The 288,358-nt window shown below is 41.7% G+C and overlaps 1 protein-coding gene, 1 long non-coding RNA gene and 1 pseudogene across 8 annotated transcripts; all 3 read right to left on the bottom strand.

Moving 5' to 3' along the window:
* Positions 1-48,567: 48,567 nt before the first annotated feature.
* Positions 48,568-190,874, bottom strand: phf14 (PHD finger protein 14). Of its 7 annotated transcripts, none has more exons than XM_040002622.1 (18): positions 190,750-190,874; positions 188,608-188,718; positions 186,129-186,877; positions 183,564-183,696; positions 165,810-165,969; positions 164,945-165,056; positions 163,802-163,939; positions 160,696-160,842; positions 159,559-159,829; positions 157,208-157,314; positions 154,234-154,329; positions 139,033-139,139; positions 137,385-137,516; positions 135,638-135,788; positions 122,104-122,166; positions 119,768-119,889; positions 99,102-99,219; positions 48,570-49,680 (listed from the first exon to the last, which is right to left on the bottom strand). In XM_040002622.1, coding segments are annotated over exons 1-18 (2,793 nt in total). In that variant the 5' UTR covers positions 190,751-190,874; the 3' UTR covers positions 48,570-49,605. The 7 variants fall into 7 exon arrangements, with proteins under 7 accessions (XP_039858558.1, XP_039858556.1, XP_039858555.1 ...); XM_040002621.1 differs by lacking the exon at positions 190,750-190,874 and adding an exon at positions 190,360-190,717; XM_040002625.1 differs by lacking the exons at positions 48,570-49,680; positions 190,750-190,874 and adding exons at positions 114,181-114,214; positions 190,360-190,716 and having other exon boundaries at positions 99,115-99,219.
* On the bottom strand, positions 59,045-62,841 carry LOC120715579 (annotated as a pseudogene).
* A 42,567-nt stretch (positions 190,875-233,441) lies between the features above and the next one.
* On the bottom strand, positions 233,442-234,807 carry LOC120715651. Its single transcript, XR_005691702.1, has 2 exons — positions 234,281-234,807; positions 233,442-233,723 (listed from the first exon to the last, which is right to left on the bottom strand). It is a non-coding gene; the product is annotated as an uncharacterized LOC120715651 (long non-coding RNA).
* Positions 234,808-288,358: the final 53,551 nt, after the last annotated feature.

The following is a 288,358-nucleotide window of genomic DNA, read 5'->3' on the forward strand; positions in this document are numbered from 1 at the left end:
ATGATCAAGAAAATGACAAAACTATGTGACTCTTTTGACAATTTATTGTGATTCTTAATATTATATCACTTTAACAAAGTAAAACAGACGTTTCTGTTGCCTTTGGTGAGCTTGTTGACACCTGTCGAAATGAAAATGGAACTGAAGTGCCATCGCTGCCCACAAAGAAGACTCTGGGATACAGTACAGCAAAGATCGAGAATTTGGGGGCAATTGTTGGCGTATAACATACAGTTTCTATAAAGTTATCTTTAACATTCACCAAGAAAATTACACAAGTATTTTAAAAACTATGTGAACCATCCAACACAATCTTGGGCTCCTGAATATTATATCACTTTTCAATAAAGTAAAAAGTTGCCCTCGTATCCATTTTTTGAAATACTTTGAAGCATTTAATTGGAGAAGGGCCACAATGGTGGGAATCAGTGTGTGATACTCTGGGTAGTCTTCACTGGTGAGTCTTTGCACCTGTTACCATTAATAGAAGTCCTATTTGAACGCATTGGTATGGACCTCATCAGGCCATTTCACCAGACTGCATGGGGATATCACTTTGTATTAGTTGGGAGGTGAGCAGGAAAACACTGTAAATAAAATGTCACCAACCTGGCAATATTGTGCACATGTTGGGTCCTTTGGTCACAGACTGCTTTTGTCATTTACGCAAGATCTCTAAAATCTGAATCATCCTGTCTCACAGTGATGCTGAAAAACTAGTTCGTGGATTTAATACTTCTGGGCTGGACTATTCTATTCAATTACATGTTACTTATATAGCAGAAAACCCACAACAACAGTTGCCTCAAGGTGCTAATATTGCAAGGTAAAAACCCTACAATAATACAGAGAAGCCCCAACAATCAGATGACCCCCTATGAGCAAGCACTTTGGTGAAAACTCCCTTTTAACAGGAAGAAACCTCCAGCAGAACCAGGCTCAAGGAGGGGTAGCCATCTGCTGTGACCAGTTGGGGGTGAGGAGAGGGAGAAAGGACAAAAGACATGATGTGGAAGAGAGCCAGAGATTAATAATAACCCATAATTAAATGCAGAGCAGTGTATAAACACATGGTGAGTGAAAAGGCGTGAGAGAAGGAGAAACACTGTGCATCATGGGAAGCCCCGAACAGTCTAAATTTGCAGCATAGCTAAGGTTGGATTGAGGGTCACCTGATTTAGCCCTAACTATAAGCTTTATCAAAAATGAAAGTCCAATGTGCTCTATTGGGGTGATACAGTATGAGGTCTTTAAGAAAAGATCCAGTCCAGTTATTCTAGACCATGTATGTGAGGAGAAAGATTTTAAATTCAATTCTAGATTTAACAGGATTTTAACAGAGAGTCAGTGAAGAGAAGCCAATATGGGAGAGTAAGCGTCTTTAAAATCAGTTTATTACCGCCACATCACATGGGGACCTATACCTACAGTGCATCCTGGAGGCCCCGCCCTCACTCCCCAGAGAGGGGTCTCTTCTTCTCCAGTGTCTCATGGTGCCGGGGTCTGCCTGTCTACATCTAACTTACAATACCTAACTGTGTGTGGAATAAGGTACAAAACACATATATGATGCTATCCTTTCTATATAACCTAATAGCTCTATACCCTATTGTCAGAACACAATACACTAAGCTAAAAGACACATCCATTGCACTGGTTTGACTCTCTATGAGCAGAGTGTATTCTACAAAAACTGCACCGCTTCATTTAAAATAAGGCCCATCTCAGGGTCATCACCCCACTTTCTTCAAGTACACCTCTCCAAACAGTGACTCTAAAGTGCAATCTCACATAGCACTAAAGAAGCAGTGGATTCAGTTATTAACACTTTACTAAATACCAGATTAATGACATCGATAAAGCAGAGGTTAATAAAAAAAAAAATGAATCAAAAAAACAAAAACAATCCTAAAATCCTATTACATTGTTGATTTTGAGCAGAAAGCTTTGAATCTTTTATTATCCACTCAGTAATTTGAAGTTTGGAACAACCTGCTCCTTTTATTATAATTTTCCATAACAAATTTGAAATATGTTTTATAATTTTTATAATTCAATTTTATTTACAAATCACAAAAACAAATTACAAGAACAGTCGCCTCAGGGCAGGGCAGACCCTACAATAATACATAGAGAAAAGCCCAACAATACCCCCATATGACCCCCTATGAGCAAGCACATTGGCAACAGTGGGAAGGAAAAACTCCCTTTTAACAGGAGGAAACCTCCAGCAGAAGGGAGGGGCGGCCAACTGCCACATCCAGTGTGGGTGGAAGACAGGACAAAAGACATGCTGCGGAAGAGAGCACAAGATTAATAACAAGTAATTATTACTCTGGTAATTCAGTTCACATTACTCTGTTAAATTACTGTTTACATCACTTTGGTCATTTTGTTTATTCTACTTGCATTGCTCTGTTAATACATTGCTAATATGGCACAAAGCACTTTAACATTCCATTTGCACAATGTGCATTTTAAGTTTTTTTTTTTTTTAATTTAAATTTACTTATTGTTTGTTTTTGAATAGTCATGCAGCAGTTCAGGACACATTTCACTGTGTGTTGTACTTGCATGACTATGCATGTGACAAATAAAGAATCTTGAATCTTGAACCTTCTTGAATGATGTATGAGTAATGATTCAATGCATAGAGGTCTATTAACACAGTGAATGAGAAAGATGACTGAAGAGGAGCTCAGTGCAGCAGCTCCTCGATTCGTGGCCAGTGATTCGTGGTCGTTGATCAGTTGTCAGGACAATTTGCACATTAATGAGGAACTGACCTCAGTCAGGACATATTCCTAGGAATTTTCTAGAATTTTAAGTACAATTACCTCAGTTTTGTCTTAATTTACAAGCAGAAAGTTAGAGGTCATCCAGGTCTTAATATGTTGAAGACAATCCTGCAGTTTATCTAACTTAAGATGTACTGTTACTTTTTGTCATTTTTGTGTCAACTTTTCCAGGATACTGGAATGGCATACTGGGCTCAGCTGTTGCCAATGCCATGCTTGGCTGCAACAGCCCAATCTACATAATCCTCCATGCTAGGCAGTAAAAAAGAGCTTTGTAACCCCCTTGACCTTTTGATAGTAGATCAAAAGGCAAGCAAACGATTTGCTGTAAGAAATCAACAGACAGCAAGGCAGAACGGTACGGTGGCCCCTAGAGACAAAGCCCGTACAAACTCCAAAACACGTACAAAATACAAAACACATGCAAACTCCAAAACACAACGGAAGTGCTCCAGGACGCTAGGGGCAGTGTTGAGCTCGATTTGCAAAATAAATGGCAAGTTTGTTGCAAACACATGGGCTGTATCCCGATTGACCCTGTGTACGAGACAATGCTAACTTCCTGGTTTGAGACCGGATGTGGGGTTGTACATTTCCGGTAGCTTTACTTTGCGGTCAATCGCTACTGCGAAGATATACTCCAAAATCATGTCCAAAACTCGAAAACGGAAAGATCGCGTTAAGTTACAAAGAGGCAGAAGGTGGGAACACTCACCACTGTTGTGTCATAAAAAATCTAATGATCAATTTTGACGTTTAAAGCGTTTAGATCGATCAGTTGTTTACATCACTCAACACAAGCAGAACTGCATCACTGCAGCAGAAGACACATCGTCCACATGCAGAAGCACATCTCTGTATAATGACTGGTCTTATGATTTAAACAGGCAAATGTTCAGCATTCAAACTACAGGTGAAGAATAGTCAAACCAGATGTTTCCCCCATTATGTCGAGATCAGCTAGTCAAATACACACCTACACAGCATGTTAACAAACCGTGAAAAAAAGCCACACAAAAAATGAATGACTGCTGGTAAGGGTTTCTATACAAATTCAAATTCAAATTTTATTTGTCACGTACACAGTCATACACAGTACGATATGTAGTGAAATGCTTGGACAACTGCTCGTGACCTAAAGAAAACAAAAAAAAGGAAAGGCTATGAATAAGATAGGAAATAAATATGAAAAATTAAAAAGGGTAAATTTAACTAGGAAGGAATAAAATATAAATTAAGGTTAAAAATGAAATAACTGTACAACACAAATTAGAATGAAGGGTAAATTTAACTGGGAAGAATAAGATAAAATATATAAATTAAAGCTGAAAATAAAATAACTGTACAACAAAATACACAATATAGAACTATATAAGAATGTATGAAGAAATCTAAATATAAATAATATATACACAATAACAGCAGCTGTACAAGTATTAACCGGAAATGAAGAATATAGTGACCAGTGTTGTGCAAAAACAAAGTCCAGAAAGTCCAGTGTGTGTGTAAGAACTGTATGTGTGGGTCAGTACTGTGTGGTGGTGTGATTGAGAGACTGTATCGCCTGCGGGAAGAAGCTCCTCCTCAGTCTCTCTGTGTTGGTCTTCAGGGAGCGGAATCGCTTTCCTGACCTCAACAGAGAGAACAGTCTGTTGTTGGGATGGCTGAGGTCCTTCACGATCTTCCTGGCCTTGGTCCAGCACCGCCTGCTGTAGATTGAGTGCAGGTCAGGGAGCTCGGAGCGGATGGTGCGCTCAGCTGACCGCACAACCCTCTGTAGAGCTCGTCTGTCCTGCATGGTGCTGTTCCCGAACCAGGTTAAGATGTTTCCCGCCAGGATGCTCTCTATGGTGCACGAGTAAAAGTTCCTGAGCACCTTGGAGGGCAGTTGGAAGTCTCTCAAGCGTCTGAGGTGGTAGAGACGCTGTCGGGCCTTTTTCACCACGGTGTTGATGTGACAGGACCATGACAGGTCCTGCGTGATGTGAACTCCGAGGTATTTGAAGCTGTCCACTCTCTCCACTGGGCACTCGTTGATGACGGGGGTCTGGTAGTTCCTCTCCTGCTTTGTGCTGAAGTCCACTATCAGCTCCTTTGTCTTACTGACGTTTAGAAGGAGGTTGTTCCTCTGGCACCAGTTCTCCAGATTCCTAATCTCCTTCAGGTAGGCCGTCTCGTTGTTATCAGAGATCAGGCCCACCACGACGGTGTCGTCAGCAAACTTGATGATGGTGGTGGAGCTGGTAGTGGCCACACAGTCATATGTGTACAAAGAGTACAGCAGGGGGCTCAGAACACACCCCTGGGGGGCTCCAGTGCTGAGAGTGGTGGAGGCTGAGACATGTCCGCCCATCCTTACTGCCTGTGGTCTGCCAGTTAGGAAGTTGGAGATCCACTGACACATAGATGAGCTGAGTCCCAGATGCTCCAGCTTGGTGGTGAGTGTGGAGGGAATTATGGTGTTAAATGCAGAGCTGTAGTCTATGAAGAGCATTTTAACATAATTCCCCCTTCTAGTGTCCAAGTGAGTGAGTGATGTGTGGAGGAGATGAGAGATGGCATCGTCTGTGGAACGATTTGGACGGTAAGCGAACTGTAGTGGGTCCAGTGTGTCTGGTAGTGAAGAAATGATGAAGTCTCTGACCAGGCGTTCAAAGCACTTCATCACTACTGAGGTGAGGGCTACAGGGCGATAGTCATTGAGAGAAGCAGGGTGGGGTTTCTTCGGGACAGGAACAATGATGGACTCTTTGAAGCATGTGGGGATCACCGACTGAGATAGAGAGATGTTGAATATCTCAGTGAACACAGGAGCTAGCTGGTATGCGCAGTCTCTTAGGATACGACCTGGGATGCCGTCTGGTCCTGCTGCTTTCCTGGTGTTCACTCTCTTGAAGGCTCTCCTTACTTCATGCTCGGAGATGACGAGCACGTTTCCGGTGCTGGCAGCATCTTCCTGTCTGCAGCCGTTAGCGCCGCTAACACTAGCATTGTTGGAGACCTTAGCTGCAGCCTCGAAGCGAGCATAGAAAGTGTTCAGCTCGTCTGCCAGAGTCACGGCCGCGTTCGTCATACCGGTTGTTGGTGCTTTATAGTCCGTTATTGTCCTTAGTCCCCGCCACAGGCTCCTAGAGTCACTCTGTTGGAGTTGTGACTCTAGTTTCCTCCCGTAGCGCTGCTTCGCCTCTTTCACCGCCCTCCGCACGTTATATGACGCGGCTTTGTACGGGTCCATGTCCCCCGTCATGAGTCCCGTGTTGTAGGCAGCGGTGCGGGATCTCAGAGCGTCGCGGATGGTTTTATCCACCCACGGCTTCTGGTTGGGAAACGTTGTGATAGTCTTTGTCTCCACGGTATCATCCGCTAGTTTCCCGATGAATCCCACAACCGCTTCCGTAAACACGTTGACGTCATCGTCGGAGCTGTTCCTGAACATGCCCCAGTCTGCGTCATCGAGTGCGTCCTGTAACGCGGCCACCGATTGGTCCGTCCAGCGCGCGACCTTCCTCTGAACCGGAACTTCCTGTTTCAGCCTTTGTTTGTATTTTGGCATGAGGAAAATGGCGGCGTGATCAGATTTGCCAAACGGGGGGCGGGATTGTGCCTTGTAGCCGTCCTTGACCGTAGTGTAGCAGTGGTCCAGTGTCCTTTCACCTCTGGTGGGGCAGGTGATGTGTTGATAAAAGTTCGGCGCTGCGCGTTTGAGGTTGGCGCTATTAAAGTCCCCCGTCACAATAAGCGCAGCGTCCCGGTGTTGTGTCTGGTGCTGTGTGAGTGCCTCATGCAGCTCGCATAAGGCGGTGACCGTGTCCGCTTGTGGTGGAATATAAACGGCACTTACAATGACCGATGTAAATTCCCGAGGTAGATAAAAAGGACGACACATGATGGACAGTAGTTCCAGATTTGGTGTGCAGGAGCGTGTGAAAGGAACAACGTTCGCACTGTTGCACCAGTTGTTGTTCACCATTAAACACACGCCGCCTCCCCTTGACTTCCCCGAGTTCCGTGTCCTGTCCATGCGGTGAACCGAGAAGAACTCGGCCGGCTGGATGGCGTGGTCCGGCACCGCTGGGTTCAGCCATGTCTCGGTGAAGCAGAGGAGATTGCAGTCCCGAATGTCTCTCTGGAACTTTATCCTGGCCCTGAGGTCGTCAAGCTTGTTCTCCAGTGACTGGACGTTAGCGAGCAGGATGCTAGGCAGAGGTGTGCGGTGTGCACGAGCTCTCAGCCTGTTCCTGACGCCGGCTCGCTTCCCTCTAGGCCGCCGCCGCTTCCCTTTGTTCTCCCTCGAGATCTCACTCGGCCAGCTCAGGTCCGGAGTTAAAAACTTCGAATTGTGAGTACATTGTATACCAATAGAAACAAGAGTGTCACTGTCATACCTAATGTACCCAATGGTGATGGTTTTGCCGATTTAGAAACGCTGAAAACTAACTTAAAAAACAAAGACAAAGAAAAAGTGGTCGGAGCAGTCGTGACGGCAGCCGACCTCACCGGCGCCATCTTAGAAAAAAACATTAGTATGTATGAAGGGTATGTTGTGACTTACCTTCAAAATTACAGCGGTCCCTCGCTATAACGCGGTTCACCTTTCACCTGCTGTTTCGCAGACTTTTTAGTGCAAGTTTGCATGCTTTTTTTTTTTTTTTTAACATCAAATTGTGTCCTGCGTCCTGATCGCTGCAGACGATCTCCTCCGTGACGTCTCTCCTGTACAGTACAGAATCGCTGCATCGATTGCTAGCAGTGTGACTCTGAAGTGCAGTACTGTATGTCCACGATGTCCACCAAACGTTTTGCACCGTCAAAAAATAAAATTGGCTACTTGATTTCACCTATCGCTGGTTATTTCTAGAACATAACACCCGCGATAAACGAGGGACAGCTGAGAAATATAACATTTGAATCCATTTTCTCTTTTGCCCTGAGGCGCGGGGAAAAAATATTGACAAGTCGATGAACATCATTTACAGATATATTGGATAAATGCCCAAGACATCTATAGAAATGTAAATCGTGGCTTGATTCATTCATTTGCTTAACTTGTTTTGGACCGTAAACCAGGCGCGAATAGGGCACCGGAAACAAAGCTCCCCACAGGAGTTTCCGCACCGGAAGTAGCATATGCTAACGTGCACATAGTCAATTCAGGGTCTGCAGCCTTAAGTACGCAGCCTTAACGGTCCACAAGGGCCGCGTACTCAAAGACCGCTAAGGCCGGAAGTGCGAGGCCTGTAAGCTTCTGAAATGGGACGGTCTAGTCTCCGTAGCACTGCCCAGGTTGCCTAGCAACCATGATACTAACCGCTGGAAATGTGTCATACAGCTTTGTTTGACAGAAATGAAGGAGAACATATTTTGTTCATTTGTTTGTTTGTTTCTACAAGAGCTTTGTGTGATTTGATAAGTATCTGAAGCTGAGACCACAGGACAGTAAAACATGATTGTTGGGCTTCATTTCTGCACTGAACAGTCATTTAAGATTAGCTAGTAAATAACAATTAGCCAATGTTGTTCATGAGACTAAAGTCATATCACTTTGGTAATGTAAATATAATATGGCCAATATTATAGTTAATATATTAATCATTATTAGTTATTACAGCAGTGAACATGAACTCTGTGTCAAATACTGAGCTTCAGTAAAGATTCAAGTTGCAGTTATTTATATGTCCCATCACCTTAAATCTTCACTCAAAGACAAGTATCTTTGACAGTGCATATATATATATATATGTATTGGTCATTGGTATTATATATAAGAGACAAATGTTGTTCCTTCAGTATGTTGGCATTACTAAATTTGGCTCAATGCTTACATGTATGTATAAAAAGAAAATGTACGAGCTGTGATAACTGTTTCTGATAAAATGAAGAGTAGACTGATATATTAAATATTTCTTTATTGGGTGAAAAAATCAGACCATGTCATAACTGCTTTAAGTCACACAGAATAGATATCAGAGCCTTAAACAGGCTGACTTCTGCTAAATGGGTCAAACTGGGCAGAAAGTAAACAAACACACAACATCCTTATAGAATATGATGTAACACTATAGATCAACTTACCTCAGAATATATAAAGCATATAAACAGTTACAGCAACATGATGCAACAAACACAGCAGTGCTACTGATCCAAAATACTCAAAGCTTCATAGAACTGAAACAAACATTTATTTTTAGCTCCATTCTGCTGCTGATACATACTTTAGGTTTCTGAACATTAAACTTGTTGCTGCCTTTCATAGTGTGTAACTTGAAGGCCCTGAGTACTTTCTCCCACACTGAAAACACGGGAATGATAACAATTATTTGAACATTACCTAATAAGACTGATTCAGGACAGATAATTAGTTATTTTAAACTTTTCACAAACAGGAAACAGTCTGTTTGTGAAGGACAGACAGACAGGTGACAGTCTCAGGTGTATACACTGCTGCAAACAGCAGGATTTAGTGTTTGTGTTATTACGAGTGTAAACAAGAAGAGTTCCAGATGGTACAGTGGACACATGTGTGACTGCTGTGATTAAAGCATCTTTCTTTCAGCTTCACGAGTGAACCGTCAGCTCGTTCAAACACATGTTAAAGTCCGTTTGGCTCGACACCACCGAACAGAGGCAGCAATGTAACATAGCTAACATTAACAGTGCAGTGAATCCTGCTTGTGCCGTGATGTTCAGGACTGCAGACCGAGCAGCATTCACTGAGCTTGGTGTGTTTGTGGATATATGACTGACTTTAATTATCCATAAATCATCACATTCTCTGTAAGATTAAGGTCGACTACTGAACGGCGTATATTTTGAAGTAGAGGCTTTAAAACCAAGTTAGTACAAACATCACTAATGTCACATAACTTTGCCGACATGTGGCCAACAGTAATGTTTTAATGTTCTTCATTATTAAACATTTGCGCATAAATAAATAACATAATATTCAGTACTTACTTTTGAAAGTTTACTCTTCGGCCACCCCGCTTCCGCCGATTTTTTCGGCAAAATTATCCACACCACCGCCGCGCTATGAAGTCTGCGATATGTTGGGCCATGAAGGCTACACCGACCCATCCTTAAAATCCAGGGAGATGAAGGACGCATTTGAGGGCTGCATTTCGAGCAGCCTTTGAATTGGGACAGCCTTCGTTGCATCACTTTGACGCAATCGGCCTTAAAACGCGGCCTTTAAGGCTGCAGACCCTGAATTGGGATACAGCCATGGGTCGTGTCCAAATTCATGGGCTGCATTCTCCTGAGGACCCAGCCTTCGCGGTCTATGTGGGCCGGGTCCTCAGAAGGTCGGGTAGGCCGGAAGTAAACAGCTGGGGAAATTGGACGGTCTAGCCTTCTGATTAGCGTCACCGCTGTCTCTGTGGAGTTTAATAAACTCGGCCGTCTGCTCCTTGCTATCTAAAATATAACAGGACACTGGCATAAATTCTCGACCGTCTCATACTTCCGTTTAATCAGTTTTCTGTTTGATGTTTATTCAGCTGTGTAAAAACCAAGGAGGAACCCACCAGGGGGATTAATAAAGTTTTATTTTATCTAATCTAATCTAATAACTTTAATCTCAGCCAAACCGATTGACTCACGAACAAATAAAACACTGAAAAAAGCCCAACAATAACATTTTAGGTTGTCTAAGTGACTTATATATTACGTTTAACCCGAGTAGCGAAAGTCCGCGGTGATGTGAAAATGATGTGCCGGGAGTTGTGCCCTTCTCGGCGGCTTCAGTGACCCTCGAGCTCTCGGCTTGCTATCGAGCTGGTGGGTAACAGATGTCTCCGAAAACGTCAAAGCACTTTTGCAAATATGCGATATCTTGATAAACCGAGCAGATATTTGATGTTTGCACAGCTACTTTCTCGCCTGAAAATATGTTAAAAGTTTATTTTGTGACCCAGAAAGATTAGTAAGAGTAATTTTAAAACTTAGTAGCGGCCGCCATTGTTGGAAACTGGAGTTTGGCTGGGCCGTGCTATGAATTCTGGGATATGGTAGGCCACGAAGGACACACCTGACCCATCCTTCAAATTCGGGGAAAAGGAGGACGCATTTGTCGGCTGCATTCGGAGGAATCTATGAATTTGGACAGCCTTCGGCGCGTCACTGTGACGTAATCGGTCTACAAATGCGGCCTCAGGGGGATGCAGCTCATGAATTTGGACACGACTATGGAGTTGGATACCGGCGGAAACACCTGCAAAGATAGAACAACCACACTCATATATATTCAAATATTTAAAAAAAAATTCATTTACCCGTTACTACCACACACCAAATCCGGTCATCGGTACTTCCTGGCTTGTGTAGTTACTAGGTAACAAAAACTCAACACTGCCCCTAGCGTCCTGGAGCACTTCCATTGTGTATTGGAGTTTGCATGTGTTTCGTATTTTGTACGTGTTTTGGAGTTTGTAAGTTTTGGGTCTAAACTCAGACCCCACTGACCCCGGGACTTATTCCCGTGAAGGAAAAAACAAGGTAACAGCAGTCGATCGATTTACTTGCACAAGGGAGGCCTCGTCGGTATCTCAGGAACGCACTTCGAATCCTACCACAAAATGACCCTGACTCCGGCCTCCGCTCACTGCCTTTTATTGGAAAAACAGTTACAATACACAATACAACACAACACAAGCACCTCCCACCGTAAAAAAAACCCAGTGGTTCTAAGACAAGGCACTATGTGTGTGTGTGTGTGTGTGTGTGTGTGTGTGTGTATGTATGTGCAAGAACTTGTGTGTGTGTGTGTGTGTGTATGTATGTGCAAGAACGTGTGTGTGTGTGTGTGTGTGTGTGTGTGTGTGTGTGTGTATGTGAGAATGTGTGTGTGTGTCATGGGGGTGCGTTTGTGTGACCTCCTGCTCACCAAAAGGGTCATAAAAGCAGGAAGCTTACCAAACATCAAACAGAATCTTCACAAGGGATGTGCTTGTGATAAAACACTACAGCCTCCTCCCAGAACTTCGAGAGGCTGGGGAGGGGGACAAAGGAATGTGTTGATTGTATAGTTTGAACTAAGACTTTACAAATTTAAGAAACACAATGGCAACATTCAACAATTTGACTTAACAGTAAGTGTTTTGGAGCTTGTAAGTGTTTTGGAGTTTGCAAGTGTTTTGGAATTTGTACGTGCTTTGTCTCTAGGGGCCACCGTAGAGAGGAGAGGGTTATCACAATCTTAAAATCAAGTCCTTCAGTTTTTTATTCATTCAGTTGATTAATCCTTATTTGGCACCGCTGTGCTGTGAGTATTTGTTGCAACAGAATGGAGGTTGAGTAAAAATAAAGATGTGTGTGTTATGCATACAAAATGCAAAACAAGGCGTAACAGTGTGTTTTAATGTCAAACACCTAATCATTTATGGGCAACAATGGGACAGAGGATGGACATAACTTCTGATACTCAAAACAAAAAACTAACAGAGATTGTAACATGCAGTGTAGCTTGCAATGAGTGACATGTGGACACTCTAAATACAGACTGCCAAATGTCACTGCTGGGCCCCATTCCAGAATACAACTTCAGGGAAAACTGAGCTTGTTAGCCCTGAGATGAGGAAAACTATGGAATTTCCATTCCAATGTGAGCACTACAGATGTGACGTTTCTCGGCATAAAACCATACTGCTGCTCGCTGATGGTCATCTCTCTTCAACAACTATTTATCATAGCTTCATGGCATGGCTCATCAGATTTATCCCTCTGTAGTTACTACAGCTATGCACATAACCTTTCTTGAAAATCAGTTTTTCTTCATCCCTCGGGCATTCTCACTTTTAAAAATTGTGCTAAACAAACAGGTTAAATAGTCTTCTGACCTCTAATTTTGAGCTCTTTTGAGTTACCTATGCTTAATACTGATCAAAGTTTAAGATTTTGCTGAAATGGATACTCCTATAAGAATGAGCTAATAACACATATACCTAAAGAGGAATTGCATACACTGAATAAAACCTGAAGTGGAGTGTATTCATATGTGACCAAATGTTCAAATGTGATGGAATTATTGACAAATCATGTTAAATACAACTTACAAAGGAGGAGGATTGGGATTTCCTTTGTCCTCCTGCTGGATTACAACTTCCCTGTGGTTGGTAACTTTGAGAAGATTTGGATTTCCACAGTATTCCTGAAGGATTGAATTTCCAAGGGATAATGCTTTCCTATTGGATTATTATCAACATAGAACACAGAGGTAAGTCCATTGTTGGGCCTGGATGTACTCGTTTTTGTTCCAATCTCTGTCCTTCCAAAGTCTAGAGCAAATTTAAGTGATCTGATTATAGGATTTGTTTTTATTATTATTTGATTCAACTTTTGCAGAATCAAATAACTCTAATAAATCAAATGAGTTCCAAAAAGTTGATTCTTTTCATCTGGACAAAGCGATTTCAATGGGAGAAATGTTTCATCACTCATTTGTATATTCAGCCATTATGCAAATGTATTGTTTATAAAGTTGGGGAAACCTTTCATTCAGCTAAACCTGATCCAGCCCTAACTATATGTCATGATCCTGGGTCCTTTTGACCCAGCGTTTTGTGTTTTCTCTTCTTGCGATTTTGGTTCTGTTCTTCCTCTGGTTAGTGTTTACTCTGTTCTGCCCGTGTGTTCCTGTATCTAGTCCGCGTTTCTTAGTTTGTGTCCTTTCATGTGTAAGTTCCTGTTTTATTGTGAAGGTCTGCGTCTTATGTGAGTGTTTTCAGTTTGCCTCCCTAGTCTCGTCACGTTAATCACTCCCAGCTGTGTGTAATCTCCCTGTGTTCTCTGAGTGTATTTAAGTTGTGTTTTCTGTCATAGTAGTTGCTGGTTCGTCTGTGTTGTTTCCCCTCGGTCTCCCTGCATCTCTCCATGTGTATTTCCCCGGATCTCCCTGCATCTTTGTTTCTGGTTTGTTTTATTAGTTTTACCCAGTTTAGGTTCCAGTTTCATGTTCCCAGTGCCTTTGTTGTTTGTTTTTCCCTTCGTTAATAAACACTCACCTGCATCAGAGCTGCCGTGTCCAGGTCCTAAATATTCCACACGGCTTGCCCCGGCAAACCGTGACACTATATGCTTTAGCAAAAAGGAAAGTTTGAAGCCTAATCTTAAAAGTAGAGATAGTGTCTGTCTCCTGAATCCAAACTTAAAGCTGGTTCCACAGAAGAGGGGCCTGAAAACTGAAGGCTCTGCCTCCCATTCTACTTTTAAATACTCTAGGAACAACAAGTAGGCCTGCAGTGTGAGAGCGAAGTGCTCTAATAGAGTACTGTTGCTGCAGCATTTTGGATTAATTGAAGGCTTTTCAGGGAGTTTTTAGGACATCCTGATAATAATGAATTACTGTCGTCCAGCCTGGAAGTAATAAATGCATGAACTAGTTTTTCAGCGTCACTCTGAGACAGGATATTTCTAATTTTAGAGATGTTGCACAAATGGAAGAAAGCAGTCTTACATATTTGTTTAATATGTGCATTGAAGGACATGTCCTGGTCAAAAATGACTCTAAGGCCATCCAGGTCTTTATGTCTTTAAGACATTCCTGCAGTTTAACTAATTGGTGTGTGTTATCTGGCTTCATGGACAGATAGAGCTGGGTGTCATCTGCATAGCAGTGAAAATGTATGCTATGATACTGCCTAAGTGAAGCATGTATAATGTAAACAGAGTTCGTCCTAGCACTGAACCCTGTGGAACTCCATAATTAACCTCAGTGTGTGAAGAGGACTCTCCATTTACATGTACAATTTGGAGTCTATTAGATATGATACAAACCACTGCAGCGCAGTACCTGTAATACCTACAGCATGTTCTAATCGCTCTAATGGGTTTTAAGGTCAAGTGCTGGCTTCGTGGCAGGCTGAATGAGGACCCAGGTGCTGGATTTTGGAGGCAAAATGTAAACTTGGAAATCGTTTTATTGCTGGGAGTTACGAACTAAAACACAAAACTGTCATGGTCCCCGTGTCTGCCCAGCCAGCCCTGCCAGGCTACATGTGTTTTTGTTTGTTCTCATCACTGTTTCTGGTCACTACTAAAGGGAGCAGCTCAGAGCCTCCTGTCGCTGGAATATTGAACTACCATATTAGTCAGAATCCCAGCTTATAGATTCGTGTCCAATATTGTACGCCTTTTAGTGATTGCTTCCCTTCCTGTCTTCAGATTCCCGGACCCTTCCCGTTCCCTGCAGTTTGGAGGATTAAGCGTGAGTGAGTGAGGAGTGGCTGAGACCCACGAGTGTGGAGCACCCGTCCCTTTCGCTATCAACCCATGGACCCGCTGGAGCCCTACCCCAAATCCCTCACTTTGTAAATAGCACCTAGTGTTCAATAAAGTTAAGACTGTGAACGTGACCCGCTGCCTGCGCTTGAGTCTGACCCGCTAGCCCTGACAAAAACACAAAACTCTGGCATGAAGCAAGAAGTTGACAGTAAGACACTAGACACAAAACAGAGCACACAGCAGGGCACACGATGACTTACATATACATATGGGGTAAAGGTAGAGTGTTCATTTTTAACGCATTTTGTGTTGAATTTGAGCATAATTGTCCTTTAACTTCTCAGGAATTTTGCTGAGATGAAACTCGGCAAAAATATGGGAGCAGGTAACATTTAAGATTTCAATGAATCATGAATGAAGAAGCACATTATCAGCAAAACTGAAAAGAAGAATAAATGAAAACAATTGGAGTCCTGGAGCTTTGTCTCTCAATTTCCTGGGAAAAAACAAAAAAACAAAAACAAAACAAAATGTGTGTGTGTGTGTGCCTATGTTTGCTATCAGCGACAAAGGAGAAAAAGCATACTGTAAAACTGTGTTCTGACAAAGTAACAAATAAAAACTTAAGCTCTACTAGTGTCAGACACAACCTCCAGATCTGGTTTGGGATCTATAAGGAAGCATGTCTGCAAGAATATCATTTTTCTGTATTTAATTTTCTTTTAAATAGTATCTATTTATTAGATTATAAGGCAAAGACCCTAGGATAATACTGAGAAAATCATCTACAGCTAACTGCCACTGTTGAAGAGAGCGGCATCTCTTGGTGGCACTCTGCAACTGAGTGAAAGAAGGTTTATAATGGAAAGTAGATACACCCCAAGGGAAGGAAGGGGGACTCCCAGTGGCTGACTGTCTGCTGACAGCTGGCTGTCAGTTAACTGTCAGCCGGCTGACCTCGGGCTGAAAGCAACAATTTTGAGTCGGTGTATCTGTAAGATGAGCGTTTTATAGTTCGTCTTCTGCATATTCTAGTTTCAAGAGGAGACAAGTGTAAGGAAGTTGCAATTCTGAGGACATGTTCCCCTCCTGTACCCCTAAACCAGGCTGCAACACTTGATGCAGTCATCAGTGGGTGAATAGAAAAACTGCTTGTATGAATGACTGAATGAGGGATGGAGTTCTATATGGAGTAGAAAAGTGCTATATTATAACCTGTTCATTTACCATTTACACGTCTGTCCAAATACATTTGAATTCATGGATAAATATATTTGCATTCAAAAACACTGAAGTTATTTGTGCCATGAAGTGCATGAAGACACAGGTCCTTACAAAGCTCCATTTGCAGTAAAGATAAGAGAAATTAATTTGCCATCTTCTTATCCAGTCCTCTATAGGAGGTTTCTGTGGCTGGGGTATTTTAACATTAATGTATATAGGCTGATTGTTTTCATAGGAGAGAAAATCCTTGATTAAAGCTTACTTTGTGGGTGACATCTGTATGAATTGCATCTTTCATGCAGCTGTAATAGGAAGGGCAATGAGCAGCTTTTGTCTGTCCAGTCTTACAGGGTGTTTACCATTTTATATGTGTGTAAATTTGACATGTGCCAAATGCAAGCCTCTTACCAGATGTCTTTCCTTTTTGTCAGTTGTGTTTGTAAAGGAGCAACAGTTAAAACATTTAATGCACATATTTAAAATATAAATATTTAATATGAATATGGTCCTACCTAAACTAAAAAGATTTAATTTCATCACCAAGTTCACAGATAAAAAGGAATCACATATAGACTGATAAGACCTTTATAATTAAAATAATGGGCTTGTTTGTTTGATGAGAGAAAGAACAAAGGTGGGGTAATACATATGGTCCTAACCATTGTGGATTAAGATCACAATCACATTACATTATGGCAAATGTACACTATATTGCCTAAAGCAGCAATTCCCAAAGTGTGGGTGGATACCCCTGGTTAGTCACAAAGGCACTGTGGGTGGGCCTTAGTCATAACAGGATGCTTTCTATTTCAAACTGAATTTCTAAGTCACATATATTTATATAAATTATTTTGTTTTTAGTTTTTTTATATAAAAGGTGATTTCAAACTTGTAGTAGGAGGTGGTTAGTTTGTGTTATAACTCATTACCTTGACCTAAATTTATTGCTCTTGTATTGTAGTTTGAGTCCCACTGGGAGGTGAGTCACTCACTGACCTTAACACTTTGTATATGACTAGGTAGTTTAGAGCCAACAGCCTGCATTGTTTATGTTTTTTAAATGAAATTTTCAAAGCATTATACAGTACCATTTTCCATTGTATTTTGATTAGAGTAAAGATTTAAGATTGGGTGAGTCCCACGGGATGTTCTACTTTCTAAGTGAGCCACAGCAGTCTTGACTTGGGGAATGGCTGGCCTCAAGTATTTACTCAACCATTTAACCCTCTGGGTTTGTTCAAAATCACTACCCTTTCAGCTTGTTCGTGGCCAAAAGTGGCCAACAGATTAGGTCTGTAATTTTTATTATTTTTGTGGGGTTTTTTGCCATTTTTTTCTGCATAAAGTTTTTAACTAACTTCAATTCTTTTCATAAATATAAAATTACTTTTTAAATTTTTAACCCTTTAAACACCAGTTTGTTTGTCCACTGCACTAGCTGTGCAGACAACCTCAAATCTCACAATTTTATATAATTGCAGTGTTACTGGAATTTCTTGTATTATTAATAGTAGAGTCTGGGACATGTAATTAATTCAACATTGATTATAATGCATTGTTATTTTTGTGCAGGGAGAGCAAAAACATTAAAACTCCCTCTCAGCTTGTTCGTGGCCAAAAATGGCCACCCCTTATTTACATTTACAAAATGCTATAAAATTAATAAAATTAATATATATTAAAAATAAATTTAAATACCAGTTAGATCACATAATCCTAGGAACTCATAAATGGAAAAAATCGCAAAACCCCAATTTTTTTCTAAATAATACATGCCATCTGATTTATTTTCTAACCATGATGGAGGTTAGATGTATAGCAATAATTAACAGTATCAATGAGTTTTATGCATCTTTGTTTTTTTGTGCAGTGACAGAAGAACAAAAAAACTCCCTCTCAGATTGTTCGTGGCCAAGAATGGCCACCCTAAGGATTTTGAAAGGGACTCAGGTGCAGGCCAGGTTTTTCTGTTATGCGAAAGACGGTGTGTTTATTTACAGTGAGTACAATCACCAAGTGGCTATATACAATGTGCAGGGGAAAGGGGTCCGGGTCGCCAGGGTCCGTGGGGAAACAGGGTTAGGGGAAAAGGTGCTCCACACTCTCTGTACGGAGGCTGTGTCCCAATTCATGGTATGCACGCTTGAAGTACGCACACTACGCGTACTACGTATGGTGTGTACTATAAGTACGAGAAGTGCGGAAGTGAGAGGCTTGTGAAATGGGACAGTCTAGCCTTCGTCGTGCTGTTCAGGTTGCCTAGCAACCATGATACTAACCACGAGAAACGTTACATACAGCTTTGATTGACAGAAATGAAAGAGAAAAAATGTTTTGTTGGTCATTCATTTCTGTCATGACGTCACTTTGATTAGTTGAGTATCTGAGGCTGAGACCACAGGACTGTAAAACATGATAGTTGGGCTTCATTCCTGTACTGAACAGTCATTTAAGATTAGTTAGTAAATAACAATTTGTTGTTCATGGGACTAAAATCATCTCACTGTGGTAATGTAAATATAATATGGCCAATATTATATGTATTGTCAGATTGTTATGAGATATATGTATGTATGTATGTATGTATATATATATCTATATATATATAGATATATATATACTAGGGGTGCAACAATACACAAAATTCACTGTTCAGTTCGGTTCAATACTTTGGTGTCACGGTTCGATATTTTTTCGATACAAAAAATGTTCATACCTTTTTAATTTGTCATTTATTAAAATTATAAATATATATTTTAACTCAAAAGTACAGTTTTTAAATTTAATGTTGCTGAAACGACAAATAAAAAAAATAAATCTATCTGATTGAGAAATCACTCATCTTCGGAAAAGAGAGTTTATTACAGAGAAATGGCTCTTTCCAAAATAAAAGCTATACTATACGCTTCTTCTGGGGTATACTCTCTTTTTTTTTTTTTTTTTTTTTTTCTTGCCTGTCCCGTTTGGCTCTTTTGCCATCAGAATTATTGTCTAAAGGTGAAGAAAGATGCTCAACGGATTTACTTTACCAAATTGATCATCCCAGCCCTGCCGTAATGGTCTATTTGATTCACCTTTTATTGTTTATTTTATTTTCACTTGCTGAATACGGGACAGACTTGACTGGGGGAAAGAAAGAGGGAAAGAAAAACAGCTGAGAAGAGGGACGGGGGAGAAGGGCAAAAAACAAAAACCAACAGAATACGCAGAGAAAAAAAAATACATATATCGATCACCTGGATCACCTGTTGAGAAAGAAAAAAGAAAACAAGCAGAAGAAAACGAGAGTAATAGAATAAACAACATCACAATGATATATGGGAATATGACAGTAAATACTAAATATTAAACATTATTGTGCAGCACGTAAGATCGACAGCACACAGTGTGCTTTGAGGTAGAAGCCAAAAAGGGTGTAGTTTGTGGGTGTGATCACCCGTGTGTACACCTGTGAGCATGGACGCGCTTGTTTTTTAAAAGGTTCCTTCATGTAATGATCTGCTAGAGGGTGTGGGGGGCCACTGCCCCGTCCTCCAGGACATGGGGTATACTCTCAGCAGCATGTTAAACATATCAGGTCCCCATAAGGAGAATCATGTGCTAACGGCTGTCTAAATGACTCGGGTAAAGTTTGTAGCATGTGTGCTTGTTGCTTTTGTCTGCTTCAACTTGTCTTTGCACTAGGATGATGTCGGCGTAAATGTGCAGTCATATTCGTTGTGTTCCCACTAGTGCTGTCAGCGTTAATCTCGTTGAAATGATGTTAACGCCACAACACGGCAAATCTCCGTTAACGAGCTACCCCTGATCGCCCCGTGCATGGGGCTGGACGGCCAACACGTTAACGAGTTAACTGCGCTAACACACTAGCTTCCACCCATGTAATTGAGCATTGCGTGGCACATCCAACATACTGTTTTACTTTAGTCCATGACGCGCTTACCTTCAGGGTCATACGTCACATGAAAACCAAAATAATTCCAAACGCCAGATCTGAATGAGGGTGGGGGAGGTTCAATTTGCCATGTTGCAAGGAGAGCTTAACTTCTGTCTCGCTAGCTTGCCCTGCGCTCAGTGAATCTGCGTTCGACTACTCCGCCTAGGCTGCACTGTCGAGCGCAGATCCACTGAGCGCTCAACACAGACAGCATCGTCAGAAGGAAAGTTGATACTCACACTCTCATTACGCATACATATAGGATCTTGGGGGGTGGGCACGATACACGGAGTCCAAATTACCATCAGGGTGTACACCCCACCCCTGGCGTCGTTGCCCACCTCTCAATTTTGAATACACGTAGACATTGAGGGCTAGCAGGAGGGACTATGCGCTTACCTGCTGCTCTCTGGCAGGTAGCTCCATGCCCTTCTGGGTTTTAATTGCACCTTAGAACACACATGCATCAACACTACAATGAGCGGGTGGAGGGAGGTTTGGAGTCTTCTCTCACCCCCGTTCTCTGCGACCTGCTGGAGCGGGGGGCTAGGAGGAGGAGTTGGCCGTCCGACTGCGGTCTGGAGTGTGGGGCCTCCCTGCTGCTGCGGAGTCGGGGCGGTCTGCCTCTCCCCACCGCAGGGAAAAGGGTAACACCACCTGGGTCTGGGTGCAGTTCCCCCCTCCAGGGGCAAGGGTACCTAGACCCGGTTCGTAGAGTACGCTTGGGGAGTGTGACCGTGTGTACAGTGTCTCTTTATGTCTGTCTCCATGTTGGTTGAGTGTGGAGTAAGTGCATATGAGAGCATGAGGGTGGGAATGGATGTTTGTGTCTGTGTGTGCCTGTATGTCTGTGTCTATATGTCAGGTTGGGTATCAGACGCCACCTCTCTGGGGACATCTCAGGCCCTCCAAGGTTTGGAGGCCTATCTCCACTCACCACCACTTCCCCTGCCAGTGGCGGACTCCCTCAGGTGTCGGTGCGTTGGTGGTTCTTTGTGTCTGGGGGTGGGCGTCCGGGTACACACCGGCTCACTCCTTGGTGGCTGCTTATCGGGGCCTGGAGCCTGGGGCTCGCTCGGGCCACTTCGGAGGTGGGGTGCCCCCGGCCTCTCGGCCTGGGGCTCGGTCACTCAGGCACAGCTGGCTGCCGGCGGAGCTCACGGGCGCGTCACTGCAACTCCCCCTGGCTTCTGCTCCGCGGCTGCTGAGTGAGCCCTCATCTGGGACTCTCCTCAGCTCTTACTGGGACAGTGGCGCAGCTGCCCCTCTGTTGGTCTTCCTTGGTCTCTTGTGTTCTGGGGGCCTCTGGATGTCTGGAGTTTTGATCTCCTCCATACCTGCTTCATGCCCTGGAGGACGGGGCTGTGGCTCCCCACACTCCCTAGCAGATCGTTACATGGAGAAACCTTTGGAATGCAAGCATGCTGATCCACACAGGTATGCACACAGGTGTACACACGGGTATTCACAGATGCGGACTACAGCTTTCTTGGCTGCTGCCTCAAAGCACATTGTGCGCTGTCTATCTTGCGTGCTGCACAATATCGTTTATTATTTAGTATCTACTGATATCTACTGCTAGCTAGTTTATTGTGATGGTGCCGTTTTTTTTTTTTATTATGTTGCTCTTTGTTGTTTGCTTTGTCTTCTGTTTTTTTTCTCCATACAGGTGACCCAGGAGTTTTTTTTTGTTTTTTTTTTTGTTTTTTTTTTTCTTTCTTCCCCCCCTTCTCACCGTCTCTTCTCCCATTTGGTTTTCTTTCTCTCCCTCTCTTTCTTTCATTCTTTCTCCCTGTCCTATCCCCCAGTCATGTCTGTCCCGTTTGTAGCAACTGAAAATAAAATAAATTCATAATTATAATAAAGGTCAATCAAATGGACCAATATGGCAAGGCCATGACGATCCACTTGGTAAAATAAATCCGCTTGGCATCTTTCTTGGCCTTAAGACAACAATTCTGATGGCTATAGATCCAAACGGGACACAAAAAAAAAAAAAAAGAAAAAAAAAGAAGGAAAGTTGATAAAATAAATTAAAAATTTTGTATTGTTCGATACATATGCGTACCGAACCGAAAGCACTGTATCGAATGGTTCGATATCGATACGAGTATCGTTGCACCCCTAATATATATATATATATACATATATATATACATATATGTATATATATATGTATATATATATTTAGAAGTAAAGCCTTTAAAACCAAGTTAATGCTGAAAGTACAAACATCACTAATGTCACATAACTTTGCCGACATGTGGCCAACAGTAATGTTTTATTGTTCTTCAGTATTAAACATTCGCACATAAATAAGTGACATCATATTCAGTACTTACTTTTGACAGTTCACTCTTCGGCCGCTCCCTTCTGCCGTATTTTGCGGCAAAATTATCCACACTAGGGCTGGGTAGGCTATTGTCACTGATTTCTAGAATCAATTTGATTCGATTCGATTTGAATCTGGGAAATTTTCCTCAGACAGTCAGAAACATTATAATTCAGATCAGTATATTTACATATTTTTGTATCTATAAAAAGGAAGCTGACACTCTCAAGACTTTATCAAAGGTGTAAGCATCACAGCAGATGCTTTTGTGTCAAAGCAGCTGAAGACAAAACATAAAGCATAAAGGTGATTTTCCTGGCCTGGGATTTTATAAAATTTTATAAAAATGTTCTGCAGTAGGTCAAAAACGAAAGAAAACCATTAATCAACATATGAACATTACCTCTGAAGTTACAGCGGTTTTATTAGAGACACAGCTAAGTGTTTTGCATTTTGCATAATTTTAAAAAGTTTAAATTTGTTCAGAAGCCTATTGAACGGCAGAAATTAGGTTTTCTTTTCGGAAGTAAGTAAAAGGAAAAAAAACAGCGGTCGACAATGGTAGACTTGTGCATAACAAGCAAGCGAATAATGAAGAAAACAGATTTTTAGACAGGAAACTGTTCTTGAAGTATACAGAGAGAGCAAGAGAGAGAGAGAGAGAGCTGTGCATGAATTTAAAAATTTAAAAATTTCCACTTTCATTGACTTGATTTTTTTAGATTAGCATCAGTGCTGTTCATGAAAATCAAAATTTCATTCAAATTCAGAATTTTAACCCTTTAAATACCAGTTAAATCACATAATATAATGATTTACTTATGGACAAAAGCATTAAATCCCAATTTTTTTCTAAATAATACATGCAAACTGATTTATTTCCTAACCATGATGGAGGTTTGAGGCATAGCAATAATTAAAAGTATCAATGATTATATATGCATCATTATTTTTTGTGCAGTGACAGAAAAACAAAAAAACTCCCTCTCAGCTTGTTCGTGACCAAAAATGGCCACCCCCTGTTTATGTTTACAAAATGCTATAAAATTAATGTATATTAAAATATTTTTCTACTTTCATTGACTTGATTTTTTTAAATTAGCACTGGCCCTAGTCATGAAAACCAAACTATAATTCAAATTCAGAAATTATACCCTTTGAATACCAGTCAGATTACGTATTATTACTACACTTTTGGGGGAAAATAGTAATGAAGTTCACATTTTTTAGCATATGAATGATGAAACCTAATTTTTTTTTATCATCATTGCAGGTCAGTAACAGCAACAATAATTTATTTTTACTTTATTTTATTTTTTTTTACATTTCCTCTTTGGGGTGGTGGTGGGGGGGAATGGCCAAAAAGAAAATCACACATGGTGTGTTAGTGGCCAGAAAGGCAATTTAATGACCAAATAACCACTGAAATGACCACAAAAATGATCAAAATTTATATTCCAGTGTGTGTGCTTCTGTATGCATCCTCATTAGCAGCAAGATGTGCTAACCACAGTAGAGTGGTTTTTGTAGGCACACTTTCTAAACCTGAGGGGCTGCTGTTCCTGGAGGTGCACCTTTTGCACCTTCTTCTCATTTTGTTGGTGGGGTGTGGGTCACACTCTGGTTCAGACTGTGTCTTGATATCAATGGCAGAAGTGGCTGAGAATCAGGGACAAGGGTGTCATGTGCCCCAGCTCTCCCAGGATCACTCTTCATTTGTAGGTTGTAGAGCACTCCCCCACTTCAGTGAAGTTGTTTCCAGCAGGACAAAGGCATCGTATCCCAAGACAACCAGGAGATTGGAGAAAAGAGCCAGCAGCCATCAGTTAGTTTTCCTTCAACAACTCAAGGTGCCAACATCCTCTCTAAGTTATCCAAGCTGTATTTGTGCCTATTGTAGTCCAGGATTGCTTCTTGCTTCCAGGCTTCCTCTATTACCCATCACTAACTGCTGGTTCCTTGTGCGTTGTGGTCGAAAGAAGCACATTCCTCCATTGCTTTGGCATGTGAGATATCGCCGTGGTAATTTTGGTGAAGCCAAAGACAGACAACAAAATCTTCCACTGTTGCAACTGGAGGAGCTGGGGAGGAAGCTCTGGGTTTTTCCCCTGTGCCAGTTTTCATCTGAGGAGTTCCTCTGCCAATGTGACCGAAGTAAAGACGTTGTCCTCGGAGCTCCTCCGTCAGTTGGAGTCTGAACCCCATGCCATTTTTTTACTTCCTGAGAACTTCCAGTGTTGTCATCCAACATGCTTTGTATTGCTTTATTCTGGTGTAAGCTTTATCTCCACTTCATCTATAATCCTCCAATCCTCACACCTTCGCCTCCCGTGCAGGTTCGTAAGGGCGCACAGCAGCTAAAAGACCGCCTTTGTTTTAAAAAAGTCAAAAGTAGATCTCAGGCTGCTAATGCAGGAAACTGCATACAGGGTGAGCCCTGGTTTGATACCAGTGGGTACTGGATTGTAGAGCAGTTTCTTCATGACTGATCCACTCAGTCACCGGCTCCTCAGTCTCAGAAAATGCTCCTATGTTCTTTTCTATCAGCTGCTTGGCCTCCACCTCCATGCCCCCCCAACCCCAATCCTCCCCCAAAGAAGAGGATTCAGGCACTGGCTAGTACTCATCATCAGTGGTAATGTGGTCAGCTTCTTTGGAGATTGTCCTCTCATCTTCTGGAGAAGAAGTTTCTTCATCTTGGGCAGATGTCTTTTCTTCAAGGGCAGAGGACTGCTTGCTGTCCTTGCTCTCTGACCAGATCATATAGACAGTGCTTTAAGCAGTGATGACCTTCTTGCCACATTGCCACAATAAATGATCTGGAAGCTGTTATGCTTACTTACAGCAGTAGCACTGTCTGAACCTGCATAAACTCCAGGACATGTTTATAAACAGTGTTTGTTGTTGTTTGCGCTGCAGCTGTAGCTGTAGCCTTGAACTCTGCAAAATGTCCTGTGATTGAGTTTTTTGTTTTTTGTTTTTCTTTTGTTTTTGTTTTGTTTTTTGGGGGGGGGGGGGGGGGGGTGTTAATATTTTGGGTATGGTATCTTTTTATGAAAAATACAAGAGTAAAAGTGCTTTTAACATGTGCTTCAAAGCTGAGTTTGACTGGGAACCTCAAAGCTCAATAGCCTGCATCAACTGAAATTCACTGCAACCTGTGTAATATTTGATGCGTCATAATTTATTCCAGTCTATCTTGCAAATACATGTTTGTGCTGTAATGTCATGCACAAGCACAAACTATTAGATCCTTAAGATCAAACCTATGTCAAAATTGTTTCATTATTTTGGTCTGTTGGAGTGTGATAAGCCATCAAAGGCCGCTACTAGAAACTAGGAATATTACATGAAATCGGTTGCTTTGCCAAAAATGGGTAAATTATGTAATTTGGTAAAAACATTAAAAACTATAATTTTCATGTGTTGAGTTTAGAATGAAAGCAATTTTACCTAAATTGTATGATATAGTACTGTCAATAACAAGGAATCAAAAAAGGTGGTTATAATGGGTTTCAATTGGCCAAAAATGGCCACGATAGAGCCAAGAGGAACAATTTGGTGTACAGTGAATATTATTGACATTATTAAGGAGCTGGTGTTGAAAATTAAAAAATCTGAAAAAAATACACACCTTTGAGAAGTTTCATTCCATTTTCATTAACAGAACGAAAATGGTTGAAAAAAAGAAAAGTGAAGTGGCCACAAATGGCCAGGATAGAGCCAAGAGGGTTAAATTATTTCATTCAAGTGTTCCAATCACTTCCATGGCCACAGGTGTATAAAATCAAGCACTTAGACATACTGACTGCATTTATAAATATTTGTGAAACAATGGATCACTCTCAGGAGATCAGTGAAGTCCAGCATGGTACCATGATGCCACTTGTGCAACAAGTTCAGGTGTGCTTTGCTACTAAATATTCCACAGTCAGAGTGGAAACAACTCATGACAGCAACTTAGCAATGAAGTGTCAGGCCACAAAAAATGACAGTGAAGGGCAATGTTCCCTCTAATGTTTCATGTGTCTGAGCGAACACACAAACTCCCTGAGCGTCCCTTGGACCACTGTGAGCGACAGCAGACGTGTGCACTGTGGTCACGCCAGCGTCGAATCCATCCAAGTTACATGGTTTATTAAAGTAATCAAATTACAGCATTTACATTTATGTTAGACTACTTTTAATTAACTGCTTTAGCCCACTTACAATGAAAATTTAAAAAAAAAATCTTGTTCATGCATTTGATATGCAAACAACAAAGTTTTTTGCAGCTGTTTACCTAAAAATGCAGCCAAGGTGTTTTTTTAAATAAACATTTCAAACTATTTACAGAACAATCAGCTGTTCTGCATCACATCTGATGCCACACAAATTATTTGTGCCGCTCCAAAAAATAATTTCTGTCCACTATGAGATGAAGGAGAACAACAGCCTGATACCTGCAGGCCTGACAGCAGCAGATGTATCACTGCTGTAACACCTGTAACACTCAGCAGTCGCCTCATTGTTCTGACACACACAACAAAACTATTGACTACACTACACACTAACTACACACTAACTACACAAGATTTGCGCTAAACGTCGCAAATCTCTCACATCTCAAAACACCGCCGTCACTCCTAAAACTTCGCCCTTCCTAAACAACTAAATGCCATGTTGCCATATCATTCTTTGATTGGTCCACGTGGTACATTTTGTCGACCAATAGGAAAGGGTGGGGTTTTATTGGTTTTGTTTTTGCTCACAGGTGGAGCTTTGTAGCATTTTCCCTATAAAATGCAGTTTTTACCATTTCTTCCCGCAGTAAATATAAACAACGACAGTATTCAGGAAGAAAACCAAACATTGCAGATATTTTATCATAACTCTGGTTTTACGTGGCCGATCAACACAATTTAAAAACTGGTATAAAGTCCACACTTTTTCCATCAATTGTTCCGTCTGTCCTGCTCACATCTCCAATGGTCGTACACGTTGTCATTAATGTGGCTTCACTCCACATCAGCCACGCTGCCTTGCTAGTGTTGGTACATAAGGACCCTGTCATAGCCTGTCAACGACGTTGATTAGCTGCGTATATACGAATCGCATCATTGGCTGGACTATGGGATAAGGTGGCATCGTTCTAATCCCATACGGGAGCAGTCAGTCACTTACTGACTAACACTGCAAAACAGAATTGTTAAATTATTTATTTTAATTTCAGTTCAGGTTAGATTTTTTTTTCTGTGCGCAATGCAGATTTTCTGTGCGCAGAGACACGTGCTCAGCTTAGAGGGAACATTGGTGCAGGGTCAGCAGATGCTGAGGCTCATAGTGTGCAGAGGTTGCCAGTTTTCTGCAGAGTCCATTGCTACAGACCTTGAAACATCATGTGGCCTTCTGATTAACTCAAGAACAATGTGAGAGAGTACAAGACAGATTAAGTTAACTCTACAATGAGTTGAACCATTAACTTGTTATTTATTCCTGCATATACAATTTTTGCCATTTGTATTGTGTCACTATGTATGTCCCTCACAATTTCCTGTCGTCACCCCCTTCGCTCTGTCATATTTTTCAAGTAACCTATACTTCCTACAACTAACCTATAATTCTGTTTTTGGTGTCCTACCTCAATATTTTCAGTGGACACAAATGTCCACTTCTATGTAAAAATGGTGGCGCCGCTGTACAGCTATCATGTAGCGAAGCTCGGTCAGAAATGGTTTGCCTCACCGACTGACTATTCAATATATTACATTTTCAATCCAATTTTATTTGTTTTTGCATTTATTGTGCAAAAATAAGTGGAAAATCACAACAACAGTCGCCTCAAGGTGCTTTATATGGTAAGGACCCTAGAATATGTTTAACAAATAGCGTTTAACAATTTTATTAGACCACCTGTCATAGGAACAACAAAATATTGAATCTATTAAAAGCTTGTTTACAGTTAAAAAATGTAATGTAAAAAGCTAACAGAATTCACATTTTTATACCCGAATTTGAGCCAACAAAATGGCAATGGCAGGGGTGTTTCTCAGAGAAGCAATAATAACATTCAACTATGAAAACAAATTTTTCTGTTCAGGACTATCTGTATTTTAGCAAATTAATAAAATATGTACTTCGCTAATTTTTCTGCTTGACTGAAAAACAGCATCTTTGAAAATGTATCTATAACAATAATTAGTAGCACTGTACTACTGATAAAGAAATGTAATCATTGTTTTATTGTAGAAATAATACAATTCGTAACAGAACCTTTACGAGAACATTTGGGTCCTTTATACAGGCCGGGTAGGGTCTAGCTTTTACACAGTTCCTAATGCATTCCTTCTTTCTGAGACTGAAATAAGTAGCTCTCCTTCAGCAAAAATATTTCTGTTTATATTTTGCATTTAACTTGATTAATTTCTGACTTCTCCCCTGCCTTTGCCATTGTACAAGCCCAAATTTTGCTATAAAAATGTGAATTTTCTATTTGTCTAATAAATAATAAAATAATTCTAATATAGTTTTTATATAGGTTTTAAAAGATTTCTACAATATTTTCTTATGAGAAGTTTGTTAGGCACTATTTTTTTCTCTCCAAAAAACAGTAACCGGGGGCCACAAACCTTAAGCTCAAAAAAATTTGTAGAGTTGCAGCAGAAGGCGCATCAGGTATAAAATCTTGGCTACTTCAAGCATGGAAATCATAAAGTAGTGGTTCTCAAACTGTGGTACGTGTACCAATAGTGGTAAGTGGGCCTCTTGTGGTACGTGTTTAAGATTAAATAAAACACCATGTTCTGATTGAGGGATTTCTGAGAAAAGAACTTATTAAAATGTTCCTTACAACCACATGTTTATTATATGCAGTAATATTGACCATGGCTGTGTTTTTTATTGTCTATATTTTGCAGAGCACCCCAGGCGACTTGTCCGAACACGGAGGCCAGTCCAGCACAGCACTTCCTGAGACACTAATTGCCGAAACGGGACCGTTGGGAAGACGAAAGCGCGAGGTGTCAGGTAAAGGGGATGAGTGCCTCAGCACATATAATGGCATAGAACTGGACTACGTTAAAGGGTCCACAAGCTCATTGACGTTTGACCTGTGTGAGGTCATTGAGTGTAAAGGGGCTAGTAGCAGCTGGAGGGGATATGATGTGTGGGTCTGTAGTCACCAAATGATATGCACCAGGAGAGGGAGCCCTTATTTCAGTCCAGGGATCCATCGTTCAGTGGGAGAATACACAGCAGGGCAATGGTGTTCCTGGGATAACGCGGTAAGTTGGACAGGAGTAGGGTGGCAACCATAGGCTTAAAGGGAATAGGAATTCAGAGGGATTTTTCTGCATCCCAGAACCCTGTCACAATTTCCCTAGGTCCGTGGAACACTCTGCCCAAAACCGATAGCCTGGGAGGTGTGTTCTATTTGGTAATTGGGGTAGATGTGTCGGGAACAGATCCAAGTGGGGTAATTAGAGTAAATCTAGTCAATCCAAAGTCTAAGCCGGTCATAGAAAAAACTGTCACACACATCATTAACAATACAATAGACTCTGTCACACACTCTACAGGGCAATTGGGGAATTGGTCGTCAACTGTAGCCCAAGAGGAGCAAGAACCAAAAGGGAAACCAGTCCTGACGGTGGATTACACTAGGTTGAAGCCTCAGGACCTAATTGAGTGTGCCACTGGTTTCACTGATAGTAACCTATGGCTGGACTGGGTGGCTCAAAATGCTAAAGAACAACATGTATCTGATTGTGTTGCCTGTGCTTCAGCCAGACCACGTTTGTTCACAGAGCCCGCACCACTGTATCCAGAGGACAAGTGTGGCTATGACTGTATGCTGCGGCTGACTAAAAGTGCAGTGAGTACTGGCAACTGCACTCTGTTGTCTAGTCTTTCCCCCCCCCAATCCCAAAGCAGACAACAGTGGGACCATTTATGCCAAAACAAGGCAACTATACATGTTTTAAGTTTTCAACGGCTGAGGTAAAGTACAAATTGGGAGAAACTGACCCAAGCCGGTGTGCTGTCACACTTACGGGAAGAACCACAAATAATGTAAGTGACCCAAACACAGTGATTGGAACATGGGCAAGAAGTGGGTTATATTATTATTGTGGGCAGAACACCCTTTTGGTTCGTGTTCCTCTGGGAAGTGAAGGGACATCTGCTATGGTGCGGCTGGGAGCTCCACTCATACTAATTGGAAACAAGGTAAAAGCCATTCCACAACACAATACATGCACTTTAGCAGCCAAACGTAAGAGACACATTTTGGCAAAAAGAGGTACCCAGGGGGTACATGCCTATGACCCCAGATTGAATTTACCCACCTGGATTGACTCAATAGGGGTGCCCAGGGGAGTTCCAAATGAGTATAAACTAGCCGACCAAGTAGCTTCAGGATTTTCATATGGGTAACGCCTAATAAGAATGTTGATCGCATTAACTATGTTCATTAAAATGTGCTGAGACTCTCTAACCTAACCAGGGACGCCATGGAGGGGTTCGCAGAACAATTGGGTCCGACCTCGTTGATGGGAGTGCAAAATCGGATGGCCCTTGACATGTTGTTGGTGGAGAAGGGGGGCGTGTGTGCTATGTTTGGAGACATGTGCTGCACCTTTATCCCCAATAACACTGCTCCAGATGGCTCAGTAACCCGAGGGCCTGAAAACTTTGTCTAAAACCATGCATGAGCACTCAGGAATTGACAACCCGCTGGAGAGCTGGATGGCATCCGTGTTTGGACAATGGAAGGGTTTGGCTATGTCTGCAATGTTTTCAGTTGCCACATTTTTAGGGATACTGGTCACCTGCGGTTGTTGTCTCATTCCTTGTGCCAGAGGATTGTTGGTAAAGGTAATAACGAGGGCTGTGGACCCCGGAGCGGTCGTTCCGGTGTCCATAATGCCATTGATGGAACTAGAACCGGCTGAGTGGGCCGAGGAGTGACACAACTCGAGGTGAGTGACATTTCTTTCAAAATGTCAAAAGAGGGAATGTGGAGATACAGAAATTATTTTACTGCTACAATATAAGCAGCATTATTAACATTGTATTAAAAATATATCCTATAGCATTGATATTGCATTAAAGATGTTTATTAAAGCTATTGCCACCATGTTAACCTTTTTATTACAGGTGCAGCTATAATTATTTTATACACATTGCATGTTTGTGCTCATTCAGAGTAGATGCTCAGTCTATTAAAGAAGGTTTTAAGCTTTGTGAAGCGCTATGTCTTCACAATCTATTGTGTAGGTGACTTGGAGCATAGAAGGATTGCGTACATGCTTACAACGCACAACACACAGAAACCTGCCAGGCCAAAGGCCCAAAATTCATTTAGCTTCTAACTGCATTTCAGTTTGCTTGGTAACAGATGACAGTCCAGTCAAGAAAAGGACAAGCCCTTAGAGACCATCTATTGTATGTATAACTTCCTGTTGATTGCTGATGTCACAGGAAGGAACCAGGTGAAGAGGGGGAAGAAAACTGTTGTCATTTAATTACGTTTTGTTTGCTTTATTGTTATATGTATTATTGTAAAATGTAATGGCTACACTTTAGAAGTGTGTGCTTTGTTGCTGATAAAAAAAAAATAGCATCATAAGTGGATGATTGTAATGTAATATTCTTGTACTGAATATTCCATTGGAGAGTACTGTGTTTGGATATTTTGAGCATTTAAACAGAAGAACTCAGTTATTCAAGAGAAGAGGACCAGGTGAGTGTAGCTGAGTGCACTTGACATTAGCTTTGATTGGTTTAAGTTCAGTTATTTTTAATTGTGCCAAGTTAACTTTTGAGTTGATGATTTTTTTTGTCAATATTTTTGGTCACAATGAGTGTAAATCACCTGCTACACTGGACAGCATCTGTCTCCTACCCTTCATTTTCATATTGATTTTAAAATTCTTCTAATTAATTTTAAAAGTTATGGCACCCAATTATTTAAGCAAATTCTTCAGAGCTTGTTCCTGTGCTGCCATGATTAGTGCCTCTGTGCTGTCTTTGAGTCCAGCTTTGTCCAGACACTAGTAGGATTTCTGGATATCAGCCACCTCCTCTATCTGCCGGTGGTACATACCGTGCAGGGGCCTGTCGTTCCATGGTGCCTCTTCATCCTCCTCTTTCTTGGGTTTCTGCTTCCTGAGGTATTCACTGAGCAAGCAGTCGGTTGGGGCCATCTTCCTGATTTATTCGTGGATGTTTGTTGTGTCATCGTGGACTGTGGTGCTGACACTTACTACTCCCCGGCCTCCTTCCTTCCGCTTAGCGTACAGCCTCAGGGTGCTGGACTTGGGTTGAAACCCTCCATGCATGGTAAGGAGCTTCCTTGTCTTGATGTCAGTAGCTTGTAGCTCCTCCTTTAGCCAGCTTATTATCCCAGCATGGTACCTGTTCACGTGCAGGACATAGGTGTTGATAGCCCGGATCTTGTTCTTACCGTTCAGCTGACTCCTCAGGACTTGCCTGACCATCTGCAGGTACTTGGTGGTTGGAGCTTTCCTAGCGGCCTCTTCATGATTCCCATTTGCCTGTGGGATACCCAGGTACTTGTAGCTGTCCTCTATGTCTGCAGTGTTGCCATCTGGTAGTTCTATCCCCTCACTTCTGACTACCTTCCCTCTCTTCGTTATCATCTGACTAAACTTCTCCAATCCGAATGACTTTTTGATGTCATTGCTGTATAGCCTGGTGGTGTGGCGCAATGAATCAATGTCTCGTTCACTCTTGGCCTACAGCTTGATGTCATCCATGTTCAGGAGGTGGCTGACAACTGTTCCATTCCGTAGTCGGTATCCGTAGCCAGTCTTGTCAATGATCTCACTGAGGTGATTCGGGCCTATGCAGAACAGTAGTGGGGACAGAGCATCTCCTTGGTAGATCCCACACTTGATGGTGACTTGTGCTATGGGCTTGAAGTTGGTATCTAGCATTGTACAGCACATCCCCATTCAGTTCCTGATGAAGGCTCTTAGGGTCCTGTTGATCTTGTATAGATCTAGGCATTCCAGGATCCAGGTGTGGGGCATTGAGTCATAGGCCTTCTTGTAATCAATCCAGGCAGTGCACCGGTTGGTCAGCCTAGTCTTGCAGTCTCAGGCGACTGCTCAGTCTTAGCAGTGGCTGGTGTTTTGCGCCTCTGGTATTCTTGCCAATCCCTTTCTTTGCCCCACTCATATATTAAACCATGTGCCTGTTAATCTTAGCCACTATGATGCCTTACAGGAGCTTCCATGTGGTACTGAGGCAGGTTATTGGCTGGTAGTTGGATGGAACTGGTCCCTTCTGGAGAACTGTCTGGCCTTCATTTAGCCAATCTGGGGGTCTCCATTATTGACTACCAGCTGAATCATTTGTACTGCCAGACGCTCATGGAGTACAGTCAGCTTCTTTTGCCAGTAGGCGTGAATCATGTCAGGGCCTGGTTCTCACCACCTCTTCATACTGGAGGTGCTTTCTTAGATGACTGCCACTGTGATGGTTACTGGACCCTGTTCAGAGAGGATGCTGTGGTTTGCTCTTAGATCCACTAGCCACTGAGCATTGCTGTTATGGGTTGCATCCTTCTCCCATATCTCTTCAAGTATTGCTCCATCTCAAGCTTTGGTGGTGCTTTGGTTTATTCTCCTGCCTTCAATTGTCTGGCTTAGGCTGTGAGTTTTTGCTTGTACTCTTTAGGTACCTTCTTCATCGCCCTTTTCTGCAGCTCTGAAAGTTGGCTAACCTCCCTCTGTGCTTCCTTGATCTTGGCCACTTGTCCAGGGGTCTAGGGTACTGTCTAGGGTACTGCTCCTTGTGGCTTTTCATCTTGTAGCCAAGCATCTCACTGATCACTGCTGCTGTAGTGTAGTGCCAAGCTTCAACATGATCCTGTCTTTCAAGTCAGTTTCAGTTGCACTCAACGATCATTCTTCCATCACACCTGGGGCTTGGTACTGAATCTCGTGTGGGGTTGATGATATCTCTCCCCTGACCTGTCAGCCTGGCTCCCCCTTGCCATAGCATTTGTGTTGTACCTCATCAATCTCTAGCTGTGAGAGCAGTTCCTTCTTCTAGATGATGGAACACTGAGCTACTAGTTGTTACACCACCAATCAGGATGCTGTGTATTGAAGATTCCATACGTCCCTCATCCTAATCATATAACTCCTTCCGCTGGAGTTACTTGCATAGTCGCATTCCAACAGGACCTCATTTTCATTTCTTGCCCACTTATGCCTTCTTGTTCCAGTAGTTCACTTCACGTCAGTGTGTTCTGGTTCCTCAACACCTGACTTGGACCTTGTTAATCCAGTTGACGTCAGAGCCGGCCGGTATGGCTTCAGTTTTGTTTCTCGCTATCCAGCTGCTATGAAATTATAATTAAAAATGATAACACTGCATAATATCTGGTAAGTTGCAACAGTAATTTGAAGGGGAAAAAAACTATTTTTACAGACAGGTAAGAGAGTTCAGACTAAAATTAGCAGTACAGTGGATTCTTTTGTCTGCTTTGAGACAACCATTCAAACAGCTCTCCCAGCCCCCCACAGAAGAGCAACAACCTCCAAATTACAGCCAAAATATCACTTTCTTTTCTCAGCTGTGATTTTAACACAGTAAAGCATCCTCTTTGGAAGACTCATTGACTGAAAGTATTAACTAACACTTTTATAAAAATAGGCTTATTCTTTGTATTTTCCCAAACTTTAGGACAACGGTAAAAAATGAGGGATTTTTGCTTTTCTCATTTTAGTGCTTGTTGTTCAGCTGTCACGCATCATTTCGCCCGTCATCACACTGAAACTATCATCACGTCTTAATGATGAAATAAGAGCCTTTGTTCTATGGACAAGCAGCAATCCCTTTTCTCCATGTCTGAACAATTTCTTATTGAATGCCATTGATGTGTTTTGTCCTTTAATAAAATTATTCATGAAAGATTTGTCTATTTGTTAGACTACTGTCAAAATCCTGTTTTTAAAAGTTTGCAATCCAGAGTATATTCATAAAACTGTTGTTTACACATGTGCAAACTGAAAAGTTAGAACATCCCTGTATGGTCTATTGAGGATCTCTCAGTCAGAGAAAGTGGTTTACAGTGCAGAGCTGCATAGAAAATGGTTTACAGTGCAGAGCTGCATTCATAAAAACTCCAGCATCAGAATATTATTCTTGTTATCTTGGGGGAATTGCGACAACATGTACTCTCCTCAGGAGAAATTGACATTTTCAATGGAAACTGAAAATTTGTAAAAGGAAAATGTTTGGAATTTACATAGTAAGCTAAGATAACTCTTTATTGTCATTGCACAGTCATACTTAGTACAATAGTACAACGAAATTGGAAACTGTCCCATGTCAGCACTAAACACAACACAGTAGACTGTGAAGTAGATTTATAAAAAAGAAAGGTATGAGTAAAATAGGAATGAATAAATCAAAGACTGAGTGAATGTGAATGTTTATTGCACATTATGACTGCCCCCCCCCCCCAAAAAAAGTCCAGGGAGGTAGCCAATCAGGTCAGCTGTTAGCACTGATTAGGGCTATTACCCTGTTGCAAAAGCTGTCCTTGAATCTGTTTGTCTGTGAACTCAGCAACCTGAATCTCCTGCCAGATGGCTGCAGCTTAAACATGGTGTCCTGGGTGCGTCCAGTCCAGTAGGATGTTGCATGCCCTCTTGAGACAGCGAGTGCTATACCAGTCCTTCAGGGAGGGAAGAGGATGTCCAATGAGTTTTTGGGCCATATTAATGACCCTCTGAAGTGCCTTTTGTGTGCCATACACAGATGCAGTATGTCAGCACACTTTCAGTGGAGGAGCAGTAGAAGACAATCAGCAGCTCCCTCTTCAGCTTCATTTTTCTGAGGATTCTCAGGAAATGGAGATACTGTTGGGCCTTCTTTACAACTGCTGAGGTGTTTGAGCTCCATTGGAGGTCTGTGTCTATGTGCACACCCAGGAACTTGAAACACCCTTTCCACATACTCCCCGTTGTGCTGACAGGTTGCAGCTCAGACTTCCTCCTTCTGAAGTTGACTACCAGCTCTTTTGTCTTGGTGGTATTGAGGTCCAGGTGGTTGTCTGCACACCAATCCAACAGCCTCTGAACCTCAGCTCTTTATGCTGACTCGTCTCCCCCAGAGATGAGCCCCACCACGGTGGTAGCATCTACTTAATGACTGCGTTGCCTGAGTGGGTGCTGACACAGTCATGTGTGTACATAGTGTACAGTAGGGGACTCAGTACACAGCCTTGTGTAGAGCCGGTGTTGAGGGTGAGGGCTGAGGAAAGATAAGGACCCATTCTAACTCTCTGTACAAGGTCTGAAAGAAAGTCTCTGATACAGCAGCAGGTGGTAGAAGGAAGTCATTGAGGCTGCTAATGTTGGTCTGTTTGGACAGTGGGACAACTGTGGCCGACTTTAGGCACAGCAGGATGCAGGACTGGGACAGCGAAGCTTTGAAGATCTTAGTGAAGACCCCAGCCAGCTGGTCTGCATATTCTTTTAGGACTCTCCTGGTCACCCCATCTGGACTGGTGACCTTCCAGGGGTTCACTGCCCTCAGTGTGCACCTCACCTCATATTCCAGCACCATGAGGCTTGGGCTGATGCTGCCATCCGATGTTTTACCTGCTGCTGTTTCTAGGATAAGAGTGTATGCAGGGATCAGCAGCATGGACATGTGGTCTGACAAACCTAGCTTTGTGTCAAGATGGGAGTTCTGCTGACTGCTTATTGCCTTGTGCAATAACTCGCGAGGTATGTGCGGGGAACAGTTGCTGTCTGCAGTCATATGTTTTTACACCAGCCGTCATTGATGTAGATGCATAAACACCCTCCTCTGTTCTTACCTAAGTGGCTGTTCCTGTCGTGTTGGTGGACCGTGCGGCATGCTAAGGCTTAAGTGGTTGTTTCTTTAGCTGTGCTAGAGGGCCCACCCTGCAGCCCCGTTTTTGCCTACTTTGCCTGCGTTCCCTCTTGGGCTTGCCGCTGAGAGGAACCAGCCACAGAGACTCTGGCGTTCTTATTTTGTCCTCCGGAATGCTGTGGAAGTGGTAATAGTCCAATGTAAAATTGGACAGCTAAATCCCAAACTCAGAAGGTCCTGACAACCGTAAAAGTAAATTCTACTTGACATACACTGGTAAAAAACACATACACCCAAACATATACATGTAGACAATATAGAAAACAAAGCACAGAACGTGAAGAGCAGTAAGTAGTTGCGTGCATGCCACCTTTGCTATCCTACTAGTAACGTAGACATCATTTTATTGGTAGTTTACATTAAAACATAAAATGACATCTACATAGTAATGTACACTACATTTCTGGGGAGGGGGGGGGACTGGCTGATAGCAGGTATCAGAATTGAAAGCGGCAGTTATATGTGTGTGCGTGCGTGTGTGTATATACATACATATATATACAGTACTGTGCAAAGGTTTTAGGCAGGTGGAAGTGAAAGACGGAAGTGTTAATCATTTATTTTCATCAATCAACAAAATGCAGTGAATGAACAAAAGAGAAATCTAAATCAAATCAATATTTGCTGATTTGACCACCCTTTGCCTTCTTCTGGGTACACTTACACACAGTTTTTGAAGGAACTCGGCTGGTAGGTTGTTCCAAACATCTTGGAGAACTAACCACAGATCTTCTGTGTAGGCTTCCTTACATCCCTCTGTCTGTTCATGTAATCCCAGACACACTCGATCATGTTGAGATCGCAGCTCGTGGGGGCCAGACCATCACATCCAGTACTTGTTCTTCTTTACGCTGAAGATAGTTCTTAATGACTTTGGCTGCGTGTTTGGGCTCGTTGTCCTGCTGCACAATACATTTGGGGCCAATAAAAAAATCATTTATATTTCTGAAACCATTCTTGGTTTACAGCATTTTTCCCCACACCTGCCTAAAACATTTGCACAGTACTGTATATATATATATATATATATATATATATATACATACATACATACATTTCTACATATATATGTGTAAATCTTAATTATATCTACTTTTAGATTTATCTAGTTTTAGATTCCACAAGAAAAGCACTGGTTGAAAGATTTGTTAGTGTGACGTTGAGACAGAGAACCTGTATAATCAAGAGAAGTATGTGATAATGCAACGAACATGTCAAAGTGAGCCGTGTTCCCTTTTGTTGCTGTGAGAGCTGGCTGTTAAGCACTGCTCCATGCTCTTTGTACTATTCTCATCATCAGGAGCTGTTTAGTATGCTGCGGGTGTAAATGGGAGATTGCCGGGGCACTGGGCTGCAGAGCGGAGCCACTCTGTCATTAATGTGCCCATTGCTGTTATCATACGCCTAATGACATCGCTCTCAGATGGCACGCTGGGAGCTCGACCGCAGGGAGCCCGGCTCAAATGTCTGCAGGCGCCTACGCCTCCCATCATCAATTCCACATGTCTCTTTCCCAAAATCGCAAGCTTCTAGATAATGTCTTTCACGCTTCAGCAGTCTTACAGGGTTTCCCTCCTGCCTGGCCCTGAAATGGGCAAATTAATAGTTCCTTTGAAACAAATTGGAATTACACCCCTCGATGCCTTAATGTCAAAATACAAGAGCGCTGGCATCCCAGATCTGACTGCTGATGAAAGAACCCCTCCAAAAAAACAAAACAAAAAAAGAAACAGACACAGACACCCATCAGCATGGACCAGTACAGTGCTTTGTGCAAAAGGAAGCTTGGAAATGTTTCATCTTTTGCAATACAAGGACAAATCCTTTGAAACACACTGGATAGTTTTGTGAGACATTCACATCATTTATCACAGAGTTGTTTGCATGGCAACAAAGAACTTCAGCTGACAGCGCCGTGCCTATAGCTTTGATATTTTCTGTGCATTCAATGGCATTATAGAGGATGGTTTGCAGTTTGCTTTATGGGCATCTCTAACACTTTTGTTAAACTGCGGATTAAAAACTTAATCTGATACTATTATTATGGTTCATCTTACTGCTTCATGGTGAATATTAAGGAGCTGGAAACCCAGACTTTGTTAGCAGGCAATCAAAATACTGTTATAGTGAGTAAATATATATATATATATATATATATATATATATATATATATATATGTTTCTTTTCATGTGTGGACTGGATGAGTTGTTAACAAGATATCGTGAGTATTTGACATCATTAGCACCTTTAGAAATATATTTACTTGGAAAACTGGTGACGTATTCAATAGTTATTTTACCCACTGTATACACAGAGAGAGAGTCTGTGGCATTCTGTCAGTACAAGCAAGGCAAACATTGCTTGATTTGTCACATCTAAAAATAGAAAATAAATTAAAACATACAAAAATAAGGCGATCTCTCCTTTCATCTCAGACAGAGCTGTCATAAAGCTCCTGGCCTGTCCATATGTCCATTCATCCGTTACATTACCACTATCTTGTGGCCGCAATAAGCGGTCAAAGCTCAAAGCTGCACTTACAATCTCATAGGACATTGCAGCTCTCATATGGGTGTGTCTGTTTATTACAGGGGTAGGCAACTCCAGGCCTCGTGGGCCGCTGGCTTTAGATGTGTCCTTAATCCAACACAGCTGATTTAAATGGCTTAATGACCTCCTGAACATGTCTCAAAGGCTGTATCCCAATTCAGGGTCTGCAGCCTTAAAGGCTGCATTTTAAGGCCGATTACGTCACAGTGGCGCACCGAAGGCTGTCCAAATTCAAAGGCTGCTCAAAATGCGGCCCTCAAATGCGTCCTTCATTTCCCTGAATTTTAAGGCTGTGACGGTGTAGACTTCATGGCCCAACATATCCCACAATTCATAGCGCGGCAGTCGGTGTGGATAATTTTGCCGCAGACTGCAGAAGCGAAGTGGCCGAAGAGTAAACTGTGAAAAGTAAGTACTGAATATTATGTCACCTATTTATGTGCAAACGTTTAATAATGAGGAACATTAAAACATTACTGTTGGCCACATGTCGGCAAAGTTATTTGCTATTAGCGATGTTTGTACGTTCAACTTTTACTTGCTTTTAAAGCCTTTAAAATATAATAATACAATAGTCGACCTTAAACTTACAGAGAATCTGATGATTTTGTGGATAATTAAAGTCAGTCATATATCCACAAACACAACAAGCTGAAAGTCAGTGATGCTGCTCGGTTTGCAGTCCTGAATATCATGGCACAAGCAGGATTCACTGCACTGTTAATGTTCGCTATGTTATATTGCTGCCTCTGTTCGGTGGTGTCGAGCCAAACGGACTTTAACGTGTGTTTGAACGAGCTGACGGTTCACTCGTTAAGCTGAAAGAAAGATGCTTTAATCACAGGAGCCACACATGTGTCCACTGCACCATCTGGAACTCTTCTTGTTCAGCACTCGTAATGACACAAACACTAAATCCTCCTTCTCTGGTGCTGTTTTGTAGCAGTGTGTACACCTGAGACTGTCACCTGTCTGTCTGTCCTGCACTCTCTCTCTGTTTCTTTCTCTCTGATTGTGGAATAAAAGTATGAACATGTATTTATAAGTCACACTTGTGTTTGAATCCTGCAGCTTATCACACATTTGATGTCCATGTGTGACAACTGCAAGTGTCCAGAGTGAGGACAGACTGAGGGACCCACTGCTGCACATCATCTGTGAGGCTTTGCACCCCGGATGATCCACCAGGACAAACTCAGCAGTGTGTGAGGAAGAGGAGGAGGAAGAGCCAGCAGCAGCTGACAGATGGAGAGAATAGACAGACTGTTCCCTGTTTGTGAAGGACTGCTAGGAAAGTTTAACATAACTGTCTGTGCTGAATCAGTCTTATTAGGCAATGTTCAAATAATTTGATCATCCCAGTGTTTTCAGTGTGGGAGAAAGTACTCAGGGCCTTCAGGTTACACACTATGAAAGGCAGCAACAAGTTTAATGTTCAGAAACCTAAAGTATGTATCAGCAGCAGAATGGACCTAAAAATTAATGTTTGTTTGAGTTCTATGAAGCTTTGAGTATTTTGGATTAGTAGCACTGCTGTGTTTGTTGCCAACATGGATGTTGGCAGCTATTTTGCCAACATCCACCTTAATTTTTCATTCATATTTTAATTCCCCATACATATTGACAGTTTACCATGTCACACGCTGCTCAAGCCTTTTAATTAAATTTTTTACAATGACCATTACCACCACTTGTCATTTTTATTAATAACAAAATCTATTTTCTTAACATAGAAGATTTTTTTAACTATGAAAATAATAGAGTCAGGCAGTTTAAATGGTAAGTTTTGATCTGATCCCATTTATCTTGTCAAATAGATAAACAGTGGAAGAAGATGGGTTTTTTGTGTGTATATGTGAGGTCCATCACTGTACAACAATGTTGTGATATGTCTCCCTAAAAATGGTAGACAAGAAACAGATTGCTCCTCATACATGACTCCAAATCCCATATTGCAACAATACAACTTTGTAATGCAAGCTTGATGAACTCACTATGGCATCTTTAAGTTTCTTCCTGTTTTGTGATGAGTGAAGGTTACCTTTATATATATATATATATATATATAAAACAGATAACACAGGCATAATCCAGCACAACTGAGAGAGGGTCACCTGATCAAGCCCTAAATATGCTTTGTTAAAAGTACAGAGGGCGTCGTCTCCCAAATCCAAAATGTGAGCTGGTTCTAATAGAAGAGGGCCCTGAAAGCAGTGCTGGACTGGTAATCTGACATATCGGGCAATTGTCCGGTGGGCCGACATTGGCCTTTCAATTGACCCAAAAGTGTGTCAAGTCCTGACAACAACCTGTTTATTTTCATTACTGATACTGTATTGTGCCCATTCAAATCTCTTAATACAATCAGGCCCTCCCGTATCTTTGCTGTGTGTTCACACAGCTTTTAGAAGAGAAGTTTAGTGTGGAAGAAGTTGTGAAAAGGTGAAGCTAAAAAGTTAAAAAGAAACTAAAAAGAAATACAGCAAAATGTGTCAACATATTAGCTATTGTGGCAGCTGCTGCACTGTCACCAGTACCAACAATAAATAGTAACAAGCCATTGCAGTCACAGGAGGCTGGTCTTGCTAGCACCAGCTGTGGAGAAGCGCAGGAGAAGGGACTGCAGTCCCAAGAAGAGAGGAAGAGACAGAGGACTTGAAATTAATGTGGTAAGAAAATAGATGGAAGGACATAATAAGAAAGGGAGAGATTCAAGTATCTGAATGCTTTAGTTTTTTGAGCAGTCATGATGGGCTGTCTGGAACAAAAACTACAGGGTCTATTTTTTTGTCCCCGTCCAGGTCTGCCTGAAAGCTGAAGGCTCTGCCACCCATTCTACTTTTAAATAACCTAGGAACCACAAGTAAACCAGCAGTATGAGAGCAAAGTGCTCTATTGGGGTGACTAAGGGACTATGAGATAACACGGTGCTTGATTATTCAAGACCTTGTATGTTAGGAGGAGTATTTTAAATTACTTTAAATTGATTTTGGATTTAACGGGGAGCCAGTGAAGAGAAGCCAGAATGAGTGAAATATGCTCTCTCTTTCTAGACCCTGTCAGTACTTTTGCTGCAGCATTTTCAATCGACTGAAAGATTTTTTTTTTTAATGAAAACCTGATAATAATCAATTACAGTAGTCCAGCTTAGAAATAATACATAATTAACTAGTTTTTCAGCATCACTCTGAGATGGAGGATCTCTAATTTTAGAGATAATCTGCAAATGGCAGAAAGCAGTCCTACATATTTGTTTAATATGCGTATTGAAGGACATATCCTGGTCAAAAATGAATCCAAGACTCCTCACAGTGTTGCTGAAGGCCAAGGTAATGCCATCTGGTTTCCTACCATATGTCTTGATGATTTTTAGGTACCATAACCTCAGTTTTATAGGTTATCCGGGTACTTATGTCTTTAAGACTTTCCTGCTGTTTAAGTAATTGCGGGTGTGTTATCTGGATAGATGAAGTTGAGACATAGCAGTGAAAATGTATGCTATTCCCTTTACTGACACTGCCTAAGGGAAGCATGTATATTGTAAACAGAACTGGTCCTAGGACAGAACCCTGTGAAACTGCATAGTTAGCCTCAGTGTGTCAGGAGGTCTCTCCATTTATATGAACAAATTGTTGTCTAGCAGGACACGTACAGAGATGTTTCACTGTCAGAGGCCATAAGAAGAGTCCATTTGTAACCTTTACCAATGCCGTTTCTGTATTGTGATGAGCCCTTACTGAAATTCTTTAACTAAACCGTTTCTCTGCAGAACTTCATATCCATTTAAGTCACAGCAATACTGATGCTAAGACCACTCTATTTTGAAATAACAAAGTCAGCATAAGAAGGCAGACGGACTGTCAACCAGGAGGCGACAGTCTTGTGTCTTTTATAAATTGTAGACATGTCATTGTAGACATAGTATTACAAAGGTGAAAATCCCATTCCCAATACATGTACCTCAAGAGGAGCAAGGGTAAAACAAAAGCCTTCAAATCACAGCTAACCAGCACCATTCAAGTCTAAACTCTAGTCTTAAGATATATTTCTGCTAAGAACTTATGCACTGATTAAACCAGACCTAAAAGAAAAGCACTATGTGGTCATCATGTGTTCTGCTTTGTACGTACTGCACGTTATAAAAGACCGTGTGAGCTGTGTAAAATATGTCAACCTGATTTTTCTGAAACTGTATGAAGAGATATACATGGCTTATTGAAACTCACCAGAATTATTTGTTACATCACAAACAAATGTATTTGCTAACTAAAGAAAATGGTAAAGCAAAATGGTGATGCATTTTGCTTTCAATATGAACTAAAACACTATATTGTGTAGACTACCAAATGGTAAATATTCTGGACAAGCCCTAATTCATCACAAACGTTGTGAGTTTGTGATGAATTGGGGGTAGTATAGTAAAAAGGAATTGATTAAAACTCACAGAAGATTCCAAACGTATAAGTCAAATAATATCAGCAAAGCAACGACTGAGAAGCACTGCCATGTACTGTGCAGTTACTGAAGGTGCAAACACAAAGGAATAATCCGGAGTATTGTTCAAAACTACAAAAGTATACCGAATATTAAACACAGCAACATAGCATCATGGCATTTGTTATACAATATCTGAGACATAGTGGCTTGTATAGTACTGTCTGGTGAAGCTTGGTTATCATAGTGCCAGAAGGTAATCTATGGGCAGAAATCTGTGCCATCAGAAACTGAATTTGAATAAGTTCAATTTGAATTTGAATGGCTCAGATTGAATCTGAATTGTAACTTGAATAAATGCTTTTGAAAACTGAATTTCAATTAGTCTAATTTGAAATTGAATTTATGGTTTGAAAATGATCATCACTAAATTGAAATTGAATTTTATATTTTGAAAATGAATTGATTTGCTTTGAAACTGCATTTTATCCTTTAAAAATTCAGCTCTCGAATAATTTCAGTTTCATTTCTCACCATTCAGTTTCAGTTCTACAATTCAATTTCAGTTCCAAAATCCAGTTTTTTGGAACTTACATCCGGTTCCGGTTCAAGCGCAGATTAATAGAACTACGTTTTACTAGCGGACCGAAAGTGTTACTGACGGGAATCTACAGCGTCTTGAGCTGAATTAAGACTTCAGAAGTCATTCGTCATGTCGAATGACCAGCGGATAAACTCTCAGGTTGGTAATAAATGTATTACATGTATAAGAACAAGCGTCATGTTAACAAATGATAGCCGTACAGTAACTGTTATGCTTATTGTAGCTGTTAGCTAAAAACGCTAATTTAGCATAGTTTGCCCTGAATTCAGCTTTGACAAACAAATATGATCGACTGTTTCTAGTAGAATTCCAAAGTTGTCACCTTGTACCCTCTCAGAGTACCCCCTCTGTATGCTTGCAGAGACCCCTACAGTAGGGAAACATGCAAAACAGTGTCCAAACCTTTGTGTTTTAGCTTTATTTATGTCTTGTACAGCATCCCAACTCTTTAGCTAACTTAATAACTTTAGCTAAAGTGAATAATTGGTCTAATTCATTAGTGCAGCATTACTGGGTCACCTCTGTTTGAAGTGATATAATGTGATATACAACTATCACTGAAACAGCAAACTTTTAAATAAGCAAACAACACTTCTCATTCTCTAAACGTTTGGCCACAGCTGTAGATTACACTATCAGTGCTTGTTCACTCTTGACAATAATAACATTTCTAAATTTACTTTGTGCATTTACAGGTAAACAATATCTAATATTTTATCTAAATGACTGCTTTGTCTTTGAAAAGGGTGAAGAGCCTGAGGCCGGTGACAGTCCAGTTCTACTCTAAGTACATCCTTACAGTGGCTCACAGGACAAGGCCACATTCCTGTCCTGCCAGAAGAGAAGAGAGTCTTCATGCAGTTCAACCACACCTGTCATATTCCATATGACAGGGGTCTCAAACTCCAGTCCTCAACGGTCAAAGTGTCATGCAACTTTTCCATGCCCTCGAGGACTGGAGTTTGAGACCCCTGCCGTATGGTGTTCATGCAGTTTTCTACCCCACAGTTACAGCATGTCTGACTGCCTGTTCAGCATATGCAAAAATATATGATGAGTTTAAGCATGTGATGACTAAGGCCTTCCATTATGGTGTTTGTCATCACATGTCACAGACATCTGGATAATCATTTGGAATAAACAAAAAACTAAAAACTTGTTACTTCATCTTATCTTTATTATTGTTCTTATTTTACATTGTTAGGCATTAGGTTTATTTGTAGTAGTCCTTTCCAACTTCTTTCCCTCTTCCATGTTACTGTATCAGCTTGTCAGCATCTATTTGGGTTTGGAAGTGGAACAGAAAGTAAGGAAATCCAAAGTACCATTAAAACCAGGAGAGGTTCTTATATTTCAGAAGAAGGGATTAATTCAAAAGAAATGACCTCAATGCCATATTTTATTTAGGAACCCTGGAGAGCACTTTGCAAAATAACACATTCTTATAATTTCACCCTCAGATGAGCCAAGCTACGACTGTCAGGGAAGGTGATGTAGGTACAGAGCATATGAGAGTGGTTAAGTTAATGTCTCTTGTCTAGATGAAGGCACAAGAGAGATCAATGGCAAGGCGTAGAGATTCAGTATCTTCAGTCTTCAGTGGACACTCCATTTCTGGCACAAAACACCTGTAAAAGATGGTCGATTTAGGAGGTGACCCGACAACTTCAGCCTGTCAAACATATTAATGGAGCAGTGTGTTTAAAAAAAAAAAAATCTAATTAAGCATGCACTCAGTACTCTAAGAATTATTATGGTAGTTAAACACAGTGATAGTTGTATATCATAGTATATCACTTCAAACAGAGGTGATCCAGTAATGCTGCACTAATGAATTAGACTAACTATTCACTTTAGCTAAAGTTATTAAGTTAGCTAAAGAGTTGGGATGCTGTGTAAGACATAAATAAAGCTAAAATACAAAGGTTTGGACACTGTTTTGCATGTTTCCCTACTGTAGGGGTCTCTGCAAGCATACAGAGGGGGTACTCTGAGAGGGTACAAGGTGACAACTTTGGAATTCTACTAGAAACAGTCGATCATATTTGTTTGTCAAAGCTGAATTCAGGGCAAACTATGCTAAATTAGCGTTTTTAGCTAACAGCTACAATAAGCATAACAGTTACTGTACGGCTATCATTTGTTAACATGACGCTTGTTCTTATACATGTAATACATTTATTACCAACCTGAGAGTTTATCCGCTGGTCATTCGACATGACCAATGACTTCTGAAGTCTTAATTCAGCTCAAGACGCTGTAGATTCCCGTCAGTAACACTTTCGGTCCGCTAGTAAAACGTAGTTCTATTAATCTGCGCTTGAACCGGAACCGGATGTAAGTTCCAAAAAACTGAATTTTGGAACTGAAATTGAATTGTAGAACTGAAACTGAATGGTGAGAAATGAAACTGAAATTATTCGAGAGCTGAATTTTTAAAGGATAAAATGCAGTTTCAAAGCAAATCGATTCATTTTCAAAATGTAAAATTCAATTTCAATTTATTGATGATCATTTTCAAACCATAAATTCAATTTCAAATTAGACTAATTGAAATTCAGTTTTCAAAAGCATTTATTCAAGTTACAATTCAGATTCAATCTGAGCCATTCAAATTCAAATTGAACTTATTCAAATTCAGTTTCTGATGGCACAGATTTCTGCCCATAGTAATCCGGCTCCTGTAGTATTTTCTGGCTTTGTATAAAATGTAAAGTTCTTGGTTTTTTGCAACTATTACTTTCTGATGATGTGTTATTCCAGGTAGTATGACAGTAAACAGGCTAATAACTAGAGAATGAGACTTTGAACGTGTGTTAGTGAGTTTAAGTGATAGAGAAGCATTTAGGCTTTCCAATTCGGATTTATTGGCACTTTAAGGGATAGCTTCAGATTTGCTGACAGGCAAAAAATCTGACAGGCCATGATCTCTGGTCAAATCTAATGATTCGTTTACTCTCTGTTAACAGTCATAGAAACTAAATGTAGTCACCACTTTCAAACATTTCTAAGGTTGTGGATATTGTAGCAGTTGATGTGAGATAACACTTTTGCTGCTTCCTTTACAGTGGCCCTGAGAAGTCAAACACACTGCAACTTAAAAAAAAATACCAGCAAATAGAAAAAAGGTCTAATAGGCACACAAAACTCCAAGACACAAATCAAAGGTTGATGGAACAAATGATTCAAAAATACTTCTAATAATTCTGTTTTTTTGTGAGCTGGTGCAGTGTTTCCCCCCCCTTTATCTCCACTATGTTTTATTCACCTTCTGTTGTGTTTTGTGTGCTTTTATGGCATTTTTCTATTTGCTGTCATTAATAAAGGAAGACAGGATAAAGACAGCATGTCTTTATCCTGTCTTCCTTCGGTCTCCCCAACCGGTCACAGCAGTTGGTGGCTCCCTCTGCTGCCAGCAGAACCAGGCTCCCTCCCTGAGCCTGGTTCTGCTGGAGGTTTCTTCCTGTTAAAAGGGAGGTTTTCCTTCCCACTGTCGCCAAAGTGGTTGCTCATAGGGGGTCATATGATTGTTGGGTTTTTCTCTGTATGCATTATTGTAGGCTCTACCTTACAATATAAAGCACCTTGAGGCGACTGTTGTTGTGATTTGGCGCTAAATAAATAAAACTTAATTGAATTGAATTTCTTAAGTTGTAGTGCACTTGACCTCTTAGGGCCATGCTCTTTGGCCTCAATTGATGTTAAATTTCAATTGCGAAGTGAGTGAGAGCATGGACATTTAGTTATGATTACAGCCTACAAGCAGGTCAAACAACCATCTGGCTATGAAAGAGAAGTAAAAGAGTTCCAAACTAATTCTACTTTACAAAGTATATAAATAAAATACTTAAGTAGATATATTTCCTAAACAAGATATGCATTAAGATCCAAAGGCAAAATGTAGCATAGTAAGTTTTGTACTGCTGAAAATAAAAGTTAAAAAAAAAAAATCAACAAAAAAACAAATCTTAAAACCTTATTTTCTCACTTGTTTAGTTACATAAGTTCATAAGAAGTAGGAAATAAGGTGGTATGAATAAGATACAAAAATAAAATGCTCCAGTTAAACACACATTGAAAGTTGTTGGAGGTATTACTGCTGACCTCTGACTGGTTTAAGTGTGTAAGCATGGTCAGCAGGGAATAGGGGGGTGCTCTATGGGCTCTGACGAAAAAGTGTCATCTTGTAAACAGGACACTGAGCATACTTTGTGTGGCATGATGATCATAAGTGTATGAAAGCAGAGTAAAGAGTCAGACACTGCTGTAGAAGGAGCTCAGTAATATATGTTTCTGTGTGTACTCCTGTGCTGGATGATTTCATGTGCTTCATAAGGCTGTCTGAAACCTGTCGGCTTCACCCTCATCCATAAAAATTACAAATTCTTTCCTTGAAAGTAAAGATATCAACATTTGAATACCATTTGTCAAAATACACCTCTGGTTGCTAACCTAAAGTAGAAGCTAAAAGCTGTTTGTCTAAAAACTTTGGGAAACTAGTAGAAAGTTACATGTGCTTTAGTCTGAACAACAAAAGCAGAGTGGCAGCGCAGCCATTAAGAAGGTGTGTTTGTGTCCTCTCTATCTGGATTAGTTTGGATTCCCCTGCTCTGCTGTTTCCTCTTGAACAGCCTCATCTTCCTCCATCGGCTCTTCCTCTTCCTCCTGCAAAGACACAGCACACTTTTATATAGACAACATATACACAAAAACCACTACAGTGTTTTCAGGTTCCCTGACCAAAACTAAGAAGGGATAAGGTGTAATTTGTTTCTACTTTCAAAATTCAATTCAATTCAATTTTATTTATATAGCGCCAAATCACAACAAAAGTCGCCTCAAGGCGCTTCATAGATACAGAGAAAAACCCAACAATCATATGACCCCCTATGAGCAAGCACTTTGGCGACAGTGGGAAGGAGAAACTCCCTTTTAACAGGAAGAAACCTCCGGCAGAACCAGGCTCAGGGAGGGGCGGGGCCATCTGCTGTGATTGTTTAGGGTGAGAGAAGGAAGACAGGATAAAGACATGCTGTGGAAGAGAGACAGAGGTTAATAACAGGTATGATTCAATGCAGAGAGGTCTGTTAATACATAGTGAGTGAAGTCCTTGTAATTAATATCATGCTAGTTTGTCCAGTTACTCAAGCCTCTTAAAACACAGGGACTATTTACAAAAATGGCTGTCATTTCTAAACACTTAATCCAACGCCTTTTTACATTTACTTTTAAAAGTAATTATAAACACAATGTAAGGATGGTTTTTATTACTTTTATGAAAATCCCTTGTAGTCATTGACTCATTTAAGGATTGTAAAATATATTTTTTGTTGTTGTTGCTTATATTAACTTTGAGGTGTAAAGTATGAGGTATGAAAATCTGTCAGCATTCTTCTGAACCTCCAAGCAACAAGACGACCTTCGAGCCTTACTGTCCAGCAAGAATTTCCCCCTCTTTCTACACAGAAAATAGTTATCCAGTAGGAGTTGATCTCACTTCTTGGCTTATAATAGAATACTGAAAAAAGAGACACTAAAGAGTACATCGCCTTCTGTTGCCTCATTAGGTTAGCATGTTAAAATTCAAGTCACACAGACAAACTAATTCTTTAAATAATAGTAATGTTAAGTTATTTTTTTTTGCCAATGGGGTGTGTCGGGCTTAATTAGAGAAACTCAATAGCTCAAAAAAGGCAGTAACTGAAAATCCATCTTAAGATAAAAAATATTGCAGCAGGAGTATGACACCTTTGTTGTTGAGTAGTAAGACTACTAACCGGGGTAATGTAATTGTTAGCTTTGATCATATGCACATGCAAAAGACCACTGCTATGGGGAAAATGAAATACTGAGGGATGATCATGAACACTGGGTAAGGGAACAGAGTGATTCAGACAGAAACGAGAAGGGATCAGCTTACCCTGCTCATGACAGGGTCACCCGGGCCCACCTTTTGACAAGGCCCCACCATCCATTGTAGGTGCCGTAGGGGTCTGGTGCTATATAAAATAGTAAGGAGCTGAAGATTTTTTTTTTTTTTTTTTTGGGGGGTGAGGGGGGTCTCAAACTTTTTACATCATTCCCCACATGGCAGGAAGGATATTTTCAAAATATTGACAGAGAAGCTGCAATTTAATTAGATAAACTCATTCACAATGAATCCTTCAGTGGCATTTCAGACACAGATTCACCCTATAGCTATCAGCGATCATGCTCCTGTATCTTTAACACTAATGCACAAGAATAATACTACATCACTGCTTAAAGAGACTTTATTAAATATTTTAAAAAAGAGTCACTTCCAAGTCATTCCTCTCAGCCCTCCAGATGACTTCTTCACAAAGGCAAACACAATATTCATTAAATTCATTTGGAATAATAGAAGAGCCAGACTGCGCCTTTCGCTACTATATCTCCCGTATGACAGGGGAGGTCTGTGTGTTCCAAACCTCAAATGGTACTACTGGGCTGCCCAGCTTTCTGCGGCCTCATGCTGGTTTTCAACGACAACCTTACCCTGGGTAAATTTAGAAAGGACAAGCACTACCCCCTTACCGCTCAGCACTTACCTGTACTCCGCAAAGTATAAAGATCTGATGAAAGATACATCAAACCTCTTTGTTAAAAATACCATCCGTTTGACGCACTCAAGTTTAAAAATGAAACGCCAGCACTATCCCAGTTTATCCCAGTTTTATATGATATCATATTTAGACTATAATGACACTCCCGGAACATCAGCATCTGTTCTATGGGAAGCAGAGAAAGCTGTGATGAGAGGTAAAATAATTTCTTTCTCACCACATAAAAAGAAAGAAGAAAACAAAAATATTCAGGAATTAGAAAAAACCATCAAATCACTAGAAGAAGCCTATGCGTCCCACCAAGATCAGGAAACATTGAACAAAATACGCAAAACAAAACTAGAATTAAATGAGATAATTGATAAGAAAAAAAAAATTCTTAGTACAAAGACTACGCTTACAAAATTATGAACATGGTAATAAATCCGGTCAATTTCTAGCAAACCAGCTAAAAATAAATTAAGAAAAAACAACTATATGTGCTGTTCAAGATTCATCTGGGAACACAGTATATGACCCGAAACAAATAAACAACATTTTCAGGGATTTCTATAAAAGATTGTATTCACCACAAATAAACCCGTCTAAAAAGGAAATTGATCAGTTTTTAGACAACATAACTCTTCCAAAATTATTAGACACTCAAGCAATGGCACTGGATTCACCACTGACACCAGGTGAACTCCAGGAAGCCCTGATAAGTATGCCCAATAATAAGGCTCCAGGTCCAGACAGCTTTCCTGCAGAATTCTATAAAGAATTCTGGACGATTCTAGCACCAGTTTTTTACAGAACGTTGTTGGAAATCAAAGAAAAGGGCAGACTTCCATCAAATATGAATTCTGCAAACATTAATCTCCTGCTAAAACCAGGCAAAGACCCTGTATATCCCTCAAGCTATCGTCCAATATCCCTTATAAATGTAGACCTCAAAATAATCTGCAAAGCTCTCTCAAAGAGACTGGAGAAAATAATCCCCCTCTTAATTCATCCTGACCAAACTGGTTTCATAAAAGGTAGGCACTCATCAACAAATACACGTAGGTTACTCAATTTGATAAACGACTCATACAGTAAAAACCTTGAAACTACAATATTTTCTTTAGACGCAGAAAAAGCGTTTGACAGAGTTAACTGGAAATTTCTATTTACACAAATTTGGTTTTGGATCCTCTTTCATTAACTGGTTAAAAATATTATATAATTCCCCAACAGCTTGTGTCAGAACAAATGACCAGACATCCTCCAGCTTCTGTCTCTTGAGGGGCACCAGGCAGGGATGCCCACTCTCCCCTTCACTGTTTGCAATTTTTATTGAACCACTAGCAGCAGCAATTAGACAGAATTCAGTAATTAAGAGCATGAAATGCAAGAATGTGGAACATAAAATCAGCCTTTATGCGGATGATGTGTTACTTTTTCTCCAAAACTCACAAACCAATATCTCTGGGGTGATTGAATTGATAAACTCTTTTGCAAGAATATCAGATTACTCAATTAACTTGTCAAAATCTACAGTCCTTCCATTAGACCATTAATTGCTCCTTCCATAATTTTTCTTCTACACCACTGCAATCGGGAAATATAAAATATTTAGGTATTAATGTTTCTCCCAAACTTGCAGATCTAACTAAATTAAACCATATCCCACTTTTAAAGAAGTTAGAAGGCGATCTGGCAAGATGGAAATGTCTACCCATATCACTCATGGGAAGGGTTGCCGCTATAAAAATGATGGTCTTACCAAAAATAAATTATTTATTGTCAATGATCCCAACTAAACCGCCACAAGATTGGTTCAGATCTCTAGATTCATACATGTCCAAATTCCTTTGGAAAAATAAAACCCCACGTATAAGCTTAAAAACACTACAAAAGACCAAGGATAAAGGAGGATTAGAACTACCCAACTTTCAGCACTACTTCTTAGCCAACAGGCTTCAGTTTATCTCAGGATGGCTAAAACATACCTTCTTAGATGAACCTTGGCTAGATGTAGAACAAGCACTTATGCAATAATCTAGAAATTTCAGACCTACCATTTATCAGCTCAAACATCCAATGACATGAATGCTTCAAAAGCGTCAACATCAGCTCTTCTCTGACAGCATGGTGGGAGTTTCTAAAATTGACGGAGTTTTCATTAATCCCATGCAAACGTACACCTATCTGGAACAACCCTGACATATTACAACACAATAATATGATAAACTTTTCAGATTGGAGTGGTAAAGGAATCAAATATCTAGAACATATATTAGAAGGAACAGAATTTATTCCATTTGACAGACTAGTTACACAATATGGGATCAACAAGAAAAGATTTTTAGAATATCAACAAATTAAATCCATAGTAAAAAAGAAATTTAAACCGGGTCAAGTTGAACTACAAACACCATCAAGTGTGTTTCAATTTCTTACTTTTAAAACCCCCAAATTACTTTCCAAAATATACAGAATGCTTTCTAAAACAGATCAATCACTATTACTTCCTATTGCAAAATGGGAAGCGGATTTATCAGTTAACTTAGACCAAAACTTCTGGTCTCAGATTTTCTTAAAAACCTTTCATCTAATTAGAAATCCCAGTCTTCAATTAATTCAATACAAAATACTACATAGAGTACACTATACAGGTCATCGGATGTTCAAGATGGGCTTTACGTCTACCAACAACTGCTCACACTGCCAAACCAATTCACCGGACAATTATATCCACGCTCTTTGGTTCTGTCCACCAGTTCAGAAGTTTTGGCGTGAGATATGTGAAGACTTTTCAAAGTGTCTGAAATGTAACATTCCAACTTCCCCCTTAGTGTGTTTGTTGGGCAGCTTAGATAATGTCACTACAGATAAGAATATAGCCCATATGGTTTTCACTGCCCTATGCATATCCAAGAAAACAGTCCTCATGAACTGGAAAAATAAAAATAATCTTAATTCTAACCAATATAGAAATTATCTATTAGATTACATTAGTCTTGATACAGCCTCTGCCACAACATCAGATCAATTGCTCTGGGCTCCTTTGATCAGCTCCATCACCTAGTGGGGGTGGGGGGTCATACTTTAGTCCCACCTTCACTGTTGTGATTGGTGTGGGGGTAGAGACAGGCTTAGGGCATCGGGGGGTTCCCCAGGAGCATCTTCCTTGGAGGGCTCAACCCGGGGGAAGCGGTCATGGCCTATTAAGGTGGGGGGAAGGTTGTTACATCTTGCAGGAGCTGTCCTCTCTTCAGGAACTCACTCTGCAGGAGGAGGGAGATACAGGAGAGGTGGAGGAAGATCTCAGCCTGGGCGTCTATTGTCTTGTGTAGTCTGGAAGAAGAGTGGATGATGGGGTGGGTGCAGTTTTCTCTGAGGTGGGGTCGGGTGGGCTGTCCCGGACTCTGCAGGGCCGGGCGGCGCTGCTGTACTGGGCCCCTTTCCCTGGCGGATTGCAGGGTATGGGGGTGCCTACTGGGGCCAGCGGGGAAGCTGGCCCCAGGGAGGGGTCACTTGCCCCTCCCTTCCTTCCCTCCCCATCTCCAGCTGCCTTCCTCTTCCCGCTCCACCACAATCACCCACACATACAGGGCCTTGGGGTAAGGATGTGTCACCAAGGTGCAGGGGAGGCATTCCCCCCTCTGTCCCCTTCTGGCTGCCTGTGCCTCAATTTTATCTCACAGCTTCGACATTCACATTACTCACACTCTCATAACACATACATATAGGATATTGGGGGTGAGCACGCTACACGGAATCCAAAAGACCATCAGGGTGTACACCTCACCCCTGGCGTCGTTGCCCACCTCTCAATTTTAAATACACGTAGACATATTGAGGGCTAGCAGGAGGGGCTATGCTGCTCTCTGGCAGGTAGCTCCATGCCCTTCTGGGTTTTAAAGGCACCTTAGAACACACATGCATCAACACTACATATGAGCGGGTGGAGGGAGGTTTGGAGTCTTAACACACCCCTGTTCTCTGCGGCCTGCTGGAGCGGGGGGGCTAGGAGGAGAAGTTGGCCGTCCGACTGGGGTCTGGAATGTGGGGCCTCCCTGCTGCTGCGGAGTCGGGGCAGTCTGCTTCTCCCCACCCCAGGGAAAAGGGTAACACCACCTGGGTCTGGGTGCAGTTTCCCCCTCCAGAGGCTAGGGTACCTAGACCCGGGGCTTAGAGTACGCTTGGGTAGTGTGATTGTGTGTACAGTGTCTCTCTATGTTTGTCTCCACGTTGGGTGAGTGTTGAGTAATTGCATATGAGAGCATGAGGGTGGGAATGGATGTTTGTATCTGTGTGTGCCTGTTTGTCTGTGTCCATATGTCAGGTCGGGTATCAGACGCCACCTCTCTGGGGACATCCCAGATCCTCCAAGGTATGGAGGCCTATTTCCCCCACCACTTCCCCTGCCAGTGGCAGATGCCCTCAGACATCGGTGCGTTGGTGATTCTTTGTGTCCGGGGATGGGCGTCCAGGTACACACCGGCTCACTCCTTGGTGGCTGCTTGTCGGGGCCTGGAACCTGGGGCTCGCTCAGGCCACTTCGGGGGTGGGGTGCTCTCGGCCTCGGTCACTCTGGCACAGCTGGCTGTTCTTCCTGTTCAATACCAGCATTTTTAAGTTTCCTGGATGGACGAGAATTATTTCCCTGCCCTTGGATCACGTTGTTTGTCTCATGACTGTTTAGAGTGCCCATCCTTTTTGGAGTCACTTGGTGGGGTGGTAAATGGTAAATAGACTGGTATACATCACAAGTCAAAATACTGAATAAACCTTCTCAGTTAATGACTTTTCTTTATTTTTGCTCATTTCAACATTGTAGATACATACTGAAGACATTAAATACATGAAGCAAGATTATGTGTCAAAGGAAAAACAAATCATAAATAACTCTAAATACAGTCCCGATCAAAAGTTAAAGACCACTTGAAAAATGGCAAAAAAATCGTATTTTGCATGGTTGGATCTTAACAAGTTTCCAAGTAGAGTTTCAACATGCAACAAACAGAAATGGGAGTGAAGCAAAACATTTTTTGAGCACGCAATTTATTGAAAACAACGCTGTGGCAGGCGTGGTTTGTGGTGTGGCTGAGTTTGTGGTTGTTGTGTGTAGGAGGCAGCTGAAAAGCTGCGGCTGTTTGAAGGCAAAAGCAACTGAAATAAAGTGTGTAAACCAGTGAAATATGTGGTCGGGTCCTTCATTCTCATTACATTTGTGCTGAAACCCAGGAGGTGGCATGGCAGAACCACAACCGGGCAAACCAGTGGAGGTGCTGGCCCGAAACTTGCTGCCACGCAGAGAGGGCAGACGGCAGTGTTTTGACGCCAGGGGGAATAGCTCCAGGACTGGTCCGAGCCCTGGAAGCAGCTGACAATGAGTCTGGCAGCTTGGGTCGGTTCCTGGCTGACACCACCGCCAGCCCTCAAACTGCATGGGGGAGGGAGGCGACCTCCACTGCCAGAACCGGAGGTCAGCACGCGGGAGGGACCTGCTCTGACGGAGCCGGAGGTCGGCGCACGGGCAGAACATGACATTCCCACACTGAAGGAAAGTGCACCATCCAGTCCAGCATGCTGCCCACCTGTCAAGCTGCTTGAGAGCTGCAGGTTCTGTCCACGTTTGCTGCGCCCCTGCCACTTGCCACACGGCCGGCCATCAGTTCCCATTCATCCCTGTTGCTGGTCCATCGGCCGGAGATAGTTGCGGCTGATTCCCTCTCCCTGCTTGCTGGTGGGGAGCAGGTTCGGCTGGGTGGCTAATGTTGTGCCAAAAGTTATGGAAAATTGAAGTCCTCTTGCTACATTCGCCAAATCCTCTACTAGGAATCTTGGAGTAACTTTTGACAAAGCTCTGACTTTGGATGCTCATGTTAAATCCCTGGTTCTCTCTTGTTTTTATCATTTGAGAAACATTGCTAAGCTGAGTCCCATTGTGTCCCGCTATGAACTGGAAATGGTCATACATGCATTTGTTGCATCTCGTTTGGACTATTGTAATTTTCATTATTGCTACAGAAATCTCAAAGGAGAAGATACCCCTAGGGTCTGCGAGAGCAGGGGCGGAAGAAAACCCTTTCTGGATGGATTTAATTGCAACGAACCACGGAACAGTACCAACGATGAATAGATCAACCAGCATGGCTAATAATGGACCATCAATGATGGTAGGAAAGAAACTGCAGAACTGCATTTGTGGCTGGTCAAAACTAACAACTGACATGGGCCTTAAAATCCACAAAGGCAAGAAGAAGTGCCTCAGTGAGCTGAGAAAGGGGCCTCACATTGACACATACTTTTTAACAAGTAAGTCAAATCAGTCGATTGAAGTCCAGAGGCAGGAGAATCCCCACAGCCCTCAGGGTCTCAGCACCTCGTTCGAAGTTCATTGTCGTACAGACTCCCCCATAGTCTCCAGATCAGAACTCAGTCAAATCCAGCCAGTAGCAGTTCCCAGTCTAGAACTTAGCCAGCCACACCCAATATTAGATTCTAGCTCAGGGCCCGGCCATTTAATATCAGCCCCTAACTTGGAGTTTAGCCACCAACAGCTAGCAACACACTTGTGTATAGATGTAAGCCAGCCACAATCAACACTACGGTTCCAGCCCAGAGCTCATCCAGAAACAGCCAACAGAATCTTCCAACACTGAGTCTAGCCAACCGCTACCAGCAAGGAAAAAGGAAGCTGGAAGCTAGGAAAGATCAGATTCTGTGGCCCAGATCCAGTGAGAAAAGAGAGTGGGAAACCATTGACTCGGAACTGGCTCTTATACTAGATCAACAAAAGGGTCCAGTTGAAAGGAAGCTGGAAAACCTGGGAACCATCATCTACAGCTATGGGGCTGAGCAATTTGGGGTAAAGAACAAGACTCAGAGACAGCAGAAAGGCCATTTAAACCAGTTAAAGTCCAGGAGACAGCAGGAAATTGATAGATTAGTGAAAGAGAGAAGACAACTCAGGAAACAGTGGAGGAGGGCATATGAGACAGAAAGGGAGGGACTCACTGCCCTGCAGGAGGAAATAAAGTAACAACTTACTAAGCTGCAAAGAGCAGAACACCTCAGACTACAACATAAGAAGAAAGAATGGACAAGGACCCTTTTCTACAGCAACCCATACAACTTTGTTAAGGCCTTTTGTACGGGCGACCATGGCTCAGTGGGTTGGGAATCGCATCTGTAACCGGAAGGTCGCCGGTTCGATCCCTGGGCTCTCTGTCCTGGTCGTTGTGTCCTTGGGCAAGACACTTTACCCTACTTGCCTACTGGTGTTGGCCAGAGGGGCCGATGGCGCGATATGGCAGCCTCGCTTCTGTCAGTCTGCCCCAGGGCAGCTGTGGCTACAACTGTAGCTGCCTCCACCAGTGTGTGAATGTGAGAGTGAATGAATAGTGGCATTGTAAAGCGCTTTGGGTGCCTTGAAAAGCGCTATATAAATCCAATCCATTATTATTATTATTATTTTTGTTGAAGAGAAGAGCGGGTGCCTCAAAATGCCCATAAAAGACCTGGAAGACTATCTGAGGAAAACTTACTCTGATGATCAGAGGCATGAGCCAGTTACCATTCTGAGTGATATGCCGCCTATCCAGGCACCTGAACACCAAATGGACATAAGACCACCTACATGGAGTGAAGTGGAGAAGGTAGTAAAGCAGGCAAGAGCAGCATCGGCCCCAGGACCTAATGGCATCTCATATAGGCTCTATAAAAATACCCCACGAGTCTTCAAATACCTGTGGAAGCTGATGAAGGTAGCATGGCAGAAAGGAGTGATTCCAAAGGCTTGGTGAAGAGCAGGAGGTATTCTGATCCCTAAGGAGAAAAACTCCTCATCCATCAGCCAGTTTCTTTTTTTTTTTTTTTTGGGTTTTACAGAGGTTTTAATTGAAATGGATCAGTCAAACATATCTTACTGTTAGTAAAAACATCTAACAGTCAAAAGTACACTTCAGAAAGTCAACACTGTGTGGATACTCTTTCCAGCATCCAGAAGATCCAAATCCCTCATTGATCTTCTCAAAGGGCAGTGTGTGGGTTACAAACTCATCCACCTTCAGCTTCTTACTCATGTAATCTTCCACCAGTTTAGGAACACTCTCCACACTCTTCCACCCTCCAAAGGCTGTGCCTCTCCACACGCGGCCTGTCACCAGCTGGAATGGTCTGGTGGAGATCTCCTGTCCAGCTCCAGCTACACCAATGATGACCCCCAACCTTTGTGGCATGCCCCCAGAGCAACTCTCATAATTTGCACATTTCCAATGCACTCAAATGAGTAGTCCACACCCCATCAGTCATTTCCACCAGAACCTCCTGGATTGGCTTGCTGTGGTCCTTTTGGTTTACAAATTCAGTGGCTCCAAACTCCTTGGCTTTTTCAAACTTATCAGGGTTGATGTCCACACCGATGATCCTGGTTGCTCCAGCAGCCTTGCAGCCCATTATAACGGCCAAGCCCACAGCACCAAGGCCAAACACAGCACATGTGGAACCAGGTTCAACCTTGGCAGTATTAAGAGCAGCACCATATCCTGTAGAAATGCCACATCCGAGAAGGCACACTTTATCCAGCGGAGCCTTCTCATTCACCTTGGCCAGAGAGATGTCAGCCACTACAGTGTACTCAGAAAAGGTGCTGGTCCCCATGAAGTGATACACTTGCTTTCCCCTGCAAGTAAAGTGTGATGTCTTATCAGGAAGCAGACCCTGACCCTGGGTTACTCTAATTTTCTGGCAAAGGTTAGTCTTGGGGTTTTTGCAGAATTTGCATTCACCACACTGAGGCACATACAACGAGATGACAGTATCACCTGGCTTAAACTTGGTAACACCTTCGCCAACACTTTCAAATGTTCCAGCACCATCGTGTCCCAAGATGACAGGGAAAAGCCCCTCAGGGTCACTGCCACTCAGAGTGTAGGCATCTGTATGACACACGCCTGTAGCAGAGATCTTAATGCGAACTTCATGGGCCTTAGGTGGGGCTACCTCCACCTCTTCAATAGAAAGAGGTTTCCTTGGCTCCCAGGCAACAGCTGCCTTGCACTTGATTATTTCACCAGCTGTCTCCATGCTCAGCCAGTTTCGCCAGATCAGCCTGCTGAACGTAGAGAGAAAGATCTTCTTCAGTGTCTTGGCCCAAAGGCTATCTACCTTCCTGCAAAGAAACTACTATATATTGACACATCAGTGCAGAAGGCCGGCATCCGGGGCTTCTCAGGATGTCTGGAGCATGCCAGCATCATCTGGCACCAGATTCAAGCTGCCAAGAAAGACCGAAGAGACCTTCATGTGGTCTTTTTAGACCTTGCCAATGCCTTTGGGTCAGTTCCGCACAAGATCTTGTGGATGGCCTTCAACTATTTCAGCGTACCAAACCACATCACAGGACTGGTCAAGACCTACTTTCAGGATTTACAGTTTTGTGTGACAGCTGAGAACACCACTACAGCCTGGCAGCACCTGGAAATTGGAGTTATGGCAGACTGCATGATTTCCCCTCTGGCATTTATCATGGCAATGGAGTTGGTCATACGGGCATCCTGGTGGGTAGTGGGAGGTGAGAGACTCAAGAGTGGCCTTCGTCTTCCTCCCATTCGGGCCTACATGGATGACATGACATCACTACAACAACAAAACCATGTACTAGGCGATTGCTACAGAAGCTCCTGGAAAACATAGAATGGGCAAAAATGGAGTTTAAGCCAAGTAGATCTCACAGCATCTCCATCACAAAAGGAAAACTGACAGCAGAGCAATTCTATATCAGTGGAGAACCAATTCCAACAGTCTTAGAGAAGCCCATATAGAGCCTGGTACGGTGGTATAATGCAGACCTCAATGATACGTAGCAACTAGAACAATTAAGGCAGAACTTGGTTGATGACCTCAAGTGGATTAACAACACTGCACTCCCAGAGAAACTGAAGCTCTGGTGCTTCCAGTTTGGGTTATTACCCAGACTACTGTTGCCGTTGACAATGTACGAGGTCTCACTCAATCATGTCAATCGACTAGAGAAGCTAGTGAGCTCCTATGTTAAGAAGTGGCTCGGACTTCCCAAATGCCTCAGCAGCGTTGGACTCTACAGCGACGGGATACTGTCATTGCCTATCCCCTGCCTGGTCGAGGAGTTTAAATGTGCAAAAGTGAGGCTTGAGATGTCACTCATGGACTCCTGGGACCCCATAGTGAGAGGCACTGCTCCCACCCTAGCAACGCGGAGGAAGTGGATCCCAGCCACATCTGTGCTACAGGCGAAATCCGCTCTTCGGCATCGTGACGTGGTGGGTCATGTCCAACAAGAAAGAGGAGGATTTGGTCATGGCGCAGTAACACCTCGGTTGCAACAGGCATCTGTAACTGAACGTCGAAAAATGGCGGTGAAGTAGGTGCGTTGACAGGAGGAAACAGCCAGACATGCCAGAGCCGTGGTACTGGCCAAGCAGGGTTGCTGGATGAATTGGGAGATTGTGGAAAAAAGGAAACTCTCATGGAGTGAAATCTGGGGCATGGAGTCTAATAGACTAAGTTTCACCATGGAAGGCCTCCATGGAATGTCTGCAAAGTGTTCAGAATACTTCTACAAGGCTTCTGACCAAGTCTTCCAAGTACTCTCATGTCACACCCCTGCTGATCCTGCTGCACTAGCTCCCCATTAAATTCAGAGTCCACTTTAAGATTATGACTTTGACATTCAGGGCTCTGCATGGACAAGCATCGGCATATATCAGAGATCTTTTACATGGCTGTATTGTTGAGTTATTTGAGCTGACAGCAAATTTACACTGTTATACAAGCTATACACTGACTACTTTACATTGCATCAAAGTGTCATATCTTCAATATTGTCCCATGATTCAGTATAGTCGCTTATCTTAACGTCTTAACAACACAGGCACAGTCTTTGAGAGGGGCTGGACCGCAGTTGCCAACAGTGAGAGGCAGCGGGCAAGGATGGGTATTCTCATATCTTCCATTATATAATAAATAATCTATATGGAGGTGAGGTGTGTACTAACTTTTTTGATCCCATTCCCATTAAGAAGGCAAAAAATTCCACAAATGAACACTGATAAGGCTGTGAAGTGAAAACCATTTCAGGTGACTACATCATGAAGATCATTGAGAGAAGGCCAAGGTTTGCAGTAAAGTCAAGAAATCCAAGGATGGCTATTTTAAATTAAATTGAATTGAATTTTAGATTCCTCAATTTTATTTATACAGCGCAAATTCACAACAGTTGCCTCAAGGTGCTTTATATTGTAGGGTAGACCCTACAATAATAAATTCAGAGAAAATCCAACAATCATATGACCCCTATGAGCAAGCACTTTTGCGACAGTGGGAAAGAAAAAATAAGCTTTTTTCTTTCCCACTTTTTTTTCTTGCTTTTTAAGAGGAATAAACCTCTGGCAGAACTAGGCTCAGGGAGGGGCCCGTCATCTGCCTTGACCGACTGGGTGAGAGAAGGAAGACAGGACAAAAGACACGATGTGGAAGAGAGCCAGAGATTAATAACAAGTATGAGTCAATGCAGAGAGGTCAACATAGTGAGTCAGAAAGGTGATTGAAGAAGAAATACTCAAATGGAAGAAAGCAGTCCAACATATTTGTTTAATATGTGCATTGAAGGACATATCCATATGGGGCGATCATGGCTCAAGAATTGGGAGTTTGCCTTGTAATCGGAAGGTTGCCAGTTCGAGCCCCAGCTTGAACAGTCTCAGTCATTGTGTCCTTGGGCAAGACACTTCACCCGTTGCCTACTGGTGGTGGTCAGAGGGCCTGGTGGCGCCAGTGTCCGGCAGCCTCGCCTCTGTCAGTGTGCCCCAGGGTGGCTGTGGCTACAATGTAGCTTGCCATCACTAGTGTGTGAATGGGTGGATGACTGGATGTGTGAAGCGCTTTGGGGTCCTTAGGGACTAGTAAAAAGCGCTATACAAATACAGGCCATTTACCATATCCTGGTCAAAAATGACTCCAAGGTTTCTCACAATGTTGCTGGAGGCCAAGGTAATCCCATCCAGAGTGAGAAACTGGTTAGATACCATATTTCTAGGAATTTTTGGGCCACGTACAATGACCTCAGTTTTATCTGAATTTAGAAGCAAAAAGTTAGAGGTCATCCAGTCTTTATGTCTTTAAGACATTCCTGCAGTTTAAGTAATTGCTGTGTGTTATCTGACTTGATAAAGTTGGATGTCATCTACATAGCAGTGCCGGCCTCTCCCAGTCCTCCACCAATGGTCAGCCTCCACCTGTAACTCACATAGCAGCAATAACACAGGACACAAACTATGGCACCCTCTGGTGTGGCAAACAAAAAACACAGTACAAAAAAAATATCCATGACACTGAATCATAACAATAGATAGAGCTGGGTGTCATCTGCATAGCAGTGAAAATGTATGCTATGCCTTCTGATGATACTGCCTGAGGGACGCATGTACAATGTAAACAGAATTGGCACGGAACCCTGTGGAACTCCATAATTAACCTTAGTGTGTGAAGAGGACTCTCCATTTATATGGACAAATTGGAGTCTGTTAGATAGATATGATATAAACCACTGCAGCGCAGTACCTTGTAATACCTACAGCATGCTCTAATAGGATATTATGGTCGACAGTATCGAATGCTGCACTGAGGTTTAACAGGACAAGCACAGAGAGGAGTCCACTGTCAGAGGCCATAAGAAGATCATTTGTAACCTTCACTAAAACTGTTTCTGTGCTGTGATGGGCTCTGAAACCTGATTGAAACTCTTCAAATAAGCCATTCCTCTGCAGATGATCTGTTAGCTGTTTGACAACTACTCATTCAAGAATCTTTGATATGAAAGGAAGGTTGGAGATTGGCCTATAATTAGCTAAGACTGCTGGGTCAAAAGATGGCTTTTTAATTTAACTACTGCCAGCTTGAAGGTCTGTGGTACAGGTTGATCATATTTAAGACTGAAGCATTAACTTAAGGTAGGACTTCTTTGAGCAGTTTTTTGGGAATGGCATGTAAAAGACACGTTGATGGTTTGGAGGAAGTAATTACTGAAGTTAACTCAGAACAATCAACTAGAGAAAAAGATTGAATAGCTGAATATCAATGATACCAAATGTACCTGTAGACAATGTTACATCTGTGAGATGATTATGAGTAATTTTTTCTCTCATGGTTAAAATTTTATTTGTAAAGAAATTCATGAAGTCATTACTAGTTAAATGAATGATTAGTTCAACAGTGCTCTGACTTTTTGTAAGCCTGGCTACAGTGCTGAAGAGAAACCTGGGGTTGTTCTTATTTTCTTCAATCAGTGATGAATAGTAATATATTTTAGCTTTATGGAGGGCTTTCTTATAAAGCATCAAACTATTTTTCCAGGCTAAATGATGATCTTCTAAATTTATGTACGCCGTTTTCTCTCCACCTTACGTGTTATCTGCTTTAAGCTATGTGTTTGAGAATTATAGCAGGGAGTACTTCTGATTTGAGGCTCTCTTTTTCACAGGAGTTACAGTATCCATAGTCATACATAGTGAAGCTCCTCCTTGAATCGCTACCTTAACGTGGTGGAGGGGTTTGTGTGTCCCAGGGATCCCAGGGGCTATGTTGTCTGGGGGCTTTTTCCCCCTGGTAGGGTCTCCCATGGCAAATTGGTCCTGGGTAAGGGACAAGACAAAGAGTCACCTCTCTGGTGGGGAAGGAGCCCGAGTTAGTGCGTGAGGTTGAGAGGTACCGGCTAGATATAGTCGGGCTCACCTCTACGCATGGCTTGGGCTCTGGAATCAGTCTCCTGGAGAGGGGCTGGACTCTGTCTCAGTCTGGAGTTGCCCCTGGTGAGAGGCGGCGGGCTGGGGTGGGTATTCTAATATCCCCTCGGCTTGCTGCCGGTACGTTGGGGTTTTTCCCGGTGGACGAGAGGGTTTGTTTCCTGCGCCTTAGGGTCGGGGAACGGGTCCTGACTGTCATCTGCGCTTATGCGCCGAGTGGCAGTTCAGAGTACCCAGCCTTCTTAGAGTCCCTGGGGGGGAGGGGGTGCTGGAAGGTGCTCCACCTGGAGACTCTGTTGTCCTGCTGGGAGACTTCAATGCTCACGTGGGTAACGACAGCGAGACCTGGAGGGGCGTGATTGGGAGGAACGGCCTCCCTGATCTGAACCCGAGCGGTGCTTTGTTATTGGACTTCTGTGCTAATCACAGTTTGGCCATAACGAACACCCTGTTCGAACATAAGAGTGTCCATAAGTGCACGTGGCACCAGGACGCTCTAGGCCGTAGGTCGATGATCGGTTTTGTAATCGTATCACCAGACCTACGACCATATGTTCTGGACACTCGGGTAAAGAGAGGGGCTGAGCTGTCAACTGATCACCACCTGGTGGTGAGTTGGATCAGGTGGCGGGGGAGGACGCTGGACAGACCTGGTGCACCTAAACGCGTAGTGAGGGTCTGCTGGGAACGTCTAGCAGAGGCCCCAGTCCGCGAGAACTTCAACGCACACCTCCGGCAGAGCTTTAACAGCATTCCGAGGGAGACTGGGGATTGAGTCCGAATGGACCATGTTCAGCGACTCCATTGCCGAAGCTGCTGCATTGAGCTGCGGCCGCAAGGTGGTTGGTGCCTGCCTGCCGTGGTGGTAATCCCCGAACCAAATGGTGAACACCAGAGGTGAAGGGAGCCACCAGGCTGAAGAAGGAGTCCTATCGGGCTTGGTTAGCCTGTGGGACTCCGGAGGCAGCCGACAGGTATCGACAGGCCAAGCGGAATGCGGCTCGGGCAGTGGCTGAAGCAAAAACTCGGGTGTGGGAGGAGTTCAGGAGAGGCCGTGGAAAAAGACTTTCGGACTGCCTGGAAGAGATTCTGGCAAACCGTCAGGCGTCTCAGAAGGGGAAAGCGGTGCTCTACCTGCACTGTGTATAGTGCTGGCGGAGCGCTGCTGACGTCGACTGAGAAAATTGTCAGGCGGTGGAAGGAATACTTCGAGGACCTCCTTAATCCTACTGACACGTCTTCCGAGGAGGAAGCAGAGTCTGGGGATGAGGGGAATGACCCGCCAATTTCCGGGGGCGAGGTCACTGAGGCAGTTAAACAACTCCTTGGTGGCAGAGCCCCTGGTGTTGATGAGGTCCGCCCCGAGTTCCTGAAGGCTCTGGACGTTGTAGGGCTGTCCTGGTTGACACGCCTCTGCAATGTTGCGTGGAGATCAGGGGCAGTACCTGTGGACTGGCAGACCGGGGTGGTGGTCCCCATCTTTAAGAAGGGGGACCGGAGGGTGTGTTCCAACTACAGGGGGATCACACTCCTCAGCCTCCCTGGGAAAGTCTATGCCAGGGTGCTGGAAAGGAGAGTTCGTCCGCTAGTCGAACCTCGGATACAGGAGGAACAATGCGGTTTTCGTCCTGGTCACGGAACACTGGACCAGCTCTTTATCCTCTCGAGGATACTTGAGGACTTCAGTAGCACAAACCCTGCAATTTCTGCAGTCTGCCTTTGATGTCGTTCAGTCCCATTTAACTCAACTTAAGTTGGTGTTAAATCCAGAGAAATCCAAGTTCATGTTATTCTCAAATGGCAAAGAGTTGTTAGCTACGTCTCCTAAGATTAAAACAATTCAAGGTTCTGAAATTGAAATGGTCACATCTTACAAGTATCTAGGGATCATTATAGATCAGAATTTGTCATTTAAGACTCACATTCAAAGGCTTGTATCGAAGTTAAAACTAAAACTAGGTTACTTTTTTAGAAACCAATCCTGTTTCTCCCTCCAAGTGAGAAAACATTTGATTCGTGCAACCTTTTTACCTTTATTGGATTATGGTGACCTGCTTTTTATGAATGCACCTGCCCACTACCTAAAGAGGTTGGATACTGTGTACCATTGTGCTTTACGTTTTATTACTGGCTATGGAAATCATGTACATCATTGTTCTTTGTATGCTGCTGCTAAATGTCCATCTTTGCATATTCGCAGACTCTCCCATTGGTTGATCTTTATCTATAAATCTCTCCTTGGGCTGGTTCCATCTTATTTATGTGCTTATATGTGTAAAAACCACAACCAATACAACCTTCGTTCGAACAAAATCATACAATTGATTGTCCCAAAAATCAGAACAGAATTGGGGAAAAGGGCTTTTAAAAACACTGCCCCTGCTTCCTGGAATAATCTGCAGAAGGAACTGAAATGATCAGAATTGGTTACCTTGGGAGAGTTTAAGTCTGTCTTAAAGGAACGAGAGAACAGCTCTTTTACTCAGTGTGATTGTTTTTAATGTACTCTTAATTTGACCTGTTATTGTATATTTTACACATGTTTGTATGGGATATTGTATTTATTTTAAATGTTATATACCTATGTGGTATGTGACTTTTGTTGCCATGATGCCAGGTCTCTCTTGGAAATGAGATTTTTACCTGGATAAATAAAGGATTAATAATGAGGGAGCATGGGAGTTTGCCCAACCAGTCTACATGTGTTTTGTGGACTTGGAGAAGGCATTCGACCGTGTCCCTCGGGGTGTCCTGTGGGAAGTGTTGCGGGAGTATGGGGTGTCTGGCCCATTGCTACGGGCTATTCGATCCCTATACAACCGTTGCAAGAGCTTGGTTCGCATTGCCGGCAATAAGTCGGACTCGTTCCCGGTGGGTGATGGGCTCTGCCAGGGCTGCCCTTTGTCTCCAGTTCTGTTCATAATTTTTATGGACAGGATTTCTAGGCACAGCCAAGTGGCGGAGGGCTTTCGCTTTGGTGGCCTCAGAATCTCATCTCTGATTTTTGCGGATGATGTGGTTCTGTTGGCTTCATCGGGTGAGGGCCTCCAGCTCGCACTGGAACGGTTCGCAGCTGAGTGTGAAGCAGCGGGAATGAGGATCAGCACCTCCCAATCTGAGGCCATGGTTCTCAGCCGGAAAAGGGTGGAGTGCCCACTCCGGGTCGGGGATGAGTTCCTGCCCCAAGTGGAGGAGTTCAAGTATCTCGGGGTCTTGTTCGCGAGTGATGGGAGAAGGGAGCCGGAGATCGACAGATGGATTGGGGCTGCAGCTGCAGTAATGCAGACGCTGCACCGGTCCGTCGTGGTGAAGAGGGAGCTGAGTGTAAAAGCGAAGCTCTCAATTTACCGGTCGATCTACGTCCCTACCCTCACCTATGGCCGTGAGCTGTGGGTATTGACCTAAAGAACGAGATCGCGAATACAAGCGGCAGAAATGAGCTTCCTCTGAAGGGTGGCTGGCCTCTCCCTTAGAGATAGGGTGAGAAGTTCGGCCATCCGGGAGGGGCTCAGAGTAGAGCCGCTGCTGCTCCACATCGAAAGGAGCCAGCTGAGGTGGTTCGGGCATCTGACAAGGATGCCCCCTGGGCGCCTCCTGGGTGAGGTGTTCCAGGCATGTCCCACCGGGAGGAGGCCCCGGGGCAGACCCAGGACACGCTGGAGAGATTATATCTCTTGGCTGGCCTGGGAACGCCTTGGTGTTCCCCCGGATAAGCTGGAGGAGGTGGCTGGGGAGAGGGAGGTCTGGGCCTCTTTGCTTAGGCTGCTGCCCCCGCGACCCGGTCTCGGATAAAGCGGATGAAGATGGATGGATGGATGGATACATAGTGAAGAGGTAAAATTGTTAACAAGATAATCGACCTCTGTTTGAGTAGCAATCTTGTAGCTGTGTTGGTACAGGGCTTTGAAGATGATAACAGTGGGTGAATTATATTCTTAAACTTAGTTACAGAACTACAACACTAGTTGGTGTTTGTCATGGCGGTAATCCCCAAACTAGATGAAGGGAGCTGTTAAGTTGAAAGAGGAGTCCTATCTGGCTTAGTTAGCTTGTAGGTTACCGGAGGAAACTGGCAGGTTCCAACAGGCCAAATAAATCCCTCTCTCGCCCCAGTGGGCGGCCTATCCTTCAAGCTTGAGTCCTCTACCAGAGGCCTGGGAACTTGAGGGTCCTGGCGCAGTATCTTAGCTGTTCCTGGGAATGCACTCTTCTGGACAGAGATCTCCGATGTTGTTCCTGGGATCTGTTGGAGCCACTCGCCTAACTTGGGAGTCACCGCACCTAGTGCTTCGATTACCACTGGGACCACTGTTACCTTCATCCTCCACATCTTCTCCAGCTCTTCTCTGAGCCCTTGGTATTTCTCAAGTTTCTCATGTTCTTTCTTCCTGATGTTGCTGTCATTTGGAACCACTACATCTATCAGTACGGCCGTCTTCTTCTGTTTATCTACCACCACTATGTCTGGTTTGTTAGCAGTCACCATTTTGTCCATCTGTTTGGGGTGAAACCCTCCATGCAGGGTCAGGAGTTTCCTGGTCTTGATGTCAGTGGCTTGTATCTCCCTCCTTTGGCCAACTTATTATCCCAGTAGGGTACCTGATCACAGGCAGGGCGTAGGTGTTGATAGCCCAGATCTTGTTCTTACCGTTCAGCTGACTCCTCAGGACCCCAGACCTTCTGCAGGTACTTGGTAGTTGCAGCTTTCCTAGTGGCCTCTTCATGGTTCCTATTTGCCTGTGATTCCTAGGTACTTGTAGCTGTCTTCTATGTCTGCAGTGTTGCCTTCTGGTAGTTCTGACTACCTTCCCTCTCTTTGTTATCATCTGACTACACTTCTCCAGTTGGAACGACATTCTGATGTCATTGCTGTATATCCTGGTGGCGTGGATCAGTAAATCAATGTCTCGTTCACTCTTGGCATACAGCCTGACGTCATGCATCTACAGGAGGTGGCTGACAACTGCTCCATTCCATAGTCTGTATCCATAGCCAGTCTTGTCAATGATCTCACTGAGGGGGTTCAGGCCTATGCAGAACAGCAGTGGGGACAGAGCATCTCCTTGGTAGGTCCCACACTTGATGGTGACTTGTGCTATGGGCTTGAAGTTGGCATCTAGCATTGTACAGCACATCCCCATTGAGTTCCGATGAAGGCTCTTAGGGTCCTGTTGATCTTGTATAGGTCTAGGCATTCCAGGATCCAGGTGTGGGGCATTGAGTCATAGGCCTTCTTGTAATCAATCCAGGCAGTGCACCGGCTGGTCAGCCTAGTCTTGCAGTCTCGGGCGACTGCTCAGTCTTACCAGTAGCTGGTGTTTTGCTCCTCTAACCAATTTCTGATGGCTCCCCTTTGCTGTAGCATATGTGTTGTACCTCTTCAATCTCTTCCTGTGAGAGCAGTCTCTTCTTCTGAATGTTGGAACACTGAGCTACTAATTGTTTTGCCGTCAATGATGATGTTGGGTATCGACGATTTCATACATCCCTCATCCTATCCATGCAATCCCTTCCGCCAGGGTTCCTTGCATAATAGCATTCCAACAAAACCCTATTTTCTTCTCTTGCCCACCGATGCCTTCTTGTTCCAGTAGGCCACTTCTCATCAGGGTGCGCTGGTTCCTCAACACCTGACGTGGACCTCATTGATCAGGGCGATGACCGAGCCAGCATGACTTATTTATCTCTCTCACTCCGGTATGCCAGGCGGGAATCGAGCTTGCGACCCTCTACTCCAAAGGCGTGTAGTGGAGAACTGCTGATAATGGATGTGACTGGAGGGTTGTATTTGACCTGCAAGCCCAATGTTTAATTCGGACAGTTGTTTTCTAAAGACACAACCTCATGAGTTTGGTCAACTGTTGCCACCAGGAATGCCCTTTGTCACCTACTGTATTCTTTCATAATAGGTGTAGCCAGGTGGCAAAGGACTTCTACTTTGGTGGCCTCAGAATCTCATCTCTGCTTTTTGCAGATGATGTCGTTCTATTGGCTTTATCACGTGGTGGCCTCTAGCTCGCACTGGAGCAATTCACAGCTAAGTGTAAAGCAGCAGGAATGAGAACTAGCACTTATAAATCTGGGGCCATGGCCCTCAGCTAAAAAAGGGTGAAGTGCTCAATCCAGGTCAGGGATAATTTGCTGCACCAAGCAGAGGCGTTTAAGTATCTCAGGATTTCAGGTTTACGAGCCAGGGGAGAGGGGAGCAAGAGATTGACAGATGGATTAGGCTGGCATTTTCAGTCAGTCAGAGGCTGTTTATTCCTTTGTTCATACTTACCTTTGTTTCTCTGTTTTGAGCCTTAGGTGTTAGGTGTTTGGGATCATCACCATACCTGCCATCACCGGCCTTAACCAAGAGGAGGAGTTTTTTAAGGAAAGTTTTCTTTGTTTTTGTGTTTTTCGAGATTACGGACTAACTTATCAAGAGTTATCTTAGAGGGATTTATGTAAATGAGCTAATCAGTGGAGTAGTGAGCTTTATGTCTTTCTCATTTCCCTGAGGAGGAGCGGTGAGCTGTGCTGCCTAGGCCATATGCTTTTAGATTTTTATTATTATGAGTTAATCTGGGGAGCTTAGGTTTAACTTTCATGTGTTATGGAGATCACTGTAAATAAGTTGGTCATATCTGGGGACCCAAAATATCTGCTGAGTCTGCTTACCTACCACCTTGCTTGATGGGGTGTCACTCATGAGGTAAAGCAGGTCATCTACTAATCGGAAGGTTGGTGGTTTGATCCCTGGCTGCTCCAGTCTGCATGCCAAATATTCTTGGGAAAAAAGTGCGTACACGGTGGGTGTATAAAGCACTGTGAGCACTCTGGGAGAGTAGAGAAGCGCTATATAAGAATCAGCCCTTTTACAATTTTTGAGCCAAACTACGTTACAATTTTCAAAAATATGAGAGCTGCTGTGAATAAATCTGCCATAACAACAAAAAATAAAAGACCAAATGTGATCAAACTAATCCTTTTTACCTATGTCCATTAACTTTTTGCACAAATTGTCCTGCTTTGACTTACCCTTTAAAATACTAGACATGATCATCAAGTGGACCCAAAAGACCTTTGCAATACTTTATGTGTTTAACATACAGTTGGTGTTCCTACTGGAGCCGTTACAGTTGCAGTTATAAAGCAATTGAAAGCAAGTTAGTTAAAGCAAGTTAGTTCTGCATAAGAAAATCTCTGTTATTTCTTTTGTCATGTTAAGCTACTTCTTATAAATGTTAACAATATGTAACTTATTAATACATTTTTTTCATACCCCTGATAATATGTTTTTATCATGAAAGATGGACCCGACCACACAGTTCACATTTTCAACATTCGGTTGTTGTCTCTACCACGCTCAATTGCAGCTTTTCAGCTACAACCCCCACACACAACAACACACCTCAGGTCCTGGCACGTTTTGTACAGGGGAGGCGTGATGAGCTGATGGAATTCCGGTGTATCGGCCTCCCTGAAGCCCCGCCACAATGTTCATCATGTTTGAGCATTAGCAGCATCAATAGTCTTCTGTAGTAATTAAATACAACTTTATTAAGAAGAAGAAAGGCCTGTCCTGCTTCATAGTAGTTGTTGTTAGTTTTGCTGTTGTTGTGCTATACTATTAGCAATCTTATGAGCCACCTGCTGTGGATGATATTATAGTTATAGCTTATAAAAATTATAGAATTTTCTAATTTGGTCTGTAATGGAAAATTTGTGTTTCACCTTATTGAAGCCCAGCTTACTATTGGTATGTAGTTTTCTTGAACAAAGAATGAGTGTGAATATTTGTAAACAAACTAATTGGAACTGTGTTCATCATCAGGTTGGTGCCTACGTGACTGTGAGGACTGAGCTCCCTACAGCTGAACAGACAAAGATTCCCACAAAGATTCCCACTTGTTGGCTACAAAGGAGCTGCTATTATTTTACCTTTTTGTCTATGCCAGTTCGTGCTGTATCAATCACTTTGCAAAGGTTTTAACTTTCTTTTAATAAATCTCATAAAATCAGTTTGGTTTCATGTTGATTCAGGAAAACCTGGATTTAGACTCCATGAGTCTGAAAGAGTGCTTACCTGCAAACAAATTACTGAGGAGAAGAGTGCCTGGCAACTGAGAGCAGACAGTGACCGCTGAAATCTCAATTGATAAAGAATCCAGAGTGGAGAGGATTTTTCAAGGACAAATAATTTGATTTAAGGAATTTGAAATTATTCTGTGTTTGGTAAGAGGGTCCACCATTCAGAGAAAAATTCTGTAAACACAGTTGGTTTGGGCTGATCGCCAGAGGGAAGATGCAAATCAACACTGTTAACCTGGGCTGAGGACCACCGGCAGATGCAAATTATCACCGTTAGTTTGGGCTGATTGCCACAAGCAGACACACGCTAATGGCATTATGGGTTACATAAGGAACAACTTACTGGGTCTGAATTCACAAACAGCCATTGGTTGATTAGTTGTGATTGAGAATCTACAGATTGGATGTCTGAGATTGAACTTGAGTACCACCAGGAACAAATATGGGGAGCTCAAAGTCCAAAACAGAAAGCCGACTCAAGAGGTATACCATAAAATAGTCCAAATGTCCAATTTATGAAAAACAAACATGGTGAAATATTGTAGCAATAAAATGTGCGGATAAATTAACTTTAATTTCTAAAAAAATGGGTATTTCAGTATAGGATTAAATAATGCAAAAAAGGGGAAAAGGAAGATGAGAAGACATTAATTAGAAGAGAAGTAGTATGTGTCATTTAATAAAGATTGAAATGATTATTATCTTGTGGCAGGACTGCAAGAATCAGAGAGGGAACATGTTAACAGGCAGGGATGAAAAATTATATTAATTAAATGCCTCAGTGTGTCAGTAGCAGGCAAACCAAGACCTGGATCAACCTCGACCAACATCATCAGACCTACATCAAGGGCCAGGTTTGGCTAAATATTCCACAGCTTTACCGCCAGCCATCTTGAACTGTGAAAAACATGTTTCAACGACAAAAAAACCCCTCTCCCTTAAGACACAATACAGTTCCAGAGCAACTGCAGTGACATCAAGAGTCAAAGGAGCTTGCAAAGAAAATCGTCTGGACTTCTTTAAGTTGCTTGAACAGAGGGACAAAAGGACCCCCTGATGATCTTCTAATCGCCTGAGCCAAGGTGTGAAACTGGGTGTGGGTCCCAATCAGCCAGGGTTTCGGGTGAGCTCATTGTGAAACCGGGCCCCACCTTATCATGCGAATTCCTGAGGTCAGATGGCCCAGGATGTGAGTGGGCGTTAAGGCGTCTGGGGAGGGAACTCAAAACTGGATTATAGATGGCAGAGAGTTGGTGTCGTAAACCATCGCCTCTCTTCAAAGATGGTCGCTCACAGTGGACATAGATGGCTTCTTTCATTCCTCTTTCAAACCATCTGTCCTCTCTGTCCAAAATGTGAACATAGAAGAGCCACCTCCACAGGACAAGACTCAGCAGTCCATCTGCATCTTAAGGATAAAGGACACTCTTTCGAGGATGCCAATGTTCACATTTTGGACAGAGAGGACACAGGGGGTCCTTTTGTCCCTCTGTTCAAGCAACTTAAAGAAGTCCAGACGCTTTTCTTTGCAAGCTCCTTAGACTACGATGACCTGGATGACTGAGAACCTTCACAGACACAGTGACATCAAGAGTCAACAGCAGGTGTCCAGACAATGGCATTGCCCTCAACCTTAAAAGGAGATCAGCAGCATATACAAACACCATCATGAAAGGAGAGATACCCTCCAAATTTAAAATGTAGGAAGTTCACCTGCAATATATATGTGAATGGACTTAGAAAGACTGTCTTTCTGAGAATTTGAGATTTTCCACACATGTAGTTAAAATGACATGGAAGAGACAGAAAAATAAGACAAAGCTGAAACAAACCTAACCACACCGCTGACAATGTACATATCACAACCATAAAATACTGCAGAGCAGGGAGCAGCAGAGAAGTGGAGGGAGAAGAGAACATGAGGCTCTTTTTAGTGTGGTGACACATGAATAATTGGGTTACGGATTGTCCTGAAAATAAGAAAACTGAGGCTAACTGACTCGGAGTGGAAGGTAAGAAAGAGAAGGGTCCTCAGCATCCTCAAGCGGTTATACAGGGCAAAATTATTGTTATAAAGAAATGAATGCCACAATTGGAAGACTAAAAGCACATAGAAGCCCTGGCATGGATGGTTTCACTGGTGAATGGCATAAGGCCTACAGGGAGGAATTAACTCCTAGACTAAAGGCAGTGTGTAACTGGGTCCTTAAATGAGGGGAGGTTACCTGCTCATGGAAAGAAGCGGCCATATCTGTTGTTCCAAAGGAGGGAAAAGATAAATTGAATTATAGACACTATCAACCAAGATCAGTATTAAACCTGGATTAATCTTAATAATCCATTAATTTATTAATCTTGACTAAACTGGGTTTATCCATCAGAGCCAGACCCAAGACAGAATTAGGAGGACTCTCCACATCATACATCATATAAAAAGAATAATATAGAGGCAATGCTGATAGGTTTAGATGCAGAAAAAGTATTTGACTCTGTAAGATTGTCATTTCTCTATAAAGTTTTAAAGTTTGGATTTCATCAAATAGTCATTAAGACAATTCAATCAATCTGCAATAAACCAACAGCCAAAATGAAAATAAATGGCAGTCTATCGGAACCATTTACCCTTGAAAGATCATGCCGACAGGTCTGCCCCCCTGTTACCGATCTTATTTGCTCAGTTTGTTGAACCTCTTAGCCAGTACATAAAACAGGATAATCAAATTAGAGGAATCAATATACAGGGAGACTGTAAGGAGCTGATGATATTTTTATCTACCTAAGCCAACCAAACGTATCCCTACCTAGAATCATGATGATAATAGAGGAATTTGAATCACTATCAGGCTATAAATATTAAAAAAAACACAAGTTATGACCTTTAACTGTGGAGGGCCAGGAGTGACAAAATGAATTAAATATACTGTTAAATCATTATTTAGATGCTTTATTAATGAATTAAATTGGAATTAATTAAATATTTCAATAATTAATTAAATGTTCATTCAATTAATTTAAAACATTTATTATGTATTTATTTAGAATTTTATTCAATTAATGATACATTTAATAAATTAATTATTGACACAATTATGTATTTATTTAAGTCATTTTGGCACTTGTGGCCCTGCGGTTGTCTTCATGAATTTATTTTATCTGTCAGCCTCACCCATCAAAGTGTCCAATGTCACTGCAGGTAACATGTACGTGCAACATTTGTAGTGACAAATAAAGGCTCATCATCAAGTCAGGGGGCGGGGTTAACACTGATTAAGTCAAAACCATTGCTTTGGCCTGGTGGCCATTGTTTCAGTGCATGAAAGAACATGTAGGAGCTAACTGAACTGTGCTTTGAAAAACACTGGTTGTGTGTCACCAAATACACTTTTAATATTTTTTAGCCGAGAATGTAGTGGTTTATTCTTCAGATATCTGGTTGGTTTGTCGACCAGAGCCTATTTGTAAAAGTGCTTCGATGATTTTGGATATGTCTGCCCAGCCCAGTCTCACGGCAAAGGGTGTGATAGAACCGCTCGCCTCGCAAGCGCAGACAAAGCGTGGGTCCTGGTACACAACTGTCATAACCCCTGCTGGAGGTTGAACACTGACTTAATTTACTCAGGTTGTATCTATCGGGTCGTTATCTCCTGATGTTCGTATGTGTCATACTTGTTTCAGTCGCCAATTCTGTATTAAATCTAGCATTAAAGGATGTTGAAGGAGGAGAGAGAGCAAATAAATCTGATTAACATGTTTGTGTTTTTTCCAATAATCAGTGTGACCTGTGTATACAAACGTAAACTTTAAAAAATTATTAAAAGAGATATCGTTGGTGTTTCTGTCATGTAGTAACTGTTAGGTTTAACTGCACAAAGCTTGTTCGACACTATGAAACACATACAGACTTCATGATGTTCGACTAATATTTTCATTGCAAATATTAATGATGAGGGTAAACAGGCAGTCCAGCTACTGTCTCAGAACCCTGTATACCATGGTGCGAGGTCAGCATATCCAGGATATCTTTTTGTTATCTGGAATCACTGACCCTAACGCTGGGACCAGGGTTTTCCAGCGTGGTCACATGAAAGTGTTGGCAGCATCAGATTAATCTAACGGTTATCTACAAACCTAATTCACGTGCCATATCGATATTCTTTTACAGAAAATGATCCTTATTAGTCCCAACTATTAAAGAGATGTGAAACTTGAGGCTATGTGACAGTCTAAAGGCTAATCACTTCAATCTATTCTGGTCCCGCCCCAAGTTACTTCATTCTGACAAGATATCCACAAATGTTTGGAAAAGATTTTTGGACCCAAATCCCTTTTGATTTCTTATATGTGTACGTAGGCCTGGAAATCCCAAACAGAACCACTCCAGCAGATAAATATCTACTGAGAATTATTATAATGTTATCTAAGAAAATCTTGACTAGGAAATGGCTCCAAACAGGCATACCAGGAATGCAAGAACAGTACAATACTGTCTATCAAATATTTGTCTGGGAGAGGCTTATTATGTCTTTGCAGCTTCAAAGACAAAAATTGAACAAACTCTGCTTCAAATGGACCGAGTATGTCATAAGTTGCTGGTGTACTTGGATTTTTCCACACAACCATTTCTAGGGTTTACAGAGACTGGTCTAAAAACAAAGAAAATATCCAATGAACAGCAGTTCTTTGGGCAAAAATGTCTCATTGATGCCATAAGTCTAAGAAGAATAGCCACACTACTTTGAGCTCATAAAGAATAATCACTCATTACAACTAAGGTATGCAAAAGTGCAATTGTGAACACACAACACATCAAATCGTGAACCAGATGGGCTACAGCAGCAGAACACCACATCAGGTGACACTCTTGTTAGCTAAGAACATGAGATTGAAAGCAAAAATTTGAACAGACCGTCCAACATTTGCCAACAGAGAATTGGAAAAATAGTGCCTGGTCAGATGAGTCTCAGTTTCTGTCATTTGGACAGCAGGGTCAAAGATCCTGATCTTCTTGGCAAACTTTGGGCCTCCTACTATGAACTGTGCATTGTTTAAACATAACAGCCGGTCTTAGCATATATTTTCTGCTTCCTGCAATATAATTATGGGTTAGATAACATAATCCCTAGTTCTTTAATAAGACTGGGGTGTTTCACTATGGGAATCTACTTGACACGACCAAATATAGAAGCTCCAATCTCACCACATCTGTCTGTGACACACCTGTTGAGCCATGATCAGGGGTCCAGCCCCTCATACTAACATGGTCAGCCAGCTCCTCCATACTCATTCTAAGCACTTTTTTTTCTGTGCTAATCGCAAAAAGTTGATTCTGTTCATTTGGACGTAGCAATTTCAGAGGGAGAACTGTTTGTAGAGCAGATGTTGTCCTTCACTGGAGCACCCAGTTTGTGCTCCAGTGGATGATGAGAATCAAACCTTAGATACTGATCCAAATGTGTTGGTTTACTGTGGACTGATGGAAATGTCACAGTCTAAGAAGACTAGCCTGTCAAGTTTAAATGCTCCCTGGTGTATCCTATGTGTTGGTTCACCGAGTTAATGTGGTCAGTGAATTGTGGTACATCCTGAGATTTGATTTTCACCCAGGTGTCATCCACATACCTGAACCAATGATTGGTGATGTAGAGTTGGATAACAAAGCCAACTTTTCCACTTCTTCTATGTACGAGTGGGAAACAGTGGATGAAACTGGGGAACCCATGGCACACCAGTTCTGCATGTACTACTGACCCTTGTATACAAAATAAGTGGAATGAAGACATGGTTCCAAGAGCAACAACCAATGATTAATGACCATTGGTCAGTAACAAGAGGATTTCCTTGCATGGATGATTGAGCATGCATCAATGCATCTAATATCTACTGTCTCAGGTTGACCTGAGACACTAAATTCAAGCACTGCCTGAGCCAGGGATGACTGTGGAACATCCAGCCTATAAAACGCTGCTGTACTGACACACCTCTGAACAAAATCCATGACGTGGCCATACCCATAGTAGAAAGAGCTCAGAGTCCCACCGAGGCCAGAGAGCTCTTACAGCTTTAGGCCAGAGATATGTCCTCAAATACACTTTAGTGAGTCCAGAGGTCAACTGCAAACAAGATGGGGTGAATGGATAAAGTATGTAACTCACTAACTTGCTTGGCAGTGGTTAGAGCCAACAGTAGAGTGGTTTCAAGTAGGAGAAACTTTAACTCCAGGATCAAGGGGTGGTGGGAGAGGATGTCTAAAGCGACCAACAGATCCTATAATGTAGGGTTGTCAAACTTAGAAAACACAGCACCTCAACTGCAAAGCACTTAAAAAGGATGTTTTTCAAAATACCACTCTTCAAAAACATGCAATAAAAAGAGAGCAGGTGGACACAGCTCTTTCACTCTAAATGATGGCAATAACCTTCTGAGGCAGGACTGCAGTATTCAAATTACACCTTTTGATGGGAAATTTTGTTAAACCATTGCTCAACTTATGTCTGCATGAGAGCAGTTAATTAAGGTGTACCTGCAAGGGGACTTGTGAAACAGGTCAAAACGTTGAGAAACAAACAAACTGAAGACAGGACAGCTGGGGTCGAGGTTATAAAGATAAGAACACTGGTTTCTCAGCATATATACATGGGCAGTGGAAAGTTCAGCACATTTAAGTACTTGTAAAACTCTGTGCAATCACATTATAAATGAGGGCAAGACACTGTATGCTTTAGTCGTACTTTGTCCACTGCGTTGCACACTGGTGTGGACTCTGTACGTCTCCTTACTGCAAGTAAAACCTGTTGAAAATGTGTTTTTGTGTTTGTGAGACTCTGTGGCCATTGCTCAAGTGTTTTGATAAAAAATATTTTGACAACTTTCATGCACAAGTCCAGAGAGCCAACCAGCATGGGTGAGGATAATATATCTGCCTCCGTGCATGAGATAGAATGTCCCTGCTGATGAGTGGACACTGTTCATTCGCTTGGTACTGAATTATATTTGACACACAGCCACCCTCTCTACCTGTAAGATTAAGTCTAATCTAAAAGGAAAGTATTAAGTCTAACACTTTCCTTTTTGATGATGCATAAGGTTAGGGCTGAATCATGTGACCCTGATTCCTCCCACTGTTGCACTGCATTAGGCCTAGGCTGCTGAGGACTTCCCATGATGCACTCACTATACACCACTGCATTTAGTCAGTAGCTCTTATAATCTCTGGCTCTCTTCTATAATGTGTCTTTCGTCCTGTCTTCCTCTCTTCACCTTAGACCAGTCGCAGCAGATGACTGTAACTTTGAAGATGGTTCTGCTGCAGGTTTGTTCCTGTTAAAAGCTATTTTTCCTTCCCACTGTCGCCAAGTGCATGCTCTTGGAGGGGTAGTTTGATTGCTGGAGTTATCTTTGTATTATTGTGGGGTCATTATCTTGTAACTTAAAGACTGTTAAATAAATAAATAAAACGGAATGCTGTGATTGTAGCCATTCTGTGAAAGGTAATTGTGGCGTGGGCGTGGGTGTGACAGCGGAGCGGCAGTGTCTTTGTCCGAGTGAAAACAAAAACCACAGTGAAATCACATTCGGAAAGTAAAGTAGTGCTGTCCGTGTCCTGTCTATGTGTACAGAGTCCAATGTCACACTGGTGTCGAAACCCTGGCGCGATGTCCGATCCCCAGTCCGCTCCACCTGCTCCCCCGGCGGCTCGGCCGCCTGCCCGGCCGCCTGCCCAGCCGCCCGCCCAACTGCTGCAGATTGTGGGCCAAATGATGATGGACATGGTGGCGATGGCGGCGATGGCAGCTCGACAGGCTGCGACGCAGGACCAGCAGTTGGCGTTGCTTCGCCAGCAATTTGAGCAGCAGACCGCGGCTCTGGAGCAGCTGCTGGGGAATGCAGCCGCGCCGGCGCCCCTCCCCCTCTGCTGTCAGTGACATTGCACCGGATGAGGGAAGGGGAGGACCTGCTGGTGTTTACTGAGGCTTTCCAGGCCACGGCGTTGGCCTGCCGCTGGCCGGAGGAGGAATGGGCCACCCAGCTGCTGCCGCTTCTGTTGGGCGAGGCTCAGACGGTGGTGCTGAGCTTGCCCCCCAGATCGCGGGGGGTGTTCGAGGATGTATGCCGGGCGGTACTGGACCGTTTGGGTGTCTCCCCGGAGGATTACCGCCGTCAATTCCGAGCCAGCAGAATGATGGGAGGGGCTCGGCAGCTGGAGGATGCGGCAGCGAGGTGGCTGCGATCAGACCCCTCGGCTGGGGAGGCTCGGTTGCTCAATCTGGTCGTCCTCGAGCAATTCGTGGGGGGCTCATTGGGTCCGCTGCCACTGCCCGGCAGATCTGACGGCGGCGGTTACGCTGGCAGAGGACCATCTTGCGGCCAACCCGGGACCCAGCCGAGAGGAGCCGCAGCGAAGCGACCGTGTTCTGCCGCCTAGGCTGCCGGTGGCGGCGACACAAAGGAGGGACGACGGCCCTGTTGGAACGGAGTAGGCAGCGGGGTGGAGCCCCAGGACCCTGTTCCGGCCGCTGCTTCCAGCCGGAGCCACAGGGAGCCGCAAAGACGCCGGGGCCGGAATGCTGGAAGTGTGGTCGGCTGGGGCACCTGCGCCGGGAGTGTCCGCTCATAGAGGTGAGGTAGGTGTTCCATGTTGCCGGTGCTCCAGTGCCCGCCCCCGGTCCAGGAGGGACGTACCGCGTGCCAAGGTGTCAAGGGGGCATTCACCATGCTTTGATGAACACGGGATGCACGCAGACCCTGGTCCACCAAAGTTTGGTTCGCCCCGGGGCATTGTTGGAGGCTGACTGGGTGGAGGTTAAATGTGTGCACGGGGACATTCACTGATATCCCGTGGTGTCACTGGTGTTGAAATTTAAGGGCAAAAAACATAAAGTGAAGGCAGCGGTTAGTCCGCGCCTGTCACATCACCTGATTTTTTGCACAGATTGGCCGGGGTTCCATACTTTATTGGGGCAGTATGCAGGAATGCGATTGCGGCTGGTAGACGCGTGTAATGTCTGTGCGGCGTTCAGTGGTAATGCGGGGTCGCCCGACACTGACTTGGGGGGGCCTCCGGTAATGTGCCCCACGGGAGATTTCCCACTCGAGCAGTCTCGGACTGACACCCTACGCTCAGCCTATGACCAAGTGATGGAAATTGATGGTCAATGGGTGCACCCTGTGGCCACGCGGACTTAACTGCACTTCCAATTGAAAAACAATAGTAGCGAGTGAGCCGGGACACTCGCACTAACGAAATTCGTACCGAGTTGCTGGTACCGCAAAGCCGCCGGGAAATGATTGTCCACGGCCGGACACATGCGATGCGAAAAAACTCTGGAGCAGATAATGGCCCGATTCTATTGGCATCTGGGCTGGATGCGCCGCCGGTGCTCGTCGTGTCCGGAGTGTCAGCTAGTTAGCCAGCCGGCCATCCCGAAGGCGCCTTAGCCCTCATGGAGGTCCTGTTTCACCGCATCGGTATGGACCTCATCGGGCCATTTCACCGGAGTGCACGCAGCTATCGCTTCGTATTAGTCCTGGTGGATTATGCGACAGGATACCCGGAAGCAATGCCACTGCGCACCATTTCCGCGAGAAGTCAGGCACTGTTTCAGGTTGTCTCCCGGGTTGGTATTCCGAAAGACATACTGACCGACCAGGGCACATCGTTCATGTCTCGCACACTGAGGGAACTGTACGGGTTATTGGGCATTAAGGCTGTTCGGACCAGCGTCTACCAACCGACGGGTTGGTGGAGTGGCTGAATAAAACCCTAAAGTCCATGATCCGTAAGTTCATTCACGAGGATGAACGCAATTGGGATCGCTGGTTAGACCCTCTGTTGTTCGCAGTGTGGGAGGTGCCCCAGGCCTCCACGGGATTTTCTCCCTTTGAACTGTTGTACAGCAGAAAGCTGTGGGGGGTGCTCAACCTGATTAAGGAAAACTGGGAGGAGGGTCCGAGCCCTGCAAAAAGTGAAGTTCAGTACGTGCTAGACCTGAGAGCAAAGCTGCACACACTGGGGAGACTCTCACGGGAGAATTTGCTCCAGGCCCAGCAGCGGCAGCAACGCCTGTACAACAGAGGGGTGAAAACTCGGGCAATTTTCACCGCGAGATGAAGTGCTTGTGTTATTTCCTTCTTCCAGCTCTAAATTACTCGTGGTCCTTGGACCTTTGTGGTCACACGGCGGGTGGGGGACGTTGATTATGAAGTAGTATAGTCGGACAGGGGCGGAGCCACGCAGATTTACCACCTCAACCTCCTCAAAGCCTGGAGGGAGGCGGAGACCGCTTCTCTGGTGAGCCTGGTAAGGGAGAGAGACGAGTTGGGGCCGGAGGTGCCAAAATCTAACAACCCTGCCTCCCTCCATTGTAGTGACCATCTCACACAGGCCCAGAGGGCAGATATTGCTGCATTGCAACAGCTTTTTGCTGACGTGTTCTCCCCCCCCTACCTGGCCTCATAGAGCACCATTTTGAAACGTAGCCTGGTGTGATGGAGCGTTCACGACCCTACAGGCTGCCGGAACATAAAAGACAAATTGTTCTCCGGGAATTGAAGGAAATGCTGAGGTTGGGCGTAATAGAAGAGTCACACAGTGCTTGGTGTAGCCCCATTGTTCTTGTGGTGAAGAAGGATGGGTCTATACGGTTCTGTGTCGATTATTGCAGAGTGAATGAGATGTCACGTTTTCATGCTTATCCCATGCCCTGGGTCGACGAGCTCCTGGTTGCCTGGTTGGCCACCGCTCGCTGGATTTAACCAAGGTCTACTGCCAGATTCCCTTGTCTGCAGAGTCCAAGGAAAAGACGGCCTTCTCCACTCCGTACGTTACGCTTCCGTTTGGCTTGTTCGGGGCTCCTGCCACCTTTCAGCGCCTCATGGACCGGGTGCTGCAGCCCCCCACTGCCTATGCTGCCGCCTATCTGGATGATGTCATCATCTGCAGTGACACGTGGGCGGAGCATGTGCGGCGTGTGGCTGCGGTGCTGGAGTCTCTGAGGCAGGCGGGGCTCACGGCTAACCCGAAGAAGTGTACGGTTGGACGGAGGGAGGTACAGTATTTGGGGTACCACTTGGGGGGCGGGCAAGTGTGGCCTCAAGTGGAGAAGACCGCGGTGATTGCATCCGCCCCAAGACGAAAAAGGAGATGAGACAATTTCTGGGGCTGGCCGGCTACTACCGGCAGTTCGTACCAGGGTTCGCGGACCTGACCAGCCCTTTAACTGATCTCACTCGCAAGGGTGCCTGAATCTGGTCCAGTGGACAAAGAGGTGCCAGGCGGCGTTTGTGCAGGTGAAACAGGCTCTCTGCGGAGAGCCGCTGCTGTTCACGCCTAACTTCTCCCTCCCTCCCTTTTTGTATGCAGACTGACGCCTCGAACAGGGGGCTGGGGGCCGTTTTGTCCCAACGGGTAGGGGGAGTTGACCAGCCGGAAGCTAACGGACCGCAAGTCACGGTACAGTACCGTGGAGAAGGAGTGCCTGGCGATCCGGTCGACTCCCTTCGCTACTACCTCCTGGGACGCCCATTCACCGTCTCCTCAGACCATGCCCCGCTGCAGTGGCTCCACCGCATGAAGGATGCCAACGCCCAGATCACTCGGTGGTATCTGGCTCTGCAGCCCTTTAAGTTCAAGGTGATCCATAGGCCGGATGGGCCCCGACCTCAGTCGGGCGGTGGGGATGTGTGGCGTGGGTGTGGTCTCTGGCCAGCGGCAGAGGAGGGGTGACGCAGTGAGCTCCCGGGGCGGCGCGGTGGGGGGGGTGAACAGGTGTGCTGGGATGTGAGTGTGATTATGTCTCTTTATATGTTCACAGTGACAGTCGGAGAGGGAGAGAGCGGACGTGACAGCGGAGGGGGAGTATCTGTGTCCCAGTGAAAACAAAAACCACAGTGAAATCACATTCGGAAATAAAGTAGTGCTGTCATTACATCCGTGTCCTGTCTATGTGTACCAGGTCCAACGTCACAGTAATCATGGCCATTGATCAGTGGTCATGACAAGTTGCATATTAATGAACATGAAACTGACCTTATTAGTTAGTGGTGCTACTTTCGTTCTTTGCAAATATACTGTTTGTAAGGTTGGGGAAACCTGCAGCAGCTGAGACTGAAGAAGCCACTTGGATGAGTGATGAAACATTTCTCCCAATGAAAACAGAATGTCCAGATGAATGGAATCAACTTTCTGGGATTTCCTGACCTGGATGATTGAGCATGCATTGAGACATCAACATAATAAACACTTACTTTGTTTAAATGTGCCATATAAGTAAACTCATTTGACTTTTGTAGAGAATTAGCTTTCTTTCTTCTGTGCCTATATAATGCTTGACCCCTGCAGGTTGTAGAAGTGCAGGTATGCGGGATCCCCTTAATTGAGGCAGTGACCAGTTTCCTGCCTCTGGGCAGTTAAGTTTTTATTTAACCTACTTTAACCTACTGCATATATCCTGTTGAGCTGTGTTTGACCTGGGTAGGTTTGCTACCCAGCAACGGGGTAATAAAGGGGTGCCTATATAAGCAAGGCCTGGATTCTTTGTTTGGTGAATTCCTCAGGACAACACCATGAGTGACTTTTACTGACTGAATTCCTCCAACACTTTCCTCCCAAGATAGACAACTGAATGATTTTGAAACCACTGAGGAATCATAACAGTCTTTGGCTTAAGTTAAAGTCAAATTTAAGACAAAAATATACCTAATATATGATTGGTTTGATAAGTGGAAATTTAAAACTCTGAAGTTCATTGTGCATATTTATGGAAAGAACATATTGTTTCTGAGTCCACAGTGCTATTAGAATATAGCATCATTTCTTTTGAGCCATCAGGGACATGAGGGAATGCTACCTTAATGAAGACTGTGTGCTGTTTCTCAGTGTCTACTATATTGTTTACAGACATACAATACTAAGGGCTCTAAAAAGTGGCCTCATTTATGCTTTCTAGCATGAAGGTTATTAGAATAGAATAAGGTCCAGAGAATTGTACTGCCTGGGCCACCAGGGAACTTGACAACAATTACACACTTCTGTTTACTCCACAAATTGGCCTCAGAGAGGGGCATGGGCATCTGTAGCGCCTAGTTAAAGTGATTGAGGTGACCCCAAACCATTGATTTTTTCCTTTGTCTTCAGCATCAAGCCTGGCCACCCTTGATCATGCGTCTGTACTCTGAGCAGGCTAGTTTAGCAGTCATTTCTTGCTTTTAGATCACATTAAACTGTGGTTAAACTTCAGCTGCTTCAAAGACACAACAATTACTGATGATGTTATCAGACCTTAAAAAAATATTCTTGAGTAAAAGCCTCAAGTGTTATTAACTGCACTTCTGTCATAACATTAGAATTAAGCTTGAATACAGATAAGAAAACATGGAGAGCCACAAATTCAAATCACACTCAAAGACTGATCTTCATTTCATAAATGCATCAACGATAGTGATCACCTGAAAATTCTTTCAGAAAATAAAACATGGTAATTGTTAGATTTTTCCAGTAAGACACCCACTGAAAGAAGAACTGACGAAAAAACTCTTCCTAAAGCCTCTGTCTAAATACCAGACCAGCTGATGAGTAATGATGCCTATTTTTCTTTCAATTTACTTTATATAGTAAAATCACCAGAGTGTAACACTTCATTAAGTTAATTAGGGTAACTTAATTATAGTCTTTCATGGGTCAACCATGAAGCTTCTGATTGATGGCACAGCCTGTAAAGGTAATCTTCTTGTGAATTGAAAAAAAATTTCATTAGCTGTAAGAAAAACGCATCAAAAAATTCTGAACGCTTAAGGCACACTAAGCATATAAACAGCCAGTAGTCCAAATCAGCAAACACTAGCATTAAATACCTAACTGCTATATTGCCATAAAGAGCTGGATACTCTTGAGGTCATAACAGAACTTCAAATACAAATTATTTACTAAGCAGTAGGAGGCCATTGGCTGTGGAGGAAGTGAAGAAAATGAAACTTTTAGGCTATAATTTCAGCAGTTGCAATCCTTTTGATGAAAACAAGACTAAGTGCAGCAAAAGGAGTGCATCCCACACAAGTTCACAGTTGAGTACTTTAAACACTGTCTGAAGAACTTTAAGAGCTTTTGGCAATTCAAACCTTTTATCCAAATCTTATGGTCTGATTCACCACATTACGGAGTATGCCAAGCAGTGCTGCAAGGGTGTAAATAAAGTCTTAAACAAGTGCCCCTTTGGCATGGTAACAGGGTTGAATTGAACACCATCCGTATATTATGAGTAGACTGTCCCTTTATTACTGAAATCAATTTTGTGAGCGCCTGGGGCATTAGCAGGACGGATGTAGGCTTGGTCAGAGTGAGGTTTATCTAAGCTAAGCAGGCTGAGAAAAACACAGCATCTATAATATCCTCAAGGCTATCCAACAAAGCCTTTTTTCCCCCTGTTGCACAACAGAAACATGTGTGCAATGGCACCAGCAGTGTTCCAGTAACACTCTAAACCAGGAGCTGTAATTACTATAACTTTAAAATAATTTATCAACACCAAGCAAATCAAAGGGACATATCAACAAAAAAGATGTTGGTTACAAATCAGAATGAAACTTATTTTCTGTGACCTTGAGCAAGAAAGAAAGCAAAACTCTTACAGTAACAAAAAGACTAATCTCACAGTTTGTTTATGGAAGAAATGATAGCACCAATATTAACTTTGTTGTACAAGTGTAGACAAAGTCCTTTCTAACAAATAAAAACACATACAAGACTGAGATTTTTAGAAAGAAAGTTAGAAAGACAATTCTTTGTATGATAAAACTATTTTACCAGCAATGTACAGTAGTATGAAAAAGACTTTTCCTCTTTCCTGATTTCCTATTTTGTATAGGTTTGTCACACATAAATATTTCAGTCAGAGTCAGAGAGACTTTATTCATCCCCAAAGGGCAATTAAGACAGATACCTTGCCAACCGTACATACAATACACAAACATCATATTGCGGAGACAGGTCAGGCTAGGTAGCACTGGCCGGTCAACCGCACGAGCAGCGACCTGGAACCGAAACAATGGAAAATGCATGATAGATCATCGATATCTATTATGGGGGGAAAAAAAATCCAAACCTACATGGTAGAGCAGGGCGATATGGCCAAAAATATTTATCACGATATACATTTGAAAATTGCGATAACGATATAACTGACGATATAATTGATGCAAAACAAAATACAAAATGCAACTCCACAACTTTAATAGCGCAAAAAAACCATCCATTTATTTTCACTTAAACAAGCAGCTGTTTTTTATGTGCATTAAAGCTATATAAAAATTTAACAGTGCAAATTCCTTGCTGAAAGTTTAACCAAAAGGCATTTCCAGTAGAAATGGGCTGACATATCCTCAGCATAACCATGTATAATATCCACTGAAGTTAAAAAGAGGTGCTCTGCAACATTAAACTGCCGTGTGCCAAATAAAAAAGTCAAATACGTATTTTTCGGACCATAAGGTGCACGGTATTATAAGGCACATTAAGCGAAACAAAGCAGTCAGATAAATCAAACTTTATTCAACTCATACTTCTTGCTTCCTCCACTTCTGTACCATTGATTCATTAATGCTGTATTTTATCACAGCTGATCTATTCCCATGTTGTCGCAGTATTTAATTTAGTCCGAGAAATACAGTAATAATGACGGCCCGCTTGCATGTTCTACAAAAAAAAATGTGCTTTAGTGGGTATCTGATGGACAAACACCAAACCAGTGCCACACCACTGAAGTTGCACCATTTTCACAAACCAATTCTGGTTCATCCGTTTCATTCAACAACCTGCTTTCCCCCTTCTCATTCTCCGTTGCCGCTTTTTCGGCCATGTGCGTATGAAAACAAATGCACTGCGCATGCGCATTTTACCCATATTCTAGCACGATATTTTATTTTCTTATCGTTGCCTAACATTATACTGGTATTACTGTGAACGGTATAATATGGCCCAGCCCTACTACATGGCCCTGTGCAGTTCCTCTAGCCACACCCAAGCCTGCTTACTGCCACACCTGTTCTCAATCAAGAAATCACTTAAATAGGACCTGCCTGACAAAGTTGCGTAGACTAAAAGATTCTCAAAAGCCAGACATCATGTCACAATCCAAGAAAATTCAGGAATAAATGAGAAACAAAGTAAATAAGATTTCACAGTATGGAAAAGGTTATAAAGCCATTTCTAAAGCTGTGTGACTCCAGTGAACCACAGTGAGAGCCATTATCCACAAATGGCAAAAACATAGAACAATGGTGAACCTTCCCAGGTGTGGCCAGCTGAACAAAATTACCCCAAGAGCGCAGCGACGACTCATCCACGAGTTCACAAAAGGCCTCAGAACACCATCCAAAGAACTGCAGGCCTCTGTCGCCTCAGTCAGTGTTCATGACTCCACCATAAGAAAGAGACTGGGCAAAAATGGCCTGCATAGCAGAGTCTCAAGATGAAAACCATTCCAGCCGGACTTTATTCAGACGATGCACTCAATGACTATAACGGATGGACCATGGTGGGGTATTCCAACCCATTTATTCACAAGTTACCACAGACATATCGTAAGAGCTGTTCGCCTTCCAGCTAGATGCTAATTTAAAGATGGATGGAAAACAATAACTGTCTCATTAACTTTTTCTGGTGAGCAAACAGTAGCAGCTCGATCTTCCTTCCCGGATGTTGCCCGTTCCGAATTTCAAAATAAGAGTCTAATGAACATTATAAGGTATAATTCGTTCAGGGATATAAGAAAGGAATAATTGGAATAATATCAAATAGAACAAGTAATCTGGGTCATTTACACTCCCACCAAATCATTAGTATTCCAAATATCATAACTTCATAAACATAGGAAGAGAGAACACAAATGATTTCCTAATACAAAGAATGACCAACCAACAGAAGCCTAGTATGCAAGGAATGAACTAGTCATTTTCCAACAATAAGACTAGTTTTTGAACTGGCCGTTCAAGCACTGACCGCTTGGTGAGACGTTCACCATTTTTTCCAGGTTTCCTGTCCCCTAGACATAGCTTTACTCTCCTAACCAGTCCATCTCTGTCCATTGTAGTTTCTACGACTCTGCCCAACCTCCATTCATTTCTGGGCAAGTCTTCATCCTTCATTATGACTATATCCCCGATCTGCAGGTTTCTCTTTGGGGTTTGCCAGCGTTGTCTGAAGGCAATGTTGGCCAAATACTCTTTCCGCCAATGGCTCCAGAACTGCTCGGCCAAATATTGTAAGTGGCACCATGTCTTTCTCACATAAATATCTTCCCTTATGAACTTGCTGGGGGGAGGAAGGGCAATGGTAGGCTTCAGGGTAAGTAAGTGGTTTGGTGTCAGTGGCTCACGACTGTTGGGATCGTGTAGGTTTTCGACAGTGAGAGGACGACTGTTAACTATCGTCATTGCTTCATAGAAGAATGCTTGGAGGGAAGCATCAGGTAGGTTTTTAGGTGAGAGTGCAAGGGTCGCGTTGAGAACACTCCTGACTGTTCTAATTTGACGCTCCCACACTCCACCAACATGACTTGAACCAGCAGCATTTAGGATGAAGTCACACTGCTTCTTAGAAAGGAAGTTAGTCAGTTTATCACCATCTAGTTCCATGAGGGCTTCCTGCAGTTCATTCTTGGCTCCTAAGAAATTACTGCCTTGGTCAGATTTGATCTGGCGCACGGCTCCAGTTATAGCAATGAAGCAGCGCAGTCCAATTATGAATGTGTCTGTAGATAGGTCCTCCAGCATTTCAATAATAGGAGAAGCAGGTGAAAAGGAGACTGTATCGTTTTCGCACACTACGTCCTTGCTTGCTATAGAAGGGTCCAAAGCAATCCATTCCACAGTAGGTAAAGGGTGGAGATGAATTTACTCGCTCTGGAGGGAAATTGGCCATTTTCTGTTCTTCTGTCCGTCTCTGAAGCTTTCGACAAACGACACATTGGCGAAGATAAGATGCAACCGTCCTACCAATTCCTGATATCCAGTAACCCCTTGTCCTGATCATATTGAGAGTCATCCCCTTGCCTTGATGCTTGACTTCTTCATGACAGTATGTTATGATCATCCTTGTAACATGATGTTTCTTTGGAATGATGGTAGGGTGTTTGACTGAGAGAGGAAGACTTGAATCACAGAGTCTACCTCCAACCTTAATCACACCATCGCTGTCCAAGAAGGGGTTGAGGTGATGTAGCTTGTTATGAGGTGGCAGCTGACAACCTTTCTTCAAAAGCTGCACTTCCTCCGAGTATGTTTGTCTCTGCAGATTTTGATAATGAGGCACTCTGCTTCTTCCCTTTCCTGCACTGCAGAGAGACCATTTGACTTATCCTTGTTGATCCTTCGAAGAATGCCAGCCACTGCACAAACGGCACAAGTCCAGGACGAGAACTTTGTCAGCCAATAGGTAAGAAAATCTTGTTCTACGGTTTCCGTGTTTAGAGTCCGTGTTTCCTTAACTTCTGGATCTCCGACTGACAGTTCCCAGAGCCACCTCTTCCGAGAGGTCAATTCCCCTTTACCATAGAAATGCAGGGCCGGTAAACCAGTTCGATGATATTAGCTCATTGACAAAACAACCTCTAGAAGCACGATCCACAGGATTATGGTCGGTAGGGACGCATCTCCATTGCCTTTGATGCGTGTAGAGATGTATCTTCTGGATACGGATGGCTACAAACGTGTGAAAACGTCGAGCCTCGTTATTGATGTGCCCTAGTACAACTTTTGAATCAGTCCAAAAATGCTCTTCAATGTCCGCATATCCAAATTCTTCCTTCAAAACATTGCTGGTTTTCATAGAGATGACTGCAGCCCTCAACTCTTATCTTGGGATTGTGGTGACCTTTGTTGGGCCACACAAGATTTGGCCATGACTAGTGCACAGAGAATGTCTCCTTCTTCATTGCTAAGCCTCAGATATGAACACTGTCCATAACCGGTTGGACGGTGATGTAACTCATGTTTGATAACCTTTTCGAAATCTGCTGGTGCGGAACTTCGGGGTATATTTATTTCTCCAAGTTGTTGAGGTCATTTTTCCATTTCTCCCACCATGGGCGAAGTTCATTGGTTAGAGGGTCATCCCAACCTGTTCCATGACAGCACATCTGTTGCAGCACTTCCTTTCCAATGAGCAAAAAGGGGGCTACGAGACCCAAGGGATCGTACAGGGATGCAACAATGGACAATATGCCTCGACGCGTTGCGGGCTGTTCCTTAAGATTGGTGCTGATCTTCAGGCAGTCTGATTCAACCACCCAGGGCACAAAGTCTTCTGGCTTCTTCTGCCAACTTAATAGCCTTCTCTGAGCTGTCTGTACTTATGACTCCATCGTCAACATAGAAATTTCTCAGAATGAACTGAGAGCTTAATGGGTATCGGTCTTTATTTTCTGTTGCCAAATGCTTCAATCCGTAGTTCGCACAACCAAGCGATGAGGCTGCGCCAAAGATATGCACCCTCATCGCTTGGTTGTGCACCGAGATCTCCTTTCTTCCACCAAAGAAGCGCAGGTAATACTGGTCCGACTTCCTCACATGAAATTGGTGAAACATTTTCTCTATGTTGCACATCAATGCAGTGGAGTGCAACCGGAAGCGAAAGAGTACGACGTTGAGATTGTTCATCAGGTCAGGATCAGTGAGCAGAAGATCGTCCAGACTGGTTCCCTGGTACTTGGCAGAGCAGTCGAACACCACACACAGTTTGCCTGGCTTCTTGTCATGGAATACACCGTGATGAGGTATGTACCATTTTTCGCCCTCCTTCCCATCATCGTGGACTTCCTCTGCATCACCCTTTTTTATGACCTCCTCCATGAACTTGACATATTGTTATGTTGCTTTTGCTTAGCAACATAAAGGTCTTGATGATTCCCAAGACTTTTGGGAAAATACTACGTGGACTGACAAGGCACAAGTTAGACTTTTGGCATTAAAGTAACACAGCATTTCAGAAAAGGAACATCATGCCAACAGTAAAATATGGTGACGGTAGTGTGATGGTGTGGGGCTGTTTTGCTGCCCAAGACCTAAAAGAATTTCTGTAGTAAATGGAACCACAAATTCTGGCGTCTCCCAAAATGTCCTGAAGAGAACGTAGGCCATCTGTTTGTGACCTCAAGCTGAAGTGCACTTGGGTTTTGCAGCAGGAAAATGACCTAAAATACACCAGCAAGTCCACCTCTGAATGGCTTAAGAAAAACAAAATAAAGACTTTGGAGTGGCCTAGTCAAAGGAGATCTGCAAATTGTTAATAGTTTGTTTTAACCCCCTAAGAAAACTCTAATATTTTTAACACTGAGGCAAGGACAGTAAACAATGGCAATGGCCCAGTCAAAGTCTAGACCTCAACTTGATTAAAATGCTGTGGAAGGAAATTATCACAGCTGCGAATGCCCTCAAACATCAATGTTGTAAAGAACAGTGTAGCAAAATTTCTCTACAACAATGTAAGACGCTGATAAAGCCATACAGAAAATACTTATTGCTAGTAAAGGTGGTTCCACATACTATTGCATCATAGGGTGCTTCTCCCATCCACTCACAAATTGCTGCTCATATTGAAAGCGGGATGGAGGGTGGGTGAATAACTTTTTACACCGATTTTTGTACCAGACTGTCAAGCAGAGGGGTTGCCTAACCCCCTATATCTTGCTCATCTAGCTGAATCTCGACTGCACTGATCAGGTAATATTCTGCACTTAATGCTGGCATTTAAGAATCATTTTCCCCCCACAGGCAAAAATAGTGCATGACTTGGCATTTTAAAGCAGATAATAAAACTTTCCTTAAATACAGCTCTCATCTCAGAGTGCTTTTTAGCTGCCCTTAGTGGAGTCAATTATCTCCCCACACTTGCTATTACTGAGACACTCTGAGCACCTTGCGCCTGAAAAGGTCTGTACACCATACTTTCGCAAAAATGTCACATTCTTAAATGCCTCTCAAATGTAGACCCTGCAATATCAGAAATGGCACACACGTGGTTTCTTTCATCCATTTGTTGCTTAACCAAGCCTCTTCACCGGGCCCAATGAATTCAAAGTGAATAGTAAAAATCCTTCAAAATCAGAAACCACGTAGCCTGTTGTATACTGATGAGTTACTTTCCAAAGCAGAAATGAACAGATTGTTATGAACAATGCTTTGAACAGACGCTAAATACAAGTGTTCTTTCCTTGCTAACATAATAGAGGAAAGAACGCTTGTATTACTTTGTCATATCAGTACTTTTGTTACCATGAAATGCAGCCCTGCTATTAGCCTAGAGGTTCTCCTATTTGATTGTTCTAAACTAACCGTTAGTTAGTTTATGTCTTCTTTATAATCAGCATGTTGTGGTTGGGGATAGCATTGAAAAATGTTAAAACAACAGAGATACATTAGCTTCTGAAAAATGACTAATCTAGGCAAAAAAAGGTAACTGAAGAAAAGAAAACTTTCATTTCATATACACTGAGTCTTTTGACAATCAATTTAGCTTTGCTCGTACAATATGAAACTCTCTGAAATTCTGCTTTTGATTATTTTGACTTACTGTCTAAATAAATTAGGATGAAATGATTCAACCTCTCACTGATCATTCAAATCTAACCCTAACCCCACACAGAAGCTTGGCTCTCAACTGTCATTTCTGTCTAAAGAAATCATCTGCAGTTAAGAATAGAATTATGTCTTAATTCACAAGGCTGATCATCAAATCAGCTTTGTATTTTATTTCACTTAATCACTCTAATTTAGCTCTTCTTAATGCTAGACAGTCTATTTCAGTAAATTTATTTTGTATACAAGTGTTTTTTAGACCGTAGTAACTGCAGTGGCTTTAAAAGTAAAGGTAATTAAGAGGCAAGAATTGTATCACTTTTTTTCCCCAAGTAGAAGTACTTCAGGTGTTGGAAACAGGACTGGTTGTTGTAAAGAATTCTTTTGAATGGAACCAGAATCACGTTAGTATCACTGATATTATCGGTAATAAAAAAGTGCTTTCAATTCTTGCTGATCACGCCAAGTGCTTTTGCACGATAAGCCCAATTCATCCATACACAAACACTCAACAAAACCTTTTTCTATGGAGTGTAGTAGGAGTAAGTTGATGGATTAATTGTGTGTCTTGTGTGTGAGATTCAGTGTTTCCACTATGGCCTTTATAATTCCCTACCTCTGCAACAGAATCATTAAGGAAGTATTTGCTCCATAGAAAAGTTTAGTAGAACTCCATGGTAGATTTGAAAGATATGAAAATTCAGATGTAGTTATTAATTAGTTCGAGAGGCTGTCAAACATATGCAATGCAATATTATTCCGTACAAACAAACAACTAGACAAAATCTAAACCAAAATATGTGGGATAATCTCATTGTGATAATTCATAAATGTATATTAAACATATACAAACTTAGTATAGAAAATAAGGAAATTTGTGTTTGGTTGATGTTTGTTCTAACAATTCTTCTTGGTAATGCATTTTATATTTCGTTAGTTGTTTCCCATGAGATGGTGCCACATTTTTCAGGAAAATGCATTTGTGGGTTGAAGAGCAGGGTTGATCATGTGAGTTGCACCCATTAAACGCCATGCCATGCTTGGAGAAAATTCTCTTGAGTTTCTCTGATAAACTGCTACATAAGGAATGACAGTGTTCTTCCGTTTGTCATTCTGTTTCTCCCTAGTTGGTGTGACCCTCTTTCCTGTGCATCTTTTCCAATTTGATAATGGCCCAGTTGGAATAACAACACGTTTTGAGATCTTTCTTTAAAAGGGTGTGTTCCTTTTCCTTCCCTTTTGCCTTACAGGAAACTTTATCTGCCTGGTGTTGGAGGGTCCTGATTATCCCAGTCTTGTGTTCCAGAGGGTGGTGGAAATCAAAGAGCAGGTACTGGTCTGCCTTTGTGGACTTCAATACACTTCAATGTTTAGACCCTCATCCTTCTTAATGTGCACAGTGCAGTCCAGAAACAGCTATTATCCTTCATTTCTTCCCTGGTGAACTGTTTCTATCCACTGAGTTGATCTGAAAATTGATGGTGACCCAGGTGTCATCCACATATCACCAACAGCTTTACTTTCTCCATGTAAAAGTTAAGTACTATAGAAAAAACACCATTAACTATGGCACAATTTAAAGGGAAATAAACAGGCTTTCCAAACATATAAGATTTACTGTGATTTACAACAAAAAAAAAAATAATCGACAAACACAATTTCCTTACCCTTGTGCTAACTTTATCTTTAGGATGTACCTGATTTTACTTCAAGTGGAAGAATAGAGGTTTCACTGAGCTATCCCGACAGTGAGTAGGGAAGCAGGAGTTCTCATGCTGATGTTTATAACTATAAATTACTCTAACCCTGACAACGCACAGATGACAAAGGGACCGCTCAATGATGAAAATCATACTGTATAAATGATTAATTAATATGAGAGCAACTTTTTAAAATGTATGAAAGAATGGCCTATAATCAGTTTATTCTGCATGAGTAAATGGTAAATGGCCTGTATTTATATAGCGCCTTTCTAGTCCCTAAGGACCCCAAAGCGCTTTACACATCCAGTCATCCACCCATTCACACACACATTCACACACTGGTGATGGCAGCTACATTGTAGCCACAGCCACCCTGGGGCGCACTGACAGAGGCGAGGCTGCCGGACACTGGCGCCACCGGGCCCTCTGACCACCACCAGTAGGCAACGGGTGAAGTGTCTTGCCCAAGGACACAATGACAGAGACTGTTCAAGCTGGGGCTCGTGTCCAGAGTTCAGCTGAGACAGTGTCCTTCGCCCTGCTAGGCTAAGTAAACAGTCTTCCAGCCAACCCAGGTGGCCTTGCATGGAATGGGAAGGAACAGTCTAAACACAGTTGTTATCAGGGTGTTGTTGTTCAGCTCCAGCCTTGAGACCGCAGCTGGCGCCAAAGGGGTATCCGCATGAAGTGATGGTGCTTTTTACTTTAGTGCGAACAGCTCATATGAATTTCAAAGCAGTTCTACAGTCCAACACTGGTCCCTCAATCTCCCGTTGGAGAGCCGCGAGCTTCACCATACTTGCGTTCTGTGATGTTGTCATTTCTTGTGCTCGAGGAGCCGATTCTGAGAACTCACGGCAGTGAGCCTCCCCGAGATATAATCCAATTTGCGCCCAGAGATGTTATTCTGAGCTAGCCCTTCCGAGATGTATCCAGTCTGCAGTCAGAGATCTTATTCTGAGTATTCACAGCAGCTGTAGCCTTTCCAAGATCTTATCCGTGCTGCACTCAATGAGCCCATTTTGAGAAACTCACGCCTCTCCCATCGTTCCAATCCCAGTGGGCAGCCTTGTGGGGGTTTGAACAGCCGGTTCCGCTTTCTTAATTCTTCGATAAGTCAGGGCCAAGCCAGCTCCGATCAGCCAGAACCCTGTTATCATGGTTCTGAATAAGTAGATATCTTCAGCACTCAGGCTCACCCGAGCCCAAACTTCTCGTTGAGAAAGGGGTGTCAGTTGCATTTAGGGACCAGTCGATCCAATCCATAATTCCTCTTTTAGGTTTTAGAGAACAGACTGTGAGAGAATGTTCCAGGGAAAAGTAATACAAAAAACACGAGACTAGACAAGGACACAAGAGGCTAAGCAGGGAAGCTAAGGGAGAGGAGGAGAGGAGAAAAGTGCGACCGCCTTCGTCAAGAGCAAGAGCAGGATTAATATAATAACAATATTTAATAATGTTACTACAAAAAGCATCAACAACAGCACGGATTCAAACTATATTCACTGCTTTCTATATCCATTTAATTGCAACCTGTCAGCATTTTTAATCATAACACTTCAGCAAATTTCTTTGCCATCCTACTCATTCAGGAAAAATCTGGATTTCAGTGGGTACTGTGACTTTGGACAACCCACTTCACCACCTAGGTTGTGATTGCCCTGCTAAATAATAATGATAAATGGACTGGTTCTTATATAGCACTTTTCTATTCTGAGCATTCAAAGTGCTTTACACAACTTGCCTCATTCACCCATTCACACGAGCACTTTTTCTGTGAATGTGTGTATATATACACACATTCATACTCTGATGGATGCATCGGAGAGCAACAATTTCTTGCCCCAGGAAATTTGGCATGCAGACTGGATCATACGGTGAACAAAAACCAAACCTTCCGATTAGCAGGTGAGCTGCTTTACCGCCCTGAGCTACAGCCATAACACCCTGCTACACTGGCTGAATGTGCTAGAATATGAAATGTGAATCATTGAGTAATTTATGTATTGGTTCTTAAAAACATAAACACAGAAGGTCTAAACAACAATTTAAAAATAACATTGATAAACTAGTATTCACCAGCTTACAAACACTTTTACTTTGTATTTAAAATGTCAAAGTAAAAGCACATTTTTGGTTTTGTTTTTTGGAATTATTTAGTTTGATGTGAATTTTTTAACTGGGGCAGTGATTTAAAGGAAATCATTTAAGAATATTATAATGGAAGTCACACGTTAGTGGAAGAACTGCCACTTACTTGTAGATAAATGTTTTATTTTACGAGTTTTTATGTTACAGTCAAAAAGAAGTAGTAGTTAAAATGAAGTTTTAACTACCTCTGAACTGTAACTAACAACAGTCCTCAAGTTTCTTTCTGAGTTATACACATAGACTGTATGCACACTCACTTTAGATGAGGATGTGTCACACTCCTGGCAGATCCAGCCATATCCTGTCTGCTTGGGTGATTTCTTCAGTGGAGGGTCCAGACACCCAAAGTGATAGCAGAGTCGACACTCGTCACACCTGAGATGCAGACAAAGGGGGGGGGGGGGCACACGTTATGTCCCAGACACTTAAAGCCTGAGTAGTCCTTTAATGATGAGGCCAGTTCAACAGTGATGGATGATGACAAGGCAGGTGTCAGTGAGTGAACTTTGTTAATGTATTCCAAATATCCTCTAATCACTCCATTCCCTTGACCTTACACAATCATTGTCTGCCCAGTGGTTCATATCAGTGTTCAGATAAATACAGGCCTTGGTAGTGCCAGTAGTGCCTGTAAAATCCTAAGGAGCTGGAATATAAGCCCTCTGGTGAAGCAAAAGGGGTCAAATAACTTTTAGAGTATGTTTCACAGAGAAGACATATATTCAATTGCAGCTTTTCAAACCAAAACTGAAATAAACAATCAAATTAATAGTTGATTTATGAACACATTTTTTTCTTTTTTAGAAAATTAAATGTTCACATGCATAGAAATCTTGGGTTAGAATCACAGTGAAATTAATTTAGCATACAGATTGTAAAGTGGTAACATGGTTCTGTTCAAATTATAGAGATACAGCAACTTAAACTACAAAACCTCATTAATTAATTTAGTTTCCTTAACCAGTAGTTAACTGGGCAGCACAACGGTACAATGGTTACCACTGTTGCCTCATAGCAAGGGGGTTATGCACTCACATCTGGTGGCCATCTTGGACCTTTCTGTGTAGAATTTGTGTGTTCTGCCTGTGCTTACGCGAGTTCTCTCCTGTATCCTAGCTTCTTCCTACAGTTCAGAGACAATGAATGTAAACTTGAAAGATTGTAACAGGGCTAACACAGACAGACTGGCAACCTGTCCAGGATGAAACCCATCCCTTTGCCCTTTGACAGCTTGGATAGGCTACAGCTGGGGAGCGGAGGGGCTGGGCAATGCTGTGTAGACTCTTTCCTCACATAGCTAATCACCATTAAGTCACCATTATTGGTAGCTTACTAGCTAAACCCTGTAGATGTTTGAGGCAGAGGTGTGGTCTCTGGCTCCACTGCAGGGGAGGGGTGATGCAGTGGGCTCGAGGGGCAATGCTGTGCAGGCTGGCAGGGCAGCTGTGTACAATGTGGTAATCAACTAGGTTTGGGCGGTATAAACAGTATACAGTAGAAACGATATGAATCTGGCCAAAGATAGAGATTTTGACTATACCGCTCTACCGCGATAGTGCATGTTTATGAGGCCATCAAGCTGTGCCTGTTTTGGTCGAAAGCATCGCAGCGGCTGCAAGCTAGCATGGAGGTTACAGGTGGGGAGGAGGAGGGGGTGCTCATAAAGAAGACCAGTGCGACGTCGGTGATATGGACCTGGTTTGGGTTTAAGCTGTCAGAAGTTGAGCAGAAAAATATCATCTGCAAATTATGCCAGGTGACAGTAATAGCGAAGAGAGGGAATACAAGTAATTGGTTTTATAACCTCAAAATGAAACATGTTTTGGAATATGAGGAAAACCAAAAACTGCGCCTTCCACAAATGCCCAGTCATTCAAGTGGAAAGAAAAAAGGTGGCCCTACACACCAGCGGACTGATTTTTTCCAAGCCTTTTCTAAAGGCACATTTTACACTTTATTTTAAACAGTTTAGAATTTTGTGTTTTACCGATATTTTTTTATTCAAAAATCTTTGTGCATTTATCTTCATTTTTATTTGTTATTTAAGAGTTTTGTGTTACATTGTTTGGAAAAAGATCTGTTACATCTTAAAAAATATTTGAGAAGTTTTGTAATTTTTAATATATAAAAGATTAAGATTAAAAAAAATTTTAAGAAAGGTTTTGCACAATAAGTGTTCTTAAAATGGCATGCTATACTGTTCAGTCATTTTGACATATGTATACAGAAGAAAAGAATATATCGCGATATATGTCATTACTGCACATGCTTCAAATTATACCGCAGTATGGATTTTAGACCATATCGCCCTGCAGCCCTACAATCAAGACACCCATCATGATGAAGTGCTTCTAGAGGCACATTAAGACCCTGCTGCCACCCACACTGGACCCACTCCAGTTCACCAATCAACAGATGATACCATTGCCACCACCCTACATCTGGGCTCTCATCCACCTGGATAATAAAGCCTGGAGAATAACCTTCTCTTAAACATCAGCAAATCCAAGGAGCACAAAGCAGGCGAGAAATTACGAGGCACTATATGTGGTGCGCCAGTGGAGAGAGCAGACAATTTCAGATACCTGGGTGTTCACATCACACAGGACCTTTCGTGATCCTGTCACATTAACACTCTGATGAAGAAAGCCCGGCAGCATCTCTTCTTCCTCAGATGACTCAGAGACTTCCACCTACCTCTGAAGGTGCTCAAGAACTCTACTCATGTACCATCCAGAGCATCCTGACGGGAAATATCTGCACCTGGTATGGGAACAGCACCAAGCAGGATAGATGATCTCTCCAAGGATTGGTGCACTCTGCCGAACGCATCATTCGCTCAGTGCTTCCTGACCTGCAGTCTATTTACACCAAGTGGTGCATGAAAGACTTCTCCCATAACAACAAGGTAGTCTTCGCACTGTTGAGGTCAGGGAAGCGCTTCCACTCACTTAAGGGCAACACACAGAGAATGAGGAGGAGCTTCTTCCTCCAGGCTATATGGGCCCTGAACCAGGTGTAGGACTGGACTCTAAATATGTCTATACACCATCGCAAAATAATGTACGCCTGATCTGGTTTCTCTCATATCACATCACTGTACATGCACTTAATAAAACAATTTACTTCAATAATATACTCAATAACTGTTTTTGACTATTCACTGTCAATCTGCACACTGCTGATTTGCATACCTTTTTAATTTTGATTTTTAACTTTAATGTTATACTTGATTTTTAATTTCAGTTTATTCTTGTATCTGGTTGGGAATTGCACAACAATAAGCATTTCACTGCATGTCGGACTGTGTATAAAATTTCATCAGATCATAGATTTCAGTTCAGCATTCAACACAATCATCCCTCAGCACCTCCTCCCCCATTCAGTTTTCCTCTGCAACTGGATCCTGCACAGTTTGAACCACATTATCAAGTTTGCCGATGAAACGACCGTGCTTGTCTCATCAGCAAGAGCTGAGGACTGTGGTGATGAGTCAGCATACAGAGAGGAGTTGCAACAGCTAACAGACTGGTGTAGAGTCAACAACCTGTCTCTGAACGTGGACAAAACAAAAGACATGATTGTCGACTTCAGGAGAGCACGGAGAGATCACTGTCCACTGCTGTCCACTGAACATCAATGGATCCTCTGTGGAAGTTGTCAAGACCATGAAATTCCTTGGTGTCCACCTTGCAGAGAACCTCTCCTGGTCCCTCAACAACCGCTCCATAACTTGTTGGTTCATGTCTTAAGCTGTCATGTTTCATATCTGCGTTGTTCAGGTTTGTCAAGCTCGTGCCATGTAGGCATCCTGTCACGTTTCCGGTTTATTTTGAAGGGTTTTGTTTCATGTTCTGTGCTTAGTGTACACTTCCCCCGTCGCGTCATTATGTGCATTTGTTTCAGCTGTTTCCACTTTCCATGATCATCCCTTGTGTATTTTTTCTGTGTTTCCACTTGTTCCCTGTCGCGTTGTCTGTGTTACCACCCCCCACGTCTTCATAGCCATAGCTGTCAGTCTTAGTCTTTGTATTTATAGTCATAGTTTTCTTCGGCATAGTCTTCTGAGTTTTCATAGTTGTATCTCAGTATTAGTTTCCCAGTTTAGTTCTAGTTCTGTTTCGCCACTGTGTTTTGTGCCTTGTTTGGACTCAATGACATCAGCCATAATAAAGGTTCATTATTCGTTTAAACTCAGTTTTATCTCCTCACTCACTCACACACGGTCTGTCCCCGCAAGCCATGACATCTAGCGGTATCTAACAAAATAGTATCTAGCAGGACAAGCACAGTGATGAGTCCACTGTCACAGGCTATACAAAGGTCATTAGTAACTTTCACTAACACCGTTTCTGTACAGAGATGAGTTCTGAAACCTGACTGAAACTCTTATTATTCATCACCTTACAAATCAAAAGATGCCAATTATCTGTGACAATTAAATTTCTGCTATGGTTTTAGTAAAACTAAAGTGCCTAATGTTTAAATACCTTTTTTTATATATGGTTGTTGGGGGTGTTGGTGCCTGGGATGTTGGGGAGGACCACACTCATGTGTCCACAAGGGGGGGAAAAAAGGTTAATGACTTATTAGAGGAATACAAGATGATAGATATCTCAGCCTGTTGCTGGTAGTGGAGCTGACATTTCATTTTGCTACCTGATTTACCTACAGGGCTGGGACACCTGTCAATATTTTCTAAATTCAGACAAAACAGATTATTCTACTTGATCCTAAAAATCTTAGGAAAATGTTGACAGTTTTAGGTGCAACCCTAGAGCAATCAGATTTACTAAACGATAATGTCTTAGAGATCAGTTTTTTCCACAACTGTGCAGGCTCTTTCAGGTTTTCTGGCAAAATCGAATCTAGATTTCCTGTTTTTGAGTGTAACCAGTGGTATGCACCTTGTAAACCCTCTGTATTTACATTAATAGGCATCTCTTATAGACTTTGACAATGATATGCCTATCTCATAGAGAGTTCTGGTGTTACTGTGTACCAGTACCAAGTTTGACATGTAAGAGGCATCAGAAGGAGTCTTGGGTTTTGGACGATATTCATCTGGACGTAGCGTTTTCAGTGGGACATTGAAAACTCTACCCCCAGATGAACAGAATCAACCTTTTGGGATTTCCCTTCCTGGATGATTGAGATGATTGAGTTGTAATAGCAGCTATGTTGGATTACGGAGAGACTTACCAAACTTTAATAAGCATTTAAATTTATGGAATGTTGCCCTCTTGCACAAGACTAGAAAACCCACGAAACAGGTGCAATACACACTGTGGTATTTAAACATTAGCCCATTTAGATTGACTAAAACCATAGCAGAAATTTCATTGTCACAGATAATTGGAATCTTTTGATTTGTAGAGACATAAGATAACAACTGCTGCACATTAGCACAAATATGCCAAAGCAGGTGGATCTCTCTGTCTCTCACATTCTCACACACACACACACACACACACACACACACACACAGTCTGTGCGATGAGCTGAGCTGGCCTATCTGCTAGGGAAACAATGAGAATTTAAAGTACCCTCCAGCCCCCTAGTGAACAGAAGACAAATGACCAAAGTGTGTGGGCTCCACTAATGAGCACATTCCTATTGTTGCACACAAACTGCCAATTGATTTCACATGAATCTCCAACTAAGGAAAAAAAGGAACGGGAAAATTCTTCAGTTTCGCTGCTGGAGACCCTTGAAGGCCTTTCAAATTCACAGGAGGGCTCTTTAGCAAGCCTGCGACGACTGCACAGATGCTTCGCTAATTACTCTACTTGAGTGCACTTTTTGTAATATTTGTTGTGTATTATGTGGAAGATCTCTGAATTAAAGCACCGCTTACTGATATACTTTTTTTCCCCTTTCTGTAAGTGTGACAGTGCAGCAGTTTTTAATTTCCATTTCTCTATGGATAGCAAAATAAGCTTCATTAAACTTTTCAGCAAAAGAAAGCTCTATATTCGGGTAATTTCAGAAGTTTACACTAAACGTTGAGCAACACAAGCACAGTCTACATCTCTAAGAGCACAACATTGGGACCGATGTTAATTATTTCAATATGAGGAATCCTATGCAGAGGAAGCACATCCAAATGACACTTTTCATGTAGTGTAATGTAATTAACTATAAAAATGTCAGTTTAACACAAACTAACAGATCTAACAGTCAAAAACATAGGAACCTACAGCAGTAGCTGCAGCTATCGAGCAGATAGTGTCTCAGCACATCAGAGACTGTCTACCCCCCCTCCCACGACCTCCAACAGTTTGCTTACAGAGCAAATTGGTCTGCGGAGGATGCCGTCACCCTTCATAGAGCACTGAGACACCTGGAGAACAAGAAGAGCTATGTGAGGATGTTCTTTGTGGACTGCAGCTCAGCATTCAGCACCATAAACCCAGACATTCTCAACACCAAACTGGACCACATTCATATTCCCCTTGCCACCTGCTCCTGGATCAAAGATTCGTCCAAGTTGGCTGCCTCCACTGTCACTTCGCACCGGATCCCAGCAGTACTGCATTCTCAGCCCCCTACTGTATGTTCTGTAAACCTATGACTGCACACCAACCCAGCCAGCGTGATTGTCAATCAGAATCAGAATCAGAATACTTTATTAATCCCGAAGGAAATTAGGGTTACAGCAGGCAGCACGCTAATGGCGCATGCTCACTTACAAAGGAACCTTCTGACCAGACTTACACGAACAACACATTGGGAAGACAAGTCAGAGAGGTAGGCTGATAGGAAAAAAACAACGGAAATACATAACATGAGGTGAGAAGAGGAGAAAAAAAACTCCACTCAGACTGAGCTCCTACTGGGAGAACAGTTTGATAACAGAAAAAACACCTCAGCACAAAAAGCACATGACTATCAATACACCATAGAAACACAAGACAAGCAACAGGGGCGGGTAAAGGGTAAGAGAGAGCCGGTGTAGACAGCGCATCCAGTCCTGCAGCATGTCTGCGCTGGTCCAGTCGACCGCCATCTTCCCCGGGAGGGGACAGACATCGAAGGCGTTTGGAAAGGGAGGGGGGATCAGTGTGTATCAGTGTATGTGTGTGTCCAGAGTTCAGCTTAGACAGTGTCCTTCACCCTGCTAGGCTAAGTAAACAGTCTTCCAGCCAACCCAGGTGGCATGCGGTGGTATGCTGATGATACCATTGTAGTTGGGCTCATCTCTAATGGAGGTGAGACAGTGTACAGGACGGAGGTAGAGAACTTGTCCCACTGGTGCTCAGAAAATAACCTGCACTTCCTGCATGTCCTGAGAAAGATTAACCTGCTGTCCTTCAGCTCCTCAGTGCTGTGCAGAGGGTAACTAGCACTGCCCACAACATCATTACCTGCCCTCTGCCACCACTGCAGGCCATCACCAGATCCTCAGCAAAGCCAGAGCCATCACAGGTGACCCCCATGCACACTGCTCACCACCCATTTGACCTGCTGCTTTCTGGTCAGCGCCTCAATCAGGTCCCACACCTCCAGACTCACAAACTGCTTCTTCCCCTTGGCCATTTGGAATTTCAATAAACAACCAAGAGCACAGAACAAGGCAGCCTTATGAAGTTCAAACAGATGCCAGTGATCAAAGGAGAAGGGCTAGATTGCAGTGAGCTGATAGGAAGGCAACAATAACACAAGGATTTACAGGAATAGTAGATTTGCATCATGGCTTTGTCACTGATAAATCTGCAGTAATTTTTTGATGCTATCATGTCAGTATAGACCAAAATCACTTTCTATTCCAGCTCGGTAATAATGTGGTAATAGTGGAGTAACAAGGTCTTGATTTTTATGAGTTAACTTCAGTAATCACTACTTCCAAACTATCAACTTGTCTTTTAGACACCATTTCTACAAGACTGCTCATGAATATGATCAACCTATCTCTATTAATCAGCTTTGTACCACAGGCCCTCAAGCTGGCAGTAGTTAAACCGTTACTTAAAAAGCCATCACTTGACCCAGCTGTCTTGCTAATTATAGGCCAATCTCCAAGCTTCCTTTTATCTAAAAAAATCTTGAAAGAGTAGCTGTAAAACAGCTGCCTGATCATCTGCAGAGGAATGGTTTATTGCAGTTTCAGTCAGCTTTCAGAGCTCATCAGAGCATAGGAATAGCTTTAGAGAAGGTTACAATTGATCTTCTTCAGACTCTGACAGTGGACTCATCTCTGTGCTTGTCCAGTGTTCAATACTGTTGACCATAATATTTTGGTACAGCTATTAGAGCATGCTGTTGACATTACAGCTACTACACTACTTTCACTACACTAAGGTTAATTAAGGAGTTCCACAGGGTTCTGTGCCGGGACCAATTCTGTTTACATGATACATGCTTCCTACAGGCAGCATCATTAGAGTGCACAGCATACATTTTCGCTGCAGATGACACCCAACTTTATCTATTCATGGAGTCAGATGACACACACCAATTAGTTATACTGCGAGAATGTCTTAAAAACATAAAGATGTCTAAATATCTGTTTCAAAATTCAGATAAAAATGAAGTTGTTGTACTCAGCCCTAAAAATCTGAGTAATACTATATCTAATCAGATGGTTTCCCTCGATAGCATTACCTCCCAGGTGGCCGCCAGTAACACTGTGAGGAATCTAGGAGTTGTTTGAGACCAGGACAATGTGTGTATTAAACAAATATGAACAACTGTTTTCTTCCATTTGTGCAAGATCTCTAAAATTAGAAATGTCCTGTCTCACTGACGCTGAAACGTTCATTTTCATTCATTCATTACTTCTAGGCTGGAATACTGTAATTCATTATTATCAGGATGTCCTAAAAACTACATGAAAAGCCTTCAGCTGATCTAAAATGCTGCTGCAAGAATATTGACAGGGACTAGAAAGCGAGAGCAGATTTCGTCTTTACCGGTTTCTCTACATTATTCGTATTTAACACGGAGTCAGAGTTGAATTTCAAATCCTTTTCATCACATACAAGGTCTTGTGTTAACACATCACTCTGCATGTATTAGTTATTATTATTAATCTGGCTTTCTTCCACAGTGTGTCTTTATCCTGTCTTCCTCCCCCAATTCTCAACCGGTCTCGACACATAGCCATCCCTCCCTGAGCCTGGTTCTGCTGGAGGTTCCTTCCTGTTAAAAGGAGTTTTTCCTTCCCACTGTCACCAAAGCATTTACTATGGGACCATATGATTATTGGGGTTTTCTCCATTTTCTCTGTATTATTGTGGGGTCTTTAACTTAACCTAACAACCTAACTGTTGTTGGGATTTGGTGCTATATAAATAAAATTGAATTGAATTGAAAGTTATAGCTACAGTAATATTAGATTGAAATTTATTTAAACAGATACTAAACAGGCCAGAAACTGGGGGTAATAATGTGAAACAAATACATGTCTATGAGGAAAAACCAATCAGTATTATATTGGTGGAAATATGATGACCTAACATGGACTGAATGGTAAATGGACTGGTCTTATATACCACTTTTCTACTCCTCATGAGCACTCAAAGTGCTTTATACAACTTGCCTCATTTACCCATTCACAGAAGCACATTTTTCTATGCTTTTTTTCTAAGCAAGTGCCATCTATGTATCATTCACACACATTCATACTCCAATGAACGCATCAGAGAGCAGCTTGGGGTTAGTATCTTGCCCAAAGATATTTGATAGGAGCCATCACCAACCTTTTGATTTGTAGATGACCTGCTCTACATCCTGAGCTACAGCCAAAGAATCTGTGCATTACAATTTTCACATACTGACTTGTGTTATTAACCTCATAATAAGGTAATACTGACTAATGTTTAACATATTAGCATACCGGGACTAAATTATAATGCTAGAATTAATCCTGCTTCACGCCTCTAACATCCTTCTTTGTTTGAAGGCAAGAGTGTAAATATTGTGCTTAATGTTGCAGCTTCTTACCTGGAAACAAAGTGTCTCTTTCATGTTAGTTACCTATTAAAAGCAACCTTCAACAAGTGTGACGATTACTTGGAAATGTGTGGTAGGGGAATGTAAGTTACAATTTCACAAACCAACTGCATTTCCTACTTGCCTAATATCAATACATTATTTTGGTTATGTCACTTTTACAAGCATGTCTGTATAAGATAGGTTTCCCTAATTAACATTTTCATTTCAAATATCAAAGTTTTGCCACTCAGCATTAATCTTGGAAACACCTACAGGCATAATTTAATTTTCAATTTCAGGAGTCACCATGATAAAAACTGCATGTAAAAAAACAAACAGTCAAACTGGATAAAATGCTTGGTCTTCCCTCACAGTACTGAACATACACGCAGTTGTATGACATTGTGGATTCTTAAATGGCTCCATTCAAAGTCAACAAGGAACAAAATACATGCTAATTCTGTTATGTGCGCCAAGCCATTAACAAAAAAACAAAACAAAAAAGTTGTATACTTATAATAGCCACATCATTTCAGACATCTGAAATGTCCTTTGGTCATGTAGCATATTCACATACTTTTACTTAAATCCATTTGTGGTCTTTAATATGCTTTTAATGAGTGTCATTCACAGCAGTGAATGGAACTAACTACTAACTACTTTGTGTTGAATTGTTAAGTACCTGTGTATTAGTCAGTATTAGCAGTTCACTGGGAATGTCTACTTACAGAAATGTATTAGCTCATGTACTGATATCAAATATTCAAATATTATTTTAAAAAAAAGTGTCTGTGATATTTATTCAAGGTGCTGGTATGGAGAAGGCTAAGTTCATAAAGGTACACTATGTAAAATCTCACCACGAGATATCAGTCGATTGCAGTCAACTGAATTCTGTTTTCTTTCCCCTCCCAATTGCTGCAGTGGCTGCTGTGGGACAAACATCTCTGGTCGCTGTTTATCTGCAGTGAGTATGGGCTGTCAATCCGCTATTTACCTCCGCTGTCAAAATGTGTCCCCATATTCACTTTGGAGGAAGCTGTAAAACTTTGTGAAGGGAGTCCAATACGAGTGAATGAGTCAGTGAAGCTCACTTCTATCCAATAACAACAATACTGAAGCAGGTTGTTGAGGATATCCTGAACTCATTTGGCATGAGCGCTGCTATTTTTGTTGCTATTAGATGGTGTTAGTGAAACTGTCTTTGAAGTAGTTCTATGTATGCATGTGGCTAGAGACCACCCACACATGCAAAATGTAATTAGGCAGAACCACTGTACTGAAGATGGCAGGGCAACATTGGCTTCCACAAACCGGTGCCCCCTCCCATGCAATTTTAATTGGATTAATCCTAAGTTTATGAGAACACATCAGTTTGTTGCAAGATGTGCACCTGCAGACATACAATCTTGTTTAAAATATATTCACGCTGATGGATGTGGCTTAATGGTTAGTTGTTGTTTGCCCTTCAACCCAAAACTACATTTAATTGGTCAGTCATTAAAACATTTGCCCAGAAACCTGAGTGCACGATCATAGACACTTCCCCTGCATTCTGTGGTTTCAGCTGTACAATGGTCAGTTTGTGGCCCTGTTGTTTGATCCACATAGTGAATGTCGTTTTCAGTTGCTTCCCAGTCACCTGTAAGCATCAGCCTTTATCTCCTGCCAACATTACCCTTACACACAGAGCTACAGCAAGGTCTTTGATGTTATCAAAGCAATTTGGCCCAGCTTTAATCATTGGGAAAATTGAGTAGTTCCCCCCCTCCTCCCTTGTACTTGTACTAAGCAGACAAAATCCAATCAGTCATATAAGAGATTATTGATTGATGTAATCTTATTGGAGGTGAGGTGATGGACGGGACATGACTGATTGCTTTTGTCTGCTACATGTCTTGCTCTCAGTTGGCGATTCATGTCCACTTTGATCTGGTGTTTAATCTTTTTCTGAAGTTCTCATATCAGTCCCCAGAGACAGGTTCTCACCAGGCGGGGCTGATGGCCCACAAAATCCAAGTTGGTTACATTTGATCTCGTCCACATCTTCAAAATCACTCTCACAGTCCTGACTAGATCTCTTAAAGAGAAGTGTCACTGCTCCCGTATCATATCAAATCATATCGCCTGCAGAAATATTCACCGATTTGTCATTAGAACTAAATTGAATCATGCTGATCAGGAAATAGACGACAAAACATTACATCAAGTTTAATGATGAGTTCATCCCATCCAAGAAACCTGTGGTTCAATTTTATAAGTTTATTACTTAGTTATAATTAGCAAAATATTTTACAGAAAATTCTTGCTAAGCAACCTAGCTAGGTTCATTGACAAACTCTCATCCAAACATAGTCAATTCTGGTTAAAAAAAAACAACCCACTACATTTCAGCCAAAACGCTGACGTTTAAAGCTTAAAAGCAATATGTGATGTGTTTTATATACACTATATGCCTGAACCGTTCTGGTCAGTGGCCAAAATTTGATAATCATGATCTAAAAGTAAACATTAAAATGTTATACATGTATTTTCTACACAGACTTTACTAACATTAGCCACAATAAGATACTGTTCACAACAGACCAAGCAAAAGCTATGACAAAAATCTTAGATTGGCCGACAGCAGGTTGATTCAGCTAACTGACCATAACTGGCAATGTAATAAAAAGCCCACTTCATAAGGTTTGTGTTTGGATATCAAACTATTATCTTTCCATTAACACTCACTCTAAAAAGGACAATATGTTTTACTATATAGCTTATACATTGTGTTTTTGTTTTTTGTTCTTTTAAATATGATGTGTGCTCATAAATGTTTTGTGTGTATCATAATGGGGTAATTTAAGTAAAGTGTACAGAAAGCACTTTTTTTTTTTATTTGTTTCAAAGTACTGACCAAAGTTATCTTGTCCCTTTTCTCTTCAAACCTTCACCAACACACAGCAAATATTTATATTATGAAGTATATTTATTTCAAGTATAATCCAGTCTTAAGCCTGATCCCATTTTTGGTACTGAATTTAGCGTAACATATGGTCAAATGAGACTACGGGTGAAAGAGATACTTTTGACCAACAGGACCATTTATAGCTGCAGTTAGGCTGTTTCTGATACACAACCCTTTTACAGTGAATATGTGTGTTAATGAAAATTAAAACTTGAACTCTGCTGTTGCTGCCTTTCAGGTCTCCCTGTGAGGCTAAGCGCATTCATTTTTTTTTAGAGGACTGCATTCACTCTGTGTGGCCGAATACCTAGGAAAATGGCCACAAACACGCTACTATGAATTCTGTTTAATAAAGTGAGCACAGGAGTGTTTTGTCTTGAATTCAGCATCACTACGGTTAAACTCCCCCAAATATTAAATAAAATAATGAGAAAAGTTAAAATGATAGAAATCAATCACTTAGAACAGCAAATGTGACGATAAAACATATAATCGGCCATGTTATTGATACTTGTTTCTATGCAACTGCTGAATACCATGAAATCATGTATTGAAAGTGGTTTTGTAACCTCAAAAACTTCAAATCTTTGCAACAGTGTGTTTGTGTCTGAGCCCGAGCTCAAATGGCTGAAACAAGTAAGTGAATTTGTCAGAACCGGGCAACACAATTACCTTGGAAAAGTCCATGTGACAGGAATCAATATGACACAAAGCACTCAGCCATTAACTCTTCTCCATAACAAAGTGTGCAACTGTCTTTCCAAAGAACAGTTGATTATTGAACTTAGAAAGCCTTTTACTTTTTGATCTACTATTTGGTCTATGCAACGTTACAAAACAGCTACTGTTTTACAAGATAGGAAATAATGAATGGACTGCTGAAGTTGCACCTATAGAAAAGTTAAGTCAGATCAGGTCCCTTTATTAGCTTATCTGACCACAGCTTATTCACTGCTGGGACAGAAGAGATAGGAAGAGAGGAACAGGAGTGATCTATACAACCCTCACCTAGTGTTTTGTTTTTGACTGAACATTTTCGTATTTTGCAGCAGGGGGCCCCATTAAACTGTGTATCAATCGACAACAGAACTGAATTCACATTAGATATGTTGTCCTCGTGTCTGAAATTTGCTACAGACAATCGTCTAGAAATACAAAGACCTTGTAGCACACTGTAAATCCATCAAACCAATCTGAGGTGAAGGAATCAGTTAAGATATAACGTTTTGATATGGCCTTGGGGTTCAAGATGTAATGATTAAATGGGCAAAAGGCAAACACTGAAGTTGACTGGATATCAAGAACAAACCAGTTATGGAGTAGAAGGAAACCACGACAACTCTGGGGAGCATTCAACAGACCCACACAGTGGCAAAGTCACAGGACTAACAGATGGGGAAGAGACTAATAGATTTTAGCTCCTTGGCCACACCTCCCACACAGCCCCAGTCCTCTGGTGTTTTCTGTTTTAAATGTGGGGGAAAAGGGTGAAGTCAGCAAAAACAAACTGCCACCATTAAATCATCTTCCTGAATCTAATGTCAGAGCAGTAATGGGAATGCACCCATGATCGCAAAGGTTACTCCTTTCTTGAATCTCTGTGCTAGCTTTTCTTTCTCTGTATTCCTCTACCCCTCGTGCTCATCCCCTAACCATGAGTCAGCTGTGGCCAAGATCATGTCTTATTTGCTGGCTGCTGTTCTGCCATAAAACACTCTTTACTTGATGATGATGGATGGGGACATCTAAAGCTCACCATGGTGAGTTGGTTTCACCTGAAGGAGATGCCTAAATTAATGCTGCCACCCTGTTCAAACCCAAAATTTCCCTCTTACATCTTTTCCAAATATTGTTTGAACTCCAAAGGCTGCCCGGCCTCCTGCAGAAACAGTGCATCTTGTTAATGTCTGCTACTAAATTTGATTCTTTATTTATATTCAGGATGGCAGCATTACAAATTGAGCTAAATCTCAAGAGATAGGATTTTTTTTACCAGTTGAAACTAACCCAGCTTGCCTTGCATTTAAAAGTGACACATAAGATCCCTAGATGCATCTTTTTAAAAATTTTTCCTTCAGTCCAAGAGAGATACACGACCTAGTCGAAGATACTGTGCAGAATAACTCCTTCAAACTGAATGCTGAACACTGGAGCCTGCTATGGTGTTGGTCTCTATAGCTAATCTCTTTCTTATTAACAATGGTATGGGGATATACACACACACACACATACATACACACATACATACGCATATATACATGTATCGCCAGTCTGTCGCAGGGCTAACACATGGAAACAGACAATCATTTGCACTCACATTCCCGCCTACAAGCAATTCCCTTACTAACTGCATGTCTTTGGACTTGCATCCTCAGACTGCATGCTAAGCCAAAGAAAGAAGACTGAGGACAACAAAGTATGAGTATATTAAAAAGATGGCCACAACTCACCACATGGTTAGTGGATACCTCAGGCAGCAGAAACCTGAGAAAGAAGAGGAGAAAGAACAAGTGGCTGATACTGAGAAATCCTACCAATGGCTGGATAAAGCTATTGGTAGGACAGCACAGAGAAACTAATCATGACAGCTAAGAAACAACCAGGGTCTTGCCTGGTGTGGGGTTTACCACACCAGGCAAGACCCTGGTTGTTTATGATGCAAAGATGCCCCCTGAGACAGTCCAGCATACAACAGCTGGATACAAGATGCTAGCAGGCAGGACATACATATATAGAACCTCATAACCAAGCAGCTGGCATAGTATACAGGAACATCTGTATCGAGTATGGCCCTAAAATTAGGAAGTCAAAATGGTGGTTGAGAATGACCAAGCTAAGATCCTGTGGGACTTCCAGATACACAAGAACAAACTGGTGATGGCTAACGAACTGGACACAGTAGTGGCAGACAAGCATAAGCCCGTAGTGATAGATTTAGCCATACCAAGTGATGGAAACATAAAGAAGAAAAACAAGAATCTCAAGAAATACCAAGCGCTAAGAGAGGAGCTCCAGAAGATGTGGAAGGTAAAGGTAACAGTGGTCCCTGTGGTAATTGGAGCATGCAGGGCAGTGAGCCAAGCTGGGCGAGTGATTCTGAGACATCTGTCCAGAAGAGCACAGTCTAAGAACAGGTAACATACTGTGTAGGACCCTCAAGCTTCCAAACCTCTGGTAGATGACCCGAGTTTGAAGTTTTTTTATACATACATTCACTCAAACACAGAGACGTGCATGGAGGGAGGGAGGAAGGAACATAGGTCCTATGAATGAAATGTTTTGATTCAGCCAGTTTGTTCTAGTGGTGTCTGATAAACAATATGGCTCGATGTGAAACTAATGATATTAACTCATTCACTGCCAGCCATTGGCAGTGAATGAGTTAAACCCATTGACTCATTCACTGCAATTGACGGCTATAGACGTCAATGGCAGTGAATGAGTTAACACAGTATCCGAGAAATATGTGGTCCAGGTTTTGCACTGATTATGAAATGTAATGCGATTTATATAGCACTTTTCTAGTCTTACTGACCACTCAAAGCACTTCAGAATACAAACTTCATTTAGCAAAAAATTCATATTCTTTGTGAAAGCTGCAATACCTGTACTACACAAAAACTGTTCCAAGCGGGGTTCGAACCAAGAACCTTTTTTGCTCTGAGGTCGTAGCACTAACCACTTCACCGCAGCACTGGCCGACTAACAACTATGTGTGTCCAAACAAGGCAGTGTTAGCTGATAGCATTCCACTCGCTTGCCCAAATATGGTCATTTTGTCTCATAAATAAATAAATTTGAAAAAATACATTTCAAAGCCTACAATATAGTGACTTTACAAATCAAAGAATGTTGTCATAGTGGCTGTGTCCATCTTTTTGCCCAAGGTTCTCACACATTTCTGTATTCTCTCTAGTGGCCTGTATTTGACTTACTGCTCCGTAATGATAATAATCACTTGTATGCCAACGTTAGGCCTATGACATATCTACATCCTATTACGGAAAGACATCAGCTGGCTTAATAACAACATGTATGCTATGTTACAGTTAATGTACAGTTAGCAACAAGTTTATTGACTTCAGGGCTGACTTCAGTGTCTTTTGTTCTTAATCTTTTTTTCCATTGTTCGGCTTGTCCAACCACGGACCTAATTGTGAACGTGGACGATTTTCTGTAGTATGAAAACCGAAAAAGAAAACATTAACATCCTACAAATAGAAGGTTTGTAGTTACTTTTGCTTTTTTACCGTCTTTGTTTTGTTTCGTAAAAATTTTGTCACTGCAATAACACAATCAACCACATCTGTTGAAACTTTACGTAGGCCAAGAAGCAATATTTCCTCTGCCCCCACCTCCACCAACAAGGCCCCTTCGCAGGCGATAAATCACAGATGACAGAGGGCACTACATGCACAAGCGGACCGCCATGCCGCAGCTTTACAACAATTAATTAACTGTCTGACAGTCATTTATCATGGCAACAATAAGGTGAAAAAGTCAAGAGTTTATTAAAGCTCTGCTTATTTTTCAAGAGCTATAGACCATAGGAAACACTTCATATACATGTACAAATACATATGCAACATTCACATTCTTACTTCATACAGAATGACAGTAACACAAAACACAATTAATCAGAAAGAATCCCTTAAAAGCACATCTGTAAACAAATATTTGCCAGACAAAGAAACTTCTCGAACACGTCACAAATCAGAGTTCGAACTCGGCAACACAAGCTTAAGGTTACTACAATTAAGTATGTTGGCACAAAGTGAAGACATGTTTGGCCTTTTTAATAAATACTGTACACTGCATCACACTAAATGACTACCTGTTTTTCAAAAGCGACAAGACAACATCACTAATTTTCAGTTTGAAGTTATGGTACAGATCTGATATAGCCATGCACTGTAGAACTGATATGCAGTCTTTGAGACTGACTAGGAGTAATGGGATAAGGACTGGTCAGGAGTCAGTAGGTCATTCTACAATCTTATCCCAAGAGAAAACTCCATGTGGTGCTGTTTCTGGACAAACTCTGGAAAAAGCAAACAGCAGTAAAAAGCCTGCAACTGCAGTAACTGTTCTCAAAAGCATGCATATATGGCCCCAAATAGGCAATGGAGTGACATTTGAGGGCAGAATCTGACACTTGTCAGAAGCCCTGGGAGAGCAGCAATAAGATATTGTTTTGACAGCACTTCGGGCCACCGGAGACATGCAAACAAAGCTGCGCTTCTTTCTGAGGACGTCAGTTTAACTGTCACTTCAAGATATGAGACAAAGGAAGACTTCTAAATGCGTAAAGACATTAAAGACACTAAAGACATTAGGACTAATATTTAAGTGCTATTACTGCTAACTGCTAACTACACTAGCTCCTTCCGACTACAGCTGCTTACCACAGTTGATTACTTTACTCCTTTACGTGATACAACAGAAACTTTGTGTATTAGAGATTTTGCATTTTCTGTACATAATAATCCTGTTTCTTAATATTTGTTCTCCTCAGTATTCATCAGCACACAACACAACAATCAACTTTAGAAAAGCCCACGTTCAAGAATGTTTCCAGTTAACCATATTTAATAATAGACACCATTGACCAGAACTCGATAGGTCACACAGGCAGGTCAAATGTGTGGCACACCAGAGTAGAAGCAAAGCAAAGCATGTCGAAACGCTGGTTTCAGGAGTACGCCTAGACGCATAGAGAGGGTTACGTTGAGATATAGTCTAAAGTGCTCCACAGCAGCACATTCAGCTTACTACAGGACTTCCTTTAAGAAGTTAAACGCTAAACCAAACAAACTTAGCTGCTTTATTCATTGAGAAAGCTTGATCCTACTCGACTGATTATACTTGAAATCAATCTTAAGGAAGCCACAAAGTGGGCAACTGAACTTTGCATTAAATTGCTTTCTTTTTTTTCTTTTTAATGAACAGAGCAATACGGGTGTTCATGTTTCACTGTTACCGTCTAATGTTAATCTAAAACAATTTTCAAAAGGAAATACAGCACACATTAAAGAAGTAATGACAATATTTCATGAAAACCATTAAAGATAACTCAAATGTATTACAGATCTTAATTTCAGGTGGCTTAATAGTAAACGCTGTCATTTTCTACTTTTTTTTTTTTTTTTTTTGCTCATGTATTTTAGTCAGTCGTCAAAAGTGTTTAAATCCTAACATGTCTTGCTGCATGCAGCTGTGTCCAAATAATAAGATAAGTTAATGGTCATATGTGCAAGCAGTTGAGAGTCCAACACTAATAAAAATATAGTAATAAAATGAAATATAACTGTGTCTGACAACAATTCATCATGTAGGGCTCCATGTTTTAGATTCACACAGATCTGCTCAATTTCGTTGGTCCAGTTTGGATCAGAGGTGGCTGTGGGGCGGCGTGATGGTCTCGTTCTTCAGTCTGACTTGACTGCCATTCTTCAAATGCTTCAATTTGTCTCTCTCTCTCTCTCTAAGCCAACGGTCATCTGTCCCGAGTTCTTATGGGAGGTGAGGTAGCTGCCCCAGCTCTCACAACCTGTGCAATGCAAAGATAGAAAGAGTCAGGGCAGCACACCTCACACCCCGACCAGAACCCCTGAAACTCAAATGCTGCCTCAAGAGCACCAAAAATAACACACAAATACTTTAGTATTCAAGTGCTGAGCTCATTCCAATCTGTTAAAATGACACTGGTCCTGAAAAGGTATTTGACATGTCAATGTGAATGAAAAACGAATATTTGTAACATTCATTCTACATTAGTGTGATACTTTACACTACAGACACTACTTAGCAGATTGTTGCAAAAGGAAAGACATTAAAGATTTAAACTGTTGAATAAAACTCTAGTTAATAATAGGATGCCTGAATCAACCCAGTACAAGTGCTGGATGATAGATGATGGTTTCATTTCAACTCACAAGAATCCAAACACCAAAAAAGTGTTTGCACTCTTCTTTGTTTCCTGTCACTCATTGGGGTATTTAATAGTCACAATAGAATTTTCTGCACTTTTTTTTTTAATTTAAAGGATGTGCATTTGTTGCTTCACTATTTGTCTGATCTTGAAAAGAAGACAGTGAATTCTAGAGCACATAGTAATTCACACTATCCACATTATTTATACAGAGTAAAGAAAAAGAAGAGCGGTACACGCTAGAGACCACTGAGTGTCAAGCTTTTTTTGAATGACTTAAATCAATGATGGAACTGAAACAATGAGTAAAGTAGAAGAGATTAGAATTTATAATTTAGTCACTGCAATAAAACTGTAGCAGAATTACAGAATTGATGCTGAATCCTTTCTAAAGTTATCCAAAAGCTTGAAAAAAAAAAAAAAAAAGCAAATGTTGATTTTGCACCAACAAACAAACAAACACCCGCAGATTAGGACAGATGTTTTACAAAAATGAATGAAAAACACAAGTGACTTCATGCATCATCTTTGAATTTACAATAGAACGGCTAAAGTTATATTTCAACATAACCTTTTAAAAACTGATAAGGTGCTTAAAGTTACAAGTCTATGTGCACTCTAGAGCAACAAGACAATGTTCATGAAGGGAACTGTGTTCAGTGGGAAGTCTGAATAATTGGGAAAAAAAATCTGAGGGTTTCATCACAGGGCAATGTCCTGACAAGGTCCCCATTATTACCAACTTTTTTAAATTATTTTTTTCATAGAATGCCAAATGCCAAGAAGAATTCTGTTTATTAGACACCTGACATCAGGGGTAGAAGAAATTCTGCTGTTCATTATGCCTTAATGAACTGTGCAAATGTATGTGGCAGGTCAATATAGAGCGCCTATGGAGAAGAAATCGTCAACCCCCTCATTCTGCAGAGCATAGGCAGCCCGAGCCTAATGAAGACTGAACTTTAATCATCAGGAGGATATGGTTGCGTCATGGGACACACACACACACACACACACACACACACACACACACACACACACACACACACAAATAATAACCTCTGAGACTGAGACACACACACACACACACACTTGCATTACCTCACCTCACAAGGTTTTCATTGTCGCCTGGTCCTTTGCAGGTTGTACACTCAGTCCTCGTGTCATCAGCTTTTGGTTTTTTCTGCATTGCAGACTGGCGTTGTCGCCGTTCCCGTGGCAGAGGTTCCTATGGAAACAAGGCTGATTAGGAATGAGACCTGTATGAGTGCTTGTTGAGTAGTAAAAAATAATGAGTATTAAACTGGGGAAAGATGTGAAGTACATTAAAGCATTATTTCCACAATATAACTGATGAATGTGATAACTGGGGCAAGGCCCCTATTGAAACTTTACATTAACTACTAAAACAGCTCTATGGATGCTATGCAGATGATTTCCAGTTTTATCTATCCATAAAGCCAGTTGACACACACCAATTAGTTAAACTGCATAAATGTCATAAAGACCTGGATGACCTCTAATTTCTGGCTTCTCAATTCAGATAAAACTGAAGTTGGTTATTGTACTCACCCCTAAAATGGTAAAAACATAGTGTCTAACTGTTGTGGTCCTGGGTCTTTGACCCAGTATTTTGAGTTTTGTTGTTGACTTGTGATTTATTTCTTTTGGATCTGAGATGATTTACTGTTCTAGTTCACTATCTTGTCCTTTGAGGATTACACTGTTCCCTGGCATTTCTGAGTTTGTTTGTCCTCTGTGCTCTTATGATTGTGTTATTTCTGTTTCGTGCCCAGTCTGTTCTAGTTTTGTCTCTGTCTCTTGTCCTCAGTGTTTCCTGTGGTAATCAGTCATCTGTTTATCTCCGGTCCCTGTGTCACGTTCAAACATCTTAGCCTGGGTCTCAGCATGTTTACTGGTCATATCCTGTTTTATTTTCTTAGTCCCCTGTCTCATGTGCATGATATTCAGTTTTGCTTCTTATCAGTTAGATTCTGTTCAGCTGTGTTCCCAAGTGTGTCCACTTTGTCCTAATCTCCCTAATGTCCTACCTCACTGATTACAAATGTGAACCAAGCAGTCACATTAATGGATCAGCATACACAGGAACATAATTCCTTTTATCTGTGCATGTGTTATTAAAAATGACATAAACATTAATATCCTGGAGCCTGTAAAATACAAAATTTTTGCATCTTTACTTGTTTAAGGCATACCTAAACCTCAGAAAATTCACAAAAAACTTAATGAATTGTTTTTTTTTTTCAACAGAAGTTCCTATAAAATGCAACTTTACTATAAAGTCTGTACCACGATTAGGAAACATGACAGATCAGATTAAAGCAACATGCCAGTAGTAATGACGTTTTCATGAAATGAGTCCATCAGTCTATAGGAATATTTGCTCTGAGTTTATTACGTACCTGAGACAACATTCAGAACTTGGAATCATCCATGAGCATCCCAAAACCAAAGTAGTTGAATTCATTTTTGCACATAGCACAATGGCAATTGCTATTAAACAGTGATTATCAGCATCAGGGCTGTCTAACTTGTTCATTAAAATCAACTGAACTGTGTATGTACAAAAGTTTCTACAACTCTGTCATGAGCACAACAAATTCTAAAAATAAACAACAACACATCAAGTTGTGTACTGTACAATCTTGTGTATAAGAATACAGATACACAGATGTACCCCTCAGTCTCCTAGTAGACACACATTTGCCTTGTTCACAAGATTTTCATAACACTTGACCTCTGACTTTGAGGTCAAAGTGACTGAGATTTGTCCAAGACTTCTTTTTGGACTTTCTTTGCAGATGCACCTATAGTATCAATTTCAAAATTCTAGTTGACTTCCTTCTTGAGTTATCACAGTCACAAGATTCTCTGACCTCTGACCTCAAACTCATCCAACATTGTCATAGATATACCTGTGATATCTATTTGAAGTTAATGCATTTACAAATTAGGTGTTCACCTGCCCACTGCCCGCCCGGCAGAATGACGACAATACCTCACCAGTGTTTTAAGCTAAGGGGTAAACAGCTTTGGTCTTATTAGCCCAGCTTGACCTTTTCTGTCAGTCTCGCAATCACAAACTTGGCAAAGGAGAGAAAAAAAAAGCTTAAAAACATTTGCATTCTTCCTCTTACATTCTTAAAGTATGTATTGAAATCTGTACTGTGAGGAAAGTCAGTTCCTTTAAACAGTAGGATTCTTCTTGAAGAAACAATTAACTATTTTTTAATTTCAATAGAGGAACAATACTGGCAAATATGAGTAAGAAAAGGCAAAAAAACAAAAACAAAAAAAACCTGGAATGACAGAATGCGACAAAGAAGCAAACATGGGCAGGTAGAAGAGCTTAACTGAATTTCTCAAGAACATGTTGTTTAGAACAATACCTTTTTTTCTGTAGAGAAATAAAGCAACAAACCTCAATTTTATCTTCTCGCTCCTCACAGACTGGAACTCTCTTCCTCTTCTGCCCTCTGGTTCTCTATTTAAAAAAATAAATTAAAAATCCGAGCGGTAATGTAAATGGTTGAAATGGTAATGCCATACAAAATACAAAACAATACAATATAATTTTAAGAAGAAGAAGAAGAAGAAATTAAGACATTTTTATTTCTGGGTGGGTCAAAGCCTTGTCTGACACCTTATAGCTTGATTTTTCTCTGCTGAAATCCAGATCAGAGAAGAAATTAATTTTAGTAATCCAGGTGTTGGTTGCTTTATAAAAGGCTTTCAAGCAATGTGGCATTCTTGGTTCATTTCATTTGCCTTAGATTGTGTCCTTGAAGGAACAGGGAGGGGCTGCCAAAGGTAGCTTGAAGAAGAGACATTGTATATCATGAAGACAAGGAACTCAAAGAGTCTTGAAATGAAATCTATGGAAGAGTACTGAAATGACAAACACGTGTCTTCCTACACCCTTGGTGGTTTGTGGACTGATCTGGCTGGGTCCTGGTTCGGTTCTGAGCTTTGGCCCCTGTGGGGACGTGGTCATGGAGAGTGGGGTAATCCTTCCCTACTGCTTCCAGGTGAGCATTGCTGCCCAGGTACAGGTCTTGTTGGTTCCAGGGAGCGCGGGTGGATGTTCTGCTGTGGTCGTTGACCCACTCTCTGAGGAGTGGTGGTCTTGGGTTTCTTGGACCTCTTCTGCGTGGGAGAGTGGTGGGGGTAGGGGGCTCGGGACTCCTGGGCAATTCTTGGTTGCTAGGGTGATGAGCCTCTAGCGGGGGTTGGCTGCCTCTCGCCCTTTGGCAATGGGCACCCCATCTGAGGTCTACCTCCTGCTCGGACAGACGCGCAGTTGTCGACAAAATGTGCAGCCTCAGGTCTTCGGTACTCATGGGGCCTGCGGATGGGTTGATCTCCTCGATCTATCTCTATCTGCCTTCGGCTCCTGGGGGCTGTCATTGCGGCTTCCCACCCTTATTATCAAATACACTTTGTGACAAAGTCACATACACAGACACTCAGTTTCGCTCAGACCCCCCACACACACACATATATTCGGTTCGGTACGCACATGTATCGAACAACACAAATTTTTTAATTTATTTTATCAACTTTTCTTCTGACGATGCCGTCTGTGTTGAGCGTTCAGTGGATCTGCGTTCGACTACTCCACCTAGGCTGCACTGTTGAGTGCAGACCCACTAAGCACAGCGCAAGCTAGCAAGAAAGAAGCTAAGCTCGTTGCAACATGACAACTGCCTCAAGGCTAGCCGAAATTGAACCTCCCCCACCCTCATTCTGGCGTTTGGAACTATCTTGGTTTTCATGTGAAGTATGACCCTGATGGTAAGCGAGTCATGGACAAAAGTAAAACAGTATGTTGGATGTGCCACGCAATGCTCAATTACATGGGTGGGAGCTAGTGTGTTAGCGCAGTTAGCTCGTTAACGTGTTGGCTGTCCAGCCCCACGCTCAGGGCGATCTGCGGTAGCTCGTTAACGGAGATTTGCCGTGTTGTGGCGTTAACGTCATTTCAACGAGATTTACGCTGACAGCACTAGTGGGAACACAACGAATATGACTGCACATTTACGCCGACATCATCCTAGTGCAAAGACAAGTGGAAGCCGACAAAAACAACAAGCACGCATGCTACAAACTTTACCGGAGTCATTTAGACAGCCGTTAGCACATGATTCTCCTTATGGGGACCTGATATGTTTAATATGCTGCTGAGAATATAGCCCAGAAGAAGCGTATAGTATAGCTTTTATTTTGGAAAGAGACATTTCTCTGTAATAAACTCTCTTTTCCAAAGATGAGTGATTCCTCAATCAGATACAGGGCTCGCAAAAGTTTTCCGTCGAAGAAGCTCCTTTAAGCAATTACTTTGGTGTTCCTCCACCTCCAAAGAAATGTCAGAAGGAGTCCGAACCACAAAAGAAGCGCGTATTCTCGGAAAAGTAGTTGCAGGAGGTGAGCTGGCTTCAAACAAATGATGAATGCACAGAGATGTGGTGCGGAATGTGCCGTGAAAATTTAATAAATGACAAATTAAAAAGGCATGAAAATTTTTTTTGTATCGAAAAAATATCGAACCGTGACACCAAAGTATCGAACCGAACCGTGACTTTTGTGTATCGTTGCACCCCTTGTGTGTGTGTGTATATTTATTTATTAGGGGTGCAACGATACACAAAATTCACGGTTCGGTTCGATACTTTGGTGTCACGGTTCGATATTTTTTCGATACAAAAAAAATTTTCATGCCTTTTTAATTTGTCATTTATTAAAATGATAAATATATATTTTAACTCAAAAGTACAGTTTTTAAATTTAACCCTAACCCTTGTGCGTGTTTTTTATTTTGACAGCGAATGCGCACCTGCGGACCACTTATGTGCAGCCCTGGTTATTTAGCTCGTCATATTGCAGCCACAGAAATTATTTTGTCCATGAAACCATAAAGCTGCACTTTCTTTTTGCCTTATAGTCTGATTTGTCATAACTTCTCCGTTTTGTGGTAAGCTTTTCTTTGGCTGTCACTTCTTCACCCTGACCTGTCTTATTTGGCTCAGCAGAACTAAAATATATATCCTGCTGCTTTTACACACACACATAACGGTCAGCGATTCTCTGCGCGATCAACCTCTCACATGTTTAAGCTTGCTGCGGGAGATTTCACTTGTCATGTTTGCATAGTAAGCTAACGATTAATAAGACGATGTCAGAGGAATTGGTGCACAAATTATCATCACTCACAGATCAGTGCTGTCGCTCTCTATACACAGTTCGCACGATTGCAAAGTGAAAGCAAAAAAACAAGCGCAAATTCAAACGCGACTTCAATATGTCACATATTGACAGTGGCTCACCGATGCCAATGACATAATTACCCAGCTACATTTCTGAAAGAATGCAAAAGCATTGACATATATTTTTCCTTCCTACAATAGCCCGACGGGCAGGGCAGAGATCGATTTTGGTAGCCCGACTGAAAAAATCGCTAGCCCCGGGACGTCGGGCTAGTGATATTGCGAGCCCTGTATCTGATTGAGGAATCACTCATCTTTGGAAAAGAGAGTTTATTACAGAGAAATGTCTCTTTCCAAAATAAAAGCTATACTATCCGCTTCTTCTGGGCTATATTCTCAGCAGCATAAGGAGAATCATGTGCTAACAGCTGTCTAAATGACTCGGCTAAAGTTAGTAGCATGCTTGTTGTTTTTGTCTTTGCACTAGGATGATGTCGGCGTAAATGTGCAGTCATATTCGTTGTGTTCCCACTAGTGCTTTCAGGTTAATCTCGTTGAAATGACCTTAACGCCACAACACGGCAAATCTCCGTTAACGAGCTACCGCCGATCGCCCCGTGCATGGGGCTAGACGGCCAACACGTTAACGAGCTAACTGCGCTAACACACTAGTTCCCACCCATGTAATTGAGCATTGCATGGCACATCCAACATACTGTTTTACTTTAGTCCATGACTCGCTTACCTTCAGGGTCATACGTCACATGAAAACCAAAATAATTCCAAACACCAGATCAGAATGAGGGTGGGGGAGGTCCATGTTGCAAGGAGAGCTTAACTTCTGTCTCGCTAGCTTGCCCTGCGCTCTTCCTTCTGACGATGCTGTCTGTGTTGAGCCCTCAGTGGATCTGCGCTCGACAGTGCAGCCTAGGCGGAGTAGTCGAACGCAGATTCACTGAGCGCTCAACACAGACAGCATCGTCAGAAGGAAAGTTGATAAAATAAATTACAAATTTTGTATTGTTCGATACATATGTGTACCGAACCGAAAGCACTGTATCGAACGGTTCAATATCGATACGAATATCGTTGAACCCCTAATAAATATATATATCTTCTACATAAAATGAAAAGTATTCTACTTTCACATAGAAATAATTTTCATACAGTTTCTTCTTGGGGGCTAATTCAATTAACTTAGAAGGAAAAAACTTCAGTCAGAGGGGGTGTTACTAAAAAAAATGATAAGGTTTAGACTGTGAGCCAGCCAAGTAGATGAATTAAATGCTTTTATTTCGCAACTTCATTCACAGCACTGTTGGTAAACCCTTAAGCTACATTGGAAGCAATGACCAGAAACCAAAGATGGTGACTAGAAAGCAAAAAAAGCGAATGATATTCCATGACTTCTAGCGACTACGGATGAAATACCCGTGGATGCCACAAAGTGGACAAGCATAGAAATAAACCTTTCTGGTGTCCATTCTTCTCACAGAAAAAAGGATACCGTAAGTTGAATACGAGTGTGAGAAAACAGAAAACACCTTATTTCAAGCAAATGTCTGAGCTGCTGGAGAGAGTTTAAAAGGGGAAGAAAAATTGACAACATATTTAAACAGATTGTGAAAACAATCCCATCTGTCGCCTTTGGCTCAGCACCACTTGCCAGATGGAGCACTTATCATTAAGAATGTTAACTGCAAGATTGCTGCCAATTGGCTCCTTCATAGTTCCTTTTCTCCTGTGAGTGAAGCACCAAATAAAAGGCTTGACATTATTTAATAATTTTTGTATTAAAGTAGTGCCTGTTAAAGTAATCTATAAACCCAGGGAGAACAGAGTGTAGCTGGATCAGCTGAAAAATGTTCAGCCACATAGCATAGCTACTCTCAGGCTCTGCTCAGGTGAGGAAATTAAAAATGTGGGCAGTTCATACGTCCCAGGCAAAATCAATCTTTAATTAAGTACATCAGTGCATCTTTAAGAAGCATGAATTATTGCACAGGATTAGAAAAATTAACAGAGCATAAGAAGACACGCTAATTTCAATTTGCCTCCTTTTTTCATTTGTCCACCTTTTTCCGTAACTCAAGTAAACTTTAGGTGAAGGCGTCATTACAAAGGCTTCAGTGTTCTATTTCTAACTTAAAGAACAACTGACTGTTCTTTAAGTTATACTTTGTAATTATAAATATACACTGATTGGTTTGTAATTAGGCCTTCCAACAAATTAATGTATTCTCACAAAACTTTAGTTTTGTGAGAAAATATTAATTTGTGTCTGCACCTTCGACTCATGATATGAAGGATCATTTATCACCAAGGAAGGGGTCCCCTTCACCAAATAAGCAAAAATGTAAAGGAAAGAGGCAGCATGACTGTTATTTTGTATTAACCGGTGTCACAGATTAACTAGTGTTGATCAAACAGATTGGTTGTAGAATTGCTTCTCAGGAGCCACTACCAACAAAGCAGGAACGTGGTGAATACTTTGTCTTTACAAATGTGTGATGAACCGAAGATTTGAACCAAAATTTTGATTCATCAGTCCATAAAACCTCCTCCCAGTCTTCCATTGGCAGTGTTTCATGGCCCAGGCAAGCCTATTTGTCTTATTATGACGTCTTAGCAATGGCTTTCTTGCTGCTACTCGTCCTGTCAAACCTGCAGCTCGAAGTCTTCTCTTCGCAGTTGAAACTGAGTCTTGCTTACTACGACCACTATTAAGCTGTGCTTGAAGCTATTGTCCTATGAGCAGCTTATCACGCAAGCTGTTAACTCTCAGAAACCTGTCCTCTGATTTAGTTGTGGCTTTGGGTCTGTCAGACCTTTTCCTGTTAGTTTGTTTCTGAGAGACTTTTGATGGTGAAGAAAACTGTACTTACAGGCACCTTGATGTTCTTTGCAATTTCTCTGTAGGAAACACCTACATGTTATGATGGTCTGTCTCTCTTTCATTGTTAATTGCCTTTTTCTCACCATTTTTGTAGCAACACACTACTCCTCTGCAGTACAATACTGTAGTTTTCAAGGCTTGATCAACCTCTATTGCTGAGGAACAGCTTTAAATTGTTAATCTATGTTGTGTTCCCTGAAAAAGGCCTTTTTGTATAATTCTGTTATTTTTCACTTTTGGTTAACCTTACCTTTAAAACAAACAAACAAACATTTGTACCTTTGTACCATTTCAAACTATTCATTGGACTTGAACGACATGAACTGTAATAAATAACTGGAAAAATTGGGGTGTTCTAAAACTTTTGACTGGTAGTTTATATTTGTCAAAGTTACATGCTTCAAAACATTAAACCAATTTCAGCATTAGACAAAAATAATCTGCGTAAATACAAAATCCAGGTTTTCAATAATGATTTCATTTATTAAGAGAAAAAGCTAGCCAAACCTTCGTGGTCCTATATGAAAAATCAACTGCCCCCTAAACCTAAGAGATGGTTGTACCACCCCTGGCAGCAAGGGTCAAGCACTTGTGATAAACGGCAATGAGTCTTTCACATTGATGTGGAGGAACTTTGGCCCACAATTTTTGGCAGAATTGTTTTCATTCAGGCACATTCAAGGGTTTTGTCCCACCAGTCTGCAGAATATTTCCCCAAAAGTCTTGTGTATCATCAAAATGTGTTTTGCCTTGTGTTCATTTTGGCCAGCTATGGAACTCTCCCTCGGATATTTTTTCCCAGTGTGCGTCTCATTGCTGAATCAAGAACACTAACCTTAACTGAGACAAGTGAGGCCTGGAGATATTGTTCTGGATTCTGACATCTTATCCAGGAGGTCACGACCCAATGTGTTATTAGAATCATTTGATAGAAAGTTTGAAAGTTCGCCACAGTTTTCTCCATTTTTGTGGATAAGGGCTCTTACCTTGGTTTCCCTGGAGTCCCAAAGCCTTAGAAAGGACTTTGTAACCATTTCCAAAATCGCAAATGTCAATGATTTTGTTTCTCATCAGTTCTTGCGCTTGTTTAATTTTATCAGACAGGTTACACTTGAATTACTTCTCAGTTCAAGAGTTTTGACAGCAATCAGGGTAGGGTGCGGATAGTGAAACTGATATTCACTGTGATTAATCATAGTTAATTCATTTTAATGAAGTCCCTCATTGGTAAAATACCCCATGTTACAACCCTGTTGACAACAGCCAGCTTCGTAGAGGCCACAAAGGTGACATTTAGGTCTTTAGGTCGTGGCAAAATTCACTTTTTTTCTCCTTTCATTGTTTATTTTGTTTTTGTTTGGAAAGGAGATTGTGTCAAAGTCACATGCACTCTACTGGAAGCTGGGCACAGTTGGAATCCTGCAATCTAAAGTGCCTTTATAAAGTGCCTTAAGTGCCTTTATTTATAGGTACAGCTATTTTTTTCTGTCACTTTCAGTTTTTTATATGTTTCAATGATGAAAGCTTCTGCTTTAAAAAAAAAACCAAAACGGTTGCTTGTTATTACATAATAGTTCACAAGCAATGCTGGATTGAGTTTTAGGATCTTCTAAACTAAAATAAACAGGATGAAATCATTTGGAATTTATTTGGGGTAAGTCCTATATTATTCCCATGTATAGGCAGATTGTGGTTGTGAATTGCTCCTGCATGAAACTCAGTGTGAGAACTTCACATGGTCTTCAGTAATCAAACATACGTAGCTATGCAGCATTAAAAAAAAAAAAAAGGGTCTCATTGGCCGACTTTAAAAGATTTTCCTCCAGTACACATTACTAACTACAAGCTGCAAGACTCGTAGTTACAAGCTGCAAGACTCGTAGTTACAAGCTGCAAGACTCGTAGTTACAAGCTGCAAGACTCGTAGTTACAAGCTGCAAGACTCGTAGTTACAAGCTGCAAGACTCGTAGTTAGGTGTCATTTAGCGGTGTTAAGCCTATTGCCAAAGGAAAATGTCTGTGTATACAAACACAGACACACACACACACACACACACACACTTGAGCCATTAAGGCCAGCAGGAAGTCAATTTGCCAGTCCTGATAAATTGAGACATGGCTTTAGAGAAGTGCCAGTGCTCTCTGCCTTCATAAAAGCATTAAAAATGCAAAGCAGGGGGCTTTCAGCAGCTGCCATTGCTCACCTTGAATTTGAAGATAAATACTGCACTGAAATGCCTAAGTGGCTGGGGCTGCAAGGAAAATCAGAAAGCAGCTTAATCCTGAAGATCTCCAGCAGTGTTCTCGGCACATGTCTGGGGCCAAACTGGCACTGTGTTCTAACTAGGGACCGGTCCGATACTGACCTAAATTAATGGATCGGATATTGGAGAGAAATAAAAAATGTAATCCGATCCATTAAATATCAAAAAAGCACCTCACAAAACTTGCGACATGGCGTAACTCTGCTCATAACCGTAGCACGTCGGAGCAGTGCGCATCAGGTGATAGAGCGTCTGTGGCGTGCGAGACCTGTCAGCGGTGTGGTTGAGTATTTGTAGCCTCGCTACCAAACTGGCATTTCATCTCCGAGAAAGTTATCCAAGAGAGAAGTAAAGCAAGTGTGTAAGTTCATCTCTGAATGTTTGTAAAGCATTCCAGCGTTAAGCTTAACAACCAATATATGGCGCGACTGCTTCTTCTCTCTCCCTCCCTCTCCTGTTGCTACTTCAATCGTGAAACTGATTAATGATCAGCTGATCGGCTTTTCTGTCGCGAGTCCGTCTCTCTTGTTTGTTTATCGCCCACTTCGTCCCAGAAAGAGGAAACCAGCGGCTGAACAACAGCAGCACGTTTAAGCTTGATAATCTGTTGTTAGTAGAGCTGGGTGATATAAGATTTTTTCATATCACGATATGTTTTTTTTTTCATTTCAGGCGATAACGATATATATCATGATATAAGCTAAATAACTATATTTGTAAGATTTAAATGTGCCGTTGCTCACACGTAAAATGTGAAATAATCAGCAGCTTGTTTTGATTTAAATATTCATTTCCCATAATAAGTTCAACAGGGTAGATGTACTTAAGGAACATGAGACTTTTTCAGATAAATAAAGGCAAATATTGCAAACTACACAAAAGGCAGCCGCTAAAGTGTTTAAGTTTCAAAACAGAACAAACAAAATAGACTAAATTGTCAATTCCACTTAGAAACAAAATATTAATTCTAAAAATAAATCTTAGTTTGTTTTACAGAAGAACAGACAAAATTGACTAACTTTTGTCAATATCAAATAAACTGAGAACTAAAAGGAAATTCTCAATCTCTCCTTGTTGTATAGCTTAGCTTTTCAAACAGTTTTAACAGTTACTTTATTCTGACAAAAGCCGAATGATGAATTAGCGCTTCCAGTCAGATTGAGCATGCACCGCTTTACTGTATTTCCAGACTTGCTTTCGGCACAATTTACAGTGCGCGCTACTCTGTTTATTTATCAGACTTGAAATAGCCGAAATACCTTCACACTACGAAACTTCTATGGCTCTTCCGTTCGACAATCTCTCCGGCATTGGAACCATCATCTGTTTTCTCTTCGGTAACCTTCGGTCACGCTCTCGGTTGATTTTTCTCTAGTCGGCACACTCATTTCCTCCATTCCCCGGGTGGAATGGCGGTTGACTGCTTCCCAAACAAATACAGACGTGCGGCATGGCACTTGTGCTGTACGTAACAAGTCACGTGACATGACGCTGCGGCTGTGATTGGTTCGGCTCTGCGCTACTTAATTTGGATTGGCTGTTCTTTTTTTTCCTTTTTCTTTTTTTTTTTTAAGAGGACAAGAGCGGCGAGGTCTATCGCAATAGTTTAATTTTTCTATCGAGAAAAAGTTATTTCGCAATACATATCGTTATCGTTCTATCGCCCAGCTCTAGTTGTTAGAATTTATTTAATATTACTTTCTACACCAGGATCTTTTTCTACGTAGCTGACGGCTGGTAACTGTCTAGCAAAGTTTAGCCAGGGGGGCCGATAAGGCATGAACAGGGAAAAGGGGGCACAAAGACATACTTTTCTTTCATATTCTCATTTAAAATGTCTAGCTTTTAATAAATAATTATCTGAATTTTACACCCAAAGTTTTAATGTGATGTAAGATGTATAGAAGTCCATTACTGTATATAGCAACTATTAAGTCTAATATACCCTAGTAAGCTATAGTACTATTTCCATCTGTGCAGTCTGCAATTCTGTTGAAGAAAGATGTTGAATCTATTTATTATTTCTTGAAAAATAATGGATTTCTGTGCATTTTTTCCCCCACACTGCATCAAATTAAAGTTGATTACGTCGATTAAGCATCATGAGGTGGGGGGTGGTTCCCTATTTTTTTTTTTTTTTTTTTTGGGAGTTTGCAACCCTATTAGTTAGGTTGCTTACTCTTTAAAATACCAGAATAGGGAGGATGGAGCAGGTTTAAGTTTATTAGATTGATCAGTTTCGCTGAACTATGAAATATTTTGGGTGCAGTGTATGTTTTGCATACAGGTATAACAGAATAGCTTTAGTGGTTTTTTTTTTTGTTGTTTTTTTTAAACTTGAGTATGAACTTATACAAAATGCAGCATAATATTAAAAAAACAGTTTTATTGATTAAAAAACACTATATCGGATTCATATCGGTATCGGCCGATATCCAAATTTATGATATCGGTATCGGACATAAAAAAGTCATATCGTGCCATCTCTAGTTCTAACATACTCCCATTTCATAGATAGACTTCAGGCTCTTCTCACCACTCTGTGTTACTGACTCAGCTGGAAGAACCCAATGGAAAATTTTCTTGAATTCCAAGTGAGAACCTCTAGATCACATATTGACTAGAGAAAAAACAATTACTAACAATTCGAGAAGCGGTGAAGGAAGCCATGACATCAGGGATGTCGCTCTTTTGACCTGAACTAACAGCAGAGTTAAACTGGAAAAATACAAGAAACTGTGCATCATCGGAGCAACTGAGAAATGCACTGGAGAAATAGATGAGGACATGAACGAAGCGTCTTACCTTGAGGGATGCTACTGATGTAATATTATTAGAATTGATGGTATTCCAGAGGGTGCAGAAGGCACCTCCACTGTCGCTTTTATAAAAAAAAAATCTGATGAAGTTGGAACTGGCTTGAAAACACAAGGCTGAACCAAGAGTGTGACCTGGGAATAGAGTGAGCACACTGGGCCCTTGCACCAAAGGTGATACACCCAAATCTTATTAGGCTAAATCTCAGGGGTCAAAACTTTGCATTTGCATCTTTTCCATTCTCTAATTTGACTATGCCCCCTAACTTTTATTTGGATTCCCATACTGTCACTCTGATTTTGTTTGAACATTATAGTAGAATGACATTTTAGGAATAGCCATATTCTTCTCTTCTTGTTTTAACCATAAATACTGATGCTTCTGAATCTGCCTCCAAGCTTTGTTTTTTATTTTTTTCTCTTTTCTCACTTAAAACTGGGAACCCCATTTGTTGGCTGCAAGGTTTTGGATTATGCTATTTGTGTTCATTTTGAGGTCTGTGATGATAAATGCACAGTTTCTTTAAAAAAAAAAAAAAAAGATAGCTATCAAAAAAAACTTAAAAAAAAAAAAACACTTTCACATCTTCTAGAAGCAGGAAGAAGAGAGGAGTGAATCATATAAGGCTTATATGATTTAGTCATGAAAGTGGCCACTTTCATATATTGTTTTAGTAAGTTTTCAAAACATACTAGTTTCATTTATATACTTTTTCTAGGGATCTTATATCTTTTTTTCCACTCTTGTATGCTTTTCATACAAGTTTCACACAAGACAGATACAAACTTTATAAGATTTATATATATCTTTTCCATATGGGAGGTAGCTCCAAACAGAAAAAAGCAGTCAAAAAACGAGGGGCTACCTCTGTAGCATGGAAATGGTTTGGTTATGAAAAGTCTGACACAGACCAGATAAAACTGTACTATGCAATTATGCTGCAAACCGGTCCCCACCTCAGACTCAAACACAGCAAATCTCTTCTACCACCGATGCAAAAATCATGTGAAAGAGTATGAAGAGAGTTTACTGATGAGAAAAAAAAAAAAGAGCTGCCAGGTGCTCCAAATAAACCTTAGACTCAAACGTCAGAACAGGCTTTTCCCCGCAGCACGCCGTGTAATAAATACTCACAAAGAAAATGGCGGCCCGAGATTCATAGAATTTACAGAAAATGCACTATTTTGTGATATAAATGCTTCAATCGCTATCAGTTTGTCAGTTTGACTCTAAAGTGCTGTACTGTATGTTTGTAAGTTTTCTCCCCAACAAACACAACAATGTCGACAAAACGTCGAGTGGGTGCCTTTGGCTTGATTCTATAGTATTGCATTTATTTTTCTACAAGGTTTGAACTTAGAGTGTTTAAACAAGAGAGAAAAGTGTGAAAATGTTCCTGCCTGTCTGAGAAAAGTGTATAAAGTGTGTAGTGAGGGGTTTTACAGCCTTAAAACATCTATAATAATTGTAAAAAATAAAGTCGGCTACTTTGCGGATCACTTATCGCAGGTTATTGTTAGAACATAACTACCGCAATAACGAGGGACCACTGTAGTTATATATAGTTAGCTAGTGAAGCAGACTGCAAAACCTTGATGATCACACAATTTTTTTAATTCTCTTTTTCTTTTTTTTGCAGACAGGGAATACTGTATATGATTTCGTTGATTTTATCCCAAAATCTTGTTTCTTCCTTTTCTGTGCATGTTACCTGTTGTTTGACTGTTTAATTTGGAAAATAGAAGTAAAAGGGGAAAAAAACAACAACAAAAAACTATCACCATGTGGGCAAAAATACGTTTGCCTTAGAGGCCTGGATACAAAGCACACACACACACAAACACACACACACAAAACAAAAAAAAACAACAACAACATCATATGTATATACATACATATATAAATAAATAAATATGTACACTGATAATAACTTTGTGCCAAATGTGGTCATATCTAATCTGATATTTCTATTTGATTAGAAATGTACAGACTAGTGTCCAGCTTTAATCACAAGGGGCTTAACTTTTAATTTTAGCATCAACACCATCTGGAACCAGAAAGATGAAACCTTAAAAAAAAAGTAGACCAAGTGACGGGTTGCAGAAAGTCAATAAATATGCCATCTTTTAGCTTAAAAAAAAACAATAAATGAACTGAGCAACATAGTCAAAAGTGTTTAACATTCTGTTTCTTTGGATTACTCACTGTACTTCTGAGCCGACATGCTGGTTTTTAAATTCCTATTTATAACCACAAAACCTATACACATAAACAATGGTATCTTTGCTAGAGATCAGAATTACTGAGACTGAGGATTTTAATGAGTAACAGCACAGACCTACTGCTTTTAAAACATGTCTCTATGAAGCCCATCTGTTTAGTCTGTTCAAACTGGGTTTGTACCTTCCTACTCTTGTTTCTCATCAAACACAGTGAATCAAAAAGGAACAACTTTTTGATTCACGTTCATTTTCTTCTCTTTTATTATTTTGAGTTCCACCAGGAGAACGCCTGTGTGTTTTTTGTATGCAGTAACACTGTTTATATTGCATGCGTGAGATCACCGTGTGCAACGTACTGATAACCTTAGAAGAAGAGGGAACTAATGGGAACGCAAGTTAATTATTTGTAATCAATATGAATGTGTCAGTTAGCCAGTGACAACATGAGATACACTGTAATTAGAGTGGAGGAACAATAGAGCATGCAAACCTTTCGCACATTTTAGCTAATATGAGCTGGTTCCAGTGTGTCAATACACACAGTGCCTCTTACTTGATGTTTCTTGGGCTCTGGTGACATCTCCTGTGGGATGAATTTGATCGGTCCTTTGATCTGCCTCCTGGACCTCTTGGTGCCATCTGGTAACGTCTCCATGGCAATATCAGCTTCATCGCTGCTGGCTTGGTCACACTCAGAGCATTGCCTAAGGAAATTGAAAACGACTTGACTCATTTAATTGAATTAATTTTTTTTTTTTTTTAATCATACACCTAAATCTTCAGTCTTTAATGTAACGATTAGTTGATTGTGTTTACAAACAGACAATGCGGTGCACATCGCAAATTAGCTCGCATAGACACATTAGTTGTGCCGCTTCTTAATGACGGTATCTTAGCTAACAACCCCAACTACCAGATTCAACTTGTAATTGGCTAAAAATCACTTAGTCTACTGGTGAGAGGGACGTTGCTAGCTGTGATTTTTTTCAAGCAATGTTGAAATTTCCACATTCCGACCCTTCAAATGCTTCAGGAGCTGTCCGCTCAGCGCAGCAACTGTTAATATAGAGCGTTATCAAATTTATTGCTAATGCAATTATATGGCACATTGACTTCTGAGGAAATTTTAGCTGGCACTCGTCATCAAAAAGGTTGCCTACCCCTGGTCTAGCATAAACACAATATACAGTTCCCTGTTAGTGTAGGAAATGGAAATCAGCCGAGACAGCTCTGAAACATCTGCTTACATCTTGTTGAATTCATTTGCGTAAATCAAAAAAGAGCAGCAGGTCATCTGCCTGTACAGTAAGAATCTGCCCCGCTCACATTAAAAATTATTGCGAGTGATGCTTCTTTTCTCCATGCTGAGCCATTACAACCGATGTTAGTTTCCCACCTGCTGAATGTCATTTTAACCCCTGACTGTTCAGATGTGGAGACAAACTAACACTCTACAACGTAGGCAACAGAAAATAGCTATTTTTTAAAATTATTTTACTCATTGTTTTCTACATAATAGAATCAAGCTGAGTACATTATGAGTACATTAAAATTAGAATGTAGATTTGAATAACATTTGTATTCTAATGTACTAGTATTAATTCAAAAATTAAATACGAAAATATGAATACTGCAGAAGATTAAATTACTTTTGCATAAAAACAGAATAGGTAGAACTGTCATTCAAGGAGCTACTTTTTACTTTTTTATTTTCAGACCATTTACTTTTTCACTTTTAACTGAGTAAAAAAGTTTAGTCTTTTTTAACACAGATTTTTGTACTTTTGCTTAAGTAAAGAGTCTCAGTAAATTTGCCGCTTCTGGTTATTATAAATCTCCGGCTCTCTTCCACAGCGTGTCTTTGTCCTGTCTTCTTCCCCTCACCTCCAACCAGTCGCTGCAGATGGCCGCCCCTCCCTGAGCCTGGTTCTGTTGGAGGTTTCTCCCTGTTAAAAGGGAGTTTTTACCTTCCCACTGTGGCCAAACTGCTTGTTCATAGGGGGTGATATGATTGTGGTTCTCTCTGCTTTCTCTGAATTATTGTAGAATCTTTACTCTTCTTTTTAATATAAAGCCGCTTGAGGCAGCTGTTGTTGTGTGCTATATAAATAAAATTGAATGAACTGAATTGCACTTAAGGAAATGAGAAATGGGGTTGATGTGTGACTTTCACTAATGACTGTTTTGTGCCAGTTTTATCTCATATGACTCACAACAACGGATGCTGTCAGCTGCTCAAATTAGATCACTTTTCATGGTGTTTAGGGGAGAGCCTCAGGGTCCACTTAAACCCAACTTACCAATAGCTGTTCTTGGTCTTCTTGGGCATTCGTGTTAGTGGTGGCTCCAGGCAGCCCAGGTGGTAGTAGAGCTTGCATGTATCACACAGTACAAGCAGATGTTGGTCCTGGTTTTTTTTACAAATTCCGCAGCTGCAGAAATACATCAGGTTTCAGTGAGTATGAGAAATAATGAGCATGAGAAAAGGTTGTTGCTTTTTGTTTTATTTTTGTTTTATAACAAGATTTCTCTAACTGTATAATGAATTCCAACAGGAAAGAGGGAAAGAGCCTCCGTGTTTTACAGATGATACTCACTGATGTATCGCGCTTTTGATCTCCTCTGTACATATTGAAAACAATTTGATTCATCACTCCGTAACACCAGTTGCCACTGATTTTCAGTCCAGTTATGCTATTTAAGTATAACCTCATTTCCCCATTTCCCTTCCTTAAGAAGGGCTTCTTGACAGACACCCATCAAGTGAGACCTTTTCTTATTAGGCTTTAGTAAACAGCTGATGGATCAGCTGAAGGGCCAGATGCTTCTGTCGGGTCCTATGTCAGGTTTTTGTTTCCCATTTCTTAAAGACTTTCACAGACGTTGTTTATCAGCTACAGGTAGCTTTTAGACCCATCACTTCCACATGCACTACTCCAATTTCCTCAAATATTGTATGAGCACACTTCATCCACACTGAGATATCCCATGTTGTCAGCTCAAGCTCTTTGGGAATCACTGTGAAGTTTTATATTATAGAAGTCTGTCAGACTGTTATCTTTGGTATTTTATAGAAATGTGATTTTGGGTTTAAAACAGAATGATGTCCTTCTTCACTTGCATTAACATGTCTTCAGACCTGAAACCAGGTTTTTCAAGGAACAGCTACTAAATGAACAACTTACACTTGGAAGCGGCTTAAGATGTTTTTCTTGCATAATCAGTCAGTGGATAATCAGGGAACAGATCTCATCTGACCATGAAATTGCTTGTTAGACAACTGTTGCATTTTTAGCCTCTGAAAATATGGACTGAGAATAAATAAAAATGGCAGCCGCCAGTTTTACCCCTCAGTCTCCTAGCAGTTGTACCTATGGTACAAGTTTGAAAATTCTAGGTAACTTCCTTCTGGAGTTATCACAATCACAATATTTTCAGAAAACCTGACCTCTCATCTTAATCATAAAGTCGAGGTCGCTGAAATCCAAACTCATACAAAATCTTTAGTAGTAGATATTAATTTTAAAATTATAGATTGTGAATGCAATAACTCAAGAATGAGGCAAACTTGGGTGTCCACACTGCCCGCCTGCTCACCTACTTGGCAGGGTGACAACAATACCTCATTAGCCTTTTATGGCTAAGGAGTGAAAATGGCTCCAATTCCAAACCAATTAATGCAATGCTTTTCTTAACTCCTTGAATTAAAGCTTTAAGACTGAACAAAAAAATAAAAATAAAAAATGACTGCGGTGCCCATAGGCAGAATGACAAGAACAAGTATCAAATACTTATTTGAGCTAAATGTATCAGATTCAGATAAATTCTCCTATTTCAAAGCACTGAAGATGACGGATAAAAAACACAATCCTCGTTCTAACATTTTACCCATTTCATTAACCTTTGCCTTTCTCGCTCCATGATGACTCAAAGCTATTGTGTGTTTACCTGTAGAGGATCGCTGGCAGACTAGATGCCTTCCCTTGGGTGCCTCCTTCCTTCTTGCTGGGCTTCCTTTCTTTTGGGGCCTTCAAGATTGGTGGAGTATTTAATTTCTACCAAAAAAAAAAGAAAAAAGAAACACACACACAAAAAGTTTGATGAATATTTAATATACATGAAAAGTAACTTATACTTCACTGCGAAGTAGATTTTATAAAAACTAAGACAAATAAGATTTTCTTTGAAAAAGGAATACACAGCTCATCATAGTATTCAAGTCAGTTAAATTTCTGAAATATTGATGTAGTCAGTTAAGTAGCAGGGGGTTCCCAGATGCTTTGAAAATGAACAACATTTGCACTAGAATGGCAAGAATGAGACAACCCCCAAAACAGAAATGGTTTTTCATTTTTTCTTCCCCCCCAGTTTTTCAACTCCAGGAGTTGGGCTACTTGTAGCCCAACAAGTATCTGTTTGCAGTGGGTCCTGCAAGCAGATACTTCAGAGGTTTCCCTTAGGCAGTATTATTAGAAGGGAGAGCTTACATTTTCATTGTAATACAGATGATATCCTGGTATCTACAAAGCCATATGATAGACCTCACTCAGTTAAATCCAAGAAATATCTTGAAGACATAAAGACTTGGATAACCTCTAATTTCTCTCCTTCTAATTGCAGATAAAACTGAGGTTATTGTACCCTACCCTTATTGTACTAGTTAGAAAAATTGTGCCCAGACTTCTAGTAACACTTTGAGAACCAGGACATGTCCTTCAGTGCATAGGATAGCATACATTTTCACTGCTAGGCAGATGATACATAGCTTCATTGATCACCAAAGGATGTGGCAGAAATCTAAACGCATAAAGACAGATGACCTCTAATTTTCTGTTTCTAAATTCAGAAAATAAAAATATTGTGTCTAACCAGATGCTTATTCTGGATAGCATTACCTTTGCTTCTATTTACACTGTGAGGGATTTTGAGCAGGATGTGCCCTTCATTGTGCATACTGAACAAATATGTAGAACTGCTTTCGTCCATTTACTTTCTTCCAGTATCTCTAAAATTAGAAATATCCTGTCTCAGAGTGAGTGCTGAAAAACTAGTTCATGCATTTATTACTTATAGGCTCGACTACTGTAATTCATTATTATCAGGATGTCCTAAAAAGCCTTCAGTTAATCCAAAATGCTGCAGCAAGAGTCCTGTCAGGAACTAGAAAGAGAGCGCAGTTTGCCCATACTGGCTTCTCTTCATTTGCTCGGTGCTAAATACTAAATAATATTGAATTTAAAACCTTTGTCATCACATACAAGGTCTGGCTGCTGGAGGCTTCCCATGATGCACTGTTTCTTCTTCAATCATCTTTTTTCACTCTCCATGTGTTTATAATCCACTCTGCATTTAATCAGTTATTCTTAATCACAATTGATCTTGTTTCCCATGTCCCTCCATACCACCATTCTTTACCATGGTGATGGTGTCCAAGTGAGATTTGCAGAGATATGGGCACCCAGAAACCTGAAGGTGAAGAGAGAACTGCTCTAGGCATCCGCCCACAACAGAATGACGAGCTCCCAATGTTTTTTTTATTTGTTTGGTTTAAATGACCCCTGATGGTACTATTTTTGTCAATATTGAAGATTGTTTTTGACAATGGAAACAAAGGTTATCACAAGAAGTATGAGAGTCATAACTTGACAGAGAAAAGCCATGTGGGTCTGAGCCATTCAACTGAGCTAATGTTAGCCACAGCAGGCATGGATACAGCTGAGCCCACACTCCTGAATAATCCTGAAAGAGCTTTGTGACTTCAGAAAAGATAACAACGAACAATATGCGGATATTAAACGTGGGGTTAAGAAGGCAGAAGGAGGAATCTAAGAGACCGAGAGTGCTACAATCGGCATCAACACTAATTATGAAAGAAGAGGTTCTTTGGAGAGCATGACAGAAGAAAGAGGTGTTTTATGAAGGGGTCGTGGACTCACCTATGTAAGGATGCCGCCAAAGCAACAAGAGAAATGGTGACAACACTGTGCTAAAACCTACAGCCACCCCAGATCAAGAAGAGATCCACTTGAGAAGCTTCAGGTGTTCAGGAGAGATATGATGATGACCGAAGATCTCGGATTGTTTTACAAATCTGATATTTTAGTAAGACTGGTGATTCCTCTCTGGAAACATGACTATGGAGACATTATATAACAATATGTGTTCAACAAAATTTCATGCTAAATGGAAAGACATCGAACTCTCAACAATAAAAGATCCACCAACCCAAGCAATTTTGGCTCATACGAATTTGGATATGCATCTTGAGATGACTGAAAACCCATGAATCAAAAGTCATCGTCTGATGTGTTTTTTCATAACACCAATGCTAATGGTACATCTTGACACAGGTACACTCAACTGTTGGAGGTTATGTCGTGTATTGGCACATATTTTGGGACAGCCCAAATATTAAACTCTTATGGCTCAACAAAGCTTTAATCAGTATATTTAAGGTAAATAAAATGCCTTTACAATTTTCTACCATATTCTTGGGAAATTCAGATAATTTGCAGGACCTAATAAATAAATATCTTTGGGTTGGTCAGTTTAATTAAGCCTCTAGAGCCAGACTGTGTTGAAGTCTCTGCTGTTTAGAAATTTGGAGTAACATTCCTTATCCCTTTTGGGCTTTATGATCCCTTTTGGGCTTAGCATCAGGGGAAAAAGTAAACAATGTTAACTATAGCCACCATTAGTTCACGAGGTAGGGTCTGAATTTAATTGACATGGCCTTGAAGTCCGGTAAGCAATTACCATCTATATTTCTGTGGTTATGTCAACAGACCTGGAGTATATAATCACAGAACCCCCCACCCCTTCCAAAGTCTTTGTTGCAGTCCCGGAGCTTTAAGGTCTGGAGCAGTAGCTCCACTTAGGCATTGGGGACTTATGGATGGAGCCTGGATTCAATCAATAGACAACACTCCTGGACAAAACAGCTATAGTAAATCTCTGATTAAAGTTCTTCCGTTTTGTTTGACAGGGATCTGGCATCGGTGAGGTAGATTGATGGAAACGGGGGTTTGTGCTGCTGCTTTCGCAGCTGGACATGACTGCCAGCTCTGCATCCCTGCTTTTGTTTCCTCTTCCTCCGCCGCTTGTGTCGCTTGCTGTTCCTGACAACCCACAGAATGCCCAATGGTCTTACAATCTAGGTGGGATACTGTGGGTCCAATCCAGATTAACACTTTTGGCTCCATCCTGGCCATTTGTGGCCACTTCACTTTTCTTTTTTTCAACCATTTCCGTTCTGTTAATGCAAATGGAATGAAACTTCTCAAAGGTCTACATTTTTTTTTAAGATTTTTCAATTTTCAACACCAGCTCCTTAATAATATCAATAATATACACTATACACCAAATTGTTCCTCTTGGCTCTATCGTGGCCATTTTTGGCCAATTGAAACCCATTATAACCACCTTTTTTGATTCCTTGTTATTGACAGTACTATATCATACAATTTAGGTAAAATTGCTTTCATTCTAAACTCAACACATGAAAATTGTAGTTTTTAAAGTTTTTTTTTACCAAATTACATCATTTACCCATTTTTGGCCAAACAAGCAATTTAATGTAATATTCCTTTTTTTTTTCTTTTTTTTTTTGGCCTGTCCCGTTTGCCATCAGAATTATTGTCTAAAGGCGAAGAAAGATACCCAACGGATTTACTTACAGCCAGGCTACCAGGTCAGTAACCCACATCTGTCAGCACAGACCCTCCCCTAGCCCCGCTGCACGCAGCCACGAGGAAACCATCACCTAAGAGCCAACAGAGCCCCTAATAGGCCATGACCGCTACCCCGGGTTGAGCCCCCCAAGGAAGATGCTCATGTAATATTCCTAGTTTCTAGTAGCGGCCTTTGATGGCTTACCACACTCCAACAGACCAAAATAATGAAACAATTTTGACATAGGTTTGATCTTAAGGATCTAATAGTTTGTGCTTGTGCATGACATTGCAGCACAAACATGTATTTGCAAGATAGACTGGAATAAATTATGACGCATCAAACATTACCACAGGTTGCAGTGAATTTCTGTCGATGCAGGCTATTGAGCTTTGAGGTTCCCAGTCAAACTTAGCTTTGAAGCACATGTTAAAAGCACTTTTACTCTTGTATTTTTCATAAAAAGATACCATACCCAAAATATCAACTCCCAAAAAAAAGAAAACTCAATCACAGGACATTTTGCAGAGTTCAAAGCTACAGCTGCAGCGCAAACGACAACAAACACTGTTTATAAACATGTCCTGGAGTTTATGCAGGTGCAGACAGGCTTACTTACAGAAGCAGCACTAACAGCTTCCAGATCATTTATTGTGGCAATGTGGCAAGAAGGTCATCACTGCTTAAAGCACTGTCTATATGATCTGGTCAGAGAGCAAGGACAGCAAGCAGTCCTCTGCCCTTGAAGAAAAGACATCTGCCCAAGATGAAGAAACTTCTTCTCCAGATGATGAGAGGACAATCTCCAAAGAGGCTGACCACATTACCACTGATGAGTACTAGCCAGTGCCTGAATCCTCTTCTGGGATTTTTGTTTTTGTCTTTTTGTTTTTTTGTTTGTTTGTTTTTGTTTTGTTTTGTTTTTTTTTGGGGGGGGGGGGGGGGGGGGGTCTTTTGCTCTTAGATGATATTTAATAAAACTATTTTGTTACAACCGGAAAACCGTGTGGGTCCCACTAACTGAAGAGAGACTGCTCTACAATCCAGTACCCACTGGTATCAAACCAGGGCTCACCCTGTATGCAGTTTCCTGCATTAGCAGCCTGAGATCTACTTTTGACTTTTTTAAAACAATGGCGGTCTTTTAGCTGCTGTGCGCCCTTACGAACCTGCACGGGAGGCGAAGGTGTGAGGATTGGAGGATTATAGATGAAGTGGAGATAAAGCTTACACCAGAATAAAGCAATACAAAGCATGTTGGATGACAACACTGGAAGTTCTCAGGAAGTAAAAAAATGGCATGGGGTTCAGACTCCAACTGACGGAGGAGCTCCGAGGACAACGTCTTTACTTCGGTCACATTGGCAGAGGAACTCCTCAGATGAAAACTGGCACAGGGGAAAAACCCAGAGCTTCCTCCCCAGCTCCTCCAGTTGCAACAGTGGAAGATTTTGTTGTCTGTCTTTGGCTTCACCAAAATTACCACGGCGATATCTCACATGCCAAAGCAATGGAGGAATGTGCTTCTTTTGACCACAACACACAGGGAACCAGCAGTTAGTGATGGGTAATAGAGGAAGCCTGGAAGCAAGAAGCAATCCTGGACTACAATAGGCACAAATACAGCTTGGATAACTTAGAGAGGATGTTGGCACCTTGAGTTGTTGAAGGAAAACTAACTGATGGCTGATGGCTCTTTTCTCCAATCTCCTGGTTGTCTTGGGATACGATGCCTTTGTCCCACTGGAAACAACTTCACTGAAGTGGGGGAGTGCTCTACAACCTACAAATGAAGAGTGATCCTGGGAGAGCTGGGGCACATGACACCCTTGTCCCCAATTCTCAGCCACTTCTGCCATTGATATCAAGACACAGTCTGAACCAGAGTGTGACCCACACCCCACCAACAAAATGAGAAGAAGGTGCAAAAGGTGCACCTCCAGGAACAGCAGCCCCTCAGGTTTAGAAAGTGTGCCTACAAAAACCACTCTACTGTGGTTAGCACATCTTGCTGCTAATGAGGATGCATACAGAAGCACACACACTGGAATATAAATTTTGATCATTTTTGTGGTCATTTCAGTGGTTATTTGGTCATTAAATTGCCTTTCTGGCCACTAACACACCATGTGTGATTTTCTTTTTGGCCATTCATCCAAAAAAATTAAATAACGTAAAAATAAATAATTGTTACTGTTACTGGTACTGCCCTGCAATGATGATTAAAAAAAAATTTGGTTTCATCATTCATATGCTAAAAAATGTGAACTTTGAACATTGCTATTTTCCCCCAAAAGCGTAGTAATAATACGTAATCTGACTGGTATGCAAGGGTATAATTTCTGAATTTGAATTATAGTTTGGTTTTCATGACTAGGACCAGTGCTAATTTAAAAAAATCAAGTCAATGAAAGTAAAAAAATATTTTAATATACATTAATTTTATAGCATTTTGTGAACGTAAACAGGAGGTGCCCATTTTTTTTTGTATTTTTTTGTTTTTCTGATGCTATGCATCTAACCTCCACCATGGTTAGAAAAATCATTTTGCATGTATTATTTAGAAAAAAATATAGATTTTATGATTTTTATCCCTATGTAAATCATTACAATTATGTGATTTAACTGGCATTTAAAGGGTTAAAATTCAGAATTTGAATGAAATTTTAATTTTCATGAATAACACTGCTGCCAATTTAAAAAATTAAGTCAATGAAAGTGGAAATTTTTTTTAATATATATTAATTTTATAGCATTTTGTAAATGTAAACAAGGGGTGGCCATTTTTGGCCACGAACAAGCTGAGAGGGAGTTTTTATGTTTTTGCTCTCCCTGCACAAAAATAATGCATTATAATCAATGTTGATGTGAATCAATTACATGTCGGAAGTGTGATTTTATCTTGGTGGAAGCAAAACAGCAAAAGTAAGAGGAAATTCCTGACGATGTTTATGTGAAGCGAAATGTGAATCATAGTTTCGATCTACTTTCTCTGCTGGTTCAATCCATTTTGGTTGGAGAGAGATAAAACCTGCAGCTTCAGAATCTAGCGCAGAAACACAAAACACCTGCCACCTTTTCAAAATCAGTGAGCTGTCGGCTTTCAGCCCCAACGGCGTGTCCGTGTGTATGTGCCGTCAGGTGAGAAAGGCGACAGCTCACTGATTCGGATGCGTTGGGTCTGCGTTTTGTGTTTACGTCTTTGTGCAGAATCTGTGTACCAGCTCTCATTCACTGTTTTAGCTGTTTGGCGGTTGTAGAAATTTTGTGAGGTTTAACCTGAGATTCTGGCGGTTCGGACAAAATAAATTTATATTTAAAAATCGATTCAGGATTTTAATGAATCGATATCACGTTATCCAATCCAGAATCGATTTTAATTGATAATCAAAACCCACCCCTACTGCAAATATATAAAATTGTGAGATTTGAGGTCGTCTTCCACCTAGTACAGTGGACAAACAAACTGGTGTTTAAAGGGTTAAAAATGTAATTTAAGTAATAACTATTTTATATTTATGAAAAGAACTGAAGTTAGTTAAAAAGCTTTATGTAGGAAAAATGGCAAAAAAACCAAAAAATTATAAAAATTACAGACCTAATCTGTTGGTGGACACTTTTGGCCACGAACAAGCTGAAAGGGTAGTGATTTGGATCAGACTCAGAAGGTTAAAGTCTGGGTTCGTCCATACGCACCAACATCAGAAACTAACTAATAAATACAAAGAGTGAATAACAGCTCACCAAGTGCTCTATTTGTACAAACAGGTTTCATCGTAGTTGAAGAAGCATTTTAGCTAAACAATTTTACCCACTAACTTGATGCAACAGAAAGCACAGTGAGCATTTATTGAACATCTGTTTGTTTTTGCCTGAGGGTTTGGTCTCAACAATATTAGCTGAAGCAGTCCTTTGCAAGTTTCCTCAAAGCAGAGAAGGGAAAAGGGAACCTGTTGTGTATGGTAGGTGAAAAGCGGCAGCAGATACATTCAAGCCTCCCCTGCATCTCAGGTGTAGTGCTGCCACGCAGGTTAATTAGAAAACTTATCTCGCAGGGATTCAGTCTCTCACTAAACAGACAAGGTTTTCCCCAAGGAAGCTCTAATCTGAGCATTCTCACTCTGCCTGCACCGCTGAAGGAGCACCTCGAGAGGGAAACCTGATAGATGGGAGGGGCAGGTGACCAAAGCACAAGGGCTTGCTGAGGCCATCTCTTTAACTAAAACTAAAGTCTGCCAGGGTGTAAGAACGAGAAAATGTCTCCACTGACAATATAGAGCAGTTTGGTTAACAAGCTTCATCAGACAGATAAAGAAATTTAAAAGTACACATTTAAACAATGAGTTTGAACAATTTAAATAACAGTTCAGTAAGCTTTTAGGCATCTGGGTTTCTGCCAGACTGTAACCTATCCAAACACAGCGCAAAATGGACACTTGGGTCATATTTGTTCCACTTCAATCATTAATAGCACAGCTTATTATTGTCACAGCAATTTATACTTGGTGGTTAAGATAAAGCCATTTTAACCATTGTAGTGGAAAAAACACGTAATACATCAAGTATATTCGATATATCGCCCAATGCTAAGTAGCTGTGCATCTTTTCAATCTTGAAAAGATTGAAAATAACTGCACTTAGTAACAACAAGACGTCAAATCCATATGCTTAGTTACGTCATTTGTAAAGATGACCTAAGACTATTGATAACACTTTTAGTTTGTCTTAATTGCAGAACTACGGTCTGCACATGGGTAACTTAAAAAAGTAATTTAATCTAAACGCTAATCATAGCACTCCTGGAATATGACTTCTGATGTTTTTCTTATGAAGTTGCCAGGAGTGCTAAACTTCTAGAGGCGTCAAGAACAAAAGCACTGACTGTGTAGTGGAAGAATGATGACAGTCCCAGTTGGGGACATCCATTTCTGCAAATGCACAGAAGGATGACAAATAGGAGATGAAAATGTGGCAGATAGATGACACAAAGGCATTCACTGCTGTGACTGATGTTGCTACTTAAACAGTGCATGTTCATAATTGGTGATTTATGGTGGTCATTGCAGATTCACTGCCACTCTTGCAAGTTCTTGTACATTCTGCTGCCTCGCCACCATATTAACATCATTTGACAACTTATCTGCTCAGCTCATACTCTCCACGACCACACGTCTAATAAAGCTTTTCATGGATTTACCTGCTGCTTAAACTATATACATAAAATCCTGAATCCTGAGTGGCTCCACCATCCCAGCATTACAGTGATGTAATATTCGTTTTCCTCAATAAATTCATGTAAAGAATTAGTGGCATTTTCTAATTTCTGATCTGATCTTTTGATATTGTTTAGTATATAAAAGGTACGCAACTGATGAGGCTAAAATTAGCTTTACTTCACTGCAGATCACACGCAGCTCTTCATTTCATTGTCTAAACATTTAACTAAAACCACATGTGATTTTAATACTTGTGACTTTCTTCACATGAAGAGTAGTGGTAAGGTTTCTCTGGAGCCTTTTCAGAGGTGTGGATATGAGAACTAAAGGCTGTCTGTTAACCGTATGATCAACCTATCCAATATCCACTGCACTAGGGTCCAGCTAACTTTTCCTTCACAACAAGAGCTGAATAAGCTATTCAGCGACCAGTATTAATCATACAAGTACACCTAATAAGAACCAAATCTCAGACATTTGGCACAACTGTCATTTCAGCGTCTTCTTAGAGAGTTTCTGATATATTGTGATTTTTATCCAAGCAACACAGTCAGCTATCCATTTTCTTCCACTTCAATTCAGCATCAGGGGTGACTTTATAATACGAGCAACTAAGGGCACAATTACCCTGTAATTAAATGTAATTTGGAGGTACTTATGGATACTTACAGATACTTTACAAGAAAAGACACACATTGCACTGCAAATAACTTTAAGTACACTGTAAGTAATTTTAATTATGTCATACTTAAATGAATTTTATCGTAATTTCAGAAAAAACAATCAATATTTCCCCATTTTACATTAAGTATGCTTTTCTTTTCGGGGTGACTTAATCTTGCATAACATCTAGGTGTTTTACAGGAACAGAGACAGAAATTGCACTGTAGGAAACCTTAAACATGACATGAAGCACTACATATAAAAAGCTAAATTACATCATGGAGCGATCCTCTTAAACTGATTTTTAGTTTTAGTGTCGTTATTTTCCTCAGAGTTATCGATTCTGTCAGTAGTTAGCTAAGATAAGCTAATGTCAGTCTATTAGCTGCAACCAACCAACCACATGACGTAACGCACAGACAGAAGACAGCGCCACACATGTTCTCAAATTTTAACTTTAAACAGTTCTTTCTTAAATCCAGCTTCACAGACAGTGTTACAATCTACATCAGATTTTGAGAGCAGGGCTCCATGATTAAATTAGCCTTTATATGTTCAGTATTTCTTGTCCTATTTAAGTACACTGTAAGTAATACTAATTACTGAGTAATTCATTTTTAGTACACCATAGAGAGAGGGGTGGCAAAAGCAAAGGAAAAGGCTTTTTATCAGCTGCATGCTTAACTGGACACTAAGTAAGGATCGCCTACATATGATGTAGGCAACTCGCTAGAAAGACAGATTGAGCTGCAGCAAGTTAACGTGATGAAAGCTAGAGCTTTAAATGTACTGACAGTACATGGATGGAAAAGAGCCTAGAAAGGTGGAGGTATGTGCTGTGGAGAAGAGGAGTGAAAGACAGAATGCATGTGTTTAAATGAGTGGGAGATGAGGCAGTGATAGCAGATGAGTTTAAATATCTGGGGTCAACCATACAAAGCAACTGACAGCCCCACAAGAGAGGTGGAGAGAGAAGGATAGCAGCTAAAGAGAATATTACGGTTTACAACTTAGTGAGGCGTGTTTTGGATGTATGATTTGGAGACGTGGCCCTGACAGAAATATGCGAGGCCCACCTGGAAGTGGCAGAGCTGAAGTTTCTAAGAATTTTATTAGAAGTGATCAGACTAGAAAGAATTGGAAATGAGTGGACATCAGACAGACAGCTCGATATGAGCAGTTTGGAGGACAAAGAGAGGCAAGGCTGAGATGGTTTGAAGAGAAGAGCACAAAAGGAGCACAAGTGCACAAGAGGCATGGTGGATATAATGGAAAAAGGATGCTGATACTAGAGCTGTAAAAGGGGAAGACCACAGAGGAATTTCATGGACGTACCGAAGGACACGCAAAAGATGATGGTAGCGGTGGGGTGAGATAACTTCTAAAAACACTGGCCCAAAGCAGAAGTGGAAAAAGAAGCACACTATGAATGCACATTTATTTTTGCTACTTTCATTTTACAAAGCTATATTTATGGAGATGTAGTACTATCTATAAAAAGTACTAAAAAGGTGATGGGGTATCGTTGTCCCCTTGCTGGGTGGAGGGACAGGCAGCATGGACACTTACAAATATACATAGATTAGTGTGTAATTATGTTTTCCAACAAAACTGATGCACACTCATAATCTGAGAATTAATCCAGTAAAAATACACCGGGGCAGGCACTGGTGTGTGGAAGCCACCATGTTGATCTGCAATTTTGAATAAAATGGACACCACTGTTTCAGATAATCACGTTATGTCTATGTGGCTAGAGACTGGCTCTATGTTGCACGTAGTAGTATTGTCACAATTACTTGTTGTCAGCAGATTAGATGCTTAAAGAGAAAGACAGCAAGGAATTTAAATATCACTTTCAGCTTGTAAGTTTTCTCAGTTAAACCCACTGACCATAGGAATATTTTCAAATTATGGTTTGTCTGACAGTCTGAGATTCATAGAGATTCGCTTTGATATCATGTGCAGGAAAGAAAATTATCAAATCCTGTTGCAGAGATTATTAAAATGTTGAAGAGTTGTATTTACAACTACACTGGCCACTTTATTAGGTATGACTGTTGAACACTACAGTCTAACTAGCCAATTATATGGCAACAGTTCAGTAGACACGGTCAAAACAGCCTACTGAGATTCAAACCAAGAGTCAGGATAGGGAACAAAGGTCATTTCAATGACTGGTTGTTCAGATATAAGGGAATTTTCCCAGACAACCACCTCTATGGTTTACAGAGGATAGTCCAACAAAAAAAAGGAAAAGCAGGAAAAGGTGATGCCAAGTCTTAAATCATCTCAAAATGGTTCTTTGAACATGACAGTCAGTTCACTCACTTCAAACAGCATCAACCAAGTCTTGATCCAATAGACCAGCACCAGGGGCGTGTAGCTAATGAAATAGCCAGTGAGTGTAGTTGTAATGGCTTGTTCGTAAAAGCTGAAAGGTTTTTTTTTTTGTTGTATTTTTTACAGCTTTAAAATTTTTTGTGTTTCCAAATTATAATCAAAAACATTTATTTTACATCTACTAATGTTCTTAACTGCTTATCCAATTCATAGTCGCTGGAAAGTGGATCCTACGCAAACTGTCATAGGACAAATAAATTCATTTTGATTTTAATGCTCTAAATCCAATTTCAATCCAATCCAATTTTATTTATAAAGCACTTTAAAATACCCAGCACAGGAACAAAGTGCTGTACAGAAACAGCAAAATAAATAAATAAAACACATAAAAAAAAATTAAAACAGCCCTATATTAAAACAAGATAAAACAGCATCGAAACACCTAAAAACAACTGAAATAAAAATAAAAATCAACATCTCACGTGGTGTCAAAGGCCAGGGTAAAGAGGTGGGTTTTCAAGAGTGACTTCAAAACTGTGGAACGAGCTTCCTTTAGAGATTAGACAGGCCAGTTCTGTTTTTGAGCTGCTACAGCAAAAGCACGATCCCCTCTAAGTTTACGCCCAGTCCTGGGTACATTCAGGAGCAGCTGATCAGCTGACCTGAGAGAGCGGGTGGGTGTATAAGGCTGTAGCAGCTCAGAGAGATACGATGGGGCTAGGCCATGGAGAGCTTTAAAAGCAAATAAAAGAATTTTAAAATGAATCCTAAAAGAAATGGGCAGCCGGTGAAGTGAAGCTAAAACAGGGGAAATGTGCTCAAACTTTCGAGTGCCAGTTAAAAGACGAGCTGCGGCATTTTGCACCCTCTGTAGATGACTAATATATGATGCACTGACCCCAATATAAAGTGCATTACAGTAATCTAGCCGAGTGCTAACAAAGGCGTGGATCACTGTCTCAAAGTGCTGCCGTGAAAGAATTGGCTTTATTTTTGCAGCTGCCTGAGCTGAAAGAAGCTTGATTTTACCACTGCCTTAATTTGATTATTAAACTTCAGATCACAGTCCACTTTGACATAATATACTGGGCCAGGGAATCTACATACACATTGGGAGTCTCAGTGGGGCTACCAAAAACCATCACCTCGGTCTTTTTATCATTGAATTTTAAAAAGTTAACAGACATCCAAGTCTTAATATCATCGAGACACTGAAGTAATGGCTGTGTAACGTATCTGCCTTTTTTCTTTAGAGGGACATAAAAGTGGAAAGCAATGCCATGCTTTCTCAGTACAGAACCAAGAGGAAGCAGATATAAAGAAAAGGGGGGGGCCTAGAACTGAGCCCTGTGGGACACCACACAAGAGGGGAGCGGAGGACGACACACAGTAACCGAGGCTGACACAAAAAGTTCGCCCCGCCAAGTAGGACCTGAACCACTCCAGTGCTGTGCCCCTAATGCCCACCCAGTGCTCCAAACGAGAGAATAAAATGGCATAATCCACGGTATCAAACGCAGCTGTCAAATCTAAAAGCACAAGAACAACACAGTCCCCAGCATCAGTCGCTAAAAATATGTCATTAAAAACTTTTAAAAGGGCTGATTCAGTGCTATGAAAGGGTTTAAAACCAGATTGGAAAACCTCTAACACATTTTGCTTTTCCAGGAAGGCCGTTATTTGGCTGTAAACTACCTTTTCAAGAATTTTGGAAAGAAAAGGTAGTTTGGAGATAGGCCTGTAATTTGCAAGAACCGTAGGATCAAGAGCAGGTTTTTTAATCAGGGGTTTGACTACTGCATGTTTAAAATCTTTAGGGACAACACCTGACATCAGACTATGGTTTACCAGCTCAAGAACCAAAAGACCAACTGTAGGTAACACCTCTTTTGAAAGTCGAGGAGGGACAGCATCATTTGGAGACCCTGCAGGCTTAAGATGACCAACAGTCTCCTTTAAAAAGGACAGAGTCACAGGCTCAAACCTGTCAAAGACAGCAGAGCAGGAAACAGAGACAGAGGTCATGAGCACAAGGAGAGATTTGAGCCCTTGTGGAGGAGACCTTCTCAAAAAAAAAAGTGTAAAAAATTTTCACAAAAGAAAAACATCTACTAAAGACTGCTGTGGAAATCATGTAGGTCACTGCTCTCTCTATGCTGCTGCTAAATGGGCAATCGCTGTATATCAGACTTTCCTGTTGGTTGACTTCTATCTATAAATCTCTCTTTTTTGCAATTTATGTAGCTACTTTGCACTTAATGCATACATATTATTAAAATTTGGACTATGATGGTTGTATTGATGTATAGCAACCTGTAATGCTCCCGAAAATGGCACTACAGCATGTAAAAATGTAAAGATAAGCTCTGGCGGACTTGGTTCTATGGTAGGTCTTGAAGGGTTAATGAATCAAGGGTACAGAATTGGAGGAACCAAGAAGAATGAGTTGAGTATAGTTTGACTTATCTGACTGTTTTGCTTCGCTTAATGCGCCTTATAGTCCGGTGCACCTTGTGGTGCGAAAAATACGGTAATCATAAGGAACTGAATTGTCAGAAATAATTATTCAAGTTCAAGTCCATTTTAAACGAGCAAGACAAAGGAGCAAGTGATTGTTTCAAGAGCAACATTAAAAACAATCTGCTATTGCATATTATTCACTTATATTTGGTTTTTTACTCGTTATATTGTTATGTGTTGTATTTGTTGCACCTTTCTCCCAGGTCTCCCTTGGAAAAGAGATTTTAATTTCAATGAGAATTTTTACTTGGATAAATAAAGGATAATAAATGAAAACTTCTACTGTTGTATGTAAAGCTGGATATCACTCAGGAAGGAGAAAGCTTTAGTGAGCTATCCAATTGGTTGGCATGACCCTGAAAAAAATATGCTGACAGTCTGAGGTTTTTGGACACTTACCCACAATTAAGACACAACTGCCACATTGAAAAGAAAAAAAAAAACTCCATAGTCTTTCAGAGCCTAAGTATTGTTTTGTATTGTGCTATATTGTTAAAGCTCATTTTTATGGGTTAAGAAATTGTTTCATGTTCTTGTTTTTAATTCAAATGAAATCAAAACAACTTATTATTATAGGCTCAGATGAGTTTGAATACAAGTACAATATGGATAACCCATTCATCTAAATCAATACTTCAATCAAAAGAGTAAATCATTAACAAGACGCTTCCTGAGACTTTGTTTAAACAACAGCTAATACATGTGTTGGAAAAAAACAATGGTTGAACAAACGTACCTGGCCCAGGATGCCGCCGAGCAGACTCCACATGGCTTGGCCTTCACTTCGCAGCTTTCCATTTGCATTCAGCAGCTCCTCCAGAAACTCACAGAGCTGGAGGGAGACAAATGGAAACAAACTGTGGCCCTGATCATATAACATGTGATACTTTTTTTTTTCCCTTCTAATAAACCTAAAGAATAACTGTCTTGAGTAAGAGGAAAAAAGTTGAATCCATAAGCATTTACCATTCACAAGGATGAAACAACAATATAAACATCGGTCTCAACCTGTGTGTTAGCTGGGTCAGGAATAGAATAGAATAGAAACCTTTTTTATTGTCACTGTACATGTACAACGAAATTGCTTCACTCCAACTGTTCAGGTAGAAAATATAAATAGTACGACAGCAGGAATATTTAACAAACTTGAGAAACATATAAAAACATGAGAGCTATATACAAACAGGAGGAAGGCACAGTATTGAAAAGGCGCACATAAAAAGAACAGGTTGTGGTACGAGGCTAACCTAACTAAGGTCAAATTCAATTTTTTCAAATTTCAAAAACAGACCAACTTGTCTCTTATTCGTCTCAAACTAGGGAATGTAAAACATTTGATCTTCCATCCATCAGTAACCTAAAGAGTAATGATCATTTTGATTGGTCTTTTTGTTTTTTTCGTTTTAAAGGTTATCAACCTAACTAAATAATTCTCCTAGAAACTAATTAGGTACTGCCATACATGTGACTGGGAGTAAAAGGGCAAGAAAGAGTTGTCCTGTGCATCCTTTCATGTTATCCATTTACAAGTTTGGCCAGGAGCTTAATACACCATGTTAAGCAATGTTCTTAAGAGACAACCCTTAAACACTATGGTTTAAATACCTAGGAACTGAAGAGGTCTCTTGAATGAAAGGAAAAATGTCTTCACAAAACTTAAAGAAGTCCAGTAGCTCACATGTTCCCATTATGTAAAAAGTGAACGATAACAGTTTGACAAGCATACAATTGAATTTCTTCCCCAAGGAGGTGTTTCCTGAAGAGCTGTTAGCCAGACCTTTTGTGATATGTGCACAATGACCATGCTAACGTTCTGTGGCACGTGAACATCAATTTTGCACTCAAATATAAACAACTGAAACTGTTTCATATTATCACTGCATATGATTTGCAACTGGTAACCCCTTTGTCGAGGTTAACGCTGTACTGTTCTCCACTAGTGTCCATTAGTCAAAGCTTAACTTGTAATGGTATTTTCTCCAAAGCCCAAGCCATCTGACAGCAACTCAGGCAGTGCAATTAGCAATACACACTCCATTAATAACGCTTAACATGCATGGCAGAAGACTGAATGCAACATTAACTCTGACTTCTACTCTGCCATTGTATTCCCTTCCTCATGCTGACAGACAGAGTGGCAGGCTTACTGCAGAGGTCATATGTCTGAAGAGAAACATGAAGGCTGCACACAGAACTCCTAAATTCAACCTTCTCTCATGGCACAACAAAGCTTTAAAATCCATTAAAATGGTCTAAAATGTGTTGAAAGATTTGTACAACTGAAGTTCAAGTTTACAAATACTGGTATCCACTGTTGACTCCCCTCAGCCTCCTAGTAGTCGGCATAAATACACTGGGTGCCTTAATTCTTGAGTTATCGTATTCATAAGATTTATTTTTAGAAAACATCAGATAATCTCTGACCTTGATTCAAACTCGACTGAGATTTTTAGTAGATGCGCTAAAATAGCACGAATGTGAATCCTAGGTGAATTCCTTCTTGCAATATCACATTCACAAGATTTTCAGAAACGACATCTGACCTTGAGGTGAAGGTCACTGAAATTCAACGAGATTTTTAGTACAGTTTTTACAGCTGAGGGGTTAAAAAAAAAAGAAAGAAGACTGAAAACGCTTAACCACCTGCTTTGATAATATCACTACATTTTTTTCCACCACATTCATTTTAATGTTTCCTTCAAGCAAACCTTTTGGAAAGATGTACCTTTTTTGGTGTGTTGCTTGGACACTATTCAGTATATTCAGTTTTTTGCTACCACAACAACATCACTTTCTCCATGAGACAACCTGCATATATTAATGAAATGGGCCCATGTGAGCTGTCAATATGAACAGCAATGTCAGCTGTTGACTAAAGCTTTGTTCTTTCTAAACTTGAAATCAGATCAAATCACTCCACCATCATTCCATGTACATCGGTGTATCCATCCCAGATTCAAACTTCCACTGAGGATTTTACAATCAGTCAACATGTGAGTGGAGTATAGAAATTCTACATTTTACTACAGTACTACATTAAGTGTTAACGAATCACAGCCTTTTTTATGCAAAGTCCCTCAATTTCAGAAGCTCAAAAGTAACTGGTTAGTTAACCTCAACCTGTTCTGTCATTATGCAACGACAGACAAAAGAACGGAAGATTGTTCAAAATGTTAAACTTGTGTTTGGCAGTTGGTTACCGGAATCTTAAAATGAGGTCCAAAGAGATGCTAAAGCATTTAGCGTCATTTAGGACAAGTTCAATATTCAATATGATCAATCTGTATATATTTATTGATTTCATAATTTCCTTGTGTGACCAATAAACTTCATCCATCTATCCCATAATTCAGTCTGTAATTGAGATTTTGCAAGAAGTTGCACACTACTGATGGCACTCAAAAACAGAAGGACAGATTACAGTTTGCCTGGAAATAACTAAGAACATTAACTTGTACCAGAATGATGAGAGGACATATTAGTACGGAAAAGAAAATGAACAGTTCATTGTCTAAAACAGACCTTACTGTCTGTCAAATATGCTGCAAGCAACATTAAGACATGGGCACGTATATCAGGTCACTGCTGCAGATAAAAGTAGCGGTAAAACTTTTCTGTTGTTTTTGCACTAAAGGATTTCTTTTTGAAACTAGCGTATAATTAAAACTAATTTTTAAATATAGCAATTGTGTTTGAACTGTGTCACTCACCTTGTTATACTCGACGTGTAGCTTTTCTTGTTCATTCTCCAGCTTATCTTTAAGGTTTTTCTGCTCTGAAATGTTATCCTGGATCTGGATCATTCTCATGTTCCGCTCTGAGTAGTTTTTTTTTTTTAAAAAGGAAGAAAAGGGGGATACAAAAAGTGATTAATGAAGTTAAAGGAGCAGAAGAGGCAATGTTGGCAAATGATGCTACATCAGGTTCTAAAGGATAACGGAAGAATGGTGGAGAAGGAAAATATAAATCTAGTACAACTGCTGCTTTTTCAATGTAGGCTGACTACATAAAAGCAATAACACCATCGCTACCACATTTAACGATACATACAGTGGCTTGCAAAAGTATTCGGCCCCCTTGAACTTTCCCACATTTTGTCACATTACAGCCACAAACATGAATCAATTTTATTGGAATTCCACGTGAAAGACCAACACAAAGTGGTGCACACGTGAGAAGTGGAACGAACATCACACATGATTCCAAACATTTTTTACAAATAAATAACTGCAAAGTGGGGTGTGCGTAATTATTCAGCCCCCTTTGGTCTGAGTGCAGTCAGTTGCACATAGACGTTGCCTGATGAGTGCTAATGACTAAATAGAGTGCACCTGTGTGTAATCTAATGTCAGTACAAATACAGCTGCTCTGTGACGGCCTCAGAGGTTGTCTAAGAGAATATTGGGAGCAACAACACCATGAAGTCCAAAGAACACAGCAGACAGGTCAGGGATAAAGTCATTGAGAAATTTAATTTAAAGCAGGCTTAGGCTACAAAAAGATTTCCCAAGTCTTGAACATCTCACGGAGCACTGTTCAAGCCATCATTGAGAAATGGAAGGAGTACGGCACAACTGTAAACCTACCAAGACAAGGCCGTCCACCTAAAGTCACAGATTGAACAAGGAGAGCGCTGATCAGAAATGCAGCCAAGAGGCCCATGGTGACTCTGGACGAGCTGCAGAGATCTACAGCTCAGGTGGGGGAATCTGTCCACAGGACAACTATTAGTGGTGCACTGTACAAAGCTGGCCTTTATGGAAGAGTGGCAAGAAGAAAGCCATTGTTAACAGAAAACCATAAGAAGTCCCGTTTGCAGTTTGCCACAAGCCATGTGGGGGACACAGCAAACCTGTGGAAGAAGCTGCTCTGGTCAGATGAGACCAAAATGGAACTTTTTGGCCAAAATGCAAAACGCTATGTGTGGCAGAAAACTAACACTGTACATCACTCTGAACACACCATCCCCACTGTCAGATATGGTGGTGGCAGCATCATGCTCTGGGGGTGCTTCTCTTCAGCAGGGACGGGGAAGCTGGTCAGAGTTGATGGGAAGATGGATGGAGCCAAATACAGGACAATCTTGGAAGAAAACCTCTTGGAGTCTGCAAAAGACTTGAAACTGGGGTGGAGGTTCACCTTCCAGCAGGACAACGACCCTAAACATAAAGCCAGGGCAACAATGGAATGGTTTAAAACAAAACACGTGTTAGAACGGCCCAGTCAAAGTCCAGATCTAAATCCAATCGAGAATCTGTGGCAAGATCTGAAAACTGCTGTTCACAAACGCTGTCCATCTAATCTGACTGAGCTGGAGCTGTTTTGTAAAGAAGAATGGGCAAAGATTTCAGTCTGTAGATGTGCAAAGCTGGTAGAGACAGACCCTAAAAGACTGGCAGCTGTAATTGCAGCAAAAGCTGGTTCTACAAAGTATTGACTCAGGGGGCTGAATAATTACACACACCCCACTTTGCAGTTATTTATTTGCAAAAAATGTTTGGAATTATGTCTGATTTTCGTTCCACTTCTCACGTGTGCACCACTTTGTGTTGGTCTTTCACGTGGAATTCCAATAAAATTGATTCATGTTTGTGGCTGTAATGTGACAAAATGTGGGAAAGTTCAAGGGGACCGAATACTTTTGCAAGCCACTGTAACAGTGTTAAATCCATGTACTGCAGACACACAATCACTATCTAACTTAATGTGCATGTCTTAGGACTTTTGGAGAACATCTGAGTAACTCGAGTAACCTCATGCAGGTATAGTGAGTAAACGCAAACGGCACACCTTTCTGCTCATGACATCAAGAAACTTTCAAATTTCTCCTAAACTGTGCACTGCAGTGCTTTGCAGTTTTCTAATCTCAGTGTTTTCTTCTTTAGTATCAATTTCACTCACAACAAACAAGGAGCTTCTAAAAGAATTGCTGCGAAACATTTTCTCACTGTTCTCAGAGACCTACCTACTTTAGCTGGTAAAGTGAAATAGCAGCATAATAATTAACACTTGACACAAAGCAACAGAACAGCGTAGAGCAGAGATGACACAGTTTCCTCACCCAAGTAGTAGTTGACAAAGTCTGCTGTGAGAGCAGGCTGCTTGTGTTTCCTGCGACCATCCATGCTGGCACTGGTATCAGATGTGTCCACAGGGAAAATGTCAGTGCTGATGCCCATCAGTTCAGCCTTCCTCATCAACTTTCTGATAGCTGAGGCGCTAGAGGTCAGAGGTCTTGGCAGTTTTTCCCGGGGTACCCATGCCTGAGGACGAGTGTTTCTGGACAGCTCAGCTTTTGCCCTGTACTGCTGCAAGCGAGTAGTGATTCGGGCCTGCAGGTGGGACACATACAACCACTTTGCTATTAGAAACAGGATATATTGTGCTCTGTTCTACTTTTAGTATATATAAGCATCTACTTTCTAAAGAATTTCACATAACACGCTGTTAGGAAACACTGAATTGTGGAAACCAGTTCAGCCCATCGTTTTTTGCCCATTTGCAGTCATCTTGAAGGAGGAAAGAGACTACGAAAGTACTAACACAGGGTGCTTCTTACAGTGTGGATGTGACACACATGCAGTGCTCTGCTTGCTCAGTGTTCTGGTTAAAGACAGTTCTTTATGACTATGCCTGGGAGTTTGTGCTCCTCGTGCTAAGCACTGTATATGTGCAATTGTATTTACATGTGGGGACACTGAAAATTTCACATGCTGTCCCTCACACTTGCTTATAGTGCCTAAATTTTGTTAACTGGGACTTTTTGTGTGCCTGTCAATCTGATATAACCATGCAGTCACATTTAGACCACCTACAACAAATACAAAACTGTGATCTAATATAAGTTCGATCAAGGGCCACCTCAAAGTACAGACCAAAGAACTGAAAAGTAAGGGCAATAGCAATGAGCAGAGTGATTTCTACATTTTCTTGGAGTCAGGTGCTAAACTATCCGTGTCAGCTCAACGTGACGCTGCTGTGTGGGGATCGCCTCCCTCTGTCCCACACCTTTTCCTTTTGTGTGCAGGTTTATTAACACAGTTACAGGAAAACTGTAGCATTTCTTAAACTTGTTTTAGGGTAAAATATTATTTCGAAAATACACAATTTATCTCACCCATCCAAACTGTCCTTTGTCATTTAGACTAAACATAGTGCATGTTTTTAGTATAGATGGGACGGGTCAAACAATCCTTACCTGAGCTTCGGGAGTAAGCTGTCTCTCTCTCTCCTGCAGAGAGACTTTACAATAAGACTGTAAGGCCAGGTAATTCTTCCTTTTCCACTTTCTGTCAAAGCGGTCTGCATGCTGTTTGCAGTATGCAAAAAATGGGTCCGCGATATCCTGAGGAAATAAAGAGCACTCATGGGAATTAACAGTTAAGATAACTGGTGGGAAAACAGGTATTAATAGCCTGTAAAGCTTTTACCACGATGAACTTTCAGAACCTGCCACTCACTAAAGTGAAAAATCCAGCTGAGGCAGAAGCAGTGCTTTGCAGCTGCTGACTTCCTACAGTCATCTGTGTGCAGTCTGTTGTAGTGGAGGATTTGTAGCTGATTAACTGGATTAGGCTGCTGCAGTGAACAGGCATTTTTCCAAATACTTGTGTTATATGAATTTTATTTGTTTTGCTTGGTGGACTGCAGTGACAATATTCCAAAAGAACTTCATTAATAGTCGTTATCAATCAAATCTGTCACTCGCTAGTTTGATTTCTCCAAGTGGTAGATGCTTTATTGACAGAAGCTGTGTAAAGGAGGTGAGGAAAAATAAAATAAAATTAGTGGATTCTTTCTCGGCTTGATTTTACCGCTTCTCTCACTTCATGTATTGGTTAAAATTGGTCTATTGGTATTGTTATAGTAATATTCATAAGATAATTTATTTGGGTTTTTTTCATAAAGGTACCAAGTGTGGTAAAAAAATAAATAAATAAAATTGGTGGCACTGTGGTAAGAGCAGAAAAGTCCTCAAGGGTACAAGATCGTCATGGATGTGGGGCTGCAGGTATCGATTTCTTTAGTAATCGAGTAATCTTTCAATTATTCCATGGATTAATTGAACAAGAAATGAGCAATAATAAGCATTCACAAAAATCACAGGTATTTCAGAATAAACTGCTCATTGGTTTCTATTTGACAAATTGTAATGTTTTAAAGTTCAACTGCAAAAACTACGAAATCCTTAGTCGCCAAGTTCTGATCAATTCCCATCCCTACTGTATACATGACTAATATATAAATAATCTCAAGTACAGGCAAAGTCAAAAAAAAGAAGATATATTATCATTTATTATGACATAGTTTAAATTGCATATATATGCAATTTAAACTATGCCATAACTTTTACCTTTACTCTTTCTTCTTGGAAGGCATTAATAGGGGTTCTGACAGCGTTTTATCTACTAGATGAAGTAGACAGTGTGTGTTCATGTGGATTATTTTTTTTGCATGTGGATCTGCGTGTCCACGTGAATGAGTGAGTTTGTGTTTGTAAGTATTTAAAGTATGAGTATGAGGAGTATGTGGCGTCTCCAATGAAGAAAAGAGAGTATGAGCATATGATACAAAATCTTTGTGCTGCTAAAAACAAGAAGTTATGACTTAAAGTAGACATGATATTAGTATTAATTCAGTGTCCAACCATTTTCATGGGCTTGTGAAGAAAACTTGTATTTTTACTTTTAAACATTAATCTTATTTATTTAAACATAATATATTATATTATTTCACTTTCAATCTGAAAAAATGTTGGAAGGTATCTTTGTGTAAAATAGGACAGTCAGCAAGCTGTATAATTTAAACACAGTCTCAGACCAAGTTAACAGTTCATCTGCATATTTTAATAAATAAACTTCTGGAGGCTTACTGTAGATTTTTCTCTGTGTACAACAAACAGCGGTGGATGGAGCAGCTACAAAATTACAGACATTAGATCCTTTACATTGAAGGTTAAAGAGTGGTTAAAGGGAAACCAAAGTTGTAGTCATTTTATCTGATGATTTTAATTTTATTTTAAATTATTGTCTCTCAATTGTAATTGTATTTATGATGTAATTTGGTTTTATGAAAATGTATGTTTTATTGTAATATGTATTTATTTAGATTGTTAGCCCAACAAGGGACAATTGTTGAAAATTAGCAGTAGCTATAAACCTATGTGCAGTACATCAGTCTCATGTCTTGCACTTGAACTATGTTTAACTGCACTGTCCCTTTTAAATAAATAAATTCAAAATTTGCTTTTCTTCACATCAGAGTTTGTTAATCAGGTGCTTTGATCAAGGACTCCTGCTCACTTTTGTCCCAGTAAAGGTTTAAATGGTGATCACAGGGAGGATGCTGGAAACACATTTTTCTTTCATTCAACCTGAGCTCACATCTCTGTAACGGCTCCTCCTCTTTGCTGCGTGTAAACAGACTCCAGCTCCATGTTAAACTGCCAGAGTCATCATCACTGCTGCTGTTGTGTTATTAATGTTTTTGTTTAAAAAAACAAAACAAAAGAAAACTGCAGGCTGTGCGGGCTTAATGTTGTCAAACTTTTTATTCATGCACTGCTCCTAAATATGTTTGTATTGCAGATTTCGCAAATGTGGGTGAAGCACTTGTGTTTACATAGTTTAACACATCTGCACGCTGCAGAGCCGTGTGTTAAACGAAGCACCGAAGGCTGAATCGTTGCAGCCCTAGATGGATGGTTCAAACACAGGGCAAGAGGTTCAGTTTAGAGACTTCCACGAATCAAGGAAACTTTCTTTATTTTATTTTTTCACTTTTTAGTGACATTTTGGTTTAGTTATGATAGTTTTTGCAGCAACAGGCATAGGTTGTGCAAACCCAAGACCAAACAGTTGTTTTTTGTTCTGCCAGTCACTACACATATGCTGCTTACAGTTTCAACAGCTAACACCGCTTTGTTTAACAGGTGACTGTTATTGAGCTGACAAATTTATAGCATCAAGTTCACTTCCTAGTTTTTTGTTTGTTGGTTTGTTTTAAGAGCTGCACAGCCAATAGCCATTACACAAAAAGTCATAATTCTTTGCTGAGCAGACTAATGTATTATTGAATTTAAAACATCCTTTTAACACTTCTGACATGACAACCACTGAAGCTAAGTTAATAAACGTACTTGTACGGTGTAAATGACATATCAAGAATCAACTGTTACCAATCAACCACCCAAGTGTTTAAATGGAAAATATCTGCATATTCATGGACTCTTCATTTCTCTGAGGGAAGAACGTTCACTAATAATGCTCACTGGTGTCGTTAAGCTGCTAACAAGGTCGCCCTACCTCCTCCGCTGCAGCCTCAGACAGAAGCCCCTCCCTCTGTGCACAGGTGACGTGGAAGTAGGATCGACACATTCCTGCATCACAGCTGATACACACACCAGTCCTGGCAAAACGGGCATCCTCACAGAAACTGCACTCCTGCTCATAACAAAAATAACACATAACATTTTTTCATTTTTCAAAAACGCCAGTATGCAACTGCTTCACTGTTAACCGGTTTTCATCTTGACAGATATTTTGGATTATCTACTGAAATTCTGACGCTTCCATGTGAATTTCTAATTAAGCTGCTTTCAGGTTTTACATGATGAATCAGCCTCACCTTAACGCTTGTATTTAGCACAATTACCTCGCTTATACATCAGTTCAGACTGACGAAACTTTAGCTGAAAAGCTCTAAAGCTGAATTTCTCAAACTTGTTCCCTGGACTGGGAACTTTGCCCCCACTAAGTGCCTTCTCAACAGGTAACTTCAGCAACTTTAGGGGTGGAACGTGCCACTTTTAAATTGTGCCCCATTACTGATCATAATGATTACTGTAAGTAGAGCATTTCCGGTGTTTAATCAGTTTTGCTGCAAAAAAAATGTCTGAATACAGCCTCTAGTTTATGGGTGTCAAACTCAGCCCTCTCTGATCATAAGTGGGCGGGACCAGTGAAACTCTCCTTTCTGTCAATGTAAAGAAGTTACAAATTTAACTTTTTCTACATCATAAAGAAAAAGACGCTGTGACAAAAAAAATTCGTCAGCATGATGCAAGATTACAGAAAAAGTTCTGGCAGCTCATTACAAAGACTGTCCAGTGTTTCTTTTTTTTCTCAATGAAAATAAAATTGGGCTTCACTTTAGCCACCTCCTAATTTTAGAAATTCACTAATATCATTGAAATGCAGCCAGATGCTGCTCATTTTATATTTTCGCCCATTTCTTCATTTTTCCCCGACAAGCTGGCGTTTAAATCTGGCTTGCAGGTCTCGCCGTGTAACTGCCTGTACCACTACACTTGCTGTCTTCCGAACGCCTGCCCCCCTCCTCCTTTCACTAATGGTACGACCCCAGTCTTTGCACGGATTGGCCTCATGGCCGATAAACACTATTTACATTGAAATTCATCTTCATCAGTGAGCAAAAAGAGAACTTGCCTTGGCCCCATATTTTGAATAATTCATCTCTGTGAGTGTTACTGGTCGCAACTTATCAATGTCTCCAAATGCCACTCCAGGAACATAAAGGGCACAAACCACATGCACCCACCTGAAAACATCAAAGAATAAAAGCAAAATTGGTGAACAAATGGTACAAAGAATGATAGAAAAATCCAGAATTGGAAATGGCTCAGAATCAAGTAGCATTTTAAACATTTCGACTCCTGGATGCTGATTTCACAAAAAGCTGTGAACTGATAAATCATAACTATGGTTTATTTTTGCATTTAATGTAGAGAATTTGTGTAGACAATAAGACACTTAATATCATGAAACTAGTTTCTCAGATACTCAAAAAGAAATTGACTCATAGATTTATGTAGGCCCAGACTCATGCTACAGTTTGGTGTGAGACAGTTTCAAATGTGGACTTTAGGCAAGAGAATCCAAAGTCCAATATAAAGATATCCATCTCTAGCAAGCAACCGCTTCACAGTTTAATTTGCTGTGTTTTTCATGCTCTACTGAAGTAGTAAATTCGTGTGCAGCCTGGCTGAGGAGCACTATCAGCGATAACGTGGCTGAAGTCTCCACGCTTCACATAACACAGTCTTTTCTCTCACTCTTTTTCTTCCTCTCTTTTCTCCTCCCTCCATTCCTCCAACAGTTCTATTTTCCTTCTTAATCAAACCTGCTTTTCTCCTCAGCACTGAATATATAACACAGTTCAGACAGTCTTTGGATCCCTGCAGCATTTTGAATAGCACAGATCATTAGCTGTTATTTGTTTCTGAACATGTTCCACTTGCTGTATCTTCTAAATGGCAACTGACCACCAGGTCATTGTGCCACTGTATCCCACCTCCCAGCATCCGTCTCTTTGAAGATGCCATCCTGGTTGGGGCATAGCTCACAGCTGGGAGTCACTCCATTCTTGCAGGCATCACAGAACCAAGGCTCTGTTGAATTCTCAGAGGCCGAGCTCATAATCGAGTCACTCTCGCCGTCCACACCGTAACACCCTGGAAGCAAAGACCAGTATTAACCTTACTGAACAGTCATCCCATTCAAATGAAAACTGCTCCTGTGAGCCACAGCGTGCAACACATGTGGTAGATGCGACGCTGTGCCATAGAGGTTAGAGGTTAGGAGTAAAAAAAAAAAAAAAAAGATAATTTTGCATTACTCTGTAACATGGTCTGAGATCCACTGACACATCATTAGCAATTAATAATATAAACCTTAGGCTACACATTTACTCTAGCACAAAATATGTTTCTTTGAGAGAACCAACACAAAGACAGCAAAGGTGAAACTGTGGACTAGTCCAAATAGCAGCTCACAGCTATCACTTCAGTGATTCTACTGTGGAAATTACCACAAGCAGAAATTAAGGCTACAACGTGACTGCTAATCACTGCTTTTGTTTCCTGATGAAAAATCAGTCCCTGGCTGGGCTTTGCATACAGTCAGTTTTCACATCATACTGAGATTATCTATTTCCTTTATGTTAGCATTCTGTTTTTGCACATCCTTGTAGATTCAATTCTGATTTTTTTAATTTTTTTTTTTAAATGACAGGCTCAGTATGCACTTTACCGTCACATTCCTGACGCTTCCCACAGCAAAAAATAAAAGTAATGTCCTCAAAAGCTAGCTTGGCTATTTTCCTCCTCTGCAATGAGCTGAAGTCAGCGCAAGTGGAGCAAGTGCAGTACACTACTGCATTACAGAAAAAGCTCCTTTGATTAAAGTAATGTATAACTCTAAAACACCTTACACCAAACACTGCCCATGTGACATATCTCTATGCCTTTTGCCTTTATTAAGACACAAATGTAAACAATGTAAAAAAGGGAAACGGGTTCACATGCCAACTAACAGAGGAGCTCCAAGGACACACTGACAACTAGGGATGGGTATCGTTTAGGTTTTATCCGATACCGGTGCCAAATTGGTACTTTTGAAACGGTGCCGGTGCTCAAACGGTGCTCAAACCGGTGCTTAAAGAATGGAGAACAAAAAATTGGTCCAAAAACCTCTCATGTTCAGCTGTTTTTTGTAAAAAGATAACAATGTTAGCCTTTTCTGCAGCTATGGGGCATATATGGTATCACTCTTGGCTGGAAGCAGTGCTTAAACAATGGAAAAAACACAAACTTTGTCCAAAAACCTCTCATGTTTAACTGTTTTCCACTTTTTCTTTGGTCATTTTAGCCTTTTTGGCCAGGGTGAAGGGAGTATCTGCCATCAAACAAGAAGACAGCCGCATGTAACTACGATGGTGTTTGCTAGTTCACCTTACGTGCATTAATTTAATAACGTGGTTAGCCTACTCAACGTAAATTACACACGAACAACATTAAGCTACTCACGCAGAGAAGAACGGCTGCTGCTGCATCATCATCCTCATCATTTCTGCTACACTGGCAGGGCTAGGGGCCAGGACTCTCCTCTTCGGGTTTTTGGGGATGTTGCTAACTCCGGGTCCGATAACAGGCAACCCACCCGCAGTAGATGTGCTCGGTGTGAGGTCTCAGCAAGCTATCAAATACAGCGCATTTCTGGGCTTTTAAAAAAAACGCTATGCGTCGCCAGGTGTTTCATCGGATTTGAGGTGTTACCTCCTTTGACAGTATGACAGTATCAGCTTAAAGCACTTGTTGCAGGCTGCTGAGTTTGCATATTTTGCTGTGAAGTACAGCCAGACTTTTGACCGCTTCGCCTTGGGCATTTTTAATCTGTAGCTCTGCATAAAAGAACGTACGTACCTGGCCCCGCCTACTATCCTCGGAAACGTAAAATGATTGGCTAGAAGTGTATCACAGCTCAGGAAAAAAAAGCACCGAAATAAAGCACCGAAATGTGCGCTGCTTTTCGGTCTGGTTACTACCGTTTATGTCAGAACCGGTGCCATCATGGCACCGGACACCGGTACCCATCCCTACTGACAACGTCTTTACTTGCTTCACTTTGGCAGAGCAGCTCCTCAGATTAGGGCTGTTCCATATAATGATATATAGAATAGAATAGAATTCAACTTTATTGTCATTGCACATGCACAGGTACAGGGCAACGAAATGCAGTTTGCATCCATCCAGAAGTGCTTTAGTGATATAGATATATTACAATATATATTAGCAATAATATAGATATGTGAGTATATTACAGAAATGGGTCTATTATGGTATGTTATAATGTACACGGTATGAAGTATGTTGTGAATATTCTATAACTGTAAGTATGTACAGGCTGTAGTGAGTACAAGCTATGTACAGGATATGAACAGGATATAAATATGAAAAACTATACAGAATATGAAATAAATAACTTTACAGAAATCTGAGATATACAGTTATACAGAATATATATTGAATGACGATATAAAAACGTCTATTGTTTCCTATTACACTATCGTTTGTTTTGTGGTGTCGTAAAATAAACAGTTTACAGCAATATCTTTTCATTGTTTTGATGGTCACTGTAGTGGCTATATTAATTTCTTAAAGTTCTCTCTTTCTCTTATATTTAAAATAACCACACTACTGACGGACAAGCGCCTGTTTTTACATGTTGTCGTTAGCAACAATGACGGTAAAACCATCACGTGGCTCTGCTGTCCGCTTGTTTGTTTTCCATGTAAACCTTTCACAATAAAGCTCAAGATCCTGTTGAGACTTTTCAAAATAAACTGAATCACGTGAAAGAGTATGCAGAGAGTTTACGGATGAGAAGAGAAAAAAAAAAAAAAAAAAAAAAGAGCCGTCGGGTGCTTAAAAGTTAACCTTAGACTCAAACTTTGAAAGAAAATGGTGGCCGTCACCACTTATGACTAAAAATGTATAGTTTCGTGCATTGGTTACACCAACTGGAAAAACTTCACGCAAGTCAAGTTGCCCGAGATTCACAGAATTTACAGAAAAATATTACATTTTTGTGATTTATATAGTTGTCAGGACGATAAATGTCTTATACTGGGATATAAGATTTTTGTCATATCGCACAGCCCTACCTCAGATGATAACTGGCTCTGGCTGGCACAATCAGGGGAAACAACCCAGAGCTACCCACAACCACACAATGTGTTGACAATGTCACCGTCAACAAAAGGGTCAGGGTGTTTCCAAATCAAAAACCCTGGATGAATAGCGAAGTGCAATCCCTCCTAAAAAGCCGCAACACTGCCTTCAAGTCAAGGGACAGGGCTGCGTATAGGGCGGCCAGGGCAGACCTGAGTAGAGGCATCAGGAAAGCTAAGGCTGCCTATAGGAGAAGGATTGAAGATCACTTTGCTGACAACGACCCCAGAAAAATGTGGCAGGGGATCAATCACATTACCAACTACAGAAGCAATAACCAGGCGACATCTAGGACTGATGCCTCGCTGGCTGAGGATCTAAACCGTTTCTTCGCCCGCTTTGAGACGACCAGGCCCCCAGCTGCCACACCACTTCCACCCGCCCCCAGCACTGGCACACTAACACTCAGGGAGCATCAAGTGAGGTGTGTTCTAAGGTCAGTGAATCCCAGGAAGGCGGTAGGTCCTGATGGAATACATGGAAAGGTTCTCAGAGCATGTGCTGACGAACTGACCGGAGTCTTCACTAAAATCTTCAACCTTTCCTTGTCATCAAACACCGTCCCGCCCTGCCTCAAAACCTCCACCATCATCCCCATTGCCAAGAAGACAGCTGTGGCCAGCCCAAATGACTACAGGCCTGTTGCACTTACGCCTGTAGTGATGAAGTGCTTTGAGAGACTGGTCTGTCAGCACATCAGGGCCGGTCTGCCTCCCACTCTGGACCCCCACCAATTTGCCTACAGGACAAATCGATCCACCGAGAACGCTATCACCATAGCGCTCCACACTGCGCTGAGTCACCTGGAGCACCGAGGAAGCTATGTGAGAATGCTCTTTCTGGACTTCAGCTCAGCATTCAATCATATCATCCCGGAGATCCTGGTCCAGAAACTGTCTCACCTGGGACTCTCCACCCCCATCTGCCTCTGGATCAAGGACTTCCTGACAAATAGACCACAGTCTGTCAGACTCGGCCCCCACTGGTCCAGCACCATCACACTCAGCACCGGGTCTCCACAAGGATGTGTTTTGAGTCCCCTCCTGTTTACGCTCTATACATCCGACTGCTCCCCTACCCATCTCTCAAACACCATCATAAAGTTCACGGATGACACCACAGTGGTTGGACTCATCTCAAGGGGGGATGAGTCGGACTACAGAGATGAGGTCAACAGACTGACTGAGTGGTGTTCAGTTAACAACCTCCAACTGAACACCACGAAAACTAAAGAACTTATCTTGGACTTCAGGAAGGGCAGAGCAGACCCGGCCCCACTTTACATTCACGGGAGCTGTGTGGAGAGGGTACACTCTATGAGGTTTCTGGGCGTGCACATCTCTGATGACCTCTCCTGGACTGCAAATACCACGGCGGTGGTTAAAAAGGCCCAGCAGCCTCTTCACTTTCTGAGAGTGCTCAGGAGGAACAACCTGGAGGAGAGGCTGCTGGTGACATTTTACAGTGCCAGCATAGAGAGCATCCTAACGTACGGCATAACAACATGGTATGCAGGGTGCTCAGCTGCGGACAGGAAAGTACTGCAGAGGGTCATCAACACAGCCCAGAAGATCACTGGCTGCTCTCTGCCCAGCCTGGAGGTCATTGCAAACTCTCGGTACCTCAGCAGAGCTGGCAATATCATCAAGGACCACTCTCACCCCAGCAACCAACTGTTTGAACTACTACCGTCAGGCCGACGGTACAGGTCACAAAAACCAGGACAAACAGATTCAGGGATAGCTTCTTTCCCAGAGCTATCACCGTAGTAAATAAGCACAAAAACAATTGAACCTATTCCATACCGTCACTGTCATTATATTATGCTGCTATTCATACTGTCATTATATTAATGATGCTATCCTGTATGTATTGTACATACTATTGTTTGAGTACTTACGATTGTTTTTTGTACTTTTTATATTTTACATTTATATTTATTATTGAAACTTGCACCAAGGGAGCGGCACTCCAATTTCGTTGTACTCTGTACAATGACAATAAAGGCTATTCTAACCAACAAAATGAGAAGAAGATGCAAAAGGTGCTCCTGCTTCCTGGGAACTTCCAATGTTGTCATCCAACATGCCACAAGTTGCTTTATTCTGGTGTATGCTCTCATGTCCACTTCATCTATACTCCTCCAATCCTCACACATTCACCTCCCGTGCACATTTTTATAAGTGGACAGCAGCTAAAAGATCTCCTTTGTTATAAAAATGTCAGTGGTAGATCTTAGGCTGCTAATGCAGGGAACTGCATATAGGGTATAATCGAAATTAAAAAAAAAAAAAAACCAAAACACGTTGAAATTATGTAAACTGAAGTGAATTATGCTAACTAAGTGTGACGATAGTAATGAGGTAACTTTTGATACAGAGATAAGGAGAGAGAGCGCAACAAGAGAACAACAAGGTGTGACTCAAAATCAAATGATTGGAGTTACATCGAGTAATTGGATGCCAACATCAGGTGATAGCCATGTCGTACTGGAAAGGCGGAGAGAAGAAGGGGACTATAAGACCCTTTGCAGATAATGATTAGTCGTTACTTCCTCAGGGTTTTGTCGAAGTGTGCAGAAGATTAGAAGACCCTGCATCACACAGTAGATTTCACAGCAAGAAACCCAGAGGATTTAGCCTTCTTTTTGCAACCCACTATGGACCACAAATTGAATTTAATATTTACTATCCAATATGGTGCTCACTACATACTGGAAGGGAACTATCTAAGGAGTTCCACGCTCCTCAAAAAGGATTTTATCCTGCGTGGCAAGGGGAAGAATTCATCAATGGCAAAGGTTTTCGCTCTCTTAAAAAAAAAAAAAAAAAATCAAACTGACAGTAGATATTTAGCAACAGTTTTGATTTTGGGGCCTGGGGAACATTACTGACAACAGGCAAGCTTGTAATCTGATTTTTTTTTTTTTTTTTTTTTTTTTTTTTAACTGTACTTGCCAATTACAACCTGAGAGATATGGTTTAAAATCAGGCAAGTGCCAATGATGTCAACAGATTCTGATCTCTTTAAAAGAATATCATGAGACACTGTATCAAAGGCAGAGCTCAGATCATAGAGAAAGCATGGCTAACAGCCCAAAGTCAGTTGCCATTAGTGGATCATTTGTGATTTTGTCCTGGACTTCCTCTGTAGTGTGAAGTGGCAGAACACCAGACTGAAATTGTTCAAACGAATGACTGTTATTAAGGTGTACAACAACATTTTTTTCAAGAATTTTTGAAAGAAAAGGTAAATTTGCAATTGAACTGTACTTATTGAGGTTCACCGGGTTTCTGAAGTGTTAGATTTATCTCAGCTGTTTTAAGAGGTAGAGGAAAAACCCAGGGATCAGGGAAGAGTGAATAACCTCAGTTATTAAAGGAGAGAGAGAGAGGATAAACAGGATGTTGCCAGTCAGAGGTGGGTCAAGGCAACACGTAGAAGGTTTAGATTTCTTTAAAATCATACAGTGTGCCATATGTGGAATTATCTAGAGCCAGTTGCTGACAGATGTTACTAAGCTTAGTACTGAAAAAGGCTATAAAAATGTTCTAATGATCAGTGCAGTAAACCTGAGGTGGAAAATTGTCAGGTGATTTAATGTAGAGAGTCCTTGTATTCCCTTCACCAGACCTCATTAGTACTGCATAATATTCATATTTGACTGCAGACAGAGCATCCTTATAATTCCACATGTTGACGATGCATATCCTTATGGACAGCAAGACCAGTCTTTGTGCAAAGCCATTCCAAGCAATCTTTAGTTTTAAGTTTGCATAAATCCAGAGTAAACCAAGGAGCAGAGTGAATGAAATAGACAGTCCAAGTTTTCAAGGGAAAGTACTGAGTAGACTGTGTAGTCCATTATTGTAGTAAGACACCAGTTTATCAGGAGTAGATAAATTGTCTCTACTGGGCAGACTGTCAGTTCTACAGGAGAAGGCAGTTATGTCAATGTTTTTAATATTGCGATATGATAGAGCGAAAAGAGTTTGACTTAGATAATATTAAATGGACATCAAAAGATACCAGCTTGTGGCCAGATATGGAAAGATTAGATGCTATACGGTTCTGAGGAGTAACACTGCATACATCGCATAATATCAAGAATATGGCCCTTAGAGTGAGACTGAAAATCAATAAATTGTTGCAGGCCACAGCTATTAAGAGATGATGAATAATCTCTCATAAGAGTATTAGTGACAGTGTCTAGATGTATATTAAAATCACCCAGCAAACTAACATTGCAGGAGAAAAAACTTAGAAGCTGGATGAAGCCAAGCAAACACATTTTAATATTGTCCTCTTAATTTTCTGAGGCTGCCTAAACAATTACTTGGCTGATGTGGTTTCTATGGCTGCTATTACACCAGGCATACGTGCGCTTTACTACCAATGAGAACAGCAATCAGCACTCTCCCTCTGTCAGGGAGATAACACTCCAACTCCTAATTCAGTCAAGCAGCCTTTGGGCTTTTTGAGCAATGGGAAAGACTCAAAAATCAAAAACTTAGTGTTCTGCATGCCACACTGGGGAGTCAGACAGCCCATAAAAAGCAAATACTGGGGTAGACAGAGTTGTTTATTCAGCTCTACACTGTTTGGTGGGCGCGCGTCCTTTTCTGATTGAGAGACCATTTGCTGTGTGCCATGGTGAATCACTAATTCTGAAATCTGCTCTCAGAGGCTGCTGGGGCTCTAGTCTGAAATTTTAAAACAGGCCTCTGGTTTTTCCGTGGAATCTACTCACTCGTGCAATTAAGGCACAACTGCAGCTTTTCCTTTTTAAAGAATAGGACAATCTGTTTTCACAATCTATTGTTACCCCTTAGCACCACTATTATGTATTCTACCTCAATTTTGCCCCCACAAGATGTACCAAGGGCAGAAGGCTTTAAAAAAAGGATCATCTAGGCAGTTCGTCTTTACTTATTGAGCTCTGAAACTGGGGTTTGTGAACAACCACCGTGCTGGTTTAAATGATGTAGGGTTGAACCATGCCACAAATCTTTGGTGTTCCTTTTGAACTGAGATACAAAGCTCAGACCGTTTAGCCATGGGTTACTGGCTAATATGAGCTAAGCTGACAAAAAGTGATGACTACAAGATAGCTTCATAATCCCTGAAGGAAGATTATCCCTGTCAGAAATGGACTTTGCAGGAAAAAAAGAAGGTAGAGTTGACTGAACCACCGAGAGAACTGCTCAACTATATTGACATTTTATGAAAAAAAATGCTTTGTTTATGTTCCACAAACACAAAATACATCAAAAGGAAGTGTACAAGGTTACAGAATAAAATATAAACTCGTTTTCACAGGTACTGTGAAATGTATGTATTTTTTTATAACTTTCCCTTAATTATACATTTTGCTTTTTACCAATAATAATGCTCATTTACGGTATACTGGAAATATTTTCTCCAACCCCATCTCTAGAAAAACTCGGAAAAGTACGTTCATTTTAAGTTCACAAGTTTGATAAATAGTTATTCGTGTGTTTTTATCTCTGTCACTGTAACATAACCATGTATGAAATTAAAATAAATCTCAGGACAAGAGGCATTTTTTTCATCAGCCAAACTTGATGAATGTACAGGAGGTTTAGTGCTGTCCACTCCAGTACAGGGGTCCCATATATACGGTCTGCTATCTGAAACTCTTTTACCCTGAAAAATGTACAATAACTAAAGTAGTAAAGTCTTAACTGCAGATACAACTCACCTTTCATCTCTGACCTAAATCCCTTTATGTTTTAATCTTAAAAAAATAGTTTGTGAGCTTTGAAATGAGTCAGTATGTTAAGAGTACTACACCTTTTTAGCAAGGGCGCATAGCATTCGTTCTTCAAGTATTTATTCTTGAATGCGCAGGTGTTTTGTTTTTCCCCTACTGATCCAGTATGAACTCAAAACCAAACTACATCATTATGTTTTTAGACACCAGTCAGACCACCACTAGACAGTGTGATTAGAAAGTATTGCTTTACATCATCACTATAAAAAACACCATTCAGAGAGCAAATATACAGTAGTTACAGCCTTTGTAGGGCCTGGTGTGATTTTCAATTTATATAGGTGTGTCCCTCCTTAGGCGTCACACCTTTTGTACAGCTGACCCTACCCAGCAATTAAGAGAATACTTAAGGCCCACCCCACCCCCACAACCCGAAATAGAGTAAACAGAAGAGAACAGATGGGTGGATTGAGAGAAAAAAATATTACCAGCCTTCCCACACATGTATCATTGAGTAGTGCTACTTTAATAACTGCTGATATTTCCTTAAGAGTCTTGCTCCCACTATTGATCATTCTGAGGTGACCTGAATTTCTTCCACTAAACTGTCAGCACATCTTTTAGGCCCCATTCCTACAAGACCGCTCAAATAAGTTTTAGCATTAATTAATGCTGTCTTAACTAATTATAGACCAGTTTCTAACCTTTTTTTAATCTTGAAGAGTAGGTGTCAAAGAGTTAACTAAATATTTGCAGAAGAAAGGTTTATATGATGAGTTTCAGTCAGCAGTGTTTCTGTGCTAGGATGCACACTAGGGAGGGTTATAAATATTCTTTTTATGGCCTCCGACAGTGGACTCATCTCTGTGCTTGTCCTGCTAGATAACAGGGCAGTATTCAACACTGTTGACCATAACAATTTATTACAGAGAACTAGAACACACCATAGGTATGAAAGGAATTACACTGCAAAGTTTCAATCATATCTATCTAAGAGACGCCAATTTGTGGCATTTCTGAGGTATCTTTACTTCAAAAGCTAGTCATGGAGTTTGAAAACACTGTATAGATTTGTATTGCTATGCAGATGACAGCCACCTTTACTTATCCATGAAGCTGTATGATACAAATCAGTTAGCTGAAGTGAAGACGTAAAGGCCTGGATGACTTCTAATTTCCCATATCTAAATAGCCCGATGTCAGATCGCAAAATTTCCAGTGCAAAATTTAAGATTCAAAGGTTGTAGCGTTAACTGCAAGATTTCGCTTTAAACTAAACTAGTTTTATTACTATTTACACTTAAAAAGCTAATTTCAAAAAAAACAACCATACAACGACAAGTGACAGCACCACCCAGAGTGGAAGAACTTGAAGATTTCATCAACAGATCCAACAAACAAAACCCAACCAAGTTAGAAAGACTGATTTGTCAACTGATGCCGAGGACCTACTCACAACCGACATTCAGGTAAGTGTTTTTGAGCCCATTAACAAAAAGTTGGATCTCTTAGCCATGCCTTATCAGGAGATGAAGGATTAAAATCAAGCTTAGATATTTTTTTTGTCTCCCGTGTTGTCTCTGGCAGCCAAGGCTGATGTTTCCATTTTCTCATGGAAAAAGGGTTGTGTCATAGGGGTAGGAAATGTTGGGATGGACAAGATCCAATCTGGGAGCAACCTCATCTGCGTTATGAAAGGTCTGTCACCAAGATAGAGATCTGTAGCATTCTCAAAAGTCTCAGTTTTAACCTGTTTATAAAAACAGAAAAACAAAACAAAAGCAAAGTTGTGCTTTGGACAACAAAAACATTATGGGCCAGGTTTTGATAGGTTCTAGGTTCATCAGTGTAATGCAAAATTTGTGTTTCAACTCATCTAATCTCTGTGTGCTATTGGTACGTACTTGTAACTTGTACAAAGAATACGTGTATGATGGTATCCACACAATGGTACCACACTTGCCAGTCACATATAAAACTTCTCTGAATCCCATTTTGTGTAGTTTTTCCACCTGTGTTGTACACTTTTTGGCTCACTTCATAATATGAGTTGGGAGTTCATACTCTTATTTTTGCACAAATTACTGTTTATATTTCATTCCAGAAATCAGTATTTGAGTTCATATTGGGGAAAAATGTAGAAAAAAAAACATAACTTATTAGACACTCAGAAAGACAAATGATCAGCTAAATGTTAAACGTTGAAATCCAGCAGGTGGCAGTCGATTTTGTAGACATATAGATATATCTATTATTGTACAATCTACTGTACAATATAAAGCGCCTTGAGGCGACTGCAGTTGTGATTTGGCGCTATATAAATAAAATTGAATTGAATTGAATAGATAGGTACCTTAATGTATTAGAGTAACAAAGTTTTTTAAATGTTGGATAGTTTTTTCTTAAGACAATGATTCAGCAGTTACTGTACTGAGTTTGGAGAGTAAGGCTTTTATGAATTTTTTGGAGTATAGGATAACAGATTTTAAGTTGTCAGTATTCAAGAAATTGAACTGTGAACTTTGATCCTAACCTTCATCCCAGAATATTTAGGTTTTCTTGTGGAAAACTGGTGGAAAGAGGTAAAATGGTAGAGTTTGACCAGTTCAGAGAGTAGCTGGAGACTTCTCTCTAACCTTAAATGTTTGCGGCAAGGAAGAATGGGGTCCTGAAGGATTAATGGCAAACCATCTGCATAAGGGAGATATTTATGTTCTGTATTAGATAATGTCTTAAAGCAGGGGTCTCAAATTTGGCCCTTAAAGTGACTTTTTATGTTAGGGAGGATTTGTTTGTTGTTGAGTGCAATTTTTTAAATAAGTTTTTTAAAAAGCAAAACATTATTTAATATGAAGGCAACATGAGCAGAGAGTACAAACATGTTGAGGGACTTGTGTTAGTTCAGTGAGAGAGTAATGTGTGCACTTGTGTCTGCATTTTTATTTTGGTAAATACGAACAAAATTATAGCAGAAGTGCTTCTGCATGTCTGAAAGAGAGGACCAATGTGTTTATTTAGTAGTTGAACCCCCCCTCACCTCTACTGCAGAGCCCCTCTGTTTTCACAGAGTTGTGCGTCCACATTGAAAAGGCCGAAAACGCTTACGTTCCAGTACTGCGCATGCGTGAAACCAAGACGATTCGATCTGCCTCATTTCTGCCGCGGAAACTGAAACGTCCCGGCAAAATGCCAAGGAAAAGCACAGAGGTTTTTAAATGGACTAACAATGAGGTGGCGTTGTTGCTGCGGGTAACACAAAAGTACAAAGTTGCAAAAGCGATTGAGAATTAAAGAAATTGAAGAAAAGCTATTTGGTGCATGTACAAACTGATATTAATCTTTAATATGGCTGAAATAATTGAGCGCAAACAAAACAACTGCTGTATAATGCCTTCCGCTATCTTAGGTTAATTGGTCACATGACTGCATCACATGACTAAAATGTGTCATCGTTTTCGAAAAGGCTCCGGGTTCTCTGTCCACACTGCAACGCGAAAACTGCTGAAGGACATCACGTCTGACACTGTGGTCAGCACCACAATAACTGTGCTGTCCCCCCTTCTCTTCACCCTGTACACCTCTGACTTGAGCTATAACTCTGAATCACGCCATATTCAGACATTTGCGGATGATACAGCCATCATGGGGTGTATCTGGGATGGTCAGGAAGAAGAGTACAGGAGTCTGGTGAGGAACTTTGTTACATGGAGTCACACAAACCACCTGCAGCTCAACACATTGAAGACCAAGGAACTAGTTGTGGACTTCGGGAGGTCCAGACCAGGTGCAGTGCCAGTTAAGGAGGTGGTCAACATGTACAAGTACCTCGGACTGTGGGTGGACAACAAACTGGACTGGTCATACAACACGCAGCACCTGTATAAAAAAAAAGCCAAAGCAGACTATTTCGTCAGGAGGCTGTGGTCTTTCAACATCTGCAGGAAACTCCTGTGGATGTTCTACTAGTCGGTGGTTGCCGGTATACCTTTCCATGCTGTGTTGTGTATGGGGAGCAGAACAGCAAAGGAGGACTCATCCAGGCTGGAAAAACTAATCAGGAAGACTGGCTCTGTGGCCGGCATGAAGCTGGACATTCTGGTGACAGTGGCAGAGAAGACGACACTAAAGAAACTGCTGGACATTACGGACGATGCTGAACATCCTCCGCATGTGGTCATAAATAATCAAAGGAGTCTACTCAGAGACAGGTTGCTTCTCCCCAAGTCTAAGCCCAACCTAAGACTTATTCTTGATGATCTGGATGGTGCAACCTTCAATTATCGCAAAGACCACACACTTCCATGTACTGTTTTAAACGTACAGTGACACCATGTTATTAGGAGAAACAGCAGATCGATCTATTATGGGGTTCAGTACAGCAACAGTCATCACCCATTTTGAGTTCTGAGCTTAGCAGATTGTTAATGTAACAGATGCGAAGATTAGACTTTGTGAAGAAATGATACAACATCTTTATTAGAGCCATAAAAATGAACAATATTTAGGAAAAGACTTTTCAAATGAGATAAACAGTCTTTTGGAATCAGAAATTGTGTGACTGCAAGCAATCACAAGTATTTGAAATGCTCAACTTCTTTCTACAATTAAGTTCAATATTTTAACAGTCTGGAAAGATGAACACCATATCTGTCCTTCCAGATGACGATAAGAACTGGCTGCAAGGGCTGCCATGTCCTCTTCTTTATCAACCTCTATTGCAAACCACTTAAGCTTCCCTTCTGTGTCCTTTTTTGGAGATTAAACATGTCCCAGAGAAGGAAAATATCAACCAGGAATATGAACAAGATAAATTTAAGACCAGCTCTTAATATCTTGTGTCTGCCTATGCCTATGGAGAATTGGTGATCAGCACTTTTCTTATCCTTCACTACTCTGTGTTTGTGTTGTTAAAGAGTGTGACTGTCCAAGATGGTAGAACAGGTCTTGCTTTTACCTCAAAGGTTTTTGGTGTTTCAAGGTTAAAGGTTAATTCAGCCCATTTGAGTGACTGTCCTGACAACAAAAGTTGCACTTTTTAAAATCCAGCAGGCATGTCATTGCCAGGATAATGGATCAAATAGCCTGTGTACATGTGAGTACCCAAGACTAACAAACCAACTTAGAGAAGTAAAAAAAATGCTTTATAGCACCGTTGGAGGCTTTATAACTACACGTTTATCTTAAAATGAGCTCTGCTTGCTCCCTTTAAATCTTCCTTTAAAGCACAACAAGAGGGGAAATAATTGAATGAGAGTGTATGCATGGCCACCCTTAATTGTGTATTTCTCCGAGAACTCCAATTCAAAAGAGATGACTCACTAAGTCATTGATTTTGCTTCCAAGCAGTTGCACTCACTCAGCTGAAGAAGCTGGACAGAAGTTTACTCCCTCCTTGTCCTTTGTTACAGTTCAAGATTCAATAATACAACAACGATACAAGATCAAAGAGCAGATAGATGCCTGAATAGGGTTTTTTTTTTTAATGTTACCACATCGTATTTACATAAATAAATACATCCCTACACTGCTATTTCTCAAATAACCATTACAGTAAAAAGCAAATCAGTATTGTCCCCAGTTGTCTAACTACATTTCTAAAGGTTTTTCCCTGTGTCATTTCTCATTATTACACATCATTTATGGACTTTGTGTATTGATTTCTTTGCATGTGTGGATTGCATGGGTTGTTACCAACATTTGGTGAGAATGTCATATCATTAAAGTGCTTTGAGTGCTCCAGGAGAGTAAAAAACACTATATAAGAATCAGTCCATTTACCATGTCAGTAGCACCTTCAGTAATACATTTACTTGATTTACTATGATTCCTCCATAACAATGCGAGAAAGTCTTTAAGTCATACAGGAAACAATTATGTCAAATTGTTGCTGCTAAAGGTGGTCCTACAAGCTGCTGAATCACAGGGAGTACTTAGTTTATCATGCACTGCTCACCTATTTTGGCACTGATTGGCTTATTTTTTTTTTTAATAAACATTGACATGATGTAATATCCCATGTACCGTTGCTTATCTCAGATTGTATTTACCTCATTTTAACACCCGATATATCCTGCCATGAAAAAACTGAACTGAACAGAAGATGTACTTCCTTTTTATTATGACTGTGCATACAAAGCAAAGCAGCAGAGGAGACAAGCATTTGCTTCCTATAACAAGGGCTTTAACTCGCATACCCATCAGAGTAGCATCGGTATCAAATGACCTATTAAACATGACATTGCAGCATTGCGCCCTTGCAATCTCCCCATTTCAATGTGTAGTGAAAGTGTAGACTTCAAACTACATACCTGTTTTTTAAATTGTGTTGACAGGCCGACTAAAACCAGACTTTTATTATCTAAATACAGTCATCATTTTGGCACAGGAAGAATGGGTAAAAACAGGATTTTGTAATGGAAACGTTTGTGATCAGAAAGACCTTGACTCAATAGGCCTGATGACCAAAAATTATTTAAATGAAGCAGAATTATGTAGGAGCAGCAGTCTTCTTTCTTTGTAGGTTGACATTCACTGAACAGAATATGGTTAAATGGTATTAAAGTCAAGTGGTTATATATCAGTTTACTCCATTACAGACTACAGCTGTTGGGCTTCACAACACTGAGGTGAGCACAAGACCCTTGGAAGTTCATCCTTGCTACTGCCAATATGCTGGTAGACTAAGCAAACCTAGCAATGGGACATACTGATGTTAATTAGGAAGAATGGTTATTTAAGTTTGCTTTGAATGGTTGCTGGTCCCAGAGGTGCTGGTCTGAGTAAAACAGCTGAAATACTGGGATTTTCTTACAACCATCTCTTTGGTTTACAGAGCATGTTCCTAAAAAGAGAAAATATCCACTGATCAGAAGCTCTCTGGGTGAAAATGTCTTGCTGATGCTAGAGGTCACAGCAGACTGCCAGGAAGACTTCAAAGCCTTAGTCTCAATCTCATACTGGTTTCTTGAAAATGAACTTTTATTTAAAATATTTTTGATACAAATTTTCTTTTTCTAAGGAAAAAAATATACATTCTACATTCTGAAAGCCAAACAAGTTCTAAATTTGGTACAAGTAAGGTGCAACTTATGAAGTAGCCGATGAGCGTATATGGATAATCAAGTACCTACTCAGGCCTGCGTTGCTATACTGACTTGGATGGGTACCGGTATCCGGTGCCAGCAGCGCACATTTCGGTGCTTTATTTCTGTGCTGTTTTTTCCTGAGATGTCATACACTTTGGATTCTAGCCAATTATTTTACCTTTTCAAAGATAGTAGGCGGGCCCAGGTACATACGTTCTTTTAGAGCAGAGCTACAGATTAAAAATGCCCAAGGCGAAGCGGTTGAAAGTCTGGCTGTACTTCACACCAAAAGATGTAAACTCAGCAGCCTGCAACAAGTGCTTTAAGGTGATACTGTGCAAAGGAGGTAACACCTCGAATCCGATGAAACACTTGGTGACGCATAGCGTTTTTTTAAAAGCCGAGAAATGCACAGTATTTGATAGCTTGCTGTGAGACCTCACACCGAGCACATCTACTGCGGGTGGTTTGCCTGTTATCGGACCCAGAGTTAGCAACATCCCACCAAGAACCCAAAGAGTAGAGTCCTGGCCCCTAGCCCTGCCAGTGTAGCAGAAATGATGACGGATGATGATGGCAGCAGCAGCCGTTCTTCTCTGGGCGAGTAGCTTAATGTTGTTTGTGTGTAATTTACATTGAGTAGGCTAACCACGTTATTAAATTAATGCACGTAAGGTGAACTAGCAAACACCATCGTAGTTACATGCGGCTTTCTTCTTGTTTGATAGAGTGATACCATATATGCCCTACAGCTGCAGAAAAAGCTAACATTGTTATCTTTTTACAGAAAAAAAACAAAAAAAAAAAAACAGCTAAACATGAGAGGTTTTTGGACAGAATTTGTGTTTGCCATTGTTTAAGCACCGGTTCCAACCACAGGAGGTATGTTGTATCAACAGAAAAGGCTAACTTGGTTATCATTTTGCAGAAAAAAAAGAGACTTCTGAAAATAAAAACATAAGAGGTATTTGGACAAAGTTTGTGTTCTCCATTCTTTAAGCATCGGTTCGAGCATCGGTTCGAGCATCGGCACCGTTTCAAAAGTACCGGTTTGGCACCGGTATTGGATAAAACCTAAACGATACCCATCCCTATACTTGACTGTCAGTGCGCCCCAGGGTGGCTGTGGCTACAATGTAGCTTGCCATCACCAGTGTGTGAATGTGTGTGTGAATGGGTGGATGACAGGTTGTGTAAAGCGCTTTGGGGTCCTTAGGGACTAGAAAAGCGCTATACAAATACAGGCCATTTACCATTTTACCATTTGTTATGGAAACAACTAAAACAAAGGCGAGTCTGTAGTAGTGGAAGAAGGCTAATAGAGAAAGCATTCATCTCTCTATCCACCAACTGCCTTATTCATCTCTTCTGCCCTAAAAACCGCTACAGGAAGTCTTTCATAGCTCATTAATATGATTATTTTTTACTACTACGATCATACCTGGTGACGCTAAAGAGTATTTAAAGAGTATATAGCTACCTAGCTTACCAATTAACCTAACCCCACTAACTGCATGTCTTTGGATTGTAGGAGGAAACCGGAGTACCTGGACAGAACCCATGCAAACACAAAGAGAACATGCAAATTCCAAACAGAAAGACCTTGGTCAGATGGTGAATTTGAACTTCTTGCTGTGAGGCAGCAGTGCTAACCACCGCACCACCGTCCTACATACATGCATGCACATGCACATTATACTGAAATAACTCTACCTTACCTTCATGGACGGTCACCCCACAGTTGTCACACTGAATTATTTCATCTGCATCCTCGCTGTTGTCTCCCAGACAAACGCAGCAGATGAGAATGTGTTGTGTGCTCCAGGTCTGGGACCGATCCAGCAAAGCACCCTGGGGAATCAGGGAGCAGAGTCAGAGTCACAAACCCAATGACTGACATCCATGGAAACGGTTGAAGTTTATTCTCTTGAATTTACTATGATGACATCAAAACCTCTCATTGGATTGCAGGCATTCTATGACTCGTGTTATATTTTGGTATTATGGAGCACCAAGCAAAGGTGCCAATGTAAAAGCCAGCTGCCTTAAATTTAGTTCAGCTGCAAATAAGCTAAAACAAACTTATGGTATTAAGCTCTTAGATATTACAGATATTAATAAATGGTATATGCATTTTAGATTATCTCTGATTTTGGAGCAGGCGTTAACAACACTCCTGAAAAGAGTTTCTATTCTTAATAGATAAAACACTAAACCAGCATATAAGAGAACAAGAAAACAGATTCCCATGATGCATTCAGTATTTTCTTTTTCAGTCACCTTTCTCACTCAATATGTGTTAATAGACCTCTCTTCATTAAAGCACACTTGTTATTAATCTCTGGCTCTCCTCTACAGCATGTCTTTATCCTGCCTTCCTTCTCTCAGGCTCAGGGAGGTTCTGCCGGAGGTTTCTTCCTGTTAAAAGGGAGTTTTTCCTTCCTGCTGTCACCAAAGTGCTGCTCATAGGGGGTCATATGATTGTTGGGTTTTTCTCTGTATTATTGTAGGGTCTACCTTACAATATAAAGCGCCTTGAGGTGACTGTTGTTGTGATTTAGGGCTGTATAAATAAAATTGAATTGAATGTAAAAATAATTTTAATAAATGAACAATAAAAATTACATCCTGTTATTAACAAGAGTTCAACCTCCATCCATCCATCTTCTTCTGTTTTATCCGGGGCCGGGTTGCGGGGGCAGCAGCCTAAGCAGAGAAGCCACAGACCTCCCTCTCCCCAGCCACCTCCTCCAGCTTATCTGGGGGAACACCAAGGCTTTCCCAGGCCAGCCGAGAGATATAATCTCTCCAGCATGTCCTGGGTGTGCCCCAGGGCCTCCTCCCAGTGGGACATGCCCGGAACACCTCACCCAGGAGGCGCCCAGGAGGAATCCTTGTCAGATGCCCGAACCACCTCAGCTGGCTCCTTTCGATGTGGAGGAGCAGCGGCTCTACTCTGAGATTTGGTGTGTTCATGGTTATGAGCTTTTGTACATTTTTGTCTGCATGTGACTGCAATGAAAAGAGGCTAGCATACAGTATCAGCATCCAAGTTTGCCCTGTACTTTGATGCAAAGCTTTTGTGTTGCTAAAAACAAGATGTTGCAATAGTTTTAAATTGTGTTGATAGGCCAATATTTTTAATGATTTGTTCGCTTTTTCCTCATGTCAGAGTTTGTTGATCGGGTGTTTTGTTCAACGCCTCCCACTCTTTTTGGGGGTTTTTTTTTACCCAGTAAAGGTTTTAATAGTAATTACAAGAATGTTTTGGATGCTAGAACTGTGTTTCTCCTTCACTCAACCCGAGCTCAGCGTTTCATAATGACTCTGCCTCTTTGCTCTTTGTGGTGTGTGTGTAGGTGGGCTCCATCTCCACATTAATCCTCTGAGGTCTGGGTGTGGTTGGCCATTTTTGACTACTTTTGACTTTATCTTTTTATTTCACCTTTAAACACGGGTATTATGCTTTTCAGCACAACCATGTCTGAATTTACAGTTATTTTCTTTATTTTGACAAACTGTATGAACACAATTGACCTAAACTCACATAAAAACAAAACCAATCGTAAAATCTGAGTAGTTCGATTTTAGACTAATAAAAACCACAACACAAATTATTTTCCTAACTTGATATATAAATTGTAAATTTTTAAAACTTAAGCACAAATTTTGCAAACAATAAAGTTATACATAATATTTACCTAGAAATGCTGCCATGCTTTAGGTGTTTTTGGGTTGTTGTTTGGTTTTTTTCCACAACCATTTAAAACTATTTACAAAACAGGTGCCACAAAATGATGCCACACAAATTATTTTTGCCACTCAAAAAAATAGTTTCTGTCCACACCAAGACAGGGTAGCACATCACGGGCCTGACAACAGATGGTGTCACTCCTCCTGTTTTAGACCCGGAGACAGCGTTGACATTGCATCATTACATCTACCTTTGGTGGCTTTTTGGCTACCATCTGTGACATTCAGTAGTGGAGTCATTGTTTTGACACACAAAACAAAGCCAATAACTACACTACTACACAACACTACACACATGTCGCAAAACTTCCCCCTCTTCCTAAGCAATCAAATGCCACATGTTACAATATAATTTTTTGATTGGTTGACATGACGCATTGTTCCACCAACAGAGAAGGGAGTGTTCATCCTGTAATTAAGGGTGGCCATTCAACAATGGTGTTCATCAAAAACATTTTATTAGTTATTATTATTAACAATGTTTATTTGGTTTGAACTGCTTTTTGAAACGTGTCTGATCTTGTACTCACCTCGCTGCCCTTTCCCTGGGACATGCTATCATTGGTCAGTTCTTCATCAAAAGCACTGCTGCTCTTCGTCTTCTTTTTGGACTTCTTCGCTTCTTTGTCACTATCACTGCTACTATTAATGTTGTCCTCACCATCTTCCTTGTCATCATCATCATCATCACCGTCGCCATCTTCGTCATCATCATCATCGTCGTCGTCGTCATCATCGTCATCGTTGTCATCGTCATCACTAGCACTTTCACCACCCTCTTCATCTGTGCCTCCTTTCTGAGAGTTTGCTTTGCCTTTCTTCTTTCCTGCTGTGGGTCTCCAGTCATTATCATCTTCACTATCGTAGTCGTCCATCTCGTTCAGGTCTTCCATGGTGGTAAAGTCCAGAAGTGGGCGGTTCCTGCGGAAATTCCATTTCTTGGGCTCAGCTTGAGACTCTTCAGCATTTACATTGTTGGATGCAGACACTAAGGAAGATCCCGTTTCAGCAGCTTCAGCAGGCTCTGAAATTTTCTTGGTCTTGCGTCTGCCTTTGGGTGCGATGACAGTGGGAGTGTCTTTGGTGGAACTGTCTGACGATTGCTGCCGTTTGCTCTTCTCCTCATCCTCAGTCAAGTTCTCCTCAGCAGCCAGGTCTTTGGTCTCCTCCTCATCTATGCCATCATCTGCTGAAGCAGCATTATCTGAATCACTTTCTGAACCGCCTGCACTCACTTTGGACCCTTCTTCATCACTGCCATTGCCTGTGCCCTCTGACCCTGTCACAACAGAGAAGAAAGTGTCTGTGAGATCACTGAAATGTCTGGCTGTTTCTCCAGCAGAACCCACAATGTGGAGGAGGGTCTGTTTACAGTCAAACTGGCATTAGTGAACTTAATAGCAAAAAGTAAAGAAATTTGGGACCCACAACTTCATTTTCTTTTAAAAAAAAAAAAAAAAACAGGCACCATGTAAATAAACAGGCTTTCAAATGGAATAACATTTACTGTCAAGAAGCATTCTCACAGCACAGAAATAATCAAACAAACACAAATTTCTCAACTTCATATGTATACACCTCCTCAGTGTTTGTTTTGACTTCTGTGGTTAGGGCATCCTTTGATGTATTTCTTTTATAATGCCCAACAGGTCACGGCAGATGCCCGCCCTCCCCGAGCCTGGTTCTACTGGAGGCTTCTTCCTGTTAAAAGGGAGTTTTTCCTTCCCACTGTCACCAAAGCACTTGCTCATAGGGGGTCATTTGATTTCACAGGACTCTGTTAAATTCTACAAAAAAACAAAAAAAAACTAAGTACACCCTTACTGTTTCCACAGGAATTAAGAGGTTAAGTAGCAGCCAAGTGCTACTAATGAAATTAATTAACTGATCATCAGCAAGGGTGACTACCTCTGGAGCATTTAGGTATCTGTTAACACAATGCCACAATCTTCTCACAAACGACATGCCAAATTCACCTCAAGATCAGACCAGGCAATGCTCAAGAGAAACTGCAAAACACCCAAAACCTATATCTCAGACTCCACAGGCACCAGTTAGGGTGTGAAATTTTAAAGTTCACGACAGTACAGCTAGAAAAAGACTAAAATCAGTGCGAGTTGTCTGGAAGGGTTGTCAGAAGAAAACGTCTTCTCTTTTAAAAGAACATGTTTTAATTCTACAAGCTCTCACATATTGCAACATAATTACCTTCACAGTCTCTGCCCACATTGAAGTTTTATGTGGCAGTGGGCTGAGACTGTGCAAATCAAGAAAGAAGTCCCTGCTTCAAAATCAGAATCTAAAGCTTGACTAAAATGTGCAGCTGCTCACATGGGCATCATCCTCTAGTATAGAAAGATTTGGAGGAATTGACTTCCTCCAAATTCCTCAACTTCATCTAAAATCAAAAGCTTAACGGTTAAAACTGAGATGCAACGGCTTTATCCAGCAGGAAAGTTATTCCAAACACACATCCAAACTAGTTTTGAAATCGATGTAGCAGGGTACAACAAAGTCTGTGAATGGTCCGCTCAAAGCCCCGAAAATAACCCTATAGAAAATTTCAGAAAATCATCAGAAGAAAGCCTAATGTGATATTTTTCAGATTCTTGAAATTTAGGATTATTATGAACCACAGATGACGAAATTCATAAAAAGAAAATTACACCGGAAAGTTTTATTCCAAAATTAGTGACTTGTGCATAAGAAAATTAAAATTCATCATTTCAACATGTCATATGTTGTTTTATATAAATGAAATATTGGCGTTAAATTATTTTCTTTTATTTTCTAAAACTGTAAAGTCATAGCATTTTTATTAAATTTTGTGCAGCATTTCAACTTTTCTAAAAAAATAAATAAATAAATTAATTAATTAAATTAAATTAAATAAAACAGTTTGCATTTAATTTAGCCAGCCAAAAGCTTATTAGTCTCAAGCCATTTGGACTGTTCATTTCTGAACAATAAAAAACTATGCATGTTAGACATCACAAAGGCCATACTTACCTGAAGCATCTCCTACTTGAAAGTCACTGTCATCTGAACTGTCATAATCCAAGGCATCAAGCAGAGAGGCAGCAAGTGGTTTTACCTGCCGTCGCTTTAAACTGCGGTCCACTACATGGGGGAGTCCAAGAAACCAACAGACAAGAATGCAACATTTGAGTAAGATGTCATGAGCAGAAAAACACAGCTGAGAAGAAAAAAAACTATAAAAAGCAGATAAGCTTTGCATGTTTAACCATGCAAAATTGTTTTTACTTTATTGCATAATGATCATTATAAAGCATAAAAGTGATAATATTTTATTTGATAGTATTTCAAATAAAATTGGGCTATGAAAAGGAGATGCTAGCAGGTGGTTATGTGCCCATATGTAAAGTGCAACGTTCTGTACTGCTGACCATAATATATTATTATAGCGATTACAGCATGCTATAGGTATTAAAGTTACACTGCAGTGGTTTGAAACATATCTGTCTAACAGATGGAGAGTCCTCTTCACACACTAAGGTTAATTATGGAGTTCCACAAGGTTCTGTGCTAGCACCAATTATTTTTACATTATACATCCTTTCCTTAGGTTGTATCATTAGAAGGCATAGAATACATTGTTGCTGTTATACAGGTGATACTCAACTTTATCTATCCAAAACAGATAACACACACTATTTAGTTAAACTAAATTGCAGGAATGTCTCAAAGGTAGGTAGATGACCTCCAATTTTCTGCTTCTAAATTCAGATAAAACTGAGGTTATTGTGCTCGGCCATAAAAAGTCTTACAAATATGGAATCTAGCCTCTGGATGCCACTACCTTAAGCTCCAGTAACACTGTAAGGAGTGTCTGAGTTGGGGTAAACTCAAGTGTCCATAAAGGGCTGAAAAATGTCTATAAGAGAGCTACTGACAATTTGTCAGCAAGATAGTTCCAGACTTTGAAGGCCTATACTGTTTTCTGCAGCCAAGTCTATGCTTTTCATACATAATCTTTTTCTTGCCTCCCACATTCCTGGTGAACTCCAGAACAGAAGAAGCAGTTTCATCCCACTTGCCAATCAATCAGCATTGGCCTACATGCTGCTGAGTTTTGGTGGACTCCACAAAAGTATGTTTGAAAGAGTAGGAGTTTTATGGTTGAAAACTCCTAGGCATAGGAAAATACATACCCTTATATATACCTATAAAATACCAAAGGTACCGCAGTGCCGTAGGTAGGTTGTGTACGATAACACAAAGTTGCTTCAATGTAGAGATTGTTTTATAATGATGGTCTAGTTCACCTGTACGGTCTGCACCTCAGATTGACGGCGAGTTACACTTAAAGACATTTAAAGCAAATTCAACTTGTGCTTTATGCAAATCAATCTATGCTGCTACACAAAATATTCAGCACCCAAACGTCCAATTACTTTTTAGCCCTTAACGTTCGGGTATCCTGTATCAAAAGGACAGTTCTCTCTCAAACGCGGCTTTAAATAGTGGCGTAAACCTATCTATTATTTTCCCTTCAACACCAACACGAAACACAACGTTAATCAGCTGCAGACATTAGGTTTTCTGATGCTGGGATTTGTACAGCTCTTAGCTACGCAACTTGCCTATTAGCACACTGTTAGCAAACAAATAGCACCGCTGCGCCTAAACTGCTATCAAAAGCGGTCCCTGTTTTGTTTTCACGAACGATACATGTTTGTTTTTCTTTTTAACTGAAGAATCTACGATAGTCGTCTAAAACAGCTTAAGAGGTACACTTACCAGACATTTTGGTCCGTCAAGCACCATAGCTAAACGTGCTGAGCATTATTAGCTGTACTTAAATTGTGACCTTCTAATTGAATCACTGATGCTCGTGATGCTTTTAGTATATATATAGGGACACAATTAAAAGCATCCAAACGTAAGATCCAAGTTAATGTGTTAACATCAGACCAAGTTAATGCAAAACTGCACGTAAAACACAACAGCATTAGCATTTAGCATACCAGCAACATCACTACCAGTCACAAAGTAGAGCCGGGCTAGCTAACTAGCAACAGTTTGAGGGAACAAATAATTGTTAATTGTGCCAGACGGCAAATACAATTTGAGTATATATAGATATAGATATATATCTATATATAAAAATGACAACGTGGAAGGACTCACTCTGTACTTCACGTTCACTACGACAGGTCTCCTATCAGAAGCATGGTATATGGACAATGGAGAACACCGTGGTGACGTACTGACGGCTGCATATTGTTGCTATGAGGACAGTTACGTAGTACAATATGACAGTCACGTGAGAGTTAGTGACTCAAAATAATAATATCTGAGTTTATAAACTTTATTTAATTAATGATGACATTAATTGTGTATAGAGTGCATGTAGGCCTACTATAAAACCAATGCTAAGTTTTGGAACCATAGAAATTATTAAAACAGCCCCCACTTACTGTGGGGGCTGTTTTAATAATTTCTATGGTGCCATATAATTTCTATGGTGCCCCCACTTACTGTATACACGTTTTTATCTAGACTATCCAATTTAGGGGATTTTATGGTTTTTTAAAGAGTAATTACTATTACTAATTACTAATTAGCAATAGAATAACATAACTTTTTTCATTCCGAAAGTTGGGAAATCCTTGTTACAACAGCTAAAACCAATAAATAGCTTGAAATTTGTATGTAGCACAACAAAATTTCCATAAGCTAAAAACGTCATAACACAAAAGAACTCAGTTAAATACAAAGAAAATAAAGGTTAGTGTGTAAAAAGCTGACTATAAAAATAAATAAATGGGATAAAATGTTTATGCACATCAGAACTTTTCTAAAAATGTACCTATTTGAGCTGGAATTGATGTCAACAGCACTGAACATTCATGGGGATGGTAAAAGTTAAAATTTCCATTTAAAATATCTATTTATGAACATTCTCACATTATGGTGGAATAACAATACTTATCAGGTTTGAACAATCATATTGGGTGCACTGTATCAATATGAAAAAGGTGGACAAATAAATTATCCACATATATTTTTCAAAGATTCAAAATTACACTTAATTTATCATTAAAACAGTTATAGGATTCAAAATGTATTGTTAATTAATTGTTTTTTAATTGTATCATTGCTCATGTCTGAGGTTTGGATTTTTTTGTGCATATTTTTGATTAAAAAAAATAATAATTTCATAGAGAATCTAATGCTGACAATTAACCTATTTAATTTAAAACAGATTGGGGGGGGGGGGATTAAAAATTATGTTTTCTAATGAAAAAATGTGAATGTTACTCCAAAGGAATGGAGTTGTATAAATGTATACTTTGACTTATTTTCAAAATTAACTTTGTTTCTGTTGTCCTCTTTTGACTTTGTCAGTTTTGCAAATAAGAGATGATTAAAATAAATGAACCTAGATCGATCCTGATGCATGCTAAGGGGAAGACGGATGGGACAGGAAAGCAAAAGGGATGATTACAGCTGTCCTTTCTTGATGAAAAATGGCCCTGAATTGTGCAGAAAGAGGCCGTTTTTATCAGCTTGTATCAAAATACTGAGGATATCACAGTAGTGATCACTGTCATCATCACTATCAGCATTTTCATCCTTTTCTCTCCTGCCCTACTTTGATCAACATGGAGCCTGTTTGCAGCAGATAGTGTTGGAGGGAATGTGTTGAGTACTTTGTCTGACATTGAAATCAGTGGGATAATGACAGTCAGGCCAGGTGGAAGTATAACAGCCACTTCATTGCACCAGTTTTTCAAGCAGAAAAAGGGTTTATGCCTATAGTGCTTATGTACTATTATAGTTAAAACCTCAAACCAATCCCCAAACACAAAAGGAAATAAGAATAGAAGTTTTCAGAAGTTGAGACTAAGAGAGAGTGAGCTGAGGATGGTCTCACTCCAGTGCATCACATATGGAAGTTTAGGCATTTTAATGCACTGTGTATAACTTTTGTGCCATTTTTCAAAATGCAATCCAACATGACATTGTCATATGCGCTGGATTCCTCATCTGGTACTATGGCAACAAAAAATGAAGAAGGATTGGAAGGAGTTTGTAACAAAATATTTTTATTAAATATCATCTAAGAGTAAAAGACACCCCCCTCCCCACCCCAAAAAACAAATAAATAAAAATTAACAAACAAAGAAAAAACAATAAAAACAAAAGAACTCACTGTGTTTGTCAGATATTTGTTTTGTAACCTGCCAATATGCTAATCTATGGCACAAGCAATGCAATTATCTAATTTTAACACCAATCTGTTCAGAATTCATGCTAATGGACTACCCATTTAATTCAAACGTGACCCTGACTGGTCCTCTAGTTGGGCAAACAGGTTGATTTATGGCAAAGCAGGACTGTGTGTAACTGGTTGATCCCCTGATGTACTCTTATCAGCCACTTTATTAGTTATACCCACTCAACTGCCCATTGACGCTAATATTTAGTGACTCAGTCACATGGCAGTAAGTCATTTAAGCGTGTAGCTATGGTCAAAAAAACTTGTTGAAGTTCAAACTGAGCATTACAAAAGAGTAATTTAATAAGAGAAAATATCCACAGAGTGGCAGTTTTTTCGGGGGGAAATGCATTGGTCATGCCAGAAGTCAGATGAGAATAGCCAGACAGAAAGTGCATTCTCTGAACGCACAACACATTAAATCTTGAAGCAGATGGGCTATAGCAGCAGAGGAGCATAATGGGTGCCACTCCTTTCAGGTAAAAACAGGAAACGGAGACTACAATTTGCAGGAGCTCATCAATCTGGTAAAATGAGTCTCAATTCTTACTGCTACATTCTGGTGGTAGGGTCAGAATTTTGTGTAAACAATGTGAAATCTATTTTGCCTCATATCAACAGTACAGGCTGATGGTGGTGTAATGGTGTGGGGAATATTTTCTTAGCAAACAATGGGCCCATTAGTACCACTTAAGCATTGTTTAAATACCACAGCTTACCTTCACTTTATTGCTGACCATATCTATTGTCAGCAATAAAAATGGACTGGTTCTTATCTCAAAAGGCTGGGAGATCATTGATCAAAGACTACTGATCAGTGGCTACGAGTCCCATTCACAGAGAGTTGGGGAATGTCTGCTCTTCTGTGTTGTGCCATCTGCTTCGCCAGAGGTTGTTTGGTTTCCCCGATGTATAAATCCTGGCAGTCCTCCTGGCACTTAACAGCGTACACTATGTTACTCTGTTCATGTCAGGGGACCCGATCCTTGGGGTGGACCAATTTTTGGCCCAGTTTTGGGGCGTAAAAGCCACAGACACTCTGTATTTAGAAAGAATGCATCTCAAAGGTTCTGATACTCCTTACACAAGGAGCCATATTAATTACCAGAAAAATAAACTTCACTGTTCTAATTCTTGCTGTATTAGCAGTAGAACAAAAATGTAATAATTCGAATTTGCCTATGCTACCTTACCACAAAAACAAATAATTTAACAAGCTGAAAAAAACTTAAATTAAAATTAAATTAAAAAATAAGAAAACACAAATTTTGGTGTAGAGACTATGCTCGGCAGCAAATATGTTGTCATGGTCCACGCGAGCATCCTGTGTCTTTCTACTGTTTCCTCGTGTTCCTTGTTATCCGCCTCTGGGTGGAGTCGTCATTATTCCACCTGCTCAGCTCAACTGATGGAGATCTGAGGCAATCAGTACTTAAGACCAGAGTCAGCATCTCTTCGCTGCCAGTTTGTGTCAGTAACAGTCTGCAGTGCTGCATGCTTGGTGTTTCTGTGTTGTACTTGTTGCCTTGTTTTCCACTAACTTATCTTGCAGGACGCTCACTCGGCCATTTCCCCTCCCTCCAGAGCCATACCTGCCAAGTAAGACGCAAACCCAATCATTTCCACTAATGATGTGCGATACCACTGATTTCCTTTCCGAGCCGATACCAAGTAAAATTCAGGGTGGTATCGACGATACTTATCCGATACCGATACTTTGTACAAAAACTTACTTTATTTATTGTATCTTTTATTGTATCTCAAATTCTAGCATCATCATGATTACAGGACATCATATTACTTGTTCTTATCACTTAATAATGCAGAATTCATCATATAGAAATAAAAAACCTGAAGTTGTGTGCTATTTGAGCACGCTGCCTGCCTGCCTGCACTAAAGGATTCAGTGAGAGATGTCTGTCTCGCCCTAGCAGCACCTGTCCCTGTCCTCCTCTTCAGTTCGCCTCAACATAGACTCGTCATGTTCTGTGATATGATTTACTCTGAGGTATTTCACGAGGTTAGTGGTGTTGCCACAACACCTCACTGTCTTGCCACATGTATTGCAAACCACATCTCGGCTGTTTGTGGAGGTAAAATACGTCTGCACATAACTCCAATTACACTCAGCCATTGTTGTGAGTGCGCACGCCAGGGGCTGGACACATTTATACAGCCGTATTTTGCACATGACTATGAAAGGCAGAAGAGGAAATAGTTCCTTCCAATGTTGACAATCCGAATGATATAGTTTCTTTCCACTGTGTTCCTGTTAATGATAAACTACAAATTTACCCTAAATTACTAAAATATCGATATTTTAATGTGAGAATCGATTCTAGAACATAAATGACTGGTATCGGAGGAATCGATATTTCAGTATCGATCCGCACATCATTAATTTCCACGTTATCAGTCTTTGTCTCCCCTGCTCCCTTTCTAACCACAGTCTCCCTCTGTCCACAGTTCCACTGTGTCAGACTCCCTGCTAAGCATTCCTCCCTCATGCCATTGTTTACATGTGTGCTTAGGAAAAAAACTTGTGAGGAACACCTTAACGCTGTTTCCAGTCTTTGAATCTGTGTTGGGTCCATGTCCACGTACTAGCCTCCAGGCCCCCGTGACATCTGATAAATTCCCTCAGCCAGCAATACACACAGAATAATTTATGTAATAGTTTAGAGAACTGCACCTGATTGTCTCCCCATGTGTCATGCAGATGGGGGTGGTCTCTGGGTCAGTAGAAATCTGGTGGCATCGTGGGAGCTGGAGGGCTGCGGCTGCTGTTTTGGGGCATCTGTGGCTGTGCCTCGGTGGATGGTGGTAGGTGGCTGCTGCCTTATAGTTTTGGGATTTGGGGTCTGGGGGGATTGTGGTGGCAGATATTGGGTTGCTGGCCTCTTCTATACGGGTCTGGGTGTGGTGCCTGGGGCCCCGCTGCCCGGGACTGCCTGTGTTCTTGTTGGGTCCCTCTTTGCACTGTGGTGGTCTGTCCTCTTGGCCCCTTTGGTGGGCTGGGCCAATGGCTTGTCACAGACTCAAGCCAGTCTGTCTTATTCTTTTTGTGGTTGATTGACTCAGGTACTGATTCTGTGGCTCTGAGTGCAAATGGGCCCCAACTCTGTAAACCTGACCAACCAGAGCGTCAGGTTTACACATAAAGTCAATGGAGGAGCGCAATGAAGCACGACTGGGGGTCCCGCGAAAATTTAGAAGCAGATTTGCGTTGCGAAAACGCGTGAGCAAGTAGCGCGACTGACGTGTTTGAAGTGCGAATAAAAACGCGCATCAGTTTTTGTGGTGCATTTTGTGCATTTGCGCGTATCGTGTCTACCGCTCGAGTTGGAAAGTAAATAGGGCTTTGGAGCGTGATGTCACTGGAGGGGGCGTGGTCAGGATTTTTGGTTGAGCCGCCATGTTAGTAGGCCAAACAAAGGGCTACAGGAGCGAAAGCACACGGAAACATCAGCTATGGCTCGTACTTGCTGTGTTGTCGGTTGCAATGTTAGACTGCACGATTGGGAAGGGAATAAGCTGGAAAATGGGCTCTCTTTTTATCGTTTCCCCTCCTGGAAGCAACGTGAGGGATCTCATGTATCTGATGTTACCAAACGAAGACATCAGGCTTGGATAGCAGCGGTGAGACGAGCTGATATCAAGTTCTCTGCCATCCCGAGTTTTTTGTTGGTGTGCTCCCGACATTTACATTCCAGTAAGTTCTAAAGAAATTCATATTGCTCTTTATGGGCTTTTAGTTTTATTTTCAATGTGCTGAGGTTATAGAAAATTAGAACAAACATCCTAATGTGTGATGCAGCAGAACTATGTTCTGTTTATGGAGTAGCTTATCGGCGACAACTCCTCCAGAGTAGCAATTGGAATTTGCCTTTTTTGTGGACGGCTCCTTTTGCCTTCCACTGCAGACAGTGTGTTTATGGTTTCATCTAGAGCAATTTTTGGCTGCATCTTGGTCATATGGTCAACGTACTCACAACATGGAGGCTTAAAAACGGCCAAATCTTGTACCCAACCGTTTGTGAATTAGATGTGCACCTCCAGGGAATTATAATTCCAAAAATGATTTGCCGTGTATGCGCTGACTCCACAGACAGGGTATGAGAAGATATCAGGGTAGGACAATGGCGGTAGGTCTTCAGGGTTTCTACTCCACTGCTATTTTTTCCAAATACCGTCTCTTGGCGTCTGGGCGCAACCAGTCTCAATACAGTCCTTTGGCTTTTGAGCTGATTTCCAACAGAGTGTGTTTGTTTTGATTTGTGGCCTTCTCAAATGGTGCCGCACTCCCACAATGCATTGCAGTGTTACGTCAACTCCAAAGCCCTATAGAGAAGGGAGATTCTCTCTTCAAACGCTAGATCGACAGCTGCCATCTTGCAAACATACCGTCTGGCACTACTTCCTCCCACATTTCCATTGGACGTGCGACCAATTCGCGTTGGACGCGCGTCGAGGTGCGAATGTGCACGCGACCAGCTAGGGGTGTCTGGCGCGTTTTGGTCGCGTCTATCGCGTTTGGTGTGAACGCACCGTAAGCCTCCCCAGCTTTTACATATCCTGAGCCTTTTCCTCCCCTTACTTCCTCTGACAACACATCACTCACACACGTAAGGGGCCATTGTTGCAGTCTCTCTCACCCTCATTTTAAAGTATCTTTCATGGCAAACTCTCATACACAGACACTCAGTCTCTCTCTTCTCTTGTCTGTCTCACACTCCTTCACGGATGATCTGATATCCTCGTGTCGGTGTTGTTCCCACATCATCATAATAAATGTTGTTCCAGGTTCAACATTGCAAGTGACCAATCACATTGTTGTGACGTCCCCCTTTTGTGCCTTTGAAAAATACCGCCTTAAAAAAATCTACTTCACTTGCGAGAAGAGAAACCGCTTCTGTCCGCCGATCCAGGAACTTAAATTCGATGAATTTCAGGATACTTTTCTTTAATAAACGGTAAGCATTATACATATTGTCCTTACAGAGGCGGTTTCTCTTCTCGCAAGTGAAGTAGATTTTTTGAAGGCGTTTGTTTTTTTCGAGGTCGCAGATGACGTCAGGAGAAGGTGATTGGTCACTTGCAATGTTGAACCTGGAACAACATTATTTATGATGACGAGGGAACAACACCAACACGAGGATATCAGATCGTCCCTCATTCACACCCACACGCAGCAAATGCATTTTTGTGTACCTCCCTTTGTCTTGCATTTCCAGTTCTGTGTATCATTTGAGTCTGTTTTGTTACAGATGCAGACCCAGCTTGTCTGTTTCATCCTCAGTCTGCCCCTATTCTCTTTCTATCCCTCCACTTTCTTCTCCTTTCTCTAACCTGGGCTTAACCCCTCGTCCACTCGAGCATAGCATCCACACAGATAATAATATGAATAATGAAATAAATAAAATCAGATTATCATGAGGAGCCTAGAGTCCATAGTGCTCCTCTTGGGAAAGCAAATGTGCTTGGCACAACAAAGCATTCAGAACATGATTTTGCTTGCTGACATGTCCAAGTATCTGCATTTCCATCAGTGTAAAAGAGACTCAACAGCAGATCAATTAGAGCAACATTTATACATTTTCTAAATCACCAAATTAATACATGCTCATTCCAATGCAGTTTGTGCTTCATTCAGTGGTTTTAGTTCAATAAGGCAAGGTCACTTGGAAAAATTTAATATGATTTATTGTGACAGTGAAATTAATGTATTTGGCAATTAGACTCTGCTGACCCAGCATAGTAGAACAGAATCCCAAATTGCACGCTAACCAATCAGAGGCTGCAGTGACACTGTTAGCTCTGCCCGCTGACTTTGATGGGTGAGATTGACAGATAACATTAGTTCATGAACACAGCAACAGTGCCAAGAGTCCCAATATTAATTAATTAAATCCATCATTACATTGTTTAGAAAATGTGTCATTAATTAATAGAAATAAATAATTTATTAAATGTTATAAATGAAAAGAATTGAAATTAAATTATTTTTTAAAATATGTTTAATTAATCAGAATCAGAATACTTTCTTAATCCCTAGGGAAATTATGTGGGTTACAGTTGCTCCAGGACAGTAACAGTAACAGACTAATTGCTCAATTATAAATATCAAGAATTTACAGAGGTGATTATAATAAATATCAAGAATATTGACAAGAACATGACAGAGGCTGAGTATATATGAATAATGAATTATTTCCCATTTTAATTGAATAATGACACATTAATTGTTTAATGATGTATTTAATGAATTCATTTTGGCACCTGAGGCCCTCCATAGTTTACAGGTACATTGTAGAAAGCTGAAATCTTGAGAAAGCATCCTGCTCAGTCATCGATTTTCTTGATGAGCCAGAGGACAGAAGTAATTACACAGAGTAAGAATAACACAGACTTTAGGCAATAAAAACACTACTATAAGGATATGCCATGACAAGTAAGCTTTAAAAACTCATTTGAAGAGGAGTAATTACATTGGATGTTTTTTATAAATCTTGAGGTAAAATGTCCCAAAATGTCAGTGTGATCTACAGCCTCCCTCCACCTCAGGACTTTGCATTTAAATTGGAACATTCATTCATGTGGTGTAAATAAGGTGGCACCATGTTCTGCATTTCTCTTTCATGAGTCTGCCGTTACATCTTCTTTTGGATCTGGAGAAATATGGGACTGTATTACAGTCCCACTGGAAGTGTCTGATGATTTCTTAATGAATAAAATGCTCACTGGTGACCAATTACTTCTGAGGCATGTAGAACAAATTGTATTTAAGGAGATACTATTTTTATCTCTCTTTTAAATTAATCTGATAATTCACTGTGATGAACATAGAGTAAAACATTTTACTGTTTAATACTGTCTCACAGACTTCAGAAGATCTAGGGGTCTGTGCAGAAGAGGGCTCTGGACAGATGATACAATTTAGACTATTTATGTAAATTTCAGTTTGATTAATTCTAAAATGAACCAAAGTTAATTCTGACTAACCTTTTCCAGACCCAGCATCATCACTCAGAAAACTGACATGCCGGGAAAAGCAAATCTATTACAAAATAGGTCACACATAAACCTCTGTCTCTCTTCCACAGCATGTCTTTTATCCTGTCTTCCTTCTCTCACCCCAACCGGTCGCAGCAGATGGCCCCGCCCCTCCCTGAGCCTGGTTCTGCCGGAGGTTTCTTCCTGTTAAAAGGGAGTTTTTCCTTCCCACTGTCGCCAAAGTGCTTGCTCATAGAGGGTCATATGATTGTTGGGTTTTTCTCTGTATCTATGAAGCGCCTTGAGGCGACTTTTGTTGTGATTTGGCGCTATATAAATAAAATTGAATTGAATTGAATTGCATCTAATGCTGGTCCAAATATTACAGTAGAATTGGTGGAGGTTTGAAAGCCATCCAAGCCTTAATGAACCTTTGTGAAGACAATCTTTTTGACCAGTTTATGTGAGTAGTGTAACAAGTGACTAGACCCGTGTTGTTTTTTCAGGTCTCCCTCCTCAATTACAATTAAAAAGATTTTCATGCAGTAAAATTCTTAGTATGGAAAAATAAAAGAACGTACAGCATATTTCAAGTGCAGGTGAAATGGCCAAAACTGAAGAAAAAAGAAGAAAAAAGTCAAAGCTCAAAAATAATCAAACAAGAGAAAATATGGAAAATTATGAAAAATAACTGTGATTCTCCAACTTACAGATGATCATTGTCATGTTGAGTATTTGTGTTTAACTTCTCTGTTATTTAGCCACAGGCGGAGAGGTGAGATTGGCACCAGGTGCTTGCTCTGCCTGCGGGTAGTGTTTCCAATCTGGTTTGTCTATTGCACCCCTGTACCAGATCAACTCATCGTGTGCAGGGTATTTCAGGGCTGGAGTTTGCCTCAATTCTTTGCTAGGATGCTACCTGTCTCATGCTTGAGTTAATTAGTTTCTCTGGAAATCCTGAATCCCTCAACGTGTGAAAACCTTCAGCCACACTTGCCGAGTCAGCTTGGAAACTCCAAAACCTGTAAAGGAAAGAACTCACCTGCCTGCTCACGCCCCACCAGCTCCACTCATCCAAGTTTGCTTGTTGCCAAATCACCACTGACGGACACACAAAGATTCCTGAGACGAAGTGTATCCTTGGCAGACAACAATTAAGCCTTAAATTTACTCATAGCAGTGCTTGCTGTAGTTTCAAAACAGAATGGAAAAACGTGATACATTATCTGAAAACCTGGCTGCTGCTTTCCCCCCCCAGATGCTCCCTTTAAGGGTCACCACTGTTGATCATCTGTTTCCATTTTACCTTTCTTCTTCACACCAACCCTTTGCATATCTTCCTTCATTACATCCGGGAATCTCTTTTGTGCTATTCCTGTTTTCCTCCTTCGTGGCAGCTCCATATCCATCCACCTTTGTCCAGTATATCCACTATCCTTCCTCTGTACATGTCCAAACGATATACTTTCTAATCCTGTCCATTCTGGTCACACAACTTCAACTCTGCCAGCTCCAGTTCTGCCTCCTGTCTTTTTGTTACTAACACCATCTCCAAACCAGACCTTAGAGCAGATCTCAGTACCGTCTTGTAAACGTTCCCTTTCACTCTTTTATCCTGTCACTTGTCTTCACCCACTCCACCTTGCCTGCGCTCTCCTCTTCACTTGTCTTGTGCCCTGTTCCTTGCTTGCTTTGCTGTTACAGCTGTTTCCATCTTATTCATACACATGTATTTAGAGGTGGGAAATACAAATACTCTATTACTGTACTTGAGTAGAATTTTAAGGTATCTGTACTTTACTTGAGTTTTTTTTTATAACTTTTCACACAAAACACAAAAGGCTATCCTATTCGTTTATTAATCACCAGACGATGTTGTATTTAGATAAATAAAAAGAGGCACAGTCATGTGCCATAGTCAGGGGTTTAAGTGGGTTGTGTTTTCTTTATTTATGACCCAACACCAGAACAACTGCAAGTGTCTGTAAGTTTCAATCGCAGTACTTCAGCATCTAGCTAGCGTGGCAAAAGAAGAGCGAGCGCAAAGGGAATGACATTTTTTTCAGGGTAAGATAATTTCACATGCAGCTATTGTTCAGCTCAACAAACATTAGCAAAGACACCGACTATTTGTGTGCATTTTGTTGCACAGTGTGTTGCTAGCAAAAGCTCCAGCTGCTGTATTTCACAAAGAGAGAAAATAAAGAGAGCTAACTTCACTCAGAGATGGAGAAAGATAAGAAAGACAGGATCCTCTCCAGAACAGAGCTTAGGCTTAAAGATAAGGACTGATTTTATCAGATCAGTGGGATTTGATAAACTGGAAATGTAAAGCTTACACTGTAAAATGTAATTCTAGATGTTTGTTATTTCAACATATTATTCTATATCAGTTTGACAATAGATGACTGAAGTTGTTGTTATAACATAGAATTACAAGTTAAAAACGTCCCAATTACACCAAAAAAAGCTAACTTGAAAACTCATGTCCAGCTAAATCAGCAACTTATGTGAACTTGACAACGTGGGTAAGTTGAGCACAGCAGGATTCAAAACTGTCCCACGTGACTGCTATCGAGGTGCATCATGGGGAATTGGTGGTTAACGACATGCTCACTTTACTTGGACGTTTTCTAATCATCTTCTTTGGAATCTGCTTTCACGGTGAGTAACATTGGTTATAACTATAAGGAAAGAGAGCTACAAAAGTTGGAACATGTCATATACTGGGTTGCCTGTGTCGAGCGGGTGGGCGTTGCGGCTTTACGCCACTATGACATGCTTTGCGGCAGGGCTGTCTATGTCCAGTTCTTCTCTTTGCTGCCACACCCGTTGTTGTGCTGTTATAACCCATGCTGGATACACGTTCAATAAAGCTACCGAGTGGTCATTCTACATGGTGTCAGAAGTGACCCGGACCATCGCCGGAATAACACCATAAGGGAGAAAACAACAGAATGGCTAAGTTTAATCCCCCGACAAGCTTCCCCTTCGATAAGCCGACGGAATGGCCTGACTGGAAACAGCGTTTCGAGCGCTACAGGATCGCAACGAAACTCCACAAAGACGAAGGACAGGTACAGGTGAGCTGCCTAATCTACGCGATGGGAAATGAAGCAGAGAACATTTACAAGTCACTCACCTTCGCCGCCGATGAAAGTCGTGACGACTTCGCCGTCGTAATGAGGAAGTTCGACGAGTATTTTTCCCCGCAGTGGAACATTATACATGAAAGAGCATGTTTTCACCAGCGTGTCCAGCGGCCAGGCGAAACGGCGGAGAGTTTTATCCGAGCCCTGTATGACCTCTCAGAGCACTGTGAGTTTGGTGCATGTAAAGAGGAAAATATCCGCGATCGTATTGTGGTCGGGATACGAGACAAGGACCTCTCCCGCAGGCTACAGCTGATGAAGGACATCACATTGGCGCAAACGACCCAGATCGTCAGACAGTCAGAGGAGGTCGCAGCGCAGGTCAGCTTGCAGGGAGATGCGGGAGGCTCAGTACAGGAGGTACGGGATAAACGGAAAAGCATGGACTGGAAATCACAACAACAGCGAGGCAGGCTACCCGCGGAAAAAAAATGGGCGGGGCGTGACAAGAAATGCGGTAAATGTGGGAAGACACAGCATGCCAGGGATGAAAGGTGCCCGACAGCAAAATCTGTTTGCCATGGCTGCCGAAAAATTGGACACTGGGCCAGGGTGTGTCGTAACACCAGATCAGTGAATGAGGTTACAGAGACAGAGAAAAACGAGCAGGCCTCATATTTTCTAGGCTCAGTGTGTAATGCAAAAGGAAATAGTGAAGCATGGACTGTGCAGTTACTGCTAGACTCTGCCCCAATAGAATTTAAGATTGACACAGGAGCAGATGTCACTATCATAAATGAAGACACGTTCCACACACTTGCTCATAAGAGAACACTAGAGCCTTCTAATCTCACTCTAGATAGCCCCGGAGGAGAGCTGTTATGTCTCGGCTACTTAAAGGCCACAATAAATTATAAAGGCAAAGACTACCTGTCCAAGGTGTATGTGGTTCGTGGACACAGAGTTAGCAACCTTCTCAGCCGCTCCTTGTCAGTGCAGATGAACCTGGTGAGAAGAATTGATGAGGCAACGATCACTGCCACCAGGAACCAACCACTTTACGGTGAACACGGAACACTAAAAACTGAGCCAGTCAAAATTCAGTTAAGGGACGATGCTGTGCCATACGTGGTGCATACGGCACGCTGTGTGCCTTTCCCCATGCTGCAGAAAGTGAAGGAGGAACTACAAAGAATGGAGAACCATGGTGTCATTGAGAGGGTGACCCAGGTGAAGAGTCGCGGCAGAGAGCTGAAAGGAACGGACTTCAGCGTGAACGACCAGTTCCCCAAAGAGATCCTGGAACGACGCAAGGTCCTGTTCCCAATTTGACGTAGCTTCATCCAGAAAGGCTCCCGTGCTGTCATCGCCGTGGACCGGCTCTACGTGGACGGACAGCTGTACCGCGACCCCGGCACCACACCGTGGTTATATTGACTGCACCCCAGATAAGAACCCGCTACACTCTTTTCTTATTCATTCACACTTTCTCCTTTAACATGGGTTTAACCTAGTAATATCAATATGATGTCATAGCAGATATAACACCGTCACCCTCCGTCATTACTTTAATTGGAATGTTTCCGTTTCGTTTCTTTTTTTTTTTGTTGTCGCTCACAGTTCATGTGGTTTCTTTCTTTCTCTTGTCTTTCACTGCTGTGATCACCTACTTCCCCACTCACCTACAAACAACACCCTCTATTTCTCCATATTTTCACACCACGATCACGCAAACACATCCGCTCAACGGCAGCACATTCACGACAGCCTCACAGCATGCACAGACTTGCAGGACACATAACACAAGCCACGCTTGTTCATATTAGTGAATATTCACACACATAGTCAGACTTATGGAGCCTCTCACCACACTTTTTTTTTTCCTCTCTCTCTTTCTATTTACAAACAAGGGATGTTTCCACATTCTCTCCACCTGTCTAAACGAAACACCCAGCGTACATCATTAGACATACACACACAATTATGGGCATGCTGAGGTTTGTCACATGGAATGTAAATGGAGCTGGCACCAGAGGAAAGAGGTTAAAGATATTTAACCAGCTTAAAAAATTACAGGCAGATGTTGTTTTATTACAAGAAACTCACAGACCTGTCACAGGTTTAAACGAACTTAAAACACCTGAGTTTCCTAACGTGTTTGCAGCCTGTTATAATTCTAGACAACGGGGAGTAGCAATTTTAATACATAAAAATGTTAATTTCACAGTACTCGATACAGTTATAGATCCAGAGGGTAGATTTCTAATTATTAAACTATCAATATTGAACAAAAAACTATGTATTGTAAGTATATATGGTCCAAATGTTGATGAACCCTCATTCTTCCACGGATTTTTTAGTGCACTCTCTGAACACCTCGATTGCACACTCATTCTTGGCGGTGACCTCAACCTTGGACTAAATGAAGAAATGGATAGGCTCAACACAACAGGAACTCAGCGCAATTGGCAATCCACAAATATAATCAAACAGTATATGAGCGACTTTGGCCTTCGCGATGCATGGCGCTCCCTTCACCCCAACAGTAAGGAATATACTTTTTTCTCGCATGTTCATCACTCTTACTCTCGTCTGGATTATTTTCTGGTCAGCAGCTCACTGCTGAGTGACATTTCAGACACTGAGATTCATCCTATAGCTGTCAGCGATCATGCTCCTGTATCTTTAACACTAATGCACAAGAATAATACTATGCCAAGTAAAAACTGGAGATTTAATACATCACTGCTTAAAGATGAAGACTTTATTAAATATTTTAAAAAGGAATGGACTTCATATTTAGACTTTAATGACACTCCCGGAACATCAGCTTCTGTTCTATGGGAAGCAGGGAAAGCTGTGATGAGAGGTAAAATAATTTCTTTCTCATCACACAAAAAGAAAGAAGAAAACAAAAATATTCAGGAATTAGAAAAAACCATCAAATCACTAGAAGAAGCCTACGCGTGCGACCAAGATCAGGAAACATTGAACAAAATACGCAAGACAAAACTAGAATTAAATGAAATTATTAATAAAAAAACACAATTCCTTATACAAAGACTTCGCTTGCAGAATTTTGAACACAGTAACAAATCAGGTCGATTTCTAGCTAACCAGTTAAAAATAAATAAAGAAAAAACAACTATATGTGCTGCTAAAGATTTATCGGGGAACACAATATATGACCCTGGAAGAATAAACAACATTTTTAGGGATTTCTATGAAACTTTATACTCACCACAAATAAACCCATCTAAAAATGAAATTGATCTGTTTCTTGACAACGTAACTCTTCCAAAATTACTAGACAGTCAAGCAATGGAACTGGATTCGCCACTGACGCCAAGTGAACTCCAGGAAGCCCTGATAAGTATGCCCAATAATAAGGCTCCAGGTCCAGACGGCTTCCCTGCAGAATTCTACAAAGAATTCTGGACAATTCTGGCACCAGTATTCCATGGAATGTTGCAGGAAATCGAGGAAAATGGCAGACTACCACCAAATATGAATTCTGCCAACATTAGTCTCCTGCTAAAACCAGGCAAAGACCCTTTATTTCCCTCAAGCTATTGTCCAATTTCTCTTTTAAATGTAGACCTTAAAATAATCTGCAAAGCTCTCTCAAAGAGATTAGAGAAAATAACCCCCCTCTTAATTCATCCTGACCAAACTGGTTTCATAAAAGGTCAGCACTCCTCAACAAACACTCGTAGATTACTTAATTTAATAGACTACTCTGTTACGGCCCTAGCAGGGCCTCTCTCTCTCCTGAGGGTGCCTGTGTGGGCGTGTCCCACTACCTCCTGCCTGAGATGCCACCTTTCCCTCCAGCGCAGCTGACTCCCATCAGCAATTAAGGGTATTTAAGCCCAGAGCAGGGTGAGCTCTGGGCCAGAGTGCCATTTGTGTGGTTTACAGCTAGTGAGCTGAGTGTTTTTGCGGTGTTTCCAGCTGGTGAGCTGTGTTTTGTGGTTTTCAGCTAGTGAGCGGCGTTTTCCTTTTGACTTTATGCTTTATTGACCAACGCCTGAGTTTTGTTTGTGTTACTTTTATGGTGATAGCGGCTTGTCCGTCTCTTTTAGTTGAATTACTTCAATAAAACTGTTTTATTTAACTGTTTCGCCTCCTTGACTCCTTTTTCTGACCCGGTCACTTTTGTTACTTCCCCCTCACCGCCTAGACCCCCCCAGGGGAACGTAACAACTCATACAATAAAAACATCGAAACCATAATATTATCTCTAGATGCAGAAAAAGCATTTGATAGAGTTAACTGGAAATTTTTATTCGCAACTTTACACAAATTTGGTTTTGGAAACTCTTTCATAAACTGGATAAGAATATTATACAATTCCCCAACAGCTCGTATCAGAACAAATGACCAGACATCCTCCAGCTTCTGTCTCCTGGGGGGCACCAGACAGGGATGCCCACTCTCCCCTTCACTTTTTGCAATTTTTATCGAACCTCTAGCAGCAGCATTTAGACAGGCTACAACAATTAAGGGCATAAAATGTAAGAACATAGAACATAAAATCAGTCTCTATGCGGATGATGTGTTGCTTTTTCTGCAAAACACACAAACCAACCTCTCTGAGGTAATTACTCTAATAAACTGGTTTTCAAGAGTTTCAGATTATTCAATTAACTGGCCAAAATCTACAGCTCTCCCCATTAACTGCTCCTTCCATAATTCTTCCTCTGCCCCACTGCAATCCGGAAATATTAAATATTTAGGTATTAATGTTTCTCCTAAGCTTTCAGACTTAACTAAATTAAACCACATCCCACTTCTAAAGAAAGTAGAAGGCGATCTGACTAGATGGAAATCTTTACCCATATCACTCATGGGAAGGGTCGCCACTATAAAAATGATGATCTTGCCAAAAATAAATTACTTATTTTTGATGATCCCTAACAAACCATCACAAGATTGGTTCAGATCTCTGGATTCATATATTTCCAAATTCCTTTGGAAAGATAAACCCCCGCGTATCAGCTTAAAAACGCTACAAAGAACCAAGGATAGAGGAGGATTAGATCTGCCTAATTTTCACCAATACTTCTTAGCCAACAGGCTTCAGTTCATCTCAGAATGGTCAAAACATACCTTCTTAGATGAGCCCTGGCTAGATGTTGAACAGGCACTATGCAAGGATCTAGAGATTTCAGACCTACCATTTATTAGCTCAAACATCAAAAGACATGAATGCTTTAAAAGTATCAACATCAGCTTTTCTCTGACAGCATGGTGGGAGTTTCTAAAAATAACGGAGTCTTCATTAATCCCATGTAAACGTACACCTATCTGGAATAACCCTGACATATTACAAAACAATAATATGATTAATTTCCCAGAATGGAGTTGTAAAGGAATTAAATACTTAGAACATATATTAGAGGGAACAGAATTTATTCCATTTGACAGACTAGTTACACAATATGGGATCAACAAGAAAAGATTTTTAGAATATCAACAAATTAAATCCATAGTAAAAAAGAAATTTAACCTCAGTCAAGTTGAATTACAAACACCACCAAGTGCGGCACATTTCCTTACTCTTAAATCCCCCAAATTATTATCTAAAATATACAGAACATTTTCTAAATTAGATGAATCAATATCCCTTCCTATTGCAAAGTGGGAAGCAGATTTATCAGTCAGCTTAGACCAAAACTTCTGGTCTCAGGTATGCTTAAAAACCTTTAAATTGATTAAAAATCCCAGTCTGCAATTAATACAATACAAAATACTACATAGAGTGCACTATACAGGTCATCGGATGTTCAAGATGGGCTTTACATCTTCCAACAACTGCTCACACTGTCAAGGCAATACACCAGACAATTACATTCACGCTCTTTGGTTCTGTCCACCAGTGCAGAAGTTTTGGCGCGAGATATGTGAAGACTTATCAAAGTGTCTGAAATGTAACATTCCAACTTCCCCCTTAGTGTGTTTGTTGGGCAGCTTAGATTATGTCACTTCAGAAAAGAATATAGCCCATATGGTTTTCACTGCCCTATGCATAGCCAAGAAAACAGTCCTCATGAACTGGAAACATAAAAACAATCTTAATTCTAACCAATATAGAAATTATCTATTAGATTACATTAGTCTTGATACAGCCTCTGCCACCACATCAGATCAATTGCTCTGGGCTCCTTTGATCAGCTCCATCACCTAGTGGGGGTGGGGGGTCATAGTTTGGTCCCGCCTTCACTGTTGTGATTGGTGTGGCGGTAGGGACAGGCTTAGGGCATCGGGGGGTTCCCCGGAGGCATCTTCCTTGGGGGGCTCAACCCGGGGTAGCGGTCATGTCCGGGTGGGGGCTCTTTTGGCTCTCGGGTGACTGTTTCCTCGCGGCTGCGTGCAGCGGGGCTAGGGGAGGGTCTGTGCTGACAGACGTGGGTTACTGACCTGGTAGCCTGTCTGCCCCTGGGTGGGTCGGGGATGGGCGTGAGGTTCTGGGGGCGCTCCGTCTCTGGGCTGGGGCCCTGACCGGGCCTCGGGGGCTTGGGTCCTGGTTGGTGTGTTGCCGGGGTTGTGGGCGGGTGGGTGCATGGGGGCCCATCCCTGGCGCAGGGTGCCGCCGGTGCGTCGAGCCGCCTGGGGGGCTCTTCAACTGGTGGGGGAGATTGTCACACCTTGCAGGAGCTTTCCTCTCCTCAGGAACTCTCTGCAGGAGGGGGAGATACAGGAGAGGTGGAGGAAGATCTCAGCCTGGGCGTCTATTGTCTCATGTAGTCTGGAAGATGAATGGATGGTGGGGTGGGTGCAGTTTTCTCTGTGGTGGGGTTGGGTGGACTGTCCCGGGCTCTGTGGGGCCGGGGGGCGCTGCTGCGCTGGGCCCCGGTCTGGATGGGCCTGGGCCCCCTTTCCCTGGCGGGTCGCGGAGTATGGGAGTGCCTACTGGGGTCAGCGGGGGAGCTGGCCCCAGGGAGGGGTCACTTGCCCCTCCCTTCCTTCCCTCCCCATCTCAAGCTGCCTCCCTCTTCCCGCTCCACCACAACCACCCACACATGTAGGGCCTTGGAGTAGGGGTATGTCACCAGGGTGCAGAGGAGGCTACCCCCCCCCCCCCCCGTCCCCTTCTGGCTGCCTCTGCCTCAATTTTATCCCACAACTTAGACATTCACATTACTCACACTCTCATTACGCATACATATAGGATCTTGGGGGTGGGCACGATACACGGAGTCCAAATTACCATCAGGGTGTACACCCCACCCCTGGCGTCGTTGCCCACCTCTCAATTTTGAATACACGTAGACATTGAGGGCTAGCAGGAGGGACTATGCGCTTACCTGCTGCTCTCTGGCAGGTAGCTCCATGCCCTCCTGGGTTTTAATTGCACCTTAGAACACACATGCATCAACACTACAATGAGCGGGTGGAGGGAGGTTTGAAGTCTTCTCTCACCCTCGTTCTCTGCGGCCTGCTGGAGCGGGGGGGCTAGGAGGAGTTGGCCGTCCGACTGCGGTCTGGAGTGTGGGGCCTCCCTGCTGCTGCGGAGTCAGGGTGGTCTGCCTTTCCCCACCGCAGGGAAAAGGGTAACACCACCTGGGTCTGGGTGCAGTTCCCCCCTCCAGGGGCAAGGGTACCTAGACCCGGTTCGTAGAGTACGCTTGGGGAGTGTGACCGTGTGTACAGCGTCTCTTTATGTCTGTCTCCATGTTGGTTGAGTGTGGAGTAAGTGCATATGAGAGCATGAGGGTGGGAATGGATGTTTGTGTCTGTGTGTGCCTGTATGTCTGTGTCTATATGTCAGGTTAGGTATCAGACGCCACCTCTCTGGGGACATCTCAGGCCCTCCAAGGTTTGGAGGCCTATCTCCACCCACCACCACTTCCCCTGCCAGTGGCGGACTCCCTCAGGTGTCGGTGCGTTGGTGGTTCTTTGTGTCTGGGGGTGGGCGTCCAGGTACACACTGGCTCACTCCTTGGCGGCCGCTTATCGGGGCCTGGAGCCTGGGGCTCGCTCGGGCCACTTCGGAGGTGGGGTGCCCCCGGCCTCTCGGCCCGGGGCTCGGTCACTCAGGCACAGCTGGCTTCCGGCGGAGCTCACGGGCGCGTCACTGCAACTCCCCCTGGCTTCTGCTCCGCGGCTGCTCAGTGAGCCCTCATCTGGGACTCTCCTCAGCTCTTACTGGGACAGTGGCGCGGCTGCCCCTCTGTTGGTCTTCCTTGGTCTCTTGTGTTCTGGGGGCCTCTGGATGTCTGGAGTTTTGATCTCCTCCATACCTGCTTCATACCCTGGAGGACGGGGCTGTGGCTCCCCACACTCCCTAGCAGATCGTTACATGGAGAAACCTTTGGAATGCAAGCATGCTGATCCACACAGGTATGCACACAGGTGTACACACGGGTATTCACAGACGCGGACTACAGCTTTCTTGGCTGCTGCCTCAAAGCACATTGTGCGCTGTCTATCTTGCGTGCTGCACAATATCGTTTATTATTTAGTATCTACTGATATCTACTGCTAGCTAGTTTATTGTGATGGTGCCGTTTTTTTTTTTTTTATTATGTTGCTCTTTGTTGTTTGCTTTCTCTTCTGTTTTTTTTCTCCATACAGGTGACCCAGGTGTTTTGTTCTTTTTTTTTTTTTTCTTTCTTCCCCCCCTTCTCACCGTCTCTTCTCCCATTTGGTTTTCTTTCTCTCCCTCTCTTTCATTCTTTCTCCCTGTCCTATCCTCCAGTCGTGTCTGTCCCGTTTGTAGCAACTGAAAATAAAATAAATTCATAATTATAATAAAGGTCAATCAAATGGACCAATATGGCAAGGCCATGATGATCCACTTGGTAAAATAAATCCGCTTGGCATCTTTCTTGGCCTTAAGACAACAATTCTGATGGCTAAAGATCCAAACGGGACACAAAAAAAAAAAAAAAAAAAAAAAAAAAAAGAGAGGGTGACCCAACCTACCGAATGGTGTGCCCCAATGGTGCATGTCTTGAAGAAGAATACAGCAAGGGCCAGGATCTGCGTCGATCTGACAAAAATTCCTAAATTAAGGTTAAAAAGGAAATAACTGTACAACACAAATTAGAATGAAGGGTAAATTTAACTAGGAAGGAATAAAATATAAATTAAGGTTAAAAATGAAATAACTGTACAACACAAATTAGAATGAAGGGTAAATTTAACTGGGAAAGAATAAGATAAAATATATAAATTAAAGTTGAAAATAAAATAACTGTACAACAAAATACACAATATAGAACCATACAAGAATGTATGAAGAAATACAAATAAATATATACACAATAACAGCAGCTGTACAAGTATTAACTGGAAATGAAGAATATAATGTCCAGTGTTGTGCAATCCACATTATGTCTTCTGCAGTGCAAATATGCTTAAAGTGATTTAAGTGATGAAGTGATAACAATGTCCAGAATGTCCAGTGTGTGTGTAAGAACTGTATGTGTGGGTCAGTACTGTGTGGTGGTGTGATTGAGAGACCGCATCGCCTGCGGGAAGAAGCTCCTCCTCAGTCTCTCTGTGTTGGTCTTCAGGGAGCGGAATCGCTTTCCTGACCTCAACAGAGAGAACAGTCCGTTGTTGGGATGGCTGAGGTCCTTCACGATCTTCCTGGCCTTGGTCTAGCACCGCCTGCTGTAGATTGAGTGCAGGTCAGGGAGCTCGGAGCGGATGGTGCGCTCAGCTGATCGCACAACCCTCTGTAGAGCTCGTCTGTCCTGCATGGTGCTGTTCCCGAACCAGGTTGAGATGTTTCCCGTCAGGATGCTCTCTATGGTGCTCGAGTAAAAGTTCCTGAGCACCTTGGAGGGCAGTTGGAAGTCTCTCAAGCGTCTGAGGTGGTAGAGACGCTGACGGGCCTTTTTCACCACGGTGTTGATGGGACAGGACCATGACAGGTCCTGCGTGATGTGAACTCCGAGGTATTTGAAGCTGTCCACTCTCTCCACTGGGCACTCGTTGATGACAGGGGTCTGGTAGTTCCTCTCCTGCTTAGTGCTGAAGTCCACTATCAGCTCCTTTGTCTTACTGACGTTTAGAAGGAGGTTGTTCCTCTGGCACCAGTTCTCCAGATTCCTAATCTCCTTCAGGTAGGCCGTCTCGTTGTTATCAGAGATCAGGCCCACCATGACGGTGTCGTCAGCAAACTTGATGATGGTGGTGGAGCTGGTAGTGGCCACACAGTCATATGTGTACAAAGAGTACAGCAGGGGGCTCAGAACACACCCCTGGGGGGTTCCAGTGCTGAGAGTGGTGGAGGCTGAGACATGTCCGCCCATCCTTACTGCCTGTGGTCTGCCAGTTAGGAAGTTGGAGATCCACTGACACATAGATGAGCTGAGTCCCAGATGCTCCAGCTTGGTGGTGAGTGTGGAGGGAATTATGGTATTAAATGCAGAGCTGTAGTCTATGAAGAGCATTTTAACATAATTCCCCCTTCTAGTGTCCAAGTGAGTGAGTGATGTGTGGAGGAGATGAGAGATGGCATCGTCTGTGGAACGATTTGGACGGTAAGCGAACTGTAGTGGGTCCAGTGTGTCTGGTAGTGAAGAAATGATGAAGTCTCTGACCAGGCGTTCAAAGCACTTCATCACTACTGAGGTGAGGGCTACAGGGCGATAGTCATTGAGAGAAGCAGGGTGGGGTTTCTTCGGGACAGGAACAATGATGGACTCTTTGAAGCATGTGGGGATCACCGACTGAGATAAAGAGATGTTGAATATCTCAGTGAACACAGGAGCTAGCTGGTATGCGCAGTCTCTTAGGATACGACCTGGGATGCCGTCTGGTCCTGCTGCTTTCCTGGTGTTCACTCTTTTGAAGGCTCTCCTTACTTCATGCTCGGAGATGAAGAGCACGTTTCCGGTGCTGGCAGTATCTTCCTGTCTGCAGCCGTTAGCGCCGCTAACACTAGCATCGTTGGAGTCCTTAGCTGCAGCCTCGAAGCGAGCATAGAAAGTGTTCAGATCGTCTGCCAGAGTCACGGCCGCGTTCGTCATACCGGTTGTTGGTGCTTTATAGTCCGTTATTGTCCTTAGTCCCCGCCACAGGCTCCTAGAGTCACTCTGTTGGAGTTGTGACTCTAGTTTCCTCCCGTAGCGCTGCTTCGCCTCTTTCACCGCCCTCCGCACATTATATGACGCGGATTTGTACGGGTCCATGTCCCCCGTCGTGAGTCCCGTGTTGTAGGCAGCGGTGCGGGATCTCAGAGTATCACGGATGGTTTTATCCACCCACGGCTTCTGGTTGGGAAATGTTGTGATAGTCTTTGTCTCCACGGTATCATCCGCTAGTTTCCCGATGAATCCCACAATCGCTTCCGTAAACACGTTGACAATAATTACCTTGTTGTGTCGGACTACTATTCACGTTTTCTGGAAATACTGCACCTACCATCCACGACCAGTGGCCAAGTTGTTCAGAAACTGAAGTCGACCTTTGCTAGGTTTGGGATCCCTGACGAGGTGGTGAGTGACAATGGCCCTCAGTTCTCCAGCTCTGAGTTCCAGGTCTCCGCGGGAGAGATGGATTTCGCCCACATAACGTCTAGTCCCCACCACCCACAGGGAAATGGTCACGCTGATAGGGCAGTACAGACTGCAAAGAAAATCCTCCGGCACAATGATCCACTGATAGCACTAATGTGCTTTAGGTCTACTCCCTGTATCACTACAGGCTTCAGCCCAGCGGAACTTATTATGGGGAGGAAGATCAGGACAACCCTGCCTACCTTGGAGAAGAATCTTCAACCTAAATGGCCAAACAAAAGAGAGGTTAAACGAAGGGATGCTGGTCAGAAGGCCAAGCAGGCGTTCTACTACGACCGCCGCCATGGTACTAAGCCCCTACCTCCACTCCTTCCAGGGGATGCTGTCCTAACTAAGCTGGACCAGGAGAAGGCTTGGGCAACACCGGCCATCATCTCCAAGGAGAGCGTCACTCCGAGGTCCTATCTCGTTGCCACACCCCTAGGTGCGGTGCTGCGACGGAACCGCCGCCATCTCCGCCTCGAACCATCTCCGCGGGCTATGCCACAACCCCTTCCAACACCCACTGTGGACACTGAGGAGCTGCCATCTCAGTGCACTGGTGCGTCCACTCCAGAGACCCCACCTTTGGCCCCTAGTCTTGCCCCAACGCTTGCACCCACTCACGCCGACGTACTGGATCAGTTACGCACGAGGTGCAGCCGGGTACGCAAGCCAGTCAAGAGGCTGGATCTGTAGACACTGGGGTAATGGGACAGAAGGAAGGACTGGGGAGTGGGAATGTTGTATTGTTGCTGTTTTGCACTTATGTTTTGAGCTGCAACCAATACTGCTGTTACCTGGTTGAGTTAATTACCTTAAAGGTTTACCATGTTTAATAAGTCCTGTTTTGTGGACACTGCCCTTCAGGCCGACAGTAAGCCATTTGTGCCCGGTCCTTAAGAGAACCGCCCAGAGGGTATTATAGTGTCACATGTTATCATTGTGTCGTTGCTGTTCTATTTGGGGTTTGTTATTGGAAATAACATGAAAAGGGGGGGAGATGTCATATACTGGGTTGCCTGTGTCGAGCGGGTGGGCGTTGCGGCTTTATGCCACTATGACATGCTTTGCGGCAGGGCTGTCTATGTCCAGTTCTTCTCTTAGCTGCCACACCCGTTGTTGTGCTGTTATAACCCATGCTGGATACACGTTCAATAAAGAGCATCACAAGACAGCTACCGAGTGGTCATTCTACAGAACATGTTTTGAATTTATGGCGTGGGTTTTCTCTTTTACCAAAATGTTTGCTTTAGCTAATGTAACTTTAGCCGACAAGGTCCAGCTTGTGTGTCATGACCAAATTTGACCTAATAAACTGACATATGGCCTTTTTTATGGGTTTAATGTGGCACTGACCAAATCACAAGTATTGTGCCGCTAGCTTTAAGGTTGTGCACTCAACCACTGTTGCGATATTAGCAAGCTAACTCAGCTAATTAATAAAGCTTATTTCATATTGTCTCTGTACTTGTAAATTTCTTTCAAGTTCACAGGCTGTTGTATTTTGGTGTAAGTTCATTTTGGCAACATTTCCAATAACTGACTGGGTTCAAAAAGAACTTTTTGGCAGGACTGCTATGCTTGTTGTCATCTGTTTACCCCTATGTAATCACTTAAGTTGTTATTAACTGCTGCATGCTAAGCTGCAAGAGTGCACTGAGGACTGAGACAAAATATGGTCTACAAACCAGCATTATATTCGTTTTTATCAGATAGTCCTCCAGTGTGTTTATTTTTTGCTTTAATTATATTGTGCAGTTATTTGTTACCCTGAAATGCTTTATGCTTAACAACAGCTCACTATTTTAGGGTGGCTGTAGCTCAGGTGGCAGAGCAGGTCAGCCACTAATCAGAAGGTTGGTGGTTCGATCCCAGGCTGCCTCCTGGCAACATGCCAAATATCCTTGGGCAAGATACTAACCCCATGTTTGCCTGCTGGTGGTGGTCAGAGGGCCCGGTGGCGCCAGTGTCCGGCAGCCTCGCCTCTGTCAGTGTGCCCCAGGGCAGCTGTGGCTACAGTGTAGCTTACCATCGCCAGTGTGTGAATGGGTGAATGACTGAATATAGTGTGAAGCGCTTTGGGGTCCTTTGGGACTAGAAAAGCGCTATACAAATGCAGGCCATTTATTTTAACTTATTTTTGAACTCTTGTGATCAGTATGACTAGATTGTGTGAGTTTCCACACTAAAAGAGCTGTAGAGATAAAATAATTGGCATAAGAGACACAGATTTTTGGCATGGTATACTGCAGAAGTTTGTTTGTTTGGGGTTTTTTTTGTTGTTGCATAATTTACCTTTTAATTAAACTGCATTCCCTGTATTGTAAGAAAACTAACATTGTTTATATGTCAGAAAATTAGCAAACATGAATAAATGGCAAAAACAAAATAATTATAACATATATTTTTATTTTACTTATTTTAGGTCTGTGAAGCCAAACTTGATGCTGGGGATTTATTTTTGTCAGTGGAGTCAAATGATAAGTTACAATTTGTGCATTTTGTCATATTGGAAACACCACAGATTATATTGTAACTTAATAGCTCTGTAGAACAAATGATATAAAGATTGTAGTGTCAGGGTACTTCTTAAGAAGTAATATTGCACTATTGATGATTGCATGCAGGTGGCATAAACTAAATATTCAGACGTGCTACCAACAAATGATTCATTAACAAAAGCAATGGAGCAGACTGTTTAGGTTCTTGTGGTTGTAATAACATCCATAACTGCAGGTTTGTCATTCATTTGTTTTCACAGGTCTAGATGATCACATCTGACTTTGTCATTTAAATGAGGTGGACTTGCAAACTTTGCACTCTTTTGGGTAAATTGCTGTCCACTACATATACACAGAATGTGCACAGTATTTCAGATATAAAAAGGGAGTATGTAATGGACTTGCTGGCTTTAATGTAAAAGGCCTGTTGTGTAACTTTAATGAGGCAGTTGGACTAAAGCAGTATTGCTCATCAAGGTAAACATCTGAGGAATAAGGAAATTGTTACTTGTCCTTTTACTCAGTGTTCTTTTAATTGCATGTTTACTAAAGTTTTACATCACATAAGTCATTTTCACAATCATTCTACTTTAAAAGATTTCAAGACAGAGCATATTGTTCTCTGAACTTCCTTGTTCGCTGAACGACAGGTAAAGTGCATCTTTTTGTTTGTTTGCTTTTGTGTGTTTGTGTTTTCTCTAATGGGCCTCAGATGACGGGTTGTTTAAATTTGGGTCTCAAAGAATCTTTTCTGCATGTACTCCCCACCCCTCTTCTTCTGTTGCTCAGGTTGAAGCAGAATTTGCCCGTCTTACATCTGTTGACCTGAAAGGGTTCCTTTTTGCTGTGCTTGACCATTATGGAGAGGTTCATGGAGCTGTACAAAATCAAGAGTGGCATAGGAGGGCTAACTAGGGAAAAATAAACTTTAATCAATAAACTGATTAATGGAGCATTGTCTATGGAGCCACAATCTGATCCTGTAGTGTAGCTGCAGTTTGCACATTTCATGTATTCTCAGCCAGATTTGGTTTAGAGCACAGCCAATATTTAGTAGATTTAAACTCACACACACTGGTGATGGCAGCTACATTGCAGCCACAGCCACCCTGGGGCGCACTGACAGAGCGAAGCTGCCGGATACTGGCACCACCGGGCCCTCTGACCACCACCAGTAGGCAACAGGTGAAGTGTCTTGCCCAAGGACACAACGACTGAAACTGTCGGAGCCGGGGCTTGAACCGGCAACCTTCCAATTATAAGACGAACTGTCAACTCTTGAGCCACGATTCAGTCATCCACCCATGTGTGTGAATGACTGGATGTGTAAAGCGCTTTACAAATACAGGCCATTTACGATTTAAATTGAAAATTTTGTTTGAATTCTGCAATTGAAGTTATTTATGAACATGGTCTTTGTTTAAAGCAAGAAATGGATTTGTAACATGGGGGTGCATATCTCATTCTGAAAAAACTTTAGCTAATAAGTGTTACCCAAAGCCAATCACCATCATCTAAGGCATCAGTGTGGCTCTTCTTTGGAAAGACATGAATTCTTAAGCACGAGGGATATTGTGTAATTGTAATTGTGTAATTTTATTTTTATTTTGTCTTTGAACCCTTTTATAGCCGACAGGTATTGAAGACACGTTTTCTAAGAGGATGAAAGTTGGCATTGTGATGGTGAAAGAAGAAGACATCAATGTGTTGGTTGTCCTTGAGGCGGCAGTAATCCTGTCTAATCTGAGGGATGTCTCAAGTGCCATTTCCATGCTGATGGGCCTTCTTTTTGCCCTCAACATAGACTATCCAAAGGAACTTAAGGGCATCTTTGAAGTCATTCAGAACGTCCTAATGAACATTGGTGTAAGGCAGTGTGTCTCACTAGTGCATGGTCTAAGAAACAGACTCTTGCAGAATGCCATGCAGAACTGTAATTGTATGCTCACAGCATACAATTGCCTTAGTGTTAAGGACAGTTTTTATTTTGCTGTTTGTTTTTTTTTATTCTTGCAAGTTCTCATTCTCACTTTTGTATGTCACTAAATGACTACACTTTACATTCCAGATTAGACAATTACTCATTTGTTCATGGTGTTGCGGCTCAACCAACCAATGGCCGCGGCAGGCTAAACATGAGGACACAGATGACGCGCAACAATAAACGCATAAAATACACTTCTGTATCATTTGCTCCTTTTATTCCACATGCAACTGTCCACTATACAAATCGAGGACATGGGATTAACAAATGCACAGACTGCACAAACAAATAACTGCAACTCAATAATAACTGCACTAACTACTAAATCAAATTACAACTTGGTCTATGGTATCAATTAGTGCACAAATATACAAAACCATCAAGTTACAGTTAAAATACATCAAATCATTCAAGCTGCGCTCAAGCTGCAGTCAACAGAAGGTTTCGCCTCATGCTCACCCTACCTTTCTGCTCATTAACATCAGGTGCTGTGAACAGGTGAGTGCAACCACATTTATCATTTACCACACCCATGAGACACGCCCCACACCCGTGCACCAATACAGTGAGTCCATTTAAACCAACCCACTTAGTCAGAAGGAACAACTCATATGGCTCCTACACATGGTTTAAGAAACTTATGTGAACAACAATATAATGGTGGACTCTGCAGATGCTTATCTCATGCAAGTCAGTAGTTTTTCCTTTGTTTTGCAATTGAGCAGACTCAAACTAGTGTTTCTGAAATATTCATATTATCAAATGTTTCAGAAGCATGCACTCATTTTCAGAGATATTGGATGTGTGGAATTTTTTGCAATTGTAAACGAAGACAAATAGAAGAGTTTGATGTCTTAGTTGTTATAAACTGATCTTTACTGTCACTTATCAAAGGTTTTGTACTATTTTAATATTTCAAGTTTTATGCTAACAGGTGTGACTGAGCACAATGAAGTTTAAAAATTTTGCAAAGAATAACTTTTCTAAAATAGCAAGTGTCCCGTTGATACATTACATTAATGCAGACTTTATGTTGTTACTTCACAAGAATCACTACTGCTCCTAGAGTATTGGTCAGAATTTAATCTTCACCCAAACTGGGCTCAAGACCAAGTTCAAATTTATTGTTTCACAGCGAGCAACTTTTGAGTTTTGATGGATTGTGAGCCTGATGAGCTACGTCACTGATTTTTCTGTTTCTCAGATGACTAAGATGGCACAATAAATGGTGAATGTTGGGTGCTCATGAGTAATTGTCTTGTCATGTTCTTAAAACAAACTTTCTGCCTGAATTGATCAGATACACTTTAATGGAATCTGTGGGTTTTTATTTTTTTCTGTAAACAACAGAAAATTTAAAGGAATGTAGATATTTAAACCTGAGATCTAAGATAAACCTAACAGGTAGTTTTGCTGAAATGGATGTTGGAAAGCTAAAAAAAATAACCTTAAGATGTTCAATACACATTTTTCTTTACATCCAGTCAATCAACTCTGATAATTAAAATGAAACTGATTTACAAGTTCACTCAGATACCTTAAGGAGCTCAGTTAATTAATAAACTTAAATCAACTTAGCTAACAGATTATGTTAGTTAAGCTAAAATAGATTCCCAAGTTAAAAGAACTACTAAAGTATTTGAATTAACTAAAAAACCCAAGTCAACTGAACTAGGACAAGAGTTTAAACAATAGATTATTTTAATTTAGCTGAAAGGGTTTTCCCAAGTAAAAATGACAATTAAAGGAGTTGAACTGACTAACAAATCTCAGTCAACTAAACTAAGACGGAAGTTTAGACAACATGTGATTTTTCATTAAGATAACAATTGGTTGTGTTACAAGAACAAACAATTTCTTGACTTAACTTAAACTTTTAAGGCAGCCCTTTACCTGATATTTTTAAGTTGAAACAACAAGTTATATTTTACAGTGTACATATACGTCCTCATGTTTTCAGATAATAATTTCCATAATTTTGTACATGTACAATAAAGGGCTATTCTATTCTATTCTATTCTAAACCAGCTATTAGGTCTTTACAGATGACATTTTGTTCAAATGCGACCAAATTTTTCAGTGGTGCGACTAAAAAAAAAATATTTGGTTGCACCTGTGCGACCAACTGTTCGGGTGGCAAAAAAAAAAAAAAAAATCTACAACCTTCCCTGTGGTCAACAACAGACACACATTATGCCCCTATCGTGGACTAAACCAATCAGAGATGGTAAGGGGCGGGACCTCTCTGATTGGCCGTGGTCCAGTTGAAAGTGAAGGTGGAAGTGGGAGGTGAGTAGCTTGAATAAAGCGATATCAATTAATTAAATCCTGAATCGACTTTTAAATATAACTGTGTTTTGCCAGAAACGCCAGATTCTCAGATTAAAGCTCACAAAACCATTTCAACAACAACCAAACAGCAAATGAGAGCAGGTACACGGACTCCACACAAAGACGTAAACACAGAGCGGACCGACGCATCAGAATCAACTTTGTCTTTCTCGGCTTTCTCACCCGACGGCCCGTAGACGGACACGCTGTCGGAGCTCAGCGATCCTGATGCGTCCGGTCCGCGCTGTGATTACGTCTTTTTGCGCTGATTCTGAGCTGCAGGTTTTGTCTCTCTCCAACCAAAATTCACCGAGCCAGCAGCAAAAGAAGCAGCAAACTGCGCTTCACATTTGATCAATGTCATCATGAATTTTGCTGTTTTGCTTCCACGACTATTAAAATCACACTCCATGCACAGCTAGCTCTCTCTCTATCTCTCTCTATACTTCAAGAACAGTTTCCCGTCTCCAATCTCTGTTTTCTGTATTATTCATTCGCTTATTACCCACCAGTCTACCGTTGTTTACAGCGCTGTCGGCTGCTGTCTTTTTCTTTTTTTCACTTAAATGTCCTCGGACAAGAAAGCCTATTTTTTCTGTTGTTCAATACTGAAGAAATTTAAATATTTTTAAGGTTATCTGCTATAAAAAGCCAGACCAGGAAAATCTCCTTCATGTTTTTCTGTGTTTTATTCTCAGTTACTTTCACACAAAGGCATCTGCTGTGATGTTCACAATTCTGAAGAAGTCAGTGCTGATAAATGATCAGAATTATAATATTTCTGACTGTCTGAGGCTAAGTTGAATCGAATCGGGACTTTGAAAACCGGAATCGAATGGATTATAGAAATCAGTGATGATACCCAGCCCTAGTGAGCAGCCTAGGCACGACAGAAGTGGATGTAGCTGTAATAGGAAAAGAACTATTGCTAACTTTTCTGTTAAGTTAAGGCCTGATCCTTCTGAAATTCATAGCCAGTGCTCTGACACGGTGTCATCAATCTTTGAATGCTGAAAAAGCACAGTGTATCCAGAAAAACACATTATATTATATAAATTATTAGAAAATTTGTGTGCGCCTAACTTTTGTGCCGGTACGCCCATGGCAAAAAGTTAGTCTAGAGCCCTGCAGGGTTACAGCTAGTATAAAGTTAGTATAAACAGAATACTGTCAGTGTAGAGCAGGGTTCCCCAATCCCAGTCCACGAGGGCTGGTGTCCCTGCAGGTTTTAGATGTGTCCTTGATCCATAACAGCTGATTTAAATGGATAAATAACCGTCTTGAAGTTCTCCAGAGGCCTGGTAATGAACTAATCATGTGATTCAGGTGTGTTGACCCAGGGTGAGATCTAAAACGTGCAGGGACACCAGCCCTCGTGGACTGGGATGGGGACCCCTGGTGTAGAGAATGGAAATCGACCAGGACAACTCATGAAACATCTGCTCACATCTGTTTGAATTCAGATGTATATTTCCACAAAGAGCAGCAGATCAGCTGATCACAGCCTGTACATTAAGAACATCTACTGGTGCTCTCAATAGAAATTATTGTGAGCCAATAAAACTGCTTTTAGGGTTCCCCCACCTGCTGAATCCCACGTTTACCTCTTTCATATGAATTTTCCTGCTTGTGGAGAACAAAATCAGGGAGTGCTAAGTCTAAACCACGGCATTTTCCAATTAATTGCCAATCACAATTATTTCCTGTTTCCATGTGTCTAATTTATACTTTGAATTATGAATTGTGCTAAACTTCTCTGTGTGCAGACAGCCTGACGAAGAGAAGTCCACAGCTGCACAACCAGAATCTTTAACTGCCTGACACTAAAATACAGTGAACTGATAGACTGTCTCCTGAACTTCTCTCAGAAAAAAAGAACTCACAGTGCTCATGTTCTCATGTTCTATGTTTCTCACTGTTGAGTGTTCAGCCTTTAGTGTTTAGTTTTGCCCAGTTTAGTTTATTGTTAGTTTAGTCTTAGTTTCCTTTTGCCCTTTGTTTTGCGTGTTTCATCAGCCACAAATAAACGGCTCATTTTTTCATTAGAATCTAATTTGCTTCCCTGAGTTAGCTTGAGGGTTGTCATAATTCTCAGCTTGAGATATGTGAAGCTAGAGACACCAGCAGCCATGGCGAATTGTTTTCCATGGGCCAGAGCAGACGACAACCGGGGAACCCATGGCACACCCATGTTTTTGCCTGTAGTACTGACCCTTGTATGTAAAATAGGTGGAATGAAGACAGAGTTCCAGGAGCAAACACACTTAGTCGGGGCTGAGAGTGGGCTTGTTGCTGAGGTTGGGGTCATCCTGTAATTTCTCTACTTCCACACCTTCAGTGACTGCAATCCAAATCCAAATCCAAGTTATTTATATAGCAAATTTAAAAAAAACAGAAAGTTTGCCCAAAGTGCTGTACAAAAAGGCACCGTATTCCAAAGTTTGGGAGCCACAATTGAAAAAGCTCATTCTCTTTTAAGTTTCAGCCTAGGTTTTGGGACAACCAAAAGCAGATGGTCGGCTGATCTAAGGGCTCGCGAGGGAATATAAGACTGAAGTACATCAGAAAGGTATGGAGGACCGTTTAGGCATTTATAAGCCAACTTTAGGACTTAGGACACAGACGAACCGACGAGAGGAAAATGCTGGGTCAGCGACCCAGGACCATGACAGTTATGTCATGAACTGTGTGTAGAGCAGGCAGGATAGGACCCAAATTCAGACTCTTGGAGGCAATAAACAAAGGACAACGAGGGAAGTGAGAACAGTCAGGGAACACAGGTGACACAAATTAACATGATGCCACAGGGGAAGCACACCATACATGGAATCACAAGACTTTCCCAATAAAACAAGAAACTGAGGAACATGACACAGGAGTGGACGAAAGGCAGACGAGAGGGAGCGAAGGAACATGAAAGTGCACAAGGGAGAGAGAGACGCAGACATGACAGACATGACATGACAGACTGGGAAAGCATGGATAAATATGACAAGCGGGGGGAATACAGAATGAAACATGAGAAAAACAAGACACAAGAACTCACACAACCTACATAAACACAGACACCGAGAGCAAAGACACAGGGGTAAATGTACAAAAGCATACATGAATTAGCTCTATGAACCTTAAATAATAACCATAACTCAAAATGTAATAAAAACTCAAGAAACTCAGAATGCTTTATCAAAAAGACCCAGAACCATGACAAGTTAAGAGAAGGGCAGCAGCATTTTGAACAAGCTGAAGACGTGAGAGTGATCCTTGGCTGACTGCAAAAGTCAAGCTGAAAGGCATGTATTATTTTCTCCAAGTCATGCTTTGACAAAACTGGCTACAGCTTTGCTATTTGCCTTAACTGGAAAAGGTTTTTTGCAACACAGAACTGATTTGTATATTACATTTAAAATCCAAGTACATAATGACTCACAGATTCGTGACATGCTGTTTAACATATGACCCAAATGGAACCCAAGCTGGAAGACAAATGTAACCACTTCCTGGGTTTCGTTTCAGGGGCTCATACGTATTTTTGTCACTGAGCAGTGACAAAATTTTGTCATGATAGTCTCTCTGGTTTAGCAAAACTGTGCACCTGCCCTTGTCTGCCAGAAAGATGATAATGTTGTTGTCATTACTAAGTGATGTGTGTGCCTTCCTCTCTTCCATGCTGATATTGGGTGCTGAGGGCTTTGCATTGGTGAAACAGGCTGAAACTTTTGTCCGTAGTTGCCCTGCTTCCATGTCTGCAATCATGAGAACCCTCTGGCTGCTTGGTCGGCACCAGGCATGCTGGATGTGGATGTGACTTGACAGGCAAGACGAGTCTACCTATGGCTGGGTCGAGACGAGACTAGGCATGACAGTGACCTCTGGCTGAGACGTGGCAGGAACAGGACAGATGGCTGGAGGAGCTCCTGGGACCCTCCAGCGGAGACAGACAGCTGGAGTAGCAGGTGGACGTAGCTGTTCAGGGCACACAGCTGGCTCAGCCGGCTCCGGGTGCAGCAGGCTGGGGTTGCACAGTGCAGGGAGCCTGTTCAGGCAGTAACAATAATCCAAAGTGTGTAGTGGACTGGATGAGATCAACTGAGCTCTCAGCTGCTGATGGAGGCAGCTGCACTGGCTCCAAAGACTCCAGGAGCCTTTGAAATAATAGTTCTTGTAGTATTAATCTTGGGCTCGGAGGAAGCCGTGGTGACACAGTCCTTTACGTCTGCCAAGCTAGAAAATCCTGCCTCAGAAAAAACAGTCTGTGAGGGAATAATTCCACATTCTGAAAGGGCAAGAGATAAACAGTCCTTTGTGTCCATAGCCCTAGGATATATGTTCCAGGGGTGAATAGTGCTTGAATTTTTTAGACTCTGAGTAGGTGTAACGGAGGGAAGGTGATTCTATTTCCACAGTGTTTTTTCTAAAGGAAGGAAACCTTCCTCCAAACGGACAGAGCAGTGGAGCCGCCAAGGGAAAGCACACGCTTAAAAAACTGTATAATTAAAATATAATTTATTATATTTAAATAGTTAAAAATGTAAAATGAATTAAAACAACCCTGGCCAAGGGGTAACACAATAAAAATCAATAAAACACAACATTAAAAGTCCAGTGGCATCCGCCACGGTATAAAAGTCACAAAGAGCTAAGAAATCCAGCGAAGTGGTGTAAAAGGGAAACCCAGCAGAGTCCTCGCCTTCCTCCCCGCATTCCGCGTCCCGGTACGCTGAAGAAAGGGAGGGAGCGGCAGTCACTATTCTTTTCAGGCAGTTTTCATTCGTAAAAAGGGGATAAGTCGAAGACTTACCCCGGGTGGGCAGAGCTCTCAACTCTGCCCGCCGCTTCTTTAAAACTGCAAATCGGCACCAGCTGTCTCGCCGCCTCTGCTCTCCCGCAGTGCACAAGCTGGGCTCTTGTTACTACTGCCGTCCGACTGTTCGCTCCGCGTCCCTAGTCGCTGGTGCTGTATCCTCTTCCCCTAGAACGCCAAGCTCCAGTCTTATGTGTCACTGAGCACTCTGTAAATTACCCTCTTTTTCCTCTCAGGTGTGTCCAATTAGTAAAAACGGGGGAAAGGGCGGAGTCTCTCCAGGACAATTTGACGGTATAACCAAAACATGCAATCTAAATAAAACACTGCACAAAATATGACCAATACATGCAATATAAAAAATAAATAAGTACACTTCACATTAAAATACAGCACAGCAAAACAACATCCGTCCTTCCCTGGATGACATCGGCAGTCTTTGGGCTTACAGACTTTGAGTTTACAGACTTTGCAGTCTCAGAGGCCAGCTTACCATGTTCACAGACTGCACTGGTCATATAAGCCGGGTGAGACACTTCGCTATCAAAGACAGGTTCTAAAATCCCTCAAGCCAAGATCATTCCATAAAATGTATTACTGTCAAAGTGAGCAGGTTGAATTGTACCAACAACACCCTGCAAAGTCTTAACATAAGTCACTGGTGAAACACAACACGCAGCCTCAGAGAGCTGGGAAATACAGTGTAGTTTCAATCCAGACATTCAACTAGAAAACTTAAAGTCCTTATTCTTTGCCTCCACGTCTGACGTGGGCTCAGAAAAGGCAGGCCTTGATAATTCAGGCTCAGAAGGGGCACATGACAAACAGTTTCTTATTACTATCCCCAGAAGGAGTACAAGAAAAACAGTCTTTGGCAAACTTAAGAGACAAACTCATAGAACCGTCCAAAGGGGCCGGAGCAGAAGCACACACACTTGGGCTGGTTATTTCAGACCCACCAGATGTTTCTTGATAATTATTTGAAACACTGAACAAATTAACATCTTTACACCCCCCCAGAATCAACTACAGTGTCTTTGCCCACCTTAACTGAGGGAAACAAAACAAAACAATTAGGTCGCCAGCCTGTTTGGAAGCTGAGCAGTCAATGTCCTGTTCAGGAGGTACAGACATGGAAAGAATTGTTGTTTTTGCAGACACAGTCCATCTCTTCCTGAGGTGCCTTTTCAGACCCACTAAACATAGTCCTGTCCACCTTAGAGCCTGGCTCTGACAGAATTTCAATCCTAGAGGGAATCAGTTCAATGAACATTGTTTTAAATTTACAGAATCAGCAACACAATCTGTGTTATTCAAAACTCTATTAACTTGACTCATGACAGTCTCAGGCAGAACGGATTCAGTTTCTCCAGACACATTCTCTTCCTGAATGCTCATGATCATACTATCTGCCAGTTTATAGGTTAGCTGAGAGTCACGGAATGAATGATCATTTAAACCTTTTGCCCTAAATGTGAGTTCATGCTCACCACTTCCAACATTTACTGCAGGGATGGACGGTGAAGCCTCATCGCTGGCCCCCTGGGAAACAGTCTTTAACAATGTACACTGGGTAAATATAGGATCTTTAGTGCACAGGAAAAGTGTCTATGCCTCTGAAGCATTAATAGTCTGTTCACACTCGAGTCCATGAATTACTACCTCTGAATTACACTCACTCATGATAATATCACGGAGGCCTGGAAGCAAGAACCCACTGTCACTCACCTCCATTTGCTGAGCGGTGGAGCGGCAATGCGGGCGCCACTTCTTCCTGGAAGCATTTGTGAATGATGCAAACGCCCCCAAAGCCAAGGGTGACGTGGTGGCGACCTTCTCGTTCTCAGCCAGAGAAGAGGCAGACGGCGGGAGGTCCAACTGCGGTGGTGATGTAGGAATGTCAAGGGGAGGAGCAAAACTCAGTAATCTCACTCTTGTTCCTGTAGTCAGCGGCGGGGAACTGCGCGTTGGCAGGCTGCTGTTGCCACGGCTGGAGTTGCAGTGTGGTGCTAAGAAAACCACTAATCAATGTCAGTAGCGACTCCCATGACCAGGGGAAAACAGACATGCATACCCGTATTTGTTGAACTACCTCCTCCCGTTCCTTGTCTCTGGTGCACTGCAGACAGAACTAGTTTTTCAGCGTCACTCTGAGACAGGATATTTCTAATTTTAGAGATGTTGGGCAAATGGAAAAAAGCAGTCCTACGTATTTGTTTAATATGTGCATTGAAGGACATATCCTGGTAAAAAATGACTCCAAGGTTCCTCACAGTGTTACTGGAGGCCAAGGTAATGCCATCCAGAGTAAGAATCTGGATGGCATTACCCCGCCTGCATCATATTTCAGGGCCAAGTACAATAACCTCTTTTTTTAAATCTGAATTAAGAAGCACAAAGTTAGAGGCCATCCAGGTCTTTATGTCTTTAAGACATTCCTGCAGTTTAACTAATTGGTGTGTGTTATCTGGCTTCATGGACAGATAGAGCTGGGTGTCATCTGCATAGCAGTGAAAATGTATGCTATGCCTTCTAATGATACTGCCTAAGTGAAGCATGTATAGTGTAAACAGAATTGGTCCTAGCACTGAACCCTGTGGAGCTCCATAAATAACCTCAGTGTGTGAAGAGGACTCTCCATTTACATGAAGGAGGTAACCCAGACGATCAGACAAAGACAAAATGAAAACACACAGACCAAATACACACAGAAGGTGATCATGGGAAGTGGAAGCACATTAGGAAACAGCTGACTGGAGAATGAATGAACATAATGACACCAAGGGGTAAGTAAAACAAAGACATGGAACATGGAAACAAGACTTTCAAACTAAATAGTCAACGTGACGAGACGCAAACATGACACAAACTTGATAACATGAACCAACGAGGGGGACTAAGACACAGGGGATGATGACACAAACAGATCTTTTTTTTTTTTTTTTTTTTTCCTGCCTGTCCCGTTTGGCTCTTTTGCCATCAGAATTATTGTCTAAAGGCAAAGAAAGATGCCCAACGGATTTACTTTACCAAATTGACCATCCCAGCCTTGCCGTAATGGTCCATTTGATTCACCTTTTATTGTTTATTTTATTTTCACTTGCTGAATACGGGACAGACTTGACTGGAGGAAAGAAGGGGAGAAAGAAAGAGGGAAAGAGAAACAGCTGAGAAGAGGGACGGGGGAGAAGGGCAAAAACCAAAAACCAACAGAATGAGCAGAAAAAAAAAAAGAAAAAAAAGAAAAAAAATGCATATATCGATCACCTGGATCACCTGTTGAGAAAGAAAAAAGAAAACAAGCAGAAGAGAACAAGAGTAATAGAATAAACAACATCACAATGATATATGGGAATATGACAGTAAATACTAAATATTAAACATTATTGTGCAGCACATAAGATCAACAGAACACAGTGTGCTTTGAGGTAGGAGCCAAAAAGGGTGTAGTTTGTGGGTGTGATCACCCGTGTGTACACCTGTAAGCATGGACGCGCTTGTTTTTTAAAAGGTTCCTTCATGTAATGATCTGCTAGAGGGTGTGGGGGGGGGGCATGAAGCAGGTATGGAGGAGATCCAAACTCCAGACATCCAGAGGCCCCCAGAACACAAGAGACAAAGGAAGACCAACAGAGGGGCAGCCGTGCCACTGTCCCAGAAAGAGCTGAGGAGAGTCCCAGATGAGGGTTCACTGAGCAGCCGCGGAGCAGAAGCCAGGGGGAGTTGCAGTGACGCGCCCGTGAGCTCCGCCGGCAGCCAGCTGTGCCTGAGTGACCGAGCCCCAGGCCGAGAGGCCGGGGACACCCCACCTCCGAAGTGGCCCGAGCGAGCCCCAGGCTCCAGGCCCCGATAAGCGGTCGCCAAGGAGTGAGCCGGTGTGTACCCGGACGCCCATCCCCAGACACAAAGAACCACCAACGCACCGATGCCTGAGGGAGTCCGCCACTGGCAGGGGAAGTGGTGGTGGGGGGAGATAGGCCTCCAAACCTTGGAGGGCCTGAGATGTCCCCAGAGAGGTGGCGTCTGATACCCAACCTGACATACAGACACAGACAAACAGGCACACACAGATACAAACATCCATTCCCACCCTCATGCTCTCATATGCACTTACTCAACACTCAACCAACATGGAGACAGACATAAAGAGACGCTGTACACACGATCACACTCCCCAAGCGTACTCTACGAACCGGGTCTAGGTACCCTTGCCCCTGGAGGGGGGAACTGCACCAAGACCAAGGTGGTGTTACCCTTTTCCCTGCGGTGGGGAGAAGCAGACCGCCCCGACTCCGCAGCAGCAGGGAGGCCCCACATTCCAGACCGCAGTCGGACGGCCAACTCCTCCTCCTAGCCCCCCCGCTCCAGCAGGCCGCAGAGAACGGGGGTGAGAGAAGACTCCAAACCTCCCTCCACCCGCTCATTGTAGTGTTGATGCATGTGTGTTCTAAGGTGCCTTTAAAACCCAGAAGGGCATGGAGCTACCTGCCAGAGAGCAGCAGGTAAGCGCATAGTCCCTCCTGATAGCCCTCAATGTCTACGTGTATTCAAAATTGAGAGGTGGGCAACGACGCCAGGGGTGAGGTGTACACCCTGATGGTAATTTGGACTCCGTGTATCGTGCCCACCCCCAATATCCTATATGTATGTGTAATGAGAGTGTGAGTAATGTGAATGTCTAAGTTGTGGGATAAAATTGAGGCAGAGGTAGCCAGAAGGGGACAGAGGGGGGTAGCCTCCTCTGCACCCTGGTGACATACCCCTACTCCAAGGCCCTGCATGTGTGGGTGGTTGTGGTGGAGCGGGAAGAGGGAGGCAGCTGGAGACGGGGAGGGAAGGAAGGGAGGGGCAGGTGACCCCTCCCTGGGGCCAGCTCCCTCGCTGACCCCAGTAGGCACCCCCATACTCCGCGACCCGCCAGGGAAAGGGGGCCCAGGCCCATCCAGACCGGGGCCCAGTGCAGCAGCGCCGCCCGGCCCCAAAGAGCCCGGGACAGTCCACCCAACCCCACCACAGAGAAAACTGCACCCACCCCACCATCCACTCATCTTCCAGACTACATGAGACAATAGACGCCCAGGCTGAGATCTTCCTCCACCTCTCCTGTATCTCCCCCTCCTGCAGAGAGAGTTCCTGAAGAGAGGAAAGCTCCTGCAAGATGTGACAATCTCCCCCACCAGTTGAAGAGCCCCCCAGGCGGCTCGACGCACCGGCGGCACCCTGCGCCAGGGCTGGGCCCCCATGCACCCACCCGCCCACAACCCCGGCAACACACCAACCAGGACCCAAGCCCCCGAGGCCCGGCCAGGGCCCCAGCCCAGAGACGGAGCGCCCCCAGAACCTCACGCCCATCCCCGACCCACCCAGGGGCAGCCAGGCTACCAGGTCAGTAACCCACGTCCGTCAGCACAGACCCTCCCCTAGCCCCGCTGCACGCAGCCACGAGGAAACAGTCACCTGAGAGCCAACAGAGCCCCTAATTGGACATGACCGCTACCCCGGGTTGAGCCCCCCAAGGAAGATGCCTTCGGGGAACCCCCCGATGCCCTAAGCCTGTCCCTACCCCCACACTAATCACAACAGTGAAGGCGGGACCAAACTATGACCCCCCACCCCCACTAGGTGATGGAGCTGATCAAAAGAGCCCAGAGCAATTGATCTGATGTGGTGGCAGAGGCTGTATCAAGACTAATGTAATCTAATAGATAATTTCTATATTGGTTAGAATTAAGATTATTTTTATTTTTCCAGTTCATGAGGACAGTTTTCTTGGCTATGCATAGGGCAGTGAAAACCATATGGACTATATTCTTTTCTGTAGTGACATTATCTAAGCTGCCCAACAAACACACTAAGGGGGAAGTTGGAATGTTACATTTCAGACACTTTGATAAGTCTTCACATATCTCGCGCCAAAACTTCTGAACTGGTGGACAGAACCAAAGAGCGTGGATGTAATTGTCCGGTGAATTGGTTTGGCAGTGTGAGCAGTTGTTGGTAGACGTAAAGCCCATCTTGAACATCCGATGACCTGTATAGTGCACTCTATGTAATATTTTGTATTGAATTAATTGTAGACTGGGATTTCTGATTAGATGAAAGGTTTTTAAGCAAATCTGAGACCAGAAGTTTTGGTCTAAGTTAACTGATAAATCCGCTTCCCATTTTGCAATGGGAAGTGATATTGATTCATCTGTTTTAGAAAGCATTCTGTATATTTTGGATAGTAATTTGGGGGTTTTAAGAGTAAGAAATTGAACCACACTTGGTGGTGTTTGTAGTTCAACTTGACCCGGTTTAAATTTCTTTAAATCTCAAACAGATCTAATAAACAGCAAACTATGACAGCAACCTAGGCATGACAGAAATTAACTAGTTGGAGATTATGTATCGGAATTTCAGGAGCAGGACCACGCCTCCAAACACGCTCCTTCCGGTTCTCATCTATATATGTTCCTCCAGTTCTGTAAACTGTTCATTCTAGTTTACGTTCCCCACCCTCCCTGCCTCCCTCTTTTCAGTTCTTTAACTTCTTCACTTCTATTTAGTACATGGGGATCAGCCAGGCCCGGGAGCTGTCGCCAGTCCCCTTCAAGGCCTTCCCCAAACCGCAGCTCAATTCATGTCCAAGCATTCACCTTTATCTACTAAAATGCTGTCAAACCTAAAATGAGGACGTGGGCCAAGCTAGTGAAATAAGCTAAAAAGAAACTAGAACATCAATGAGTCTCTGCTGGATCTGCTCTTCTTTAGATTTTACCACATTGATGGTAAAATTTGTCTCACCCGCTCATTGAGCACCTGATGCTGTGCTTTCTGGAGGATTTTTTTTGCTCAGAGGCCCTTAGCTGAAGAGCTCATTTGTAGACTTTTAGGAGTAATCGGATTTTGTCTGCATCTCCATCTCACGTGGTTTGTGTAATCAGCTCATCTTACGTGCTGTTTGGTCATACACATGTACTAGCTTTAGGCAGTCCATGCCAAAGTGGGTTAAAATATCTTGATGCATGCACAGTCATCCAGGTAAGGAAATCCCAAAAAGTTGATTCTGTTCATCTGGATGAAGCGTTTTCAGTGTAAGAAACTGAAAATGCTTCATCCAAGTGACTTCTTAGAGACCACTGGTCTTTGATCAGTGGTCTTTGATAAGTGGTGGTTGATGAATGGTCACAACAATTTGGATATTAATGATCAAGGAACTACCACCCAGCCCATTGTTCATTCAGTGGGCTAGTTTCAGTTGTTGTGCAAAGGTACTTTTTATAAGTTTGGTGAAACCTGCAGTCAGCTGAGATGAAGAAGTCACTTGGATGAGTGACGAAATGGACTATTGAGCATGCATCAAGACGTTCACACTTTTTAATTTACATTTGTGTTAACTACATATGGTAATTTCATATGTGTTCAATCATAGTTCTGATGCTTTCAGTGAGAATCTACAATGTAAACAGTCATGAAAATAAGGAAAAACCATTAAATGAGAAAGTGTGTCCAAACTTTGAATGGTAGTTTAGGTCAGCTGACCATAGCCTGTCCACAAGGAAATCCTACTGCAGCTCACAATATAAATGAACTTATTTCTAATGTAGTCTTGTCCTGCCCTGACAGAACGTAGGTTTCCTTCACCTTCCAAATGTCACTTTAATACTGGATTCCTGAAAGAGACAATAATACATAAAGTGAAATCCGTTATCTAGTCTAATGATGCCATATAGTACAATAAATGAGTCAAAATGTGTGACCTCAAATTGAATGTGTAACTACATCAAGAAAAGTATGATAATAATCTATATCTATATTGTTGGTATTGTCTTCATTTTTGAACATTCCATGTTCTGTTGGACTCTTAAAGTCACAGAAAGAGAAATGCCAACAAAGAATAAAAAAGGAGTCAAATGAAGAAACAAATCGTACCGAACTCTACGCTTAAGTCACTTGCCTGGTGTTAATTCATCAGATTTATATTAGTATTATCGTATTATAATAAACAGTTGGCTTCATTCCTGCCTTCAACTTGTTTTTGTCTCCTCTGAACTTTCCTTTTTCCCATTTAAAAATCTTTGTATCACAGCTGCTGACTGTTTGCCTGTTTGTTTGCCTTCCAAGACCCAGTTTGAAAAACTTCCTTCAGTGTCAAAATCTTGTTTATATTCTCACAAGTGTAGTGATAAAAATAAGTGTGCAGTGTCTGCCTTTGCATGTGTTTAGGTACATGTGACATGGTGGACAATGTCTTCATGGCAAATCTGGTCCCTCCAGCAGACCTGGATGTGAGCAGCAGCTTATCAGCTCCGACCAGAGTTGCCCTCACTCCCAGCTACCTCCATTGCCCGAGAGGAAAATAAATTGCACCCGTGCTGTTAATAAGAATGAAAAATAAATTGTGACAAAGTCTTACACAACCAATACAAATACCGAATAAAAACGTGACTGGTGGGGTGCTGGAGATTTTAGGCAATAAAAACTCACTGTCGTGGTGAGACATCACCGAGTATCAAGAAATGGTGGAGGTGGGGTGGGGGCAGATGTTCAAACTACTTCTCATGATGAACGGCCAAAGTGTTTCTCCCCCCACCCCACAAGGCCATTGCATTACATTGCCAGCATCATGGATGCATACTGAATTCCTGACAACACTGTAAGCATATCTGTGGAAGATAATTATATATCGAATGTTCTCTTGCTCCCTTCAGCTCCTGGAGGGGAATATCCCTCTGTTGCACTCTGAGACTACATGGAGAAATCCTTTTTTGTCGAGCCCCGAAACACAACCACACAGCCATTTACACTTTTACCATGATATGTAAAGCAGTTATCAGTGCTACACTAAATTAACTTTTGGTTTTACGAGTTTCTCAGATTTTGGTAAGATGGGTAGACACTAAGGAGGAAAGAAGAACCAAAGTATAACATTGGCTGGATTTATGCGTATTGAAATTTTGTGTGAAAGGAAATGTGCATGAATCCAGTCACACAACGTGACACATGAAAAAGGACTTCATATCATTTGAGGAGAAGTCAGAGTTCTGTCCCTCTCCACATTCATAATTCTGACAAAACTGTTTCAAAGTCATTTGTTTAAAATATCTACAACACTTGATTTATTTATTTATTTTTATTCTCAACATGTGTTCTTATGATGGCCAAGGCACTGACAGCCATTTATCCTTACCACTTAATTCCCTGATACTCAAACTATTTGTTTCTGGTGTCTAAATACCACACATAACAAACAAGCTTTTGATTTTTTGGACTTCTAAAAATAAAACATTTAAAACAGTGTGCCCTGGATAAAACTTTAGTGGATAAAGTTTGCCCCTCTATGGATGTATGGATAGATACAACACTACCACTATCAGGTCAGGGTAGACACTGGATGGGTTAGTATTGTCTCACATATTGTCTATTGCAGTTAACCCTAACAGGACCAGTGCTTAATTGTGAGATTCATAACAGAGTCCTAATACTTTTGTAATATTTATTCTCTTTTAGTGAATTTATGAAACACTTCAAGATCTTGTTTTTATTCACTGATACATAGAGCACAAGAGAATATACATCACTGAGACAAGAATGTAACTTTTTTCAAATAAGTCTGAAATAGGACATTATGTGGGAAGTATAAAAGGGTTCGCAAATGACAATCCCTGATAATCAATTGACATTGACATTTTTTAGGTTAGAGGAAGACATGTTGGATCTATTTTTCCCACCACATCATTTGAGGTTGCAAGATGCCACCGTTTTCAGCAAATTGCTAGCTTTTAAAGTAATGCTGGTCTTTCCCTTGTTTCTAATCACATATTTTATTTATTTGGACTAATTTTTCTATTTCCACCCCCCATTCACTTTCGACTCATGTAAGTGTTTATTTTCTGTAAAGTTCTGCTGGGAGCATTTCACTCCACATTTCGTGACCCATTTCTTTTGCATTCCTCATCCATACTGTTTTCGTATCATCTCTTCCAAAAAGATTGTGTGCGTTTACCTTTATCCACTTCTAAACCCTTCTGGGGACCTCCCTGAAGACCCTGCTAAACCTTTGCGGTGTCTGTGCCTACAATGTGGAGTGTGGAGACTGTGGAGACAGAGCTTTTGTTCTCCAACGTAAGATCCTCAGTTTCAGCCTGTAAGGACTGATAATTCTCTGCCTTGGGAGGACTAACTTTGGTCCTGCATGATGCACTTTGGTTGTGGTGCAGTGTGCTTTGGTTGAGGATGGGGCCATACAGTAGAGGTATGGTTTGACATGGTTCCTGGCAAATAACACTATGATCCAATAACTACTTGTATTCTCCGGTACATAGCTACAGTAAGATGCTTCAGGGATTTTCAGAGACTTTAGGTGAATTCTTACAAATACAACCAAATTACAAACAATATGTATCATGGTCCTGGGTCGGTGACCCAGCACTTTGTGTTTCTATTATTAGTTTCTAGTTTATTCTGTTTTGTATTTGTTCTTTGTGTCCCCATCATCCCTACCTGTGTCTTCCCTCTGTGCTCTGTTCGGGTCCCCGAGTTTTGTGTTGTAAAACAGTCTGTGTGTTTCCTGTTTTACTTTGTAGATTTGTGTCTTGTTATGTTCATTAGTTCCAGCTGTGTCCCCTCCTGTTTACCATTTCCTAATTACCTGGTGTGTGTATTTATACTGTGTGTCTGCCTGTGCTCCTTGTGGTGTTGTCTGTGATTCTCTGTGAACCATCCGTGCATTCAACGTCATGCCGGCTGTGTCGCACTGCTCCTCGCTCCATGTCCTCCTTTTTGTATTAGTTTTCTCAGTTTAGGTTTATGTTCGGTCCTGCCCACACCTTGGGTTTTGTGCACTGTAAATAAACCCACTTGCATCTCTGCCACTGTAAGCTTTTGGATTCTCCTTTCTCACCTCCACACGACTACCAGCCGAGACGTGACAATATGTTTCTTTATTGTGTTTCTTTTTACAGTTTTTTCATTAGATTTGACAGATTTAGACCAAAAATACATTTTGATTACAGTTACTTTGGATGACGAGCCCACTAAACTTTTTCCTTGTTTAAATTAAACTGACTGCTCAGTGACATCTTGATATGGTTTTCTGAAGTTGAGGGCTAGAACTGACATTTTCAGTCTATTTTGAAAGTGTAAGAAAGATTGCAAATCATAATTGTTGTATTCATTGACATAGGCTCATATGGAGAACTTTGTTTTTCATGTGTAATATATAAGCATAATGCATTTAATATATTCAGCAAGTTATTTGTCACCAGACACGCCTGTAATTAACAAGCAACAAGTTTTTGTTGGGAGTCTATGTGTTGGCTAATTGAAGTGTGTTGTAATGATGCCCTTCGAGTTCATTTATTGAATCACTGCACAATAGTAGCTGGTTCATGGTTCAATTTAACACAGTTCCCCTTTCTTACAAATAGCACTTCATTCACTATTGTGATTGCTCTTTTATGAAATGGATGAACACTTTTCATATCAGTGTCAGTCATTCACTCTTGAGAAAGCCTTTTTCACAGCAAGCACAAATGACAGGGACTTCATGTTTTCCTGGTGCCAGACGTGACACATTTATATCACACACACCTTCAGACCAGTAGACAGCGCTGGGAGTGTCAAAGTGCACTCAGGCTATGTTCATTTTCATTTCTTCGTGATTATGTCTTTCTTGTGTCTGTGATTACTTCCAGACAGGGCGCTGGGCCTGTTCATTTCAGAATGCATCATAAACAATTTACACGTCATTAGTTTTGTTTTGATCATATTTGTTTGATGAAATGTCTTCCTGCGTGGTGAGTACTGGGGTTATTTACCCCATTTAGAGGCCCATGGAGTGCCATGCAGGGTGTGTTATCTTACATTGTGTGATTAATTGTCATGACTCTGTGCAGAACTTCTAATGAAACTAAGAGATGGGTGAATGTGTATTTGAGATCAGTATGAGAGACTGTCTTGTGCTGAAAGGTTTTTCTTTTTAATTTTTAAATCTATGTCAGTAAGAGGATAGGCACTGTGTCATCAGACTAATACAGTTGATTTAAAAGTGTTTAATCTGCCTTCGAAGTAAATACCCGCACACGATGTTCGGGAAGGGTAAAAATGCAACTCTGTGTGTGTATCTGTACTTTTAAATAGTGTCAGTTGGTGACTATACACAACCTGCCTGTAAGAGTGTGAGAGAGATTGTGTGTTTGTGGCAGAGGGGTGTTTACAAACTGTCATCAATCAGAACTGCCTGCTTTTAATTTATGGATTCAAACTGAGCTTATTTCAGGTTTGTTTCTAACCTACTACCTTTGTTTTGCAGTACAGTGGTCCCTCGATATAACGTGGTGCCAGAATGGACCTAGCCCCAGGCCCAGAGGCCGAGGGCACCCCACCCCCCTGAAGGGGCCCGACCGAGCCACGGGCGCCAGGCCCCGACAAGCAGCCACCGGGAGTGAGCCGGTGCATACCTGAGCGCCCAGCCCCAGACACCAAGAACCACCAACGCACTGATGTCTGAGGGCGTCAGCCACAGGCAGGGGGAGTGGTGGGGGGAGATAGGCCTCCATACCTTGGAGGGCCTGTGATGTCCCCAGATAGGTGGCGTCTCATACCCGATCTGACATATAGACACAGACAAACAGGCACACACAGATACAAACATCCATTCCCACCCTCATGCACACATATGCAAAAACTCAGCACTCACCCAACGTGATGGCGTGGAAAGGATTTTGGCCTGATCCGCCATTTTCGGGGTCAAAACAAAGTGCAAGCGAAAAGGGAGCAAAGGCACACACAACAGCCACGGTTCGTATTTGCTGTGTGGTCGTCTGCAATGTTCGATCACACGACCGGCAAGAGAATAAGCTTGAAAATGGTTTATCTTTTCATTCTTTCCCAACCCGGAAGCAACATGAGGCAGCTTGTGTATCGATGTTACCAAACGAAGGCATCTAGCCTGGATAGCAGCTGTGAGATGAGCTAATATCCAGTTCTCTTCCATCTCCAAATATCTGTTGGTGCTCCAGACATTTTCATTCCGGTAAGTTCTAAATATGTTCATATCACTCTTTATAGCCTATTAGTTTTATTTTCGATGCGCTCTGAGCTCATAGCAAATTAGAACAAACATTCTAATGAGTGATTTTGCAGAACTACCTTCTATTTATAGAGTTGCTAATTATTTGGCATTATAGGGCTTTGGAGTTGACGTCACACCACAATGCATTGTGGGAGCGCGGCGCCATTTTCGGGGTCTACGAATCAAAACAAACACACTGTGTTGGAACGACTACAAGAAAGATGCTTAAAAGCAGCTCAAAAGAGAATGGACTGTATAGAGATCGATTGCGTCCAGAGGCGAAGCAGCGGTACTTGCAGAAAATAGCGTGCATTGGAAATGTGGACCCGTATGAAATACGGCCGTGGAGTAGAAACCCTGAAGACCAACCGCTACTGACGTAGCCTGACATATTTTCGTACCTTGTCTGTGGAGTCAGCGCGTACAAGTCGTCATTCAAACAAAGGTAAGTCAGTTCATGTACTGCGAGTGAAATGTGTTTGATTTTCCCCTGAACATTCAAATTAGTGCAAGCATAACTTCATTCATGAGAGGAAATTACAGTGAGAACATGTGGAGGCTGTTAGGTGGATAACATAGTGAGTTCAGTGCATTGACGTGACATTGTCCTGAAGGATTTAGTTATTCTTTATGGTTAAAGAAATTGCAATGATTTATTAATGTTTATTATAAATAATCCTAATTATACACCTTGCTTCCATGTTTGTATCCTGTGTCACTAAAAATACATTTTATTTTGGTTTTATACATTGATTAATGACCTGCAGAATCTCTTTATCACATTAAGGGATTCATAATTGTCACTTTATGCTTTCTCCATCTTGACAGTGATGACATCCTTGCATGACATACCTTAGGGTCATTTTCTGCAGGCAGGTTTCTGACAGAACAGGCAGATTTACACTATAACCTGCAGCGTTCTATAGATGGACACATAAAGAAATGAAAAATTACATGTATGTGCTAACTTTCTAAACACTTTGTTACATTTGTGATTAATGTATTTGAACGTAGATACAACACATTTATGTCGGCCTTGGCTCATTAGTTCTGGTCTTTAAATGAACTTTGTGTGTGTTTCAGGTCCTGCACTCTCAAAGACTGAATGAACCAGCATTGCAGCCATGGGTCACTGTGAGCATCACAGGGAAGGTTGAAGAAGCCCACTGCACCTGTATGGCCCGACTCTGAGAGACCTGCAGCCATGTCGCTGCTCTTCTGTTTAATGTAGAAGCAACAGTGTGGATCCGTGGCACAAGGACTGTTACAGATGAACCTGCATACTGGGTTTTGCTGGGTAATGTGACCAAGATACAGCCAGAGGTTGGCTATAAGATAGACCTCTCCTCTTCAGCTGCCCAAAAAAAAGGCTCTTGATCAAAGCATAAACAGACCATCCACATTGAAAGGTAAAAGGAGCCGTCCTCAAAACAGAAAAATCCCACCTGCTACTGTGGAGGAGTTGTCACCGCTATTGGATACTTTGCTGGAACACAGTAAAGCTGTGGGTTGTGGGAATGACCCATAATGTTTTATCTAGGGGTCTAGATTTATGCCTGTAGTGAACTGCCATGTAAATAATTTGCATTTACTGAATATGTAGTGACTGAGTACCACTGTTCAAAAGTTGAATAAAGAAACAAACTAATTTTTGCCTCTTTTTTTCTTTATATTATTAAAACCACTTTATAGAACATCACATCAGTTACAATGTAGAATCCATGTCATTTATAGTTTACAAATGACAAAATGTTTACACAAAATCATGACAGTGTTTACATGATATCACCCACTACTAACATTACTTATGTATGTATGTATCTTTTGAAAAAATATCGCTATTTATACAGCAAAAGACTTAAGAATATTTAAGAGGAGCAAGTTTCATTTCCCCCTGGTTTTACTACCACACTGTTCACCAAACGCAGCAAACCTTCACCATCTTATCCAGGAGGGTCACCTCTTCACCCTCACATGGAAGAAGTAATCTGATTGGCATGGTGGTATGTTTGAAGCAGGTCCCTTGTGTAGCGCTGGAACCCAGTCACGATGTGTTTCATCCATTTGTGTGTTGCTGACTACCTTTACTGGCACTACAGCTTTTAACATCTTTGGAAAAACATTGCACTCTATTCTGAAACTGCAAAGATTTGTAAAACTACCGTATGAGGGATTAGGGAATACACTGGACAAAGTGAGAGATGCATTTTCAAATGCACAGATTCTGATAATTGATGAGATAGCTCTGGTTTCAAAAGAGCATTTTGCCAACATCCACTGGAGATTTCAGCAAAGGAAACAGGAAACCTTTTGGTGGGATGCCTATCATAGCCAGCTGCCACCACTTGGAAAAGCCAAACCACTCTCTGTGTATAAGGAGGAAGTGCTTGATCTCTAAAAAGACTATTTCCACATAGTCAATCTGACAGAAATCATGCGCCAGAATGATGATCATTCTTTCGCTGAACCACTGAGCAGAGTAAGAGTAAAGCAAAAGACAGATGCTGTTGGAGCTGATTTAGAAGATGGTCTTGTTAATGGGATATTTGGGACAATCACAAACACTGGGACAAGTGCACAGGATAGACCAAAAATTGTGAAACTCATTGGACTGAAACTGGACAATCAAAAATTATGCAAAAAGATACAAGGATCCTCAGACAATCAGATTATATTGAGAGACACGAGGAATGCATGAGCAAAAATTTGGTTTTTCACTTGTTTTTTAACCTGGAATGGCCTATGTCACCCTCAGCTGCACAACCTCACTAAAAGGACAAAAAATGAAGAAAATCGATGTTGATCCTGCAATCAGAGATGCACTCAAAAGTATTAGACACTGATCATTTGAGAACACAAGACCACTGTTGAAGTTGTAAAACAATCCAGACATTGACATGTCTATTCACCAAAAAGGACAAGGGTCCCCATCTAACAATGAGTGCATGAAATGTCACCATGAACTCAGACTTGCTGATGTTTTATGCATAACAGAAACCCACTTCCACTGTTTCTCCCCAGTTGCAGCTGGAAGAATGCAACATGGTCACATGCAGCAGACTTGTCTTCTACACACAGTGTTGGGGAGTAACGGAATACATGTACCGCCGTTACGTATTTAAAATACAAAATATGAGTAACTGTATTCCGTTACAGTTACCGTTTAAAAAGGTGGTATTCAGAATACAGTTACTTTGTTGAAATAAATGGATTACACTGCGGTACTTTCCTGTTTCATTTTGTCGCGGGTCAGGACTGTTTGGGTTTTGTTTGACAGCTACGTTCTGTTGTTCCAGGCGGCAGCGTTACAGTTGCCATGGTTACAGGGCGACGCTCTCTCTCTCTCTCTCTGCGACTGTGTGTTTCCTGGGTGAGAGAGCGCCTTTTCGTTGTTGTTGTTGTTGTTGTTGTTGTGCTAAGCTAACAGGCAGAATGCTACAAGCATACAGTGGGGCAAAAAAGTATTTAGTCAGCCACCGATTGTGCAAGTTCCCCCACTTAAAATGATGACAGAGGTCAGTAATTTGCACCAGAGGTACACTTCAACTGTGAGAGACAGAATGTGAAAAAAAAATCCATGAATCCACATGGTAGGATTTGTAAAGAATTTATTCGTAAATCAGGGTGGAAAATAAGTATTTGGTCACCTCAAACAAGGAAAATCTCTGGCTCTCACAGACCTGTAACGTCTTCTGTAACAAGCTTTTCTGTCCCCCACTCGTTACCTGTATGAATGGCACCTGTTTGAACTCATCATCTGTAGAAAAGACACCTGTCCACAGCCTCAAACAGTCAGACTCCAAACTCCGCCATGGCCAAGACCAAAGAGCTTTCGAAGGACACCAGGAAAAGTATTGTAGACCTGCACCAGACTGGGAAGAGTGAATCTACAATAGGCAAGCAGCTTGGTGTGAAAAAATCAACTGTGGGAGCAATCATCAGAAAATGGAAGACATACAAGACCACTGATAATCTCCCTCGATCTGGGGCTCCACGCAAGATCTCATCCCGTGGGGTCAAAATGATCATGAGAACGGTGAGCAAAGATCCCAGAACCACACGGGGGGACCTGGTGAATGACCTGCAGAGAGCTGGGACCAAAGTAACAAAGGTCACCATCAGTAACACACTACAACGGCAGGGAATCAAATCCCGCAGTGCCAGACGTGTTCCGCTGCTGAAGCCAGTGCATGTCCAGGCCCGTCTGAAGTTTGCCAGAGAGCACATGGATGATACAGCAGAGGATTGGGAGAATGTCATGTGGTCAGATGAAACCAAAGTACAACTTTTTGGTATAAACTCAACTCGTCGTGTTTGGAGGAAGAAGAATACTGAGTTGCATCCCAAGAACACCATACCTACTGTGAAGCATGGGGGTGGAAACATCATGCTATGGGGCTGTTTTTCTGCCAAGGGGACAGGACGACTGATCCGTGTTAAGGACAGAATGAATGGGGCCATGTATCGTGAGATTTTGAGCCAAAACCTCCTTCCATCAGTGAGAACTTTGAAGATGAAACGAGGTTGGGTCTTCCAACATGCCAATGATCCAAAACACACCGCCCGGGCAACAAAGGAGTGGCTCCGTAAGAAGCATTTGAAAGTCCTGGAGTGGCCTAGCCAGTCTCCAGACCTCAACCCCATAGAAAATCTGTGTCGGGAGTTGAAAGTCCGTGTTGCTCGGCGACAGCCCCAAAACATCACTGCTCTCGAGAAGATCTGCATGGAGGAATGGGCCAAAATACCAGCTACTGTGTGTGCAAACCTGGTAAAGACCTATAGTAAACGTTTGACCTCTGTTATTGCCAACAAAGGTTATGTTACAAAGTATTGAGTTGTATTTTTGTTATTGACCAAATACTTATTTTCCACCCTGATTTACGAATAAATTCTTTACAAATCCTACCATGTGGATTCATGGATTTTTTTTTCACATTCTGTCTCTCACAGTTGAAGTGTACCTCTGGTGCAAATTACTGACCTCTGTCATCATTTTAGGTGGGGGAACTTGCACAATCGGTGGCTGACTAAATACTTTTTTGCCCCACTGTAGCTCTAAAGAATGTAGCATCATGGGCAGTGTAGTCCGTGTTGCAGGGAGAATGGACTGCCATACACGTTATGTGTCTGTGAGCGCGAGGAGGGAGAAAAAGGGGAGTGGAAAGGTACGAGTTGTCATCGAGGAAAAACGGGAGCTGGAAGCATGTAAATATAATAATAACCACTTCAGCCAAGAAGAGTGCCTGACGAGCCCAGTTGTAAGTAAGCTATTAAGACTCGACTGTACACCGTGTTCGTGTTTTCCTCCAAAAACAATAAGTTCCGTTGGAGCAGCCTTTCAACGCCTCTCTCTGTCTCTCGCAAGAAAAGTTGACCCACACAACAAAGTAAAGCTATTTTTCGGCTACGAGCCGACAGGGACCCCGACGTATTAGTCAGAGGTCCCTTTACTACAGTTCGGAGTCGCGGACCTTCAGTAACAGTAATAAATCACACAGCAATAGTACATTCACGTTGTTGTAAAAAGCATGGTAATATATTAAGTAATCCAAAGTATTCAGAATACGTTACTGTCATTGAGTAACGTAATGGAATACGTTACAGAATACATTTTGGGGCATGTATTCTGTATTCTGTAATGGAATACATTTTAAAAGTAACCTTCCCAACACTGTCTACACAAACTATACAGATATGGCAAAGACAAATACTGGTGGAGTTGCAGTGTACTATAAGATCACTCTTACAGCTGAGGCCCAAAAGTATTTGCAAAATATGACTGACTGACACAAGGTTTTTACTACAATTGCAAAGCCTTATGAACTCATGATGACTGTTTCAGAAAAGAGGATTTATACTTATTACTGCTGCAACTACTGAAAAGCAGACACTGATTGATCACCTTTACATATCACAGCCTGTCTCCAATCAGGTGAACTGAACATATATTACATTTATCACAACCCAATTTAAAGTGTGCTTCATTAAACTAAAATAGGTGCAGAACAGATGTCACAAACTGGCATTTTTAATAATTTTGCACAGGATATAGGCTGTACATATTGATTACTGTATGCTTTTCATGAATTCGTTTCACTTATTTGGTGGTTTAGAGTATATTTTTTGATGGGCTTATTTTTTATTTTATATATATTTTTTGCTTTGCTTATACATAATACTGTATAAGCTGTGGCTACAACTGTGGTTTGCCTCCACCAGTGTGTGAACGTGAGAGTGAATGAATAGTGGAATTGTAAAGCGCTTTGAGTGTCTAGAAAAGCGCTATATAAAGGCAATCCATTAATGCTGACTAACATCCTCTTTAGGCAGTAAGTCAGTATTGTAAACTCAGTGGGTGCTTATAATTTATTACTTCTAACTTGTTCTCTGCCCTGATTGTCTACTAACTCTGTGGCTTTTGGCAGTAGTTAAACAGGAACAGCTTTCCTATATTTAATTTATCATGGCTTCGCCAGTGATTCCATTTGGTATTATGTAAACAGATATTTAAGTGCAATCAATTATTGTATAGAACATAATCATATGAATAAATGTGATGTGTTTGAATGTTTGAGTATTTTTGTCTTTCAAATAAAAATAAAAAAAACATTGAAATCAAACTTAGCTTTATTCTTTTGTTTGAGCTGTCTCACTATACAGCTGTCAATTAAGGGTTTAATAACTCACAGGTGTTATAGGAAGTGTTCTGGGCTTTCAAAATTTAAGCTCCCAAAAGTTAAAGCTACTCATCTGGACTGTAAAGGATGCTCATTCCTGTTTAATATGTACTTTCAAAATAACTCAGAATGAAACAGATATTAAAGTGCTTTTATATTAAAGATATAATATATGTTAAACTGTCTTTAGACTTTAATCTTTAAACGTACATAAATTGCAAGGTATTACACTGGAAGATTACAGGGGTAAGTGCAGCCAGATCTTTTCTACACATGCCGCCATTAGGTTCTGACACTCACACTTAGCATCTGCTATTTCTTTTTACATGGAATCAGCTGTTGTTCCTTCCATTTTAGTTGCCATAGCAACTGGTTCCCGCAGATGTGTAACGTCATCCTCATTCTTTTTCAATCCCTTACTCATTCATGGAATTTTTCCAACACTGCACGATGACATCACCCACTGTAAATTTTGAGCCTGGAGAGTAATTATTTAAATTATGTTTCTCTTTATTTCATGCCAAAACCTTTTGCTCTACAAATAAAATGTATATGTCTCATAACTACCACCAAAGCATGTCCCTTCCATCCACCTTGCTCATAAGGAACAATAAGAAAAGGACTCCCAAATTTTGGTTTATAATCTGTGGTGCAGGCTGTCTTTCTATAGTGACCACATGCACATAATCAACACTACAAACAAGAAAATCTTGATCTTTGCAGTTTGTTTCCATCACTCACCAGTAAAGATTTTCTTCTGATAACACTTGCAGTTTTGTCTTGGGAACCATCAAGACAAGCAAAATCTTCTCTGGCTCTTTCTGTGCCTCACCCCGACACGGACAGGGGGTTGTCCACCCTCCTCCTTTCACTGACTTTAGCTGCCATAGCAACCTGTCTTCACATCTGTGTGCTGATGTCACCCTTTCTCTCTCAGTTTAAAACTCATTAGTTCTTTGCTTCTGATTGTCTTCATACAACCTGTTAGATCCTGTTTTCTTCTGAAGACTGACCCAGCAGTAGCAAAGGCACACTCAAATTTTTTTTTGTTTAGTGTGCCTATGCAATAGCACACTTCTTATTATTTGTCAGATTTGTTATTGAAGTGGAAATGTATATCCTTGGTTTTAACATAAAGCTCATTGCTGCAGACAGAGACAGCACAAAAACAACCACCTTAAATTGATTTTTTATTTTTGTCTCCTTATCTTCCCCTGAGTTATTGGTTCTGTTACTAGTTAACCATAATACAGTAATGTAAGTCTACTGAAGTCAACCAGCCAACCAACCCGGTGACATAATGTTCTGTACTGACAGAAGATGGTGTTAAACATGTTTTGAAAACTTTGACTTTAAGCACTTGTTTCTTGAATCCAGCTTCACAAACAGAGTTAGATCTATGTCAGTTTTTGAGAGGAGGAGTCACTAGTGTAAATTCGCCATTATACATTTAGTGTTTCATGTCCCCTTCAAGTATTCCTATTCAGTAGCACACTTCTTCTTATTCCTTGGATTTATTATTAAGTGTGCCAATGCAATAGCACACTTTGTATGTTTTATTGTAGGGTATCTACCTTAAAATATAAAGCACCTTGAGGCCACTGTTGTTGTGATTTTGCGCTGTATAAATAAGATGGAACTGATCTGAATTCTTTTTTGTCGAATGGAAGTCCCGAGATCAAAATGGGAGATGTCTCCCCAAGGGTGGTTGAGAAAGACCAAGCTAAGATCCTGTGGAACTTCTGGATACAGACAGAGAAACTGGTGATGAACATATTAGTGGTGAAGAAGCAGAGGTAGACAGCTGTAGTGATAGATGTAGCTATATGGAATGACACTAACATCATGAAGAAGGAACACGCAAAGCTAAAGAAATACCAAGGGCTGAGAGAAGAACTCGAGAAGATGTAGACGGTGAAAGTAACAGTGGTTCCTGTGGTAACTGGAGCACTTGCTGCAGTGACCCCCAAACTAGGCAAGTGCCTGGAAAACTGCTGATGAGAGAGGTTCACTTTCTTTCCCAGTGCCTGACCAATCGAGCCTATGACAAGTGCAGGCTGAGGTTCTCTGTTGTGGGTGAGGAAGGGGTGGGGGTAAGGATTAATTTATTATTTTGGCCTTAGTTCACCCGGAAGTGTTGACATTCCTGTTTGGTTGTTTTTCCTCGTATTTCTGTAAGTAGACACCATGTAATGACATGAGATTGTTTCCTGTGGCTGACATGCTATGACCTGGTCCCTAGACAGGTCGTAACAAAATAAAATCACCTCCTTTGAATAAATGGTGTAGTGTTCTGTCACCATTGAGACCAAAAACAGCATGTACCAATACTGGTCTTCATGTTGAACCATAACCATGAATACTTTTGATATTTATGAGATATATTTTTTTGCATGCTTTGTACCACGTAGTCATGGAGTGTGGTAAAATAGGGCTTTTTTGTTTATCTTCCTCTTTCTATGTAGCTTGTGCCAATACCTCTATCGGTGTGAAAGGAGAGGCAATTTCTCTTTCAATCAAAATCTAGTCTAGATCTGAATTTTCTTCAGTCCAGTGTTTAGCCAGTTCAACTAATAATGCTGACACAGAATTAATGGCATCTTGGCTTAGTATTAACATATCAGCAGCTTAAAGGAATGATTCTTGTATTCTTGGTTCATTTATTTTCAGTGCAGCTAGTGGTTCAAAGAATATCATAAGTAAGTGGGCTAAGTTTTCATCGCTGGCGGGTTGATCTGGATATATTAAAGAATGGGGAGAGTATTCCATTGGTAAAGACTGCAGTTTTGGGACTTAAAAATAAAAGTCTTACCCATCTACAGAAGCCGTCACCAAAACCAAATTTGGATAATGCAGTGAACATGAAGTCCCAGTCAACCCTGTCAGAAGCTTTCTGGGCATCTAAAGATATAGCCGAAATAGGGGAGGAGTTGTTTCTATTTGCCCAAATGAGATGCAGGAGTCTCCTCATGTTATCAGCTGAAGACCTATTCTTAACAAAACTTTCTTGATTATTATTAATCATTTGCGCTAGCACTTTCTTTAACCTGAGTGCTAATATTTTTGACAGTATTTTACAGTCAACCTTGATTAGGCCTGTGTCTATAATTAGCTGGGTTTGTTCAATCTTAGTCCTTCTTTGGTATTAATGATGTTATAGCTTCCTTAAAACTTTCTGGGAGAGATCCATATTGGAAAGCTTCTTGGTAGAAGGATACACAAGGATAAGCAAAAGAGGATGAGTAAATAACTAATGCAAGGTTGAACAAATAAAGAAAGTTGTGGTAGAGTCGATGAAAAGCCATGCATGAATGGAAATACCTCTCTCACCAAATTATTGGAAAATAAATCAGTGTCACTGAAGTAACAGATAACTTGAACTGCAGACAGTAAGCCTACATCAAGAAATCAAAACTAGCTTGTTTGAATGGCAACACAGAAGAAAGGTGGGCTATCAGGGGCAATTATTTTAATACAGGGTCAACTCAGAATATTGTTTTTTTTTAAAAGTTATTCAAAAGGGAGTGAATATTGATATAATGGAGCTTCAGATTAACACATAAGGATTATTCCAGACTACATATTTCCTATAAGCAGAAGAGGGTGGATGGATAGTGTGTGTGTGTTAAGTCAGCCATTCTAGTAAAACCTATAGAAGCATATTTATAGCAAATGATAAATAACCCTTTCATGAGGTGACACATTATAGAAGATTATGGAATGCCATAAACAAAGAATCTTAAAATAAACACAACATTCCCAACCCATACCCACCCCAACTTTGCTTCCAGTGTCATTTCTATTTTCAGTTTTCTGTGGCTAACAGTGGGTAACTCTGAGGAAATGCCCAAGAGTATTATCACACTTCTCTTGCTGAGCAGTTGACCTTTACATACCCAAATATTAGCTATTTTTTTTCCTTATGTGCCTGAGCACTGTTGTTGTTCTAATTCATTAATTGATGCTTCTGGAAATGAATGCTAATCGCACTGAATGACTATCAACCTGTCGGTTATTTAATAACCTGTTAGTTATTACAGTCCATAGTCAGTTACCAGGCTTAGCTAGGTTATAAACTAACTAATGTAGCTAAAGTGTCCACCAATGGAAAGACTGGGAGACAGGAAGGAGTGCAAAATAAGAGGGAGAAAAACCTGGGACAACATCTTAAGCTCATACTTGGTAAATTCCTGCTCCTCCGTGAAGCTTTTTGCCAATGTGACTCTCACTCGTGGTAACCCTAACCCTAACCCCCCTCCAGCACTGATAAATAGTCAGCTCCTACCACAAAGGAAAGGGTGGAGAATGGGGACCACATGGGCAAACACTTGTTGTGTGTCTTTGGGCACTGGGTAATACATTCATACAATCCTTGGATAGAGAAACGAAAGTAATACAATTTCTTTCTATGTTCTTCAGGCAGTTAATTCATTTTGATTTGCGTTGTTTTCCCTGTGCCTCCCTCATTAGGAATGATTTATCATAGAGTTTCCTTTGTGCATTTTGGGTTTCAGACTTTCTTTTAAACCCTGAAAGAACAATGTGAAACAGTACCCTCTCTTTTAGATTAGTGGATCTTTTTTTTCATGAAATCAGTGGAGTGGCTTAAAGAGAATGACAAATTTCTCGGGTGTGAAAGGAGCACATAATTTAGCCTGGAATACTTTTCTGCAGACAACAACTGAGATGTTCGCTAATTAAAATATAAATTTCAAGATCAGCTGAGTTAGTAAGTAAAGTCAGAAACTGTCAGAATAAAATAAACATGCATTTGAGTTTTTTTGATAACTCACAGAAAGGACGAGATCTGGGAAAAAGATTGTCTAGCAGATCTTTCCAGTAGCAGTCCTCCACTGTCCTTGCAAATGGAAGGCACAGGAGGGAGGAAGGTGGAGGAGGAGGCAGGAGGGAGGGGGCAGAGAAGAGGAAGTTATCACCAAATTGCCATATCTACAAAGCTCTCCCTGCATGCTACAGATTTCCCCTCTTTAATCTGACACATACAGCCTCATGCCTGCTAAAACCCTGGAAGGCAATGTGAAGCTCAGCATTCTGGGCTGAAAGAACACTGCAGCCAAGAGAGGGGAGTCAGAGGGATAGATGGAGAAACAGAAAAAGAAAAGATAGCATGTGTGTGTGTGCGAAAGAGAAGGAGAGAGAGACAAAAAGATATTTTTTTTGTTCTTTAGAGCAAACATGCTCCCCGCTTTATATATGGAGTTAAATCGTAGAGGTTAATTGAAAAATGAGATAAACAAAGGCTGTGAAAAGCAAAGGGAAAGACTGTAGCTGGCAGCACAGGCGGGCCACCACTAAACCTCTTTCAGACTGTGCAACCCTGATAAAAAGCACAGTTAATTGTCTTGCAGTTTCTTCCACTTAATTTCAGTCAAATTAGAAAAAAAAAGTGAGGAACTGCTTTCTTCCTTTCATTGTTATCCATGTGCTATCCGCCTATTGGAAATAACATTAACGGGTGGACTTTTCTGTAAAAAAGCCTTCGTTTTGTCATGAAGACATGCTTGGCGAAGATGTTATAATGTTTCTTTAAGCAAACATTATGTCCTTAAACAATCATCTCTTGAGTTCATCCATGTTCTCGGAACTGAATTTTCAAGCCCTGTTGAATGACGTTCAGCTTATTTGGTGACTAATAACTCCCATTTGAAAAAATTCGGGAGCAGTGCAGAATGTATCACATTTTACTGCAAAATGACTGAGAGCATCAAAAGCAGTGCATCAGCTTGAAGATCCATTTTTGAGATAAAAGGCAAACCGAAATGTCAAAGCACTTAAAGGTGAATGAATGGCATGTGAGATCACGGCACCCAATGTTCTGCATGCACTACCTGTAAGAATTTCTAAATCATTATGATGTATGTGCCAGGAAACATTATAAGCACAACTATGGCACCTTTGTATTTGTAAAATCGTTTTAGAGGGTTTTTTTTTTTTTTTGATTGTATAAGCATAACAAACCTACCCTAGCTAGTTTGGAGTCTGCCAGATTTGGTGTCATACTCTAATAGCAATGTTTGACTAATACTGTATTCAGAGCATATTGGAATCAATTTGTTAATTTGTAGATGTACCTGGGGCCCAGCACTCAATACAAAATGAACTGTTGACACATTGTGGTTTACAGTTACAATGTACAATTTTGTACTTACAAATATTTCCAGAGCGTTTGTAAAGTTATTGTTATTATTTAATTTGAAATATCTGGGACACTCCTATTTGCGCTGCTAAAAGCGGGTAGAGCGCTGTGGCACGCTTCTGAGGCCACTGTGAGCGGCAGCCTCTCCAGTAGTTTTGTGTTTGGGTATGGATATGAATCCTTACACACCAAGACTCATTTGAGTAATCAACTACTAACAATGAAAACAAGGTCCCCTGTCTACCTGATGAGGGGAGCAGGCTGTATCGTAGCTGCAGTCTATGTTCCTATTACTTGCAGAGAGAATTCACATATGCTGTTTTGGTGATTATATACGCTAATATTAATCTCTTAGGACTTCAAGCATGTGATGCTGGATAAAATATTACCTGCTTTGTCAGTATGTGGACAGCATGTAGACCCATTGTATGCAAACCTAGAGGATGCCTGCTCTGGGGAAAGCAGATCACAACCTTATTCTGCTTCAGCCTCACTACAAACAAATGTAGTGAGGAGGTTACCTACAACCACCCATATGGAAAAGAAATAGAAAAGACTTGCATCAGATGTGGCCTACTTCATATAGTGAATGATTTACTCATGAAAGTGGCCACTTTCATATATTGTTTTTGTAAGTGTCCAAAACATACAAGTTTCATTTATATAATTTTTCTAGGGATCTTATATCTGTTTTCACTCTTGTATGGTTTTCATACAACTTTCACACAAGACAGATACAAACTTTATAAGATTTATGTACATATTTTCCATATGGGCACAACCACTCATTCAGGAAGGTGTTTCCAAATGCAAAGCAGGCTTAGAAACTGTTACTGTTACTCAGCAACCAAGACGTGTCACAGTGGTCCCTCGTTTATCGCGGGAGTTACGTTCTAAAAATAACCCATGATAGGTGAAAACCGTGAAGTAGCCAACTTAATTTTTTTACAATTTATTATAGATGTTTTAAGGCTGTAAACCCCCCCACTACACACTTTATACACTTTTCTCAGACAGGTGTGAACACTTTCACACTTTTCTCTCTTGTTTAAACTCTCAAAGTCCAGTATTATAGAATGAAACCAAAGGCACGATAGATGTATGGATGTTGTTGTTCCGGTGACAACTGCAATGTAAATGGTAAGTGGTAAATGGCCTGCATTTGTATAGCGCTTTTCTAGTCCTTAAGGACCCCAAAGCGCTTTACACTACATTCAGTCATTCACCCATTCACACACACATTCACACACTGGCGATAGCAAGCTACATTGTAGCCACAGCTGCCCTGGGGCGCACTGACAGAGGCGAGGCTGCCGGACACTGGCGCCACCGGGCCCTCTGACCACCACCAGTAGGCAAACATGGGGTTAGTATCTTGCCCAAGGATATTTGGCATGCAGCCAGGAGGCAGCCTGGGATCGAACCACCGACCATTCATACACCATTCATACCTTACCTTAATCTATATTTGACATGTACTGGACTGGCAGACTATGAGACATTTGTTGGCCTTGAACCTCAGTTGATTAAAATATTGTTTTTGATGGACAAAGGAAAGTAGTCATGATTGGTGGCTAACTGGTGAATAAAACGGGAAGGAAATGTGGAAAAAGAAAAAAAGGTGCGTTTGACTTCTCTTCTTCAGCATCCTGGTGAAGGAGTAGCTGTGCTTGTGCCAGTGTCATCTCATCTACCTCTTAATGCAAACTTGCAAATGTTTCAAAAATGCTTATATGAGTTATTTTAGATGGGAGGAAAAAACATCTAAAACAATTTTTTTTCAAGAGGATTTCTGGAAGGATTTCTTCTGTTATTGATAAGTACACTGAATCATCTCCACCTTTCTAAGTATAAACATCTTACTGCTTTCTGTTCAAAGATAAAGAACCCTCAGATATAAACAGCCTAAACATAGACATAGTGATGCTGTGAACAGCTTTGGCTCAAAGTCTCTCAAAAATTTGAAAAGAGAGAACTTCATTTTGGAGCTTTGGTTGACTTTGAAGGCTCATGGCTCATGGACACTAAGGCATAACTAGCATGTTTCCAGCACACAGAATTTTCGGAGGTATATACATTAGGAGTTGTCCCATTAGCAAACAAACAGACGGGCTGATTTATGTTTTCTCTTGGCATCACCTGACAGGGACATTAGTGTTACAGATGGGGACAAGTGACGTTGTCAGGATCATCAGTCTCCAGGCGACGTACTGCCAAAATGATGTGGAAGGGGTGGGCAGTGAGGGTTATGGGTAGTGTCAGAGTTGGGGGAAAAAAGCTTTTGCAGCTGCAGTACTTGCCTTCATTGCATCTAGTTGAATTTTATCTTGTCAGCATCAGAGGAAAAATGCTTTTGCAGCAAGAGAAATCACAATTCAATGGTTCTGAACGCCTTGAAAGCATCTCTCTTGCAGAACTCAATTACAATAATAAAGGCAATATAAGTTAACTTGGTACATGCCCAGATGCTGACAAAATTTATCGCACCATGGGAGCTTATGACTTATTCATATTCTATTATACTTTATGATTGCTATCATTTTGGCACTAAATAAAGTTGACATTATACTGTACAGTACATTGTAAAAGATCATGGCAGATATAGTCCAACTATTCCTGTCAAGAGGAGGAAATTTAAAGTGATAAAACTAAGCAAAAAGACGTGTCAGTAGAACTGAGTAGCACATGAGGTGATTAACAGGTATGTGTTAAAGGGCTTCAGTGTGCACTGTTCTCATGGCTAAAATGAAATACTTCCATGACACAGAGATGGATTATCTATGCTGTCATAACAATCACCATTTAAAACCAGCCCACTTCGAGGCAGAACAATCAGTTAATTGTCCTGTAAATGCATTAATGCATGGATGAGGTACATGGGGAGCTTGCCATGATTCCTGGAATGGACAAACAACAAACTCTCTTTAGAACACGCTCTCTCAAACAGGCAGGCTCACCATCAATGACTGTAGAAAACATGGACGATGCGACAGCTCCCCAAAAATGAAGCCAAAACGTCTCTATCGCCCCCTGGTGTCTGGCTGCAGTATAGGTCATAAACCCCGCCGCCTCCATGTTAGCGGATGGGACTGGGGTCAGACTAAAATAAATTAATTCTCCTCAGATAAATGTTTTCCAAAGATTCTTTCTTTTGTTATCAATAGTTCTCATCACGCTGATTTATGTCCAAGGGGTCTCCTTCCCCATAAATTTGATTCTAATTCCTACCGCGGTGATGTTAAAATGGGGTGTAACGTCATCATAACAGCTTTGACTGGCAGCTGCAGTCATGGAGAAACTTGCGTATCTCTGTTCGGGAATAGCAGATAGAGCGTAGGCTCTGAGAGGAGGGCCAGCGTTTACGTTACAAAACCACGACCAACTGTTTTAACCTGACAGCCTGAGGTGTTCTTCAGTAAACTGGACTACCTGACAGAAGGACCCGAGGCCCCGCTGCACTTTTTTGGTAAGTTAAACGTGTTTGTAAGCTAATCCGTAACTACCGCAGGTGAATGAATTTACCCCAACTAAAGAAATCAAGAGAAATGCCCCGGGTTGCTCAGTCACTAATTATCGTTACTGTACTTTTATTACAAGTATTATAGTGTAAGAGCAACAGGCTGCACTCTGCTTCAGCTCCTGTGCAGAACTGATTATTAAATATCTTCCAACAGCAGCATGTTTTCAGTCACTTGCCACATCTTTAAAGACAGTAACACCATTTTTTTTTCTTTTTAAAGCTTGTACTTCAGTAACTCATTAATCAGTAACTATGGATTAAACTGTAGAACTGAAAAAAATGTAAGAGAAGAGCTTCAGATCCTGGGTGTGTGAGGACAGAGAAGGATCAGCTTCATTTTAGATTTCAGAGATAAACTTTATATTTCAGTTTGTGATGATTCTGTTCTCTTTGTGATTACAGGAGCTGCCCTCAGATTCAGACCTCAGCACCACCCAGTGACAGCAGACAGATCATCCAACATGTTAACTGCAAAATTAACTGATGAAAACAGTACAAAGGTTAAAGTACCACATGTGCTGTCAGTGAAAGCTGCAGCTGTTTTATTGATAAAGTTAAAGACAAAAAGTCAAAAGGATTAATCACTCATGTAACTGTGTCACCATATATCAGCATTAACAGGACCTCAGTTTGGTGTTTCACAAAGCTGCTGATCTCAGACCTGCACAGCTTCCATTTTAAACACTTGATGTACTCAGCTGCATGAAGAGCATATGAGATTTTCTCTAACACAATTAAATAAAACCTGATGAAGGTCAAAGGTCGTCACTTGTATGTCGAACTACAAACTTGTGATCTGGAATTCCTTTACAGTTTTTTGCAGATAGTGTGTTATTTACCATAAAGCAATTCAGAGTTATACATACCAGAGTAATCAGAGATGATAATATATTTTTAAATATATAACTTTCTACAGGACTGAATATAATATCTTTATGTAAAAGCCCGGAGCCTCTGGGGAGTATCCGAGTATTCATAACATTACACAAACCAAAGGTCTCCATCACAGTGTTCATGAAATGCTGGGTTTATCCATCTTGTGAGCTGGGCCTACGGTGGAGCTCTGAAGAGTTCCCTGTGAGGGAGCTGCTGGTGAAGATCACGAGTCCTGCTTGATCAATGCGATGAGCTTCAGGCTTCCTGGTGTTTCTTAAATGATGCCTCTCTCAGTGGGTCAACAGAACATCTGGCACAGGACAGCTGTGATGAAAGAAAGGGAAGAAGTTTCTCCAAACCTCTGGACCCAGGAAACCCAGCTTAGTCCTCATGGTCTCCCTCACTAGATTTTCCCCAGGGTGAATGTAGCTGTTGATATCATATGGACTCTATTATTAAATGAAAAGAACAAATTAGACTACTCTACTGAAACCATCTGTTGCTGTTTTTAAAGTTTCGATGTTACCAGGATATAGACGGCTCTGAAGATTTAAACAGTTTTAGATCCATTACACTCACAGTCATAAATGTTAAAATCTCAAAGGACAGCGTTATATTTTTGATATTAACAGTAACTCTGGGCCTCTGTGTAGTGTGCAGCTGATCTCACCGCTGTCTAAAAATGGATAACAAAACCTAAGGAGTGTTGAATCATTCAATAATACAGACTATTAGAGTAACAGGTGTGTAGCATCGCTAACTAGCTAGCAACAAGCCTCCAACACATTGCATATGTTAGCGGCTAAGCTAGCAAACGAATTAACAACAGAGTGATTTTAGATGTTTTAGAACTATAAGATGTTAAGCTGTGTGTCTTTTTCATAACAGTGACATGGTTGTATTTACCTTAGTTGAACGAGTCGTCAGTCGCAGTAAACCCATCAGCAAATAAACTGGAGCAGCCGGGCTACGTAAAAAGTGTAGGGGGTGTAATTGCGGTCACGTCCAGCGGGTGTGTGGGTGGGAGCGTTACACAGTTGCTCCACCTCAAGACACTATTGAGCAGACTCTAGCTCCAGAAATGCAAGATGGCAGCCTCCACAAGCGGGATATTTTGGCTTCATTTTTGCACAATGGGTGGAGGTGCTGTCGCGTCGTCCATGTTTTCTACAGTCATTGCTCACCACACTCCAGGGAGGGAAATCGAGGGAAGACCTGTGCAGAGGAGGGAGAAGACAATGTCAGATCCTTAGGAAAAAACACATAAGTGGTGGGTGCTGATGCAATCATGGGCCACAGGCGGTTGATTACTCCAGGTGTATGGAGCCAAGGGTGGGAACCTGCAATGAGTATGCACCAAAGCCCATATAAAAACAAACCATAACATATTAGAGAGAGACTGAAGTGATAGAAAAACAAAAACCCAGGGAGAACAGAGGACCATGAAATTACCTCGTCCTAATGGGAGCCACCTGGCAATCCACCAGGCTTGTCAGGGTGCTGGCAATGGAATGCCCTGAGTGGTGGTATCCAAGAGAGGAGGCTGGTATCCAAGAGAGGATAGTTATGCACAGGTTAACTGTGAACTCAAAGTGGATTGGTTAGAACAGACAATACAGAAGTTTCTGGTTTGCTTGGCCATTGGTCTGTGGGTGAAAACCACAGAACAAACTGACCTTAGCATCGAGAGCAGAGCAGAATTCCTTCCAGACCTGGGAGAGAAACTGGGTACTCCGGTTGGAGACCATGCCCAACTTGATGTCATGGAACACGTGATCTGTAAGAAGCTGTGTGGTTTCTAAAGCTGAGGGGGTTTAGGTAAGGCCACAAAATGTGCTGCTTTGGTGAAATGATCAGTTATGGTCAGCATTATCATATTGCCAGAGGATGGAGGGAGACTGGCAACAAAATCAAGGGCAATGTGTGACCAAGGGCGCCATGGAGTTGGAAAAGGACTAGAGGACTTTTTTTGTGCATAACACTTGCTTAACGTGGGATTCATGTTCCTGAGGTAATTTTGAGAATATGAGAATATTGTCGAAGTAGACAAAGACAAAGTGATTGATGAAGTCCAGGAGGACATCGTTTACATGGATCTGGAACACAGTGGGGATGTTTAAGTCCTCACCCACCAGTACCCATACCATTACTGGTGAGCACGGCCTTTAAGCTCCATGGGACAGGAGTGAAGGAAATGCCCTTTAATTCCACAATAGAAGCACTCACCAGCTGCGAGCTTTTGGCTGCATTCAGTGGGGTGAGGCAAGTGCAGCCCAGCTGCATAGGCTGCTTCTTGGAGTCGTCTGCCTCATTTTTGCTTTTCCTGACCGGCTCTGGAGCATTTCTGCAGGAAGCAGTAGCAAAAAACACCCCCCAAGGAATTCTGCGCTTTGGAGTTCCTGAATGGCCTTTGCTCATGAATATCATCATCAGTCTTCATACATAATGACATGAGAGAGTCAAGGGATGTAGGTAATTCTTGGCAACTAATTCATTTTTCAGTTCATCATTTAAACCATTGAAAAAGGCTCCTCAGGGGCCTTTTCCACTCAGCACATCTCCTCTGCCAGTATCCAGAAATCTATGGAAAAATCAGCAATGCTCCACTTACCTTTCTTTAGGTTCAATAAACAGAGCGCTGTAGTACTCAGACTTCAGCACTTATTGAACACACTGCAGAACCTAGTGAGAAAATCCTTAAAAAAGAGAGATGTGTGTTAGTTTTTAATACTGCTTAGGCCCGTTTAAGGGTATGATCATGCAGCAGCCGCACACTAAAGATAATTTTTGAACTGTCCAACTCATAGGTTTTCCTCTGTTGTTGGGACACTGGAGTACACTGGGTAAGAAAAACCAGCACCGACTCACCTTTAAACACTTTTGGAGCGGGAAGTTGTGTCAATAGTGGTTCCAACAACCAGGCAATATAATTCAATTCAACTGAATTTTATTTATACAGCGCCAAAATCACAACAGTTGTCTTAAGGTGCTTTATATTGTAAAGCAGACCCTACAATAGGATGAGGGCAGAGAGTTAGCAGGAGACAGGCATGGGATAAAGTGTTGCGTTTGGCCAAAGTCTGAGTGAGGGAAATGAGCTCTTCGGTCATAAGCCCGGGGCTGTTGATGGGTCTGTATGCAATGATGGGCGTAGCTGCGGGAAGTTTGTTTTTTTTGTTGATGAGTGAGTATAGGGGTGGGATTTAATAAGTTTTCTTCGTCCCACTCCTTTGTCAGGCAATTTTTGTTTTGTGCATTTCATGTTCAATATAGGTATTTGTTGTGCCTGAAAATGAACATATAAATGAAAATGAATGAATGAAATGAATGAATAAGTATTTGTTCGTGCTGGCTAACCTGCCCTTCCTCAGTGGCAGGAGCACAACCAACAGGGTCAGAGTCCACTGAGTCCATAATCAGTCATGAATACTGGAATGGCCTTAGATGGAGGGAGAATCAGAGTTTAGTGTGCTTTTATTTACAGTGAAGTCACCAGAATGTGCCATATAAATTTGTGCAGGAAAGGAAACTGGGGTCCAAGGGGAAACAATCATTCAAACATCCAAAACTCTCTTTAGAACACTGTGGTGGTCTGTGGTCTTCAGCTTTGCTGCAGAGAAGGGATGGTGCAGTAGGTTCAGGGGGTGGGGGTGGTGCAAGGGAGGCTGGCAAGGCATGTGCGACTAATTTTCTCACCGCCAGTGATTCCACAGCAGCAGAATTAATGTGAAGGATCAGCCTTTCACATTTACGCGTTGTCTCTTTGATGTGGGGGTGTGATGGCTTTAGCCGGGGCCATCACAGGAGGAGGAGCAGCTGTTTGATGTGGTGATCTGGGAGCAGTTCGTGCAGGGGCTTCCTGGGGAGACAGTGCAATTGGTCCGCTGACATCAGCAGGTGGTGGTCACGCTAACCAAGAACAACCAGGAAGCATGGATGGAGGAGAGCATGGGCTGCTTGCTACCGGCGGGGGAGAGTTAGCTGGTTCTGGCCCCGAGAAGAAAGCTCCCCAGCTCCACTCCAGTGGCCCTGACCATGGAGCCGCAGCCACAAATGCAGGTGAGTAACCCTCTCTCTCTTTTTCTGCTCTCCACACAGAGAACTATGAAACACTAAGGCAGGAGCGTTAGAGGTGACTACTGCACCTGCACTGGGAATGCCCAATGCTGGACGTGGGGCAGCTGTTCTAGGAGTAAGGTGCCAAGGGGGTATTTTCCAGATTATGGTGGACTGCTATGATAGAAATAGGAGAAGAGTCCCATTCTAGTCCCTGTCAGTATTTATGCTGCAACATTTTGGATCAAACAAAGTATTTTTCAAGACAGTCTGATAATAAAGAATTACAGTAGTCCAGTGTAGAAGTAATAAATGCATGAACTAGTTTTTCAGCAACACTCTGAGGCAGGATGTTTCAAATTTTAGATATTAGATTTGAGATATTCCAGAAATGGAAGAAAGCAGTTCCACACATTAGTTAGTGCACTGAAGTACATTCTGCTCTTGCTCTTGACGAAGGCGGTCGCACTTTTCTCCTCGCCTCCTCTCCCTTAGCTTTCCCTGCTTAGCCTCTTATGTCCTTGTCTAGTCTCGTGTTCTTTGTATTACTTTTCCCTGGAACAATCTCTCACAGTTTGTTCTCTAAAACCTAAAAGAGGAATTATGGATTTGCAATTGACACCCCTTTCTCAACGAGAAGTTTGGGCTTGGGTGAGCCTGAGTGCTGAAGATATCTACCTATTCGGAACTATGGTAACAGGGTTCTTGCTGATCGGAGCTGGCTTGGCCCTGACTTATCGAAGAATTAAGAAAGCGGAACCGGCTGTTCAAACCCCCACAAGGCTGCCCTCTGGGATTGAAATGATGGGAGAGGCGTGAGTTTCTCAAAATGGGCTCATTGAGTGCAGCACAGATAAGATCTTGGAGAGGCTTACAGCTGCCGTGAATACTGAGAATAAGATCTCTGAGTGCAGACTGGATACATCTTGAAGGGACTCACTCGGAATAACATCTCTGAGCGCAAATTGGATTATATCTCGGGGAGGCTCACTGTGGTTCTGAGTTCTCAGAATTGGCTCTTTGAGCACAAGAATGACAACATCACAGAGTGCAAGTTTGATAACATCATGGAAAAACTCACGGCTCTCCAACGGGAGATTGAGAGACCAGTGTTGGACTGTAGAACTGCTTTGAAATTCATATGAGCTGTTCGCACTAAAGTAAAAAGCACCATCACTTCATGCGGATACCCTTTCGGCGCCAGCTGTGGTCTCAAGGCTGGAGCCGAACAACAACACCCTGATAACGACTGTGTTTAGACTGTTCGTTCCCATTCCATGCAAGGTCACCTGGGTTGGCGGGAACACTGTTTACTTAGCCTAGCAGGGCGAAGGACACTGTCTCAGCTGAACTCTGGACACGCACACACATACATATACACTGATATGCACACTCTCACTCTCCCCTCCCTTTCCAAACGCCTTCGATGCTTGTTCCCTCCTGGGAACACGGCGGGTCTGAGCCCACGCTGGAATGGTAGCGCTGGGCAGGATGGCTGCTGTGTTTGCTTCGGATTACTCCTCACCCCCCATCCGACCCTGTGGCTTGTCACGCATTCCATAATGTTGTGCTGTGGACATTTATGTGCTTTTTTGTGCAGAGGAGTTTTTTTTGTTTCCTGTTCTCATGTTGTCCTCCCAAGAGCCCAGCATGAGTAGAGGTCTCTCTTTTCCTCTTGTACTTTCCCATTGTAGTGTATATTTCAGTGTTTTTTTTCTGTAACGCTACCGATCTCCGACCTGTATCCCCATGTGATGTCTGTGTTGTGTGTGTAAGGTTGGGGGGGGTCCTATTTCACTGCAGGGCAACCTGCACGTGGCGAATAAAGCCTTGATTGATTGATTGATTGATTGATATCCTTATTGAAAACAACAAGATTTCTCATAGTGTCATCCAGAGTAAGCATCTGATTAAATACAGTATTTCTAAGATTTTTAGGGCAGAGTACAATAGCCCCGTGGTGTACAATGGCCTTTTATCTGAATTTAGAAGCAGGAAATTAGAGGCCATCCAAGTCTTTAGACATTGCTGCAGTTTGACTTGCTGGTGTGTGTTATCTGACTTCATGGATAGATAAAGTTGGGTATCATCTGCATAACAGTGAAAATGTATGATATGTCTTCTGATGATACTGCCTAAGGGAAGCATGTATAATGTAAACAGAATTGGTCCTAGCACTGAACCCTGTAGAACTCCATAATTAACCTCAGTGTGTGAGGAGGACTCTCCATTTACATCATAGGTGTCAAACTCTGGCCCGTGGGCCAAATTTGGCCCGCAGCCTAATTACATTTGGCCCGCGAAGCCATACCAAATTACTATTAGAGCTGGCCTACTGGTATTATACAGCTAATATATATATTGTTTAGTATTAAGCTTTGCTTGTTCCATATTCAGTTTTTCAGCAAAACGTGTTTGAGTCCATAAGAAAAGATTCATTCTTATGTCTGGAGGAATAAATATATTTCAATAAATATTAACGTTAGCCCGCGACTTTGTTTCAGTTTTGAATTTTGGCCCACTGTGTATTTGAGTTTGACACCCCTGATTTACATGAACAAACTGGAGAGTATTAGATACATATTCAATTCAATTCAATTCAATTTTATTTATATAGCGCCAAATCACAACAAAAGTCGCCTCAAGGCGCTTCATAGATACAGAGAAAAACCCAACAATCATATGACCCCCTATGAGCAAGCACTTTGGCGACAGTGGGAAGGAAAAACTCCCTTTTAACAGGAAGAAACCTCCGACAGAACCAGGCTCAGGGAGGGGCGGCCATCTGCTGCGACCGGTTGGGGTGAGAGAAGGAAGACAGGATAGAAGACATATGAGTCACACCACTGCAGCACAGAACCTGTAATATCTACACCATGCATTTGAGTAACCTTCATCACTCCGGCCACTCACCCACCGAATCTATTCAGACCATGTCATGGTCTGGAGCCTGTGGACTCCGTGTTTATGTTTATAAATGTTCAGTGGTTTTGTTAGTTTTGGGGTATTTGTTATCTTTCCCAGTGTTTAGCTGTTCTCTGTGCCTTCCTTGTGTTGTGTCTAGAGATGGCACGATACCACTTTTTTATCTCCGATACCGATACCGATATCATAAATTTGGATATCTGCCGATACCGATATGAATCTGATATAGTGTGTTTTTTAATCAATAAAACAGTTTTTTTAATATATTGCTGCATTTTGTATAAGTTCATACTCAAGTTTAAATAAACAACAACACTAAAGCTATTCTGTTATACCTGTATGTAAAAAATACACTGCACCCAAAATAATTCATAGTTCAGCAACACTGATCAATCTAATAAACTTGAACCTACTCAATCCCTCCTATTCTGGTATTTTAAAGAGTACTTAGCAGAAATATTAAGCAATCTAACTAATAGGGTTGCAAACTCCCAGCAAAAAAAATAATAGGGAACCACCCTCCACCCTCCACTTCATGATGCTTAATCGATGTAATCAACTTTAAATTGATGTAGTGTGGAAAAAAAATACACAGAAATCAATTATTTTTCAAGAAATATTAAATAGATTCAACATCTTTCTTCAACAGAATTGCAGACTGCACAGATGGAAGAAGTACTATAGCTTACTAGGTATATTAGACTTAACAGTTACTATATACAGTAATGGACTTCTATATATTTTACATAATATTAAAACTTTGGGTGTAAGATTCAAATAATTATTTATTAAAAGCTAGACATTTTAAATGAGAATAAGAAAGAAAAGTATGTCTTTGTGGCCCCCTTTCCCTGTTCATGCCCTATCGGCCCCCCTGGCTAAACTTTGCTAGATCCGCCCCTGCACAGTTACCAGCCGTCAGCTGCGTAGAAAAAGATCCTGGTGTAGAAAGTAATATTAAATAAATTCTAACAACAGCTTAAGCTTAAACGTGCTGCTGTTGTTCAGCCGCTGGTTTCCTCTTTCTGGCACGAAGTGGGCGATAAACAAACAAGAGAGACAGACTCGCGACAGAAAAGCCGATCAGCTGATCATTGATCAGTTTCACGATTGAAGTAGCAGCAAGAAGAGGCAGTCGCTCCATATATTGGTTGTTAAGCTTAACGTGGGAATGCTTTACAAACATTCCGAGATGAACTTACACACTTGCTTTACTTCTCGGAGTAAAATGCTGGTTTACTTCATCGGAGATGAAATGCTGGTTGAGGCTACAAATACACCCAGCCGCTCTATCACGTGAGCACACTGCTACGGTTATGAGCCGAGTTACGCCATGTCGCAAGTTTTGTGAGGTGCTTTTTTGATATTTAATGGATCGGATTACATTTTTTATTTCTCTCCGATATCCGATCCAGTAATTTATGTCAGTATCGGACCGATACCGATACGTTATATCGGATCGGTCCATCTCTAATTGTGTCTAGTGTTTTCAGTTCTATGTTCATGTTTTCTGGTTTGCTTCCTCCCAGTCTCGTCTAATTAGGTCCAGCAGTGTCTCCCTCCTGTGTGCCATTTCCTCGTTACCTTGTATGTGTATATTTAGTGTCTGTTTACTTCTGTTCTTAGCCTTTTCTTTGCACTACCTCCAAGCACATCGCAACAATTTTGTTCTCCAATGTGTGCCTTTCTCCTATTTTTTTTTTGCATATATTCCTCTTGTTTTGCATATATTTCTCTTGTTAGCTAGTTATTTATTTTTAGGTTTATGATTCTAAGGAGATTAAGGTTATATGAGACTTTCAGGCATAAGAGAAATTATTGAGAAACACCCTTAACTGCTTCAGTACCCAATTATTTTAGAGGCTTTTTTCCTCATGTATTTACATGAAAGGACAATTCCAGAGCAGAGCCTCACCACTCATTTGACTCAAGATATCCACCCGAACTTCCTGTGATTTCACTGTTGCAGCAACAAGCCACCTCCCTCTTCACTACTGCTGCAGACCTGCTTGCCAGCTGCTTCTCAAGCTAAGGTTACAGTGACATGAATGGAATGGCTCAATTTTTTTCTATCCAGACTCTGTCAGCTTCATATTAATCTGGTTAGACTGCTTCACAGACTGTGCCTCAGCTGGTTACCCTTGTGAATCTTGATGAACTTGTGCTGACTAATTTTGAACAACCTGTGCTAGAAAATTCAGTGCATCCCAAGGATCCTGTGCATCCTGAGTCCATGTGGTCTGTGTGCCTTGCACAGCCCCAGCTAGAAGAGACTGTGTCTTGTGTAGCCCAGGGTAACATGAGCCTTCAATAGGACTGTGCAGCACCAGCCCAAGTGTCCATTGGGATCTGTGTACCCTGTGTTGCCCCAGCCTCCAGAGGGTCCTACACAGCCCAAGCCTCCAGGGGTACCTGTGGGTCCAAGTTTGGCTGAGTGTATGAGCCTACCTGAAGCCCAGCCTATCCTATCACTCCACAGCTCAGTGACTCGGGACTTTGCCTCCTCTGCTGACATTGGCCACTTCAAGAATCCATTCTCCCTCTCCATTGTAAACACCTGCTGAGCTTTGTTTCCGGCGCCACTCCAAGCTGGCAGCCAGTATCAGCAGCTCCGACCTGACCGCGTCCTTTTTTCTCTTTCTCTGTTGTTATTTCATTTCGTGTTCTTGTTTTTATATTGTGGACTGTTCTAGTCTACAATCGAGCTCAGAATTTTATGGACAATCATGTCCGGAGAGCGCGTGTAGGTCCGACCTCCCATTGTTTACAGCAGGGATCAGCTGTTAGCCCTCGGGGCCTCCGCTGTTCTGCCTACCGCCGAGTGAGCCAACATTCCCCGCGAGGTGAGGAGGAAGAAACGCAGCACTCGGGCCGGGATCGGGCGTCGCAGTAAGGTAAGGTTAGGAGGTACCGGCCAGCGATTCCATCTGTCATTATGGGGAATGTGAGATCTCTCCCCAATAAAGTGGATGAACTGGCGGCTCTAACCCAACATCAGAGGAGCTACAGGGAGTGCAGCGTGATGTGCTTCACAGAGTTGTGGCTAACCGCGCTAACTCCGGACTCACACATAAACTGCTCGAGCTGACCTGAAAAGGGGGATTAAAAAAGCCAAGTCAGACCACAAAAGGAACATCGAGTCCCACCTGTCCAGCAACAACACACGAGAGGTGTGGCAGGGAATGCATCATCAACCACAGAGGCAGCACTGCGAAAACAGAAAACCCGAGTGGGCAGCTGGCAGAGGAAATAAACAGCTTCTTCGCCCGCTTTGAAACACCATAACAGCAACACTCATCTGCTTCAGCCCTGCTCCCATCCTCATCCTCACCTGGTTCCTGCACCGCTCCACTCACTGTAACAGAGCACGAGGTCAGACGTGTCCTCCTAGCAGTGAACCCCAGGAAGGCGGCCGGTCCAGATGGAGTACCTGGCAAGGTACTAAGAGCATGCGCACACCAGCTCACCCTCATCTTCACCAGACTCTTCAACCTCTCACTGGATCAGGCAGCCATCCCATCCTGTCTAAAATCAGCCACAATCATCCCAGTGCCGAAGAAGTCTCCCATCTCCAGCCTGAATGATTACCGCCCTGTGGCCCTCACACCGGTAATCATGAAATGCTTTGAGAGACTAGTCCTTCAGCACATCAAGGATTACCTCCCCCCAGAATTCGACCCCCACCAGTTTGCATACCGTGCAAACAGATCCACAGAAGACGCCATCGCCACAGCCCTCCACGCTGTGCTGAGTCACCTAGAGCAGCAGCAGAGCTGCGTCCGAATGCTCTTTGTGGACTACAGCTCAGCCTTTAATACAATCATCCCGGACATCCTCATCACCAAACTGGTCACTCTTGGCCTCCCTCCTCTCACATGTGCCTGGATAAAGGATTTCCTCACAAACCGGCCCCAGACTGTAAGACTCCGCCCTCATCTCTCCTCCACTCGCACACTGAGCACCGGCTCCCCACAGGGCTGTGTGCTGAGCCCCCTCTTGTATTCTCTCTACACCCACGACTGCAGTTCGACCCACAACAACACTCATCATCAAGTTTGCTGATGACACCACGGTAGTCGGACTCATCTCGAAGGGAGACGAGGCAGAGTACAGAGAGGAAGCCCTGAAGCTGGCAGCCTGGTGTTCAGAAAACAACCTGGCACTGAACACTAAGAAAACCAAAGAGCTCATTGTTGACTTCAGGAGACACTGACTTGGCCCCCCTCTACATCAACGGGGAGTGTGTGGAGAGGGTCCACACTTTCCGGTTCCTTGGTGTACTCATCTCTGCTGACATCTCCTGGACAGGAAACATCTCAGCGGTCATCAAGAAGGCCCAACAGCGGCTGCACTTCCTGAAAGTCCTCAGGAAGTACAAGCTGAACTCCAACCTGCTGCTGACCTTCTACCGCTCGTCCATTGAGAGCCTGCTAACCTACTGCATCACGGTATGGTACGGCAGCTGCACCAAAGCAGATAGAGTGAGGCTTCAGAGTGTGGTCAAGACAGCACAAAAGATCATTGGCTGCCCTCTCCCCTCCCTGATGGACATTTATTCCTCCTGCTGCCTCAGCAGAGCAGCAAACATCATCAAGGACAGCTCCCACCCTGGCTTCAACATGTTCAGCCTGCTTCCCTCAGGGAAGCGCTACAGGTGCATCAACACAAAACCCCACAGACTCAAAAACAGTTTCTTCCCCAAAGCAATAACCACCCTGAACTCACACATGCACAGATAACACAGCCCCCCCCACTTCCCACTTCCTCTATGGACCACCACTGTGCAATACCAATTATATGTGCAACTGTATATACATAACACTATTTATACCAATTCCATGTGCAATAACTCAACTGTATATACATAACACTATTTATTACATATTACTTACGTCTTGTATATTTTACATTTTATATATATATGTTTTTCCCTTTGTTAATACTGTCCATATGTACATAGCGCTGCAGAACTGTACCCCCCCCCCCCCCCCAGCATGTTTACACTGAGTAGGAGATGCTCTGTATCTCATTGTACAACTGTATAGTGACAATAAAGGCATTCTATTCTATTCTATTCTAAACATAGACTGTTTCCATCTGATCCGGGCCGACAGAACAACAGAGAATGGTAAGACGAGAGGAGGGGATTTGGCTGTGTTTGTGAACGATAGATGGTGTAACGCTGGGCATTTATCTATCAAAGAGATGCTAAGCTGTAAGGACATTGAGGCATAGCATGAGACCGTACTATCTACCGCAAGAGTTTACACACGTCATTATGACAGACTGCATTACGGATTACATGAACTTCTGTGTGTACAACACCGTACCCATAATAAAGGTACAGTGTTTGTCTAACAACAAGCCATGGATAAATCCTGAAATTAAGAGTCTTTAGATCTGGAGACAAACAGGAGCTGAGAGTTGTCCAGAAGAAGCTGAAATGGAAGATAAGGTAGGGAAGGAAAACTACAGCAGGAAGGTGGAAGAGCAGCTGCAACAGGACAACACCAGAGGGGTTTGGAACAGCCTGAAGACAATCTCAGGACAAAAACCAACCCCCCAGGCTGCAGGAGACTTGGGGTGGGTGAATGACCTAAATAAATATTTGAATAGGTTTGATCAACCACCCACCCCTCCCCCAGCATTGTCCCCCCTGCTGCAATCTCCCTCATCTTCAGGGCCTGCCTGTCTTTTATCTCAGGACTTCACACCTCTCAGCTCCCAGCCATCACACCCACCCCGGCTTCTGTGGACTCCAACATACACCCCCCCCCCCCCCCAAAATCCTCTCTTTCTATCTCTGCACTTCAAGTGAGGAACGAGCTTTGCATGATCAAGGTGCGGAAGGGTCCAGATGACATCAGCTCCAGGTTCCTGAGATGCTGCGCAGATGAACTGTGTGGCATCCTAGGATATCAACCTGAGCCTGTCACTGGGGAAAGTTCCACAGCTGTGGAAGACCTCCTGTGTGGTACCGGTACCAAAGACCTCCCATCCCAAGGACCTCAGCAGCTACAGGCCGGTAGCCCTGACATCACATCTGATGAAGACCCCCGAGAGGTTGGTTCTGAACCATCTGCGCCCCCTGGTGAGGTCTTCATTGGATCTGCTGCAGTTTGCTTACCAGCCTGGCATCGGGGTGGAGGACGCCATCATCTACCTCCTGCACCGAGCCCTGACTCACCTGGAGAAGCCTGGAAGCACTGTGAGGATCATGTTCTTTGATTTCTCCAGTGCTTTCAACACCATCCAGCCACAACTTCTGAGGGACAAGCTGGAGCTATCAGGAGTGGACCACCACATGTCACAGTGGATACTGGACTACCTCACAGGCCGCCCACAGTATGTGAGGACACAGGGCTGTGTCGCTGGTCTGCAGTACGGGGGCCCCACACTGTGCTGGCACCGTTCCTCTTCACCCTCTACACTGCAGACTTCTCCATCAACTCCCCACGCTGCCACCTACAGAAGTTCTCTGGCGACTCTGCCATAGTCGCCTCATCACAGGTGAGGACGGCTCAGAGCACAGACAGTGGACTCTGGACTTTGTGGACTGATGTCAGCAGAACCACCTGCTGATCAACGCCGGGAAAACCAAGGAGTTGGTGGTGGACTTCCGGAGATGCAGACCCACCACACTCACACCGGTGAACATCCAGGGAGTGGACATTGAGATAGTGGACTCTTATAGGTACCTGGGTGTTCACTTGAATAATAAACTGGACTGCAGCCACAACACTGATGCTCTTTACAGGAAGGGTCAGAGCAGACTCTACCTGCTGAGGCGGCTGAGGTCATTTGGAGTCCAGGGAGCGCTTTTAAAGACCTTCTATGACTCTGTCATTTTTTACAGTGTTGTATGTTGGAGCAGTAGTTTATCGGCAGCTGAGAGGAAGAGGTTGGATAAACTCATTAGGAAGGCCAGCTCTGTTCTGGGATGGGATGCAACCTAGATGCATGAAGGAGCGTTTCTGCAGGTCCTTCCTCCCTGCAGCTGTCAGACTGTACAATCAAAACTGCTCCCAACAAACATAGATGTTTACATCAGCACTGTAACTTGGCACTATTTTATCAACCGATTCACACTATAACCTGGGTTTGCCTCTTATCTGTATTTAATTGTATTTAATTTCAATAACTGTACAGTACTCTGTTTTTGGTAACTATTATCCTTGATGTAAATATGTAAAAAGATTATGTATGTTTCTGTTCTGTGTCCTGTGTACTGTTTGTTTGTATATGTGTTTTTCATGCTGCTGTTACAACCAAATTTCCCCTTGTGGGACAATTAAAGGATAATTCTATTCTATTCTATTCTTCTATTCTAGCTACCAGTGGGGTCCGATCTACATCACTGTAAGCTTCCTGCCATGCCAGGAGAGGTCCAGTTTTCTGTGTTGCTGTTGGCCATCAGCCAAGCTTCCTAAGGTGTCCCATCACCTTTGCCAGCACCAGCCTGGTGATGGCCTGATTCCCTGAAATGAATGAAACACAGCCTTGTAACCCAGTGTATTTCCAGCATTAGGCAGAATGATATTTAAAAAACAAAAAACCCCAAGAAAAAACAAAACAGAATGACAAAAAATTTGGTCAGAAATGGAGAGCCATAATAGTGGTATACAAATGCAAATTTACTATTACAGCTATCTATCCATCTAGCCATCTCTCTCTATCTCTCTCGTTCTACTTGTTTTCTTTCATTGCTGCTTCAACTGTAATGATAAACTCAACACATAAAACCCTGAGATAGACAAACAGAGGGGAAGGGATTGTAATGGCTTATAGGGTGAGGGGTTGTATGCAGGCAACGTGTGTGAGTGAAGGGAGGGGTGGGGGGGGGGGAGAAAGAGAGAGAGAGAGAGAGAGAGGGGAATCAAACGCTAGCTGAATTGGGCCCAAATATCCAAGGTTAATTTTGTGAGAAAGCTGCAGTGCCCAGATAAGACCATCCCTGCAAATGAGTTCTGCCTGCCTGGATTACAGCTAAATTTATGCAGCTTTCCTTATCCTTTCAGAAGCTCCTCTGAAGTGGCATAATTAACATTTTCTGCATGGTGGTAACATTCTTCATTTTAGTGCTTTGATTTTTTTTTTTTAACTACTCATGAAGGTACTTAAATTTTGCTTTTTGCTCAAAATTATAGATTTGTCATTGTAATGGTACAAGATGAGTCTTTCACTACTTAATCATTCTAATTACTCAATTGCTAAATCTTTGTCATTACTATATTCTGCACAGATATGGTAAACAAATACAATGCTCCAACTCCCCTAAAGTATACATGCTGTATACCTATACACAGTATAAAAGGAAAAATAATGACGCAAAACAGACTTCATTACTGACTCATCAATAATACTTTCTAGTGCACATATAGTGCAATGCATCCACCCATGCATGCACAGACCACTTAAACAAGTACACACTAGACTGTCTGATAGTAAAGAATTAAAAATTCCTGCTTAATGTCCAGATCCAGAGAAATCCTGGAATCTTCAAAGCATGACCAAGATGCAAATATGTTAAGCTGCACTTGAGGACAGTAGGATGTGCTCTGATATTACAAAGCTTCCCCCCTCCCTTTCGCAACCTGCCCCCAGGCTGCTCTGTTTATCTGCTTCCTACACACACACACACACACACACACACACACACACACACACACACACACACACACACCAAGCCATCTCACCATTACCACTGGGGCACCACTGATATTGATATCTCAGTGGCAGTAGCCCCTAAACCACCTCAACTACTGAATTTATGTTTATAGATCGCCTGAATAATCAGTACATTTAACTGGTGATTCAGTTCTACAGAGAAGCACAATCATACACACTTTACCCTAAAAAAACGATTAAATATATTAAAGCTAATACTTTAAAACAACAACAATAGAAAAAGAAAACAGACCACATCTAGATAATTTCCAGAGAACCTAAGTGTTTTGGTTCCAAAGGATTCTCCAGTGTAAATATGTAGTCCATGAAAACTGTTGAGTGACAGAGTAAGGACCCAAATGCATAACTTCAAAACCAGGTAAAAGTTTTAAACCTTTACTGTTAGTCCCTGCATTTATTTCTCATCAGTTTGCATTCGTGCATTTATGCTATTGTTTACTAAAATTAAAAATTATTCATCAACTCAACTGAACTTGTCGGGATCACTCCGTGACAAACCCGAGGACAGGGAAAACACAGGTAAATATCTCCCTCACAGGTAAGTGGAAACAATAAATCAAGGCTTGGAGCCAGGTTTCACTAAATATTGCAAGACAACAATCTAGCAAAGACTGAAGAGCTGCCATTCCCTTAACAAGAGATCACAATGAGGGCATCAGGAACAGGTGCATGATTAAACAAGGTGTGTGGAGGTATCCAATCCAACTTTATTTATAGAGCACTTTAAAAACAACATGGTTGATGGACTGATTCTTATATAACACTTTTCTACTCTCCCGGAGTACTCAAAGCACTGTATACAACATGCCTCACTCATACAAGCACTTTCTTCTATACTTAAGTGCAACCTAAGCATTCACACTCTGATGGACGCATCGGAGAGCAACTTGGGGTTAGTATCTTGCCCAAAGACACTTGGCATGCAGACTGGGGAAGCCAAGGATTGAACTACCAACCTTTCAGTCAGTAGCTGATCTGCTCTACCACCTGAGCCACAGCCACCCCAAAGTACTTTCCAAAGACAATGATAAAAGTTAAAAATAAATCAAATAAACAGTAAAACATGAATAAAATAGACAATAAAATATCCAATAAATAAAATTAACAAAATAAAGAAGATTTAACATGACCAAAAACTGTTTGACAAGGTTAGTGATTTTGCCACAACAATACATGCCAACCCTCCCGATTTTTCCGGGAGAATACTGAAATTCAGTGCCCCTCCTGAAAATCTCCCGGAGCCACCATTCTCCCGAATTTCTCCCAATTTTCCACCCGGACAACAAAATTGAAAAACCATATTGCAGAATTCATAGTGCGGCCCAGCCAATTCCAGTTTCCAACAATGGCGGCAGCTACTTAGTTTTAATATTACTCTTATTTCTCTTTCTAGGTCACAAAAAAACTTTTAGCATATTTTCAGGTGAGAATGTAGCTGTGTAAACTTCAAATATCTGAGCCGACCGACACATCGTCTTCAAACCCCCGCGGTCTTTCACTACTCGGGTTAAACATGATATAATAATAATGGTGACATTTAACATATTTTATCCGATAAATAAACCCTGTAAAATGTATTTACCCCCCCCCACAAAAAAAAAGCCCTTTTGAATGTCTCCCTAGTATGGCCACAACACCTCACTCTTGGAGCACTTTTTTGCCACATCTATCGCAAACCACGTCTCAGCTGTTTGTGGAGGTAAAATAATTCTGCACATGACTCCAATTACGCTCAGCCATTGTTGTGAGTGCACACGCCAAGGGGCTGTGAGACATTTATACAGCCGTATTTCACACATGACTATGAAGGGCGGAAGAGGAAGTAGTTCCTTTGAATGTTGACAATAAGAATGTTATAGTTTCTTTCCACTGTGTTCCTGTTAATGATAAACTACAAATTTATTCTAAATTACTAAAATATCGATATTTTAATGTGAGAATCGATTCTAGAACATAAATGATTGGTATCGGAGGAATCGATATTTCAGGATCGATCCACACATCACTACTTTTTGTTGTTGTTGTTGTGCTAAGCTAATAGGCAGAATGCTACAAGCATAGCCCTAAAGAATGTAGCCTCATGGGCAGTGTAGTCCCTGCTGCAGGGAGAATGGACTGCCATGCCCGTTATGTGTCTGTGAGCGCGAGGAGGGAGAAAAAGGAGAGTGGAAAAGTACGAGTTGTCACTGAGCAGAAACGGGAGCTGGAAGCATGTAAATATAATAATAACCACTGCAGCCAAGAAGAGTGCCTGACGAGCCCAGTTGTAAGTAGCTATCAAGACTCGACTGTACACCGTGTTCGTGTTTTCCTCCAAAACAATAAGTTCCGTTGGAGCAGCCTTTCAACAGCAGTCTCTCACTAGCAAACTTGACCCAGACAACAAAGTAAAGCTATTTTTCGGCTATGAGCCCTACACGGAACCCGACGTATTAGCCAGAGGTCCCTTTACCTCCAGTAATGGTAATAAATCACACAGCAATCGTACATTCATGTAGTTGTAAAAAGCATGATAATATATTAAGTAATCCAAAGTATTCAGAATACGTTACTCTCATTGGGTAACGTAACGGAATATGTTACAAAATACATTTTGGGGCATGTATTCTGTAATCTGTAGTGGAATACATTTTAATAGTAACCTTCCCAACACTGGGGACAGCTAAGAGTGACTGGTCAGTTGATCTGAGAGACCTTTGTGGAGTGTATATGTGTAGAAGGTCTGCCAGGTAAGTAGGAGCCAAGCCATTTAAACTTTAAAAGCAAACAATAAAATTTAAAAACAAATTCTAAATCGGACAGGTAACCAGTGTAAAGAGGAAGGAACAGGGTAATGTACTTGTGTTTGCGTGTCCCTGTCAGCAGGCGAGCTGCAGCATTCTGGACCATTTGTAAGTGTGATAGGGAGGCCTGATCAATACCAACATAAAATGCATTACAATAATCAAGGCGAGTGGTCACAAATGCATGTAAAACTCTCTCTTAGTCACAAAAAGAGATGAAAGGTTTGAGTTTAGAGAGCTGCCTCAGCTGAAAAAAGCTATTTCTCACCACTGTATTTATTGGTTTGTTTATTTTAAGAGTTGTGTCAATTTTCACTCCAAGTAAGAACTGGTTTGATGGAGGATGTGAAAGGACCAAAATCAGATGGTGGGACACCAGGGCCACTTGGCCCAAATATAATGACCTCAGTTTTGTTTTCATTAAAATTTCAAAAAATTCAGAGACAGCCCTGCTCTGATATCCTTAAAACATTCTAAAATAGGCCTCTGGGAGTAAGGGTCATTGTGTTTCAGGGGCAGATAAATCTGACAGTCATCTGCATAAAATGAAATGAGACATTGTGTTTTTTAAACTAAGGCAAAACGGAAGTAAATAAATGCTAAAAACAAGGGGCCCGAGGATGGATCCTTGAGGTACACCACATGGGAGGGAGGTGGAGGATGAATAAAATTTACCGAGTGAGACAAAGAAACTTCTGTCGGACAGTATGACTTGAATCACTCCAAGGCAGGAATTTTTCATTTATTTATCCTTGTCTTATCTTGTATACAGTTTTAGGATGAAAGAAATTAGTTTTCAGTTCAATGACAATGTGAAGCAGTGGTATTTTTTCAGGGGCAAGCAAGCAAGACAAGCAGTACGTACAGTACGTAGTCAAATCTAAAATAAATATACATCAAAACAATCCCTGTCGCTTCTTCTGAAACAGTGTTCTACAACTTCTGGCCTGTTTTCATCTAGCCTTTACGCTGCTGCCATTTTTTAAGATGTAGACTTATTTTCCAAGCTCATTAACCCTCTGGGGTCCTGGGTATAATTGACCGTTTTTGACTACTTTTGATTTTACCTCTATATTTCACCTTTAAAATATGTTTTTCTTGCCTTGTTTGGTACCATTATTTTCAGCACAACCACAAATATCTGAAATTTGAGTTATTTTTTCATTTTAGTATACTATATTAGCACAGTTGATCTAAATTAAGACAAAAAATTCAAAATCCGAGTAGAAAAAAGTTATATTTCTTATTGTAAAACCCACAAACATGTTTAACGAGTCATTTTCATAACTTGAAATGCAAATAGAAATTGTATATTTCTAAAAATTATGCACAAGTTTTGCAAACAACAAAGTTATATGGTACTATTTACCTAAGAATGCAGCCAAGGCCTCAGACTTTTTTTATATAATCATTTAAATCTATTTACAGAACAATCAGGTGTGCTGCATCAAATAAGAAGGCACACAAATTATTTGTGCCAGTCCAAAAAATGTAGTTTGTGTTCAGTATAAGACAGAGGAGAACACCACAGGCCTAAACCTGCAGGTCTGACAGCAGGAGGTGCATCAGTCCAGTTTTCCATGTGGGAACAGGTTTACACTGGAATCTGCCTTTGACGGCTTTTTTTGGAGAAAATATGAAATTCAGCAGTATAACTGACACACAATACAAAACAATAACACTACAGCCTCCAAACACGCTAAACGTCACTAATGTCTCACATATGAAAACTCGCTCTCCCTCTTTCTTTCGCTCGCCCGCTTTCCGTCGCGGGTGTCACTCCTAAAAACTTCCCCTTCTCCCTAAACAACCAAGTGCCACATGTTGCTTTATCATTTTTTTGATTGGCTGACATGGTAAACTGTAACACTAATAGGGACGGGGTGTTTTTTCTTTTTCTTTTTTCACTTGCAAAGCGAGAGTGTTTGCTAGCGCTGTCTGTAGAAAACACCGTTTTTACCATTCATCCCGCTGTAAACACCACTGTTTTGTTCAGAAAAAAACATCGGGTGTGTTTTTTATCATAACTCTGTTTTACGTGGCCCATCGACACAATTCAAAAACTGGTATGTAGTTTGAAGTCCGCACTTTCGACCCAAGTTGAAATGGAGACTCTGAATCGCTGCATCTTGTAGCTGTGTCATCTTAAATTGGTCATGTGATTTTGACGGGCCGGCGCGTCCGGCGACCCCAGAGGGTTAAGAGCTGTTTTGTTTTTTTTACACTGAAGGAAACATTTTTTATTTATCTATTTATCTAGATCATTGCTGGAACATAAAATAAGAGACGTGTTGAATAGCCAGGAACTTAATCCTTGGCTGTGTCCCAATCCAGCGACCACACGCTTCGTAGTGCACATTTGGAGACAAAAGTGTTTTCCAAATGTGGTCGACAAATGCGCCGTCGATTTTCCCAAATTTGAAGTGTGGTCCGGTGTACACTTCGTGGTCCCATATATCGCACAATTCATAACGCGGTGGGTGTGGATAATTTTGCCGAAAAATACGGCAGACGGCTGATGCGGGCTGGCTGAAGAGTAAACTGATAGGTTTGTAGCTTGAACCTATTCGCTGGAACGTTAAGGACAATTTGCTACACAGCAAAACAAGACACGAAGTAGGCAAAGTTCTTCATGTTTCTCGTGCACGGGAGAGAACCGGACAAACGCCGTTCCTTCGCTTGACCCCAGTTGCTCTCGTCCGCTCCCCCGTAACACTGCTCTTTTATTGAGGTTACATGAATATGCATAGGTTCATTAACATATGACGTCTACATACAAACAAAGAGTACCTTGCCTGTGTGTGTGTGTGTGTGTGTGTGTGGGGTCAGAGTGTGACCCCATAAATGACTTCCCTAAACCTGCTGGTCAGGAAGTCCAACAGTTCATCTAAACAAAAGGCACTTAGCCTAAAACAGATATAGCCACGTTTATCCCTACCATAAAACAATAAAACAAGGTACGACCTCTTCCTATGCTCCCAGGATGTAGGTGTGCATTTCAGAGTGGAATGGACACCAAGCCTTTGCAGCCTGCTAAAGATCACACATCCTATCACTACACAATTGATTATACACCTCTAAGCATATATGGTTAAATATTTCTAAGCATAAATGACAATCAACAATACAAAACCTAACATAAACTTTTAAAAGTAAGTACTGAGTATTATGTCACTTATTTATGTGTGAATGTTTAATAAATCAAATCAAATCAAATCACTTTTATTGTCACATCACATGTGCAGGTACATTGGTACAGCACATGTGAGTGAAATTCTTGTGTGCGAGCTTCACAAGCAACAGAGTTGTGCAAAATACAATAATGTAAACAAGCAAAATACAAGAATGGCTACATCTGAAACTAATAAATATATGTACAATATATAATAGTATATGCATTTCTGGATGTGTATACTAAATATTTTTCTACGTGTGTGTGTGTGTGTGTGTGTGTGTGTGTGTGTGTACATATTTTACAAATTAAATAGAGTAAACAATAAATAAAATATATAAAATAAATTAAATAAAATATACAGAGTGAGACATGTGCAAAACAGTGGCATTACTGTACAGTATGGAGTGCATAATGTTAAAGTTCCAGTAGTGAAGCTGAGGTGTCTATGACGTGTTCAGCAGTCTGATGGCCTGATGGAAAAAGCTGTCTCTCAGTCTGCTGGTTCGGGACCGGATGCTGCAGAACCTCCTTCCTGATGGAAGTAGTCTGAACAGTTTATGGCTGGGGTGACTGGAGTCCTTGATGATCCTCCCCGCTTTCCTCAGGCACCGCTTCCTGTAGATGTCTTGGAGGGAGGGAAGCTCACCTCCAATTATCCGTTCAGAGCACCGCACTACTCTCTGGAGAGCTTTGCAGTTGTAGGCGGTGCTGTTGCCATACCAGGTGGTGATGCATCCAGTGAGGATGCTCTCAATGGCACAGTGATAGAAGGTCCTGAGGATGCGGGGGCTCATGCCGAATCTTTTCAGTCTCCTGAGAAAGAAGAGGCGCTGTTGCGCCTTCTTCACTGTTTTGTTTGTGTGTACTGACCACGTAAGATCCTCAGCCAGATGTACGCCAAGGAACCGGAAGCTGCTCACTCTCTCCACAGCAGCGCCGCTGATGGTGATGGGGGTGTGTACTTCTCTGCACCTCCGGAAGTCCACTATCAACTCCTTTGTCTTTGCGACGTTGAGGGTGAGATGGTTGTCTTGACACCAGTGGGTCAGGGCGCTGACCTCCTCCCTGTAAGCTGTCTCATCACTGTTGGTGATAAGACCCACCACTGTAGTGTCGTCCGCAAACTTCACAATGATGTTGGAGTTGTTAGTGGCTGTGCAGTCGTAGGTGTAGAGTGAGTATAGGAGAGGGCTCAGTACACACCCCTGTGGAGCACCAGTGTTCAGTGTGACTGGGGGATGAGGTGATGCTGCCCAGTCTAACCACCTTGGCGTCTGTCAGACAGGAAGCTAAGGATCCAGCTGCAGAGGGAGCTGCTCAGTCCTAGATCCTGCAGTTTCCTGTCCAGCTTCGAGGGAACGATGGTATTGAATGCTGAGCTGTAATCTACAAACAGCATCCTCACATACGTGTCTCTCTTCTCCAGGTGTGACAGGGCAGTGTGTAGTGTCAGGGCTATGGCATCATCAGTGGACCTGTTGTGGCGGTATGCGAACTGTAGAGGGTCCAGTGAGTCGGGTAGTGCAGAGCAGATGAAGTCCCTGACCAGCTTCTCGAAGCATTTGCTTACGATGGGGGTCAGGGCTACAGGTCGCCAGTCGTTCAATGAGGAGATGGTGGAGGATTTGGGTACAGGGACGATGGTGGCCATTTTGAAGCAGGCTGGGACTACAGACAGAGAGAGGGAAAGGTTGAAGATGTGCGTGAACACTCCAGCCAGCTGAGCCGCGCATGACTTGAGGACGCGGCCGGGAATCCCGTCCGGACCAGTAGCTTTGCGTGCGTTCACCTTCCTGAAGCACCTCCGCACATCCTCCTCAGACACAGTGTGCGCACTGACGTCATCCGCGGTGCGCACACTGTCCGGTCTCATGGTGTTCGCTGCGTCGAATCTAGCGTAGAATACGTTTAGATCCTCACACAGAGAGGCCGTGGTCTGCGGTGTGCTGGTTTTCCCTCTAAAGTCTGTGATCGTGTTTAGTCCCTGCCACATACTCCGAGGGTTGTCAAACTGTTGCTCCACCCTGTCCCTGTACTCACGTTTGGCTGCTTTGATCGTCTTCCGGAGTTGGTAATGTGCGTGTTTGTAGTCCGATGTGTTCGCGGAGGCATAATGAAGAACATTAAAACATGACTGTTGGTCACATGTCGGCAAAGTTATGTGCCATTAGCGATGTTTGTACTTCCAGCGTTAACTTGGTTTTAAAGCCTTTAAAATATACGCCGTTCAATAGTCGACCTTAATCTTACAGAGAATGTGATGATTTTATGGATGTTACACAGTGAGGGGTGGTGAGGGAAACATCAGACTTCACTCCATCCCAATTAAAGTAATTGTTTTATTGTCTCTTGCCAACATCATGCACATGCAGACAGCAACTTTTCAAAATGGCCCCCAATCCATTTCCTGCTCCCTTTAAATACTCTAAAGACACACCTTCTTAATACAGACTGGCCTATAAAAGAGCTGCAATTGAGGCAGGCTTCCTCTTTACTGGGAAAACAAGATGGCCACCACAAAGGTAACCTGCAACACTTTGTTACTTAAATGCTTCCCAACAATGGATAATTAAAGTCAGTAATATATCCACAAACACAACAAGCTGAAAGTCAGTGATGCTGCTCGGTTTGCAGTCCTGAACATCACGGCACAAGCAGGATTCACTGCACTGTTAATGTTAGCTATGTTATATTGCTGCCTCTGTTCGGTGGTGTCGAGCCAAACAGACTTTAACGTGTGTTTGAACGAGCTGACGGTTCACTCGTTAAGCTGAAAGAAAGATGCTTTAATCACAGGAGTCACACATGTGTCCACTGTACCATCTGGGAACTCTTCTTGTTTAGCACTCGTAATAACACAAACACTAAATCCTCCTGTTTGCAGCAGTGTATACACCTGAGACTGTCACCTGTCTGTCCTGCACTTTCTCTCTGTTTCTTTCTCTGATTGTGGAATAAAAGTATGAACATGTATTTATAAGTTACACTTGTGTTTGAATCCTGCAGCTTATCACACATTTGATTTCCATGTGTGACGACTGCAAGTGTCCAGAGCAGTGTTGGTCAAGTTACTTGAAAAAAGTAATCAGTAACTAATTACTGATTACTTCCCCAAAAAAGTAATCCCGTTACTTTACTTATTTTCAAAAGTAATTAATTACTTAGTTACTTAGTTACTTTTTAAAAACACGATTTACAACCTGAAGAGGTGATAAAGCGATAGATCTTTCAGCCCAATTCTACTTTTTTTGCATAATCCATCATACAAAATGTAATCAAATGGAAAAGTATCTTTTTAAAACTTGTTTTATCAGTTTTAATCTTTTAACTTTATGCATCAAGCAAAAATTTAATTATATGCACCATTCTCTGACTTGAATAAATTAGTTCAACATTTAAACCTATTTTCTGCACATTCCAGCACATAAAATAAAATATTTTTTGTGTTTACACTCAGTCTTTCAAATAGATGCAAGTAAAACACAGCAGAAAATAAATAAAGTCAAAGACTAGCGGTCCTGTTGCTCTATTTTCACCTGTAAAGCAGAAGTGGGGTAGGCGGAGGTTTACCCTGGTGCAGGTGTGCCGCGGTCAGTTGAAGAATCCGCGAGTTTCTCTGTGAATTTCCCATTACGTCGTTGCGCACTCGGTGCTTGTTTAGGGGTTTTTTTTTTCGCTGTAAAAAGACGTTTTCTTCCCACGCACAACGGACGCTAATGTTTTTGACACTTTTTATGGAATCAAACTCAAAGTAAGGTCAGTACTTCCACGCTTTAAACGCTGCATGCTCATACTCTCTCCCGCACTCGATATACAGGGAGTGCAGAATTATTAGGCAAGTTGTATTTTTGAGGAATAATTTTATTATTGAACAACAACCATGTTCTCAATGAACCCAAAAAACTCATTAATATCAAAGCTGAATGTTTTTGGAAGTAGTTTTTAGTTTGTTTTTAGTTTTAGCTATTTTAGGGGGATATCTGTGTGTGCATGTGACTATTACTGTGCATAATTATTAGGCAACTTAACAAAAAACAAATATATACCCATTTCAATTATTTATTTTTACCAGTGACACCAATATAACATCTCCACATTCACAAATATACATTTCTGACATTCAAAAACAAAACAAAAACAAATCAGCGACCAATATAGCCACCTTTCTTTGCAAGGACACTCAAAAGCCTGCCATCCATGGATTCTGTCAGTGTTTTGATCTGTTCACCATCAACATTGCGTGCAGCAGCAACCACAGCCTCCCAGACACTGTTCAGAGAGGTGTACTGTTTTCCCTCCTTGTAAATCTCACATTTGATGATGGACCACAGGTTCTCAATGGGGTTCAGATCAGGTGAACAAGGAGGCCATGTCATTAGTTTTTCTTCTTTTATACCCTTTCTTGCCAGCCACGCTGTGGAGTACTTGGACGCGTGTGATGGAGCATTGTCCTGCATGGAAATCATGTTTTTCTTGAAGGATGCAGACTTCTTCCTGTACCACTGCTTGAAGAAGGTGTCTTCCAGAAACTGGCAGTAGGACTGGGAGTTGAGCTTGACTCCATCCTCAACCCGAAAAGGCCCCACAAGCTCATCTTTGATGATACCAGCCCAAACCAGTACTCCACCTCCACCTAACACCATAATTCCCTCCACACTCACCACCAAGCTGGAGCATCTGGGACTCAGCTCATCTATGTGTCTGTGGATCTCCAACTTCCTAACTGGCAGACCACAGGCAGTAAGGATGGGCGGACATGTCTCAGCCTCCACCACTCTCAGCACTGGAGCCCCCCAGGGGTGTGTTCTGAGCCCCCTGCTGTACTCTTTGTACACATGTGACTGTGTGGCCACTACCAGCTCCACCACCATCATCAAGTTTGCTGACGACACCGTCGTGGTGGGCCTGATCTCTGATAACAACGAGACGGCCTACCTGAAGGAGATTAGGAATCTGGAGAACTGGTGCCAGAGGAACAACCTCCTTCTAAACGTCAGTAAGACAAAGGAGCTGATAGTGGACTTCAGCACTAAGCAGGAGAGGAACTACCAGACCCCCGTCATCAACGAGTGCCCAGTGGAGAGAGTGGACAGCTTCAAATACCTCGGAGTTCACATCACGCAGGACCTGTCATGGTCCTGTCACATCAACACCGTGGTGAAAAAGGCCCGTCAGCGTCTCTACCACCTCAGACGCTTGAGAGACTTCCGACTGCCCTCCAAGGTGCTCAGGAACTTTTACTCCTGCACCATAGAGAGCATCCTGACGGGAAACATCTTAACCTGGTTCTGGAACAGCACCATGCAGGACAGACGAGCTCTACAGAGGGTTGTGCGGTCAGCTGAGCGCACCATCCGCTCCGAGCTCCCTGACCTGCACTCAATCTACAGCAGGCGGTGCTGGACCAAGGCCAGGAAGATCGTGAAGGACCTCAGCCATCCCAACAACGGACTGTTCTCTCTGTTGAGGTCAGGAAAGCGATTCCGCTCCCTGAAGACCAACACAGAGAGACTGAGGAGGAGCTTCTTCCCGCAGGCGATACGGTCTCTCAATCACACCACCACACAGTACTGACCCACACATATAGTTCTTACACACACACTGGACATTGTTTTCACTTCATTACTTAAATCACACTGCTGTTATTGTGTATATGCTGCTGTTATTGTGTATATATTTATTTATATTTCTTCATACATTCTTATATAGTTCTATATTGTGTATTTTGTTGTACAGTTATTTTATTTTCAACTTTAATTTATATATTTTATCTTATTCTCCCAGTTAAATTTACCCTTCATTCTAATTTGTGTTGTACAGTTATTTCATTTTTAACCTTAATTTATATTTTATTCCTTCCTAGTTAAATTTACCCTTTTTAATTTTTCATATTTATTTCCTATCTTATTCATAGCCTTTTCCTTTTTTGTTTTCTTTAGGTCACGAGCAGTTGTCCAAGCATTTCACTACATATCGTACTGTGTATGACTGTGTACGTGACAAATAAAATTTGAATTTGAATTTTGAATTTGAATTTGCTGGCGTCTGAGTCGGACTGGAGCTTTCTGCCCTTTACCAATCCAGCCACGGGCCCATCCATCTGGCCCATCAAGACTCACTCTCATTTCATCAGTCCATAAAACCTTAGAAAAATCAGTCTTGAGATATTTCTTGGCCCAGTCTTGACGTTTCAGCTTGTGTGTTTTGTTGAGTGGTGGTCGTCTTTCAGCCTTTCTTACCTTGGCCATGTCTCTGAGTATTGCACACCTTGTGCTTTTGGGCACTCCAGTGATGTTGCAGCTCTGAAATATGGCCAAACTGGTGGCAAGTGGCATCTTGGCAGCTGCACGCTTGACTTTTCTCAGTTTATGGGCAGTTATTTTGCGCCTTGGTTTTTCCACACGCTTCTTGCGACCCTGTTGACTATCTTGAATGAAACGCTTGATTGTTCGATGATCACGCTTCAGAAGCTTTGCAATTTTGAGACTGCTGCATCCCTCTGCAAGATATCTCACTATTTTTGACTTTTCTGAGCCTGTCAAGTCCTTCTTTTGACCCATTTTGCCAAAGGAAAGGAAGTTGCCTAATAATTATGCACACCTGATATAGGGTGTTGATGTCATTAGACCACACCCCTTCTCATTACAGAGATGCACATCACCTAATATGCTTAATTGGTAGTAGGCTTTCGAGCCTATACAGCTTGGAGTAAGACAACATGCATGAAGAGGATGATGTGGACAAAATACTCATTTGCCTAATAATTCTGCACTCCCTGTATTATCCATTGTTGATCTGCACACAGCTGTTGTCACCAACAGCGCACTCACTTACATGAGACATTCTCGCAAAAAAATCAGTTTTAGTAACGCAGTAACGCAGCGTTCCTACAGGAAAGTAACGGTAATCTAATTCCCGTTTTTGCAATAGTTATCCCTTACTTTACTCGTTACTTGAAAAAAGTAATCAGATTACAGTAATGCGTTAAAAGTAACGCTTTACTGCCCATCTCTGGTCCAGAGTGAGGACAGACTGAGGGACCCACTGCTGCACATCATCTGTGAGGCTTTGCACCCCTGATGATCCACCAGGACAAACTCAGCAGTGTGTGAGGAAGAGGAGGAGGAAGAGCCAGCAGCAGCTGACAGATGGAGAGAATAGACAGACTGTTCCCTGTTTGTGAAGGACTGCTAGGAAAGTTTAAAATAACTAACTGTCTGTCCTGAATCAGTCTTATTAGGTAATGTTCAAATAATTCCAGTGTTTCCAGTGTGGGAGAAAGTACTCAGGGCCTTCAGGTTACACACTATGAAAGGCAGCAACAAGTTTAATGTTCAGAAACCTAAAGTATGTATCAGCAGCAGAATGGACCTAAAACTAAATGTTTGTTTCAGTTCTATGAAGCTTTGAGTATTTTGGATCAGTAGCACTTCTGTGTTTGTTGCATCATGTTGCTGTAATTGTTTATATGCTTTATATATTCTGAGCTAAGTTGATCTATAGTGTTACATCATATTCTATAAGGATGTTATGTGTTTGTAGACTTTCTGCCCAGTTTGACCCATTTAGCAGAAGTCAGCCTGTTTAAGGCTCTGATATCTATTCTGTGTGACTTAAAGCAGTTATGACATGGTCTGATTTTCTCACCCAATAAAGGAATATTTTATATATCAGTCTACTCTTCATTCTATCAGAAACAGTTTTCACAGCTTGTACATTTTCTTTTTACACATATATGTAAGCATTGAGCCAAATTTAGTAATGCCAACATATTAAAAGAACAATATTTGTCTCTTATATATAATACATCTACATATACACTGTCAAAGATACTTGTCTTTGAGTGAAGATTTAAGGTGACAGGAAATTTGAATAAATGCAACTTGAATCTTTACTGAAGCTCAGTGAATGACACAGAGTTCAAGCTCACTGCTGTAATATATCGTAATAATCAGACAATAACTATAATATTGGCCATATTATATTTACATTGCCAAAGTGAGATGACTTTAGTCTCATGAACAACATTAGCTAATTGTTATTTACTAACTAATCGTGAAATGACTGTTCAGTACAGAAATGAAGCCCAACAATCATGTTTTTACAGTCCTGTCGTCTCAGCCTCAGATACTCAACAAATCAAAGTGATGTCATTAAAAGATGAATGAGCAAAACAACATTTTTTCTCCTTCATTTCTGTCAAACAATGATGTATGTAATGTTTCTCGCGGTTAGTATCATGGATGCTAGGCAACCTGGGCAGCGCGACGAAGGCCAGACCGTCCCATTTCACAAGCCTCTCACTTCCGCACTACTTGCACTTTGTAGTACCCGCCGTACGTAGTCCGCGAAGTGCGCGTACTACAAAGCTTGCGGTCGCTGGATTGGGACACAGCCACTCTCTCACCCCAAGCGGTCGCAGCAGATGGCCCCGCCCCTCTCTGAGCCTGGTTCTGTCGGAGGTTTCTTCCTGTTAAAAGGGAGTTTTTCCTTCCTGTTGCCAAAATGCTTGCTCATAGGGGGTCATATGATTGTTGGGTTGTTCTATCTGTCTATTATTGTACGATCTACTGTACAATATAAAGCGCCTTGAGGCGACTGTTGTTGTGTTTTGGTGCTATATGAATAAAATTGAATTGAATTGAAACCCCCCCACACACACACACACACAAAAAGCCATCAACTAGGGCAGATAGCCTATCCAGCTGGTAAGATTTAAAGCAGGGGTGCCCAATACGCTGATCGCAATCTACCGGTCAATCTCAAAGGTAGCGTGGGTAGGTTACATGGCATTAAAAAAGTAAACGTCAGCCTGCCATCCATCCTCACTATAAAATTTGTCACTTGATTGACATACAGGGCAGTCGGCATGACATCTGACCTTTTCCGATACATTGGTAACAATACATGCGCGTTAAACCGCGCCAGTTGCTACAAAACTCTAGTAAGCTACCGAGTTGCCTAGTTAGCCTCTCATTAATTCTTCTAAATTCAAGAAAGGGTATAAAAATGAATGGGGGCGCTGAACCAAGTAACCCGCCAAAAACCTACCATTTACATACTCAATGGGAGGATGTCATATTCAAGTTTATTTGCCTCCTCTGCAAGTCTACCACTGCTATTCTGAAGAAGGGAAATGTGAAGTGGCTTTGTCGGACTGTTCATAAAATCTACGACACTGACTTCTCACCAAAGAGTGAGCTGGGAAAGAGAAAGGTGAAATAACTAAAATGCCAGTTATCTTACAGCAGTCACTTTTCTCACAGCTGACCACAAAAGTGAAGGCAGCCACCGAAGCCGTGGTGAGTTACTTCATCGTTAAGCACAAGACGTCCTTGCAAAACGGAGAGATGGTTAAAGAGGCCTTCGTTGGAGCAGCTGACTTATTGTTCCGAGACTTTAAAAACAAACCAGAAACATGACATGACTGATGATCATTTGGAAATGTGCTTGAGGCTAGCTATCAGCAGCTACTGTTCAGACTATGTATCCCTGGCTGATTCCATTTACTGCAAGTCATCAGAGCAAGGTAAGATGGGTTCATATAGTTTTGCAAGGTACATCAACATATATTGTACAAATAAAGAATACTTAATATGTTCATAAATAAATTTAGATTTTGCATTTTTATAGAAGGTACATCATTTTGGCTTGGTCATTTTATAGGTAGGTTGCATGCTGACCAAGTGTGTGAACCTCTGATTAAAAGGTATATACACATTCATATAAAAATGATAAGAAATTATACCAGCTAAAGGAGGAATGTAGAAAGAAAATAATCATAAGCCTATGTCTGAACCTTGTAGAACCTCCGAGGTTAGGGAAGGAGTGTTCGAAGAGAACTTGCTCACCTTAACACAGAAAGTCATATCAGATAAATAGGAAAACGAGTCTAACAATAAGCCAGAGAGTAAAATACTTTGGTCACCGTATCAAAAGCTGCACAAATGAATTCAGAGCAGCTGCTTACACCAGATGCCATTAAAACATCATTACACGGCTTTAAAAGAGCATTCTCAGCATAGTGCCTCTATGTGGTTTTTGAAAACCAGAATAAAATGGGGCAGTTATATACAATGCACTTTGCATAAGAAGGATCTGAATTGACTTTTCTCAACTTTTTCCAGTTGGCATCAAAATAACTTTTTTTAGCTAATAGAATTACCTCAGCATGCTTAAAGTAGAAAGGAACACAAGCTTGTCTCAGTGAGCTGTAAATGATAGTTAACACTGAAGGACCAATGGTTGTAAGAGCCCCAAACAGGACAGAAAGACATAAAAACTCTAACAAAGATGATGACGGTTTTATTTTGTCCATTATTGTAAGTCATTTGATGTAATTGGAGAGAATGTGGTAAATAGCTCAGGGCACTGAA

The sequence above is a fragment of the Simochromis diagramma genome, unplaced genomic scaffold (assembly GCF_900408965.1).
Source record: "Simochromis diagramma unplaced genomic scaffold, fSimDia1.1 OVJJ01000449.1, whole genome shotgun sequence".
Classification (NCBI taxonomy): domain Eukaryota; kingdom Metazoa; phylum Chordata; class Actinopteri; order Cichliformes; family Cichlidae; genus Simochromis; species Simochromis diagramma.

Bases quoted from the DNA above. Each gene is read 5' to 3' on its own strand.
- phf14 (XM_040002621.1), bottom strand. The intron at 165,970-183,563 runs GTAAGGTAGAGT...CTTTGCTTCCAG, and splicing joins TGGGGTGACCGTCCATGAAG to GGTGTTACGGTGTGGACGGC. The intron at 157,315-159,558 runs GTGAGGAAACTG...AAAACTACTCAG, and splicing joins CTTTGTCAACTACTACTTGG to AGCGGAACATGAGAATGATC.